This window comes from Acomys russatus, chromosome 9 (assembly GCF_903995435.1).
Source record: "Acomys russatus chromosome 9, mAcoRus1.1, whole genome shotgun sequence".
Classification (NCBI taxonomy): domain Eukaryota; kingdom Metazoa; phylum Chordata; class Mammalia; order Rodentia; family Muridae; genus Acomys; species Acomys russatus.
This window is the reverse complement of record NC_067145.1, coordinates 8,658,967-8,947,324: the sequence shown is the minus strand read 5'-3', so window position 1 is coordinate 8,947,324 and position 288,358 is coordinate 8,658,967. Positions and strand designations below refer to the sequence as shown.

The 288,358-nt window shown below is 41.3% G+C and overlaps 1 protein-coding gene across 2 annotated transcripts; it reads left to right on the top strand.

Moving 5' to 3' along the window:
• Positions 1 to 99,293: 99,293 nt before the first annotated feature.
• On the top strand, positions 99,294 to 234,006 carry Cdh6 (cadherin 6). 2 transcript variants are annotated; one of them, XM_051150980.1, is made up of 12 exons: positions 99,294 to 99,528; positions 176,336 to 176,700; positions 203,003 to 203,297; positions 207,751 to 207,870; positions 210,357 to 210,524; positions 213,748 to 213,935; positions 216,189 to 216,442; positions 222,572 to 222,708; positions 225,092 to 225,213; positions 226,246 to 226,363; positions 226,506 to 226,757; positions 233,256 to 234,006. In XM_051150980.1, the coding sequence occupies exons 2-12, from the start codon at positions 176,473 to 176,475 to the stop codon at positions 233,744 to 233,746; spliced, it is 2,373 nt and encodes a 790-aa protein (XP_051006937.1). In that variant the 5' UTR covers positions 99,294 to 99,528; positions 176,336 to 176,472; the 3' UTR covers positions 233,747 to 234,006. The 2 variants fall into 2 exon arrangements, with proteins under 2 accessions (XP_051006937.1, XP_051006938.1); XM_051150981.1 differs by having other exon boundaries at positions 226,506 to 226,867; positions 233,256 to 233,399.
• Positions 234,007 to 288,358: the final 54,352 nt, after the last annotated feature.

Below are 288,358 nucleotides of genomic sequence, written 5' to 3'. Positions count from 1 at the left end.
ATGCTGTTTTACAAAAAAACAGGGAAAGACAGACATAGTACTCTCAGACCTAGAAGCCCTTGCTCCTGATGGCTCCACCAGGCAGGGCAATGGAGAAAGCCTCAACAGCCACAGAGCAGAAGGCAAAGGAGAAACAGGGTCCCAGCTGCGGGTGCAGCCTGCCAGCTGTGGGCAGAACTTCAGCCTGCATGTGTATGGCTCAAGGATCCAGTGTCTCTTGACACAGCAGTGTAATGTAAGTCAGCCACTGGAGGGAAGTGGAAATCCAGAGAGTGGGTGTCAACAGCAGCCTTCCCAGGAGAGCCCACTGCAGTGCATCCAAGCCCGTGCAGGCGGTGTGGGGCAGCCCGGAGAGAAATCTGCTCATCGAAGAGGGCTCCTCCTCTGCCCACCGGATCCTTATGCTTTCCTTAAATGGGCACAGCACAGTGTATGGAACAAGTGGAAGACACTCATCTCTTTCTATCACTTAACTTACCCATTTCAAGCCCAAGAAAGTTGAGAGACTTGGTTCAAATGCCACCAGGAGTTCGTGGTGGGTCTCTTGTTAGCCCTTACCGTTTACATATTGCTACCTAGAAAAACAACACGAGTCTTTTTCTAGCAATAAACTGGTACATATTTATTGTCTCCTTTTTAAGTTAATTTAGCTGATTAAGCAAAACAGAATTACAGGTTGCTGCTTGCTTGCTTGCTTACCTCCCTTGTTTATTAAATTGGGGAAGAATCTGAATGCGCTTTATATTTTTGCTCTGACAAATCTCATGAAACAGGAAAAAAAAATCAAAAGGATTTTTCTAGACTGTAAATTTCACATCAAATGTATTTTGAAAATTGTAAACGCCTTCCTTAAAATGGTCAAAATGCTGTAATTGCACTCAATCAGCCAAGCCCATATGTTATCACATAGGGAAGAGCAGACTGGCCCTAAATGAGAGACAGTGTGCCTTTAACAGAAGCTACAGATACACTGAGAGTCCTTAAGAGAACAGAAGCTGTTAGAGGCGACTTTGCTCTATCACTTATTTACCAATCCTTCTCAACGCTGACTTTACACACAAATCACCTAAAGAGCTTTTCAATATTCTGATGTCAGGGTACCACCGTCAACCAATTAGAGTGGGTTCTCTAGGTAGAAACTAGGCATTGGAATTTTTTTTTTTTTTAACCTCCCTGGTGAGTCAAATATGCAGTCAAAGCTGCTACCCACTGATTTAGACATTGCTGTCCCAATTAATATTTAAATAGTCAGAGCCTGTTGGCTCCACTAATCCAGCTGCATTACCACTGGCATATAGAAGATTATTTTTTAAATGCCATATGAAAAGGAAGATCAACGGGCTCACGGAGTACACGTTACTTTGTAATCCGTCTGATGAACTGTCCGATCTGTTGGTCGTTGTGTTTGAATCTGTTGGCTGGGCCGCTGTAGAGCTGAAAGCGTTAATCCCTTTTCGGAGACTCCAGTGCAAACCTTGATATTGAATAATCCACTAAGTTGTGTGTTTAAGATCTTTGCTTCATTAAGTCGCCAGATATTCCTGGCAGCCAGGAGAGTGGCAAGATGTCAACCTGAGCTTTGCTGAGCCAAAAGAATTAGCTTTTACCGTATTTCTAAAGACGAATGCGCTCTTACAGCATGTCCATTAGCCCCAGTGCTCTAATGAAGGTATGGCTTGACAGACACAATAATTGGCATAGTTCAGAGTGTAAGAGAATCAATTTGACAAATCGGAATAAGGTCAAGTGAAAGAAGAAACAAGGATTTAGTTTGCACATACTTCTAACGATGGCAACAAAAAAGATGAAATAGTAGAAACAAGATTAGGTGGGCTTTGATAATCCATCAATGGGGGGCCCCTCTCATCTCATTAACACTAATGAATAGAGAGGTGACTGCACTCTAAAACAGTGGCACTCAAGTTGCAATGGAGTCCCTGTCTATCCTAGCAATGCCTTTTCTTCATCAAGCCTGGGAATCTTATCTGGTGTAGCTAATCTCTGGAATTCCTGACCTTATCTCTTCAATGCTACCCAGCGAGATAGTGAGATGCCACTTAGGGCAGCATAGGATTTCATTTCCCCATGAGTTGACCATCAACCATTTTTTTTTCCTTAGGATACCAGCCCTGACCTTAAATGTACCAGGGATTTCTCTGTGGGCTCTGGAGACATTAATTGCCCTCAGACATGACTCTGATTGAAATATGTTTTGCTTCCATTCTTCACTAGAGCAATAAAGGTAGATTGCAGAGCAAGCCCTTTCACTCCTCCTTAGGAGACCTCCTGTGAAGCACAAAGGAGAATGCAAAGTACATCTCCTCAAACTAAAGTGAGACCCACTTGCTCACGCTGAGTCCTATGGACTAACAGATTCTTCCCTCTTCCTGGCAATAAAGAGAAGGAGTCTAATTTTTAACCAAGCTTGACATGCATCTGAGACAAGACTTTAGTCATGCTTGGCTTCATCTTCTCAGGAATCTCTTGTTTAATTTAGCTCAGTGACTTGGGAATGTGAAGGACGAGCTGATCTTAAATCTGAGTGAGATAAAAGGAATCTAAACAGAAACCTAAAACCATGCCTGCCCTTTTCGGTATGGGCCTTCCCATAATGAAGAAAAACAAGCCAAGCTGGGAGAGTGTGATCTCTTTCTCTGATAGAATTACAGAATTGAGGGTTGAAAAAAAAAATGGGTTGATATTTGGTTAACTGTCTCAGGCCCCATTTCCTTAATAAATTCAAGACAGAATTCTCTTGAAAACACATGCAGAAGAAAGGCTGAGGTAATGCTACTGGAAAGCAGAAATGAAGGAGTAGGAAAAGTCTGGATCACAAGATGCAGACAGATGAGAGTATACTTTTGTTTGATTTTCTTTACTTTTGGAATCATTAGATTAACAAAGAAAATGTTTTATAAAAGTGCTATGTTTTCAGAATTAAGAAACACTGAGAAAAGTTATATTCTACTCTACTTCAAGAGACTTAACCTCTGATTGAGAGGTCAAAGCATCTTTACAAAGAAATTACAAATTATTAATGGAAAAAGACTATGGGGCTTCATTGTTGAATATAGCACCTACACAAACACAACTCATCGAGTATGGAGAAGTAGAGCTGGTGCTTACATAGAGCCTTCACATGTACCATGTGTGTGCATGTGTATTTCCATGTGCGTATGAAAATGTGTGGTGTAAACAGTTAAAGTCTACTCCTAGTGATCTTGAAATACATAATGAGTTATGATTTACTGGAGTCAGCATTCCATGTTATCGTTCACTAAACCAATTTATTTGCCAAACCAAAGCTTTGTACCTTTGGTCCATGTTTCTTCCATCATCATCTACACAACTCCTAATAATTTCTAGCTTGTAAGAGTTCAGAAACAATCTGAACTGCTCCTATTTGGGAACTGGTCTTTATACACCTCATGGGGGGGGGGGCGGGGAGGGGTGTAAGTCCTCTGTGAACTATTCTTTCTTTACGTCAGATGAACAAACCCAAGACAGTCCTGTACTGTGGCTTTCACAGATTCTTGACCTCTCTTACGGTGAGAAATATATTTAACATCATAACACGACACACGTTACTATCATATAACTGAGAGGAAATTGCACTGAAATTGTAAGTTATACAATATGTGGTGCCCTCTAATGCTCTCTATTTGATTCAATTCTATTATACTAAAAAAAAAAAAAAAAAAAAAAAAACAAACCACTGATTGCAGCCCACTAAATTGACTTTGTGACTCACTAATGGGTCATTCTGTCATAGTTTGGAAAATATTACCTTGGAATCTAGAGCTATAGTGTGATAAACCGTGTGAAATGAGTCACGGATTTAAGGACCGCACACCCCTGAAATAAACTAAACTGGTTTTCCAGTTGGGACTTTGTATTAGTCACTTATTGTTGCTGTGAGAAAATGCTTGATAAAAACAACTTGCAAGACAAGAGTTTTCTTACTGTTTCTGACAGGGAAGAGGTGGCAGAGTGGAGAAGCTCATGCTATGGTAATGAGAATGCAGAAAGGGAACAAGGGAACGTGGTAGAGATGAGCCTAATTTCCGGCCCCTGAGCATGCCCCAAATGCCCACTGCCTCCAGATAGACCTGGCCTCCCGCGTACCCAGCACCTCTGGAAATAGCACCGCCACTTGAAGGTAACACTCTTGACACATGAGCCTGCTGGGAAAACATTTGAAACTCAAGTCATAACTTTCTGTTCCTGGCTCCCAAAAGTTCATAATGCAAATGCATTTCATCTGCCACCAAGAACAGTCAAAGTCGAACAGCTCCAGAACTGCTCCAACAGTCAAGTCCAAAATATCTTCAAAGACTCCAGGCAAGAAGCACTTAGCTGTGAACCCCAGTAAAAATCAAAACGGAGGATACATACTTCGAGGATACCGTGGACAAAATACATATTCTTCATCCAAAATAACAGAATAGGAGCAAAGAAAGGACAAACTTTGCAACCTATAGTTCCATGTCTGACATCCATAACCAGTGGAGTCCTCTTGTGAGTTCCAAAGGACTGGGGCAATCTGCGACCCCGTGGCCTTGACAGAGGTAGCCCGCATGTTCCTTGATCATTGTTCCGTGCTGCTGGCAGCCTGACTTCCCTGAATCTCCGATGCAGCGTAACAATCAATCTCCCTCAAGCATCACCCACTTGGCCCTTACAGGAGGTGCCTGTAGTGATCTAAACCTTTCCACAGATCGCCTGGTCTCCAAAGCTCTCATTTGAAAGCTGTGTGGAAGCGTCTCTGGTCCTGTAACCATCGTACTGCGCATGCCTATGAGGCTAGCTTTGTATGGCTAACTCTCAGATCTGCTGCAAGCTTACATAGTAAGTAGCTAGACCCTCTAGGACCGCGGCTTCTGAGTCCTGAGACATTTGAACCCAGGGAAATGTTTCCCTGAGCACCTATGTAATCGAGGTACTAGAGACAGAGACGTACTCCTCTCCAGGGAATGTTATATGAGTTTACTTTCGCACCCTTGCATTTGCATGGGTGAATGTGCTCAATTCCCAGGATGCCCTCAAGGCATCGTTCCTAATGTCTCAGTACAAAACAGAGTTTCTTCTTAGTTGTGGCAATACCCCAGCAGCCATGTTGTCTGTGACCTTGACTTTAAACACTTTTCTTTTCTGGCCAAACTGAAAGCTAAAAAAACAAACAAACAAACAAACAAACAAAAGACTCACAACATTTGCTTCTGCCTTTTTCTTATTACCCTCATTATAAATCTACCTAAGTATAGCCACTAATATTATCCAACAACCTGATTTCTGAGCTGCCTTTGTGTTTCTGCCAACGTTAATTAGTTCATAGCCTTTAAATTTGGCCTCACACACATCTCAGGATGTTGATAAAATGCAGATAAGTTCTTTGTCGGTATGTATTGTCTATGAACTCTAGCCCAGTTTCCAAGAGAGTCTGCTCCCCCATCTGATATTTCATGAATATCATCTTATTGCTCACATTGCTATAAGGCAGTCAGATCTCTGAGTTTCTACTGCAGTGACCAATTAATCTCTGTTTATAACATTCTAGTACCTTCTCCAAATCTTTCCAAATTCTACCCATAAACTAGTTCCAAAGGTTTCAAAGCCCAAGCGAAGACATCACTGGGTCAGCCTCCTGTGCTCATCAGACATTTCATGACAGTGACCAAATGCCTGTCAGATACAAGAGTAAACAGATGTGCTTGAGCTCACAGTTTCAGAGGTTTCCATCTCCCATGGCAGAACGGGCACGGAAGAGCAGGGTAGGCCACATACATCACAGTGACTAAGAAACAACAGCAGAGATGATGAGGAGGGGCCCAGGAATAAGACACAGCTGCCAAGAATACATCCTGTGGCCTCCAGCAAGGCCCCACCAGGTAAAGTGCCTGGAACCTTCTAAGACAGTACCACCAGCTAAGATCCAAGCCCTCAACACATCCAATAACATAAGATGTAAATCCTAGGTGACCGTCTCAAGCACTCATGGATACAGGTCATAGACAAGTCCTTGAATCAGTCTTTATTCCCCATGTTCCTTGTACTTCCAAGTTGTCAGTCAGAAGTTTGTTTTGCTAACTTCACAACTTCTGAGAACTACTGCCAATTTCTAGTATTTTAAAACTGAAGCTTTATTAAGCAAAATAAAAATCTTAGTGTTGATTCTTAAGGTCAGGAAAAAAAAAATGCCCTCGGGCATGAACAATCTCCTAGCTTCCTTGCCAGGCATCCCAAACACACAAGCAAATGTCTTCAGCACACTTATTAGAGGATCGGAGAGCTTTACGTTCTAGCCTTGTAATTCTAAGGTTGTAGCTGTGTATCTGATTAAAACTAACACTGGAAGATAGAATAAAAACATGAAGTGATCTATTTTGATGCTAAAGAATAAAGAATTTCTATTAAATACATAGTCATAATAAAATATATTAAAGTACTTTTAGTTCAAGGGTGTAGAATGTCATTGTGTAAATAATGTAAGTACATTATAATTCTATACAATTACAGGAATGATACATTTTCTTTTGCTATTTACGTGGCACGCAACTGGTCAAACTAGTGATAGCTCTAGAGTTTATAATTTGTTTATTTTCTTGCATCTCAAGTAGAAATTTTGAAGGTATTTTTGGTTTTTTGTTTGTTTGTTTGTTTTTCTTTTCATGAGAAAATTTTTATTGTTTATCATTTAAAACAATTTTTATATTTAAATATATTTTATTCTAATTCTATTCTTCCCCTCCTCCTTCCAGAGCCTCTCCGCCTTCCTACCCATCCAACCTTAAGTTCTTTCTCAAAAAAAAAAAAACAAACAAAAACCAATACAACAACACACACACCAGCCAGGAAAATAAAATAAAACCATACACACACACCAAAAATGAAATAAAACAGAACAAAACACTGTAACCAAATAAAAACACATACTACAGAGTCCATTATATGTTGATGAATTACTCCTAAACATGAGGCCTGCCCTGCAGTGATGGCAGCGCCACGCTATTAGAGGAAACTGAATTTTTTCCCTCTCCCAGAAGGCATAAGTGACAGTTCACTTGTTAACCTTTACCCTAGTGGCTAGATTTTCACTCATTCATTCATTTTTAATATAAAAAAGTAAAATGTGATGAGACAAAAATTATCACATCAAAATTAGACAAAACAAACCAACAGAAGAAAAACAGCCCAAAACAAGGCACAAAAATCCGAGACCTGCTGATCCTCACACTGAGGAATCCCACAGACACACTAAACTGGAAGCCATAGTGTGTACACAGAGGAGCTGGTGCTGGACCATTCAAGGCCCTGTGCATATGAGGTCATGTGAGCTTTATTCATGTTGATTTAGAAGGACTTCTCTTCTTGGTGTCCTCCCTCTCCTCTTGCTCTTACACTCCTTTGGCCGCCTCCTTGCTGGGATTCCCTGAGCTCTGAGGGGAGGAATTCGATAGAGATGAGTGTTCCAAGGTATCTCACTCTGTGGGTCTCTATGCTCCCATCAGCTTCTCTAATAGTAACTGAACAGGGCACTGGTTGGTATAATTAGGAGTCATTTATTATTTTTTTATTAGATTAGTATTATTTAGTTTTACCCTAGGTCCCTGGGCTATCTAGTCTCAGGTGCTTGGTCACCCAAACAGCACTGAGTATGAGTTCCATCTCATAGAGCGAATCTTAAGCCAAATCAGACATTGGACACTTACTCTCACAAGGTTTGTACCACCATTATCCTACAATGTTTTCCAGACTTTATGGATGGCTCAGTGTTTATATTTTTCTGTTGAGAAGAGCACAGAGTAGGTTCCTGTACCAAAGACACTGGAACATACGGGTTCAGGTCTTTAAGTAGGCACTGGCTTGACACTTCCATCTTCAAAGAGATGTGTGGGTGCCGTCTTCAGCAATGGGAACTTGCTGTCAGTTTGTGAAGAGAAATCTATAATTTTGGTAACAGTCTGGGTTGCTGGGACCCCTTTGGCCAACAACTAAATTAGATGGAACCTGATCTTGGTACTGGAAGTTTCACTTGGTGACAAGATGTGGCCAGTTGGGACTCTGTGTCCCCCATTGTTTGGTGACTTCATTTAGGTTGCCTTCCTATATGTATATATTTTAGGAAGTCTTTACTATACTAGCTTTCCATACTACTCCTCAAATGTCCTTTAATTTTAGCTGTTTCTCTTTGAACATATTGTTTTTAATCCAATAAGTATCTATTGAGAATCCACTATACCCAACACTCTCCTGGGCTCTGGGAACAGATAAACAAATCTGGTGTACTCTTCAGTTATAGTATTTACTCATGATTGGCTGAAGTTTCTGTGATTTGAAGTTGAAATGCCCACCATAGTGCCATGTGTTAAAACCTAGCTCCCAAACTGGTGATGGTATGAGGAGAGCCTCTGAGCATTTCAAGAGATGATCCCTCACTGAAGGAAGTGGGTGTGTATATAGGAGTGGAATTGGTCTGTGTCATGACCCTGCCCCCTTCTTGTGTCTTTATGCTTCATGTCCATCATTTGGTGAAGAAGATTCTCTGCCCCTTTATGTTCTTCCACAACATGTGGAACCAAGGCATCATGGACAGAACTCAGTGGACTCGTGAACCCTTTAACTAGAGTGCTTATGTTATACAGTTGATCACAGTGGTGTGAACGTAATTAACAGAACCCTGAAGCACAATATTATAAATAAGAAAGATAGGTTTCAAACAGTGGGAGGGGTAAGTAAAGAAGTAAAAGAGGTGTCAATCACAGAGCCCATTTGTACTGTAAATGCACACCACAGAGTGGGTACTTTAAAAAGAGAGATCTGTTTGTCCAGTGATTCTAAGGAATGGAAAGACCAAAAGCATGGCACTGGCATCTGCTCAGCATCCGTTATGTATGACCAGATGATGGCCTTCTGCTGCATCAAAACAGAGGAAGGTATCTCATAGCAAGACAAAAAAAAAGTATGCGTCATCTCAGGTCTTTCCTGCTCATAGAGCCATCAAACCCATAATGGGAATCTTCCCTAATGACCCTATTTAATCTAAATCATCTTCCAAAGGTCTTATCTAAAACTCATCAACATTTGAACTTGGGATTAAAACGTTAGCACATTTGTTGGAAGTGTTGGGGGTGGAGGCGTCCATTCAACTCATAACAAGGCAGTACAAAGGTAATGAGTAGATGACTACTGCAGATGGATTGGTTAGTGATAGTTGGATTATTAGTCTTCATTGTCAATTATACTGATTTTAAAATCACCTAGGAAATTAGGAGTTACATCTCTGGTTGTATCTGTGAGGATATTTCCAGAAAGAATTAACTGAAGGTTGATGTGACCCACTTTGGGCATGAAGGTGAAGATGAAACAAAGGATTTAAGGAGAGAGCCAGGTAAGGACAGGTATGCCCTTCTCTGTACTCTGGAAAAGATAGGAACCACTCTGTTTTGCCATGCTTTCTCACCCAGTGGCCATATGACATGCTTTCTCAGTGAGTGGCTGTATGACATCAGGGGGTGGCCATATGACATCAGTGAGTAGCTGTATGACATCAGAGAGTGGCTATATGACATCAGTGAGTGTTCATATGACATCAGAGTGTGGCTGTACCACATCAATAAGAGGCCATATTACATCAGTGGATGGCCAAATGACATCAGAGAGTGACTATATGACATCAGTGAGTGGCCATATGACATCAGTGAGTGGTTGTATGACAGCAGTGAGTGGTCATAGGACAAGTGAAAGGAAGAGTAGTTCCCACTGAGACATGATGCAGGAACATAAAAAAAGCTGCTGGTCTTGGAGTGTGATGAGGAATAAAGGAGCATTATGGGTGATGTCCTGGGTAGAGGCAGTGGTCAAAACATGTGTCAATTTTAAATACTACAGAAGGCCTCTGTAATGTTTCAGGCAAATCTGTACATGTTGTAAAAGACCATTCTGATCACTGCATGAAGTAAATTGCAGGATGAGGGGGAAGCAGGGGACCAATCAGAGTACTGCTTTTTTTAAAATTTTTTTTATTAATTTATTCTTGTTACATCTCAATGGTTATCCCATCCCTTGTATCCTCCCATTCTTCCCTCCCTCCCATTTTCCCCTTATTCCCCTCCCCTATGACTGTTCCTGAGGGGGATTACCTCCCCCTGTATATGCTCATAGGGTATCAAGTCTCTTCTTGGCAACCTGCTGTCCTTACTCTGAGTGCCACCAGGTCTCCCCCTCCAGGGGACATGGTCAAATGTGAGGCACCAGAGTACGTGAGAAAGTCATATCCCACTCTCCACTCAACTGTGGAGAATGTTCTGTCCATTGGCTAGATCTGGGTAGGGGTTTAAAGTTTACCACCTGTATTGTCCTTGGCTGGTGCCTTAGTTTGAGCAGGACCCCTGGGCCCAAATCTGCCTATCATAATGTTCTACTTGTAGGTTTCTAGGACCCTCTGGATCCTTCTACTTTGCTATTCTCCCATGCTTCTGCTTTTTTTTTAGCCAGCAGAGAGTTGGTGTTGGCTCAGACTAGGGGGGTAGTTGGTGATAGCTTTATTGCCTGGTGATAATGGATGTTGCAGCCAGACTGAGGGTAAAACTTTGTCACATAAAAAGTGATATGTGCAGTGTATCATTCTGTAGATGCCTCAGCAGTAAAGCAGACCACAAACCCAGGCAATAAGGAGGATGTCACCCCTCATTCCTACATACATTTTCAGGTTGGGAAACATTGAATAACAGTTCTGTCTTTCACTGAAAAGCTCAGACACCACCATTGTTCTCTGAATTCATGTTCAAATAGGGTATCATGCATGACATGACCCAGAAAGGATAAAAAGGCTGAGCCTCCTTCATGAAAGACACTCAGTTCTATTTTTTTAAAGCCTCACCCACACACCAAGAGATTAAACTATATAATAAAAAAGAAAGATGGAAGGAAAGAAGGAAGGAAGGAAGGAAGAACCAAGAAAGGTTTCTAGAAGTTGAGTAAGCAGTTTAAGTGTCCAGATACATTGGTCAAAACTGTTCTTTGAAGACGAAGCTGAGGAGATGGCTTAAGGGAAAAGTGTTTGGAGGCTCACAATTTGGATCCCCAGGACCCACATAAAGGGCAGGTGACATGCATTTCCAACACTCAGTAGACAGAGACAGGAGATTCCCATGAAATTGCCTAGTCCTACTACCCAGGACTGGCAGGCTCTGAGTTCAGCAAGAGATAAGCCCCAGTAAACAAAGCGCAAAGCAGTGGAGAAAGGCAGACAGTGTCAACTTCAGGTCTCCACACAGACACACACATATTTGCCCATACTAACACAAGCATGTACACACATGTAGGCATACACACACACACACACACACACACCAAACCTCTTCTTGACCAAACAGGGAGCAGCAGCAGCAATGGATGACATCTACAACTAAGATGCTATTATAAAAGCCCCTCAAAACTACCCAGACTTCCAAAAAAAGTGAATTAAAGAGAATTTTACAGAGAAAAACATCTTCATGTTTGGCTCATTAAGATGTGCTTTAGTGTTAATTTCAAGTCCACACTAACCACAAAATGTAAAGGATCAAAACAATCCACTTTCAAAAATACCTATGAGTATTGCCTACCATTCCATCTCTGAGGAAGTTTGCTCTGGAAATGTTGTCTATGGGCTTCTATTGTTGAGCAGTATATGAGGTTACACCTTCTTCTAAAGTGAAATCCATTGAGTTAAATTTTCACCTTGATTGGAGAGTTCTGCACCATAGGTTACTATAGTGACCATTACTTAGATTAGCTTTTAGCTTCCCGACCGACCAACTTAAATAAATCATCCCCACTCCCTCTCCCGTGGACTCAGTTTGGTCCTCTAAAAGCACTCTTCCCTGATGGATGGACTTAGTTTGCCCCTGTTTTGGCTCACTGCCTTTTACCTTCATGATAAAGTGAATTAATTTTAATCAGAATTTTGCCTCTGTGAGTTTCCATAACATCAGTGTGATAGTGATAGGGTTCTTTTATTCCAAAAGGGATGTAGTTAGGGTTCCTTAGGCCACAATGTACATAATTTCTTTAAAAGATGCCTTTATAAAAGCCAAAATAGTCTTCCTCTTTTTTTCACTACTCAATTAATCAAATTGTGCTGTTTCAGGTTTATTCCATTTATATAATCACATTATTTCTTGTCAAGTTCAGGCTGATTCAGTGCTCCTGGCTTGTTTCTAGGACTAACTTCTAAACACACCAAAAACGATAGAAAAGCAGTTCTCAACCTGTGGGGTCACAATCCTTTGGGAGTCAACATCTTCTTTCACAGGGGTCACCTAAGACTATCAGACAAAATAGACACTTACATTGATTCATAACAGTAGCAAAATTACAGTTATGAAATAGAAATGAAAATAATTTTATGTTTGGGGATCACCAGAAAACGCAGAACTGTATTAAAGGGTTGAAGCACTAGGAGGTTTGAGAACCACTAGAACAAAGAAATGTTTGCAGATAGATGAGAGCCAACCTCCGGCTCTCTTCAGCTAAGCCACAGTGATCTCACTCAGCACCCCAGGAATTCAACCCGGGAGGCTCCCCTCTCTCCACAATTAAGAATTTTTTTTTAATGGAGGAACAGCGATTGAGAGAATGGCAAACCAGTGACAGTCCCAACTTGATCCCCACCCTGTGGGAGAAGGCAGACCACTGTCACTATTAATGACACTCTACTATGCTTGCAGACAGGAGTCTAGCGTAACTGCCTTCTGAGAGGCTTCGTCTGACAGCTAGAGACAGATGCAGAAATCCAAGGCCAAGCAATGGACTGAGCTCAGGGAGTGCTGTGAAAGAGTAGGAGGAAGGATAGAGGGAGCCAAAATATCAAAGACACTACAAGAAGACCTCCAAAGTAACCTAACCTGGGCCCACAGGGACTCACAGAGACTGAACCACCAACCACCGAACAGAACCTACACCCCTGTACTATGTAGCAACTGTGTAGCTTGCTCCTCGTGTGGGTCCACTAACAATAGGAGTTGTCTCTGAATCTGCTACCTACCTCTGAGCCACTTTCCCCTAGCTGGGCTGCCTTGTCACGCCCAGGTGGGAGAGGATGTGCTTAGTCCTGCAGTGACTTGAGAACCAGGGTCGACTGGTACCAATTGGGGGCCTTCCCTTCTTTGGGAGGAAGGAGAGGGGTGAGTGGGAGGAGGAGGTGTTGGTGGATTGGGAGAGAGGAAGAAAGGGGCTGGGCTCAGGATACAAAGTGTGTAAACAAATAAATAAGAATTCTTATGAAAAATGTTTTGCCCTGCCTGTTACTTATGAAGGGATATGCAAAAAAGTAAGACCAATCAGAACAATGTTGGTCTTATGAACAGAATTTAAAATACAGAGAATTTGGAGAGTTAATTTTCCAATTCACTGCTTTATCATTCATTTCTGTGCTGGATAGTTTTATGAAAACTTGGCCCAAGCTATGGTCTTCTGAGAGAACGGAAGCTAAATTTTAAAAAATTTCTCCGTAACATCAGCCATATGCAAGCCTATAGCGCTTTTTCTTCTTTAGGGATTGATGGAGATTACCCAGCCCATTGTGTGTGGTGCCATTTCTGGGTTGGTGGTCCTGGGTTCTATAAGAAAGCAGGCTGAGCTAGCAATGGTGGAGCAAGTCAATAAGCAGCACTCTTCCATGGCCTCTGCACCCACTCCTGCCTCCAAGTTCCTTCCTTGACATTCTTCACTGATGGACTACAAGGGAGAAGTGTAAGCCAAAGAAATCCTTTACTCCGCACAGTGTATTTTAACCACGGTGTTTCGTCATGGTCATAGTAACTGTAACCAAGACAGCATCTAAGCATAGATGGAAGAGAGTAATGACAGAAAAGGGGAGCATCCATACATAAAATTGTGAGGTCCAAAGACACCCCACCCCTGCAGAAAAGAAAAAGACAGTGCTAGTTGACATTGTCTTAAACAGGATTTTGGCTGGATAAATAGAAAGTTCCTGGTTAAACCACCAGGAGCCTCTCTTAATTTACCCCAAAACTCAACTACCTCAGTCAAGAACAGGTAATTCCTGGTCAATCCCCAAAGCCTATTCGAAGACCCCACCTAACTGACTTTTATATAAAACCTGCTTGCTTTTTCACCACTTTGATCTTCACTCTGCTCCATCTCACTGACACCCAAGACACAGATAGTCTTGGCAGTTGGAACCTCAATAAACTTTTATTTCTACTCATGGAGTGGTCCAGTTTGGTGGGTTTACTCTGTCTTTCCTTACAAAAATACAATTTTTAAGGCCTACCAGAGGGACTTCAAATATCAGCACAGGGACTGGCAAGGAGGCACACACACAACTCACATAAAACAACAACAATAGTAATGATGATGATGATGATGATGATGATGATGATGATAATAATAATAATTTAAGGTAATAACTCAATATATGCTCAAATTACTTCTCTTCATTTTGACAAAAATGGGGAGGGAAACAAATAAAAAATAATTAGGAGTGAGGGACTAAAGACATGGCTCAGTGGTAAGAGAAATTGCTGCTCTTGCAGAGAATCTGGGTCAGGTCCCAGCACACACACTGTGGCTCACAAGTATCAGAGCTCCAGTGAGTGACCTGCTGTCCTCTTCTGGCCTCTGAGATGTGCACATTTGGGGGTGTAGTGCCATAGCTATTCAATGTCCATTGTCTTCTAGTTCATGGTTAGAAGGCTCTTATTTCTGCACTTAACTGTGGTAGCCAGAAAAACAAATGAAGAGATTTTCTTTTTTTAGCCAAGTAATGCAAAGCAAATACAATCTAAAGATTAAAACACTGGATTTCAATGAGCTACTGATTCCAAAGTTGTAACTCATAAAAAGGCAAATATTAAGTCGTTAGGAAATAGTGAAAAGCCTCTCCCCTCTAGGGGACGTTAAGGAGCTCCTCTCAGAGGAGAAATGGTGTGCCTGGGGAAGCTGGTGAGAACAACACACATGGCCTCCAGGAGTCTAGATATGCAGATCCAAGTCTACGGAGATCAAAAAAGCTACACTTAGTCAAATAGAAGAGGTCTGTTGGAAGAGGTGGTGCGCTCAGGAGCCAGGAGATGAAAGAGAGAGACACAATGGTCTTGGAGGACTACAAACATGAATTTCTTTCTTTTATATATTTTTTAATTAATTTTTTATATCACATCTCTATTGTTATCCCATCCCTTGTATCCTCCCATTCCTCCCTCCCTCCCATTTTCCCCCTACTCCCCTCCCCTATGACTGTGAATGAGGGGGACCTCTTCCCCCTGTATATGCTCATAGGGTATCAAGTCTCTTCTTGGTAGCCTGCTATCCTTCCTCTGAGTGCCACCAGGTCTCCCCATCCAAGGGACATGGTCAAATATGGGGCACAAGAGTTCGTGTGAAAGTCAGACCCCACTCTCCACTCAACTGTGGAGAATGTCCTATCCATTGGATAGATCTGAGTAGGGGTTCAAAGTTTACTGCACATATTGTCCTTGGCTGGTGCCATAGTTTGAGCAGGACCCCTGGGCCCAGATCTGCCCGTGATAATGTTCTTCTTGTAGGTTTCTAGGACCCTCTGGATCCTTCTACTTCCCCATTCTCCCATGCTTCTCTCACCTACAGTCCCAATAGGATGTCCTCCCCTCTCTCCCACTTTCCTGGTAAGTGAAGAATTTCTTGGTGATTTTAGAAAAGATATTGCTCTGCCTAATGATTGCAAGCTCTTCAAACTGTCAATAAATTCCAATATGCAAATGAACTTTTAAATAGGGAGATGAGAAAATGAAAGAAAATCAGCTTGACCTATTTAGGACACTGAGGCACACACTGAGGTAGCACACAGGGCATGACAAAGCCGCTGTGAAACCAAGGCTTCAGTCAGAGCCACACATCAAAGCCTGAGGAAAGGGGATGGAATTCGGAGACACACAGTGCAGAATTTATCAGGGTGAAGGTACTTCAGCCCATAGATAAGACAGAAAAGAAAAAGGGGAGAGAGAGAAAGAAAAAAAGTCTCACAAATTTAGGGGTTTTGTCCAAAGGATAAAGCTGCTCCCTGTATAAAATATGAACCTGCTGGCACAGCATATGACTGCTTTAGTCAGCTAGGCTTTTAAAATTGACCTAACTTTCATAATGATCATTTAGACTGGTGTTATAATTATGATTCTAAACCATTTTCTTTATACATTACCACACACTTGTTTTGTCCAAAGATTCATTGATCTCATAAGCAATAATTTCCTTCATTTAGTATTTCTTACTCTCTAGGAAAACACTGTGCTGTACTTTAAAATTGTGTTGAATGGCAAAGCAGTCTCTTTACTCAGCCTACTGTTGTAATAATATACTGAAATAACCAAAATGTCCGATGTAGCAACTTTGAGTTGGCTGTTCCTTTCCAGGTTTCTGTCCAGGGAGCCTTCCAGAAATAGCAGGCACTCCTTCTGGGTTACAGTAGCTCCCACACCATGATTCCCTCAGACCCAAGAGAAAGTCAGGCAGGAGAAAACATAGCATTCCTTGTCCCTGACTTCCAATGGAAATATGCCCTTTGCTCCAGAAGCCTTGACTGAAATTATAAAGCTTCCGAAGCCTGTGCCCAGGACTCCAGCTCTCTGTCAGTGGATGAGACCTTGAGAGTGAAATTTCCCTTTTTTAACCCTTGCCTCAGAGAGGGACTCAGCATCTGCAAAGAGACACTAAGGGAAATCAGGGTGCTTCTTCAAAAGGACTGAACATGAAGTGGCCTCAGATTCTCTCACTAAATGGTGTGAATGACAACTGTACAGTTGAACATCTATCAAACTCACACATTAAAAAAAATACTTCAGGCACAAGAATTTTGATGGATGCACCAAAATTTTGGTATTTGGTTTTTAGCAAGGTCAATCCTGCTGATTTTTTTTTCCTCCAAACATTTCATTTCAAATGACCACATTATAGCAGGGATTTCCCTTCCTGTCTTTTCGCCCAGGGGGCATACAGAACATCTGGAAGCATTTTAATTGTGGTGGGGGTTGGAGATGCACTGCAGGCACCTGGTGAAAGGCCATGGATGCCTCCAAAGAACAGGCTATGCACAGGACACTCTCTGAAGCTAAGAATTTCTGATCCAACGTATTGACATTAGAGGATATTTCCAGACATACTTTGGAGGTGACTCAGGAAAATAAGGATTCCAGCCAATATTGTACTCTACATATTTTTTAATGCCCAATAAATATTTGTGTTCTATGTGTGAAAAAAGAGTGTTTTCTTATCATTTCAATACATGCAGGAAGGATTGGTCATAAGCAAGCAAGTCTCTCTCCCTTTTTTTAAAGAAGAATCTTTTAAAATGTTAGACAAATAAAGTCTTTCCAAGAATTGTTTTGTTTTGCTTTCCATTAGTGGGGCATATGCCCCACCCTGACACTCAGGACATGGAAGAGAGATACTGAGCTTATGGGTAGCCGAAGCTGTATCATGAGTCCCTGTCTCAAAATGTTGAAAACAAATGTGATGGTACACTCCAGCAACATCAGCACTCAGGAGATATAGGCCAAGGGATCACCAAAAGTTAAAGGCCAGAATATTGTACATTCAAGTTCTGGGTCAGCCATGGCTTATAGTGAGACCATGTCTCGAAACACAAACTATAAAAACAAACAAACAAAAAAAAAACAAATGAAATGTTTTATCACCCATTACATATTAAAGTGAGTACATTTTAAACATATTAAGCTATAGCTTATTTTAATGATAAAATTGACAAGAGCATCTTACTTAGTCTATCACACACACACACACACACACACACACACACACACACACACACACAGAGCCCTCATAATACAGGTGGGTCTCAGATATTCACTCTGATCTTGCCATCCTCTTTCTGCTCACAGCGGTCCCCTCTACTCCCAGCCACAGTGACGCATTTTTGCTGAATCATATTGCTTCCCACTTTGTGCCACAATTTCACATCCTCCTGGGTGCCCAAGTCCTTCACCTGTCAGTCAAAGCCAGAGCAATGTATTGATTTGAGAGTTTTGTTGGATTTTTATGGTTCTGGGGGCATTGATAGGGGCAGGACATCACTTCTTAAACAGTGGATGGATAGATGCTCCTCTTGGCACTTCCCATATTATGTCTATTAGCATCAGGACCCACACAGTATGAGAGAGAATCTCTAGTCAGTCCTCTCCTTTAGTGTTTACTTGGAGTTATTTCCTTCATACTTACCCCCTACATACACACTTTACGGCACTCAGAATTCACAGGAAGCTGTTTACAGACAGAAGATTGTAGGGCAGTGGCTAGGCTGGGAGGAGATCAGCCTTCTCAGTAACAAGACTCCATAGTGGTCAAAAACAAATCTGTCTATTTCTGATTATTAAGTCCTTCTGCAAGAGTCAAGCTTGATTGCATTCCTCCTCCTCTTCTCACAAGGAATTCTTTGCTAGGTAAAATTTTCTGCCTCTGTCCTTCACCCACAGTCAGTGTGCAATGCTTTGTGGGCCTTCAGACAAAACAAGACTTGTTTGTATCCAAGATACATGACTCAAGCACCTCTCTGCCTGCAACACTATCTCTCCACACTTAACCCTTCGTGTCATCAGAACCATTAGCCTCCATGATGCCTGGCTTGATAACATTTGTTACTACATCAAGTATTGAATTTACTTATCGAAGTTATACTTTAACTCCAATTTTGGTCCCAAGATCAATAGCCAAATCTATAAGATTGATATAAATTAATCCTAGCATAGAAGCTGCTCAAGTGAACAGTTCAATGGACACTATAGAGTACACTATATAGATAGCCAAGAACTCAGATGATTCTCCAGGTAAGTGTTTTCATTGAAGCTGATACTTATTATGCAACTTTAGGGGGAAATACAATAAAGCCTTATTATGACTTGCTTTCCCTATACCACTAATCCAATTATGCTGTGACACAAAATTGTATTTCTATGTTAAAATGAAATATACTTTATTTCTTCCTCTATGATATAGAAAGTATATCGAGTTATTTTCCTTGGTAAAAGTGACTTTATGGAGATGAATCACACTTGACTACCTTAAAATTAATTCTTGATATATTGCATTATTTTTAAATATGTGGAATAAAAATATGTAGAAAAAAACTCTAGTTTTCATATTGGAAAAAGTCCTATTTCCTATAACTGGGTTAATGTGCAGAGCAAGGGCAGTTCATGTATTATAATTACATCTTTTTCTCTCTAGATTCAGCAGAGGATATGCTAAATTTTAGAAGCTCAAACAGAAAGACTTTTGAATAGGTTTAGAAGTGCACAGATGAAATGCGGGAATGAATATATAAAGGAGTAATCCTCAGGGTCGTCCTTGGGCTTTGTCTCCTGTGAGTCATTTCCAATAGCACCAGAGAGGGTTTGTATGAAGCAGCACGCCACACACAACAGCAGGGTGGCTGCCTGTGATCCTGAAATCTTGGAGATAGTATATCGCAAAGTGCAAAGCATACAGAAAGAATTATACAATGGCCTATATTCTAAGAATATATCTGTGTGGATAGAAAAGTGTTTTATTGAGTCTATGAGCATGTTAAATACATGGTAAACTAAGATTATGCCCTTGTCAGGGTCAGCTAATGTGACTGCAAACCCATTCTGTTCAGTTAAACATACATGAGTAAGTTATATTTTGTATAAGTGTACTCCACAATACGATGAGAGTTCTCTCAAGGATATAACTTATTGAATAGCTTTTCAACTTCACATGTTCTCATTCTTGAAAGACTAATGGATCCTTCATTAAAGAGATCACAGCTTTTCAGGTGTCATGCTTGAAGACACAGAATGAATTGGCCATTACAGAAATTCAGTCACGCAGAAAGGACAGGAGAACAACTGGTCTACCCTTCCAATGACTCAGGCAGTGTTGGCAAAGCAGCTTTCACTTGCAGCCTGGTTTATAGTTTCAGGACAAGCATTAATTTCTCAGACATAACAAATAGGGGAAAGAACTCATCACGTCAGGATCAAGTGTCCATCTTCCCGGAAAACGACTGTGAGCTGGTGTTTCCAGTCAAAGCATGTCTATATACTCCATTTCTTTGGGGGAGGTAAATTAGTATGTGTTTAAAACACACCTAAAGCATTCTTAGGTAAAGAATTACTCATTAAATCATATGCATTCAAGACAGCACAGCGCCAAGATTATTATAATACTTTGAAATAGAAATGCATGTTGTGTTACCTTAATTGCTTCATGTGGATTTGTTTACCCTAGGCTGAATCAGTTTTGATTTCTTCACTCATAATGAAAGACATTTTGCTCGCCCATTGTGTTCCATTAATCATGTCTCACCGTGAAGCTCTCGGGAAAGTGCTATCTGTATTTCTTTATCTGATATTGTCTAAATATTTGAACTTGAGATTTTTCTGTGTCTAGTTAAATAGGAAAAAATTAGAGAGGAAGCACCAGCCCCTGGCTATAATCCAACAGGTACCCTGTCTGCCCTTTTGCCCGTAGTTGTGAGAAGAAAGATTCTGATGAAGGCCTCTCTCTGAGAAAGAAGCTGGCAATTTGCCAAGCCTGTGTGAATGCACTCCACTAACATCTTGATTAATTTTGAGATTTTTTTTTCACCTTGTAGGACTTCAAGGCCAAGGAAGCCTTCAAGGAGGTCACAGGAATGTAGGAACATAGAAAATGCCATAATGGGTCAAATTAATGAGCCATTTAGTCTAATATGCTTTTCCTGAGAGTGGCATCAAGGTGTATTCTGTGCACATTATCAACATCAAAATGTTGGAGGCGATAAACTAGAATATTTCCTATATCAAATATCTGTGTCAAATATCCATAACTTCCTTCATTAAGGCATAATATGTCTTTACCCACAAATTCATTTAAACCTATGTAATATTAAATTGTGTTCTGGTTTAATACAGAATCTTAAAATTCTACTACCTCTAATTTTACCTATATCTCCTGTTTCACAGTTTCTTGGAGGAATCTAGGAACCAATGAACTATTAACTGTGGTTATATGTCCTTTTTCTAATTAAGTCCTAGGTATTAGAATTAAATGTTTAGGTTCCCAAAGAGGTAATTACATATTGTCTTCCCACAACTCCTAGCTTTTTATCATTGTGCCCAAGATCAATAAGTTCAATCTCACAGTCTGCTCAAATCCTTTCCATTCATTAGTGTCAGTTTGCTTAGGCTGTTGTAATAAAGTACAATAGGCCAAGTAGTTTAAACATTACACATTTAGTTCACACAGTTCTAGAAGCTAGAGAGATCAAGATCAAAGTGGCAACTCATTAGGTTGCCAGTGAGGGTTTCCTGCTTGGTAGATATTTGCCTTTTCATTGTATGCTCACATGAAAGGGATGGAAGGAAGGGTTAATGGAAGGGGAAAGGATGGAAGGAGGGCAGGATGGAGGGAAGGAGGGAGGGAGGGAGGGAGAGAAGGGAAGACAGAAGAGAGAGATTAGAGAGATAAATGCTGCTCTGGCCTCTCTTTCTATTAAGTTACTAATCCTCTGTAGTGGAGACCCCACACTCGTAATCTCAACCCAATTGGCCTCCCTAAAGTCTTCTTATAAATACTATCTAATTAGGGGTTAAAGGCACAACAAATGAAATTAAGAAAGGTATAAACATCCATTTCTCTTTTTATTAACTTACTTAGATTACAACTCAATTGTTATACCATCACTTGTATCCTCCCATTCCTCCCTCCCTTCCGTTTTCACCCTATTCTCCTCCCCTAGGTCGATCCATTTCTTCTTTTTATGGGAGGGAGCAAATGATCAAGATTGTTCTCACTAAGTAGGGAAATAAGTAAATAGAGATTTTTCAAGGCTGACCAACAAAATTAGGGCATGTAACTGACATGGGTCTATGAGTAAGTGTACTGGGGAGACATATTTTTAATTGACAACAACAACAAAAGCAATTCAAAAATCACACTGAAGGCAAAAGTAAGGAAGAAAACTCTGTATTGTATTCTGTTATACAATAAAATGACTTTGGTACAAGATCTGGGTAGCATGTGTCCCATGAATAAATGTCCAAGGAAACAAAATGATATCTGACGAGTTCGAATGGATGCAATCATTTAATACACAAAAGGGAAGGAGCAAACATGCAAGATTGGAGCTAAAGAGTCCCCATGGTAAAAAAAAAAAAAAAAAAAAAAGAAGAGTCCCCGTGGTGGTTTCTCATGACTCTGCTAAGGCACTTTGTATCTCGTCCCACTGCTATAATCATTTTTTTTTTCAATCAAGAAGATGATTCAATGGCCCATAAGACCGTAAAATGTTTCTCCTTATTTTATAGATTAAGAAGCTAGATCCTGGGGAGTTTAAATGGCCTTCTTGCATTTCAGAGATTTGTTTTTTTCCAAAGTAGGTCCTAACCATAAGCATGCTGCCATAGTAGCACAGCTTCCTCCCTCTGCTCTCCATAGGGATGGACGTGATCTGCTCCTTGTTATGGCACTAAAGGTCATTGTGAGACTAGCACCATCTTTTCAATAAAACTTTGTCTTCTCCTAAACTCATACAGCATAAGCACTTATTTAGCGAGTAATTAAAGAGAAAAAGACAAAACAAACACACCCAAATCCTACCTTCATTTCTCAATCTACTGAGTAATCCAGCAAATTATTTACTTTGGGATTACTGGGGTTAAATGGCATTCGCTGCATACTATATGAGGTGTCTTTGATTTCAAGCTTGTTTTAAATAAATAGTTCTATCAGAATAAAATGGCCTTAACTTCCAGCCCTGGGAATAAACAAATAGTCTCAATCAATGATGCTGAGACAACCATTTAACATTTTTCAACGGGCTAAGAAAAGAAATATTTCATGCCTACAACATTAAGTCAGAAATAGCCCTTGGCACATATTTAGCTTAGTCTTTTCAAAGGTTGTGGGAAAATACGAGAGAAAAAATATAAGCAAAATTAGCAAGGCTACCATGACAACAGCAACTACTCAGAGGCAGAGCTAAAGCTCTAGAAATCTCTGAGGGAAGGAGAGGAGGGACCCTAGGACAGTTCATCAAGGAAGAGTTATCAAGCGTAAAGAGAATTATTGCTAAATGGACAGATATTGGAACAGATATTTATTGTAATGGATTTCCTGTGGTGTGAAATTTTATCAAAAGGGCACTGTTACTGGGTAGAGAGCATTTGCTTGAAATTATAAGTGTTTTTTGCTGAATTGAACACAGTGTGGAAATATATGTCCCACGTTTTTATTTCTGTGGGTTGTCATTTGTTTGGGCTTAATGGACACAAAACTGCATGTTTGAGAGTTCAGGGAAATATGGCAGACAATTCTTTTAACTGAGTTTGCAAAAGGAACTATATGAGGATTCAGCAGTGGGCTTCCTCTAAGACTCAGAGCTTGCCACTGTTATTCTGTATAGATGGTTACACATTAAATAGTTGAGATTATTTCATTTGATCACAAATTATTAGCAGGTAATTGCTATGTGTTTATCTTTCAGAACTGCTAATAACACAATGTTAAACAGTAAGAGGTATGCATTACATCCAAGCTTAGGAGAGCAATGACACAACAGCCAACAGTAAGTAAGTGGAGAAAACATAAATAAGAAAATGTTGAGAGAAGGAAACCATTGAGTGCAAAGGCCCCAAATCAAGAGAAATGGATTGCAATTCGAAGTAATGGCTCACGTGAAGCAAAGAACCAGATCACTGGGCGGGTGTGGTGTCAAGCTTCCAGTCTCACCCTGAAACATGGAATTTTTATGCACCTATCAGAATGTGATAAAAAATAACCTCCCTTTGATTGTTGTAGGAATCATAATGAATGTTGAAGATAAATATGATCAGACATGATGTTGGCCTGGATGTGGAACATAAAAGGAAAAGGAGCAATAGCAGGCCCCAGATTTTCAAGTCAGGCCATATATTTCCATTTACTGAGATGTTGAAGACATGAAAAATAGAGCCTATAGAAAATTGCCTGATAGAAGCATTAGCTTGAGTGTTCGTTCAACACCCACACTATGGTCAGGTGGCCATTCCACACATAATAAATGGAACGGGTGAAAAGTCAGAAAGAGTAGCATAAACTTTTGATATCATCGCCCTATAGATAACATAAAACAATGTGTCCAGATGAGGTCTGCTGCTGTGCTGAGAAAAGAAGGAACTCATAGATAGCCTAGCTTTGTACTCTTTGAGGGTTTAAAAAGCCCAGATGTAAATGTGTGGACGGGGTCCTGAGAAGCAGACTCAATAAGGAATGAAAATGACGTTAGAATAGTTCAAAGACATTAAGAGATAGGGGAAATCTGGCAATACCAAAAGGCCACTCAGCCACACAAAATACTGCAGAGATTTATAAGGGGTAAATATCTTGGATTTGGCAGTAGGAAGATCCCTGGGGATAGTGAAACCTAGTTTCCAGGGAACAACAGGGATGAGCACAGATTTGAAGGGATTAGGTTACATGTTATGTCACTCCCTGTTCAGCAAAGACACAGACTCTCATTGCACAAGCAAACAGAAAAGGTTGAGCACCCATAGGAAGAAAGAAAAAAAAAAAAAGATTTAAAATCCGAAACTGTTACAATGATTTAAAAAAGACGTGGGGTGGGACATGGCTCCCATCTCCCCTGTCCTTGCTGGGATTTCTGTAGGGACGGATCAGATTTTATTCATGTTGTCACAGCCACTCTGAATTCATGCATGTAACTGTTCCACTATGTTTGGAAAATGCTATTTCCTCATAGTTATCAACTACCTATGGTTTTTACAAGCTTCCTACCCCATCTCCTATAAGGAGTTATTGACCATTGACAGCTTCTCATTTTTATCAAGGATATAGCCCCAAGTAGGTCGACCATTCTCCAGTGGATGGCCACAGACCCAAGAGTGTATAGGCATCAATAATTAGACTTGTTGAGTGTTTAAAACAATAAATGAAGCTACATAGTTGGGTTGGTATGGCATGAATCTGGAAAAAGACTTGGGAAGGGGATGAATACAATCAAACGCAATGCATGAAATTCACAAGGACTTTAAAAAATTAAGACATGGAGTATATAATCATTACCAGGGTATTTCTGCCTCTAGACTTTTTGGGGGACAGCTTTCTTCTTCCTCTGGATAGAAAGTTGCAGGATTTTTATTTCTACAATTGCAAACCTCTGTAGCTGAGGCCACACAATGTAATGAGTGTGGCTTGAAGACTGCAACATCCATTTAAGAATCAATGTTGCAATTTCATTCAAAGTCTTATGTATAAATTATAGCTTTATTAAAAATTGCATACCGAAGTCAAATCTTAGATCCAACAGTATTCACAGAAGCAGCCCTTCTAAATTCTCTGAGTTATTCAAAAATGCTCATAATTACAGGGAGTACATTCCCTTTGAGTTCCAACCCTCTGCCATGACTGGTAGCTCTTTTCTCTCCCATCTGCAGTTAGCAGGAACTAAGAAGCTACAGTGTAGACAGCAGCTGTAGTGTTGCTGTTCTGTAAGCTGGCTGGATGCTAATGCTGGCTGTGGTGGTTTCTTCATGAGCTCTTCAGAGACACACAACACGACTCTAGTGGCTTTTCTCCTGTCTTTTCTCTGGACAAATGAATATGCTATGTTCTAATAGTTCTTCAGTGCCTCCTAAAGCCAACTTCAGCTTCTATCCCAGACCCTTTCAATCTTTTAGTGATGAACTTGTTAAGTCAAATCAACAATAATGCCCCACCCCGACCCTAGAATAGCCATTTCTCACATCCTTGATAAACTCACATGAGACATTCTCTGCCCAGAAAGCTACTGGGAATACAGGTAGACTTTAGACGAGATCGATATTACTTCATTTTGCTTTTCACAACCATTCAGTCTGTGCCTCTTGAGTGTTTCAATAACAGGTTACACATCTGAGTTCATTAGATGTCACCGTCTCAAGTCATGTCACTGAAAAACCCCTCATATACCTGAGATGAAAGGCAGGGGGCAAAGGAGGGACACTCCCTCATAGCAGCTGCTGTGTTAAAAAAAAAAAAAAAAAACTTCTCCAAATACTTGTTTTTAAGAAGGCCCTTTTCTACCCAGAGAATGTGTAAAGAAGTCAGGGTTGTACTGGCTCTTCCAAAATGGTTTTGGAAATTCTACTTGTGGTCTTTCGCCTACTCTGGGATGTAGCATGTTCTTTAAGGAACACATATGAAACTGTAAAGTTTAATCTTATTTAAGATTTAATAATTATTACTGTGTATGCACATGTGAATGTGTATATATTCTCATGCATGCATAACACTGCAAACTTGTGGATGCCAAAGGACTGTTATGCAGCGTTACTTCTCTCTTCCCACCTTTAGGTGTGTTCCAGGCGCTGAACTCAGGTCAGGCCCTCAACTTTTCAAATCAAGCATTTTCCCATTGAGCCATCTTTTCAGCTCCTTATTTCATGTTTGTTTTGTTTTTAGCATGATGGTTTATCTCAAGCTCATAATTTGATATAAATGGTCAAGAGGACGAAACTGGTAACCCAAGAACATGGTGACTACAGAAGGACCATTTCTAAGACAGGAACCAAGGAGAAGAATCAGGAGAACTAGGAGAGGGAGGTAATTGTGTAAACATTTCAAATATCCCAGTACTCATACCTTCTAATAATATTTTTTCAAAACTGAAATAAATAATTTGATCTTATTCTTTTAACTATGAAACAAAGACAGATGCTTGTATACATAATAAACTCATCAGTAATATTTTATTATTTTTATGCCAATATTGTGATGACAGCATGTTTTTAAATATTCTAAATATTTTTATAATACATTGAATATTTTTTTCTTTTTTTTTATTAATTTATTCTTGTTACATCTCAATGTTTATCCCATCCCTTGTATCCTCCCATTCCCCCCCCCCCATTTTCCCATTATTCCCCTCCCCTATGACTGTTCCTGAGGGGGATCACCTCCCCCTATATATTCTCATAGGGTATCAAGTCTCTTCTTGGTAGCCTGCTGTCCTTCCTCTGAGTGCCACCAGGTCTCCCCCTCCAGGGGACATGGTCAAATGTGAGGCACCATAGTACGTGAGAAAGTCATATCACACTCTCCACTCAACTGTGGAGAATATTCTGACCATTGGCTAGATCTGGGAAGGGGTTTAAAGTTTACCTCCTGTATTGTCCTTGGCTGGTGCCTTAGTTTGAGCGGGACCCCTGGGCCCAAATCTGCCTATCATATTGTTCTACTTGTAGGTTTCTAGGACCCTCTGTATAGCTAAAACAATCTTGTACAATAAAAGGGGCTCTGGAGGAATCTCTATATCTGATCTCAAACTGTACTATAAAGCAATAGTACTTAAAACAGCATGGTACTGGCACAGCAACAGGCTGGTTGATCAGTAGAATCGAATCGAAGACCCAGATATGAATCCACACACATATGGTCACTTGATTTTTGACAAAGAAGCCAAATCCATTCAATGGAAAAAGGATAGTATCTTCAACAAATGGTGCTGGTCTAACTGGAGGTCTATGTGTAAAAAAATGAAACTGGACCCATATTTGTCACCTTGCACAAAACTCAAATCCAAGTGGATTAAAGACCTCAACATAAAACCAGAGACACTAAGCAACTTAGAGGAAAAAGTGGGAAAGAGCCTGGAACATATTGGCACAGGAGACAACTTCCTGAACAGAACACCAACGGCCCAGGCCTTAATGTCAACCATTAATAAATGGGACCTCATGAGGCTGAGTAGCTTCTGTAAGGCAGGAGACACTGTCAAGAGAACAAAGCGACAGCCTACAGACTGGGAAAAAATCTTCACCAACCCTACATCTGAGAAAGGTCTAATATCCAAAATATAAAAAGAACTCAAGAAATTAAACACCACCAAACCGAATAACCCAATTGAGAAATGGGGCTTGGAACTAAACAGAGAATTCTCAACAGAGGAGTATCAAATGGCTGAGAAACACTTAAAGAAATGCTCAACCTCCTTAGTCATCAGGGAAATGCAAATCAAAACAACTCTGAGATTCCATCTTACACCCATCAGAATGGCTAAGATCAAAAACTCAAGCGACACCACATGCTGGCGAGGATGTGGGGAGAGAGGAACACTCCTTCATTGCTGGTGGGAATGCAAACTAGTACAGCCACTTTGGAAATCTATCTGGTGCTATCTCAGAAAAATGGGAATAGGGCTTCCTCAAGACCCAGCTATTCCACTCCTTGGAATATACCCAGAAGATGCTCCAGCACACAACAAGAAACTTTGCTCAACCATGTTCATAGCAGCCTTATTCATAATAGCCATAACATGGAAACAGCCTAAGTGTCCCTCAGTAGAAGAGTGGATAAAGAAACTGTGGTACATATACACTACTCAGGTATTAAAAACAAGGAATTCCCGAAATTTGTGGATAAATGGATTGAGCTAGAAATGATCATAATGAGTGAGTTAACCCAGAAGCAGAAAGAATCAAATGGTATATACTCACTTATATCTGCATACTAGCCCAAGGGGCATGTCCCACGAAAGCCTTCACTTACCAGGAAACTGGGACAGAGGGGAGGACATCCTATTGGGACTCTAAATGAGAGACGCATGGGAGAATACATTGAATATTTTAATATTTTAAAATGACAATACTATGATTCCCCTTAATAATGGATATATTTTTGCCTATCATGTGCAAGACCTACAGGTACAAAAATAAGTAACTACTTTAAAATATCACAATTCTACCAAGTTGTGACAGAAAAGCAAAATTAGTACAAATTATTGAAGCTGTAAAAGAAATTCATAATTCCCTAAAATATCTAAGTTTTCTCAAAAACTTTGGTGACAAAGCCTGACTTGTGCTTAGGGTGGCTCTTTGTGGTCTATCTTAGCCAGATATTTATTGGAGAACTTCTACGTGTTGTTGGTCTTCGTCTAGAAGTTGCCGATATGATTGCATCATTATAAGTACATTATCACTCTTCTAAAATCTGAGGAAAGGAAAATACAATTTCTTAGAAATTTCTGATTCTGAGCTTTAGAAAGGTTTTTGAAGCTCCATCAAAACTAAAACGTAACATTTTTGTAATCTAGAATTAGATTTGAGGAAATCCAAATAATGTATAGAATCCAGTATCAAGCTGAGGCTGTGTTGGGACAGTTGGAGAAAAGCCTTTGCATAACTCTGCCTTGCCTGCATCACCAGTAGCATGCCAAGACTCCAAGGAGTAAATTAAAGTGGGCTCTGGAGCAGTGTCTGGGATGGGAGCAGTGTTTTCCAGCCAGCTTCCTTATTTCATCTGGCTTACAACATTAAACATGTTAATAGCCAGAACACTCTTCAAAGTCATTTGACCAAGCCAGCCTCAGATCCCTGGCGTTCACGCAGTAGCGTGCAGTAAATCTATTGTAGCAATTTGGAATATGTATTACAAACACAAAGGGAATCTGCACCTAATCTAACTCTAAAAAATCATGTTTTAAAATCATTGGAATGGATTATATAGTTTACTGTGCGTAACCAGATCCTCATGGAATTATAGCTGCTATGGTGATTCTTTTGTATCACAAATCTCTCTTACTCTGTAAGAGATGCTCCACCAGACAGAGAGGGTTATGGGAGGGCTGCTGTTCAGACTTGTGTGGTCAACTATTATGTGTAGTCCTGCAATCACTCACCAGACTCACTGCAGCAAAAACAGAATCATGAGCACACCATTGTCTGACTCCTGGGGGCTTCAGTCTGACTCACATTCAAATTTAAGAGTAAACACAGACAGAGTAAATACTAGATACTATTTCTCAACCTGAGGTTTTGGGGAACAATTTTGTTTTAATTGTGACACACAGTGATCAGAAGAGATGAAAAAAAATATCCACATTACAACTGGACACCTCTCTAAAAGCTTTGCTAAGTGCAAACAGAGTATGAAAAAAAAGTACAAAAAAAAGTGACTTAGGTTATAAATTTAACTTCTTTGTACATTTCTGACTTTTACTAGGACCCATATATCAGTCTCCAGTGTATAGTGTACAGTTGTCAGTGTGACATCGAAGCTGTTTTACATTCATAGCACAAACTATCACGGCTGACACTTGATGCTGACACTTGCCCTAACCATCCACCCTGAGGCTAGCCCTACACCTTCCCAAAACAGCAGCGTCTATGGAGATGGCTAATATTGGGGTGAGATATTTATCAGATTCCTTTTCTGCTTGAAGTTCTGGTAATTGTTGTTAGAGACTAGAAGGAAAAAAAAAAAAAAACAAAAAACAAAGTAAATGCTATGAGAAGCTCTCCCACTTGGATCTGTGATCAGCTAACAAGCACTAATGATTGCCTTATCCCGAGGTATCCATTTTCTTTGGCTCCTTTACTCATGTCTGTTCTCCTTTGTGGTAGTCTTGTTTTATCTACATCTTGATTTTGATTTTACTTTAGATTCTACCCTTTCCTGAGGGTGAGGACATCATTCTGGTTTTTTTGGTTTTGTTGCATTGGGTTGTTGTTGTTGTTGTTGGTTTTCATTTTTGAGACTTGGAACAAATAAAAGCAAATACATGAAGAAGCAAATGACTTTCTAAACATCCTCTCCCAAAATAGGTAACAAGAGTCTGGAGTTTATCAAATGAGATGATATGTAGTTGGTATATTGGGTTTTCAACTTTCCAGCTCTGACAGGTGCCTCTCAAAAGATGGAGAAAGAAGAGTGTACTGCAGTAACATGGAGTCCAACGGAAGCTGTTCTGTGCAAGTGCTTGCTTTGTTGTGTTTTCTGGGTGATAGAACTGGTCTTTTTCTGCCTTCCTTCCTACTGTTGTGATAAAATAAAGTGATTTAAGAACATAAAACCATTATCTCAATTGTCCTGAGGAGTTCCCATGTCCCAGTGTTGCATGGAGCTGCCCTGGTTTGCCTCTGAGATCAGACCTATTACTGTACTTTTATTTGCCAGATTTTCAAGTGGGAAATGTGTGTTTCAGTCAAGGTCACTAACTTTGACTTTCCCTTCCACTCTACTTTCATAGCTGAAAATATTTTTAAGTAGAATGTAAAAACGCAGAACCAATGGAATTAACAGATGCCATTACTGAATGGAGAGTCCCAGGTCCCATTGACACAAGGGACAGGAAAGCTGGAGCTGGGTCAGCCTCAATACTCCTGTAAGTGTTCCTCGGGCCCCAGGTGGGGAGTGGCAAGCAACCTTTCTCAGACTCTCCTTTCTCTCAGACAAAAATGTCACCCAGGTCTATTTAGGAGCGTGTCTAATTCATTTTTCCAGTTGGCAAAGGTTGCCCTGAATCATTTCCTATTTCCTCTCGTGCTGTGAGCTGAGATACATGGCTATAGATGTGTCATTTCAGTCACTGTGTCCCAGGATAGAGCTCACTAAGGCCCGTCCCTGGGCGGCCAGGAGAATGTCTGTTCTGCCCAGGAACTGGCCCTTACACAGTGCTGATTGGCATGGGGGGCGGCAATCTCCTGGGCTCTGGAAGCTTCAAAGTTCTTCAAAAGGAAGGGCAGCAGTCAGACCACACCACTTAAGACTTCTTTCAAAGCTACTTGATGACATTTATAAAACAGAAGCTTACCCCACTAACCCTACCCCTTAGTCTAAAGTGAAGAAATAACTACTGTCGAAACTTTAAAAACTTAGTGAACAGAGGCCCTAGAGTACACCCTTTACGTAATGTAACTACTTGTGTTTCCAGTAAGAACATGAATTTCTGGGTGGCGTGTTGGCCACCCGGAGGCTAAACTTCTCATAAAGCATGTTCCTATGATTTCTAAACTCACACTAAGTGAAAATTATTTTACATTGGCTCACGTTTCCTTGAACTAACTTTGGAACTAGCTTTTGGAGCTATATACTGGTTTGGGGCTATGTCCTACAGAGTTGGAGGTCTTTAAGGTCCTCAGTTTCATTAAATGCAGCCATTTGAGTATCATGGTTTCTACTTCTCATACTTTCTACTCCTCTTGCCCACCCTCTCCCTCCTTTTTATCACCCCCTCCTTTTTCACACCACCACCCTCATCTTTTTCCTCCTACTTTTTTTCTCTCACTTTGTTCTCTCCCTCTGCTTCAGAATACTCTGTCAGTGGAATACAGATTGACTATTGAAACATGTGAAAAATGTCAGTGAATTGTTAAAATCATATTTAGTTTCAGTGTTACATCTTTTTGATGTACTTTTGATTCAGGTGAAAGAAAGCAGGATTTATTTAATTATCTTATTTTTGGAGAGAGGAGAATGCTGGTGCTGTTTGTGGTACTATGTACTCAATCCAAGACCTTGGATACGCTAGGCAAGGGTTCTGCCACTGCTGCAGCAAGGAGATTTTTACTTATTTTACTTATTTTAAATTGTGTTTGTGTGTGGTAGTGTGTACTTCAGTACATGAACCCTTGGAAACCAGATACGTTGGGTCCCCTGGAGCCAGAGTTACATATAATGATGACCCACACAAAATAAGTGCTAGGAATCAAAATCAAAATCACTTAACCAAATGGGGGGGGGGAGGAATGGGAGGATACAAGGGATGGGATAAACATTGAGATGTAACAAGAATAAATTAATTTTAAAAAAAATTTTTTTTTTTAAAAATCACTTAACCATCTCTCACCGCTTGGATTGTTGGGGCAGTTTCTTGTATGTAGTTTAGGCTGATCTTGAATTTGATATGTCCCTGAGATTATAGCCAGCTAATAGGCATTTTCTTGTGGGGGACATTTTTGTTTTTTGGTTTTTGTTTGGTTTTTTTTGTTTTGTTTTGTTTTTGTTGTTGTTGTTGTTGTTGTTTTGTTTTGTTTAAAGACAGAGTTTCTCTGTGCAGCTCTGATTGTCCTAGAATTCACTCTGTAGACCAGGCTGGCCTCGAACTCAGAGATCTACCTGCCTCTGCCTCCCAAGTGCTAGGGCTAAAGGCATATGCCACCACTGCCTGGCTAATATATGCTTTCTTTAAAGCAGTCAAGAGACTGTGCTGGTGGGGTGTGTGTCATTTACTAAACTGAACCAGGTGTAGTGATATTTGTAAGGAAAAAAAATGTTGTCTTACATTTGACACAGTAAGTAAACTTTTCACCTAATGTGCGTGGGAATGTCACCCTGCCTGCAATAGCTCATTTGTAGTTTTGTCCACAGAGCTTGGAGTGTACGCTGCCTAAACTGAGAACACTATTGGGACAAGGATAGCTCGTCATAACTGGAGCTTCATTCTTACCCGCTCCATCAATCACGCCTACTGGAAAAATAAAAACAAAAACACAGAGACATATAAGCAAATGTTGTCTGTGTTTTGTAAATACAGCTTCAGGGAGAAGATGCTAACTCACCCACTCATGCCTGCTCAATCATCATGCACAACAGGGACAAAGATCTTAGTGCTTAGGCTTGCACAAGGGGAGCATGTCCTGCCATGTCATATGACTTCACTTGCTGTGACCAGCTATTAAAAACGAGGAATTCCCGGAATTTGTGGACAAATGGATTGATCTAGAAATTATCATAATGAGTGAGTTCACCCAGAAGAAAAAGAGACAAATGGTATATACTCACTTATATCAAGACACTAGTCCAATGGACACGTACCATGAAAAACTTTACTTACCAGGAAAGTGGGTCAGAGGAGACGACATCCTATTGAGACTTTAGGCGAGAGTAGCATGGAAGAATGGGGAAATAGTAGGGCCCACAGGGTCCTGGAAACCTACAAGAAGAACTTTATGACAGGCGGATCTGGGTCCTGGGGTCCTCCTCAAACTAAGGCACCAGCCAAGGAGAATATAGGCAGTAAACTTCGAACCCCTACCAAGACCTAGCCGATGAACAGGATATTCTCTACCGGTAAGTGGAGAGTGAGATTTGGCTCTCACATGAACTCTGGTGCCCCTTTTCTGACCACATCCCCTGGATGGGGAGACCTGGCGGCACTCAGAGGAAGGATAGCAAGTTACCAAGAAGAGACTCGATACTCTAAGAGCATATATAGGGGGAGGAGGTCTCCTCAGTCACAGACATAGGGGAGAGGAGAAGGGGGAAAGTGAAAGGGAGGGAGGGAGGGAGGGAGGGAGGGAGGGAGGAATAGGAGAAAACAAGGGAAGGGCTAACAATCGAGATGTAATATGAATAAATTAATAAATTAATAAAAGAAAGACAGGGAAAGAAATACGTTATTTCTCAGGAGTTTTGTTTTGAGACACCTCTTTCTCTGGGACACTGGCATCCAGGTATAGCTTCCTGGCTTCTGGCCCTGAGTCAACCATGAGCCTCCACTCTTGATCACAGTGGACCCATGATCACAAGGACAACCTTCACAATCTGATACACAGATTTTTCCAGGTTTCTTTGCTCTTGTTACTGTTTACAATGGTCATTCAGAAAGTCCCTGACTATACTCTGACCAGGTCCAGCTCCTCCTCCGACTGCTTGAAGCTCTATTTGTTTTACTGAAGTCTGGGTTAGCCCATCCTAAGACATCGTCTCCTATTGAAACATGAGAGCTACCACAAGAGACCTCAAAAGTTAGCAAACATCATACCAGCTCCATTCAAAAGAGCACTAGCAGAATACCACTAAAATCTATAAAAGGTTAGTTCTTTAATTTTAAAATCTATGGCTTAATTGATTTCCATTAAAATGTTTTTAATTATGCAAATCAACAGTCAGGAGTTAAAATTAATATCTAAAAATAAAAACAACGTCTGCATAGATAGGATATCCTGGAATAGTTTTAAAGATGCATTAACATCTCTGTTACTAAAGGACTTATGTCTAGAAGACCATGTGTGTCCTGGCTGAAGAAACAGATGAAAACTCCCATCTGTCACCAGCTGAAATGAGTTTGAAAAATAGTAAATGATAAAATGAAAATACTAAATTGTGTTAAACAGGAGATTATTTACTATTTCTACCGAAAAAAGGAAATGGCTTACTCTAGATGGTCAGACGCATTCCCTGGAAGGAAGAAATCAACTCTCTGATGGGCAGCTTGACAGCAGGGCCCCTCAAATTGCTTCTAAGGAATCATCCGGAAGCCAGACAGCATTTGCTCAAGGTCTTGGGGTTCACTCACACTAGATGACGGGGTTGCACATCTCTGTTGAATGGTGCGGCTTCATGGGCCTCCAAGGGAAATCAATCACAAAGTCACTAATTGCTATCACCTATAAACCAGTAGCTATGACAGTGACTTAAAGTGACTGATCATTCTACCAAGCCTGACAAACGACACTTCTCAGAAGGTCCCAGGCAATATAATTAACAGAGAAACGTGTGAGCCCAAGGAGCTACTAAGGCACAGAGTCACATAATGCTGTTTAAAAACTCAAAGGTGGAAAGAACTGATTATAGTTATGGCAAATATTAATCCTCTGTGACTGTGGAGCCTGGCGGGTATGTGCTGTATAAGTCTATTTGAGTGTGCATGTGTTTATGCACATGTGTGTGATGTGCGTACATGTATGTATATGTGCAAATGCAAGTACGTGTTAATGTTTATGTGTATGAATGTATGTGAGGATGCACATATGAATGTAGGGAGGTGTCTGTGTGTGTGTGTGTGTATGCGTGTGTGTGTGCTCTACACAGCAATAATAGGCCATTATGTATTCTCAGTAGAGCAAAATTTTCTGGACTGCACAACACAGTGCAAAGAGGGGGGAGAAACTTCACATAGGCTCTAAAATTTCATAGCCAAGTCCACAAGTAATCTAAGCTGAGGCACTCTAACATACGTAGGAGCCCTTTGTAACATGGTCCACATTTCAATCACAGTAAAGATCTAAGGACTGACTTAAATAAATATTGCTAAGACAATGGTTGTAAATCTTTTCAACTCATGTCATCCATCAGTGCGTAAAAACATCATCTTTATTTGAGAAATTCAAAAACCCCTTGTAAAGTGATTCCTCTTATCATGATAAATTTATGGTAGAAATATTATAATGATCTTATAGTTACCATATTGCCATTTAATATGTACAGCCAATTTCTAATACAATAATGCAATAATAATTTTTTAAAAAACAGTTGGCTTACAAGGATCACAGGGATTGTCTAGTTTTCTTTCTGTTGTATGATAAAACACCCTAAATCCAGCTCAGAAAGGAAAGAGCTGGCTTCTTCTCTGGTTGCTCCCCAGCTGAGGTTTAGTTAGCTTTCTTACATGGCTCAGGATCACCTGCCTAGAGATAGTCACACCCACGGTGGGCTGGACCCTATAACTTCAACTACTGAAGTCATTAGTAATATTATTATCAATGTATGCCCAAAGTCTAATAAGAACAATTGCTCACTTGAGACTTTTTAACTTTCAGGTGATTCCAGGCTGTGACAAATTGACAGTTATTGCTAACTAGAAAAGGATGAAGGCATCAAAGAGATAATGATTTTTTAAAAAAATATATGAAATATCCCACATGATTTTATGTCAAATCATACTCATTTTCTTTAGTTGGAAACAGAGATGACAAATATTTGGCAGTATAACATTTAATGTATATAAGAAAGAGTCGTGTCTGCCAGGATGTTGCCATACACATGGAGTGTGTATATGTGCATATTTATGTTTTTGTCTCATTTATTCCTAAAAACAGACATATAGAAAATGAAGTATACTATCTAGATATTCATGATTACTAATAAGTAAGAAACAAAACTTACTCAAACTGGCATAAAAATTTCTTCTCCCAAATGTGAAGAAAGGTTTGGTAACTAATTTGACTATCAGTGTCCTCAAAAACCTCATCTCTGTTTACATCATAGTTTCAAAGGCCACCATTGTTGTCTGTTACTCCAGGTAGGAACAAAACCCTTCTACACAAAAAGAAAAGGAAGGTCTCCACTGAATGTCTTTCTTCAACAATAAGATATCGAGGGCCGGAGAGACGGCTCAGCAGTTAAGAGCACTAGCTGCTCTTCCAGATGACCAGGGTTTAATTCCCAGCACCCACATGGCAGCTCCCAACCATCTAACTCTAGACCCAGGCAATCTGACACCCTCACACAGACATACATGCAAGTAAAACAGCAATTTACATGAAATAAAAATAAACAAATTTTTAAATGTCCCTTAAGAGACATTACAAAAAAGAGGTGTGGCATAGGCTCTTTATCTCAGTACAGGCTTGAATCTCTGTGAACTCAAGGCCAGAACGGCTTACAGAGCTAATCGCAGACAGCTAAGGGCTATACAAAGAGACCCCATCTAAATAAATGAATGAATGAATGAATGAATGAATAAACAAATTAGCAGTTTCTTAACTATCCCTTAACTAGTCAGGAACACACACACACACACACACACACACACACTGGGCCTTTCACTGGAAATTAGGTAAGAGTTCTCATGAGTGTTTCAGATATTTGTGCATTCACAGGGGTCCACTGCTTTCTTTCTGAACTGGTGGTTATCCATTAACAGTGAGTTCAACTCCTTCAAACTCAGAACTTAAATTCAAAGTAGACATGGTGATAGGAAATCAAAAATGTCTGCTGCAGACATTCCTTTTCATTTGCTCAGTCTTATTATTAATAGATTCTGAATTTTCAAGTATACGTGATTGCTAAAATTTATGTGTGACCTCAGGATGAGTATCACAGCTCCCAGTCATTCACAGACCATGTGTAATGAAGTGCCTGAGTCACCTAGCATGCACCTTTGTTCCCAACTGAAGGCAAACCAAGGAACTGTGAGATTCCTTCACCTATATCTTACACCAGGCAGTATTTTCACAGGCCATTTAGGGCCAATTTTGTAAAATAGTTGCACTGTTTTTGTGTGGTTTTACCTTTAAAATCGCTCTATTCAAGGTGCTGCATCACTATCTAGCAATTCTACAGTACAAGAAAGCTGCGATGATTTATATGTTAACTAAGCCTCACCTGAGCAATGTTGTTGACCACAAGCTCAACAGTAAAGAATTCAGGATGCACTAAGTCAGGGTTTTTTTTCAGCAGAAACACACACAGGCAAAGAGATATGTATTCTTCTGCTGACAAAATGCTGTGATGGGAAGCTCACTTGAACCTGCCTCTTTGAGGAATAATGGCTTGGTACCCAGTAAGTCAGCACGCACGAGAATGTTACAGAATATAACTGCAGCAAATGATGAGAGTCAGAGGTGTAATGAAACTGAAATGTGGCTAAGTCAAGTCGCACAGCCATAAATTGATGCCAGACCACAAATCCAGATTCAATGACCTTGTTTAGGACCCCGGGATTTATTCTGAGAGCAAGGAGAAGACAATGAAACCACTGGAAGGAAGACAGAATGACAACAGACCTGCATTTCTGGAAATTCATTCTGGATGACATTTGGAGAATAAGTCAAAATAAAGGAAGAATGGAATTAGGGAGAAGAAGCCAGAAGAGATTGCACTCCAGACAAAAGGTGATGTGGGATAGAAAGCCGCAGACCTAGACTTCGCATCATCCTTTTCTTCTGTGACAACAGGAAACAGAGCTCTGCAAAAATATAGATGGTGGCCATCAAGAAAAAAATGTAAGAAAGACGCAACATAAAATCTCAGCCAAGTGTAAGATAAAAGGGTAACATACAATATAAAAAGAGGAGAAAAGGGCCCAGTTTCAAAATATTGCCACACACCAGCCAACTCTGTCCAATTTTCAGATTCTCTCCCAAAAATCTTGGCAAGGACCTAGTTCACAGCCCCTATTAATATTAGGACATTAAATTTTAATAAGTGGAAAAATGGAATTCATAAGGTTGCTCAGTTGTACCCAGTGGGGAATTGGCCAGTCATTTGTGATTTTACACATCTCTTGGCTGAAACAGTCTTACAAATACAGATCTGAGCACTGGAATATATCATGTAAATATGTGACTCTCCCTTAAGGACTTTCTGTCCCCCAAGTAATGATTGAATTACAATTGACTTATAAATATGATATTCCCACCTGTGATCAACATCAGAGTCTTCTTGATATAGAATCAAAAGTATAACTACATCCTGAGTCCCACAAAGGCTTCAGAACCACTTCCCACTTGGATGCAGGTAAGCAAAGTGAGAATTAGGATTCTTAATTGTTCTCACTATCACGTCACATTTCCGTTGGCACATTTCAGAGTTTGAAGTTTCATCAGTTCTCCATGGAATTCTATGAAAGAGTAAGGCAAGGATGAAAAATGTCTGTCTTAAAGGATGACAAACTTCAGGGTGGGGGCACACAAAATCTTCTCCAGCAAGTGATGCCCAGTACCTTGTTTTATTCCTAGTCTGGATCTTTGTCAACAATTGTGATCACCTTATGAGGCTATGCCAGTAACGCAGCCACGTGCATTTCTTTCAATGCCCTTTCCTTCACTCATGTGCGATTCTACAGAAGAGCACACATGGATAACCCACCAAACTGCAGTGTTCTCAATAAGAAGTTCTTTAAGGCACACAGACTTTTAGATTTTTTTAATCCTTCCATATGATACTATAAAAAAAAAAAAGCCAACCAATCTGAAATAAGGGAATTACTTGAGTGTATTCTAAGTGTTGACATGTGCTAGATTATTTGAGTGGATTCTAAGTGTTGACATGTGCTAGATTATTTGAGTGTATTCTAAGTGTTGACATGTGCTAGAAGTACATGGCGAAGTATGCACTCACTATGATTCTTCATGATGCCCAGGCTAAGTAACACAAAACTCGGGAATGGATTCTAGTTGTTTATTTATGCTATATTTGATAGACTGTATTTGTCATAATAAGTACTAGTGGTCCTAACACATGAGGCCCAATTTCAGTGCACCTTCTCACATCTGAACCAATGAGTATTGTCTGAACTGGTGGGCACTACTTGATCACACAGGCCTCATGGTTGTTTCATCTCAGAGTACTCTTTATTTAGTTGGTGGATTGTAGAAGAAGACACAGCCTTGGCCCACTGGTTTCTTAATGACACTGGTCAATTGTCTTCAGCTTCCACACATAGGAATGAGTCACATGCCCCCACCTAGGGGAGGCATTAGAAGCAGGAAATACAATCTATTGCTAGATTAGTCACTAATGGCCCAAGAAATGTCCCTTCATTGAAGAGGATCCCACAAATGTCTCTCTCTGCTGCATACATATATTTAGTAACTTTTTCTTTTTAAAGATCCAAACCTCTAAACAGAGGGAGTAAAGTCACTGCACACACTCCATATACAATTAGCATTTTTTGCTAGAGACAGAAAAATCTGTTATGCCTTCTCCACAATACTAGACTGAATCACTATATAAATACAAATCACTATGGAAAGTAGTGCTGCTATTTCTAACACTACTACTAATTGGAATTTGGGGTAAGAAAAATAACAGTGTCAGTATATACAATGAATATCCTTTTTTTTCCTATACTACTCTTCACTCTTCTTAACCTCCTGTTTATGATAAAATATGTCACCCTATTTTCCAAGCAGCTAATACAAAAATATTAGGTACTGCTGAAAAAGACCTTAATCCTTCAGAGTGTCAGCTCACATCTTAGCAACGCTGGTCCAATACAATAGTATCTTTTGATCTACATTTTCTCAGATTTCAACAGATTGTTAGTCAAGATTCACCTCTGCTTGCCAGGCTTCATGAATGAAAATAAATCCATTTGCTGTGAATATGACTTTAAGGAGTTGTTCTGAGACTGATGAGCCTGATATTACAAATCGTGTCCTTGAACTAAAAATTACAATGTACTGAGCTACAGCTGGAGGGTCAAAAAGAAAAAGATAAAGCAAAATAGTGCTGATCATACTGTTGTTGTTAATGATGTTCCTGCTCTTGAAGGAAACAACGTGATAACGCGTTAATATTCATTTTTTTCATTTGTGGCTATATGTCAGTGAGCTCGTATGTGTCCTGTGCATGCACAAGCCTGTGGTGGCCAGAAGAAAGCATTGGATCCTCTGGAACTGGAGTTACAGACAGTTGTAGGCACCAGATGTGGGTGTTGGGAACTAAACCAGAGTCTTCTGCAAAAATAGCAAGGGCTCTTAGCTACCGAGCCATCTCACTAGCTTTTATAATATTTTATTTGAGAGGATAGTGATGAGACAATAAAAATAAGGAAGTTTTTAAGAGTTTAATGCCGCATTTCCTTAAAATTATTCGAACCTCAACTGGAATGTCTAAGCAAAGAGGCATTCTTAAAGAGTCCACCTGCCTGACCTGCTCTTTCCAACAGATGCACCATGAATACCCATCTCGCATGGCTTCCAGTTTTATACTGCATATTGCACACTACGCATTGGACAGAATGCTCTCAATTAAAAAAGAAATGGTATTTATTGGTTGTCAAGCTAGCCCTCTCTCTCTCTCACAGATCAATTTGGCATGTATTTAATTAGAATTTAAATGATACAAAAGTTAATATTGTGTTATGATTTTCATGTCACTTTCTGGGATGACTGGAGATATCCCAGAGGGTGATGATAAAAAAGTTGGGGATCCCAGTATTGGTGTTTAGAAAGAAAGAGGCAATTTCCATGATTTCAAAATCATTTCATTAGTTGGTATGTGTGGTCTGAATTTTCAAATCTAGGGAACATATGCTCCCTTTATTCTTGAAAAAAAAAAAACATGGCAAGTTGCCACCACCCAACAGTGAGAGAACTGGAGAGGTCCAGCAACAAGGAATTAAAAGGATGAATACAAGGGTATCATGTTATGCATATTACTTAATATAAATGTGAGGCAAGGGGTTTTCTTTTCCAAAAGCTATATGTTTAAGTTGCTATCTTTAAGTTACTAATAGGTCAGCCAGGAGCCAACCCCATGGGCAATGGTTTAAAAAAAAAAAAAGCGTATTGTAAAATAGACACTATAATCTACTGGAATGGCCTCACTCTAGCAGCAGCATTACCTGTGATTTCTTTCTATTCTGTGGCTTGTTAGTAGGACATCAGGATCTAATGGTAGCAATATTCACTGGGGACTTGATGCAGTCCTTGGGTTCAAATTAACAACAAAGTTTTACAGATTTCTCAAGAAATGTGCATGTGCGTGCGTGTGTGTGTGTGTGTGTGTGTGTGTGTGTGTGTGTATGTGTGTGTGTGTGTATATGTGTGTGTGTATGTGTGTGTGTATGTGTGTGTGTATGTGTGTGTATGTATGTATGTGTGTGTATGTGTGTGTGTGTGCATGTGTGTGCGTGCGTGTGTATGTGTGTGTATGTGTGTGCGTGCATGTGTGTGTGTGTATGTGTGTGTGTGTGTGTGCGCGCGCGCGTGTGCAACATATTGTTTAATCCCATGTTAAAAATGAGATCCAGAAGTCACAGGGGAAAAAAATTAAACTGGAACTGTGCAATGGAAATATTGTTTCTTTAACAGCACATTGTTTTCCAAAACAAAATATGTTCTCCATTTAGCATGGTGGTATTAAGATATTTTAAAGGCACACTTGTGTGGGATGCATGAAACTCAGAGCAGCTTTCACACCTGTCTGAGAGCTCATGGCATCCCTGGAAGATAAGAAAGGTAAAATCATATTCTTTTTACTATTTTATAAAGAAAGAGTCAAGGAGCAGATAGGTTATGTGGCTTTTCCAAAGCCACAAAGCAGAAAGTAGCAGACTCAGAAACAAGACCTTTGATAATCATTTCAGACCTAGAAAGGGTCTTTCAAGCAAGTATACGGTCTACTCTTCTCCGTTGCCTTCTAATGTATATGTAGTCCAGGGGAGAAAAAAGAACCCTAATTCATTCTTAAATTTTCTAGGTAATAAACTTAAATGAATTAAAAGGCATATCATGCCATGGCCTTGGGAAAAAAACATCCTCTCTCATTGCCATTACAGAGAGAGACGAAATCATATCAAAGTAAGCCAGACAGTTAAAAGGGAATAGGAAATAAAAAGGAAGTGGCCAAGCAGTGCTGGTGGCAGCTGTCTGAAAGGGAATATCAGCGGGATCAAATAACAGAGCTTTCTTAGTTGATTCCTGAAAGCATAAACTGAAAAAAAAAAAAAAAAAGAAAGAAAAAAAGAAAGAGAAAGACAGACATGCACACTATTATACAGAATCTAAATACACATCCATGCGCACGGTTTTGTTTGAGAAGGTGTAATGCCAAGCCTCTCACAGGCAGGCCAGATTAAGCACCAAAACCAGATGTCTTTGAAGTCACCTAGACAGGCACTTCCATGGCCTAGTTTGAGATGGGCTGGGAGCCCCTGTCTCCTCACGCCTAGCATGGGGCCTGAAAGCTCCTCTGGTGAGGATGTTTCTGAAGGTTCAGGCTCAAATGGAAATGTAGGACACAGGTCAGGTCATTTTAATCCCTATTTTTCTCCTATTACACTAGTTTGTCAAGAAGTCTGGGAATGATTGGAGCGCTTTTAAAAAGTAAAGAATGGAAATGTTGAAGGGGGATCTCGAGGAATTTACGAAAGCCTCAAAGGGGGGGGGGAGTCACACTGTCAGGAAACCACGGTGGCTTCAACTAGTTTGAAAGCTGCAGTCCTGGAAGGCAGCTGCTAGGCGGTGTGGTAATCAGTGTGAGGATCTCCCTGCGCTCCAAAGCAGCGCAGTAGAAGTTTGGTCTGTGTGCAGTTGAGATCCTGTCGGTGTTCCATCCTCTCACCTCAGTTCCCCTCTTGGCCCTCACTTCCACCTTCAAGGGCATTACACATCTGGACCCTGCCTACCCTGCGCTTTACTGCACGACTTTCTCCTCTGTTCCATGCCTTTCCTTATGTGTGTCTACCACACATAAAAGCCACATTTCAACATGGATCAACATGGAATCTTACAAATGCACCATACGTCATATTTTCTTCTCTCTGAGAACACCTCATTACTTGTCTACCGATTAAAAGAAGAATTCTTGGTTGGTTGGTTGGTTGGTTGGTTGGTTGGTTTTGCTTTGGTTTTTTTGTTTTGTTTTTTGTTTTTGTGAGACAGGGTTTCTCTGTGTAACAGCCCTGGGTGTTCTGGAACTTACTTTGTAAACCAGGCTCACCTTGAGCTCAGAGATGCACCTGCCTCTGCTTCCAGAGTGCTGGGATTAAAGGCGTGCACCACCATGCCACCCTCTACATAGTTCTGTTGGGGGATGGTCTGATGTATTATGGTGTTAATTACTGCTTGCCGGGCCTACAGGCAATAGAGATAATTTTTAAAAACAACATAGTTCTTTCTGTCTGGGGGGCTGGGAGTGGGTGGGAATGGGCAAAGAAAACATGTTTAGATGCAACCTAAGTCATTCTTCCAACATGTTATTGTCCACAGTGAATAAAGCATCTCTTTTATATATCCCAGGGGCACAGTGTGCAGACAGGCCTTGGTTAAAATCCTAATTGTAGAAGCACGTCAGAAAATTTGACAGAGCAAATGCCGGCCAACTACACTTCAACTGATACCATAGCTCAGCAGGCACAAAAGGGAGCCCAGAAGGCTTCAAAGCAGCATCCCATAATTCTCAGAGTCAAAGTAGAAGGGCTCACCTTAAAAACAGAATCCTGTGGGTAGGACTCCTGATGCCCCATCTGTAATGAAGGACCAGAGGGCAGTTGCTGGCTGCTAGGGAAAGGGACTCACTGTTCATTGTGGGGATGGGGGTGATCAGACCCCAGTGGATGACCCTATACCTAAGCACATATGAGCAGCACCAGTTATACGAGAGAGAGAGAGAGAGAGAGAGAGAGAGAGAGGTGGGGATGTGCTGTTGATTGATAGGGAGATTTGACACAGAGGGAATCTGGGGAAGAGTTACAAGGAGAGAGACAGGGATAGACATGACCAAGATATATTGTATACATGCATAAAATTTTCAAAAAAATCAGTATTTTTTAAAAAATAATGCAATAAAGAATAACTACTATTTCACTTTTAAAATAACCTATCAGAATGGCCCTTTCTCCAGAAAAAAAAAAATCTAGAAAATAGGAAATACTGCTTTTGTTTCACTATATGATTATAGGGTTTTTGTTTGTTTTGTTTGGTTTGGTTTTTTGTTCTTACTTGAAGTTTTTAACATTCTTGGTGGAAGCCTGGATTTCTATGCTTTGTGAAGAGCCTTGGGTACAGAGGGAAAGGTCAGTATGTGGAAATGTGAGCAGATACTGAGAATTCATTCATGACAATGGATTCTGATTACAGAGGATTATGTGGTGAAAAAGGCAAGAGAGCAATGACCATTTCCAGCTCTGAGCATGACCATGTGCAGCTATTTAATTTAAGGAGCAATCTTGTTTGTTTGCTTTTTGAGTATAGAATGGACAGACCCCAAACTCTAACTGAACACTGAAATAAAATTGTGTTAGGTAAAAGCATCTGAAGATCCGTTAGTGATGTTCCCAGCACTGGAAATACATGTGTTAGCACTGGTAGTTGTTGGGTCTGTTTTCTAAGTTAACAATAAGCTCAGCTATAAAACAAGTATCTTTAAAAAACAACAACAACAAAAAACAAAACAAAACAAAAAAACCAAATATCTTATCCTTGCCACATCTGATAGCAGATGAAACCATCAATACCTTCAGGCAGAGCACCCCTAACCTGAAAATCTGGACTCCAAAATGCTCCAATATCCATGTTTTTTTAATTGACAACATGATCCCACAAGTAGAAAACTTCACACCTGATCATATGTGACAAGTCACAGTCAAAACACAGGCACACTAAAATATTGTATGAAATCACCGTAGGCTTATGCATACAAGGCGTATATGGAACAAGCAAACTTGGTGTTGAGGCTTGGGTCTCATTCCCCTAAGATATCTCACATTTATGCAAGCATTCCAAAATCCAAAAATATCCAAACTTCAAAACTCTTCAGGTCTCGGGCACTTAGGGTAAGAGCTATTCAACCCGGGTGTAAAGAAAACGCTTCTTACATTTTTTTTGTTAGAAAGCCAGACAGGGATGCTACCCATAGGATGACCTTCACCAGTCGGGGACTCTGAATATCTCTGCTCTTCATATGGTTTTCTGTTATCTACAGACACCGTCCAAGCTGGAATTAATAGCCTGAACGTAGGCACGATTTAATCAAAACGTCCTCCGTGCCTACTCCAGCATTGCAATTTAAGAATTGAAATCGGGTGTGTGCATTTTCAAAATCAAATCCATTCTCTGTGGATTTTTTTTTTTAACAAAACATCTTGGCACCTGCGCTGCTGAAAATAGAACCAATCCTACTTAAGAAAAAGTAACAGTGAATCGGGGATTTGAACAATGGCAATAAAATGCAGTTAAGTGTAGTAGTGCCAGGTTTTAGCCCAGAGACTGGAGTTTTTTATGGTGCATTATAAGCTCCCGAATCGGGAGGTTAGGAAAAGACCAAGATCTCTGACAGTGTGCTTCTAGCAGGCTCGGCTCCATTGCACGTTTTATTCACCTGCTGGGAGATCGGTCTTCCGAGGTGTGGGAGCATCCATCAGCCACTTTTTTGGCTGCCGAGGCACTTCATTTGTCCAAACGTTCCCTTCGTCTTTTTCCCTTGCTCCTGCCCCTGTGGACCTCAGAGATCTACGGTCCTCTCTAGCCTCCTCACCGCCGTAATGGATCTCCAGCCGAAGCCTCATCACACAGCACTTCCTGCTGGAGAATTATTCTCTGCTGCTTCATTTTTTTTTTCCCCTTTCACTTGGTCTCTGCTACTTTACTCCTGCCATGTAGTTGCCTAAATGCAAAGTGATGAAACTCGGTGGGGGACGAAACAATGCTGGCTGTTTCTGAAGTTATCTGTTCACAAGTGGCCTTTTGATGTCTCTGACAGTAGATACATATTTATCTGGGGTGAAAAATTTGCAAAAGAGTAAGTGTTGTCATTACTGCTTGTCTGCCATTTGTGCCCCACGTGGATGATTGTTCAAATATTAGGATGGTAATGTCTGTTATTAAACAGTAGAGCCCTCTGAGGTGGGAAGACTTTCCTAAAGACAGTTGTCTGCTTTAAAGAAAAAGAAAGGTAGATGTTATAAGCAACCGAAGAAAATATCAAGTACCAAAAATCTAAGAGAAAGAAAGCCCATCCCAAGGCTGGGAGGTGGCTCAGTGGATAAGGTTCTTGCCATGCAGGCATTGGGGCAAAAGTCAGGACCCTTAGACTCCACATATATTCAGAGTGGGTGTGCTAATCCACCTTTTAATCCCGGTGCTCTAGGGGAAGAGACTGGGGTCTCTGGAACAGATTGGATAGCTGGACCCAAATCAATGAGCTCCCTGCTCAGCCAGAGACCCCACCTCAGTGGATAACATAGAAAACAACGGAGGAAGATACCTAATGTCAACCGCTATCCTCCACACACCTGCATGGGCACCTCCACATATGTGCATACATATACATAAAAACACAAATATACAGGTGTATCACACACACACACACACACACACACACACACACACACACACACACAAATGTGTGCAAGCAGGCACGCATGAAACAAAAAAGAGCAAGAGGCAGCTTAAAACTCACTAGCTGGGTCATTATGCTATACTGACCGTTACTTTTTTTTTTTTTTTTTACTATGTATGTTAATGATAACATGGCTGGTCTCATACTCCCAAGAAGAACTAAAATATGAGCATGTAAAAATATCACTGAATTAGTGGCTGAAAGACTATAAGCTCAACTATAAGCTGAGAAATAAGATGGCTCTGAGCAAGTCAATTGAGTTCCTGAGCCTGATTTCCTCATTTGCATTAAGATGAGCAGGGAGTAGGCTCGCTACAGTAGGGAGGGAGTTAAGCCAGTCTCTCCTCTTCCTGTTGCCTAGTTCCCTGTTCTTTTCCTTCACGCTTTTGTTTGTTGTTGTTTTCAATACACGTTCTTCCTTTTTCCCCTTCAGCTGCTTTTATTGTTTTCTGATAAACCACTGTCCCGACTATTTCTCTTTACAGCCCATCTATCCTATGGCATCCGCTTCGTTGGTTCATCTTCTAAATAACCCTAAAGAAGAAATCCTCAGAGCTCAGCATGGAGACCCTCTTAAGGGCCCTCTAAATTCTGCACAGCAGTCCCATCCGGGATAAAATTAACTAGGCCTACAGATCAGTCCCTGGGAACTAAGAAACACCTGGCATAGCACTATTCCTTACTTTTCGCCTGTGGCAGCTTGCATACCACTTTCCAATTCTGGGAGAGAAGCTGCACCCATGAAATGTCAACACTATGGTGGCCCCAATGAGACCGGCATAATGACTACACAGGTCTACGTGCTAATGGGGGCACCACCCCTAGATGAAAAGCTATAGTCAATAAATGACTGCTGGAAGATGGGTAATCAATTTCTCCAGGAACAAGACTCCTGATGGGTCATCAAGTCCCAAGCTCTAAACCTGAGTACATATGAGCCTTTGTAAACATTCAGTAGTGTGTGTGTGTGTGTGTGTGTGTGTGTGTGTGTGTGTGTGTGTGTGTTGAACAATAAGTATAGGAGCGGTTATGAATTTGAGAGGGAATTGGGAGAGAAGTTGAAGGAGAAAAAGAAAAAGTAGAAATAATGTAAATATAGTGTGGTATGAAATTCTCAAAATGGTCAGAATATTCTCCACAGTTGAGTGGAGAGTGTGATACGACTTTCTCATGTACTCTGGTGCCTCACATTTGACCATGTCCCCTGGAGGGAGAGACCTGGTGGCACTCAGAGGAAGGACAGCAAGTAGCCAAGAAGAGACTTGATACCCTATGAGAATATATAGGGGGACGTAATCCCCCTCAGGAACAGTCATAGGGGAGGGGAATAATGGGAAAATGGGGGAGGGGAGGAGGAATGGGAGGATACAAGGGATGGGATAAACATTGAGATGTAACAAGAATAAATTAATAAAAAAAATGAAAAAAATAAAAAATTAAAAAAAAAAATTATAACAACAACAACAACAGAAGATCTGGGGACAAAATAAAAATCCCAGCAAGACCTTGCCATTCCTCAAGCCTTGACACTATTTAGTATTAGGGGATAGAAGAAAAGTAACAGTGAGCCAATCGCGACCTCCAACATGGGGATCTGTAACCTCTAGGGAAGATTTCCTTCCTTTGGAAAAGCATCTGAAAATCTTCTTATGTACAAAGGGTGAGCTCCTCCACCCCCTGCACCGAAACAGAAAGAACAAATTACCTTCAAAGGAGTATTTTATATTCTGGCCTTGAAATAAAAGGAGGAAATGTTATATAAGGTAGCTTGGGGAAAAGAAAGATTTTTTTAATACCAGTCCATTTTTAAGAAATACTTAGACCTCATATTCAACATGTAAGAACTCATCCACCTCAGTGACTTCATCTTTTGCTCTTATATGTGGTAAACTTATGCTGCCCGTAGTATAATCCTGTTGCAAGTATTTTATCTTATCTTATTTTATTTCATTTTTGATTTTTCATGATAAAGTTTCTCTGTGTAGCCCTGGCTATCCTGGAACTCACTCTATAGATGAGGCTAGCCTTGAACTCAGAGATCCACTTGCCTCTGCCTCCTCAGTCCTGGCTTAAAGGCGTGTGCCACCGTGCCCTGCATGTTGAGTGTATTTTATGCAGAAAGGGAAGATGGTTTCCATTAGAACACTCTAGCAAGGTGATGGACTAAAACACAAACCATGGTTGTTCTGTGACTAGCACCATTTTATCATTTGGGGGAGAGTAGCAAAGAGGAGCCGTGGAGCCAAAAGTGACTCTCAGTGCAGATCAGGGGGGAACATAGAGTGGCAGGGAGCATGGATATCTGCTGTTCTAGCCACTGCCATTCTGGCCAAAACCTGCACACATTAGATGGCCTTGTTGGCCTCTATCAGTGCACATCATTAGAACAAGTGACACTTTGAATATTAAAATCTAGTACATTTCCTGACACCTGAGACTAGGACTCTTCCAGGTGACACTGTCTTTTCCCTGAGTCCAATTTTTTTAGTCTTCACAATGGTTCTTCCCCAGTGCCTCAATATTTTCTTCCATTCACATCAAAGTCTATTGATCTGTTCAAAATTGAATTGGTCTCCTGAGTACAACTTTTCAAGCCTTGAGACCAGGGAGACAGTCCTCCCCCGCCCCCCGTGGCTGGCTTCTGCCACTCTGCCTGCTCTGCTGTCCCCATTGGAGACCCTGGTGCTGTGAAATGAGGGCAGGAGACTGCAAGGTGAGCCGTGTTCTGACAACTGCAAATCCAGGCACAGGGTGTGGACATGCTCCTAGTGCCAAATAGAGTCAGTTGGCACTTGCTCCCTCCGCAGCTACTAAGCACGCATCACGAGGAACTGCTGCCTTCCTCCCGCTCCTGCTTGGCTCTAGCTTTTTATTGCGGTATCCACACAAACATAAGCACACACAGAGTTGTTTACCCTGAAAACTAGTCTTTGCGTGCTGTGTAGTAATGAACTGTGCACTCTATTTCATTTCTTCAAATAGACTCCGGTGGTTTTCCTTGTTGATGCACGGCGTCAATATTATAAATTACATAAAGAGGTAGATAAAAAGTAAAGGCTTTTTAAAATAGTGCTAGTCACAGAACACCATGGTCTGCATTTTAGTCCATCCTCCTACGAGTTTGTCCCTAACATGCTGTTTTTAGTAAAATAAAAGCTGTACTATAAATAGTAACATAACTATATAAAATATAAATAATATAAACATGTAAATAATTAAATCATGCTGTGTCACTAAAAACATATCATAATGTCAACAAATATATATATACCTTCTTCTGGATAGGTCATATTCCCCTTTATAAATACACATCAATCAATTAGCTATCCTTGAGCTATGGAAAGTGAGCTATTCTTTTGTCGATCTTACCTATTACAAATAACACTGCAGTGTGTATCTCTATTTACTTTATGTGTTTGTTGAACGATATCCTGAAGAGAACTTCCTAGAAGTAAAAGGTTGGTACATAATACAAAATAACGCTCCAGACGAGTGGAAGTTTTGACTCTGACCAGAGTAATATAAAATAAAATTTCACTTTGTCTACCTTGATATTGAAAGTTGCCAACTTTCCTCAAACTTGAAGTGCATTTGATTACTAGTGAAGCTTAGAACAAACAGTTTTTTATGGGTTGGTAATCTGTTTTTACCCCTTCTGTGTATTTATTTATTCATCACCTACTAAAAAATATTACTTCATTTGTTCCATATATTTTGCAAGTATTTTTCCTGATAGTTGTCTATTAATTGTCACAAAAAAAACTTTTACACTTATTCATATTCCTGTCTTTAACAGAAAAAAAAACATTCTTATTAATGCTATTCATTGATCAAAAATATAAAAATAGTCTGTATTTTTTGCTAATCTTTTCAGTTTCCTTAGTATAACACTTAGTGTCTTTGAAATTTACCCTATAATGTAATTTCTCATCTACTATTAAAATGTGTCCACTATTAAAATGACGTAACTTACACTTATGCAGATCAGCTGCAGAAAGTCCTATTCCATGGTCTTAGTCTGTACATCCCACTACAATTTCAACTACTGCAGCATCCTATTATGACTTAAAGCCAGAAAGCATTCCTCTTGATCTTTTCCCCTTCCTTTCATTTTTATGGATTTCTCATACATTTCTTCATCCAAGTCGATTTTAGAATCATTTACAACTTAAAAAAAAAAAATTCAATGGTTTCTGGATAAAAAGAAGCCAGTACAGTAGAAATCAGATAGAATTGTCTGAAAGAAAAGAGACGGATTTTGACAGACTTGGAAGAGCCAAAACTTGCACTTGAGTGCTGATTCCCTGCTAAGGCTGTACATTTGGCAATGTTTCAAGAAGCTCTGAACCTCAGATCCTGTCTGCAAATGGAGCTAATAAAACCCACATGTAGTAGGTATCTCCATGCCCTTTGTCCTCCTACCACTGGGACCACATTCCTAAATGTGGAGATTTCCTCATCGGAAGTTCTTCTAGGAGGCACTGCTCCTGTACAGAGAGCTCATGAGACCAGGTTCTCACAACTTCGTCCCTTTGCAGCAGTGCTCAGTGGAGCCCTTGATTCTGCCTGATACAGGGGCAGGACAGGCCATGGTTCTGAATCAACAGGCACTAAATCATGGAGAAAGAGTCTTATGGAAAGAATTGGGAAAGCAGTCTCTGTACTTGCTTGGAGCTGAGACAACGCAGAGGACACTTGTACCTCCATATCCTCTAGTATCGTGTGACAGTACTCCTGGGGAGATGTGAACAAACATCTCTACCCACCTCAGTAAGAAGCCGACAATAGACTAAAGTAGGGATACAGTGGTTAATCAGGGTTTCATTGGTGTTACTTACAGGAACATGGGCAAGGGTTACAAGAACAGATAGGGATCAAAGCCTACCATGTCACTGAAAGCCCACCCTAGCAAGGATGGCCAACTACAAAAGCTGGAATCATGACGCTCATTGAACAACTGCAGGAGGTTCAACAGGTCATAGAGCATCTCTTCCTGGTAGCCCAGTGGATATGAGTCTTTTCCGAGCAACTCAATGGGTCTCTGCGTCTTCCAGGAAGCTCTGCTGGTTTCTGTCTTCCAAGGCAACTCAATTTGTGTACCTTTCAACAATTTCATCTGGTTTGCTTCATCTAGGCAGCTTGGCTGCCCTTTACCTCTAGCAGCTCAGCTCGTTTGAGAATGTTTCTCCACAGTCCACACTACTTGTATAAATTTGGGGAAGGAGAAGCTTAGTACATCTGGTCAGTTTCAGGAACTGCCTAAAGCTTCTGAGTTGTTCACTTCCTGAGTCTTCAGGTGTCTTCCTCTAGAGCATCCCGAGGCTTACCTATTTCCTCCTAGATGGAATATCTATCTCAAGGGAAGTTGTTATATAGCACTCAGTGGTCCCATAAGGACATCAACCATCCTTTACACCTAACCAGCCATTCTTCATTCCATGGTTGTAGCTGTAATTCTTGCCTTACATGGTATGCCTAGGGTCCAGTGAGCAGAAATTAGATAAAGGATGCATCCTTACACCTTTTTTAAACCTGACCCCTTCTTTTTTGCCCTGATCTATCCATTCAAAAGTTAATGTACAGTGTATTGTACCAAGGGCCTTGCCTTCCACCAGCTTCCAGATCCATTCAGCCAGTAGAAGGCTACCACGTGAAACGTCACAAAGGAAGTAGATGTATAGGAAAGTGTGTTTCCTTCCCTTAGCATCTTTGAAGGGGCACTGATTGCTCTCTACTCAGTTCAAGTTTCTCACAGTCAACTTCTCCCTCTGAGTTCCATTTGCCTGAAGGCCTAGAAGACACAAGAACCTCTCACACAAATCCAGGAGGAAATATACAATCCTTGGGTGGAGGGAGGGGTTGCAACATACTATCTTCAGGCCTTTAATTGTCTTATTTTTGTATCTTTCCCAAATTTTCTACTTTTTATGGGCTTTCTGTTTCTCACAGGATCTCAGCATGTAAGTGAGAACTTTAATATGCTGCCTAGCTTCCCAGATGCTCAAAAGCATCTCTACAGGAGAAGATGTGGAACGTGCTTTAGTTTTCTGTATCCCGATAATGCAGTAATACAGGAGGGTCATAAAGGAGATACAAAAGGGAGACTGAAGAATCAGGAATTCAGACTCATCCTGGGCCGAATACACAAGATCCAGGCCATCCCAGCCTACATGAGACCCTTTCTCAAAACAAATAAACAGCATAAAGGTTCATTTTATCTACACCAATAGCCCCCTCTGAAACAAATACAACTGGACTATTCTTTCTGAGACCCAGAGAAGAAACTCTAGAAGGATGGTCCTGATATACAAATATGCACACAAGCATTTTCAGTGAACATTCACACTAATGTCTCTAGAAGATTGTTCCTCTCCATTTAGGCATATCCCAGGTATCACAGTGTGTGTGTGTGTGTGTGTGTGTGTGTGTGTGTGTGTGTGTGTGTGTGTGTGTCACAGAGAGAGAGAGAGAGAGAGAGAGAGAGAGAGAGAGAGAGAGAGAGAGAATGAGAATGAATCTAGCACCACTCTCACACACTGCCATTGTTTCTCTGTCTCTGCTCCATTTAACGCTCAAATTTAATAGACATTGCTCCTAAGGCACGAAGATTCCCACCCCTGTTCCTCTCACCCGTGCTAAGTCTAGTTTTGAATGGATCGCAGCATCCCAACAAACTGTGTGCAAATTGTCACAGACTCTTCAGAACAGCAAAACTTTGCCTTCAAAACTTCTCTCCACATTCACATAATAAATGATCGTGGATGCTTCTCAACTGTCCAGTTTTTGTATCAATATCCGAGTGCAAAGTACAATTAGCTATTGAAATAAAATTGGTAATGAATGCTAATTACTTCCTTCTATGGGCTTGGGGGTAATGTATTCCAAGTCTTTTCTCATTACTATGAGAAATTGAGAGGTGGCTCTATAGCGATCTACAGATATTCTGAAAAGTACTTAAAAGCGCCAGACATTAGCTGGTGCTCTGTATAATTGGATCTTCTCTGCGCCCCTTGCATATACGTTTTCTTGATGTGGAGCCCTGAATGCATAAAGAAGAGAGAATGTGCAGAGAAGAGCAACTTCAATCCGCTTCGCTGTCATTTGGATCTTTTGAGTTCTGAATTCTTTTGGCAGCCCTAATATAACAGAAGAGCTTTTCCTTCGGTGATGATAAAACCCCCATTTGGAATGTTTTTCTCACACTTTTATGTGAACATCGCCAATGGCTACTTTTCTCAAAATTAATTCTCACCCTCGATAATGATTTGCAGAAGTTTACTGAAGTGCTGATAGTATAAACGAAGACCTGCAAAGCAGACCTTTGCTACAGAAGAACAGATCTTTCCTTTCTCTGTGCACACAAGGGTTCAAAACTCCTACAGGAGTGTTTTCATTAGATGCTAAAATCAATTTGAAAAACTGAAAAACTCACTCCTTATAATTTATTCCACCCTGTGCTGTTATTCCAATCGTAACAATAAGAGCAGAATCAAATGGCTCCATAAAGGTACAGCATTCCTGAGAGAAGAAGATGCTTTTCAGCAAGAATGAAAAATATTTTCCCGTGAGCCGCGTCCCACACTTCAGTAAAGGTTAGTTCTGCTATGAGCTGATCTCACCCTCAAAAGCCTCCTTGATTCTCTTTACCTCCCTCATCTGGTAAATGGATGCTAATTGAATTTATTCTAAAGGTCCTTCCTAGCATCAGGAACTCTTGTTTGTTTTGTTTTCCTAAAACCATCCAGTAAACTTCATTAGTGGGGAGTCCTACTCGGTGAAATTTAATCCTCCCTCTTCTTTAGAAGCACAAACTTGTAAAATGTTCTCTATTTGAGGATTTAAGAACTTTGAAGATAATGATAACAAGGACTATATTTGAAAATCATCAGAAACTGAAGTTTGCACCAATCCACAATTTGCTTCTATGAGCAAAGGATCTCTCATGGAATGAACAGTAAGGAGACATTTCTTAGTTGATAGCAGCTCTCCTGGCCATGTAGTCTCCATCAGCCATAGCCTAGGAAAAGCTCACATCCTTTTAATTCCTTCTCTGATTTAGGATATTAAAGATAGGCTCTCGTTAGCTTCATTTGTGGCTATAACACGCACATGGTTTTTCACTGATCATGAAGCAGAAGAGGGCATGATGCCGGCACCCTCACCAGGGTCCCAATTCTCATTATTAGAATGTTCGAGAATAGTCCAGGCTGTGGATGAGAGTGAGAATGTAATGTATTCCCAGACCACAGTCTGTGACACCCACACAATCAGCCATTTGCTCAGGTCTTCCGGATTGCCAGACGATGAATGTGGACTTGGATTCTGGTCTATTCTTGTTCACTTATTTCTGATGATCTTCTTAGGAGCAAGTGGGTTGAATAATGAACAATGAAGGCCAGCCAAGCACTAACAGGGGAAAATAGAACCCAAAGAGATTGGAAACAAACAGTTTACAATGAATGGCCACCCACTGCCAACTAATATGTATGCACATAGATGTTTTCCTTTCTTACTTTTCCAACTACTGCTATAGAAAAATACTTTGGATGAGACAATTAATTCTTTAATCCGCTGGTTTTTGGAACCAAAACATAATTCTCCCCACCCACCCCTCTCTCTCTCTCTCTCTCTCTCTGCCTACATCCCTCTCTACCTCCATCTTCCCTCTTCCCTGGTCTGTCTCTCTCCCCTAATTCCTCTCCCCTCCTCTCTTCTCTCCTATTCCCCCTCTCCTCCCTCCCCCTCTCTCTCTTCCTTCGGTCCCTGGAAACAGACAATGTTGCTGGCAACAGCAACAAAGGAAAGGCAAGGGAAATCTAGTCCAGAATAAATTGGTTGTGCTGAAACATTTGTAATTAAGCATGATAACCAATTACAGAAATACCTGGGGTAGTTCAGTGATTTGCTCTCCCACATCAGAGGTCTCCTAATCAATTTGAAATAACCAGACACTGCTACAGGAACCAAGCAAGATCACAACGTTTGCTAATGAGTCTCAGAAATGGATTTCACTGCATGAAAATGTTCATTGTCAGGACAAAGACTGTTTTCACAATCTTGCGGGTCATTTTCATTTGCATTTGCTTGGAGAAAGAGCTTTTGTTCTTTTATCCCCTCTCAAGTCCCTTACAACACTTCTGATTTTTTTCCCCCTGATGATTTAGTACTTTTACATCACTGTATTGTATCAAGTGCTAAAAATACACCCAAATAAAACCTATTGTGCTGAAGTAGCTAGTATCCACTTCAATTATTACTTCATTTCATTGTGTTGAGTGGGTTTCCTGGAATGAAAATGTGCAGGTGTATGACACCGAGAGAAACGGCTTGACAGAAGTTGCAGTCTGTATCCTGGAAAGCCATACGGAAGCCAGTGAGTGGTCCGTGCTCCATGCCATTTGAACATGCCTCAGATTGGAAGGCCAGCAACAATCTCCACCAAGACATGAGCTTCAGTGGGCAAGCATTTTGAGGCCTACCAGTTGGAAATAAATAAATACATACATACATACATACATACATACATACATACATACATACATACAACGGTGCTTCTGAAATAAGCCACAGTACATCACAGTCCTGTTGTGTTCCTGCCAGTTTTACAAAAGGAATGTGCAAGAACCACATACTTGGACAAGGAGACAGCATAACACTTTGTTTCCTGAAAGTTGCATCAAGGAAGACATCTGTAGCTTTGTGTTGGCATCGCTAGATCACGTGACACCCTGAGTCTCTTGGTATCTTCCACCATAAATCTCTCAATGCACTCTCTTATGTTTGTAACTTAAATATTCTCTCCAAAATTGTAACACATAAGAGACTCTATCTGCCTTCCCTCTCTTCCTAGTTTGTCCAGTGTGTTAGTATCTCACACTCAGCTATCCCTTTCTTCTCTCACTATATTTCCTGTTCTTTCACCTTTCTTTGCTCTTAGCTGTTCTAGTCCTTTCCATTCAGTGTGCAAAGCAAGCATAACTGGACCTGTTATCTCTTCACATCTCCCTCAGGACTGAGAAAACATCCACACCAACATGCACATAGCTAGGTTATTTGCCCAGTGCTCTTCACTGGACCTTTTCTGTTATCTCACTTAATGTGAGCTTCTTTAACTAAATGTGGCTTCTCTGACTAAAGGCTTCCATCAGTGAGGCACATGGCTGTGTATTTACCTCCTGAATGTTTTGTTTTGAATGCAAGAAGTTTTGCAATACTATTTTCCACATCTATTGGGGGCAAAAAAAAAAAGAAAAAAAAAAAAGAGTTTAGTTTTCATTCTTGGCTAAGGAAAAACCCCATGTCTTTTCTAAGAATTCATTGCAAATTTCTTGGATCCAAGCCTTCAAATGACATTGGTTTCTATGTAGACAGTGCCTGATGTACGATAGCTCAACTGATGATTTTTTGCAACTTAAGATCGTGTAAGTGTGATATGCACTCAAGAGCAACTGTATTTAAACCTTCAAATTTGGGTCTTCTCCCAGGCTAGTGATATGTGGTAGAGTCTTCTCTGGAGATATTTGATAGCAGAAGTGAGTCCAGTTGTACCAGCATCACCAAGACAAAAAAAAAAAAAAAAAAAAAAACCAGGCACACTACACTGTACTGAGTTGCTAACTGGCATGTTTTCTGGGTGTGTAAATACATTTCCAGTTCATGGAGAGTTTGTGAGGACACAATCCTAGTCTAAGTCAGGGAGTATTTGTAATTACCTAGACTTCTTTTGTTTTCTAAAGATCACCTTTCTCCCATCCCCCTACTTGCCATGATAAATCAATGTACTTGCACACACGCAAGCAAAGGGAACATTGTGAATAATAACACCTAACAGGCCGCCTGTGCTTATACTTACCTCTTCAGCTCTTCTCCTTATCATTTTCTTTCCATCCTTCATATTTCCACTCAATGTCTCTCTATCTGTGCCGGGCTAAAGTTGTCCTATTTTGATTTTGCTACTGTCCTTTTCTCTAACACAGGTCTGTGTCCACTCTTCTGAAAGCATTTATTTAAGTGTTGAGTTATCTGTATATATTAGTGTATGCAGTCAATGTATGTGGTCTCCCCACATATGAGTACACTCACCTGTGCACGCATGTGGAGGCCAGATCCTGCTCTATAACTCTCCACCGCGTTCCTTTCACATAGGGTCTCTAAGTGAACCTAGAGTTAGGCTGTTGACGCACAAGCCCCCAACCATCTTCTTGACTCCTCCCACAGTGCTATAATTACGGTACGTACCAACCATACTCAGTTTTTTATGTTAGTTCAAGTCCTCATTCCTGAACGCAAAGCCATTTCCACAAATTGTTTCATATTCTTAATAGCTCTCTTGAGAGTATATAAAATCATCCCATTTATCTATTTGCATATACATGTGTTTGCATATATATATTTATGATAAAGTCACATGTGTGAGTAAGTATGTAGGTGCACATACATAAGCATTTATACTCAAGCACGTGTGTTCGTATACAGATGGGTGTGTGCATGCATGTGTGTGGCATTCTAGAAGGTAATCTCAGTAGAGACAGGAAATCCAAGATCAGACAGAGCGCCCCCTTATGCCTTTGAATCTGCTGTCCACACCACAGGCCTGTAGCCAGGACAACTAGGTAAACCTTCATTCTCCATCATAAAAGCTTTACGTTCATGTAGCCTTGTGTTCCTCTGCAAGCCCCTCCAGGGACATGCAGCTACTGTCTGTGATGTCCTGCAGTTCTTTGGAGTTGATGCTCAGCACTTCTCTAGTGATGCTGAAGTCAGTTTTTGCCTTATTGAAAAGTCTCTTCTTCTGGAATAAACCTGGGCTAACTCTATGTTCTAGGAACCTGTAACCTAACTAGGAGACAACTATTCAAATAACTTCATGGTCAAAGAATCCTTAATGCATCATAGGAAACAATTTCACTGTGCCTGCTTTAGATTTTTTTATCTGAAAATTGAAGCAAATTTCAGGAGTTGTAGTTCTTCCAAATTGTCCTTGATTAAAGTATCCAAAATGTGAAAAATCTCAATTTCTTTAAGCTTTGCCCAGCAAAGTTGTTGCCCTTAAAATTTTTTCAAAAATAATGTTAGTCTATGTAAAGTTGATATAATTCAGTACCAGACAAACTTCCTTTCCTTCTGATAATGTTTCCACTAAAAAAAAAAAAAAAAATAAATAAATAAATAAATAAATAAATAAATAAATAAAAAAAAAATTAAACAAGTTTCCTTTGAGCTGCCTCTTAGCAGAGAAAATTATTCTATGCATAAATTTAAATAGAACCCAGACTCTATGTAGACTTTGGGTGGGGATTGACAGATGCCAAGGGGGAGACTTCTGCCTTCTTCTTTGCATTCTCCAAATAAATTTGGGATTGTTGTATCGATGTATGTGGCCACACTAACATGGCCAATCCTTTCTGAGAACCGTCTTCACTCGGTTGCCAAGCAAGAAAGTTTGGTTTCTGTTTTAAGGTATAACTTTACATTCTTCTCCATTAAATTTCATCCCATTCAAGGAAACTTGTCAAAAACCCTTCCAAATTCTGATCCTGCCATATAATAATTTGTTCTGCATTACAGCCTCGGGTCATTCACAAATCTGATAAGTATATATCCCGCACATTCATACACATCGGTGATATGCCAAAAGCAGAGCTCAGCATCAACTGTGAGATTTCCCTTCCAGCTGACATCTTCTTGTTAATCAGCATCCATCAAGCAGATCTGTACAAGGCACCGAGGGAGGCACCGTAGAGGTATAAATTGGTCCACTGTACACCCTCCTAATGGGTAGATTGCTAAGAATCCCAAGCAAAGTTATAACTAAATATATATGTATATTTCTGAAAAATATGCCTGACTAACAATTGAAGTAGCAGAAATGGTACCTTGGAACATTGTCATAACCGGACAGATGAAAAAAAATCTGTATTTAAGATGATAAATTATTCATGGAGAAAGAGGCAGACATTATATCACTTTATCTTAACCCTATTAAGTTTTCAGACAAGATTAGGACTGAGTTTTATTCAACTCAACAATCAATAGATAATGTGCTTTCCTTATGTCAAGTATGTCACCAGGCAGTTGATAACCAAAGGCAAATGTAGATTTCTTCTTCCCATCCATTGAAGCAAGACATACGTACATGAAGCTCAAGTGGAGCGAGCATGGCTCTGGCAGGGCCTGCCCTTCTCTCCCATTCCCTCCGCCTTGCTAAAAACCATTAGATCTCGTCCCTAAAGCTAGCACCAAGGCCTATTCCTTTATTTGGCCACTTCCTCCTCCTGACACTGACTATCAAGGTCCAGCTATCAAAGTATTATTGTCCAGAAATCAAAAGCCCCCTTGAGTCTACACTACCTAATATGTCCAATTAAAACTAAACACCTCATCCTAAGAAGGTATTTCCCTTGTACCTTTATAAACTGCCATTTTCCTATGTGCCACATCTGACTCCTCTCTATCCAGAGGCAGTTCTTTGTCCTCCTGGACAAATACTCCTCCTCCCTCTCTCTTGCTCCCTTCCCCTAATTTCTCATCTCATCTGTCTCCTGTCTTTGTCTCCTATTCCCTGCCCTCTGTCCCTCTTACGTAAATAAATCTTTGTGCTGAGAACTTGGTCTTGGGTCCTGAGCCAATATATTTCCTTACGATATACTCTATCAACCATAGCGCATGTCGCCCGTGATCCCAATAACGTACTTGCAGTTAAGGAACCTTGCCAAGGAAGACTACTGAGTCAGTGACAGGATGGATCTCTATTTGTTTAAAGAAAGCGAGATCTTTCACATTTTAGATACTTTAATCAAGGACAATTTGGAAGAACTATAATGTCTGCTTCAAATTTCAGATAAAAATCTAAAATAGACACAGTGATACTGTTTCCTATGAAACCTTAAGGACTCTTTGGACATAAAATATAGCAATGGTTAAAAACTTTGGGACAGAAGCAGAAGAAGTTTTACACACGCAACAAAATAAAGCAGTCACTATGATTCTTAGGGCAGAATTCAACGTGAAATTGAGTAACATTAGGCTACAAATAGAAACCTAAATGGAAACAAGCCAGTCTGCCCTTTCCTGGGTTGTGTGTCCTTCTTGGAATCCCATCCTTTCAAGGATTTGCCCTAGGCTAATTTGTCTGGAGCAAAGGTCACTTAAGATGTTCACAAAAGAACAAAAGATGTGATCACCACCAGGCAGGAAGCTTCTGAATGCATACCCTGTGTCCATAAAGTGAAAAGACTTTGGAATGTCTCTTAAGTCAATTTGTAACTTTCACTTCCTGGGCTTTGCATTCAAGAGAGAGTCGAAAACAAAGGGAGGTGGGCCATAGAGACGGGCAATAAGGCAGCAACTCAATGTAAAGCCAGCAGGAAAGCATGCCATCCAGTCTCCAAGGACTGGGAGACAGACAGTTCCTCATTAAGCATGCCATTCTGCCTTTCAGAGCTTGTGCACAGCCCCTTTCTTCTGCTTCTATCTTTCTAAAACTAGTGGGTAGACCTTCTGCAAATACGAGCACTTACACTAGAATATCACAGTGCTGGTCACTCTGCCACCTAAATTCATAGAACATATCTGAACAAAAGTTAAGAAGATATAATTACTTTAAGAGTGTCTGAATCTTGTTCTTTAGTTTTGCGAAGTCCTCATTCATCTCAGGCAGCACTTGGAAGTTTAGCCTGATTTTTTTAATGAAATAATTTGATAAGCATCATTAAGACCAAAAAATGTAATATAATCCAATCAAATAATTCTATAGATAGCTATTAATGTCAAAACATTGCTAAATAGTTTAATATAATTGGAGGGGGAAAAACACAAAGAACACACATTAATCTTCTAAACTCTTATTGAATTTTTCTGAAATGATACACAATTACTATATTTTGAAGAAATATGTAATATTTATTCCCAAACCTATTGTTTCCTCTACATGTAACCAATCAATAATCATTTCCTTTCAACTAGATTCTGTGTTTTTTACACAATCTACAGATCATTTTAATAGTATTGCAATAGCCATATTTCACTATTGAGTTCTAGTTTTAAAAAAAAAAAGAAAAGAAAAGAAAAATAAGAATTTAAAAAAGCATCTACAGCTCTCAACATTCCTTTCCTTTAGGCTTTTATAAACCTAAGTACCCAGAGGACCCATTGAGGCCTACAAAGCTAAAAGTAAAAATTGCCCAATTTAATAACCCATTGCTCTGTTGAGAAAATAGGCATAGCCATTCAACAGGGAAAAAATAGAATACTGGAATAAAATAATTGCATAGCATCATCATCAGAAGACTTAGTATATTTCTTAAAGGATTATTTTGGCATTCCCAAGTCCAGCCTGGTTCTTCCTAGATGAGGTGCACCCTTCCCTCTCCTGACTCCAGGTCAGCCTGATTCACGTGGTCTCTGGGTGACATACAAGGGGATTCTTCGATTCAATTCTGACTCAATCGCCTGGATCTCCTATTGTACTGTCATGATTTTACACCACAAAGCTAACACCACCGTAGGTTAATGACCTCAGACCACAGGAATACTGGCCCTACAGGCTCAGTGGACTAAGGCAACAAAATTATATAGAAGGACTGGAGTAAAGAAAAGTTCTCGCTGCTTGAAAGAAGATCAACGATTTTGTAAAAATTGAGAGCGAACAATCAAGGTCTCTAGAAATAAAACTTCTAAAAATCTGGAAGGTTCCAAAGAAAGAGCTTAGCACTGCACCCTTCACAATAGGGAAGGAAGCGCTTCCAGTGCAGCTCTCCCCAGCCGCTGTATGCCTTCAGCCTAGCTAACTAGCAAATTCTACTACCATAGGCAAATTGGCTCTGTCCACAATTTGTTCACCATTGCTTTTCCTAAGAAGCTCAAATATGTGTGTGTGTCTCTACATGTATGGTGTGTGTGTGTGTGTGTGTGTGCACAGGTCTATCTGTTGATGTTAGGTATTGACTCATAACCACACACAGAGGCTTATAAATTTTATAACCTGTCATTTGCAAATGGGAGAACTAGGAAAGACAGTGGTATGGTTCAAAGATCTGACAGCTAGAGAGCCAGTGATGCAGATGTGAGCCAGTGGTGCAGACTCTGGTCCAGGTTGGGAGGCCTGAGAACTGGGAATATCATGTGCAGATGAGCACTCTCTTAACTCACACAGTCAAAGAACGATTCAACACTTCCTCTGCCTTTCTGTTCCGTTCCCACCCTCGATAATAACATGCTGCCCAGTCACAGTGAGGAGCACCATTTACTTTATTCAGTTCACCAAATCCTCAGAGAAACTCTAAAATAATATTTAACCATGTATCTGGACATCATCCTGTTACTCGGTCAAGTTGAAGCACACAGTTAAGCATTGAAGCGCAGCCCTGGGAAGACTGGTCAGCAGTTACGTGGTGTAGAAACAAGATATAGATTGTTTATGAGAGACAGTGTTCTGGGGTCTGTCATGTTTCTGCAGGAGTCATGTGCAGAAGTATAGACAATTTTCTTCTCTACTATCTTTAAAATTATGTTTCTGGAGTAAATAGCCTCGGAGAACAGTGGTAATGTCTCTCTATGCAGCAGAAGTCTCATTTGCTAGCCAGCGTGCTGTGTTCCAAATACTTATGTCCCTACAAAGGCCACATTGGAGTCCTAACTGCCAAAGTGATGGCATTAATGGGTGGGGGGTGATACTTTCAGGAGTTGCCTGAGTCATGTGGAAGAGCCCTCATGAATGAGATGAGACCTTTCATCAAAGTAGGTCAAGGGAGGGCATTTGTTCCTCCCTCCAGATGAGGGCAGAGTGGGTGCTGCTGCGTAGCAACAGGTAAATGGACCCTGACCAGACACCAGTTTGGTTTTAGCCTCCCAGGTATATAATAATAAAAACATTTTATATATAATAATAGATATGATATATGTAATATATATATATATTATATATATATCATAATAAATGCATTTCTGTTTAAGGGACATAGTCCATAAAGTTCTGTTGTACCAACGTAAATGAAGTAAAACACAGTATGACAAAGATAATGTCTTCCTTTGGGGCAAAAGCAGTTGAGCATCTTGCTTACCCTGTAGATTAGGATTTTCTGAGTACTGGGTTCCTCTCCTGCAATGTAAAACATTGGGTTGGAGGCAGAATTTCATTTTATGCACACCATGATGTGGGAATTGTTCCTTGGGGAAAGGGTATGAAAAAGTTATAATATTCTGCCCACTGAATCCTAAAGTGTCTCCTATTTCTGACAGAGAAGTCTCATATCTTCTTTGAGCATACCTGACACTGAGGGACACTAACTTGTTACTTTGCAAGTGGGGAACAATAACAGACCCTTCTCGGTTCTTGATAAGAAGAAGTTTTCAACTCTAGAAGAAGTGCAGCAAAATATATTCAAGCAGGACAATGCAGTATTCAGAAAAATCTATTAAGAAAAGTCCCTGACCTTATATACATAAATTTTCTTAATCTCTCTAAAACAAACCTATGAGGTCATAACTACCACTTCATGCCTATTTAATAATTAATGAACCCTGGGAACATAACTTAAGCTGCCCAAAATCTATTAAGTAACAGAGACAGCAAATGGGCCTTTTACTCAGAGATCCAAGGCTCTTCTTACCTTCCATGCTCACCTTTGCAAACCTTACCTCTGTTCACTGTCCTTGCCAGTACCCTGGCCTCTGTCAGGCACTGCTGGTGGGGGGAGCTGCAAATCCTCTGGGAGTGGGGAAGCAAGCATTCAGGTGTGACCTGCTAACACTTACGTTCTGGCGATAGGTGATAATGACAAAAGTAACCAACTATTTTTATAACTGCAAGTCCAGTACAGTGGGCTGCAGTAGATGAGCACTGTGAAAGAGGAAACTGGGAAGGGCTAGAGAGAGCCTGCACTGGATCTGGAACTTAAGATTTTAAAATGACATTTAATGATTTAAAAATTGTAAAATCCCATTCCTGTATGAGCACTGCTACATCAGCCATAACTTGCTTCTTATGAGTATTAGGAAATTCTGTCTAGCAATGCTATTTTGAAAACTATTTCAAAAGTTGTTACTGAGTACCATGACACATAAGGCACCCAAAGGAGAAATCTTCGTTTTAGCTTTATTCTCTTTCTCTCTTTCCCCTGCAATGAAGATCATTCCATGAAAAAGTTCATTAATCCACACTGTCGTTCCTACCACACAGAGAGCTCAGACCACTTGCCCACTCCTCCCCTCCCCAGTGGCTCATACCTTGTTATATAATGTGAATATTGTGTGCTATTGTCCCCAAGGAACAAAAAGGAAGCTTTGCATAAAGCTACTGTCTACAAAAGACATTTGTCTCCTTCATAGCCACAAAGATTTTTTGATTTGTAAATATATAAAAACAAGCTCCACACATTCTTTTATTTTATGATGCTCATTTACTAGGAGATTGAATGTGGTTTATTCTTTTGTCAAAGCATGGAAGAAATGGTGAATTCTTTTATGATTCTTAGTTCAAGGATCTTGAAGAGAAGAGAAGAGAAGAGGAGAGAGAAAGAGAGACAGAGAGAGAGAGAGAGAAACATGTGCTTCCATATGTGTGTATACAGCCACATATATGCACGTACATACCTACACATGTGTACATATTGTATATGTGTATTGCTTTGTCTTAGTCATCTGTCCATGATGGTGGCCAAGAATGGTGATTTGGGGACGTTTTATTTATTTCTGCTCTATTTGTCTTTACAAAAACAGTTTCTCACCATCTTAGTGGACTTGAGAAATCACTGCTGTGCTCGGTGCTGGTACCATTGTTTCAGTGGGAGGTGCTGAGGAGAGCTCATGAGCATAATAAGCATATTGGTTCACTTAGAATATGGTTTCAAAGTAATTACACTAGTGTATAAATTTAAAATGTATACAAAAGATATGACGGTATATGATATATACTAATATACTCATAAAACTGCATTATGCAAATATATATAGGCACTCTCCAGCTTAACATGATTCAAGTTACAAGTTTTCAACTTTCCCGTGGGACATAAAAATGATGGTGAGAATCTATACATCAAGTTTTGACTTTTGTTCTTTTCTGGGTTGGCAACACGGGACCCAATGCCTTCCCTTGGTGCTAGGTGGTAACAGGAAGTCATAGGTTCCAGTCAGCTAAAGGATCACCAGGGTAGATAACACACCTTCTAAAGCACACTGTTGTTAGCTTTGGTGACTCATATGCTACATGGATGTAGCATTTACACTTGTGACATCCTCCACGTGTGATGAGCTTATGGGGGCACACCCCACTGTTCAAGTGTGGGAGCATCTGTATTGCATATAGTCACACGCTGCAAAACGACAAGGATAATGTTCTCAAAAATGCATTATTAGGCAAATTCACTGTTGTACAAACACCATTGAATATACTTAACAAACTAGTATGACTGTGACTTCACTAGGTAACATATTCTTAGGGATCCCTGTCACAGGCGCAGTTTGTTACTGGTGGAAACATCCCTGGGTAGCACTTGAGTGTTTAGGTGAGAATTGAAGTATAGGGTGTGGCTTCCCTTTTCCAGTGGAGTGGGGATCATCACTCACACTGGCCGCAAGTTTCTACTTAAAACCTTACCTCTTAAGAGAGAATTTTTAAAGTAATATACTATGGTTTGGAAAAATTGATGGGGTTCATGGTATGCTACCCTAATACAGCACCTTGCCATTTGAGAACCCAACAGAAATAGTAGAGTCCCCTGGCCCTGACTCCTCCTTGCCCCCGAGGCAGGACAGGAGTAAAATCACTGAGAGGTCTCCAAAGTTGGACTAAGACATTCGTTTCAGAGGCATCCCTCGCCTAAACAAAGGAAAGCATTATTATTTACTTTCCAGAGTACAACCTGTAAGAACAGAACTAATTGCATCCCCCTCAGCTTCAGCATCAGGACCACTTTTTGTCCTCTGATCACACTTCTGTATGACTATCCATAAAAATGTAGTTTTTCCTGTTCCTTTGGGTCTTTGCTTCTGGAAGCTTCTGTGCTTTATAAAACTTATGTTACATAAATATGCATGCTCTTCTTTTATTAATATGTCTATTGTTACAGGATTCTCAATTGTGAACCTGTAATAGGAGAGAAATCATTTATTCCCTAAAAAGTTTTAGATTTACAAAAATACTGAACAGCAGAACATATTTCCCATATAAATTTCTCTGCAGCATGCATCTGTTTTCCCTTGTTATTAATACCTTGCTTTAATGTGGTATATTTGTTATAACTGATGAGCCAATTTTAAGACATAATTATGACAATTGAAATTCAAAGTGTACATTAGGGCTCACTGTGTCGTATGCTCTGTGGTCATATGACTACTATCACGGTGATACAGAATGGCTCACTGCCCTAAACCCCTTGCACCCCATCTACCATCTTGCTCTGCTGCTGTCCAGCCTCTCAACGCTACTGATACACTTTTCTCTACTCTCAGGCCCTTCTCAGAATGGCACACAGCTGGAGTCACAAAGCACTGTGATGGTTGGTTTTAATGTCAACTTGCCATAAATTGACATTTCATCAAAGTATGAAAGAACCATCCTGGTTGTGATAATTGATGTGGAAAGACCCACTCCTAATATTGTAGGCACCTTCTGGTAGCAAGTCAGGTGAAAGAAGGTATGGCAGAAGAAAGGCCATTAGCTTTTTGGTCATTTGGCCTTCGCTCTTGCCACCTAGTCACAAGGCCCTAGCGCATCTACCCTGTTGATGCTCATGTTGATTCCTTTGCTGATGTCAGCACCAGCATTTCCAGGCTTCCATCGTTGAGGGTCCCCTTCCCTCACTACACAGCTATCCAGTCGTTGGCCTCTGCTGGGTGAGACTGTCACCATGGGAATACTCTGACTGCGAAGGCACCAGTCTAAAGAACTAAACCACTATCAGGTTCTCAAGAGTGAGAAAAATGATGTTTTTATTAATTTAATGAAAGTTGAACAAATTATATATATATCATTTATTACATCTTAATATAGAATATATTGTTATATGTAATTTGCTAAATTGGCTTCCCATCAGTCTGATTCTTTAGAGAATAGAAGTTTGCAACCTTTTCAGACTGACTGCTTTCACACAGCAATATGCACTTCCTATTTCTCTCAGTATTTTCCTGGCTTGATAGCTCAATTCTATCACTAAGTAATATTCACCGTGTGGGCATACCAAATTCATCCATTCCCCTGCTGAAGGGCATCGCAGCTGCTTACAAGTTGTAGACAATATGAATAAAGCTTCACAAGAGATTTTTTTTTTTTAATTCAGTCTCTATGTCTCCCTTTCAAAGGAACCTAATTTTCCAGAAAAAAAAAAAATCTTATCTAAAAGTTTGAACCATCACAAAGAAAAAGGAGAAACAGGACTGGTTATCAGTGGCTTTGCTGTTACAGATCACACACACAATAAATTGTCTAGGCTCCATTTCTGACCCCCATTGACATGCATAGAACTAGCTCTAGACTTCTAACCCATTGACCACCTTTGCTCAGTTAGCTTCTGGTTCCCACCCGTCCCCGTGCCATCTCTACACTTGCAAACAGCCAACAGAAGATGCAGAGAACAACTGACCATGGGGTGTCCAGTCCCCATTGGTACATGTCCAACACAATCCCTATCCCTAAGGTTCAGGAAACATCAAAGAAGGGGAAGAAATGGAAAGATTGTCAGAGCCTGAGGACCAGGAAGTCTGCGGCAAAATAGCGTCTTCTATATGTCAGGGAAGGAACACCCACAGAATCTCACAATATGGTCGCCTGAACAATGGCAATACCAGTTGGCATGCCAACATGGATGGGGAAAGTCTCACAAGGCCACAAGATCTAGATGCTGCAGGCTAGTTAATAACCCCTTAAAAGAGACTCCGTCTTCCTCAGGGAAGAGGTCCCAGACAGGTTATCCAATCCCAAAAGGTCAGCCCCAAACATACACTAAATGAACCCAGCAGGCAGTATTTATAAATGGAGGCATGTATCTGTAACAAGAATAATTAAAGAATAAGAGGCTATGAAGTTGAGGAGAAGTGAATGGCTATGGGCAGAGTTAGAGGCGGGGAGGAAATGCTTAAAATATAGTAGTCATCACATGACACTTTTTAAAAAAAAATTATTATAATTTATTCACATTATATCCCGATAGTTATCTCCTTGCTTATATCGTCCCATTATCACTCTCACTTCCATCTCCTACCTATTCTTCCTCCCTAACCCTCTAACAGGGTGACCCTCCTGCCCCAACCATCTGACCACAGCCTATTAGGTCTCATTGGGATAGCCTGCATCCCCTTCCTCTGTGTGAAAAAAAAAATGCTTTAATTTTAAGAAAGTTGACTAGAAACTCATTTATATTTAAATATTATTAGATTGCCCCAGGCACTTAATTTTTTCATATGAAATTTATAGTGATGCCCCATAAACTATAAAAATATTCTGTATTTAGTCACGTGTTTTTGTCATGTATATGTAATTTTACTATGAATGCATTTTTTTTTCTGTTTGTAAAGAAAGAAAGGTATTTTTCTACCATCCTACTTGAGCTGTTTTGTGGGGAGGTAGTAAATAAATGTATCAGATTTCACACAAATTGCCATTTTTTTCACAGCTTATATCAATATCTAACAGTTGGAATTCAAGGTAACAACTCTGTATAATTAAAACTTCACTTGAACCTAGTGATAGCCTCAATTTCTTATAGCTCAAAGAAGTTCAAACTAAGGTCTCATTATCTACTATTGATAACTGTCAATAAGATAACATAATTTTATCTTGTAATTCTTACATTGATTTTCAACCCAGTATCTGCTGCATTCTCAATAAAAGCACAAAGTGAAGCTGACAGATTGTGTCCTGCCCAATAAACACAGAAATAAAGCAAGAGAAAGACACACAGGAATGTGGCTAGCATGCGTGTGCAAGAGAAACAGAGACAGGAATGTGGCTGGCATGTGTGTGCAAGAGAAACACACACAGGAATGTGGCTGGCATGTGTGTGCAAGAGAAACACACACAGGAATGTGGCTGGCATGCGTGTGCAAGAGAAACACACACGAGAACATGCCTTCCAACCAGGTGCCTCAACAACACCTAAAGTCTTTACGTCATCCCTGCATTGTGCAAGCCCTGGTCACAGGCTAGCCCTCTGGACCACTGAGCACTCTGCAGTCTCTGGCAATAATCACTTGCTTGGCTCAACCTGCATTTGTCACCATGTCGTTCTGCATATACACCCCTGGACCTGGACTTCAATGCCTCCAGAAGCTTGATGTCACATTGCCTCTTGCTTAATGGACTGGTAACTTTATTGACAAATCACATGCAAACCAACTTTGTCCCATGTCCACCCAGTGGTTATTGATTGAATATTGTTCCAATAATTCTGTGTCTTTGCCCCCTCTTGATTTTAAGCCAAACTCAGAAAGTTGTCACTGCTCTGTATCCAGAGCTGGTCTCAAGGACTTTCCTGCCGCCTCCAGTGTAAATGACTGATTCTAAACGTCATGAACTTATTACAGCATGTGTCTTTACAGTAGCTCATTTTTCACTCCCATGTGTAAAATTCTTATACAAGTATCTATTGTGGTCATGCATTTTGAAATATGCATTTTTTTACTTTAGAATTTTTATTTTCGATCTGTATATTCCATTTTAACATATAAATTTATTTTACACTGTGTGTGTGTGCATGTGTGTGTGGTGTGAATGTGGTGTGTGTATGTATGGTGTGTTTGTATGTGTGTGCATGTGGTGTGTGCATGTGGTATGTGTGTATTTGTGTGGTGTGTGCATGTGGTATGTGTGTGTATGGTGTGTTTGTATGTGTGTGCATATGGTGTGTACGTGTGTGGTATGTGGTGTGTGTGTGTGTGTGTGTGTGTGTGTGTGTGTGTGTGTGTGTGTGTTGCCACATCGTAGCAGAGGTCAGAAGTCATCTTACAGGAGTCAGTTCACTCAAGCTGTTAGGTCTCAAGGTAAGTACCTTTGCCTGGTGAGTCATATTGCTTGTCCCTTGTTAACTTTGTGAAGATTGTTTCTTAAGTATGTGTGTGTGTGTGTGTGTGTGTGTGTGTGTGTGTGTGTGTGTAGGTGCCCAAGGAGTGACAGGTAGTTGTAAGTCACCTGATGTCGGTGCTAGATGCTGAACCCAGGTTCTCCAAGAGAGCAATGAGTACTCCTACCTCCTGAGTCATATCTCAAACTCTGTCCCTTGGTAGCATTTTATGCCATTTGCCTCTTCTTAAAGGAAGTGTCAAATCTATTACTGTCGTGAGACTCACTTCCCGTGTCATTTCTCCTTAAAAAGTAAGTGTGTTTTTAAAGACTTGTCTGGCACAGGTGAATGCTGCCCTCACCAGTCTGCACCCCTTTGGGGTGCATAGGAGGCTTAGCCGAGTGTAGAGAAGGGCAGCGCACTGTTTCATTTTGTTTTATGATGCTCAGGAGGTCCTAATGAATTAAAACATTCAATAACTTTGAGTAACAGATCGGCGAGTCGAAAGCAACGCTTGGAGAAATGGATTTTCATAATTTCTTCTCTCTGAAGTTTTATTACCAGCTTAGTCTTGGGTAAACACTGAGTTCACTTGCCATTGCTAATCCCTTCAATTAAGATTTTGCTTAGGATTTTCTTGTATAAGAACAAAAGTATTTCTCTCGAAGAAACGACAACAGAAAACTGTGATACTACCAAACAAGGAACCCACACGCTTTGCCAAGGAACCATCTACTACCAGAGAGACACATTGATGTCATAACTATTGATTAAGCTCCCAGTTATGATACAACCATTGTTGAAACAGGAAAGCGTGATAGGCGAGTTTGTGCATCTGCACAAAAACAAGGAACAAACCCCTTCCAAAAGCCTATGACTAAGAAAATGTTATAGGAAAACAGAAGGGAGAACTAGAGTATTTTGAGGAAACGAGTTCCAAAGCAATTTTATACTTTGGAAACGAACCCCTTACTCAGGAAACCGGAAGACAGATGCTCGCTCATGCTGCATCATAAAAACGGTAAGTAGAAAGAAGAAGTTTTACATCTTAGTAACTGAAATTTTTCCCATACTTCTTCACTCTGCTACTTCTTTTGGGGGTGGGGGGGGCACAGAAAGTCTCTTCTTGCTTCAAATGCCAGTTTACTACATAAACTACAAATATTACTTAAAGAAGAAATTTGAATCCCTCTATATAAAAGTCTCTGGAAAACGAAAGGATAATCGTTGCATTTAAAACCTCAACAAATTGTTAGCACGCTGAGTGCTAAAATCCTACAGTTATTCAGTCTGCATTCACATCACAGAGCTGGTATTTCCTGAGTTATTTTATGGTCAGTGCTATGTGTTAACAAGAAAAATTGTCAAAAGCAAACAGCTCTAAAATTAGGCATTCGCAAGAGGAGGGCAAAGATTGTCCCAGCAGACACTGATCACACTCTCCTTTAATATGCTGCTCCAAGACTGGGCTTCCTGCACAAGGTCAAGGCGCTGGAAGATGCAAAACACTTGAATCTGAATGGTTCTCCAGCCCGTCAGCAGGGCCCCAGTGGTCATTTCTCCCTCAGCCTCATCACACTACATAGCCCCATCCCTTTAAACAATGTCACTTAAAAAAGGAAAGGGTTTGCCCTTTGACCAGTTTCAACTTCCAGCTACTTTTAACCAATTGTGTCAAGATTGTTCTGAGTGTAAGTAAGCGCGCGCGCACACACACACACACACACACACACACACACACACACACACGTACTAAAGAACTATAGCGCATTACACTTTTCCCACTCCACAATATAGTCCTGACACCTATGCATGAAATTACACATGACTCCAAGTCCTGGTTTGCCTCTCATTGCGATGATAAACGCCAAAGACCAAAAGCAATTTAGGTAAGAAAAAAAATGGGAAGGTCATTTTCCTGCCACAGACCGCAGCCCAAGTACAGGACGTGTTCAATTTTCTTTGTATTGTCCCGGTCTGATAGTCAAAAAAGAGTATTTTTTTTTTTCATCTCAACTTCTTTAATTAATACTTAGACTGAGCAATGCTTTCTTCCTATCAGTCATTTGTAATTTGTTAACTAAAGTGTCTACTTGTATTACTGCTTACTTTTCTAAGTGATTAAAGAATTCAGTGTATTGGAGAAGATTAAAATACCACAAATACTTGTTAGCAAACATGATATATGATACAAGTGTTTTCGCATTAGCTGTTTATGCTTAACATTGCATCTGCCACCGTTCACAGCATTTAGAACCTTAATGTGCTCCATCTCTCTATGGGTCTTTCCCTACAGGTCCTGACTGAGCCTTCTCAGGAAAACCACAGCAAGCCTCTGCATGTTTTCATCAAATATTTTATAGATTTTATATTTAAATTTATGTGTCAAGAATGTTTATATGGATCAAAAATATGTGTGTGGATAAAGAATGTTTGTGTGTGTGTGAAAATACATGAGTGCATATGAAGAATATGTGTGTTTGTATGTGTGGATGAAGTGTGTATGTTCAGTGTACGTGTATGTGTATGTGGGTTAGGTACATGTCTGATGGGCACATGCAAAGGTCAGGGAATACTTCAGGTATCTTCCTCTACCCCCTTTTGCCTTATTTGAGAGAGAATCTCTTGGTGAGCCTGAAGCTCACCACTTCAGCTCAGGTGGCTGGCCACCAAGCTCCCAGGCAGGACCCATCTGTCTCTGTCCACCCAGAACCCAGACTACAGCTATGCCTAGCTATGGCCAGCTTTTACATGTGTGCGTATGTGTTTGGGGGTGTGAATCCATGTCCTCTTGCTTTCACAGTAAGTATTTTTACATGGAGCCATTGCTTTGGCCTGTAAGGTTCATCTTTAACAACTTGCGGATATAGTGTGAAGGAGCAGTTTAATTTCATGTGCTGCTTTTAAATACTCAAGTGTCCAAATAGCACAAGGATTTGAAATATGCTGCTCAAAACTGCTAAGTCCCTTCTGTTGGGATGCATTTGCTTAGTAAAATATTACTGATTACCTAGTTGGGGTTGCATGCAGAAATCACCGTGCCCAACATTGTATAGGGCTTCCTCGGGTCAAACTTGGGTACGCATGCTTCCTTGACAAGTACTTTACCAACCGAGCCACCTTCCCAACTCAAGGACAAAGGTCTTTTTTTTTTTTTTTTTTTTTTTTTAAGCATTCTTATAAATCCTAAGAGCATGAACACTGATTAAAGTCACTTTGTGCACAGCAGAGCATAATTATAACAAACATTGGCACATACCCCCACAAGGCTTTCGTTTTAATGAGGAAATTTCTCCACCATCTTCAGGACTATTTCTTAATGTTACTTTTACTACTGTCCCCTCAATGGGGTGAAAGTGTTGTACTAAATCTCTGTATGAATCAAAATATGGTCACAGAGACAATCAAGAGACCTGAACACATGATGGTTGAGATAGCCTCGTGCTACCGTGGGTCACTTCGAGGGATCATTTCCTTCCCTCTGCCTAGTTGATGAGAGGGCCTGGTGCAATGAGCTCAAGAAAATAAGCAACAGAACAAAAAGATAGAGCATTTTGTCCTTTTTTATTTGACTTCTTTAACCCCGTTTCTGAGACCATCAGCCAGGGAGACAATTAGTACCAGTTGCATTCTAGTCCTGTGATGTGAGCAACTACTCACGAGGAAAGAGACCAATACATTTCATCCAGGCCACTGAGCAATCACTGGATCATAAAGACTTTTAGTCACTGCCAAAATGAACTCCATTTGAACCACCAGACCTGATCTTGTGAGTCCATCTGTCACTGCCAGGCCAGCCGGTCACCCGTGCAGACATTGCACTAGTTGCAATGGCCTCTGAGATGATTTATATGTCCCATTCCAAACACAGATCTCTGTCTTGGATATGTAAAACACATTTTAGAAAAGGGAGGTGTCGATATTTTTTTATGTCTCCTACCTCTTCGTTCCAATTCGTCTTATTGAATGTATCATTAGTTACTGTATGCAGTTATTAAGCTCAAATCACAGACAATACTTATTTCTCTTCTATCTCATTTTTTTCTTAGACCTTGTACTAGATTTCACTTCACATGAATAGAAGATAGTGGGAGGAAAAAGGATTCAGAGCTAAAGCAGTATGTCCTGAGTGTCTTCTAAAAAGCAGGTTTGGAGCCTGGCACAGTGGTGCACGCCTTTAGTTCCAGCACTCAGAGAGGCAAAGGCAGGTGGCGCTCTGTGAGTTCGAGGCAAGCCTGGTCTACAAAGCAAGTCCAGGACAGCCAAGGCTACACAGAGAAACCCTGTCTTGGAAAAAAAAAGCAAAACAAACAAAGAGATCCAGTATATCTAAAGGCTCTAGCTACATAGGCTTCTAGAATTGGTCTTTTTTTATCTTCTTCAGACCTAGATAAAAGTTCAGCCATGTAGTGTCCATCTAAAGTATACAATAAAATATAGTGGTTGGATAAAATAATAGACAATTAAACCTGAAGTCACAGACACGAGGTAGGGTTAGTAGAGTGTATAGTCTGGATATTGGCCATGTTTCTAAATAAGAGATGAGATCTGAATGGGATAAATTCTCCGATCCATTCCTGAAATATATCTGCCAGTGTTTTGTCTTCATTGGCACTGGCTTTTATTGCCAGGCAACATAAATGAAGCTAAACTAGTCCTTTGGGTAAAAGAAGAAGAAAAAAAAAAAAAAAAACCAGCATTTTGTTTTGTTTTGTAGTTAGCCAGTTATCTCAGAGAGCAATTTCTATAGTTGGATATAAATATTTATCATGTGTCTTTATAAGCACTCCATCAAAATAATTTTATTTTTAAAATCAAAATTAACTTTAAGGGGGATGGAGATATTGCCCAGCAGTTAAGAGCCCTTGCTGCTTTTTCAAAAGAATGGAATTCAGTTCCCAGCAAACCACATCTGGCAGTTCTAACTCTAGCTTTAGGAAGTGCACCACTCCCTTCCGGTATCCTTGGAACTACACACACACACACACACACACACACACACACACACACACACACACACAGAGAGAGAGAGAGAGAGAGAGAGAGAGAGAGAGAGAGAGAGAGAGAGAGGCAGACAGAGACATAGACAGACAGACAGACAGACAGACAGACAAAATTTGAAAATTAATTTTACCTAGTAAATTAAAAGAGCTCTCTGTATTTGGTGAAAGCACTAAGTGAGATCACACTTAGTTTTTGACAGCCCTCTATGCATGGATGCTCCAAGAGAAACAAGCAATGGGTCTGTGTATCAGGTAACAATTACCCTCAAAAGAAGCCAAAAGATGCATGAAAAGATCGTGCTCTCCAAGCCTCCTCCTTGGCTTGCAGAATTATAACTGTTAAAGCTCATGAAGGAGAGAGAAGGGGCTCCCAACTCCCTAGCCAAAGCACTGTGATGCGTTCAGTGTGCAGCCCAATGATGGCCAGACACCCCACTTCCTCCAATACATTCTCACGGTTTTATAACAAGCCACACACTTATTATGTTTATTTGTTCACTAGTTCATCTCAATGGAGTCCTCTGAGATAACTGTTATAACCCAGTTCATCTTCCAGGAGAAAAAGAAATAAATAGCCAGTCAGCAACAAGAAAGCTTAAATTTGAGATTAGACTCATGAATTCTAACTCAGCCACACTGTATTTTTTTTTTTTAATAAAAAAAAAATTAAGTTCAAAGAAACTGCTGCAGTTGCCTGCATGGGAAATGTATCTATAAAGACTGAACAAACAGCACCATGTATAAAGCCGAGGCTTCCAAAGTTTTAAAATACTGCTCGACACTGCAGCTGTGAAAGGCACGAGCAAGTTAGCAGAAAGCCAGCTTGCAGTTGCATATCAGGGCCCCATTACATGGGGAGTGAAACATAGTCCTTTGTAACCATTGCTCAGAACACAGCGCAGTGCCTACTGCAAAGAGCATAGGATTTATAACGTAAATAAAACACAGGGCTTTGGATTCAAAGCGCTGAGAGCCGGGGAATCCTTTTACCTGTTAATGGGAAGAATACTCAGGTCGTTTACTGTTTCACTCTTGCGCCCTCCCCACTGGACATATTGCTCAAGCTTATGTTTCTGTCCCGAGAGAGAGATGACTATCCTCTCAGTGTTTTCTCAGCTCAGTTTTCATCTTCCATAATATAAGGATAAACATATAACGCAGAAGTAGATTTGAATATGGCACACGGTTGAGAGGAATGATTTGTAACCATCAGGCAAAAGAGAAAAACTGTACTAATATGCAATATTAACTTCACACACTACAGCAGGTGCCTTGCTTTCATGACCTAAGTCTTCAAATAAAAGTTAAAGACGTTTGAGAAATTACAACCCGCGTGATGAAAATAGCAATTGCACATTAATTTCAGGTATAAAAATAGTGTGCGGTATCGGGACAAGACACAAAACATGGATAAAGCAAGTTTTTTGTCAGGCAAAAATAAAGCCGAGTGGAACTTATTATTAGATATTTATCAATAACCTGCGATTCAGTGCTGGGTTAATAAGATGGAGGCCTGGACAAGAGGACAAAGCCTGCATGCTCAGAACGCCTGTGAAGCAAGGGTTGGGAAAACATGTTTTCCTTCACAAACCCCAATGTGGTTGACACTCAACCGGGAAGTACGCAAAACACATTAATGTCTTATTTCTCAGTTACCTCAAGTTCTTGGAAAGCTGAAACAACGTACTATTGGCCCATTATCCTAAATTTACTCAGTAAAGGCTAATATGAGAAGTGAGCAGAGTCTTTTTTGTTGTTGTTGTTTTGGTTTTGGTTTTGGTTTTGGTTTTCGAGACAGGGTTTCTCTGTATAGCCTTGGCTGTCCTGGACAGAGTCTTGATACACTTGAATCATCAAGGTTCACAACATTTTAAGTATTAAAACATGACCCAGTGCAGGCAGAACATTGTGTACTTAATAAATAAATAAATCTTTGAAAAAAAAAAAAAAGATAACCCAGTGGGAGTTTCAGCCACCTCGGATACAGGACACAATTTATCTTCAGCTGTAAAAAAGGTAACATGCTATGCCCAGTGCTAAACAGAATCTATAAGGATGGCTACTCCACGAAAGAGAAAAAAAAAAAAATCTGTTTTCCGAGCTTTTATCTCCAAGGGAACACTATTGCTTTAAGGCCAAGTGACGATCCTCAGTAGAGTACCTAGGTTTTGTTCATAATTGTCCAATCGGATGTGGGACTCTTTCTTTGGCCCATGGGGGAACTGGGAATTCAAGCCAGTTAGCTGAGAATCAATGTTGCACTGTAAAGAAATACTGCTGCTGTTACATGGCTGCGTTGCTGTGGGTCCTGTCAGTTAAGTCCTTCCTGGCTCAGCAAATGCTGCCTCATGCCTGCCTCGTACAGCTATAGGGAGAGGACGTCCAAGGTTTGCTGAGAGAGCTGCTGAGCTTACTGAGTGCTCAAAAACTCTCCTTCACCCTTTCTAGGCTCTCTACATCGGCTGACCCGAGCCCTCCTCATGTCAGCACTATTGGGTAGACACTGCCATTCTCTCGTGTTGAGATGAAGAAAATTAGGCAAAGAGTCATTAAGAAATTTGCTGGAGGGAGCACAGGGGACAGGAAGAGATGACTAACAGGTGTGAAGTCACTACCAAGAGAGAGATGGCGTCTATTGAGTGCAGCTTTGTTCCATCAAACAGGATGGTTAGTATAGTAAATTACTATACGTGGTACATTTCACAGAGTTAAAAAGGGAGTTCTGTCTGGGAACACAAATTTGTTTAACAGGATGAGGGCACTGCACAGCATATGTGTTGGAGCATAGCATGGTGCCATGTCAGTATCTACAAGGTCTATGCTTTGTGAACTCATTTAAAAACAAGTTTAAAGAACGGGAAGCGTGGTAAAAGATGCAACCATGAGGCAGCGCAGAATAAGCCAGCATCTAACCATCCCATGCTACTTCAGGCTTCAGAGGCTCACTTAGGCTCCCTACCTCCCTCCTGGCTCATGAGGGCCTCTAGTCAGCCTCTGGCTCTCCTCATGTCTGCTAGGCAGTATCAGAAGTGCTCAGTATTAGATCCCTTTTATTGTAATCTTTCTGTTGCTCATAACTGGATAATTCTTTTGTTGTTTTTGTTCTGTGGGGTTTTTTGTTTTGTTTTGTTTTGGGCTTTTTGGTTGTTGTTGGTGGTGGTGGTTTTTTGTTTTTTGTTTTTTGTTGTTGTTGTGTTTTGGTTTGGTTTGGTTTGGGTTTTTGAGCTGTTTGGGGTTTGTTGTTGTTTTTTCTTTCTCAACACAGGGTTTCTCTGTGTAGCCTTGGCTGTTTTGAACTCATTTTGTAGACCAGGTTGGCCTCGAACTCACAGACATCTGCCTGCCTCTGCCTCCCCAAGTGCTGGGGTTACAGGCATACACCACCACTCCTGGCTGACTAGGCAATTCTTAAAGAAAGGTGCCTACTTTGGGCTCGTAGTTCTGAAGGTCCCAAATCAAAAGCCACATCTGGCCTTCTTCTTGACAGAGTCTCAAATAAGCACAGGTTATCACAAGGTGAATGTCAAGCAAAGTGGATGTTTATCCATTGTTCTCTCTCTCCCTCTCTCTCTCTCTCTCTCTCTCTCTCTCTCTCTCTCTCTCTCTCTCTCTCTCCTTCTCTTTCTCCTCATATTCATGGGAGTAATGCCCTGATGGTTTTCTCTAACCCCTATCACCTCCCCCAAAGCTGCATAGTGGAGATCAGACTCTAAAATAAGTTTGAGAGAAAACAAACCATATTCAAAACGTTGAACCCAATTTCAGTTTCCTAGTCTATAGCCCTCTTTCTCACACCATCCCACACCCAGGGGTCCATTTTACAGCAACCTCCACTAGCAGATTGTTTCTATGCCCCACGGAATCCCTTGTTTAATCTTCCAAGATTTCCTCAGGGACATTTTCATGGTAAGAAAAAAATAAAGGAAAGTCTAGACAAAGAAAGCACTAGACAGATGTCAAAACGGTGAAAAGGTTTGGTGTGGTAAGGCAAACACAATATTCTGAAAACTCTTAACTGCCTTCGTCTGCAGTGGCGTAGCTGTACACTAACACATTCCGAGGGCTGCTGGTAAGAGAATGCCAATGTTGCATGAGCAAGTGCAAATAAAATAAGTAACTAGGGATTTTTAACAGCAAAAACACCATAAAAAGCAGGCCTGTGAGTGCGGAGGGACAGCATTTATGTGCTTGCTGTTGGTGAGGGTACGTCCTTGGTATGAGGTATATCACCCCCAAAAGAAACTGTTGAGAATTCTGAAAGTGTTTTCTGGACTCCTTCATAAAGAGTATAAAAATGTTACTGTCCACTGAAGTCAGTGTCAATGGCCACCAAAGGATGGATAAATTCTTCCTAATGATGTCCCAAGCTAGTGATGGTGAGGTGGGCTGCCAGGGGAAGTGTGCTTGGGCTGGACATGGAGGCTGGCACTTTGGGAGTATTCACATTTCTCCAGATAGGTCTTTGGACTTTGCTTTCCTCTCTCCTGTTCTTGGCTGACACGCTATTCAATAGAGAGTCGGCCATGGAGTTTTGTTTATTCCTGCATTTCTCATCTGAAATGTTAGTCTTTGTCTTGTTATTGTCGATTCCACAGCAAGCATAGATACTCCATAAAGTACAGAGGCAGGAGGGGAGAAGGCTCACGTTGCGTGGGGCTTCATTTCATTTCCTACTAGGTAGGGAGCTGGAGTCACGCCTGCCAGAATGCTTCCATTATTTTACATGTAAGGAGATGAGCGGGTGTAAAACAAGTTATCTATGAGTGATGAGAGCCAGTGTGGACTTGACATCCTTCTTTCCTGTCTCAGACAAATTGAGCACACTGTCTATATATTTATATATTTGTTAAGCCGGAGCACATTTGATAGTAAAGGCATTACTGATAATTAAATCAGTGTAGCCAATATACTGTAACAATTACGGAATCACTGGGTGGGTGGGTGGTGTAAAATAAGGCAGACTTCCTAAAAATGTGATTTCCCGTCTAGGACAGAGGTAGAATTACCATAACCACGCCCAATGAGATGGCCAAGTGGCCACCGCTTTGCTTGATTTGTACCCTGGTTACAGTCCTTTTCCCCTTCAACCTGACAACACCCTCCCTCCCCCTCTTTTCTTACTCAGAAGCATGGTTGCCGAGACAGGCATAAACCAGCACAAATTAAACATGTCTGATTTTCCCTGATGAACTCGGGCAACACTGCCAATCACGGTTGAGTTCTCTGGGCAGAAAACTAAATGCTGCACAACCGCACAATTTACCTTGCGATTGTAGTGTCATTAACTCCAGCAAGAGTGTCATGTGGCCAAAAAGAGTGACCCACCAATTAATCAGCGACAACAAGCAGTATGGGCTTCAAGCTCAGAATATTTATACTCCCTAGAGAGGTGAAAATTGAAGTTAGGTGACTGTTTTACAGAATTGAAGCGAGGTAGGTTATTTTTGCTCTCTGTAACTTTCTTCTCAGTCTCCAAAGCACGGAAATAGTTACAGTTTAAGGAGCGAATGGGTACGCATTCTGTGTGAATGTCTCACACTATCTAGTTACTAGAATAATCTGATGAATTCATACCCACGGATTACCAGGTGTTAGATAGCACTTTCCTCTGCGATTAGAACCTTCCATCTTGGAGGGAAACTTCTTAAGACTTAAGACAAAAGGGTGTGTACATAAAATAACTAGATATTTTAAGACAAGACATTTACAAGGAAGTGTAACAACAAGATGATCTCAGAGGAGGTAAAGCGGGGAAGCTAGTTAAGACAGGAAGTACACAACTCAAAATACCTTCAGGAAGTCCCTGGAACTGACCAGATTCACTAGACACCTCCCACCCCCAAGACTATATACACAATTAAGAAGGCTGAGAGGCATGCTCAGAAAAGCCAAGAGGCTGGGAAGAAGCAGAGACCAAGGAAACACAAACCAGCTCAGCTCACTGGGAAGTACACTCTAAGCCCATTGAACCAGTTGCCTATAGGTTGTACAGTCTGCTGCTCCAGGTTTCCAGCTCTCGTGACCTGTCACCCATGCCAGGCTTGGCTATGGAGATGCAACTGTGTGAGTTTTTTCTGCTCCTATAAGTAATAATGCCTCACTCATTTCCCTATAAAGCTCATGGCTTCACCGAGTTAGATTTTGGTAGTGTCTATACTTCTGTCTGTCACTGGTTCCCTATCTAAGTTAAAGTAGATGTTTGTTCAGATCTCCCTAGGAACAATATCACATAACACCAACACATTGTTATTTTACCAGTAGTTTTTGTTTTTTTTTTTTTTAATTTTCAAAAGCCCAAGGTAATAAACCTGTAAAAGGATAGTTTCAGATATTTGAACCACTCCTGTAGTCCTGGGATCATTATTACTCAAATAAGGATGGAGTGCTAAATTGGATATAACCCAGCTGAAAATACAGTGGTATCAAATCATTGAACCACTGAAATTCAACTACTGCCACTACTACTACTACTACTACACACACACACACACACACACACACACACACACACACACACACACACTTGAAAATTATCAAAGCACACCTATTCATATGACCAAGTTTATCATCAAATCCTTCACCAACCTCCTAAAGAAATCATGACAGGTTGAGCACCCCAACCGGAAAATTCAAAAGCTACATGAGTGTGAGGGTTGCCGTCAAAATGTAAATGCACTAGAAGTATTCTGTAAACTTACCTTTAGACTATGAAAATAAAATGTATATGAAACATAAAGGCATTCTAGGTTTAGACTTAGGTCTTGTCTCCCAAGATCTATTGTTTCGTTTATGAAATCCAAACTTATGATGGCAAACATTTTGGATGACAGACTCAATCTGCCAGGTTTCTGAAGGGAACTGGCCATATCTTAGCTTTTCTGTAACTTCAGAGCCATCTCTGAGGATAAGCCGTGTGTTATCACTGTAGTACCTTCAGTACCTGCTTCTTCTGTTGTGGCTGTTGCTCTCCTTCCGCTCAAGGTCAGCTGTCACTTTGGTTGTCATTAAACTTCCATCTAACATCCTGTCACCTCTTGTCTTTCTAATTTATTGCTGCAAAACTGCTAAGTGATCAAAAAGTGGATGTCGAACATAATTAAGAGATGGTTTACTAAGGAGCAGTTGCTTGGATACCACATCTATGTTTTTCCTCTTTTAGATTCACAACAAAATGACAAGAGTTCAAAATGAACCTTCTAAGTGACGTGGGACCTCAATCCTTTGCTATGTCCTTCTGCTAGCCCGTCCTATCAAAAATATGGGATCTTTTCCTTCTTTTCTTACTTATTCACCATTTCCTATCCTTTTAGCATTTTCTTTTCTCTGATTGTTTGACTAAATCTAACATTCATCTGGCTCCACTCTCTTTTTAAAAAAATTCAAGAATTTTGTCAGGCATGGTGGCACATGCCTTTAATCCTAGCACTTGGAAGGCAGAGGCAGGCAGATCCCTGTGAGTTCAAGGACAGCCTGGTCTACAAAATGAGTCGAGAACAGCCAAGGCTACACAGAGAAACTCTGTCTTGAAAAACTAAAAAAAAAAATCACAGAACTAAAAAGAAATCTAAACACCAACCAAGGAAACAAACAAGCATACAAAGAAAAATTTCAAACCTGTGTTCTCTTTAAAAAAATAATGCAGTCCACAAATCATACCTGCTCATATTGGGCCTCAAGACTGAAAGGGGAATGGTCAACAGGTGGTGCCAAGAATTGCTGAGTTAACCTTGTAATGCAAATGTTAGAAACCCTGGTAGAAGAAAAAGCAGGGAAGATCCTGGAACTCATTAGCACAGGAGAAAACTTCCTGAACAGAATACCAACAGCCCAGGATCTGAGGTCAACAATTAATAAATGGGACCTCATGAGCCTGAGAAGCTTCTATAAGGCAGGAGATACTGTCAATAGAACAAAGCGACAGCCTACAGACTGGGAAAAGATCTTCACCAACCCTACATCTGGCAAAGGACTAATATCCAAAATATATAAAGAGCTCAAGAAATTAAACACCAGCAAAACAAATAACCCAATTAAGAAATGGGGCTCAGAATTAAACAGAGAATACTCAACAGAGGAATATTGAATGGCTGAAAAACACTTAAAGAAATGCTACATGTCCTTAATCATCAGAGAAATGCAAACCAAAACGACTCTGAGATTCCATCTTACACCCATCAGAATGGCTAAGATCAAAAATTCAAGGTATACCACATGCTGGCGAGGATGAGGAGAGAGAGAGAAACACTCCTTCATTGCTGGTGGGAATGCAAACTTGTACAACCACTTTGGAAATCTATCTGGCGCTTTCTCAGAAACCTGGGAATAGTGCTTCCTCAAGACTCAGCTATTCCCCTCCTTGGAATATACCCAAAAGATGCTCCACCACACAAGGACATATGCTCAACTATGTTCACAGCAGCCTTATTCATAATAGCCAGAACCTGAAAACAACCTAGATGTCCCTCAAAGTCAAAGAGTGGATAAAAAAACCTGTGGTACATTTATACTATGGAATACTACTCAGCTATTAAAAACAAGGAAATCCTGAAATATGCAGGCAAATGAATGAAACTAGAAATGATCATCCTGAGTGAGTTAACCCAGACCCAGAAAGATATACATGTCAGGCATATACTCACTAGCCCAACAGAGATGTCTCCTGAAAGTCTTCACTTAGCCAGAGATTGGAATAGATACTGGGACTTCCTATTGGGACTCTAGGTGAGAGAGGTAAGGAAGAATGGGGAAATAGAAGGATCCAGAGGGTCCTAGAAACCTATAAGAAGACCATTAAGGCTGGCAGATCTGGCCCCAGGTGGGTCTACTCAAACTACTGTACCAACCAAGGTCAGTGCATGCAGTGCGTACAGTAAACCTAGAACCCCTATCCAGATCTAGCCAATGGGCAACACAACTGTGTGGGGAGCAGGGACTGACTAGGACATAAACTCTGGTGCCCCCTATTTGACCACTTCTCCTTGGTGGGGAGGCCTGGTGACACAGAGAAAGAGTAAGCAGGCTACCAGGAAGAGACCTGATAGGCTGTGATCTTATAGTGGGGGAGGAGGTCCCTTTCTGTCACAGACCTAGGAGAGGGGAGTAGGATGAAAGAGGGAGGGAGGGGGAACAGGAAGATATAAGTGATGGGATAACAAATGAGATGTAGTCTGAATAAATTACTTAAATAAAAACTTTTTAAAAAATAATAAAATAAAAAAAACCTTAGGCTTGAAACAAAGTGATCTTGATTCCCTAGTTTTCTCATATTGGGCATTCCTGAATTATCCTTCTCTGCGAATCAACACCAAAACAGCATCACTCAAAGAAAGTCCAGAACACTGACCAAAACAAAATAATGACTGGCACTTCTGGCTGAATTACACAGATCACAGATTCATCCAGATAAACTCGCCTCTTGAAATCCTTTCTCCCAACCTCCACAGTCTTCAATGTCATCAGCAAAACAAAGCAGAACCCACGAGTAATTACCTGGCTAATTCAAACAGAAATAAATGTCTCTGGTTTGGGCTACATTATTGGAAGAATCCAGGCGGAAGTCTCTGCTACCTGGATTATGTAAGCAATTACCTCCAGCTTCCACTCCACTCCGAATCCTGTCAAGGCATATCCCCTCTTCCAATCTATAAAAAAAAAATCTCTAAGCAAATTACTGAGGTAACATTTAAATCCAGCTGTCAATCCCTCCAAGGAGAAATTCATAGCATTTTATTCTACAGCTAGCGATGCAGAGAAAGGAAATGGCTCAGAGAAACACTAAAATCCCAAGCAAAAATTTGCTATAGAATTAATATCACAATTTGTCACTGATAATGAAAGTGTATAAAACAGGTCCTGACAGCATGTTATTTCTGTAGCAGATCATTCTTTATAAAATCCAAGCAAGGTTTTTTTCCCCCTTGCAACTGTGGAAATTATTTTCCCTAAATTTATAAAGCAAAATAATATTAATATTGTGGTTAGTAGCCATCTGCTTCATGAGAATCCTGTGCAATCATTAGTCTAAACTGATGGCATGGTGGCAAGCTGCCACATCCCAAGAGGCCAGCTTCTGAAACTCATCAACGTCTCTGAATCAGTCTCCAGTCCAACAGGGTAAACCACAAAAATAGGAGACCATATCAGATCCATAACCAGTTTATATAACCAGATATAACCCCATTATCCTAAAATGCTATCCCACCACAGTCTGTATTCAGTGCCATGCATCCTACAGGGAGTTAAATGGACTTGCCAGGCAGCAAGGAATAAACATGAAGCATTTAGGTTTCCTGCCAGTCCAACAGAGCAACCAGCAACCTGTGTTCCACTCAACAACACTAGTTTTCACTACAAAGTCAGGAAAGGATCAAGCTGTGAAGAGTTCAGCATATCACAAAATCTCAGTGAAGTCACTGTAACTTTTTAAAAGAAGGGAGGAAAAAAAGGCCACAGATGCAGCAGCACACAGAGGGATCCAAAGGAGGTGTGAACTAAGTAATATTTCTTCTCATACCATTCTCACCATAAAATTTTGCACCAACACTTTCTGAATTTAAGTGTCTCAACTCTGATAAGCTATGTATGCTCTGCCATTTTTAATAGGCTTTTCTAATGATTTTCATTTAGAAATGCAAAAGAGTGCTGTATTTTTAATGTCTAATCAGTCCTCAAGAACTCTGTATATTTGTAATCATGGCCTGTGTAAGTGCTAACAGAATAAGGTACATGCCCAAAGATGACTTAGCAAGATGCACGGTAACTGCGTCACTCGCCACATCATGATTTTCTTTTGGGGGCCTGGATGCTCCAAGCAGGGAGTTAAAAGACAGAATAAGTAGTAAAGAATGTAGGAGCCAAACTAGAAGGTTCTGGTCAAGGATAGACTTAGAGTCATGGTTCAGACCATGGAAATTCTTGTAATCGTTTGGCTTCTATGAAAATTGTGTGGGAAACCTGGACAAGAGAAGAGCTAAGGATGGGTTTGTGGTCTCCATACACACAGGAGAAAAGAAACATTATAAATACCTACTAGTTTTCAATGCAAAAAAAAATGATGCTTTTTAAATTAGAAGTTAGGTGAAAAGTACATATATTTGTAAACAAATGCAGAAATAAAAATTGCAACCGTATCTAATATCTTTAAGCACACAATGAAATGTATATATTCTCATCCAAAATCCTCATGGACAAACTGACATAAACAAAAAGCATCAATAGGAAAAAAAAAAAAGGCAGCGGAGGGCATATAACATTCATCACTGCTTGGGCTAATGTTCTGCACCCCATCAGTTATTTAAAATCAAGCTCTGAAGAGAGAGAGAGTCACTGATTTCATCGTGAGGCCTCTTCTGAGACCCTCCTCTTTGTTCAGTGGTATCTCAAAGACACTAAAGGGGACAGAGAAGGGGTGATAGGTTTCATGTTTCCTCTTCTTAGTAAAGAAATATTGTATTAATATGAAGAGGAAGTAAAACCAAACGTGTGAGAAGCTACGCTGCCAGGTCAGGCAGGAGACAAAAAGTCCATTGCTGTGAGGAGGGGACTCCCTGGTGGAATAGCTGCATCTTCTCTCTATAGTCAGTGGGCCAATCTTTTTAGCCCCACTTTGGTCTACAACACATTATTCTTCAACACAGAAAGATCATATTTTGCAAAATTTGACAGCAGGCTAGCTGAAATCTTACCCTCCGTTTTATTGTTCCTAATTTCTCACCTCCACATCAAGCCATAAGCCACCTACCTGCCCAGCTATAGTTTGGTTGTTACTCATATGTAAGAATTGAAAGTGTCGTCACAACCATTTCAACCAATGTGATTCCTTGAGCCTTCTCAAATTTCAAGTTGTACTTAAAATTCGAGTTCAGCTCTGGCCAATTACTGGCTGTGTGACTCTGAAGACCTAATTGCATCTCTCCAAGGTACAAGCTCCTCATCAGTAAAATGAGATGGATGTTGACCTTAGAATGTTGTTCTTGGAATTAAGTAAGGCAACTTACAGCATGCTGATTACAGTTCTGAGTCTGTAACAGGTACGTAATAAACAGCTGATTGCTGTCATTCAAAACCTCGAAGTTGCAACTTTTATGTTTTTTAGTTAGAGGCTACCAGCTGTCGCCACAAGCCTTTCAAAACTAAGAGGTCAATACAAAGATATGTTTATCCATCTACAGATTCTGGTACTGACAGTATGAGATAAAGCATTAGTGCTTCTGGACCTATTCTGTCTAATGCCAGACTATACTTTATCTTAGCCTACAGCTCAAGAAGTGATGGTCAACTTCAAGCTAAGGAGTCTTGCTCAGGGCTCTTAGCCTGTTTGAGTTTGCTTGCCCAAGACCAAAGAAAACTGTAATAATTGTGCAAAGCAGTAATGAGCATTTAACACAATGCAGGTGATAATCTGGAAAGTGCTATGTCGCATAGACTGTATAACACATGTAGTAGCACACTTGGAGAACTGAAATGTGTAAACTCTGATGTGCAGGTGTCTAGAGTCAAAGCTCCCTTCAGCCACTGGCATGAAGTACCAGGAGGTATGCAAACTCAGCTCAAAGTGTCTATTCACTCATGCACATGATGAGGGTACTTCACGGACAGGCATGAGCTGAATATCTGTAATCCCAATAGACAGTTCTTAACTAGCCAAGGCTACACAAAACATAGATAGATAGATAGATAGATGATAGATAGATAGATAGATAGATAGATAATGGATGGATAGATAGATAGATAGATAGATGAATAGATAGATGGATAGGCAAGTAGATAGATTGATGATAGTTTATTGATAGATTGATAGATGATAGATACATAGATGATAGATGATTGATAGGTAGATAGATATTTGATTGATAGATAAATAGATAGATGATAGATAGATATAGATAGTCAGATAGATAGGCAAATAGAAAAGGATAGAGACAGAAAGAAAATAGATAGATGATAGATAGATAGATAGATAGATAGATAGATAGATAGATAGATAGATACTTTCAGAAAACTTAAAAAGACTGGAAAGATGGCTCCATGGGTGAAATGCTTGTGGGACATACTTTACATGTTATTATCTGCATTCTTTTAAAAGAAGCCTGGATTTATTTGGGCTCAGTTTGAGAGTGCAATTCACCATGGTGGGGAATGCTGGTAACGGGAACAGAGAGCCATGAATGCCCTTGTCCTTTCTTTTTCTACTAAGGATATATTTATTAATTCTCTGATCATTTCATGAATACATACAATGTATTTTCGTTATATTTTCCCCCAACTTCTCCCCTAACTCATCCCAGTTCTACTTGCACCCCCCCCCCCAACCACCTTCCAATTTTATGTCTTCTCTGTTCCTTTTTAAAATCCACTGAGCCCAACTCGTGCTGCCCAGGTGCTCATAGGTGTGGAACCACACTGGAGCATAGTAGCCATACCAAAAGGCACACTCTTAAAGGGGAAAAAAATCCTGCCTTACAGCCTGCCAACTCTTAGTATCATGGGGCATTTCTGTGTCTCCTTTTCCTCAGAGCTGGAGTATTAATGACTTTGTCTGTGAGGGTCTTGTGCATAAATTCACAGCTGGTGTGGGATCATGCGTGCAGGGGTCTCTGCTCTTCCCTAAGCCCTGGCTTCTAACATCTTTCTGGCCCCTCTTCCTCAGTGTCCTGTCTGTGCCTGGGAGCTCCACAGCACTCACTCTCTGCACTTGACCAGCTGTGCACTTCTGCACTAGTCAGTACCCACTGCACAAGGAAAATGCTTCTATAAGGCCTGAGAGTTGTATCAATATGAATTTGGAGGACAGACTGAGACCAGGTCCATTAAACAAAATAATAGTAGCAGGTTCAACCCTGGGGCCTGTGAGCTCTCCAAGCATGGGTTCCTGATCAGATTTACAGTCCAGGCAAGTGCTTCGTCTTGTGGAATGAGTTCTAAATCCAATCAGCAAGTAGCTGGTTAGCCCCAAGACTTCAGCTCTACTCTTGTAGCAAGAGGCATATTTTCTGCTTTTTCCAGTAGTTCAGAGGGTGCTCCGTTCAATAAAACTATTGATGGCCTCTCTCCTCCAACAGCCTCCACAGCACCATCTGGGCACTGGCCAGCAGAGAGGAACACTGGGTGCTTCCCAATCAGTATGGGCCTTATTTGTCTCTGTCCAGTGAACAAAGTATTTGGTGTCTCCTGCAAAAGGTTTTCACCACCAAGTTCTGGTGAGCCACCAAGAGCAGTGGCAGCAGCCTATACTGTTTGCACAGGGCGTCTCTAGGATACTTCTGACCAGCAGTGTGGAAAGAAGTACGCCACCTCTGACACTGGGCTTTTTGTTTGGCAATCTACAGCTTCTGAAAGGAGCATAATCCCTTATTTATCCCCATTCTTAAAGCACTGTGGTTTGTGATGTATTTTAAAGAATCCTGCCGGCCTGTATTCTTAGTGGCCTACTGAACTCTCCTCCTTGGTAATTCTCTTGGAGATATATGACTGCGCTTTCCAAAGACTTTACTAGTCACGGAGATAATAAAAATCATTTTCCTCAAATTCTCAGATTTTACAGAGGTGCCAGGTCATATCACAATTTAATACCAGTTAATAAAAAGCCGCTTTAAAATATTCACTATCTCATTAAGAAAAGTCAGCTTTCCCTACAGTTGCTCTTTGACACTATTATTCTGAACGGGTAATGGGCAGCAACAATTTAAGTAGAAAGAGTTTGCCTTTGTCCCCCTAGTGGCCACATGCAAAATAGCAAGTACAGATAGGATCCAATAAATGACCACTGGAGTGAAAATTTATTCCACTGTGCTCGTTGTTTTACAGGTAAAGAAAATGGACCAAAAGATAAAGACTTTTCCAATATGACACAGTGTGTTAGCAAGTCCACATCAAAAGATTTGGTTCCATTGTCAACATAACAGTCTCTGGATAAGTACTAAGAATTGGACATGGATTTTTACAGTTTTTCTTATTAATTAATACTCAAATGTATTTCTATTTTCTTCTTACTTCTAGAGAGAATTAAAAAATACTTGCCTCTGAATTGAAACATTCCCTCTAGGAAAGGACCAGGAAGATTCATAAGAGTCCAACGTTATACGCCTGGGAAAGCTGACATTCAAATGATTCGTGAGGGGCCTTCCCCATAATTATGAAAGCAGTGGCCAGATGCCGGCATGGAAGGCTCTGAGAAGTCAGCTTGCCTACAGGAGATCTGCAGGTCTACCCCACTGGCAGCAAGTCATTCAGTGAGCTCCAGGGTTGCAGCTTTCATGAGCTGTCGCTAATGCTGGCGTGGGCTCATGTGGATGTGGGTGTCTTTGAATCACTTCTCCTTTAAGCAACCCAAATGAAACTCATTGGTTTGTCAAGACAGATTTTTGTGGCATCCATACTTTGATTCCTGTAGGCTTTCTATCTGTGCTGAGGAGATACATGTGTCGTGCCTCCCCAGGGGGGAAAAACCTCCATAATAGAATGTTAAGTACATTCCCAAGGGGCATCGAGGCAACCTCAGCTGTGACTCTACCTGGGATGCCTTTCTGAGGAATCTAGACTGCCCCCAGAAAGTCAGGAAGTGCTCAGAGGCAGCTCTGTGGAAAAGCAAATGAGAGCCTGCACACTTTTGTAGATGCTCAAACACACACACACACACACACACACACACACACACACACTCACACACACACGGCAAATCAGAAATGAGGGGAAAGAATGGATTCTAATTCAATGTAAAAGAGAAGAAATGAGCTGCACGCTGGCTTTCTCAGTTTTAAGGTACCTTTAAATAGGAAATATTGGAAACAGGTGGTATACATCAAACACAAAGGAAAGGTGAATTTTCTTTTTTTTTTTTTTTCTCATTAATTTATTTATTTAGTCACTTTACATCCTGATTGCAGCCTCCTCCCTCCTCTCCTCCTGGTCCCACCCTCCCAGTCTCTTCTCCCTTTTCCTCTTCCCCTTTTACTCAAAGGGGAGCCCCCACCTCACAACTCCTCCCACCCAGGCACATCAAGTTGAATCAAGACTAAGTACATCCTCTTCCACTGAGGCCAGACAAGGCAGCCCAGCGAGGGGAATGTCATTTAAATAAAATAAAATTTAAAAAAAAAAAAAAAAAAGCTGAATTTTCTTGATTTGAAAGAAAAGGTTATCTCACTTATTTCCTGGCCGTTAAATTTAGCAAAAGTGTCGTTTGGACATGAAATTTTTTTGCACAGCCAAAATATGAATTGGAAATAAATCCACTAGAGAACTGAGACCATTATCCAGATATTTTGAGGCAAATAATATAGAAGATAGTCATGCAACTCTCAGAATATGTTCATCTTAGCACCAGACATTTCAGACCTTGGCAGGTTCTAATTTTCACATCATGGCACAGAGGCTCGGCAGTGAGCTCAGTGGCTCTGAAAGCACCTGCAGGAGTGTGTGCTTGTGTCTCAGCTGCAGCTCTTACCTAGTGTGACCTTAAGCAAGGTGCCTCCCATTCCTTATTTCCCACATCAGAAAATGAGTATGTAGTGGCATCTCCTCCTGCACAGACTGTCAGGAAGCCTAAATAAGATCATCTGCATAGAAAACGAGAGTCCGGTGGGCTGGAGAGATGACTCTGCCGTTGAGGGTGCTCACTGTGCTCACTGCTCTCTTAGAGGATCTAAGTTCAGTTCCTAGCTCCCATGTTTGGTGACTTGCACTATAATTCCAGTTCCTCGGCATGGGACGCTCTCTTCTGGACCCCTTATGTACTTGCCCTCACATGTGCACATGCAACACACACTTAAAGTTAAAAATAAAAAAGAACAGGTCCCTGACACATCCATTGCATGCTGTTGTTCTGATCAAAATATTGGTGTGCCCATTTCCTGTGCTTTAAGCCTAAAATGAAAGCAAGAATGAATAGTGAATGAAAGCATTTAATAATAATAATAATAACTATTATTATTATTATTATTATTATTATTATTATTATTATTATTATTATTGGTTTTTTGAGACAGGGCTTCTCTGTGTAGTCCTGGCTATCACTTTTGTAGTCCAGGTTGGCCTCAAACTCACAGAAATCCACCTGCCTCTGCCTCTGCCCCCTGAGTGCTGGCATTAAAGGCATGTGCCACCACACCTGGCTCAATGAAAGCACTTTAAGATGGAGGAATGGGAGTTCTTGTCCAGTTGGTCTAGTAAGATATTGCATTGTATTTGACATAGGTGATCCTTATATTCTCATATGGAAAAAAAAAAAAAAAAGGTTGGCTCTACACTCATTAACATGTTTGATGTTAATGTGAGAGATCACTCATGGCAAGAAGTCATCCAGATGTGAAGGAATATCTTCAGGGCTAGGACTCATCTTTACCAGCATCTCTCATCTTGAACCACTCAGAATTTGAAAGTCCTTCTATATGCTGAGCTAAAATCAACTATGCACTTTCATCATTTGATCAGATCTAAGATCCCAACAGTAGGAAGCAGTGTCATTATTTTGTGTGTCACTGAGAAAAAGAAAAGACCGGTGAACTATATCTAGATGTCATGCTTTCTTAGCTTGTCAATTATCACAGACCCATATAGTCATTTCAATGAGGTCAAAATATGAAGAGATGGGTGTTGTAGAGTCAACGAAATGTGACATCATCTAGTGGCTGAAACTTATGACACACTAAAATCAATCTAAAGGCTGGCAGGATATCCCAGTGGTAGGGGGCTTCTCTAGCACTTGTAAGGCCATAGGTTCAAATCCTGGTGATGGAAGAAAAGAAAAGAAAAAGGCAATCTAATTATTCCATAGACAGGTCTCCAAGCACAGGAGCCCTCTTCTTCAGTCTTTATCATTAACTCATAAGCATGTTCTTAAACATATGAAGCACTCCCACTTTCCATCCATTGAACCCACCCATTCGTCCTAATTTCTGCTTATTCGTTCCTTCAAGCACCAAGCGTTTTCTCTAGCATCAGAGATAAAATGATAACTAAAGCAAATAAATGTTGTCACTTCAATAATTCAGAGTAAATATAAATAGCAGCTGAAACAGAATATGTAAACAGTGAAGTCTAGCCAGAGAACTAGGGCTGTCTTAGTGTGTGCAGAAGAAAGTTAGGAACCAAGAAGAAAAGAGTATGTAAGTATGGTACCCAAAGAGGAACTGAAGCCAAGGTGAGGGTGAGGCTACTCTAGATGAGCACTTATTCTTACAAATAATATGCCTTCTCCATCCTCTCATCTTCACCTCTGTCTTCTTTTTGACAGCCATGATATACTGTGAAATTTGATGTTCTCACTATCTATAAAATCCCAAAATATTTTTGAACATATGCTATTATATTGTCTTCCCCCACTTCAGGCTGTCATTCTTCCTATCAAGTGTTTCTAAAATTGGGAGGTGGGTTGGTGTGAGAAGAGAATTATTTTTTTCTTTCTCTGAGGAAAATGTGGGATTTTGTGTTTATTTTGGTATATACCACTTATTTAAAAGAGTACACTAAGCTAGGCGGTAGTGGCACATGCCTTTAATCCCAGCACTTGGGAGGCAGAAGCAAGTAGATCTCTGAGTTTGAGGCTAGCCTGCTCTGCAGAGTTACAAGACAGCCAGGACCACACAGAGAAACCTTACGAAAGAAAGAAAGAAAGAAAGAAAGAAAGAAAGAAAGAAAGAAAGAAAGAAAGAAAGGAAGAAAAAAGAAAGAAAGGGAGAAAGGCAGAACTCCTGTCCAGCACATAGAAAGGCACTGAGTTTGATCCCCAAAACTGCAAACACTATTAAAGTAAAACAGCATACTAGCATGTCAAAATTATGCATTGTAATAGTACAATTTTTAATACCAATCTACCAAACTTGTACATATATGAACAGGAAATTTATATTCCACAATAGGGCAGTGAATAAAAAGTAATAAAAAATAAAAAGAAGTCTATTTATCTACTCTTCCCTGAAATGCTCATAGTATTAAAATACCTTGTGTAGGTCTATGACATTTGCTTCTGTGCATTTATCTCATTTGGAAGTCTCCTGACTTACTGTAATCTACCTATCATAATAAGTCAAATATAATGGTCAAGATGGAAATATCTTAATGCAACTGGGGATCCAAGTTTAGATACAGTATTGGACGCTCTCCCAGGGCTGGGGACCCATAGAAGCACTTGCAGTTTGGGTGAATTTGTTTGAATTCATCTTGAAATGTTTATGGTACTTACAAAAAAAAAAAAAAAAAATGGGAATTCCGCTGAGAGTTCCTGTCTCTTTTGTTTTGCTTCAATACTGCTTAGAAGTCACTGACGTTCCCTCCCACCCGTCAATCATGTTCCCAGCTTCCACTGACACATGTGAGTGTGTGTGCACTCAAACATACAAAGCAGATATGGAAGAAGGGCATTTGCACCTCAGTGAACTCTTCTCGCTGGTGTGTCCCATAATGATGAAGTCATAAGCAAAGCTAACACGTACTTTTCCTAATAATAGCACTAGGGTGCATTTTACATCAAAGTGTCATCTCCCCTGCGACTGGAGTTACAGATGTTTGTGAGCCACCATGTGGGTGCTGGGAAATCAAACCTAGGTCTTCTACAAGACCCATCAGTGCTCTTAACCACAAAACCATTGTTTCCACCCCTGTGGATATTCATTTGCACGTATCCCTATTACAACGACAAGATAGTCTGTTAATCATCTGAAGGCAGACAGGAGAACACGGCATTCTTCATCAAAATTAATATCCAGCGCTGAGGAGATGGGTCGGTAGGTGAAGCGCATGATGGACACACTCACAGGAACCTGAGTTCAGCTCCTTAGAACCTGAGCAGAAGCTGACTCTTGTGACATACAAGCAATGTCAGTGCTGAGGGGCAGAGACAGGTAGCACACCACTGGCCAGCCAGTCTAGCCAACCCTTGGGCTGCGCATTCAGTAGGATATGCTGTCTCAAAACAAATAATTAAAGTGAAAAGCAATAAAATAAGATACCTGACATTGACATCTGGCCTGCCTCCACATAAGGATACACACACACACACACACACACACACACACACACACACACACACACCATTAGTCATGGTCTCTGAAGAAGGTTCCTTTTTTTATAATGAAACTTTGCAACAAAAAGGTGAGATGTAATGTTGGCTGTGGTGTATAAAGTAATGACATGCCCTGGCATTGATAAGGTACTTCAAGGTCACCAACCTACTAAAGAAAACAGGGGGACACACAGGGAATGCGAGCTTTTGTAGACTGTCTTCCCAGCATCCAAGGACATTCCTAAGTGTGCTTATTTGCTTCAATCCTAGAAAAGCCATGGTAACCCATGTGAAAGTGCCTGCTAACTCTCTTCCCAGACCCCAGTTACTTACTCCATCCTTGGAGGAGTATGATCAATCAAAGCTATTCTTAAGAAACTATATGGGGAAGAAAGAAAGAAAGAAAGAAAGAAAGAAAGAAAGAAAGAAAGAAAGAAAGAAAGAAAGAAAGAAAGAGGAAGGGAGGGAGGGAGGGAAGGAGGGAGGGAGAGAGGGTGGAAGGGAGGGAAGGAAAAGAAGGAAGGAAGGAAGAAAAACTTGCTAAGTCTTTCCAACAGGCAAGCTTCTGGAAGTAGCCATGGGTACTGTTTGCCTTCTAAACTGGGTGGGGCCAGGTGTGAAGACAGGAAAAGCAACAGCAGAAGGGAGGGAGGGAGAATTACTCAAAGCCAAGCATTGGTGCCTTCCCAGCACCTGCTTCTAGACCTTTCCAGAGGCCCTGCCGAATCTCATTCTTGGGCTCATGACAAAACCCCATGTGATAACAAGGCCTGCCACATTTGCCCAGCTCCCTTTGGCTAGTTTCTCTGGCTTGCCAAGGTGTTTCTGTGGGCCAGAGAGCAACCAACAGCAGGACTTGGCAGGAGTGAGCAATGCAGCAGCATAAAATAACGCTGGATGTTTTATCAATATCATAATTGAACATTAATAGTCAGTGTAGTAAATGTCAGTAGGAAGCTTCAAGAATCACACAAAGCCCTTTAGTATGATATCCTGGGGTTACAAGCTCCTTAATGTCACTTAATGCTGCCACACAAAAGTGTTCAGGAGCAAGTGGATTGTCCACTCTTAATAAAACGAGGTTGTTTTAACCACCTTTGATGTGTAGCTTAATGGAGTTTGAAGGGTAATACATCACAAACAATTAAGAGATTTCCTTTGTGAGATATTAACTGGTTTGATGCGTAGACAGTCTACTTCAGTATCACCCTTCATATAGCATAAAATCAGTTAATTTATACATCCGTCTGCTAGAGGCAATCTTACACAATATGCTTTCATTAACATACTTGCATATGTTCCTTTATCAATTTATTATCACACATGCTATTAAATTACATCTGCGCACATACTTTGTGGATACCCTGGTTGGCATATACACATCCGGATATTTTTGCCTCTGGCTTTATTACCTTGGACACAGTCCTTAACATCTACTGTGCCTTTATCAATTTATTTCCTCTGTCCTTTTGTGAAAAAAAAAAATCACACCATATTGACAGAAGAATCCCGTTAAATGGCCTATAAGAATACTTTGTGAGCTGTAAAGGACTATACAGGCATACCAAGGTAGTCTTTCAGATTAAGGTCTGTAGCCTGAAGACTGAGCGGATGTGCAGCAGCTGGCCTCTCCCCTATACATCCTCCACAGCAATTCAAATGGCTACATGAAGAGAACTTGTCCAGCCCCCTTTCTGCAAACTGGAGACAGCTCCTCATCACAGGGACGTCTTTTCAACTCTTCCCACCATCCATGTGCAGAACATCTGTGCTGAGACAGTTCCACACGCAGTTCTTTGAAGCACCGCTGCCTGGAAGGAATACTTTGATTTTGCGGGCTTCATTAAAATGCCTGAACTTCTATTAGGGACACAAAAGATTTTCTAGTAAGAGCTCTCTTGGGAAGAAGACCAACCTCTAGCTAGTTAAATCACTCAGAAGCCAAGTGGCTGGAATGTCTTCAGAGCACCATGCAATGGAAATCTTGCTGAGAGCTTGTAGCAGGCACAAACAGCTGGCTCCGGTCTGCTACTGACCTGGGGTGAAACCATTGTGGTAATTAGATTTAATTTTCTTAATCCAACAGTGCCTGACTGCAACGCGTCTGCATCTCCTATGCAGAAAAGTCATGATTCTCCTTTAACAATGCTTTGACGTATTTAAGACTTCTGCAGCTTGGCCCCTTCATAGTAGAAGTCGCTTCTTGGCAAGTATACAGACAGACATCGTGTCTACCTATGTGTACCAAAGAGTTTAACAAAGACGTTGTCTTACTTCAGTAACTTCCCAGAAAGATCTCCAAACATTAAACACGTCTTAAAGGTCAATATAGACCATGGTCTGCAAGTGTAGTGTATCCTGGTATCAGCTCATTTAGAAAAATGGATCAGCCTTAAAGACAGTGGTGTGCCTGAGGCGTTTGAATTTGAACCGCTTCTACCCTCCCGGGGGCATATGGCTCCATGCTACAGCACTCTGGGGTTACCAAACCCACAACAGCGCCAGAGCTTCTGAAGGTACAAAAACCCCGTGTCTTGAAATGAGAGAAGCAAAGACATTCATGGATCTGTCTTCTCGCGTCTGTTTACGTTATGTAGAACAGCCGTCGGTATTGTTACCTCAGGAGACCGGAATTATTTTATTCGCCTGCAGGTTGTGCGTACCGTCTCCCCAAACTAGCCCACAGCACCACGCGGTACCGTGTCCCCAGGAATCTTAATTGCCTGGGCTATTAGAAAAGAGCATCCAACCGTTGCTGGTAATTGAACACGGTACATTTTGATAGAATAAAAAAAGATCAGATAGAGTCACGCAAGTTCTCAGTAGGTCTTAAACCGTCCTCCCTAAAAAAAAAAAAATTAAGAAAAAAGAGGAAGGGGAAGCCTGGGGCTGCAGGAGTGTTCCAGAGAGCAAACTGCTCGGGACTTCAAACACTGAGAGTCATTCTGTCAAGGGGAGGGGGCGGGCGGGGGCAGGCACTGGGCCTCTGTAACAAAGTCCTCCTCTCTTTGCTCCCTCCCACTTCATTCACTTGCAAATCAGTGTGTGCCCACAAGAGCCAGCTCTCCCAAGCCGTAACCTTCCCATCCCGAGAGCTGCAGTTCCAGCCACAGCAGCAAGAAGCACAGAGCCAGCGACCGTGGCGGAGGCAGGAGCATCCTGGGCGAGTGGCGGGGTGTCCCTCGGAGCCGGAAGGCGAACAGTGGTAGGTTCAGTCTCTGCTGGCAATGCGGGAGCTTGTGCGGTTGCGTGCGTTTCCTCTCTTTCCTTCTCTTTCTTCTTTATATATATTTTTAATTCTGTAGCGTTGATGGAAGCCAATCAGAGAAAGAGAGCGATCCTCTGAGCCGGGTGTGTGCTGTGCGCTGAGTTGGGAGGGATGCTCAGCCGCGAGCTGGGGTGCTGGCAGGCGCGCGGGTCGGGCTGCGTTGGTGGCGCTGCTGGCCCTGCCCAGGACCGGCGCCGCTTCCCGGGGAGCCTGGGCGCCGCTCCTCTGCCGCCTGGTAAGACCGAGACGCCTAGGGGCTTGCGGGGGGTGGCAAGGAACAGTGCGGACAGGAGAAAGCTGCCGACGTCCTCTCCGGGGCGCTGGAGGAGGCGGCTAGTCGAGCTCTAGCTTTGCAAAGTTGCCTGGTCAATTACCAAGGGCGCTAGTGCGTGCAGGATCGGCGGAGCCGTTTGGGGCTTGATTTATTTCCACCTACCCAACAATACAAGGGTCTGTGTGGTAACTGCTTGGGCTGAGTTACGTTTTTGGCTTTGAGAGTAACGCAGAAATTATTTCAGGTAGTCTGAAAACTCTGGAATGTTCCCAATAAGGAAAACTTACAGCAATGGGTTTGGCTGAGAGAATGAGCTAGAGAAAACTGTTAGCTTGCATGTTCGGAGCAGTGCCTGCAGGCTTCTATAGGACAGAAATGCTTAGGTTGCAAGGCAAGTCCGACCCTGGACTTCGAAAATGGAGCACACTGTCCAGGGAAAAGTCATGTGGAAGACGCTGCTCGCTGGTGCTCTTCCAGGTCGGCTCTCACACACACATCTGAGGGAGAATGCCTTCCTCCGACTGACTGTTTAGAGAGCAGACCTGGTGCGTCTGGTTTTAGGTGTCAAATGCAAGAGTGGAGTCCCCAAAGCGTTCCTGTGGAATTTAATGAAGGCGGTTGTTGCAGCGTCCTATACTGCAGCAAAGCTGGGGTCAATTTCTCCGTAGTTATGCGCCTGCCAAGAGTTACGGTCCATCTCGAGATGGGAGATGCTGGCGAGGTCAACGTCTCAGTACGTAGTACTGAGAAATGTCAGTGCTGCAATAAAATCCATATTTTATGGGAAGTTACATTCGGGTCTTTGTGTATGCAAGGGGCTGGTTGCCTAACTTAACTACTTCTGAGAACAGTCAAGAACCAAGAAGTTTAATCATGTGGAACACTCACACATTTCTCTCTCTCTCCCACTCATTTTTTCTATGAAGACACTTTAAAAAAATAATAATAGTCACTGCAAGCTCTGTTGGTCTGTCTCTTCACTTTCACTTACTGGAGTCACACAGTGTAGACTAGAAAAGATGTTTCCTTTAACAGTGTGGCTGGGGTGTGCTTATGTATGGCGGGGGGAGGGGGGGGGGGGGGGGGGCTAACTGTCCAGGAGTGCAAGCTCCTCTTGCGATGCTAACAGAGACAGATAGGGTGACTTAATACTCAACTCCTCAGAGGAGTAACAGCCATGTGAATGCTAGCCAAAGCTGGCTTATTTTCTTTCTTTTCTTGCTGATAGTTTTTTACCTGAAAAGGCAAAACCCTCAGGATTTTTTCTGCTTTGTGGGGAAGAGGGAAGGAGCAGAAAAAACATACCTCCCAATTTAACTTGAGGACAGTCCTTTGTGTTTGGGCACTTGCGTGACTCTGTGTTTGGTTGGTGGTTTTTTCTTGTTGTTGTTGTTTGTTTGTTTTGTTTTGTTGGAAGAGCAGAAAACCAGTTGTAACCAGAAAGGGGATATGTTAAAGCAGATAGCTTTATGCCACGAAGAGGGCAAAGTGCATGCCATGTTTTAAATATGGAGCTCAGAAACTGAAAAGAAATCCAACAGATAACTGTGCTCACCCCTCCCACCCCACATACACGTTTTTCTCTTCAGTGTATTCTAATTAACAAAATGTTGGGGGTGAGATAAGAGGTAGACCCCTTCCTACCTGGTTTTATCGTTTGTGCCATACTTTAGAAGCAGAGGAAGAAATCAATTTCTTCAGAAAAATACAAGGTAACAGCACATTGCTGAGAGAAGAATGCATGATGTAACTCCACTGTATTTGTCCACAATTATCTTCTACTGCCATTAGGAGGAAGTGACAGGCTGGTGTCTCCAGGGGAACTTGCAGTCCCTCTCCTAGTTGGCTTTTACACCAATTTATTGCAATTACATTTTTTTCAGTGCTCACTCTACAAAGAAAATATACGGAACAAAAGCATTTTCCATCAAGTTGTCTACTATTAAAAAAAAACCTGTGTCTCACGTCCTCCACCCTCTGCTTCCACCAGCTTGGCAAGGAAAAACTTGCTGTGAAGCGTCCTCTTCCCTCAGGAACAGGGCTGCCATGTGCAGAAGGCTTGAGACGCTTTCAAACAGCTGACATTTCTAGAAAGCACAGTGTGAGGGATCACATGCCCCTTCTTTACTGCAGCAACAAGTCAGAACAATGACTTCTGAGTGCCTAATTAGTAGTCATTGGGTGGGTGCCCCATCCCAGGATAAAGACAGAGATAACCTGTGGCCAGCATCCACCTCCCTTGGGAACTGTTGTGTGGGCTCCCTTTCTGGCTCTACCTGCTTTGTAGTTGTGATGACAATGTGTTATTAGGCTGCATCTTTCCAGCTACCGCAAACTTTCTTGTTAAGTGTGGAGGGACCTGTAGGGGAGCGCTCCAGGCCTCCACCATGCAGTTCGTTGCAATACAGGTCTTGCTATGACCATAAGAGCACATCTGCTTTTTCTTCATGGACAAGTTAGCACTCTCCAAACAGAACCTTAATATGTGGATCAGGGCAAAGCCATTGTCTGCCATTTCTATACCCCCTCTCACTTCAGGGACTTCTGAGGTATTTTCATAATTTTCTATGTATATAAACTTTTGAATAACCAAAAGTCTACATACAATTACAAATCAAAGCAATACCAATTAATCATGAACCTACCACTATCAAAATCATACAAAATTTTCCTATTTTTCCTATATATTTTTCTTGAACCCTGACAATACCATCCTACCAACTAATAAGAATGAGCTTATAATTCTGACTCCAGCAACTAAGGAACTCTCACCAACAAAGAAATGCTTGGAGAAAAGAAGCGCCAATAATTCTTTTAGGGATCCATGAACATGCAGGGCTTGTGCTGTAATGGAGGCATCTAATGGCAAAAAGTTCCCATTCAAATAAGCATGGGTTCCAAAGTGGCTAAGATTTACATGTTGACCTTCTTCTCATCTTTATATCTTATAACTTTTCTCTATGATGCTTAACAACACCTTTCAGGTGACTTTTTCTGAAAAAAAATATTTATTACATTTTTTTCTTTTATTTGTGTGTATGTGTGTGTGTTGTAAGTATGTGTCTCTGTGTGTGTTTGTGAGTCTGGATATATGTTGTGTGTGTGCTATTTGTTTGTGTACATGTGTGTGCACATGTGTGTATTCCAGGGATGAAGCACAAGTCCATAGGCTTGGCAGCAAGTGCCTTTACCCACTGAGCCATCTTGCTGGCCCTAGATAACCTCCCTCTTTAAAAGCCTCTCCTGGAACTTGGATCAGGATAAGTTCCGGAAGGTGAATCAGCCTTTTCTGCTGCCAATCTTCAGCTTTCAACTTCCAATTTAAAAATCTGTTCTGAAGTTTTAAATGTGTTGCAAATGAGATAACACCCTGCATAAGGCAGTGGCCTTGCCCTTGCTTAGTCACCATAGCCATTCACCGGGGTCCATCAGAGTTAGGGTCTCATTTGTGAAAGGAACGTGTGATGACTTGGTCTGAATTGCATTTTTCAAGGTGCCTGAGCCTAACCAGTGTCTGCTGAGCCCACCTCATTTGCTTCACAAAAATGTGAGAGCACAAATAACTGAACTTTCTGTGGCTTCACTTGTGTCTGAATAATGATTCTTTAATACAAAGACTCAAGAACATTGTGGAAAAAGAAGAAGTGCAGACAAAAAATAAGTTAAACATATACACACACAGGAGAGAGAGAGGGAGAGTGAGGAGAGAAAAGGGGAAGAAGAGAGGGAATCCATTTGTAAAAATACTCTACATACTAAGGAAGAAATATAGAAATGTCTGTTGTGTTGATCTTGCTTTTTATCTCTATATTACCATTGGGATTTCTATCTTAATTTTAATATAAATGAGAGATTTGGACATATTCCTGGGTATAAACAGTAATGGTTTTGTTTGACCCTGCTCTTATAAAAATTAATTTGCCTGTAGTATTAAAAGTGCCTCTTTAGAGCCAGGCATAGTGGCACATGCCTTTGATCCAAACACTTGGGAGGCAGAGGCAGGCAGATCTCTGTGAGGTCGATGCAGCCTATACACACACAAGGAAGAAGAAGAAGAAGAAGAAGAAGAAGAAGAAGAAGAAGAAGAAGAAGAAGAAGAAGAAGAAGAAGAAGAAGAAGAAGAAAAGTTCCTCTTTAGGGCCAAGGCTCTGATTTTCAAAGCAGTTCTATGAGAAACTTCAGATTTTTCCATAATTATTGAACTAACTGAATATAGTCTTTGGAGCACTATCAACTATAAAGTAGAAACATAAGGAACATAGAAGAAAGTGTGAGTAATAAAAAAAAAAAAAAAAAAGTTGGTTCATTTACTAGAGGGGAAACAGTCAGCTTGTTTAAGCCAAAAGAGTTTGGCCCAAGGGAATTATCTTTAGCCAATAGTCTAGCTGTTCAAGACCAGACTATTAAGGGAACTTCCAAGACTTTCCAGTAGAAACATGTGCGGGATGGTGATTCTCATGAGACACCTCTGTAAGTAGGTTCATAGTGTGTGCAATGGTCCCTGTCTCCCATCCACATGGATTTCTAGAAACCATTCCACTTGTTTCATCAATATCTTGACGTGAACACTGTTGAGTGCCGGCTTCTGTAGCAGTCACACCACCTTGCGGAGAGCTATAGGGAATTAAAGTCAGGATGTCACTATTAGAATCTGACTCACAGTACCTGGCAGCAGAGGCCAAATGCTTCTCCTAGCAGATAGGCAGTGCTCTTGTGGAAGAGAACAACTTTTGAAGATGAAGCTCACAATGCTAGCAAGCCGTGGGGTCTAATTTATCTTTCACAGCCCATTACTTGAGAGCCCTCCATGTCTTTCCATACTTTCCTAAATAAGTAGGTGGGACCAAAGATGTTCAGGAAACCTAATAAGTTACAGGAATAAAAAATGCAATTAAAAAAAGTTAAGCTGAGGACATGGCCAAGACAGTAACATAGAAAGACATAGATTTTATGCACGATGGCACACAAGCATCAAAATAGAATGAAATGCTCCTGTTCCACATAGGATCTATATAGTCTTTGTAAGCCTAGTGCTTTAAGAATGATGGCATCCTTGGCATGTTCACACACACACACACACACACACACACACACACACACCTGGTCTCTACTGTGAAATGCAAACCTGAAAATCGACTTCTAAAAAAAATTATCACCTAAAGGAGATAATTGCAGCTTAGTTATAAATTAACCAAGTAAGTATTTTTTTTAACACGGCCAGAAATTCATCAGAATCAAGCAAGTGTTTTCTTATTACTTTAAAGACTAGTAACTCTTGCCTTTCTCGTCTCTTTATTGTCCTAAAAGCCAAATAGATGACTCTGTCCTCTTTGTAGACCTGCAACCCAAGTATAAAATAGTGATTCATACAAAACACAGTACTCGTTATCCATTGTGTATGGTAATGTGAACAAAAGACCGGCCTACTTAGGTAGCTCCCATAGCACCTCCACACTTGGTATAGAGGACTCTTAAATCTACAGAATTGTTAATTACATGTGTGGAGAATGGGATTTAAACAGAGAGAGAGAGAGAGAGAGAGAGAGAGAGAGAGAGATTTTATGTGTCTCAATGTTTTGCTTGTGTGTGTGTGTGTGTGTGTGTGTGTGTGTGCGTGTGTGTGTGTGTGTGTGTGTGTGTGTGTGTGTGTGTGTGTAACAAATACATGCCTAGTATGTGCAGAGGTCACATAAAGGCATCGGTACCTCTGGAACTGGAGTTACAAATGGTTGTGAGTTGCCATAATTCAGGTCCTCTGCCACAGCAACAAGTGCTCATAACTGATGAGCCATCGTTCCCACTGTTAAGTTTGGAATTTGTATATATCCAAATACTAATAGTAATGAATTAAGCTTTACTCAACTTTTCTGTAAAGTCACTCAATATCCTAAGCATTTTACTTCACTTGTGTTTGTTTGGCTAGTTGGTCTTTTTAGAGGTAAGATGTCCCCCTATAGCCCAGGTTATAGTGGAACTCACTATGTAGCCCAGGATGGTTTTCCATTCGCAGCAACCCTTCAAACTCGGCTGATCTTGTACTTGGATGATAGGAATGAACCAGTGTGTCTTACTAAAATGTCAGTTGGGGAGGGGGTTCCTTTGATGGTGTGGGGTTTAAGTCTAGGGTCTTACGCATGCCAGGTAGGTCTGTCACTGAGACTTCTCCCTGGGTTACGGACATTTTGCATCATAACAATCCCACAGTAAATCAAAGGGAAAATCTAATACTTGTTTCCTCTTTACTCAGCCCTTTTTTAGTTTGAATTTTCAGGGAATTTCCCTTTGGGCCAAGCACTTCATGAATGTGCTGTGAGCAAATACTTGTGCTGCCTTAGAAGTTGAAGTGTGATTCTCTCTGAGAAATACCAACAGCAGAGGGCATGGGAATGATTTGATGATTTTGACCAGAGCAAGGCCAAGTTTAAGGCTAAGGAAAATGTTTCTAGGTTATTCAATTTTTAAACTGCATTTGTAATCACACATTAGAGTTTGTAAATGGTAAGAAAAAAAATCATTTGTGGGCTATTTGCCTGAACATAATTATCTCCTCCTGCCATCAGAGACAGCTTCATTGATAGAGGAAGCTCTTTGCGAAAGTACCTAAAAAAATGAAAACCATTCATTTCACTGATTGGAAGGAGCACCCAGCTTCATAGTCTACACACCAGTCCCAAATCATGACAATAACAACACAGCATACCCCAGGAAACTGGGAGGTTGAATAAGATGTATTTGTCAGGTTGGGATGGTCACTTGGTTGGTAAACTGCAGGCTAGATGCCCATGAGGACCTCAGTCCACTCTCAAGCACCCATGTAAAAAGTCATGCATGGACTGGACTGTGGCCCCCACATAGGGAGGAGAAAAGCAGATCCTAGATTTTACTGGCCAGGCAACCAAGCATACTCAAAGACACCTCCCCCAGATCTCAGTGAATAGACATAGTATCTAGAAAAACAAGATGGTGCCTAAGGAATGATGTCCAAGGTTGACCTCTAACCTCCACATGTACACATTCTGAAAAGATGTATTTATATCCTTCCCTATGTGGTAAGTAAAAAAAAAAAAAAAGTTATTTGCCTCTTTTATAACCACAATTTTATTGCTTTATAACTATCACTATATAGTATTTGCTCTAGAGAACATAACAAAAAAATAAACAAAACTCACCAGGGTTTTGTGTAGCCCAGGCTGGACTCAAAAATCCCCATATAGCTAAAAATTACCTTGAACTCCTTCTCTGCCTGTCCCTACCTCCCAAGTGATGGGATTACAGAAGGCATGTACCACAATGCCTAGCTCTGAACTCCTTCTCTGCCTGTCCCTACCTCCCAAGTGATGGGATTACAGAAGGCATGTACCACAATGCCTAGCTCTGAACTCCTTCTCTGCCTGTCCCTACCTCCCAAGTGATGGGATTACAGAAGGCATGTACCACAATGCCTAGCTCTGAACGGATTCCTTTCACGGTAACATTTTATACTCATGCACACACAAATCCACAAATAGCAAAGAAAATAAGAAAATGGTGAGAGCATACGCCTGGCATACATGGGCTACCACTGTTCTCTCTCCTCTCCATTGCCACTTTTAAAAAGCCATGTAGCTCGTCCAGCTTCTGTAGAAAGTTTGGTGATTAGACATACAATCAGGTAACGAGAGGCATGAGAAGGAGCTTGGGGGCTTCATCCCAACCCAGCCATTTGCATACGAGATAATTGATAACCTGGGAGCGGAAGTGACTTATCCGTGGATGCACTACGTTCATTTTGTTCTTTAATCTCGCCCTTTTGTAGCTCGATTTCTAGTCACTGGATGTCATTTCTCTCTGTCATTTCTACTTAATTCCAGCATTAAAAATGAAAGAGGAAATACATCTATGGTATTGTTGTGAAGGTGCAGGCATGGCAACTTACTGATAAAAATAAGGATATAGGCTTTTAGGTTTTTTTGTGTTTCTACATTTTGTCCAACTCCTATTGCTAAGAAACAATGTAATATTTCCTTCAAAGTCTGGCCTGCTGTTTGGGTGCCGATGATGTGCTTTGAGACTGGGTTTATTTGTAACAGCCTGATGACAGTTTTGAATGATCCTTATCCAAATAAATGACTCTTCCAGATCGTCAAAGTCAGTGTCCCTCTTTCAAAAATAAATTTACTGGTTAGTGATTAGATATGAAAAATAATGGCAACCTTTTCTGTGTTTCATAAACCCCCATATATTCTATTTTTAAAACTCATACAATGACCTTCCTTTGAAGTTAAAATGTCAGTTCTTTCGTAAAAGTGTATGTATGGATAAATTATGCTGGGCTTTGCCTTGGCAAGATTAAAATCTGGCAAGCAACTCAATGTCAACTCTTCCCCCTTTTAAAAAATAAAACTGTTAATGTTCCATGAAATCCAAAAGCCTTATGACCAATGGGTTGTATAATGAATGTCTGCATATTGAAAAATGAACCCTCATTCGCTTCCTTCTTATATGGATGAGCAAAAACTAAGGCAACTTGTAATTACAGAAGAGCCAAAAAGACAAACTATACAAAACTATTGAACCAACAGGTGTCCTCAAGTCAAATAATTACAACATGCCTGGAGACATAGCTCAGTGGTAGAACACTTGCCTAGCATGATCAAAACTCTAGGTTCAGTCTCTAGTACTGTAAAAAAAAAAAAAAAAAAGCCTATAGATATTAATTCTAATATTTGGAACCAAGGTGATCTTTGACTACATTAACATGCCCTCTAAAAATGTGATTTTTCCAAGCTGAAGGCCAGAATGTATCACATACAATTAATTTTCCCCACTTGATTGTATAATGGATTGCTCAGCAAGCAGTGACACATTTTAAATTTATGTCTTATCTGATATGCAAGAGTAAACAAGCTCATCTTAACCAAATAAATAATAACAGAGATGTCTTTCATATACCTATGGACAAAGAAACAAACAAAATTCCCCCAAGTGTTGATTTGTATTTTAACGTAGGCATTTTTACTTTAAAAAGTGATGACCCTCTGGGGTATCATATAGCTTTTATCCATGAAAGCAAGTGTATCATGCTTTTAACCACATGAATTGGAAAAAAGAATTTTATTCATCTATCATCCATCTTATAAAATGTTTGAAACTGCTCAATTTCACATTCAAATGAAATATTCTGAGTTCTCCTTAGCAACATGTACTAATTTAACACTGATCAGAGCAGTGTGTGGTCAGACTTAGAAATCACCAATGCAGAATGTCAGGGCTCACCATGACTACTACGTCACTGATGAGCCCTAATGTGGATCACATCGAGCTACTGTATCTCCTAGCAATTATCCTCAAATTAAACTACTTGCCTAAAAGTACCTAGCTGGGATTTTGCCAGTGTTTCATAAAGAATTAATTCTTCAGGGGAGCTGTCTGATACACCAATTTCAGTCTCACTCACTGACTTCACTCTTTTTTATCACAACACGAGATGTTTGGAGCTGGTCCTGATTACACCAGAGGAAATGAAGTAGGATCACTTAGTTAACGCTCCTTGAGAGAAAGAGGCAGTACTCCACCACGCCTAGACACCAAAGGATCAGCTAAGCAGCAAGTTTTGCCTTCCGGAAGCATGCTGACGAACCCATCAGCTGGTTTTGGTGGAAAATACAATCATGCCAGATACAGCTCCTAGACCTGCATTTAAAAACAATGTCTTTATACAATATATTTTAATCATGTTTCCCCTCCTCCAATTCCTCCTATATCCTCCCCACCTCCTGACTCACTCACCAAGCTTACCGTTTTCTTCTTTCTCTCTTTCTCTTTAGAAAACAAACAACAAACAAATAAAAAACAAGAAGCACACAAGCAAATAAACTCTTCAAAAACACAAAAAGAGAATTCAAAATAAACAAGCCAAAAAAAAAAAAAAAAAAAAAAAAAAAAAAAGTCCAAACAAGGCAAAATGAAACCAAAAGTTAACAAAAAATACCATTGAGTCTGTTTTGTGTTGGCCCACTTCTCCCATGGATGGGGCCTGCCCTCAGGTGTGGTTAATACACCCAGTGATAAGCCTGTGGAGAAAACTGATTTTATTTTTGTCAGTGGGTATCAACTGCTCCTAGTGTACTCCAAAATATCTTTTACTGTAGTTTATAAAACAAACAAACAAACAAAAACCTCCCCAGCTTTTGAATTGAATTTAAGTGGACTTATTTTATGTCCTGAAAAGAAAGAAAGAAAGACATCATTTCAGAGATGACCACACAAGACAGCTGTGCAGTGTGCAACATAGATGATCAAAACTACCCTCCCCAAACAGGGTACTAAATGAGACAGTGGCTTTATTTAAAATACATTGTTTAGAGCTATCTAGGAAAACAAAATGCTCTCAAGCAACTAAATTTAATGTGATCTACTGAGAGAGTTTAATGTGACAGACAGGAAGAGAATCGATTATTGAAAGGTAGGGCGAGATTAACAGGACACAAGGTGGATTTGCACCTTGATGCTCTGAGCACTAAAAGAACATAGGTTTGCTTCCCCTTTTGTATTCCCAAAACACTAAACTGGGTTATTTTATTTTATTTTTGTAAAGATCTATTTGTTTATTTTATGTATATGAGTGATCTGCCTGCATGTACACCTGCAAGCCATAAGAGGACATTGGATCACACTATAGATGGTTGTGAGCCACCATGTGGTTGCTAGGAATTGAACTCAGGACCTCTGGAAGAGCAGTTGGTGCTCTTAACCTCTGAGCCATCTCTCCAGCTCTAAAATGGGATTTTTAAAACTGACTTACTTTCTCCTTCTTACTCTATATGATAATCTTTTCATGGTGATCGATTAGAATGACCAGTCACAGAAGACAAGGGCCAAAGTTTCCCTGTTTAATAACTAAGAAATGTGTGCTAACTTCCATGGTGTTACAAAAAAAAAGTTCCTTAAAACCAGGAGAGAAATGTGGACTGCATTAAACTCAACAATTCAGAAAAGCAGCCACCAGGCTCCACATGCTACAAAGATGCTCCGCTTGTCAAATACTTTCCAATTTAGCTTTTACCTGATTGACAAGTGTTCCTAAGGATGATATTCAGCCAAGTTTTGGGGAAATTCATTATTTGACTCTTTCCACAGCAAAAGCCCTTCTGATACAAATAGGAGACGCTTTATGGAATAGATAAACCTAGGCTGGGGAAATGAGAAAATGGTTCTAAAATATCGCCTTCCTGTCACAGGATCAGAATTCTCCGATGGGGGCAGCCCTGGTGACGGAGCCCAGAGTAAGGGCTCAGGTGAAATTCACTCACAAGATACAAAAAAGAATTATCTTGAATACATATTTTTGACTTGTTTTCATGAAAGATGACTTATGCTAGTGAAGGTATAATTTTTCTGACCTGTGCTGATGACTTAATTTTTAATAACTGACTCCTTTCAAGAGAGTCTATTTCAAAGGGAGCTCTGTCAATGGTGTCTTGAGAGGCAGAGGGCCTGAAATTAACAGGCTGCCCAGCCTTCAAAAACGAAGCTGCCTGACCCTTTCCTTCCTCTAAGCAGACTTCTTATAAAATTGGTATTAAGCATTGTTGCCTGGAGCCTGATTAACAATTTATGCTTTCCTAAGCAAATTATAGGAGCCTGTCATTTTGGTTTTTTTTTTAATTCTTAATTTGTGTGTGGAAACAAAACATAGTTCTCACTTTCTGTGGTGTGTGTGTGTGTGTGTGTGTGTGACATCAACTCTAATTTAAACAATGTCTTCCTGAGAATTTTTGCCTTTACAATTTTACTGTCCATGTAGAGACTATTTTCCCTTCTAATAATCAAGACAGCTCTTACTTGGTAAGCACATGGACTTTTGCCTCTCACTGAAATGGCTGTGGTGGCGCATGCCTTTAATACCAGCACTCAGGAGGCAGAGGCAGGCAGATCACTGTGAGTGCGAGGCCAACCTAGTCTACAAAGTGAGTCCAGCATAGCCAAGGCTACACAGAAAAACCTTGTCTCAAAAAAACAATTTAAAGAAAATGAAATGACCCGATGTGTTGCTTCTTAAGAAGAAAGACAATTGAAGGAAACAAAGTAGTAGAATAACTAAAAACTATCTTTTAGAGAGGGCTCGCAACATAACGGTCATTCTAAAGAATGTAAATTCTCAACAAGACTCTGAAGTAAACACTGTCAGGCTTTCTGAGTTACAAGCTAAAACTGGAAGAAAGCGCTTCTGTGCCTTGCTCTGAAGTCCCATTGCTAGCACTTAAAAGTAGAAATGATATCCTGTGCTGTTTTAACTGCACACTATTGCAGCCATTATGCTTAATATGTAAGACTATACATACATGTATGCATTATGTATTCAAATAATGAGTGGGTGGGTAATAAGTTATATAAATAATAGGTGATTGTGATAAACACAGGTAGATAGATTCAATACAAAAGTAAAAGGCATACAGATTACACATACACACACACACACACACACACACACACACACACACACACACATGTGCAGAAAAAGCCCACTCATTTCTTATGACTCAAAAACATAGTAAGAAGGTTCCTCCTTCCTTCCTTCTCATCTCTCAGTTCACTGGTCTGCTCTCTGGTGAGTTAGGCCAACTAATCGTAACCAGATCAACAGATTTCAGCCTCACAGAGGTCTCTTTGCTTTAGGCCTGGCTCTTCAGTTTAATTTGAATCAATCTTTTAATCTCTTACTGTTGCTCCCAAGGGAAAGCTGGCAAGAGTGTTTGGAAGGTTCAGACTCATGGGTTATTAGTTAATTCATTCCATAATAGTTATCGAGAGCCTCTGTGCTCAGCTCTGGCTCTCTGAAGGCCGAGCTAGCACAACATCCAACAGCCATGTTGGAGAAATGGTTTCATTCCTCACTCTTTGGTCCACAGTCTGTGCTTTCCATGGAAAGCCTAGGATGTTATGGATTGTGTTATCCATCCTCCCTACATTTACATCCTAAAGGAATACAGAAATAGCATTGAGTCTTAAGTGACGCTATGGTTAACAGGGTTTCTATTTGTTTTCAAGTTTGTCCTTTGACATCCTGCCAGCTTCAAAAATAATATCGCATCCATCTTCCCCATCAAAACCTAATATGGTCTTAGTGTTTTGACAGTGTGTCTCAGAATATTTCCATGATCTTTCTTTTTCTAATGCCTACCATTTCTCCAGTAAATGACTTTTCCATTAAAAGAGAAATACATTTTATCAAAACAATTATTTCACACAGAAAACTATGTGAAATTCAGGATTTATGATGACCGTGTTTCTACTCAGCTCAGGAACTACTTAATGAACATTTTGTGCAAAGGGTGGTGGCACCATGTGCTTTGACACTAGATTGGTTTCGGTAGGTATTCAGTATTTAATATGACTTAAAAGTCCTCGGAGAAACTTGAGCAATAAACAGACAGAAATTATGTATGGAATGGATGGATCAGTTTGGCTTTTGGAGTCATGTGAGGTGAAGAGAAAAGTCTCACTATGAAACTAAATACGCAGGCCAGGTTAGAGCGTGAACTCACCATCATCCTCCTGCCTCAGCCTCTTGAGTATTGGGATTACAATCTAGGTCACCACACCTGGCTCAAATTGGGACTTTTCATCATGAAATAGATTAGGATAGCCATAGCTAAGTGTGAAGTTGAATATGCTGACCAAACTGAGTGTGTATTCAGCCAGCATGCACTGGGACAGATCTCCTAACTGCTGGCTCCCTGGTGTCCTCACTCATCTTCATTTTATTACGAATTTCACCAGGGGAAAGGTCCGTGACTTTGTTTCTTTTCGGACCTTCCCCTCCCCTCCGCCCTCCCATCCATTTCTCACTGCATGATTATGTCATTGCCTATCCTTAGTCTCAGGGCAGCTGTCATGCCCCCTTTCAGAAGCCTCTGCAGCCCTGTCTCAGGCTGCCCTACCGCGTCGCATCGTGTCTTGAGAACAAGGCCACCGAATCGTATTTCCAGCTCTTAAGACCTTGCAATGCTTTTGATAAACAGCAAGAACTCATTAAATGTTGGTTGAAAGAACAAATGGAAACTGCTCATTATGGAACTTTGGGCTACATTTACACACTTTTACATTATTCATGTTGGACGTTAGCTTTTTTTCTAGTAATCTGCTTTCCTTCAGATGCACTGAGAGGCAGGTCCATGCCAGTCTTCTGAGCTGTTCAAAGAGGCACTCAACAGGAGGGAGATCACTTCATTCCTCCTTCTCTCTTTCCTTTACCCACCCCCCCCAACAGGTCCTCTCTCTCTCTCTCTCTCTCTCTCTCTCTCTCTCTCTCTCTCTCCTCTGTCTCTCTCTCTCTCTCTCTCTCTCTCTGTCTCTCTCTCTCTCTCTCTCTCTCTCTCTCTCTCTCTCTCTCTCTCTCTCTCTCTCTCTCTCTCTCTCCCATCATATGATCTTAGTGCCTTTGACCAAATATCTGAAAAGCAGTTGCAGACCCTAACTGAAGCGTCGGCTAACAGAATAATTGAACACTTTATCTGAAAGTTGGTATTTCTTCAGTCAGTCTACCTACCCCAAGGTATAAAATTATTATGTTTTCATTTCTGTGCTCATGTTGGATATTGGCTATATGATGGGTTTTTTTTTCCTCATAGGCACAGACTTGTATGATAAACCTTGGTTATCTTTTGGTTTATTATCCACCCACAGTCATACATCAAAGGGAATCTACAAAAGCATCTGCGGGCGGTTCTGTATGCGTTCTATGGGCATGGTCATTTTTTCCCTTCCAATCCCCACCTTGCGAATGTTTCTTGGGTTTCTATAGGCAGTCAAATGACAGATTCTATATGCTTTGCTGGTGCCTTTAATGTAGCTGTATGAAAGAAGGGACGTGAAACTTGACTACATAGTCCTGTTGTACTCCTTGCGTGGCAGTCAGTGCACAGACTAGGATCCTCATGAAGACTGCCTGGCAGTGAATACACAGCTCAGCCCTGCTCCATCTCGGAATGTCAGATGTTTCATAAGGTTATGAGATGCAGCGAATGAGATTTGGATGGTGTTCTTTATACTTCCGTTAAATGTGCAGAGGCCTCAGGACGGCCATTCCTAGTGCTGTTTTTGGCCCTTGCACCTCTCTGCTGACTGACACTTTGAATCAGTAATATTATTCATTAGCACAAGGCATCTATCTAAACTGGTTGACAGAGCTCTCCTCCCAAACCTCACCCGCAACTTGAGATGAATATGGGAGTTAAAGGCTGTTTGGAAGTGAGTGACTCAGTAGAACTAAGGGAGTGCCACCGTTCACAGGGAAGACATCAGAAGAGGAGGCTCAGCCATCTTCAGCATCAGAAGAGCTGATTGCTCCCAGCCCTTTGCGTCCCCACTCTGCATTACAGCCAGTGTGTTAGGATGCTGGGAGCCCTATTGTGAGTAAGAGAAAAATCTCATCTCAAAGAAAGGGTCCTAGTGAAGTAGGCTCCAAGACAGGTGACATAAGCAAAAACCCAGGATCATTCTCTCGTCATCTTGCCCCACACAGCATCAAAGTCATTCACCCAGGGATTTCCTTCAGAGGTTAAGATGTTTCCAGCTGGAGACTGAAGCTATAAGCTTCCTTTTTCCTGTCTAGCTGAGGGGAGTAGGGGCAGAGAGACTCTTCACAATTAAAGATTAAGGGTAGTTGCCCCCTTGCCTCCATTGAACCAACTCAGGTCCCATGCCAACCACTCTCTACTACAGAATTAATTTCTGAGATTTTATAGATGCTATTTGGCCTTTGGACTAAAGAGTCCACCTCTCTCTCTCTCTCTCTCTCTCTCTCTCTCTCTCTCTCTCTCTCTCGTGTGTATGTGTGTAGAATACACTTGAATAAAACTGGAATTCTATTAGGAAGGAAGAAAAGGTGAGAAAAGCCTGCTGGGTAGCCAAGCAAATCCGTCTGCCACAATTTAGTCAGAATCTGTGTTGCAGTGTGTGAAAATATAGGCATTATGTAAGTGGGGGATTCGATGGCAGTAGGCTTGACAAACCACGGCTTCAGAGGTAATAAAGAGCCAACCCACCTACCCTTTTCCACCGAGTGAGGGTTACCTACAAAATGGCAATTTATAGCAACACTTCACGATTTGAGTGATCTCTGCTCCTGTCTTTTATTTTAGTTGGTGCCTGAAATGGGTTTTTGCTGTGTTTGTTTTGGGAATAGACTGACTAGAAATACATCACTGTCCAAAAAGAAAATATTTTTTTCATCTAGGGATTTGAGGCTTAACTAGCTGGAAGGGAAATATAATTTCAGTTTGTTCTCATAGTCTCATCTGGAATAACCTAAAGAGATTCAAAGGACACCCCACCATGTGAGCACCTTCTTCCCTCGGGGGCTTGAGCTTGGTTTATCTTTTTCTAGCATGTTCTATAGGGTTTTCTTAAGCAATGTTTTTGCCTTGAGCTCTGTCCTAACCACTGAAGCTTTGAGAAACTTTTAAAAGGTGTCCTTTAAAAATAGCACCAGCAAACAGTATTCTTTTTTTCTCCTACTATAAATATCGCAAATTCATCTTAAGAAGGCCTTTTTTTTTTTTTAACCCTTTGTGGCTTTATTTGAAAGACAAGTGAGCTGAAACATAGATGTTTATCTGAATCCAACTGAAAACATTATGAGACATTATTACAAAATATAAAATGAAAGGGCACCGAGTTCCCTTTTGTACTGGGTAGTTCTAGGCAGAAGTGGGGTTCTTGGGCTGCGTTTTGCTAATATGTTTATATCGATGTGATGTACGCCACACAAAAGGGTGTTCCCAAGATGAGTGAAGCCAAACAAAAATCCCCTTGATCTCACTTGAATTTTTCAGAGCTTCTGCACCCCCTTAGATTCGTATGCAATACTGTGATTTTTGCCTGTGTGCAAATGTAATTAAAACAATGTTTGGGTTTGGATTTTTTCAGTGAATTCTATAGGAGAATTAAGGAACTCTGCCACCGATGGTTTGTACTAAACCAAAAGAGGAGCTGTTTGTGAAATCCGGAGATGGGGAGTGGGGGTGGGGCATCTTTCTCATGGTACTCTAAGGTTGTTTCTGTGTGACAAATCAAGTCTCAGGAGGACTGTATAGATAAAGTAACTACCCTCCAGATAGATACCCTATATTGTGAGGGACAACTAAGATAATACGAGAAAGGATTTGAGCTTGATGGGCTGGAAAAGTGATACAACCATTAAGGTTCTTGTCATTTAAGCAGGAAGATTTGAGTTCAGACCCCCAGAAACCATGTAAAAACCCATAAGCCCCATGCTAGGATAGAGAGACAGGGCACTGCCACGGGCTTGTTAGCAAGCCAGTCTAGCCAAATTAGCTAGCTCCAGGTTTAATGAGAGACCCTCCCTTTCTCAAGAATAAGGTGGAGAGCTTAAAGATAATGCCAAATGAAGATGAAGCCTGGCTTACACACACACACACACACACACACACACACACACACACACACACACACACACACGAACTTTAGCATTGTACCCAGCATCCAAGAAACACCCCTGCCTCAATGTTAGCTGCTTATTCGCTGCTACTGTTACCATTGGGTTTTTTCCCAAATTTCCAATCAGTGTGGAATATTTTTAAAACCATCTTTCAGGCTTTTAAAAATATTTCACTCAGTGGAGTGCAGCACCACATTTTTTTTTTTTTGATTGTTACAAATGAAATGTGCCACTGAGGGGGCAAGATGCCCACAATTCTGCTCCCTAAAATGTGATTTGGCTGACACAATCATGTGCCAAATGCAGCTTAAATTCAAAATTCCCTCAGAGCATCTTCTGCCCTGTTCCCGGAAGTCTACTACCCAAGCAGGGCTTCTCGTTGGGGCCTGTGGAGGTGTGAACCAACCACAGCCAACATGAAGTGAAATGGAGGCTGCAGATTCTGTTATGGAATTTGTTGTCTCGCTCTGTGGTGGTACTCTGGCCTGTTTCTCAGGCAAGCCATCACAATGGTAGCATCAAAAGTACATGACGTTCACCATGAGTGGAACACACACATAAACACACACACACAGACACACACACACACACACACACACACACACACACACACACACCAGCTTTACTACCAAAAATGTCCCCAACAAAGTGGAGAAAGTCCTATCATTCTAGAAATGAAGTCTCTGGCTGGTTGGAGCTGCTTGTCTAATCTAATCCTATGTCCCTGGGCATCCCACCTCACCCCGCCCCCATAAATCTTACTTTTCAATAGTCATTCGTTCCTTTATGATTCATTCGTTCACTTCGTTTTATACTTTCACATAGTACTTGCTGCCTGTGTGGTAATAAAGATGGGTTCAGCGATGAGCCTAGTTCCTTTTCCTTCCACAAGAGCTTTATGTCTCTAGGAGAAAGTCTCAAAAGGAATAAACATTCTGACTGCATCGTCCTCGAATCAGAAAACACAAGAGCTTATGGCTGACAGGAAAGGACGTTACAGCACAAACAGCCAAACTATGAAATGAAGGTTGCAATGTACCTATCAAAAAAAAAAAATCAAGTTGCAAACTTTCAAGCATGAGGCAGAGTGCATTTACTGCAAAGGCACAGAGCCTAAAGTTAAAACTACATCTCCAGTCCGTACTCAAGGGAACTAGCTGTCGATGTCTCTGTCCTACGTGGAGTTCAGTTAGAAAACATGTTCTCTTCAGCTTAGGAAGGGAAGAGCGCTTGGGGGGGCAAGGGGTTCGGGGGGCGCGAGGTTGCGGGGGTTCCTGGCACACTGGTGGGTAAGGAAAGCCAGCAGACTGTTAAAGAAGGGGTTTGGTCTGTGTAATAAACGCTGCTCAAACAGGTTTATGCAGGATGTGAGTCTAAGTCTTCCTAACAGCCTCTAAAAGCCTCTGTTGAAAGCTACCTAAAAAGTGCTTTCCTCTTTTCCTGTTGGACTGTCAGCTGGCAGACACCTCTGGGAAAGGGGTTTACCTACTAAAAAATGCCACCTAAATAATGTCGGCTTAAAATACCTGTAAAGCCATTTGCTGAATGGCACCTCACCCTCTGCCCTTCGCCCTCCCCAGCCCTATCTGATTTGCCAATTACTTCCTGCAGGAATCTCCCGAATTCTCTGACACCCGTGCTGACATAACATCCCATCCTGGCAGGCAACTGCCACTTCTCATTGAAAAATGATTACTAAACATTTCAGCACCGGCTCCCAGGAAGAGCTCCCTCCTCGGCCACAGCACTGCCATTGTTTCTTCTCTCGTTGCCCCAGCCCCACTACTTCAACCCTCTGCTCCTGAGGCCATGGTGGCTTCTGAAACAACACGGGCGCGCGGGGGGGGGGGGGGGTGTTGTTAAAAACCCACGGCCTTGGGGAATCAGAAAAGACGCATAGAAAAGAATCTTTGCCAAGGGGGAGATGGGGGAGGGGAACCTGGCCAGCAAGCTGGGAAAAAGCCAAATACACAGGGCAGCCAATTCAGAAAGAGGTCATGGGAGCATGTCAAACAACACTGCCGTTCTTGTTTTAAACATTTTTCAGTATTAAATTCTGCAGGCCATTTTCATACATCCTAAGGAGAACAAAATATCATCTACATATTTTTTAGAGGCATTAATTAAGTTTAGCCCTGACACTAAAGAGTAATGGTCTCTGACCTAAGCCCCAACCTCCAACTAGGGAATTTGGACGAGGCTAATGGCTGTCGTACAATCAGATCTGTGTCACATATTGAATATAGGTCAAAGGATGACTTCTCCCTGCAGAAAACAAAAATAACCTTTCGAAGACACCATTTTATATTAGCATAAGCCCATATGCTCTGGCTCAGAAAGACATTATGTTTTATCTAAGAGGAAATCATATTGAGAGAAAAGCACATTGGGAGCCAAGTTATTCGGCAATGCAATTGCACTTCTATAAGCCTTTATTTACTGATTGGAGATAAATCTTGACCTGAAATTAATGAAAAACTGAGCATATCCTGATAAAGTTTTGGAAACTCGTATGAATTTGAATCTTTGGGGGGGGCTACCGTAAAAACGTGTAGCTTCAAAATGTTTTAAACACTCAAAAAAGAAAGAAAGAAAGAAAGAAAGAAAGAAAGAAAGAAAGAAAGAAAGAAAGAAATTGTAATTCTTGTTAGTCGCTCCAGGAAATCCAATTGAACTGGATCAAGTCTTAGATATGAATGGTTAGATTCCTTTTCTTTTATCCATTTGGTACTGTAGTGCTGCTGTTCAGGAGGTCTCTTCCCCCATTTGAGATAAAGCAGCAAACCTTTACCACTGTAATTCTCATTGAGGAGTCCCTTGAATGATGAGAATCATCAACTTTAATGTGTTTTCAACTGTAATTGTCAGTAAAGTCCCTTCATAAGCACCTGCCAACTACTTAATGATGCTGAGTATATCACATGCCCGTCTTTCTGAAAATACTTAACGAATTTCTAAATCCTTTAAATATATTATCACATAGAATCAGATCCTCAGTGAACCATAATAAACTTGTGTGGCCATAAACTCTATTCAACCAGTGCTCCAGTCTAGTTGAAAGTCGACGCTTTGAACTAACTCATAGCATTTCATTCCTTGTTTTGACTAGCCATGCTTTTAAGGATGCAGTGCAGAAGGTAGGTTAAAGGACTATGTCTACTTAGGGAAAATAAAATGTTAAACTGAACAGCTTGGGTACTATTCAGTTCTACTCGGTAAGATAACTGTTGATTAGACCATATCGATGCTTTGACAGAGGTACGTAATAGATTAAACTTCTGACAAAGTTAGGTAAATTGAGAATCTATGTATGGTGTGCAGGAGACTCATTGGTGGTTTCAGTGTTTGTATGTGTAAACTAAAGACGCATGTGTGGGCTCAGTGGCAACTAAGTTTGGGAATCAGTGACCTCAACTGCACGCTCACTAGTAGGCTAGCTTGCTGACGTCATCCAAATTCTTTTTCTTCAGTAAGGTTAAATGAGATCTGGGGGTGGAGCCTTCATATAATTCATGGCTTATGGTTGAACCTCAGTACATGTTAGCCATTTTGATTATTATTCCCAACCTAAACATGAGCACAAGGAAACATGGGATCCTCCCAAAATACTGCATAGTATATCATGAAGACAGTAAGAAAGAGGGGTGGTATAGGAAGAGCAGAGGAGACAAAGAGGGTTATAAGAAAATGAGGCCGCTTGTTCATACACTCAAATCTGTTTTCCTGGTTCGACACCGGCCAGGGATGTTCTACATGAGTGAGTATTAAGGTGACAGTAAAATCTGTATTTTCTGACAGTGGGGTGGGGTGGGGGGAGGTCTGGAAGACACAGGCTGCCATTTTAAGCAGGAGGAGGGCTCTGACTTCTTCAAAGCCTAAGTCATCCTGCTTCAGAAGCAGAAAGGATCCCTGCACGTGTTCCAGCTCCACCAGACAGACTCGTGTGCAGTTTAAAGGACTCAGCCATGCTCACATCAATGTACTTTTAGAACTTCTAATATACCTAACTTTTTAAAAGTGATACTCTCTGGGCTTAAGAAATTAGTTTCAATTAAGGTTTACAAAAAGATCGTATTATATAATTCTTTGGGGGAAATTCTAATACAAAGATCTAAAATCTGTGTCGGTAAAGCCAGATCCAGCTGCTACTAACTATTGTATGGCCCACCAGCTAAGAATGTGTTTTACATCTGTGTACATGTATGTTTCTGTGCATATGTGTGCATGCACATGGGGAGGTGAGAGGACCACTTCAGGTGTTGATCCTCATAAGCTGTGCACCTTTATTTTGAGGCATGGTCTCTTGCTAGCCTGGAATGCACCATGTAGAATAGGCTGGCTGACAAGCAAGGCCCAGGAACTCATTTCTCTCTGCTTCCGCAGCACCATGCCCCACTTTAAAAAAATGCATATAAGAGACCTCAATACCTCTCATTACAGTTGCATGGCAAGCACTTTCCCCACTGAGCCATCTCTCCAGCCCCTGGTTCTTATAGTTTTTTGTTTTGATTTCTGTTTTTAGAGACAGGATTTCTCTAGATAACAGAGCCCTATCTGTCCTGGATTTTCTTTGTAGACCAGGCTGCGCTTGGACCCACAGAGGTCTGCCTGCCTCTGCCTCCTGTGCACTAAGATTAAAGATGTATGCCGCCACACCCAGCTCTCCTTTTTACAGTTTTTAATGATTGCAAAAAAATAAAAATATTACTTAACTATATTACTTAATGAATATTAATGAAGCTATCAAACATTATCTGACGCATTACATAAAATGCAAACTTTAGTCCTTATAAGTAAAGTTTTATTGATACAAAACCTTTATATATTACAAGATGGAACCCATACCCCATATTGCTTGAGTAATCAAGAACCAGAGACTATATAGCCCAAAGGACCTAAAATAAAATCAATTACTACTGGTCAAAAAAAAAAAAGTAGTTATAAAATAATTCCTAATGTTTTCTGCTATACTCATAGATCTGGGCCTTGTTCAACCATTGCCAGAGAAACTTCCTCCTGCAGCAAATGAGAACAAATAAAGGGACCCACAGGCAGGTATTACACAGATAGAGACAGACCTTGAGGCACTCAGCCCTAAATGAGACGTCTGCATCAAATCCCTCCCCTCAGAGCTCAGGGAACCCTGCAGAAGAGAAGGCAGAAAGAGTGTAAAAGCCAGAAGGGATGGAGGATTCCATTAAATCAACATGAGCAAAGCTCATATGAAACCACAGAGACTGAAGCAGCATACACAGGGCCTACATGGGTCTGCACCAGGTCCTCTGAATATATATTATGGCTTCCAGTTTAGCACTTCCATAGGATTCCTGAGGGTGTGAGTGAGCGGGTCTCTGATTCTTGTGCCTTATCTTGGCTCTCTTCCTTCTGTTTGTTTGTCTTGTCCAACTTCAATGTGATGGATTTTCATTGTTGTTTTTATCTCGTTGTAGTTTATTTTGTTATATTTTATTATCTCTCAGAAGCCTGATCTTTTCTAATAAGAGACAGAAAGGGAATGGATCCAGATGAGGGAGGATGTGGGGAAGAATTGGGAGGAATAGAGGGAGGGGAAAGCACAATCAGGATATATTATGTGATAAAAAGAATCTATTTTTCAATAAAAGGAAAAAATCAATTAAGTAGTTGCATCCCAGATCGTATATGAGTCATGCAGCTTAATGTCTGGCCCTTATAAAAGGAGTCTACTGGCTCCTGTGCTGTGTGCTAATATAGAAAACCAGAGGGGGGAGGAAGGAAGGGGGAGAGGTAGGGAGAGAGATCCAATTTAGAACTAGGTTTTATGCAAAAATTCACTTAGAAGTCAGATACTCATAGAAACCAGAATGGCAGCTTGATTCTTGGGCTAGCCCACAAAGCCTGTTAGAGTTTGTAGTGCCTGTAAGGATAAGAGCCTGAGATATAAAAGGCTAGGGTTTGCGGTATCCCCTTGAAGGGCTATTACAGAGGTAATAGAAATTCTAGGAGGTGGGGCCTACTGGAGGCATGTTAGAACGCTGCGGGCATGCTCTTGAAGGGGGTTTACAATACTGGTCTCTTCCTCTCTCTCTCACTCCCAGCTTCCATGAGGTAAAAAACTTGGCTCATGATGTTCCTTCTCACACAGGCCGAAAGCATCAGGCCAACCAACACGGAAGGAACCCTCCAAAACCATGAGCAAAGCACACTAGTCATCCCGTACCGTTGATCTAGCTTGGGTATTTGTCACAGTGATAGAAAGCTGACTAACACATAAGGTTGGCAGTCAGTGCTTATAAGTCCCAGAAGAGAGAAAGAGAGATTTCCATAACTCCTCCCTGGAGAAAGGCTGTAGATGTGTACGTAGGGCCTTCGGACCCTTTTCCATGAGCATTTTCGTGTTCTTTGAGCAGAGCATTTAATTTTCCTCTCAATACTCAGCCAAGGCATTTGTAAGTACACAACTTAGACCCAGGAAGAGAAGTAGCATCTTTTTGGTTCTGTATTATATGTGCTGAATGTTTAGTGTGGCCTCACCCTTCGCATCCAAGTACTACCTGCCTTATAATAGGAACATTCTTTCACATATTTAGGTTTCTTTTTCAATTTAATTTTAAAAAATCACTTTAGACAGAGTGACCGCCCAGCCACAGAGAATGAACGTAAGAGTCTAGGGAGAGCGAACAACCTGACCAAGCCACTCTCAGCCTTGGTCAGACAAGCCTCTGTTTGCAGTGAGCATCAGTGAATGCAAAGACTTATACATGGCCACCATAGTGCTGACAATAAGTGTTGGTGAGTGCTTACCATATGGGACATCTATATTAGCCCCTCCAGAGTGCAAGGAACAGCACAGAAGAGGAGGTACAAAGAATGTAAGAGCCAGAAGAGGATGGGGGCCACGCTGGAAAACACTGTCTTTTGGGTATGACAATGGCTATTGTTGCACCCATAAACTCACAGCATCAAGACTAGGCCCATCTCTATTCTGTTGTGAATGAGGGAAGGGATCACAAGGCCCAACCCACCCCTAAGGAGCCATAAACGGTTCATGGCTGTAGGGGTGGAGAGAGTCAAATTCTTCAGTGGTGAAACCACTGGTAAATTACCCTTCCTCTAGTGAAATAACCCCTCACCCATGTCCATGCAAGCAACCCTAATTAAACACAATGGGCCACACAGAACCATCTAGCATGAAAGTAGGAGCGGGTAGTACAGAAGAAGAGATTTGATGGGGAAAGTAATGAAAGGATGTTATCAAAGTACACTCTGTGTGTGTGTGTGTGTGTGTGTGTGTGTGTGTGTGTGTGTGTGTGTGTATATGTGTGTGTGTGTGTTTATGAAAGAAAAAATTAAATAAAAATAAAGTTTAGATAATTCACAAGCCAAGAAAAAAAAAAGAAGTCATTTTAACTTTAAACCTAGACCCACAGTTTTTAACTATTTTTAACACAAATTACGCTTAAAAAAATATGCTTTACCTTACTGGTATCTAACATACACATCTATAGATATTTATAACTAAACCAAAAATTTAAGAAAAGAAAACCCTTGCCAAGCTTTCTACACTTAAAATTCTCTGTTCTGTTATGTTGTACCCCATGGAATGATCTGTTAATTCATGTCAGAATTACTGGTTTAATCACAGACAAATGGGTCATAGTCCACAGTTTGAAAGGCTGGGTCTACAGTATTTCAAGATAAACAGCTGTATATTCACAAGCAAGCTGATTGGATTGGTTATTTCAGAAGCATTAATTGAGCGAGTTAGAAAGGCCCGTCACAGTGCCAATGCCATCACAGGCTGAGATGCTGGGATGTACAATGTGTCCTTCTCAGGCACTAAGGGATGAAGGCTGGACCGAGAAGAGAACTGGGCTCAGCCTGGGATGTGCGGGAAGCAGAGCCTGGGGTGTATGCAGGAAGCAGAACCAATCTCTAGGCTCAGTTTGCTCCGGTTCAGCAACATTTTGTTAACCTTGTGATTAGCACATGGTTTCTCTGTCTGGTATCTCGACCTGACCACCATTCCCTCCAAAACAACTTTGAGTTTTTGAGAGTTGAAAGCACTTTAAACCGTGTTTAGCTTAAAAACAAAGATTATTTGAGTCTAAATATAGTTGAAACTAGGAGCAAATGTTTAGAAATTAAGCAGAAAAGGCATTTTCTGATTTTCATCAGTTTAAGCTTTAGTTCATTTGATAACTAAATTATGAAATAAGAGCATTATTACTACAATGTATTTGAAGTTAAAGGGCCTATATAATCGTGTAAATACCAACTTGAAATATACCTGCAATATCTTCTTGCAACCATTACTATCTTAAGCTTAATTATAATATATTATCCAATGAAGCAATTAAACATTTTACAAGCAGAGAAATTCACAAGGACAACACAAAGGGACACAATGCTCAATTGTAGTATTTAAAATTATAGCCAAAAGAAAACTGTGCCTGAATGAGGTTTATCTCACATGTCTCAAAGATTTATAGTTAATTAAAGTAAAACACGGGTAGGTAATTCCAACTGCACTGCAATTTCATCCATTTAACAAAGAACTTACGTTACCAGTATAAATTACAGATGAGAGAAAGCACAGGAATTTTGAAGTTGTTTTTAAAGAAATTACACCCATGCCCACTTATTCTGGTAGAGAAATCCCTAGGTGTGTCCCTCCCACTCGCACCGTTTTTCCTAAGATGGGAAATAGGCTCAAGGACTCTTCTACCAGGAGGCATAGAACCCAGTCGATTTGCTTCCTGGGCATGCCTGCCATCTATCCCTTTTCTTGTCTCTGCACTTCCACACCCAGGACTCAGACCATACTTACCTCCTCCCCCTGCTCCCACAGGTGCCCAGTATGACTCCCTGTCGCCCAGTCTCTTTGTACAACAAATGGCCTGGAAGATTTATCAAAATCAGAGCACATTTCTCCGAAGCATTGCTTAGCTCCTCAGCAATTACCCTACCACCACCCACAACACACACACACTACCCTCTTCTCCTGGTATCCTGTATGGCAGTCCCAGCCTGAAGCTAATTCTGTGTGTCAACCCAATGGCACTAAGGTGCCCAGATACTAGAAAAACATTATTTTGAATGTCCCCGTGAAGGGGAAATTGTGGGTGAAATTAATATCACAACTGATAGATTTTGAGTGAAACAGATTACCTTCCATGATTGAATGAGCCTCTTCCAAATGATTAAAGAGATCAGTATAATAGACTACATACAAACACACACACACATATGTGTGTGTGTGTGTGTGTATGTGTTAAGGCAAGCATGCACATATAGATAAGTATGGATGGATAGGTACATATATGTACACACACATAAATACACACACACACACACACACCTGGACATACACACATGGCCAGCAAGATGAAACTTAAAGCCATTTCTTTGGACTCAAGCCTGCCTGTTCCTGTCTCTTCAGGCTGTCTGTCTCTGTCTCTGTATCTCTGTGTCTCTCTGACTTTGTCTCTGTTTCTCTCTCTTATCTCTGACACTGACACACTATGCAACCCAGGTTGTTCTGAAACTTGAAGCAATCCTCCTGCCTCAGTCATCTGAGTGCTGGAATTACTCTTGACTTCCTTCAGATATATGTATAAGGTAGTTTTTTTATAATCTCAATCTCCTTCCCTCCCTGTCCCTCCATATACATAAAATATGGATATATTGTTGTGTATATGTATATGCATTTATAAACTTTTAAAATCTATGTATTTACTTATTAATTAACATAAAATATGTTTATTCATAAGTATTATATATCTATGTATAAAGAGAGACAGAGATAAAAGAAGAAAGAAAGGGAGATGCTGTGACAGACACTCAGCCATAGACACAGGACAGTCCATACTTCCTCTCTGATAACATCGCGGCTCTCGCTGTCCCCTGTTTCTGGGACCCGCTCCCAGGATTAGCAGAGCTCTGCGACCCTTCTTCGCCGCGAGACCTACAGTAGCTCCCCGCAGATACGTCACGCACGCTTCTCCTGAGTTACTCTACTTCACTTGGTTATTCTACTGCCTCGGAAGGATTCCAAGATCCAAGTAGGAACAGACTGAAGGGACCCAAGACAATGCCTGGGACATAATAAATATTCATAAGATAGTTATCAAGTAAATGAATAAACAAATCATTTAAAATCATGTTCACTAAAATTTGGATGGCTGGCTGTGCACTGTTCGCAGGCAGAACTTACTCATCTCGCATGCACTGCCACATCTCCCACACACACAAGAAGAATGCAGCTACGAGATTCATGAGAATGCCCTCTGAGTTCCCCACACAACCGTGGTACTGAAGGCTTAATGGAGAAAACTCGGGTATACACACACACACACACACACACACACACACACACACACACACAAAATGCCTTTTTTGCATAGTTTATTCTAACAAATCTCTGTGGAGATCAGAGCAAGTATGTCAGTGTTTCCTAGTAAAATATCATGATTTAAAAACTGTTCTTGATATCTTCCTGGAGCAAATCTTCTCCACTGAGGACAACTAAAAAGTCCTGTCAGAGTGTGAACCTACGTTCAGAGATTCTGCCTACTAACCAGTTTGTCTTTGAATTAACGAGTTGATATTGTCTGTATTGCCAAAATCAAGGCAAAAAAAAAAAAAAAAAAAAAATACTTTTTTTTTTTTTTTTAATGTGAGAACTCAGGAAGCATGACTCACTCCAGCAGATATGCTAAATCCATCTACAGGGTGTTTGGAATATTTTTACTTCATACGCACATTATATTCACACTGCTTGGATTACCCCATATTGTTATTCTTAACAGATAGTGTAAACTACTAAGGTAGGGGGGAGGGGTCCAATTTTCTGCACATTTGCAGATCTAGTCATTTGTCCATTTGTTTTAATTTGAGATGCTACAGGCAGAGGACTAAGCTAAGTAGCAAGTGCACCCCAGGAAACAAAACAGACTGTGTTTGCCTACCTGTAAGATAAAGGGGATAAACCAGTACGTCACTTAGTGGGTACGCGGTCTTGAAATCACGATATAAGTTACAAACAGATGAGCCTGAGTTTAAGGATAGAGGATGAGGGGAGGCGCATGCGCTGTTGAGGAAGTCATGAAAGGCCTCCATGACGCAAGGATTAAAAAGAAGGCGGCCATGGAGAAACCGGGGTGGAAATATGGGGAGAGCGGCACTTATAAGGACTGAGGGAAGGAAACTGCATGGTCTCGTCGATAATGTAAAAAAAAAAAAAAAAAAAAGTCATTTTCCCACAGCTGCCCTCCTAACATGTGGATTTCCTTTAGCCTTCGCCTTTGCTCCCCCTCTTCAGTCTGAATTCACACTCTACCCTAGACGTTGAGAGAATGGGGGAGAGATTTTAATAAAAACCGCAAACTGAGGGTGATTTTTTTAAATAGAATCCAGTTTGACAGTTGTACCAATTGTTCTCTGTGCAAGCTCAACCTAGTGGCGCACTGATGAAGTCCTTTGTCACCCATGGCCTCTTCGTTATTCCCCATAATTCCTTGCTCATGGGTCAAGTCTCTAGCTCATGGCTAGGAGCCTTAAGAAAGAAAACCACTTCTAATTGGATACGTGGCCTTGATCCCTAAGGCTGGTTTTGTGAGCCAAAGCAAAAGTCTGTGCTGGTCTAATACTCAATCCCATGTATTTAAGACACTTCAAATCTGCTTTAATTCTGTCCTCAATATATTAATGCTAGCACCTCTCTGCCAGAGAATCTTAGAATTGAGTGGAGAGTATTTCTCCAGACTTGAACCATTAGCTTTCAATGATGTTTAGTCAGCATTTTCTTGAATACACTTCAAAGAAGGTTGTCATCAAAGGCCAATGACTCGTGGAAGAAACTGGAAAGAATGAGAAAACTCTGACTTAAAAATCCCAGTAGAGCTTAGGGACTATGAGCTTGGTGTGAATGCTTGTGTGATTTGCAATTAATTTCTCTCATTCGTCGTTGGCATGTCACCGTGAAATAATGGAATACTGTCTCTCTAATGAAAGGCATGTGTCAACAGAGTTAGACATGTTACCCAGTTAATCACCACAAACGCTGGTTGAAATATAAACATTGGATAAGGTATTAAAGGGAAAGTTTTCAAAGACAACTGTGTGTATGCTGTATTTGGTCGGCGGCCTTAGGTAGCAGAAGATTATAACTGAAATTTCTATCATTTCCAATTTGGCCATTGCTGGGCATGAGCTCCTAAGGTAGCTGGTGCCTCCAGCTCCTCAAAGTTCACCTATTAAGACAGAGACAGGAACTACTAGCTACACTTTGTAATTGAGGTTACTGCTGTTTGGGATGAAACACTGACCAAAGGAAAGAGTTTACTTGACTTACATATCCTTAGTCACAACTCACTGAAGGAAGCTTAGGCAAGAACTCAAACCAGGCAGGAAAGAGCGGAGACATGGAGGGGTGCTGCTTACTGGATTGCTTCACAAAGCTTGCTCAGCCTGCTTTCTTATAGAACCCAGGGGCACCAGCACAGGTACGACACCACCCACAACATGTGGGGGACCCTCTGCTATCAATCTCTAACTAGGAAAATGTCCCACAAGCTTCCTATTGCCTCAACTATGGAGGCATTTTTCTCAATTGCAGCCCCTTTTCCTTAAATAACTCTAGCTTGGGTCTAATAAACATAAAAGTAGCCGTGCACTGTGTTACACAGATTGTGTGGTAAAACCATGTGTAAAAGCCATGAGGGATGCTCTCTCCAATGGTGAGCCTTTCTTTTACATCAGCCTTTCTTTTACTTACTAGCAATTTCAATAAAACTGTACAAATCCCTTTCTTCCATTGTAGTTTTAAGAATAGAAAGGACTTCCAAACCCAGATTGTCTATAAAACTCCTATCACAGAAATAAATCTTAGCATGACCCAAGGAACTTATCACTTTCCGGATGAAAATCTTCACTACTCTAGGGAGGCACTCTTATTTGGAGTACAGGGCTCCTAACACTAGATATACAGTAACCGGACTCAGACAATCGTGTGAAGCTTCTTCAGTACCAATTTTTCTTTACTCTAAGAATCTAATCCTGCCATCTTGTAAAAGTGATTGATACAGATATAAAAGTTAGCCCTGCTTATAAATCAGAGAGAAAGAGCTACATAGAGCTATGCTAAGTCTCTCATTTTTCTGTTTGTCACACACATCAAAGTTTATGCATTTTTATTTTGCCTGTGACAACGCTACGGAAAGTTTTTAATTAAAAAACAAACTTTCCAAAAGGATATATTAGGTAATATATCCAGAAGGATATATTTGGACCCTGGTGGTCTTCAGTTCTATAAGAAAGCATGCTGAGCCAGCCATGTGAAGCAAGCCAGTAAGCAGCATCCCTCCACGGCCTCTGCTCTGGCCTCCAGGCTCTTGCCTGGTATGAGTATCTACATTGGCTTCCCTCAGTGAACTGTGACAAAGGATATGTAAGTCAAAGATGAAAATGTTTTTTTCTGATGGTTCAGATACCAGCACAATAAGTCATATGCTGGTAGCTGAGATCCGTGCTAAGACTTTAGGTCACTTTAGCTCACTCAAACTTCTCAGTATGTGCAACATTTACATATATACATAGGTTCTTTTTCTACAGATGACACTATTGAGATTCAGAGGAATTAAGAAAATATTTAAGGTGGCCAACATAGTTGCTAATCATTTTATAACCTAAATCACAAAATCTGAGTAGTCCTACATAATCTTGATTCATACTTTGCAAACAACAAAAATAAAAGAAAACCAATCCAGTATAATTTTTATTCATTTGTTTTTATTATTTTGTGCATTTATCCATGAATGGCCATTAGTTTGATATTTTCTTGTAAACTCATTTTATGGATGACAAATTCCTCTGCTTTTACAAAACATTTCTCTCTCTCTCTCTCTCTCTCTCTCTCTCTCTCTCTCTCTCTCTCTCTCTCTCTCTCTCTCTCTCTCTGGCACACACAAACACAGGATTTTATATTTAGCCAGATCTTTGCTATCTCCGCTTATAAACTATCTTTTAGTATCTAACAACACTGCCTCGCAGTTTCCCAGTTGACTCATCTGCAAGCCCGTTGCTGCCACCTTTATCTTTTGAGCAGGCGAGCTTTGCTCAGAAACTCTTTTTAAAATGAGCCAGATTTTAAGGACACAGTTTGGTAGCGGAGACTAAGCTTCCCTCTTAAGGCTGGCTTGATGTACTCTCATCTCCCTTTTTTAAACTGCTCTGACTTAGCATTTATTTCTCCTTGAAGAATTTGTTGTCTCAAAAATTAATTACTTCACTGTTAATAAAATTAGGATTCCAGAAAAGCTGATGCTAGGTAACACTATCCCTCCTGCTGGGAAGGGTACCTGTGCTCCGTAATGTGGGATGTAATTTTTATAAATCAACTACTATGCTTGAGTAATTTAATAAGATTCTTATTTTGTTCTTTTTTGGTAACTATTTGTAGCTGTGGTGTTCTCAATGTTAATTCTTTAAAAAAAAAAAAACTGATTGGTGTGCTGATGAGATGGTCTATCTTTCGTGTCTACGAGCATGCACTTGGTTGCAGTGCTGTTTGCTGCTGTGGGTTCCCTGTGGCATCAGTGGATGCAATCCATAGTAACTGTGCCCAAAACAGTCACTAAAAACGTAGGGAGGAATCAAAAGAATGACTACACTGATGAGCCTGTCATTAGAAGAGGTTGAAGTATAAAATGACACAAAGGGGAGACAAAGTGTTTTTTCCCAAATAGTTACTGCTTTCAAGAGATGCCCTTTTATGGAGGGAGCTGCTCTGCTGCGAGCTCTGGGAAATGACTGTGTCTGGCATGAGCAGTAGAGTTGACAATGAGGAGGGAGTTAGTCTTTGCTACGTGCACCCAATACCGTGGTGTTGTCTGCTCCAGTCTTCACAAAGACTCTACAAGGCACGGATGGTTTTCATCCCATGCTCCTCACAGCAAAAGAACTTAAGCATTGTGGGGTTAAACAAATGATTTCAAGTCAAAAGACAAGAGGCAAACTCTAAGCTTTCAGAGACAAGCGTCTAACCACTGGCGTTCTCATTTTCACATTTTCAGTCTCATAATATTTATGTCTCAGTCCAATCCTGAGCATTGTCTTGTTTTCTGTTTACTTTGGCTTTGGGTTTATGGACCGTGTGTGTGTGTGTGTGTGTGTGTGTGTGTGTGTGTGTGTGTGTGTGTGTGTGTGTGTGTGTGTGTTATCGTTGCTGTTCATATGTTGCTTTTCACTATTACTATTGTTGTTTTGTTTTGTTTTGTTTGTGCCCAGCAGGGACCTGAACCCATAATATCATGCATGCTGGGCAAAGGCTGTGTACTATTATGTCAGGAGCCCCTCAAAACTATTTAAGTCACAATTTAAGACAGTGAGTCTTAAGAGGGAGGCATTTGTGTCTGCCCAGGAAACATTAACAATATTTGGAAGTATCAGGGGCTGTTACAAATGAGAGTTGCTCTTGGTGTGGGCAGCCACCAGGCAGGCTCGGAGACACCACACACTGCAAGGGGCAACACGATACAGAGGTGGCAGTGCTGAGGCAAAGCCCTGCTTACATGGCTGTCCAATGAAAGGTTTTTCTGGCAATCATGCCTTTATATGGCTTGATTTCAATTCTGACTGTTCTGTTTGGTGCATAAATGACTCCAGGCTTTGTGTCTGTCAGAGAGACTGCACAAAAGTAGAAAGCTAACATCATCCCTCAGAGCTTCTGAGAGTGTAGATCGTGCATCCTTTGGGCATGACACACGGCGATGAGAGCAGTAGACGCAACAAGAAAGCATATTCTACACTTACACTAGGCGTCCATGCCACACATGCAAATATTCACAACACTGTATGGAGGTGCTATTTTTCTCAATTGTGCGTGAGTAGCCTAGGAAGCACAGAGCTAAATAACTTTACTAAAATTGCATAGGTAACAAGTATATTCTGATACCAAAACTGAGCCCCGATACAATTAGTGTGAAAGAAAGGTGGAGTCCCCTTAATCCTATCCTGAACTAAATGTAGGGTTTTCCTGGTGGAAACGAAGCACTTTTCTGCTTAATTTTTTTTTATCAGCATAGGTTTAATTGAGTAGCCAATTTAGGAAGAGGATGTTTTCAGTCCACAGAAAAATAGACCCCAGGATCTCACAACGGGTGTGTAAAAGCAATGCAGATGTAGGGGGCAAATGAATAATTTCTTCGAATTTGCTGCGGTCTTGTCTCAGAAGGGGAAACCCAGGCACAAAGATGTTGTACAACTCAACCATATTCACACAGCGAGTTAGGGGGCGCCTGTAAGCGAGGCACAGTTCCTTCTTCCCACAGTGCCCCCTGGCTGCCGGGAGGGACAGCAGCAGCCTCACCCTCCTCCTCTTGAATGAAATGCTTTTACAAATTATGTACATAAAATTCATTATCTTTGTTATTCTCAGAAATTGTTTAGGACTGAAAATATGTTGTGAAAAATTAGGCTTTTGAGGAAGAAGAAAGATGAGCCGATGAAATCCCACAATCCTCATTATTATGCAATCAAATCACTCTGTGAAACTAATTAAGGATGTAGAAGGGTTTTTTTTTTTTTCTTATGTCTCTCAGAATCAAATGGAAGGAAACGTTAGCTCATGACTTTCATATGAAAGTAGTGAGGCCCTTCCGACTGTGCAGTCTAGTGCCTTGGAGGTGCTCCTCAAAACAGGAGTTCCCTTCCCAGCATAAAGGTCACTTTAACACAGACAAACTTCCTGGGAAGTGGGGCACAGCATGTACTTAGCATGTGTGAGGCCCAGCTTCAGACCCCAGTGCCAAGAAGGAAGAAAGGAGGGAAGAGATAGATGGAGAGTGACTCCCCAAACTTTAAGGGGCAGTGCCCCATTCTTTCCACTTTGCCATGCTCTTAGTTTCATTTTTCTTGCAGAACACCCATAGGGCAGGGAAGGGATTATTTGGCTTACATCACTAAGGAAAGTGAAGACAGAACTCAAGCAGATTGTTATATCACATCCATAGTCAAGAGCAAAGAGGAATGAATGGATCCTTTCTTCTGTCTTATCTAGCCAAACCATCTGCCTAGGGAATGATGCCACTCACAATGGGCTGGGCCTTTCTAAATCAATTACGACTTACATCAACCCCCTCTACAACCCAACATAATCTAGATAATTCCTCACTAAGACTTTCAAGTGGCTCTCGCTTGTGGCAAGTTGATAATAAAAAGTAACCAGCACATCTCCCTTTATGGAAATTAACTGGAGAGGGGAGGAAAGGTTAATAAGAAATGGGAGCATCATATTTTCCAGAACCTTCCTGTCTTTCTTCAGTACTCTGTCATTCCACACATTTGGCAACATTGTGGTTTGGGGAAAACAAAGCAGAAATTTTATAATATATTAAGCATTCATGATTTGAAAACCCGAATCCACAATACTCCAACACCCGAAACTCTTTCAGATTCAACACAACACACCGAAGAACTATTTAATGCACAGAATCATAAAACAGCACCCTACCTCCTAGGAGAGGAGTCTACCTTAACCACCCTACATCTGAACAAGCAAGACTGGAAAGCCCTAGAAAAGATGACGATCCAAGCTTAGTGGCTTAAAAATAATACAGGCTCACTCTTATAAACATTTATAGATCAGAGATCTTGGGATGGGGGACTCAGGGGGAGATGGAGGATTAGAAGAGGGGAGAAAATGATGAAAATATAACACTCATGTATGCAGTTCTCAAAAAAGATAAATTAGAAAAATAAAAAGCAAACAAAAAGAAGCTTACATGGCTAAAATCAACCTGTCACCACCTCTTTTCTTTCCCCCGGCTACTAGAAGCTGCCTGCGTCTCTTGCTTACAGCTCCTTCCTCCACCATCAAAACCAATAGCAAAGCATTCTATGGCCTTCTCCCTCTCTGGACTTATTCCTCACCCTCACGTCTCCTTGTCAGGCTCCCCACCGCTCAGAAGGACTTTTGTGATTACAGAGATTTCCCCCATGTGATTCAGTGTGATCTCCCTATTCTCAATTTCATCCTCAGAGTCTGTTGAGACATGGATGCTAGCACAGGCTCTGGACACCAGCGATGACTTATCTGAGAGGCCGTTACTCCTTCAACCACAGATCCCCAAGGCCAAAGCTCGGGAGATAAGTCAACCTCTGAGGGAGTAAAATAAAAGGCGGATCCCAGAGCCAGACACAGGAGTTCTGCTCCAGCTTAGCCAGAAACAGAATTAAATAATTTTTTGGTGTTTTGAGGTTTTTTTTTTTTATCTTCCTGACTTCTTCTTCTGCAGCATAGAGGAAAATTACCTCTCCCATCGTGTATTAAAAGTGGAAAACTACCTATATAACTCCTGGCAAACTCTTTCCCTCCCTATGCTCCTCCCTCAATCTTATGTGATTCTAACTAAAACCATGTAGGACTTCTAAGTTTACCAGCAGCCCCATCTCTTGATCTATGCAGCTTCCTGGGGCCCATCTGTGCCCCCAAAACACAGAGTGTGATCAAGCCAGAGAAATTCAGTGATGGGCCTGAGTGGGATGGATAGGGGCAACCTAGGAGTTGGAAATTGAATGGTTGGAATCTACATCCCATGCGTGTCTTGTTCCCCTCACCCCACTTGTGCTGGCTCCAGTCACTGCACTGGGTAGACTTTAACTGTCTGGCCAAAATAGGCTAGTGTGTTGGAACTGGAGCACATCGCCCTTTATCTTTGTGAAGTTTCCAGATGAGCAAAACAGGATAAGGAGCTGTAGACTGGGAGAAATATTTTCTCTCTGGAGCTGGGAGGCACTTGTAACAAGTTGTGAAAGCAATTTGGCTGTTGCGACTGCGTGGCTGCTGCCAATTTGGAAGCCCTTACAGGTCTCTAGATCCCCGGATATTACTGGGGAAACCAGTAACTGTGGTTAATTTTTTATGCAAAAAGAATTAGAACTCTGAAAGAACGTGTGAGAAGCACTTGACTCCCACCTAAGGATTTCTTAGTGAAAGAATCTATGAAACTAGTGACTGCATAAACAGTTTCCAGGCTTTAAATCTGCAGAAGCTAGGGAAACACTTGTGTGTGTGTGTGTGTGTGTGTGTGTGTGTGTGTGTGTGTGTGTGTTGTAAGTTCTGATTCTGATTATTAAGGAACAGTGTGATTATGGCCAGAGGCTCTTTGCCCTTGGTGACAATTGTAAGGGACCCTGCTCTCCATTCTCCTGGCTGGTGATTAACAGGCCAATGAGTAGGATCCTGCAATGACAATTAAGATTGAGTGGTGTCATCTGTTTCATAATTAAATTCTATCTTCCATATCCTTTGAACACTGTATTGGTGTTTAATTGGCTGATCTGTTTCTTCTGCCTCTGCTGCTGGCCCCCACAATGATATCAAGACAGTCATGTTCCGACCCAGCAGAAAATACCCTGTGGAAGAACGCTGGCTTTCTCTTTGGCACAGAAACAGCCCCAAAGTCCTAATTTAGAAGCAGGAGTTAGGCAGCCTGGGGCCTTTCTGCTCCTCCAGGTTGTCGGGGTGTTGTTTAGAGTCTAAAGTTAAAAGATAAACTCAACACATACAGGAAAGATACCATCCCTGACGAGCTGATAAGTCCTCCAAAGATGCATGGAAGTCACCAAGGCGTGGTGGACACTGCATGGGCAGACAGTTCATGGGCTTGTCTGTGCAGCATCACAATGTTTTTCAAAAAGAAAAGAAAAAAAGAAAGAAAGCCAGCAGCCTCTATGACTGTGTTAAACTCTCATTAAAATACGTTCCCAATGTGCTTCTTAGCAGAGACTATGGAAGCCCTGGGCTTCCTCCGCTGCTACTGACTCAGGTCTGCTTCATCTTTAAGCCACTGGCAGCTGGAGTAGCTCTGTGGTAAAGTTCTTGCCTAGCATGGGTAGGGGCTTGGGAAATGGGGGCTAGAGAGAAGTCACTACAGGGCCTTAACGCCACAAGGTAATGTTCCTTATAAAATTGGAAGGAAGAAACCAATTAGGAAAACAAGAAATAAATCCTACACATGAGGAAAATGGACTTCTGAGGCCAGAGAGAGAGCTAGGTGAGTAAAGCTTTTGCTATGCCAACATAAGGAACCCGTAGAAAGCTGGACATGGGAGCACGCGTCTGTAATTCCTGTTCTCCTGCGGCTTAATGAGAGGAGGGGACAGGAGAGAGCCTGGAAGCTTGGAGGCCAGCTAGCCTACTATAAGCAGCAGCAAACAAAAGTCCGCATCCCAAACAAGAGAGGCCAGGCCTTACCGCAATGATTACCCTCTGATCAGATCTCTATGCACCCACTGCACTGCACACTCATGTGAGCTTACACACCAGGAGGACACACAGAGAGCCTGAAGAAGAAAAGAAAATCAAAGAAAGAAAGAAGTGGAACTTTTCAGAAAGAAAGAAAATCTAGTTCATTCCATTCCCGCCAGACAAACAACCCCTGTGATTTTATATTAAATTCGTGATGTTAAACACCATTAGGATTTATCTCCAACTTGTTCCTTAATAGAACACACACACACACACACACACACACACAATTTTTTAAAAAGTAAGTGGAAAAATTTTCCTCAAAAAAAAAAAAAAAAACAACAACAAAAAGCCCTAATTTATGATTAAAATACCATTTGCAAGATAATCTTGAGTCTGTCCTTAGTAGAACAACAAGCCTATTCAGCTTAGTCAAAATCAAAATAGTGCTGAAGAAAAACTGGAGATCCATACAAATAATGCATACCAGCAAATTTTCTCATCCAGGATCAAAAGTATGTTAATTACTAAACAAATACTAGGGTCGATCTCCTGAGCTATGAACAGAAGGACAAGCTAGAAGCTCTGTTAAGTTGAACACCTTAAAATTTAAGATCTGAGTCCACGAAGAATGCACAGGAAGCCCAATACACTCATTTTTAATTTCCCTTAGTCACATGATTAGCTCTCATTTGCTGATGACGTCTTCACTTGTAGTACTTTTTCTCTCCTGGCCCAAAGCCACTGTCACCTTATTTCATCTCCAGATGACTCAGGCTGCAATGATTTGGGGGCCAAATGTTCACTCTTTTTAACAGCTCAGTGATGACACAATTAAATTAAAGCACATTCACAAAATTGGTATTTTAATCAAATTTTTGTGTCTCTGTATGTTGATTTGGAAATAGGCGAAGAGTGGCCTGGGAGCCCTAGGGCTGTGTCCTCTTGGCCCTTGGAAACTTCCTCCCGACTGGTACCATCACTAGACAGTTGGTGGGGGCAGAGGACGCAGATTCCCATCAGATATGTCTGAAATGACTTGGGTTCATTTGGATACTGCCCAGAGAGTTCTTCTGTGGCTCAGACACTGCCATAGAGAGTCAAATGGTTTTACTGCCCGGTTTTAGGACTCTGTAGAAGAAAAATGTTCATTTCAGACAGAACACAACCCACTTGTCATACCTCTACAATCACGGTGGTTTTCCTCTGGTCCATGTGGGTCTCCATGTCTCCATGTCACAGTTACCATACCAGCCAAATGCCTTTTCACACTTGCACAACTTAGTCATTAGCATTTAACTTTTGCTTCTGCCCGTACACTACTTTGTTTGCAACTCTTTAATTAGAAATGGCTAATTTGACTTCTTGTCTTAAGGCAAGGAGAAAATGAGTCTTAAACAGTATTAAGCTCCCATAAATATTTCACTTCATGCTAATTCCCAAGCTTCCAGCTGAGCTGTTTGAAGTTCTCAAAAAAGTGTTGATGTTCCCCTCGATTAGATACATAACTGGAAAAAAACTAAAATAATGACCAAACTTGTTGCTCCATACTGTTTCTCCAAAATTTTATTTTTCCTTCCATGATTGCTGTAATTCAAGACAAGACAAGCACCTGGTGCCCATGCCAGGGCTGGGCATCCACTAACCCAGGGTTTTGAAGAAATCTTAGAGTGCCCTCAAGTGGACAGATGTTTAATTCACCCTTAACCCCAGGAAAGGAATATTGGGAGCACTATCATCCAGAACAGAACCATTTACTTGACACAGTCCACAAGCAGAGAAGTCTCCCCTCTGAGTTAGAAACGCTCAGAAATGCAATGAAAGTTTTTTTTTATTAATTTATTCTTGTTACATCTCAATGTTTATCCCATCCCTTGTATCCTCCCATTCTCCCCTTCCCCCCCCCCATTTTCCCATTATTCCCCTCCCCTATGACTGTTCCTGAGGGGGATTACCTCCCCCTGTATATGCTCATTGGGTATCAAGTCTCTTCTTGGCAACCTGCTGTCCTTCCTCTGAGTGCCACCAGGTCTCCCCCTCCAGGGGACATGGTCAAATGTGAGGCACCAGAGTACGTGAGAAAGTCATATCCCACTCTCCACTCAACTGTGGAGAATGTTCTGACCATTGGCTAGATCTGGGAAGGGATTTAAAGTTTACCGCCTTTGCAATGAAAGTTTTTTAATCAGATAAATTTGTGGCCAGTCAGGAAAAAATATGATTATAATTTTTCTTGTGTGAATATAACCTACAATAAATAATTATAATATAGTCTATTAATTTGTATAAAATGCTATTTGTTGAGTATATTGGAAAAGCAGCACATGTAATTATTGAGCTATATGCCACAGTGTTCAGGAGCTTTATTTATAATGATTCACTTCCTCCCCATAACATCAGTATTTTAGAGTGCAGAGAAAGTTATGGAGATGCGGAGGAGTTAAACACCTTTTCAAAGTTCACAGAGATAGAACGTGGGAAAACCAAACATGCATGACTATGTCTATACAGGCACACCTTATACACATGCACACACGTGTATATTATAAAGAACATGCAATAGTACATATCATAAGGAGCATAGTTAAGGGCTGGAGACATGGTTCCGTGGTTAAGAGAACTGGCTGCACTTCCAGGGCTCTAGGCTCAATTCCCAACACCCACATGGCAGCTCACAGGCAGCTGCAACCCCAGTCTCAAGGACTGGACTCCCTCCTGTGGCCTCTGCAGGCACTGAAGTGACATGGTGCAGACATGCATGCAGGCAAACACTCCTACACATAAAATGAAAAAAATAAATAAAATCTCAACAAAATTAAAGAAGTGTGTTTTTTTAAAAAAAAAGCTCTTATGCTCCACATTGTGGGGAGAGTGGGGACTCCCTCTGACAGGAACTCTGATGCCCCCAATTTCACAACTCCCCCTTGGTGGGGAGGCCTGGCAGCACTCAGGAGGAGAGGAAGCAGGCTCTCCAGATGAGACCTGATAGGCTGTGGTCATATGGTGGGAGAGGAGGTCCCCTTCTTTCACAGGTCTAGGGGAGGAGAATAGGGAGAAAAAGGGAGGGAGGAGGAACAGAAAGATACAAGCAAGGGGCTAACAATCAGGATGTAATCTGAATAAATCATTATTTTAAAAAAAGAAAGAAGAGAAAGCTCTTATGGTATAACAGCTATAAGAGAAGAAATGTAAACCGCAAACATTTAACCTCCAAACTCTGTTCATCACTTGTCTTTATTATTTACTATTGCCATTGTAGTTGAAGTTATCTTGCCTTGAAGTCTTCACTGGCTACTCTGTTCTTGCTTTACTCAAACCACCGAAAAGTCCATTTCTCTCTGAGACTGTTTGCCACCCCCTCTATCTATAAACCTCCACCACCTGTCCCATGGCCGACTCACTGACACTCATTGACATGGTCCTACTGTCCTCACAGAGAAGTCTTTCTTGACCATATGTAAAATACCAGTTCGCTTTCTGCTGTCGTAGAATGCCTCTGCCCTGCCCATTCCGTCAGTAAGCATCCTATCTGTGGTCCAAACATGCATGACCTTCCTGTTCTTCATTTTCCCCACAGTCTCCTTGGTACCTTCTTTGCTGCTGTGACAAAACACCCTGACAAGATCAGCTTGAGGAAGTTGCTTTCTTGGCTAACAAGTGAAGGTACATTCCCTCATAATCGGGTCTAGAGAGCATGAGTTTAAAGCAGTTCATTACAGCTCACCCACAGTCAGGAAGGACAGAGAAAGATGGACAATGTCCTCAACTCACAGTCTCCTTTTCATATAGTCTGTGATCTCAGCCTAGAGGATGATGCTGCAGATGGAGAGAAGGTCTCCCAACCTCAGTTAAGCTAATCAAGATAATCCCCACGGGCTCATCTTCCAGGCGGTTCTAGATCTCATGGTGCTTAATTGAGATTAATCACCTTCTCTGTTAGAGTATAAACCACAGTAGGTAGGATTTGCTGTCTGGGAAATATTAGGCACTCCAAAACAGAATTCTTGGTGAATGGTTGAATCACTATGCTTTTCACTGTGATGGGTTTTGGATAAATTGAGGTTGTGTTCAAAATCCCAATGCTATTTTTTCCCAATGCTGTTCGGTTTAAAGTATATTCTTAAATATTCTATACCATATTTATATCCCTGGGATACTAATAAATGCATTAAGGGTCTATTTTTATTCACTCTTAGCATGTTATTCTTATCCCAGTAACCAGAATGCAAGATACAATACTTTTCCAAACATATGCAAAAAATAGAATGTTACTGTTCAAAAAGGTTTTGGCAATTTCTATGGACGAAGGTAAGCTCAAAAATGGCCTTTCTGTCGATAGTAATGGAATGAGTCCTGACTTCAGAGTCTTATGACATATATTGAGTCTGTATGTGTCCCTGGTGATGCCATGGCCTGAGCTTCAGCAAATCTGTCATGGGTTGGAAATGGGAAGGCAGGCCCAAGAGAGCCACACAGAAAGAAAGTTACAAATAACTAGATGCTATTTTCCTAAGGCCTGTCATGCAGAACCCTATAGACCAGGAAAAAAGGGAATGTATATGGGGAGACCTATCCTCACTGCACCCCTGAGTTCCCACAGCAAGTCACTGACCATTCATATTCCTTAACACACACACACTTACACACACACACACACACACACACACTATGTTACACTTTATGTGTAATGTAATGTCTTCCTTCTCGTGCATATAACTAAAGGGAATATAGTGGCCTTCTAGGCTACAGACTTTTTTCCCAAGGTCTCTGTCATTGTTAACAGTAATCAGCTCAAATTACGTGTAGTACAGAATTGTGTGTGCCTGTGTGCATATAGACATCTGTGTCTACACGTTTACTCTCATGTATCACAGCTCCTTTAAAAGTCATGAACTTGCTCTTTTCGCCTATCTCAAAGCACCTTGGACTCAAGTGCCAAGCACCCACAAATGTGCAGTGTGAGGCCATCAATTTATTAGTGGCAGCCACAGGAGACCAGCCCTGTGGTTGGAAGGCTTTTCTTTGCCCGTGTATTTATAGGGAAATTCTGACTGCAACCACCAGGGCACATTCAGTTTCCTAGGTTTGACTTCCATTCTTCTCCCTTTTCTATCTCCAGTACTTTTTTGTTATTGGTTTTTATTTTATTTTATGCACATTGGTGTTTTTTTTTTTCCTGGATGTATGACTGTGTGAGGGTTCCGATCCCCTAGAACAGGCAGGTGTGAGCTGCCATGTGGGTGCTGGAAATTGAAACCAGGTCTCTGGAAGAGCAGCCCGTGTTCCTAACCACTGAGCCATCTCTCCAGCCCCTCCCCCCCCATCTCCAGTACTTTTAATGACATTGAAAACTAACTGCTTATCTAATTTCTCTGCACGCAGCTACCAGTGTAAGTGGGGTAAACACAGCAAGGCTTATGCATGGCTGACTGCATAAACCCTTCATTTTAAGGAAACAAGCCCCAAATGAGTAGTTTATTTATAGCAATGAAAACTAAATGAATAACTTCTTATTCTTAACGAATAAATAAAAGACAAAACTTATTTTCAAATGTGTTTTCTAGCTACTTTTAAACTCAAAATGAAAAGTCAAAACCAATATATTTTAATACAAGAAGCAATATTTGTCACATTTTAGAATATGAATCAAGAAATTATTAAATTCAAATTTATGATCAAATAATTATTTCAGTTTTGTATTCTGTTGATCAACAGGGAACTATAAGCATTGTGAGACATTGGTTAGCTTATTTGTATTATTTTATGCCTATTGCTTGTACTAACATAACTGATATTTGCATTTTATTTGCTTTTAATTGCTAGAAATTTTCTCCTTTTTGCCATTCATTCTTGTTTTGAGCAATAAAAAAAAAAGTTTGTCAGCTTTTCTGAATAAGAACCAGACATCTGCAAATATGTAACAATTTATTATTAAGTGTAAGTTTTTATTAATGGGCTAAGTGTAAATAGCAATTTTATACTTTGCCAAGTGATTTTTATATCCTTTATTTTCAGTTGGCTAAATGTAAGTAATTTTGTTTAATCACGGGAAAATTAATGGGAAAATCTGGAGACATCAGTAAATAATGAGAACACTCCCTCCAATTATCCCCGTTGTACTTTTTCGTTTGCTAATAACTGCCTCAATCAAGGTGTCTTTCACCGAAACCAATCACTCAACCTTATTTCAGCTGTAGCTTATAATGACCCATTGAAGTATCATAAAGCACTCCCTTAATTAAGAACTGATGGGAACACAATATGAAAACAGGTAATGTGAAAGAAACAGGAGACAAATTTCTACATGATCTGCCAGGTTCTCATAAGGTACAAAGCCCTCACCAGGCCAAGCCACATTGCAAGCCTGGCAGTGTTCATTACTACATGCTCCATCCTGACACACACACACACACACACACACACACACACACACACACACACACACACACACCGTTAGATTCTAGTTTCTTGCTGGCTGGCATTCTGTGTCAATCTGCTGGAACACTAGAAAGGATTTTTTTAAATGTTCTCAACCTGTAGGTCATGACCCCTTTGAGGGGGGTCACATACCAAATATTTTGTACATAAGATATTAGTATTTTACATAATATCAGACATTATGATTCATAACAGAAGCAAAATTTTAGTAATGAAGTGGCAAAAAGATAATTTTATGACTGGAGCAGGGCGGGGGGTGGGGGGGAGGCAAATCACTACAACATGTGGAACTGTATTAAAGGGTGGTAGCATTAGGAAGGCTGAGAACCACTGGCTTAGAGGGCTCCCCATCCCACACCCCACCTCCATCTTCCATCTCCCCGTCTTTTGTCCTCTAACTGAATTTGAGTGTGCTGGCTATGAGCCTGCTTTGATCAGCAAAATTTCCAAAATCGGCTTCCCTTGTGTGGGAACTTAATGTCAATATTTGTGCCCAGCATCTGAATGGAGAAGTGGCTCCCTACGCACTGCTCCTCCTCAAAGTGTCTTTCATCATAGTCGCTGCCTTATTCGGTGTGATTCGTGATGCTTGGGGAATACTGTGGGATCACGCTGATAAGATGGCAAAGAGCAGAATTCATCTCATTTCTGTGGGAAATCCACACAGATTTGTACATTTAAGAATACACTGCCATTTAGTGTCTTACATTTTTTTTTTTAACGTGCAAGGGAAAAATAGCTTTTCAGAAGAGAGTGTTTAAGAATGAATGGACCCAGTTTGTTTATTTAAAGCTTGCCTTGTTCCAGGGAGGATTTTAAGGTAGCTGAACAAGACAGGTAAGCATAAGGGATGATGCCTAATAAATGGTTAGCCACTGGAGATAAGCCATTTAGAGAGGAATAAATCAGGCCCTGAGTATAGGATCCATGCTATCATAAAGCCTGAAGGAGCTCTCTGCAGTCCTTAAGGATGTTGAATGACCTAAACATCTCTGTGCCCCCTAATGGATGGAGATATCAGAAAATGCTGTAAGCCTCGTGATGTCCCTCCAACCAGCAGCGCAGTACACTACAAGGTGTGCACTTTGAATCACATGCTCCGTAGCTATGTATTTATTGTCCAGAGCAACCAGGTGTTACATTGGCTTGTGTACAGGTTGGGGCAGATTTGAGACAAGGAGATACTAGTCCTTTGTGCCTTAACAAGAGGAGAGTAACCCTTTGCAAACAGCAACAAATTCGAGTGCTTCTGCATATTTAATCTCCAACCCTCAAGTCAGCATTTTTGATAGGGAGGCTCCCAGGTATAATCTTACTCATATGATTAAAAATTGACTTTTCAGTTTTGACACAGAGGGAAGAGAATAGATTTGACCATATCCCCCACAGGATTTCTTTGTGTGTGAAATTGGTTTCCCATCCTCAATTCTCTGTTCCCATGCCATGTTCTTCTTCCTGCATTTTCTTCTGGAAGAGCACATGAGAGACGCAGCAGGACAGAGGGGGTTTCTAAGTCAAAGATACTAAATCCATTTCTGACCCTTGTACACTCGAGGTACAGCCATGTGCACTGTGTGTTCAGCTTCTTGGCACTGTGAAACCTTGATTTCTGCACCATTCAATGGAAATAGTGTTCACAGAAAGCACTGTGAGAGCTAAGCACCCTGCGGGCTCCTTTTATTTATTTATTTTTTTGAAAAATAAAATCACTCATATTACATCTCAATTGTTATCCCATCCTGTGCATCCTCCCATTCCTCTCTCCCCTCCCGATTTTACCCCATTCCCCTTCCCTATGACTATGACTGATGGGGACCTCTTCCCCTTGAATATGATGCTAGGGTATCAAGTTTCTTCTTGGTAATCTGCTATCCTTCCTCCAAGTGTCATCCTCATCAAGTGGAGGGCTCCTGACTTCTATAACTGCTAGGGCACAGACCACAGTCGGTGAATGGTGGTTACTTTTCCTTTCTCGGGCTCATTGAAGATTTGGGTAGAAAAGGATTGAACAATGAAGTTAGCCCTTGTGCTGTTGTGTTTGATTTTTTGTTTATAGGTAACAGGTCAAGGTTTTATATTTTCTAAACCTTATACATAAACTCTTTTGTTTTCTGTTTTGGATATAATTGTCAGACAATGGCAGTTGAAAGACATCCAAGTGGGAGGACTTTTTTTGAAGCTTTGAAATAGGGCCCAGTGCTGTCTGGTTGAGAACTGACATGTACTTGTTGCAAAGTCCTGTTTCAAAGGCAGAGAGAGAGAGAGAGACAGACAGACAGAGAGAGAGAGAGAGACAGAGAGAGACAGACAGAGAGAGAGAGAGAGAGAGAGAGAGAGACAGAGAGACAGAGAGAGAGAGAGAGACAGAGAGAGAGAGCGCACACGCAAGCACATGGGGGCTTCTCTCCCACACACTTCACAAATCCTCTCACCCAACCCCAAGGCAAGTGCTTTTGACTCATAAAAGTCCACAGAATGAGTTGTCTTCTAAGTTCCTTCTCTTCCTTGTTTATACTGTTGCCATTCGAGATAGTTACTGCAAATACAGTAGTAAGAAATTAGGAATCAAGTGTGTACCTTAAAGACTATGAGAACCATACATTTAACAGTAAAAATGGGTGTAAAGAAAAAGGTGTTAAAGTTCTGCGGATGCCTCTCACGCTTCCATCCTTCACCGTTACTCCTCTGCTTGGCAGAACGGAAGCCTAAGCAGGTGAAAAACCCTCAGCACCATTCCTTTCTGACTATCTGCTAAACTGCATTCCCCCGACTGTGGTGTTTTCTGATATTTCCATTATATGTAACAGATGAGGCAGGCATGGCAGCACCAGCCTGGAACTCCAACCCTCAGGAGCTGATGCAAGGGAATTGACACAAGTTCAAGACCAGCCTAGGCCACATTGGAAGTGCCAGGCCCACTAAAGGAATGTAGCAAGATTTTATCTCAAAAGAGGAAAAAAGAAAAGAAGGAAGAGAGGGAGGGAGGGGTAGGGAGGGAGGGAGGGAGGAAGAAGAGAGGGAAGAGAAGAAAAGAAGGAAAGCTAAACGAGCTTTAAATTTTAGCTGGGAAACTAATTGTTCAATGTAGAATTTTCATATTAATTCTATGGAAAGAAAGAAAGAAACAAAGAAAGAAAGAGCTGAGGCCTCAGATGCTATCACACAGTCCTGTCTGGGGTTGGTCATTATGATTTTCATTTTTCATTAGTGGCACACATGCCTGGCAAGGATGTATACACACACACACACACACACACACACACACACACACACACACACTGTAATTGAGAGAAAATGTAAAAATTTGGGCCAGAACTTATTTAAAAGTTATATATTACTTACATTGATTGGATTTTCTGGGAACAAATTAGAATACAGTGTTAATACCTAAGACATCACTTTCCCCATTTCTATAAACCCCTTTATTATAACAGTCCTGTCCTCAAGAAATACAATACCGTAGATGTAATTATGCATTTTCTAGCAGCCACATGTTAAAACGCAAAAGAAATTTCAAATATTAATTTTAATGATATTTTACTTAACTCAACATATACAAAATCCACATAAAATTAACATTTTTACCACTAGGAACTACTAATGAGATATTATAGTCTTTTTATGGACTTTCAGATCTGGTGTGCATTTCACAAACATCTTAGTCCCCACTAGCAAGCACAGCTCTGGCAATTTGGCCTCTTCTCTGTGTTATGTGCACACAAGCTTTTTTCCTAACCTTGTGCTTAACTGTTCAGTAAGTTAAAAGCTAGTCTGAGCTTTACATCATGTATTTACTTCTCTATATAGATGTGTGTGGAGCGGGGGGGGGGGGAGGAAATGACACACTTAAGTAGCCAAATGCCCGAATACAATTTTGATCAGTAGCTAAAACGATATTCACTCATCCTTTATAAAAGGATGGGGCCTGTTAGGTCATCTATTTCAGTGTACCACAGATGTGTGGTTCAGGGCCTCATAAGCATCCCTCTGCAGGGCATCGTAGTGATAGATATATACTGAAATTTGCTAAACGTGGAAATTTAAAAAGAAATAGGATGAGAAGCATAGACTTTTATAGCTCGGAAGGTCCCTAGGGGAGCTCATCCCAGCCCTCTTATTTTACAGTTGAAGAAACTGAGGCCTAAAGAACTAAGAGATTTGCCAAGGGCCATAGAAGCTATTAGGACCCACAAGAGATGGAAAACAGATGTCTTACCTCCAAGTTCAGACTCGTTTTACAAATAATGGGAAGGGGTTTGGTTATTGCTTGCACGCTTTAGATTATTACCAAATACATGTACCTAGTCCATGCTATTTCAGTAGGCTGTGTCTTCATTTATGTTCAGAAGCATTTAAAAGTAAAACTTACCTTGTTAAAAGGCTTGATATAGAAATGTGAAGTTATATAAAAGATCACTCCTGGGCATACACAAAGGACCACATATTTACAAATGAATGGTTGATTTTTAAAAAACAACAACTAACCAAGGACAATGCATGCAGTAAACCTAGACCCCAGATCTAGCCAATGGACAGCACATTCTCCTCAGTTGTGTGGCGAGTGGGGACTGACTCTGACATGAACTCTGATGTCCCATATTTGATGACTTCCCCTTGGTGGGAGGCCTGGTGGCACTCAGAGGAAGGGGAAGCAGGCTACCAGGATGAGACCTGATAGGCTGTAACCATATGATGGGGGAGAAAGTCCCCTTCTGTCATAGGCCTAGGGGAGGGAAATAGGGTAAGAGGGAGGGAGAGGGAAGGGGAAGATACAAGTAAGAGGATAAAAAATTAGATATAATCTGAATAAATTATTTAAATAAAAATGGTATGCTTTTAAAAACCAACTTTAAAAGCAAGGTGTATTTAGGGCTTGGCATGACTATAACAGAATACATGGCTCACAGGTATTTCTGCCTCCTGGGCAGGTGTCTGGTGGGGGAAGTGAGGAAAAATGGAAAATCTGACAAAGTGACAGCACAGTGTTCATTTAAAATCTTCTCGCACTGAGGTTATATATTAGAAGAACCACTGAGGAGTCCACGGCCCTTCGGTACTGGATGAAATGTGCTTCCACTTTCTCCAGCCTTCACTTTATCAAGGGATGCTCTCTTGGCTTGTATCTCTGGTCCAAGACGGGAAAGGCACATAATTTTAACAGAGACAATTCTTCAAATAGTCTTTTAGATGAATGAACAGGATCTCACTGTCTCTGTCTCTTTATTCATACTGATTCATTATCTGTGAATTTTTCTGCAAAGGGAGGAATGAATTGGGGCCAGCAGGTCTCAAAGTGTGGGTTGATGAACACTCAATCCTCTAGGACAATTAAAGGTAAAAAAAAAAAAAAGTCCCTGGACTTAGAAGTGTGCAAAAGTCTGTTCTCTGCATCACTTTTGCGAGGGCTGCCATGGGCTTTAGCATATTAAAGGCTTGGAGAGTAGAGGTTAAAAAAAGATTTTTTTCTTTTAATACAGATTTATCCATTATTGGACCGTGGTGGTTCCCCACTCCCACCTTTCAGCCTCTGTTAGCACCCCCATGGAACTGGAAGTCCTGTGGGATGTAGGGACATGCTAGCCTTGCATATGTATGTCTTCAGTTTGAGAGGAAGAGGAGAAATCAATTGCACCTCAACAGACACATGAACTCCTGCAGAGGCGAGAGCGCATTCCCACCCTCATGCGCCTGGCGCCTTGAGCTTCACTTAGAGATGGTGTCATAGCAATGGTCATTTAGAGCATCCCTAAAGAGGACAGCGTGGCAATGAATAAATGACACTGTCACCTCATATCCCAAGAGCACTGGGTCACCTTATCAAAAATGTCCTTCTCTCAAGAAAATCCTCATCTTCTCGACCCACCAACTGCAAGGAAGACAGCAATGCTCATTTCTCGTTATGAGCTCATGTTGCCCATAGTCAGGAGCACAATGCCAGGATTCATTCCAAGTATGCTCCATGCTTATATGGCAACGCAGAAAGCAATGTAGATAAAGGGCTGCGCAGTAATGGCTCTCAGTTGTGTGTCATAGAGTTGAGGACCGAAGCGTGTCCTCTCATGCTTCCTCACACATTTCCTTCACAGCCTGTACGTCACATTGGGAGCGAATTCTTTAACGCTCTTCTTGCTTTCTTACTTTTATAGTCTAGTCTAGTTCTGTGCAGCTGGAAATTCCAAATCGAATCTTACCCAAGACCCTTTCACATCTTTGGCCTCTACCAGATCAAGGGACATGGATGGGAAGAGGTGGTTTCCATCCCTCTTTTTTCTGTAGACTCTAGTCCTAAGACTTTATAGGTACAGAGAACAAGGAGATGGACAATGCAAGTGTTTCTCTCTCTTGTTGTTCTCAGTGTGGTGACTCCTAAACCACCATCACTGACCGAAGCTGTGAATCCAAGCATTGGTTCACATGAAAAGAAAGTGTGAGGTTTCAGACATGCATCAGCCACGCACTTACACTGCCTCTAAGGATGGCATATCCACCCCAGCTCTCCCTCCACCCCAGCTCTCCTTCGCCCCCAGCTCTGTGTATCTTTGTGGTCTTTAGCTATTTGAGTCCTCTTGTCTACATTGAATAGATACATAATCACCATGGCCAGGTTCTCTTCTGAAATATTCCATCAGCCCATGGGAAAATATTGCTTTTATATAACTTGTAGTTAGAGGATACTGGCTTTTAGAGAAATCCAAATCCGAGTGGTAGGATCCAGCAAAAGTTTATCTTTAAGAAGAATCCAAAAGTCTGTCTTTGGCCAGTTGTAAGTGAACTTCAGAAGCCCTATTCCTTCTGTCCTATCGATTTCCTTTTCTCCACAGCCATGAGGTTGTAACCTCTAGCCTCTGAGGAAAAGGACAGCATGGGAGGGTGGTAGAGAGGCTGCTGGTCTGGATCCAAGACTAGTGTCTATTCCAGGAGGAAAGAGTTGAAAGAAATGACTGGTGTCCAAGTTCCTGTCTATCCCTCCCCAAAGAATGATAGTATCTTTGGATTTATAAACCAGTCCATTCTATATTTGAATATGATGCCCCAGGTCATTCACTGCTTAAGTGGAAGGCTCCCAAGTCTTAATTAGAATACAGGTTTACCATTTCCCACTGAAAAAATTAGACTTAATGGTAGATAGTCCTAGACTGACAGACCCATTAGGCCCACTAATGGGTGGGCTTCATCCAATTTTCCATTTTTCTTCTGACTCCCAGAAATCCTGTTTATGGCTAGTACACTACAGTAGTGGTGTTTGGGTCTCAGGACTGTCACAGCTCAGACCCATTCATTGTCTATGGTACTACCCCAGCGAAATTCTGTGTAGAGTTGGAATAAATAGGCCAGGAACCAAAACATCCCATGAGCTTATGGTCTCTGGAATATGAGGAAGGCCATGGGAGTCCTACACTGGTAAATAGTGCATCCTCAGTGGGTTGCCATGCCCTCAGGATCTCTTCCTACGGTGAATATCTGTAAGTCCCTTGGAGAAGGCTGGATTCTGCACAATGACCATAGACATTAAACCTCTTCATTCTAGAGAGACCTAAAAGGTATCTTCTTACTGTAGTTATTGTATGTTAATTATCAAGCATGTTAATCACAGAGATTAATGAGATTCTCCATGATGTTTCCATGCATTGATCATGTCTGACCACCCTTCTTTCACCCTCCTCTGCCCCTTCCTCTCTACTCTACTAGGCCCTCTTCTACTTTCCACCATCTTGTCTTAGTTTCCACGTATGAGGAAAGAGGTACAGTTCTTGTTTTTTGTGTCTAAATTTCATTCTGTCTGTGTATTTCATTCTGAATAACATTTTTCTGTGCATGCATTTTATGTAGCAACTTGTGTGTCGGTGGGCACCCAAGCTTACATCCTAGGAACTATCTTGAGTCTTAAAACTAGTTAGTTCTTAGTCTCGACATGAGGTAACTCTCCTTGCCCAATTTGGGATTTTTCATCACTTCAGGTTAAATAGAAACTTGGTAGACCACGTAAATTCAAGAATTCCCATGCTATAAAACCCACCAACAAAGAATTCTTGGGGTAACCCCTCTTTGACCATGACTGTGGCTTGGGTACCCGTGATATACCTTTGGTCTCTTAGGGTCACATGTTATACTTTGCCTTTGACATCCTGTTGTCTGCAGTTGCTATGGCAACTAAGAATCTCATTTCAGCAGTGTGATTTCCATATCCATCATCAGCCTCCTGAGATCAAGTCTTTAGCATTTTTCAAGGGTGCTGGTATGAGATATAGATATAAAAGATATAAATATATTCCCTAGGGCATCTCACAGATGTGAAAACGGGGGGGGGGGGAGATACATGTTCAATCTAAAATTTTGTTCCCCTCAGCCTGGCATTTGTCCTCACATCCTTTGATATGCATTCCTCACGTTTGAAAATTTGTGTGTGTGTGTGTGTGTGTGTGTGTGTGTGTGTGTGTGTGTGTGTGTGTTTATGTGACTTCTGTTCCTAGGCCTAACTATACTCAGCCCCTTGAGGCTGTTGGGTCTGCTACTAAATACATACCCAGCGGCAATGAAGGTTGGTGACATGGGGACACAAGGAGAATCACTGCAATGAGCAATTGGACAGCCAGGTATGCAGGTCATCTGAAACTTCAGTGTCTCGAAATAATTTAGTGAAAAATAGCTCTTGCAGTTCATATTTGCAGCCTCCTCTCTCCGACTGGTGACTGGTGCCTGAGTCTCAAGGGGGGTAGATCCGAATAGCAGCCCCATGCTGTGCTCAACTGCCCTTCCCTTCTGATAGCCAAGGCTTCATTCCTCCTTCAAGCTTGCCCGCGTCCCCCCTGAGGACAATTCTCTCCTGAGAGGCATCACAGTGTCACAGGCTCAGACAATTTGGGCAGGCCATCCCCAAGAGTCTGCCAGACACATCTAGACCTGCTGGATCCCAGAGGTAAACAGAGCTCACACAGGAAGCCATGCTGCCCAAGTCTTTAAAGCAAACCTGCATTTCTTCCCACCCTCTATTACACTGGCAAGGATTATCACAGGAAAACGTTCACTCCCGCTCTCAATTATAGCCACCAAGCCTATAAATTCTACTTTTAAAGGGAAACTTCCCAATGTGAGTTTCACACACTTTTAAAGCTCATTTCTTTTTATGACAATTTCAGACCTATTTTGTGCTGACTTGTTTTATGGTCAACTCGAAGTGCTGGATCACCGGCACAGAGAAGTGAAACACACTGCTGAGGACTTGTTTCCAACACCTGTAGGGTTTTGTTTTATTATGTAGAGCTATGGGGTTTTTTTTCTTCTGACTCGGTTAAGTCAGATTTGTGAATGACTAGCTGCAAATTCCACTGAAAGCAGCTTAGCAGATACAGCCAATGATGGTCCATATGTTGTTCTCATCGGGCCAGAATTCGTAAATGAATGAAGGCTCTAACCTCACCAGGTCAAGAGCATAAAAAGGAGACACAGGTGAAGATTCTGAGATGAGCTTAATAAGGAAATTCCTTCTGCAGGCTCAGTGCTCTCACATCTTCACTCTCTTTCCTAAGAGGCAGGAGTTTAGGATTGATCCCAGCATATACCTGACACAGCCTAATTAATAAACCGAGATGGTAGCCCAACTATGAATCAAGACTGACTAACTCTTAGGGTCCAGCGATAAATAAATATTTCTTCCAGAAAATCTTAACTGGCTATGAAAAGTGACTTGGCAATTTTATTTCTATTTCCTACCAGAAATATACCACCACTTTTAACCAGGTTATTGCTCTTTCTCTGTCCCCTCCCTTTCTCCCCGACTGTCTCTCTTTGCCTCTTTCCCATCCACTTTACCAGACATTTTAGGTATGAAAGTAAAAAGGCACCATCCTCTCACTGTGATTTCCTTAAACCTCATGGGGGTCAGGAGGGCTGCTGGCTGCCAGACGAAGGTATCTGGTTTTGCTTAACCCATCAGGATGGGAAAAAGTTAAGAAATGGCACAAACCACCATTATCTTTTATTATAGATTCTGTTCAAAAGCACGTGTGCCCCTGTGTGTGCGTGTGCCCATGTGTGTATGGGTGTGGGCACATGCACACACACACACAAATGTGCCACTATGTACAAGTGGAGATCAGAGGACAGCTTTTTGAAGCTAATTCTCTCTGTTCCCTTTCATGTAGGTTCCAGGGATCAAACGCAGGTCATCAGCCTCACTAGCAAGCATTTTTACCTGCCAGACCATCTTGCCGTGCCTCTGGAGTTTTATTTATAGGAAATGCTGCCTCACCTAAGAACTCTGTTCACCAGCTTCCCCAAATCATCCTTTTTATCTTCCTTTTTACTTAGTCTTATCCGTCCACACATTTCCCAGGACCCTTAGAATGAGATTCGATCTCTACAAAGCACACACTGTTGTTTCTCGAGTGCAATTCCTATGACTCCAAGGCTATCGTAGTTTTCTCGGTGGGCTACAATGTAAACATGTAGCACGCCAGCATGCATACGCTTCACTATTTAGTATTGGCAGTTTCCCAGAAACGAACTAGAAACCTGCCCTCTCCATCCCCCACCTCCCTCTCATCACAGTCCATTCCTCAGCCAGATGAGTTAATGTGGAAATACAAATGATGAAGGTCATCCGTAGATGAGAACCGACCCCCGACTGCAATTCAGAATGGGATGAGGTGGGGCAGTCAGAGGGGAGGGAGCTCCATCATTATGCAGTTTCTCCACTGACCCTCAAAGGCTCTTGAGAAGCTGGATTAGCGAACAGAGGTCTAACTTGTCTGCCATGGTGGTGGTTTTGAGTCCAGATAATCCAGAAGCTAACCTTAGACAGAAGGATGATATTGAATTTCTGATCCTCCTGCTGTGATCACAGCCTTATGTGCTACCACTGTAATTTAGGAGGTCTTGGGGAACCAAACCAGATCCTTTCGTGTGTTAGAGTCACACTCTATCTACAAAGCTATAAGCCATAAACCGCTATCTATAGTCTCACGACTCCTGATTTTCCTGTTGGGTTCACAGGACTGTATGGCCCCATCCCGAGTTAGGAGATGCTGAGGACTTGAACTCAGTCCTTTGAAGTGCTAGAGCAGCACTCTGCCCACGGAGCTAGCGCTTTATTGAGGTCTGAGTTGTCTGGTCAGGAGCTCTTTATCCCAACATTGAGCTGGAAGCCAGGCAATTATGTTTACTATAAACACAAAGGTAGCACTGAACATGAGACTACAAGAAAACTTGACAGGCAAAGATGATTTGTGTAGCAAAATAATTTACTTATTGTACTGAATATAATACATGAGTGCTTATAATAAATTTGAAGGCTTCAACTTTTTCCTATTTTGCACTCTGCTATTGTGGCTCTTGGGTATCTTCACTCAGTATAACCTTGTGGTTTAATCTAACTAACACTCAAAAGCTAGCAAGGTTCAAAAGTCAAAAATTCACCAAAACTTCATTGAAAAAAAATGACCTGCTAATAGCTACTGTGTATCAGCTCCTCTGTTTACTGTCATCTACTACATAGCTGTTATGTGTCAATGCTTTTGCCTACTTTGTTATTTTAACTGCACATTAATATCACAGTATAGGAATATGGTCATCACCAATCAAGTGAAAACCCTGAAACTTCAAAGAGTTAATAATTGCTCCAAAGCCACACAATAAAAATGTCAACCCCTGTCTGGCTTGTTCCATAGCCCATCCCCTTACCTGGAATGTCTACCTGCTTCTGTCTGGTGGCTTGTTGGTTTGACCTCTTTGCCCTGTTCAGGGAGGAACACCATGGATTTCAAGACAGTCAGGGATGCTGCAGAAGGTGTCTTGATGTTCACAGGAGCAACTGCAGTCTCTTATCAAATAGATGACATGCCAGAGTCATTTCTTTTTCATCCTAAGCAGTGGAAAATGCTGCCCATGCAGACAGCAATTTGTTGAGCTATAAATAGAGGCATTTCACTGTATTTAAAACACTCAAACACATATACAAAAGCTTTTAATTTCCCTTTAAATTGAAACAAATATTTCTGTTAGTAAGAGCATTTGAAGACAGCAAATTCAAAGCACTAATGTTGTCAAATTTATGAGCAAAGTTTTGTGATGACCTTATCTTGTTCTAAGCAGTCTGTGGGGATTATGCAGAGGGTGGCTTATTCTAATTGTGTTATCAAAATAAAGAGTCTGAAAAACAGCTCTGAAGATTCAAAAAAAAAAAAAAAAAAAAAGGCTAACCGACCAAGAACTGTGAGAAGTTATTTATTTGTTAAAGTATTATTCTAGAGGTTTTTTTTTCCCCATATGGTCCACTGTAATTTGGTTTTAAACACTAAAAGCCTATCATATAAACTGAGGTGCCTAGCCAACGTAAAAAATTTGTTTTAAAGGCTTTTATTAAATATGTCTGCTATATTTTTTTTTCTTTTAAGCAATTAAAGTATTCACTCTGGCCAAGAAAGCTTTCTTCCTAATGATATTAAAACAAGAAAAAGGGTTCGTTGGCATGAATACGATATTTAACTGTTCAAATTAAAAGCGAACCTCAAAGCAGTCTTTCAAAGTAAGTATTTGATATAACTTCTGTGAACTAAAGCTATTAATGACTTGAGGGGAGGGAGCAATACCTCCCTGTCCTTTTTCCCACTCATTTCCAACTATTCTGAGCCAACGTATTTCCTGCTAATCATACATATTTTATTTTCAACCTTACTAGGCACCTTAATTTTAAAAAGAAGCGCACAGCAGAGTCCTTAACTCCACACGATGAAAGTGGCCTAGCGTTGCAGTTCTTGCTTCACGACAGCATCTCCTCTGCAAGGCTCTTTTTCATCTCTTTCCTTTAAGGGCTTGTTTTAGACTATAATTATTCTTGAAACTCCGGGTTAACACTGCCATTAAATCTTGTATAGGTGGATGATAAATTGGAGGCTAACAAGCTGTACTGATCTTTTTTCTCAGAATTCTTCTTGTTTGAACTCAACTGTCATAAAGCAACAAGAAGAAATATCTCCATTGCAGAAGTCGCCCACAGTCAGTACACACACATACAATGCTGCCCCATCATCCACATGTTATGAAAACTCAGAGCTTCTGTCCAGAAAATAACTTCGGTTGGCCCCATGGCAGGTGGTTTGTAGTAAATTTCTAAAATGGGGCTGTCAGAGTTCATAAATTTGGTGGGCTTAATAGTTCACATATTTGGTGGACTTAACCATTTCAAAATTACTTTAGTGTTCATCACCTAATGGGAATTCATTGAATTATGGCTCTGTTTTTGAATATTTATTAATTCTAAAGGGCTTTTCTATGACCTGGTCAGTTCCCCAGTAATTGAGACAGAGACCAATTGATTTATTAAAACAAGCTTTAAGCACAATAACTGGGCAGGTACAATTTTAAACTAATTTTCCAAGCTAGTCTGGCCACCTCCTAGCCGTGTTCCCCAAGTTATTTGGCAAAATTCATCCTGCCTGGTTTGGATCTGCTCCATCAGGCTACGTCCTCTCTCTCTCTTCATTTCCTTCTTCTTCCTCTTCTCTCCTCCTCCTGGTCTCATGGTCCCTACCTGAGACCCTAAGCCTGGGAACCAAAGCCCTGCCTATTTCTCTTCTGCCTAGTTACAGGTTGTTCAGCCTTTTTAATTAACCAATCAGAGATAATTGGGGAGCCAAGTTTACGCAATAAAAACCAATGTACAAGAGAATGCACTCCTCTAGACTGCAACCAGATCTTGGGGACCAGAAATCGGCATTTGTATACATAGCACCAGACCAATCCCCAACAGGGCTCCCTAAAAGAAAGAGTAGAAAGTGGTTGTGCTCCAAAAAAATAAAAGCCATTCTCAACCGTCTAGACTTAACCACCCTAAAATGTCTATGTTTATCAGATACATCAAAACCCTATGCTCCATATGATAAATGCTCTCTCTGTCTCTCTCTGTGTCTCTCTGTCATCTCTGTCTCTCTCTGTGTCTCTCTGTCTGTCTCTGTCTCTCTCTGTGTCTCTCTGTCTGTCTCTGTCTCTCTCTGTGTCTGTCTGTCTCTGTCTCTCTCTGTGTCTCTCTGTCTGTCTCTGTTTCTGTCTGTGTCTCTCTGTCTGTCTCTATTTCTGTCTGTGTCTCTCTGTCTGTCTCTCTCTCTGTGTCTGTCTCTCTGTCTCTGTGTCTCTCTGTCTCTGTCTCTCTGTATCTCTCTGTCTCTGTCTCTGTCTCTCTCTCTCTCTCTCTCTCACACACACACACTTGTTCTTTGATGATTTTATACATGTATTTAGTGCATTCTACACTCATCCCTCCATCTCCTCTATCTCTTTGCAATCTCTCTCGTCCCCCTCCACAGGTCTCTTTAGCACAGTCTTGTTTTTCTTTATTTTGTTTTGTGACAGACTAGTTATAACCAGGACTATCTATGTAAGCATGGGTTTGGGACCATCCATTGGAGGGCTTGCCTGTGTGTGTTCAAATGCAGGCAATGGCTAGCCCTCCTCTGGAATCACTGGTCATTCATCAAGGAAGATTAGGCTCCCGTGAGCTTGAGTTTCTCCGTTCTCCATGGTTCGCTATTGACTTCTTAGTCCTATGCAGGCACAGGCAGGCAGCCACAGCTGCTGAGATCATGCTTGCAGTAACTGCATCGTGCCCCGATGATTGTACTTTGCAGCCTTTATTTCTGTCTTTGATCTCTTGCATTCTTTGCATCCTCTTTTGCAGTGTTTCCTGATCCTCAGAGATAGTGGTACTGAGCATTCAACCTAAAGCCTGGCAGGCACAATGGACTGACCATTGAGCTAACTCACAGACCTGCATATAATTTTATTTAACGATTTTTGCAAGTAATTTTGCAAAATGAGCTTAACCGTGTAAAACATAAAGGAAGATTTCTCATTTTCTGCCATTTGGTTTTATCAGCTCACATAGACTTGCCACACTTTATACTTGCATTAGATTTTCTTCCTTTTTTCAAGACCTAGTTTTGTTGCTACCTACCATCTATGAAACAGCCTGTAGAACAATTCACCAGCATACATTTTCATCTCATGTCACTCCACTAATATGAATCAAGTGATCTGATGATGACAGGGAAAGATCCAGAAACCCACCGATGATAGTGTAAGAAGTGCATATGTAGGGAGAAATTCTCTTCCTCTTCAACAATGTGTCTACTTAAGCCCGTGAGGAAACAAGGGACCCACACAGCAATTTGCAAATTTGCACAGGGTCGAGGCCTTGTGGTCCTTCCCCCATCCACTTTGCCATGTCTATTGTTGCTGCCCTTGTCCAGCTCGTGGCTATGCAGTCACGTGGGTGAGCCTTTGCGGGTAGCTTCCGACATTGCAAGGATGCACAGCCTCACAGCAAGCCTCTTCATCCTCTGACTCGTACAATCTTCCCACCCCCGTTCCTGCTGTGTTTCCTGAGCCCTGGGTGCAAGAGTTGTGCTATAGATATATCTGGGCTTACAGCTCTGAATTTTGATTAGTTGTGATTTCCTGTAGTAGTTCACCCCGCCCCCCCCCCCCCCAGTTTTTTTATTTTTTACAAAGAGAAGTTTCCTAGAGGAGGGGTGAAGACTATATGTTGGGACTGGAAACAAAGCCAAGCCACACCTGGAGTATTTTGAGAGCTGCAAAACATCCAGTAGCATCTTTACCTCTACTCAGTGTTCACCTTCCTCTAGTTTCCTCTGACTTTTCTTAAATAATGAGCAAAAGGCTAAATGGGCAAGACAGTAGGATGTGTACGTAAGACCCTGAGGGTCCTGTGCTTCCCAGAACTGCCTATGTGGCCAGCAATGTCTACGGAACACAAGTGACACTTTTTTTTTCCCTATTTTTTTTTTATTAATTTATTCTTGTTACATCTCAATGTTTATCCCATCCCTTGTATCCTCCCATTCCTTCCCCCCCCCCCATTTTCCCATTATTCCCCTCCCCTATGACTGTTCCTGAGGGGGATTACGTCCCCCTATATATTCTCATAGGGTATCAAGTCTCTTCTTGGCTACCTGCTGTCCTTCCTCTGAGTGCCACCAGGTCTCCCCCTCCAGGGGACAAGTGACATTTCTTGGCCTACAATCAATGTCTCTCAAGAAAGTTCCAGTGAAGTAGCTCTATGTTGAATTCAAGCCTTAAGAATGCTCCCACTTCTCTAAACAGAACCCCAGAGAATGACTGGCCATGGCCGTCAACATTCCCAGGACTAGAATGCAGATTTGATTTCAATGTCAAAGAACACAAGTTAGAGTGAAATGCGGTCCTGCTGCTTCTTAGAAGAACAGCAGTAGCCGTGACAGGGATCGCCTCAGCCTTGGACTCCATGGTTACCCCCAAAGGCAGACAAACTGACTGTTCATTGTTGGGTCAAAAACTAGTATCTTCACACAAACATTCAAGAAGAATGAATGCCCTACAGTTCTACCAGGAAAGAAATGTCTAAATAAAGGGGCCTTCCAGAACCCGTCATTTGAGATGATTTTTAAAACCAAAGATTGTGGCCCATACACCACAACAGAAAGTGGTGAGTCACTTGGCAGGAGGCCCAAACTGAAGCCCCTTCTGCACTTTAACAAAGAAACCAACGCACTGCTCCAAACAGCTCCTTCCTTCCCCTTTATTTCATTTCTCTCTGGGTGTTTAGCCGCACCAGCCATTTATCCCAGTTCTTCTTTCATTCTGCATACTCTTTGGTTGCCGGGATCCCTATGGTTGCTGCATCAGCCAAGCACCATGAACAGTGACACTCTGGTATACCCAGGGTGTGCCAAAGACAGCATTCCCCCAAGCCTCCTCTTGACTGCTATGAGTTGGGTGTCAACAGCACCAATCCTAGGAGTAGAGCTTATATACTCTGGTTCCTTTCCTGCCTTCATGCCAACAGTGCAGCTGGAACGATAAGAACAATGCACCCACTGGCCTGGCAGTTCTGCCTTCAAAGACTCTCCACTCAGCCTCAAAGTGCCCAGTCCATACACAAGTTACTGGCCCTGGACCATCAGAACAAAATCATCCTAACGACATAAGGAGCACATGAGCTCTGAGGTACGGTAGATGGTCCAATGGGGGCTCTTCAGCCTGCATATCTTCAGACATCCGCAGAGGCAGCAGGCACTACCAGCAAAAGACTCATCAGATGCTTGAGCAGTTGCCCCAACACCTGACAGAAACCTCAAGTCTTCCAGATCAACTGCTATCAACCGAGTCTTGGGACTATCCACACAGGAGAAAGGCCACCACATGTATAGGGAGAGCACCCTCCACACCACAAGCCACCAACTTCAGAAGGAGTAGGGCACCATCCTTGTGCCTCCACCTATGTCTCCTCTCCTGGCATGGAGGGCACTGGCCTCCAACCAGTATACTGTTTGAACACTGGTACAACACAAGGTAATGGACAATGGCTGAAAATTTAAAAATAATTACTACTTGGAAACCCAAAGGGAATATTTTAATTGGTTTTTCTGGGCAGAGCTGAATTGTTCCCCAGTTCCCAGGAGGCACCATAGACACCAGACCAGGTGACTCGTGAAGAACCAAAGCATTTCATGGCAAACTTCACCTCCTCCCTGCAACCATCACCTGCTGGGCAGCTGGGACCACACAGGAACTGGTATTAAGACAAGGCACTGAAAACATGTCTACAGGGACACACATGGGTTTCTCTCCCTTCTGACAAGTTCAGAAGACAAGAGCAAGCAGATGGGAAGAAACTGGGAGGCTCTGTATTTCTTGTCATGGAAGTTCTTACTGAGAAATCACTCATAATACTGATCTCTCTACTTGTAGAGTATCCCCAGTGTACAGGAGACAGGGGGAAATGACAGAAAATTTAAAGAGTAATTCCACAGAGTTGTTGCGGCAGGTGTACAAGTCTTAGTCCTTCCACAGTGCTTGTGTCTTGGCATATTGAAGGCATAGGTGCCCATGAAGTGATCCCATTTACTTATAAGTAAATTCTGTGCCATAATTTTCTTTTAAAAAATATGAGTAAAAATCCTGAAGTGATCTTTTCATTTTTGAAAATGACACCCCAGAACTTTATCAAAAATTCCAAGTCAAGCAAAGCAAAGACAGTACCTAATTTTCTCAGTCTAAAATAGCTGACGTTACACTTTCTAGATACTTTAGCATTATCCATCTCACATACACACACACACACATACACACACACACACACACACACACACACACACACACACACACACACACATTTTGGGACAAAGCCCCGCGTTACGGGTCTTTATTCCTGATCCTCTGCATCTTAGTGAATGGTTGCCCTACTCATAGCATTGTTTTTTGGTTGGCTGTGATTCAGTCAATTGGATTTTTTTTTTCCCTGCGGCTAAAGAAAATGTGAAATGGTGATTCATAACCATGGATACCTGATTTTTATTTACAGTTGCCTGGAAAAAATCTTCATTAGTGATAGAGCTGTAGCAACTGTGTGTCACAAGTACTTGACTCTCAAAGACACTGTTAAAGATGTGTGTGTGTGTGTGTGTGTGTGTGTGTGTGTGTGTGTGTGTGTGTGAGAGAGAGAGAGCATGCACGCATGCACATGCGAGTATGTTCTGAGTCAGAAAAAAAGTGTTCATTTTACAAAAACTTTTCACTGTGTTGTGGATAAGAACTAAAACCTGCACTGAAATCCATTAAACAATTCTAATCAAATAATAACAATGGACTCTCCAGATGGAACCAAAGCTGAGGCTGACAGTAGCTTACAGGGCTAAATTATATCTTGGCTGAGTTTTCATATTCAGGAAACTCATTTCATAATTGGTAGGTGTGCAAATGTGCTGGCACTCAAGGCTCTTATTTTACACCGAAAGAAAATACATTAGGAAAGCCTGTTTCCCCTACCAGCTGAAATTAACAAGAGCCCGTAAGTTGGTGGTGGGCTTATGTCTTGAATCACATTCTTTGGGCAGAGTTCACTTTTTTAAGAGAAAATATTTATAGGGAAAAAAATCAACAAAGGAAAGAAAGTTTTTGATTTGTTTGTTTGTTTTTTTAAAGAAGGCTACCTTTTGAGGAACTGTGGCCTTCTTTCCTTTATTTCAAGTTCCGAGACTGTAGCCTGGCCCGTGTGCTAATTCTCACGCAGCCATTGCGAGTCCATGATCTGTGCAGCAGTCCTGAGTAATGTCTGATCCACTTGGGGATGTGGCTGTGTGCTGGGAGTTTACATACTCTGTTCCCCAAACTGCTACAGCTGCCTTAACAATACTACTGTAAACCCAGTGGCTTATAAACAGCAGAAATTTATATCTCAGGGATCTGGAGGCCAGAAGACCGAGTGAACCCCAGCAGGATTGTCTACTAGTAATGGCTGGCTTGCTGGTTCAAAAGCTGTCTCTTTGCTTTCTCCTCACCTGACAGAAGCAGGAAAGGGAGGCCTCTAGGGTTTGGCTTATCGGGCACTAACCTCATTTATGAGGGCTAGACCCTCCTGACTTAGCTATCTCCCAGACCCTCACCTCAAATGCTGTCACACTGGGAACTAAATACAAACTTTGCAGGGTCACAAGACATTTAGACTACAGTACTGTTTGTCTGTAATACAGTGGAGGCTGAGCAGAAACCAGCTCTCCTGTCTCAACTGAAACAGAATTTCCAGTCAATTTCTCTTTGTAAATCCACATGGGATCTGGCCAAACTGGTGGGTTGGAGAAATTCAGCAACTGGCTTCAGCAACATGAGAAAAAAAAATTCATCAAACCCAATACAGAAGGCCATTTCAGAAATGCTTCTGGAAATAAAAAGAACTTACATTAGGATAGTTTACAAGAAAAGAACGGCCATGGTTTTGGATCTTGGCAAATGGCCCGCTGTTTAGAGAGAGGAAAGCTGACAGTGTGTAGATAAATCTTTCTAATAACGACAGGGAGAATTAATACAATGTATGCCTTTCTCTGAAAGAGTCCGAGATCAGTTTGAAACACTCTCCTGCTTTGCAGAAAGTTTCTACAGCAGTGGCATGTCTCGGAGAGATTGGTATCCCTTAGCATTTTAGTGGTCCCTCAACTTCTTGCCAGTACTGATCTTTCTAATACGAGTAGTTATGGCTCAAGTCCACAGACAGGCAAAGTGAGAAATCAGTATAAAGCCAAAAATGGGTAACAGATTAAAAACAGAAATAGGGGCTGGCAAGAGGAATCAGCCAGCAAAGATGCATGCTGCCAAGTCTGAGGATCTAAGTTCAATCCCTGGAACACCAGGATAGAAGAAAAGATTCAACTCCTGAAAATTGTCCTCTGACCCCCACCCACACATGCTCACACTCCCACACACCAATAAATGTAAAATTTTAAATAAAGAAATGAAATTAGGAATTAAAAACTCCGTATCACCCAAACTTTTTCTCCCTACACATATGGTCTTTTTATTAAAAATATTTTTCTATGGTTTTAAATAATTAAAAAGTGGTATACCTGACCTATTTGAGGAAGCAGTAGCCAAGCATTCCGATATGACAGCACAGCACAAACAAAGATGAAGGGGCAACACTTGACTGAACAAGTGTGGAGCCAACAGCAGCCTGAGCAATTGCCTGGGACAAGAACTTCCGGGGGGAAAGCACTCTCCCCTAGCCTGTGCCGGGTCCTGGTGCCCCCGTTGTCTGTAATTATACATGTGCGCTATGACAGGCAGTTGTTAAATTGGAAACGGAACTCGCGTGACAACTGCAGCAAACCTTGACAAAAGATAAATGTGATTTCTTTTTCCTCTTTCTCTTCTTTTTCTTTCACTTATTTAAGCATGTATTAATTAACTTGTTCTGGCAAGTGTTTAGCAAACATTGAACAGGGGCATTTTTTTAGTGGTATAATTAAAATTCTCTTTTAAAATGTTTTTGTGTGATATTTTATGCACAATTTGACTCAAGTAAACAGGGGCTCTAATTAAAGTTTTCAAATGAAGGCAATCAAAATTGATTCTGCACCCAGTATTCCATTCAAGCATATTGCCTTGCTGTCTAGTATGAGTTTAATTTGATGGTCAGCTAACATCTCCAATTAGTTAAAAATGTCTTCACCTTCACAGTCCCCTTCATTTTTTTTTAATCTCGAAGAACTCTCTGAATGATGTACTTTTCATTGTCATTCACTACTTATTAAAATACATGTTTTCTAAATTGTTACACCCAGATATCCTAAGAAGCATCTAATGTAGGGTATGAATCGCCGGCAAATAGTGTTACATAAAACACAAAGCTATGCAGACAGCAGTGAGGTTCTGACTGTTTCCTTTCTACACCTCTAAAAATACTGTTTTCCTTTTGGGTTGAGAATAGCCATGGCAGCTTTACAGTGTTAACAGGCAAATGAAGTACATAAAAAAAATCTAGATCATTATTCTTTCTGTATGTGTGCATGTATTAATGTGCGTGTGTGTCTGTGTGTGTGTCTGTGCCTGTGTGTGTGTCTGTGCCTGTGTGTATGTGTATGTCTGTGTGTGTGTCTGTGTGTCTGTGTCTGTGTCTGTGTGTATGTCTGTGTGTGTGTTTGTCTGTCTGTGTCTGTGTGTGTTTTAGGAAAGGTAAGACAAGATGGAAAAGAATTTATTTTGTCTGTAATGCATTGATTGACCTGAAGCAAAAAATATTTTTAGGGAACCTTTAAGCTCTCCACCTTTAAATTATTCATATCTTTCCCTTTTAGTGATGTTGTGAACAACTCCAAAAGGAAAACCTGTAAATTCAAGAATTATCAATAAATAATAAGTGATTTGCCTGCTCTTGGGAATGCTGTGTTTCTAATGATGTTTTTAATTAGTGGAGGTTAAAATGGCACCTAACCATCACTTTCTACAGCCCTCTGCTTTCATACCTTGAACTGGCGAGGCATAGGATAGGAAGCTCAATCTGCTCAGGCCCTGAACTGGAGAATCAGAACCTGCAATCCAGAGATACAATCATTTCTTCCTTCATTTCTTTTTAAATGCAAAATAAAGGGTAACCCAGGCTCCTTGGGAGCCCACCTAATTCCAGAGTTTACTTAGAAATCCTACTTGACTTTTAGGCTAAGCCATCTTTGTCACCTGACTTTTTTTTTTTTAAGTAATGAATAATACATCTTTTATTCCATCTACTGCTCCCTTATTTCTTTTTTTCTCTGTAACTTAAAGGAGAACAAGGGACATTTTAACCAGCGCCCACAGCCCCCCCAGGCCCTCCCCAACACCAAAATTGACTAGTCTTGAATTAAAAGCAGAAGTTCAATGTGTCAAGCCACTTCTGCCTAGGGAAGGGGCATAAGTAGGTACGGCGGGCCTAGTTTGCATCTTGCCTGGTGCTACTCTAGCCCGCTAATCTTGTACTTGAGAAACAAAGGCCTAGAAACATACAGAAGCTTGTACAAGGTGACCAAGAAGAGAAAGAGATCTTGTAAATACTACTCTAACAGCTTTTTTATGGTAATTCTTACATTCATTCTATATACCCATGCCTTCTCATGGCAAATACTCAGAACTTGAGTCTTTTCTGAACTGTTTGAGGGCATTTCTCTGTGTGTCCATGTGTTGTGTGTGCACCAAAGCCATGCTTTCAAGCCCTCTCATGTTTTCATATGTTCAAGCTTAGTCCTTAGTCAGATCACTATTAGCTCGAGAATCTAGCTCTACACGTGTCCCGTGCTTCTATTCTACACGCATGCTCTCACGCCTCCCAGCACTTATTTTATTTAGTGTTAACTGCAGGCTCTGCTCTTAGCGCTGGATCATAAGTTCTCATTGTTCGCCCAAGGCCAGGCCCTCACTCCGCCTCTATCTCCCCTCCCTCCTGCCTTTGTGGCTTCGGTGGCTCCCTCCCTCTCACGTGAACAGCCGAGCTTTCAGCACTGCCCATCACTGCCTCATCTTTCAGTGTGGTGGGGATTTTGAAAGCTTGTGATCAATTGGTACAAATTTTGTCTGAAATGAGAGTATATAAAATCTAGATGCAGTTTCCAGAAGCAAAATACAAATAGAAAGGTAGATGCTTTGGTTAAGAAGAAATGGGTAGATGATTGCCATTACTCACACTGTGTGCCCTTGGGCGCAGTCTCCAGACCCTCTAAACCTGTGCTTCTCAACTATAAAACAAGAGAAGAGGGTGGCCCCATGTCAGCAGATGGCTGTAGGACTTACATGTGTCCTATGGCCTGGCACGGAGCAAATGTTTGCTGTTCTTATTTAGGTTGTATGCTTTGTGATGACTATTTCTGACCCCCTTGGAGACACGTGCTGGTACTATTTTTGAGGGGAGTCATGAAGGATCACTTCTAAGGTCACAGCAACATTGAACCTGGCCTGTGACTCCCTCATCGGGTTCAGAGTGAGGCCAATCTCACCTGGTGACTCTGTTATGGCGTAGCTTCATGGTGTGCTCACCCGCTGATCTTGAACACATTGTTCTACCTCGCTGAGCTTCAATTTCTATTGTCTCCTCACAGGATCACCATGACGGACTTAGTGTGGGTCTGGCACATAGTGGGTCCAGAAACAGGCTATATTAAATGTTAACCAGGGTAGTACAGACAAGTTGGAAGACACTGATAAAAGTAAAACTGTCAATAAAAGATTTGTTATAAGAACTGATAAATTAAATCACCAAAACCAATTAATAATAACTCCATTCCTCATTATGATTATGCAAGTTCAAGCCTTGAATATATATATATCTATGAGGTATCAACTTCACAGAACTGCTTTGAATTTCTCATACCAACAAAAATACCCTGTCCCCTGCTACAGCAATTTCTCTCAGGCTGCCCTTTCACTAAGCAGTGAAGGAAGGCACCAGATCATTGAAATCTGGAGGCTATTTATGCTAATTAGTTAGTGAGTTTTGACATTGCCCAGTCTCTCTTAAGCTGTATTGTCTGAAGTGGCAACTTGTCCAAAAAAAGAAAAAATAATGTCATTGCCAGAGAAACCAAACACATAAACATAGAATAATATGAAACCCAGTCCTTTATACATTTCTGTAGCCTAAACATATGGTCTGCTACAGAAATGTTTAAAATTCATACCATGAACAGCTAATTAAAAGTATAAAATACTTTCTCTTTTCCTTTCTTTGCATGAGTAAATCTTTGTAGAGAAAGACAGGGCTCACATGCCTGAAGGCCCTCAGGAGCCAAGCAAGATACATGAGGGAATGCTGCAAGTGGATCCATGAAAAGAAGGTGACAAATGACAGTTGAGCCATCGTAAGGGAATACAATAGTGAACAGTGTGGACTGCGGAAAGCTTGAGAGTTCTGCTGTAGAGAGCAGATCTCCACAATCCTTAAATAAAAGGGAGGGCCACTGAGGTGCAGATTTAGTCCAGAAATGGGGATCTGTTCATTTCTGGAGATTAACCTTATTTAAAACTTTTATTTATTTTTTAAATTGACTAAATCTATTCTTTGATGATTCCATACACTTATATAGTGTATTCTGTTTACTCTCATCCCCTCACCCACTGGAGTAGGGTGGGCTCACCTTTAAGTATACAAATGAAGACAATGACTATGGCATAATCTATCATTAGAGGCCCACTCCCCAATCTATGATTAGCTGTTGACAGAGCCAGTCTCTGTAGGTCCAGGGCAAACAACGTCAGCTGCTGTGCGATCCTTTTTGCAAAAGCTCTGCAATGCCCCAAAGATAGCATTTCACAGTCCTACTTCTTTCAGGCTCATACATATGTTCTGCTCCCTCTCCTATGGTGTCATGTGACCCATGGAGAGGATGATATCAATGACCTGCTTAGAACCAAATACTCATCTGTCATTTAGTCTAAGCATCTTGAGCAGCTATGAACATCCGAATTCACCACTATTGACTGGAAAAAAAGAAGCTTTTCTGACTAAGCATGAGAGGAGCATTTGCCTATGGGTATAAACAATATATTGATTGCAGTTTGATACGTGACAATGTTACAAAACAACAGTAATGAGTTCTCCCCTCGGGCTCATGGCCTCTCTAGCCAGAGGTTTTTAACTGGATTTACAGTACTAGGTATGTATTCCCTCTTATTGAGGAGGCCTCGAATCCAGTCTAAGAGCAGTTGATAACACCCATAATAGTCACGCCCTCTTACATCAGTGGCCATGTCTTTACCTACAGATTGGCCTTATAGTTTGTGTTTGTAACTAGGTAATGCTATTGATGCCCAATTTAAAAAAAAAAAAAAAAAAAAAGACAAAATTGAAATGCTTAAGAGCCAATGCATGGCCCAAGGATGGCCTACGTGAACTCTGTGCTGAGTCAATCTCTGACTTGGAAGTCATAATAGGCATATTCAGATGTTTGCTCTCATTTGCACAGGCATTCAAGAGATAGCTACCAAGAATAAAGAAGACTGCGGTCTGCTATTTGTCCAGCTGTTGTTGGGCAGAGTCTAGCTTACCCACATTGTGATCCTATCTCTGACAATAACATCATTAGGGTGCTTCCCTGCATGTAGAACAAGTTGAGCTTGATTCGCATGCATTTGTTTCATCCTGAGTATCTCAACCAAATGCTCCTTGAGCCCCAACTACCTATAAAACCCCACTTTATGTGCTGCACCACATTTGATTTTAATCTTCATTAATCTAATGTGTGGAATATGATTTTAGGATGAGAGTTGTACTGTTGAAATGGCTTCATCTGGAAATGCGTTCGTTTGCAAACAGCTTGGCATGTTAGTCACAAATATAAACATTTACAAAAAACTCAGGCATCATTTGATGGCTGCTGCCATGACGATTCACTGGCACAAGAGAAGTGCTGTATGGTGAGAGGTGCCAAAGCTGCTTGACACATTTCACTGGAGTTCATTACACACATGAAACGGAACCAATTTTACTCAACAGTGACTTTGACATTTACAGAAAAAATGAAATGGGGGTTTAGAAATGAAGACTTCAAGTGAAATCCCTACCAAATATTTTGTGATGGTGCTATCCTCGTTTTACTGCTTGCAGAAGATCCTCCATGTCCAATAGCTGCATTGTCAGCCATATCAGACAGCAACCTATTCAACAAGGTTTGTTGAATGATTAAAAAATAATACTCTTAACAAACTTAATTGGCTATTAACTCTATTTTATGTGTCTCTCTAGCATCACAGTTTAATTCATCCCGCTATGTGCTCTGGTTCTTTAACTGTCGAGATTTTATGTACTAAACGCCATCCCCACTGCACTCATGTGAGCCTAGGGAACATCATAGGAAGAAGCAGAGGGAATATAAGAGCCAGCATATGAGGAGGTGCATCGCAAAATGTCTTCTAGATGTGACACAGCAGCTGTGGCTTATGCATTCACTGCAGTTGTGGTTATCTGTACAAGACTCACACAAGCCTGGGCCTGTCTCAAGTTCATTGTGGACATGAGGTCCCTCCCCCACCTGAAGTTAAGGGCTGCTGGGGAAGGCCATATTCCTTATTCAGTGGTATGCTCACTGATAGGTGCCCTTGCTCCAACAAATAACTTTCCACCTACAGGCAAGCAAGGAACTTAATTCAGCCTAATGGATCACACAGAAAGAAGACATTAGAGTAGGAAGGAGACTTTGGAAAAAGAATAGATTTCAACAGGAAAGGATAGGCTGGGTATGAGAGGTGAAAACAGCTACCATTCATTACACTAATGTATGAAACTAACAATAATTTCTTAAAAGAATGCCATACTCATGGTTGGAGTGCAATGGGGTCAGGAATAAAGCTAAGTAGTTATAAACAACCAGCTGTTTTATACTTCATTAATTATAAAGTGGAAAAGAAAAGGTACTAAAAAGTAATAAAGTACTGATGGTACATAGGCTAAAAAGCTATGCTTATGCTTTAGATGGCTTAGTATAGATGATATTTATAGCAAGGTTTTCTGTGGGTAGCCTCAAGCAAAATATTATGCTGTTATATAAATACATGTATTCAACATCATTCATCTGAAGAAATGAGTTCATCACCAATTTTTAAAGTTCTTTTACTATGGTCAGTAGTTGAAAGAGGTTAACAACATTGCCTTATTGAGTGCTTGCAGAGCTTTCAATATCACACTGAAGACTCCACATATAAAACAAGAGGTTCGTTTGGCTTCATTTGTAAACTAGGTAGAACGTGGTAACACTGCCTGATTAGAATTAATCAAGAACACTACGGCAAATGTATGCCAAGGCTGAACTTTAAAGTATTAGTGTAATTATCTTGCTTTCAATATATCTAATAGTATTTGTCTGTAAATAGTGTAATGGAATCAGCATCAAAACCAGATAATACAGTTGAGTCATTCAAACTGTTAGCAAACATAAGTCACCAGAGAAGCAATTCAATCAATGGAGACATTTGTAATTAGCATATTAATGATTTGTGAATGAAAGGTGATTCCAAAGTGCTCCAGGGAACCTGAAGACCTTGTAATTCTTCTCCTCATTCTATACAACCAAAGAAACATTTTTATATTATTAAAGTCTAACAGTCTAAGAGAAAGGCTTGGCTAATCAATGGAAAACATCAACTCAGCTTCTGGATTGATCATTATAAGTTGGAGATTGATAGAACCTGAATTAATGTATCCAACTTTCTAAATGGCATGTGTGAGTAAACCCTGGTCTTGACTAAGTATTCTTGGGAAGATTAAAGTTTAGCTTGCCTTCTATGCAAATACAATCTCCACTTATGCAATTACTGAAGTTATGGGGGGCCTTGCTCCACTATCCATAAACATCTTAATTACTTTCTGCATATCACTAAAATAAAGCTTCTACAAGATTCAAACTGTTTCTCTGGTTTAAGCACTTTTACAAACCAACTTTCAGAGCTCACGACAATTGCCTTTAAGAAAAAGCAAGTTTGCTCCCAAAAGAAAATCCAAAGTAGACTCAGAGTTTTCCTAAACTACCATTAGGCTGTAATTAGATGCTTCAATTTGACTTTTTATAGAGTTGTTTATGCGTCTCTAACAGTTAGGCACATAACTGATTTGCTCTTGATGCCAACAGGAATGAAAGGAGGGGTAAGGGTGACACACTGGTACAGTCCCCACTTTGTTGTGCTCTCCCCCTCCTATCATCTATTTTCTGGCTCTTGCCTGATTGAGCACCATGCCTGCTATTTTAAAATCCAGTATGTGTGCATACCCTCAGCTCTTTATCCTTCTAGCTAACTTCGGGAGTGTGCAGTGTGAGCCTCAAGTCCGTTAGAACTTGCCACATGCATCTCTCCTATCTCCGCTGCTCAGGAATGGCCAGCCTCCCACTCTCCTCAAAGTTCTGAGGATTCTCAGCACTTCCTTTGCATAAATCCCTGACCTTCAACACCTTGAACTCTGGGGAGGTGGTTGCTGTCCTTACTGTCATTGTCCCTTAAAGGCATGTGTTTGGAGTATGTTCATGTTTTCCCCCACTTCATAATCTTGGATTAAGCAAAATCTAAAATGTAAATAGTATGCTATTCTAGCTATGCCAAATCCTTATCTAACACTACCTGAGAATTGAGTCAGCATGCTATTTACCAGGACCATTCGTACGAAGCCAAAACTACAAAGTTGGCACTGCCTCTGTAATTCTTTACTCCTGAATAAAGATTTATTTTAATGTTATATTTTATAACATTATACTTTAACACTATAAGATGGCTCAGCTATTTAAAAACAAGGAATTCCCGAAATTTGTGGACAAATGGATTGAACTAGAAATGATCATAATGGGTGAGTTAACCCAGAAGCAGGAAGAGTCAAATGGTATATACTCACTTATATCTAGACACTAGTCCAAGGGGCATGTCCCATGAAAGTCTTCACGAACCAGGAAAGTGGGTCAGAGGCAAGGACATCCTATTGGGATTCTAGGTGAGAGAAGCATGGGAGAATGGGGAAATAGAAGGATCCAGAGGGTCCTAGAAACCTACAAGAAGAACATTATGATGGGCAGATCTGGGCCCAGGGGTCCTGCTCAAACTATGACACCAGCCAAGGACAAAACGGACAGTAAACTTCAAACCCCTCCCCAGATCTAGCGGATGGACAGGACATTCTCCACCGTTGAGTAGAGAGTGGAGACTGACTTTCACACAAACTCTGGTGGCCCATTTTTAACCATGTCCCCTTGATGGGGAGGCCTGGTGGTACTCAGAGGAAGGATAGCAGGCTACCAAGAAGAGACTTGATACCCTATGAGCATATACAGGGGGAGGAGGACCCCTCAGTCACAGTCATAGGGGAGGGGAGTAGGGGGAAAGTGGGAGGGAGGGAGGAATGGGAGGATACAAGGGATGGGATAACAATTGAGATGTAATATGAATAAATTAATAAAATATTTTTTAAAAAACATTATGAGACGGGTAGGAAGTAAAACACACAGGCTCTACAAATGTGTGGCTTCTCTGGTGCACTTTGCTTTTAGCATATGTTCCTGTCCTTCATGTGAGCTGAGGTGACAGGGACAAGGTAGGTCAGCTTTCTTTCCATACTATATTCCATACCATGTTATATTTGGCTCTGTGATTGTTATACAGACGGTAATGGCAAGAATAATAATAGCCAGTATTTAGCAATATGTTCTTACGTGGCAGGCACCATTTTAGGTTCTCTGCTTGTAAGGACTAGCTCCTCAAACTGCCCCTCTCTGAGGCAGATGCTAAAACACCCCGGCAACAAAAGAAAAAAACTGAGGTCAAACAGAATGAGACAGTTTTTCCAAATTCATAGAAGTTACAGAGAAATGCACCCTTCTAAAAAACTAGCATCAAATATGAACAGATCGCTGTCACTCTGTTTCGCATATTGAGTTTTTCATTAGGTCTCAGTCTGTCAGATTGATACAGGAACGGGATTGCAGCAAAACTAATGTTACAGTGAGCATGGAAACTCTGCTTAAATTTGCATCACTTTAAAAGCTCATTACCAACTAAGAAAAAAAAATGAAATACTTGACATTTTGGTATCTGTGGTATTAAAAAAGAACTAATATTTAATATTCAAGTGGCAACAGCTTGTAGAGTTTGCATACAACGCCCACAGGGATCGATTTTTCTTTAAAATGGCCTTTCGGAGTCAGCTTTTCAGCAAGCTGACACCTCCAGCCTCTACATCCCTCTCCCCTGCCAGCACCATGGGGCACACACAGAGCAGAGCAGCAGCCGTGTAATTCTTCACTGCAGGATTTGTCTTTGCAAATAATGGCGAGTGTGGGAAATTAAGAAAAATGTAATTTTCACTGAATCAACCTCGATGTAATCTCTCTTTCTAAAAATGAATAAGTATCTCTGGAGAGCTTTTCTCCACATGCGCTCTCAGTCCCCTCACTGTTCAGACCAACAAAGAGAAAGACAACCCAGCCCACACCTGGACAGAGACTGAGGCCTGACAGGTGTGCTGCGGCCTGGTACTCCTCTCACTTGACTAATAGTCACAGTGCAAACTCAGTCACCGGTGGAACATCATCCAGCATCCACAGCCTGCTGCCAGGAAGATGCATAATAATAGATAAAGGCTTGGAAATGCTGAATATGATACATTTCCCCTCCCTCCCAATAGAATGCTTTCAGTGCCATGTTAAGTGTCTATAATTACTCACTGCTGGGCCGAAAACCAACAACAACAAAAGTTAAAATCCTTGTTACTTACACGTTTGTGTGATCGACTAATAGGGTTCAGGTGGATCAGTGTTTTATGAGACAGAGAAACAAAAGTACAAATTACCCTTAGGTATCTTGATCTGTATGGTTTAATAAAGAGGATGCTCCCATCCAATTACCATGTTGCTCGCAACACAAAGCTGTTGTACTTATGGGTGCATCATTAAAGAAAACACTCAAATGCCATGATAACTGTGTTGTTCTTAGATTCGTTGTATTCAGATGTGGTGGAGCAGGACTGTAATGCCAGCGCTCTTTGGAGTCTGAGGCAGGAGGAAAGAGTAGGAAGGCAATATGGCATGTATGGATTTCATTGCATAAGCCATTGAATCTAACTGGCCATCTTTGCCAAAAGTCTGTACACGGCATTTCTTTTTAAGTAATGGGTTGTGCTCCTGAAGATTAATACTTGCCATAAAGCATAATTACTCACATTATTTAAGAGCTGACTTTTCTGAAAATCACACAGTCATCCTCACTGTGATACTGAGATATTCTTAATGCATTTGTGAACATTAGAGAGACTATTTGACCAATCTGATTGTTGACAACACAAGCGAAATTTAGATACAATCCAGAGATTTCCTAAGATAATTGGAATATTGTTTATTTAACTCTTACAAGATTATTCTGTATGATCTGGAGGAAAGCCTGCTGTAGGCGTCCTTTTGGTTTCTAAAGAGGGTGTTGCCTAAGTAACAGAAGTAACATGGTAAATAGAAAATATCTGACAGGGAGAAACAGCAGATAGAGAACAAAGTGTAATCAAACCAGGAACTTGCAGCATTTGGGTGAAATCCCCAATTGAGCTTCCTCTCAAAGGGTGAGCTTTTCCTTTTTGCTATTCTCTAGGACTCAGTGTTTTTGTTCTTGAATTGCTTTTCTGGTCTCTTTCCTCCCCGTCGCAGCCTAGTCCCAGACAAGGGATCTTGAGTGACATTGGAGACAACTGAATTTCTAGAGCCAGTTTCTCAGTGAGCTGAAATACTGCATGACAATTTGTCAATGTAAAGTACATTGTAAGGTTCTTAAATATAAATTCTATATATTTCATAGTGTAAATAGGTCCCACAGGTGGGGTGGGAAGGTGATGAAATTTGCAGATTTAGATTAAACACAAGCCTACTATCACCACTGCAAAAAAAAAATAATAATCACTTCTGAAATTTTCCTCTGCAAATCTGCATTTTGAAGAGAAGGTATACGGGGTTTTCCAACCTTACTTGACCCAGCTGATCCATCATAGCACATCTCCTCAGCCAAGACTCTGCAGAATAAGCTCTGCCTCGCCTCATGCCTGGCACATCACAGGTGCTCAGTACATTCCAGTGAAATTTCAGAACAATCCACGGTCAATTGAATTTAGATTGTGTGTGGTATTCTTTGCCTTGGACTTGTTGGTGGAGCTAAGTATGCAAGTGGAATCAGAGAGACAAACTCGTTTCTTCTAACCAGATCTCAGCCCATATAGTCCAAAGCAAAGGAGAAGGGAAATGGTCCATCGTGGCATGTTGAACTGGAGCAGAGCTATTACTTCAAGTCGGATTTGCAAGAGATGTGAAAACAAAAACAAAAACAAAAAAAAACAAAAAAAAACAAAGAGCATCCCTGCTGAGCATGTGCCTCCCATTCTGCATGTCCCGTTCTGTGTACCTAAAAGGCTGTTTCCCTCATTCCAAAATTGATAGCCAACTTTTGTTGTTGTTGTTGTTATTTTGCTATTCAATTTCCTGTGCTCTTTCCCTTGCCTATTCGCTCCACTACTGATTTTGAGCGTCTCTAAAACTGCTTGACGTGTTGCTCTTCCTTCTAGATACCCTCTGAACGCCAAGCAGAGAACACTAGGGAAGAGAGAAGGAATGAGCGTGGATCCAGTGCCCTGAAAAGAGGTGCATTAAGGAAAGGAGAACTCGGCACCCAGAGCCTCGGCTGCCCGCCTTTGCCGCCAGCATGAGAACTTACCGGTACTTCTTGCTGCTCTTTTGGGTCGGCCAGCCCTACCCAACTTTCTCAAGCCCGTTATCTAAAAGGACTAGCGGCTTCCCAGCAAAGAGGAGGGCCCTGGAGCTCTCTGCACACGGAGGGAACGAACTGAGGCGTTCGAAACGGAGCTGGATGTGGAACCAGTTCTTCCTCTTGGAGGAGTACACGGGATCCGATTATCAGTACGTGGGCAAGGTAGGATTCCTTTGGGTGTTTTGACAGTCTGGGCTTAAAAGCCTGAAGAAGTTACTGCTAAGAAATAGACAGGGAGGGTGTGTGAAGTATTCCCCAGTACAGTATGAATTGTTGCTTATCTGGGAAGACTTTTTTTTTTTCTCTCCTTGCTTGAGTAGCTGCGAGATGAAAGTATAGCAAGAAGCTGACAAATGTTTGCAGTGCAACGGAGAGAGAATGCTCCGGTGAAAAACGAACCGCCCACAACCATCCACGGAGGATTATCATAAATCCTTTAATTTTTTTCCCTTTAGCTGGAAAAATGGGGTCCAGCTAGTCTGTAAAGTAGGGTCTATTAAAAATAGAAATAGAACGATTGTGCTGTGAGGAGAGCAAGTCCTTTTTCTCATTTTGAAAGCAAACGTTCTGAGTCCCATTAACCATTGCTTTACTCCTGCTTCTCCCGGCACTCTTGGCTCTCAAAACAAATGGTGCCTTTTCTTGGCCAAACTCAGCCCTGGAGGTCAGATGTAGCAGTTACTACTGCTACCCGTGCTGGTGGTTTGTCTCATCCTAGATAACTGCCAAGAACCAGGCATTTTAAATTCTTAGGATTTAACTGCAGCAAGGTTGATGAAAGATTCACATTAGACAAAGGTGCTATTTCAAGATAACATCTGACCATTTTATGGACTAGAAAGTAGAGTGAGAAGTTCTCTCTCTCGGAGAGGCAGCATCCGCCAATTGTCATGACATGTGTCAGCTGCTTGTGCCATCAGCTCTCTTGCTGAAGAAAAGTTGACCTGGGGAAAAAATGAAAAGACAAGCCACAACGCCAGTTTATAGCTTATAGATTCATTTCATTAGATGGTGTGGATAAGAAAAATAATGGTCACAGATCTCTTAAGCTGAGAATGAACATAAAAAATAGTGATAAATATAGATAAATCATAGCCTTTGCTTATGATTTATTTTAAAATACCGTTCATCAGGATATCACGCAAATAGCATAAATTTTGCAGATTCCTCTGTGATCAAATATCCTCAAATAACTCTGTGCAAATATTCTCCTTAAGTATTTACTACTATAAATGAAGGCGGCTTGGGTTGAGGTAGCCAGGCAATGTTCCAGTGCAGTGAATTATTAATGTGGAATAAAGTAAGAGCAGAAATATCCAGAGAACCAGTGAACAGTAGCACTGATGCCCCAAGGATCCTGTCACCAACTTGCTTTGCAACTCACACCTGGTGGGACCACTGAGCATGCTTGTACTTTACTTCTTTTGTGCATCTTGATGCCACTGTGTTAATAGAGTAATAGAGGGTTTTTTTTTAATCTTTAAAGCACTTCTACAATGCAAATAGCATTATTACCATAGAAGATTAAGCTTTAGAAAGCACTTTGTCAAAATGATTGAAATCCCCTCCCCCGCTTTTTTTCTTCCCAAATTGTCACACCATTTTATTTCAGTAATACCACAGATTCTTGAAGTCCAGGATAGTATCAGCAGCAATGGGTGAAAGTCCATGAGAATCAGTTTTACGCTTATAATCACGATAGAGAAAATAGCCATCGGGGAAAGTTGTGTGCTATGGATGTACAGGTCCCCAACTGGGTAATGAACCTTCCTGGCTTTCGTTTCTTCACAAGGAAAATGCAGGCAGCCCCCTCCTCCTCCTGACGGAGTTGTAGGGGAGTGCACCAGCAAGACAGGCACCATTGTCCAATGCGCAGTATGTGCTTAAAGTTTCTAAAATTGTGCAGAGAACCCATTGTCCATGCGCCACTAAGTCTACGTATAATGAAGTAAATGAGAGTGTTGGGTTTTATAACATTGCAGAAGCAAAATAAGGCGATTAACCAATCTGGGTGGCTGAGAGCTGTGGAATCCCTTCACAGCCACGGCTTTGCCCGCACTCATTGGAGCTCGATGGTCTGTTGGCAATTCCCTCACCCTTTAGGGTCTTCTGCCCTTTCCTGTCACCCCACCTCCTCCTTGAATTCATAACACACGACACAAGGGAATGTTAGCTGCAGAGAAAAACTATCAAAAGCAAGAAGTGAAGCTGTCCTCCCCGTGCCAGTGCCACTCAGGGGATGTGAGAGTTCTCAAACTGCTGAGATGGCAGTTTCCCAAATTTATCTCTGCAGTAATGTGATACCAACAGACAAATGGTTTTCTTTATTCTAATTAAAAGTAGAAGAAAACAAGAATATATTTTAGAAAAAGCAAGGGCAAAGCTGGGGGGATAGCTCACTGGTAAAAATGCTTGCCTAACATGTCAAGGCCCCAGGTTCAATCCTGCCCCCATCCCCCAATAAAATCTCCAAAAGAAAGAAAAGCGAAAGAAGAGGAGAAAGAGGATGGGCCTTCACTGTGACAACACATGTGGGTAAACTTTAACTTCAACTAACTGGGAAGAAAATACAACTGATGAGGCTATTTCAGACTAACAGTCTGGAACTGCAGAGGAAAAAAAACACTAGGCTAGGGCAGAGGTTCCAAGGGCCCTGGTGTCACAAGGCTATTTCTCAAGCTGGCCTTAGTCTCATGTAGTAAATAGACTAAAACAACAAAATTCTCTGCTAAGAGCTCAGTAGCCCTTGGAAGGGACGATACCTGTAAATTAACAAAAGCTAGTCTTTTTGTGTCATTCCTAATCACAGTCACTTACTTGGCTTTGAACACTTCCTCAAACAGATTGGACCCCACCCCACAGCTGCCCTTCCTGCCCGGAAGTGTGTACTGCAGGTGCCTCTCTTTTTGGCCATTCAGGGGAATCCCAGCACTGAGTATGACATCATCAAAAGGAATATGGTGCCACCTTCTGTAAAATCTGTGAACTGCCTTGAGCTAGTAATGGCAAATTGCTGGGCAGAGGTCAGGGGTTGGCTGTAAGGCCTTGACTTCTACCATGTCTCCTGGGCTTTGTTCCCTGGAGTGTACAGCCTCTGTGCACACTCTGGGAGCCATGGGCTGTAGTCAGGCTGGCGTGGGAATCTACACAGAGGCTGCAATGTGACCTTTAATAGTGTGGCCAGTGCTGCAAACAGTAACTCCTCAGAGCCTAGCATGGTTTTGCCTAAAACTGAAGAAATGGCTCCCATCTGCCCATAGAAAGACACCGAAGCATTCTGACTGCTTCGACACAAGCAAACTGACTGAGGCAGAACGAACGCACGGTGCTTAAAGTTGAGGGAAAATATTCTGCCGTCTACAGCTCTGCTTGTATTTGTGTTGGTCGGTTCAAAGCGAGTCAAAGTAGAGACACTAGAGGAGGGATGAAAACGTGAGGCGGAAAGCAGAGAGTGAAGGGGTAGGGGTCATATAAGGTCACAAGAGCCAGCTAGGAAAGAGACCAAGGCTGGCTGGGGAAGAAATGAAGGGGACCGTAAGAGCCGTACTGGGAAGTGAGGAAACAGCAGTGGCCTTTGTCCTCTTGCCCACAGCCTTCCACTGTGTTCTGTCCCTGGTGAGAGTAACATAGATCCAAGAACAAGGCAGAGCCGGAATGCATTTATGGGAAAACCTAAAGTCATAGTGGCAGATAAGCTAGCAGGATATGAAAGAACGGTCCCAGGTGCTATAACAGTTTGTGAGCTTAAGATACAAACAAGATGCTAACAATCAATATGTAATATGAATAAATTAATAAAAATGTAAAAAAAAAAAAAAAGATACAAACAAGACTGTTGATGTGGGACGCAGGAGGCAGGGATTTGAGGCACTTCAGCAAAGTTACCTTCTTGGAAAGGTATAGTTTTCAACCTTCCTAATGCTGCAACCCTCGTGAAAGGGTCATTTGGTCCCCAAAGGGGTCATGGCCCATGGGTTGAGAACCACTGCCTTACCCAATACTCACTGAATCCAAATGTGTAGTTCAAGGAGATTCCCCCAGGGTGAGCAGTTTGCAGATTAAAAGTTTAAGAACTGCTACTTTCTTAAAGACACCTTGCCCGGGTCTCACCTCTCTGGAGATTCTGATTTAGTTGGCTTTTAATTAAGTACTAATGATTCTGACATTGTTGTGGATTTTCAGACCTACAGCCCTAGAGGATGTAACTGTCAGTCATTAGAGCAAAAGCATCAAGCACGGTGGTAAAGTGAGATCCATAAAGTATTACAGAAAAATAAAACACTGGGGCCAAGCCAGGCTTTGAGGTTCAGCAGAGCCTGAAGGTGTCTGAACCCACCTTCAAGGCAAAGCGGGTGTTAGCACTCAGTGCAGAGGGGGAGCTGCCTGCTCTTCCCAGGTAATTGCCTGTAGACACGAAAAGGGCAAAAGTCAGAAGTCCAAACTTTATAGAGCTTTGACAACCAAGAGCATGGAAATGGCACTCATGACCCAGAAAACACAAAGTGAATTGCGTTTTCCGTTAGCAGGTAAAGGGAGAATGTTTGACTGTGTTCTGCATCCACCTGTATGATATCTGGCTAATGTAAAATTAATAGAAAATGGGGAAGAAAGCTTTTCTAGTCTTCCTTCCTAGGAATCCCCATACCCCCTTGGGCCAGCTTTACGGAACCTAGCATTTTCTTGTCGGTAGCCGGCATCCATTTGAGATCGTGTCATGCCACAAGAGATGCATAGCCATAGACAGAGGCCGGGTTTTTGAAGGTGGAGGCGTTCGCTAGTCAAAGATGAATGCTGTGGGGTTTGGGTGGTTTTGTTTTGTTCATCTCAGAACTTGGCCTCCCTTTCTACAAAACCTCCGCACGTCATTTTGCACAGCCCATGGCAAATCTTGTCCACCTGATCTTCAGGGATGCTCCTTAGCGGCTTCCTCCACACAACTCCACAAGAGATAACTATTAAAGTATCTGAAGTACGGTTCCTTTTGTAGCATGCCAGGAGGTCTGCATCTGTGGGATTTAGTGTGCTGTGTACTTTTACAAGTATTTTCTGTTACCTTTTGGGACATTAATGACAGTTTTCTTGGTGGAGAGAGGGGGCAAAGTTTCCAGTAACTGACTAGCTGGGTAGTTTCTTTCTTTGTTTTGTTTTGTTTTTTTGAGATGGGGTTTCTCTGTGTAGCCTTGGCTGTCCCGGACTTGCTTTGTAGACCAGGCTGGCCTCAAACTCACAGAGATCCACCTGCCTCTACTGGGATTAAAGGCATGCGCCACCGTGCCCGATGGCTGAGTATTTTAATATCATGAAATTTTCGGTTCCATTTGAGACCTTAATGATCCTGATAGAGCTGTCTCTTGAGTCTTTAAAATTAATGTCTACCCAATTCTAGAAGCCATTCTTCTCCTGGTAATTAGACAGCAATGCTTTAACAACTCATAAAAATAAATGCCCTCAGCCATATACACCTTTAAAATTAGGGATGAGCAATTATTTGTTCCTATAATTATATGGTCCAAATTTAGTCAACACCAAGCAATATTTTACCAATACTTTATGATACCAGTATCTCTCAAACCTGTGTTAGTGTCACTTTCAGAGAAAGCATAAGCTAAAGAGGAAGTCTGCAAGCTCTAGTTCAATTCAGAGCCTCATTCAGCATCTTGTTCCTTCAAATAGCAGCAATGTCAGATGAAAATGAAGCCAGAGCTGGCATTTTCTGAGCATCACTTTGGCCCAAACTCTCTGCCCAGCACCTCAAGTGTGTTTCTTCATTGGACCCTGCTGTGGTCTGTCCCTACCGGAACTCATGCCAAAGTTTGCCAATGGAATGGTATCTCTAGTAATGGTTTGGATTGTGGCAACTCTAACCTCACAAGGGAATTAATGCAGCTCACGGGAAAGTGAGTTAGCAATCACAAACATAGGTTCTTATGAAATGGCTGTCCCTGTTGTCCCTCTTCCATCTGCAACTACTTGCCTTTCCACTCTTAGCTGCAAGTTGAAGCATCACAGGGTCTTCACCAGAACCAGGCAGAAGCTCAAGCAGTCTTTTTGTTTGTTTTTGTTTTCCCATCCCCCAGGATTATAAGCCTACTAAACTTCTTGTCCTTATAAACTACCAAGATTCAGGCATTCTATTATAGCAACTGAGAACAGACTAAGACTGATGTGTACAAGAACACAGATGCATAGGAATTATTGATTGATTGATTGTTGTTGTTGTTGTTTTGTTGTTGTTGTTGTTTTATACACAAGTCAGCCAAGCTCAGAGAAGTCAGGGTTCTCAGCCCACAGTCTCACACTGCTAGGACCCCAGCAGTCAGAATCTGCTGCCATCAAAGTACTATGTTATCCCTTCCTTTCCATATACCCACTATTTCACAACCCTATTTTGAAGCATAACTGGGGTGGGGAAGTAATAATAACAATTAAAAGAAGAAGAAGATGCCTTGGCATTAAGTGATTTCTTGCTCCTTGGTACCATCCTGAGAACTAACTGTGTAAAATCCAAGTACAGTGAGAGAGGGCTATCATAAAGTCAACTCTGTAAAGCACTGTGCAAATACAAGTGCACACCCATCTTTCTTGATTGTCATTTCCGGAACCTGTCAGTGATATTTAAAACAGTTACAGCATGTAGGCATTTTAGAGTTAGACATAGTTAGTGATCTTTCTGGTCACTGTGATTTTTTTTTTTTTTTTTTTTTTGAGGTCTTTTCTTTCCCTTGATAATCTCTAAACTTCTGTTCTGGTTCGATGACCTGTGACAAACTTCCCTCCCTACTCAGGGCAAGTGCCTTGGGCACATCTTTCTTCTCCATCATTTAAATTTAATGCTCATTCATTTAACACTTTTATATTTCAGCTCAGTATATTTAAGAGAGAGTGACTGCATATACTCACTCATTGATTAGTATTCAAAAAGTCTCAGGGGGTCACGTCCCAACTGCCAATATTGGAACTCATCTATATTTTCTTTCCACTGTCCAGAAACTGATTTCACATTAGTAATAAAAAAATTTTTTTCAAAGCTTCAATCTGCTATTTGATTCTGAGAAACTGTCCTGTGTGGCAGCGGTCTTCTGACTCTTAAACTTTCCTCTGTGCTTGGCAGCTCAAGTAGAGAGCAGAAAAGTTTCACTATCTGACCTTGACTGTGAACCCAAAGGCAACTGTTGAGCTGTGCTGCCTGTGGAACAAGCCGAGCGACGTACAGTAGAGAGCAGATGGAGAGGCAATCCTCCATCCTCCATTCTGCTACCACAGCGAATTCGAGAGCTTCCTGCATGAATTCAATTTGCTGGTCAGAATGAAGGGATCAAGGAGAATAAAGCAGAGTTAAGAGTTCAGATCTACCCTGCTATAGCTGTTTCACCTTTGTGGTCCATAAGCCAAATAGCTGGAGGTCAGTGTAGGTCACAAACACCCCTGCCCTGCACCCATGTGCTCATAATGCAAATCTACCATTGCTGTGTGTAAACACTTAAAGGCATTTCTTTATTCACCTCCTTAACATGGCACTGCTATTACAATGCAAAAAAATACTTGGTTTGCATCTGAGTTCATTTTCTGCTGCACTGTGGGCTCTGAGGATATTAGTGAGCAGAATGCCAACAGCTTAGCTTAGCTTACACGTCTTTTCAAATCAAAATTCCTAATTATGATTTGAGTTTCGTTTCAAAAATCAAATAGTAAATTCAATGATAACTAGTTTGCTACATTGCTTTTCTTCATCTCCATTGACACGAGGAGCCAGTGGCCTGCTCTAGTCAGAACTGTAAACTGAGAGAGCCTTCAGTTCTCCAGTGAAAAGTATACTCCAGCCACCTTTTGCCAAAAAAATAAAGGGGTTTAGATGAGAGGTCCCCTTTGATGGCTTTCTTCAAGAGTGGCTACACTTAGATTTCACTGTGCCACCACAGCTTTAAAGAGGATAGGTTTTATGTAACTGCATATTGCTGGTAGTAAACTTCATCTTCCTGGGAGATTTCATATTGTGACTAACCAAAGTTATGTGAACTATAACCTTCATGAGCACAGAAAAGCTTTCAGAATTGCTTAGAAACTTCACCAGGCACCAAAGAAGAAGTTAAAAATGAAATGCAGATGTTATCATAAGAGAATAGGAGGAGTTTTGTTTCGTTTTGTTTTTTACTTTCCACTATTTTGTTCACCTATTTTTATGTTATTTTGTGTAGTGTTTTGCCAGCATGTATGTCTGTACACCATTTGCATACAGTGCCTGTGATGGCCAAAAGAGGACATCTGATCCCCTGAACCTGAAGTTATAGATGGTTGTGAGCCACAGTGTGTGTGCTGGGAATTGAACCCAGGGCCTCTGCAAAACATGCCAGTGCCCATATCTGCTAAGCCTATCCAGCCTCTTAATTGCCACTATTTGTAAGTAAATAAAAGTAATAGTTTTTCTCAAAAGCCGGTATAAAGGCTCCTAAAATTACAGACTGGAATTTTTTTTTAAGAAACCATAAAACAAAACTCTTCAGGGAAAATATAGGTTCTTTTAGTTGTGTGTGTGTGTGTGTGTGTGTGTGTGTGTGTGTGTGTGTGTGTGTGTGTGTGTGTGTGTGTGTCTGTGTGTGTGTGTGTGTGTGTCTGTGTGTGTGTCTGTGTCTGTGTGTGTGTGTGTGTCTGTGTGTGTGTGTGTGTGTGTCTGTGTGTGTGTGTAAATACATGGAGAAAGAGAAAGAGACATTTAAAAATATTAAAAGATGTGAATGTGTAAAGTGTATCTATAAGTATTGTAGTTGAGTTGGTGCCTTTCAAAAGACTGGTAAACACTATTGGGAGTGTGGCAAAACCCCCAAGATGCCACTTTAGATGCAGAATTTAAAGCTGGCCCAAGGAAATGTTGATTAGAGGTAAGGAAGCAGTTGAAAAAGATAACTCTACTGCAGCATTTTAAAAATAAATTGGAGGAGAGAACTATTTTAACTCATTCGGCCTCACTGCGTGTCAGGCGTTTACTAGCAGGTGTGTGCTAATGCCATGTCCCAGCTATGCATAAGCACAGCTGCATCACTGTGCATGTGAGATAGGGCATGGTACTTAACTTCTTTCTGGTCCCTTCTTCTCTCAACCATTTAAATGACAGGAGTAACAAAATTACTGAGGTGAAGATTAAATAAACTTAACACAGAAAGGCTTAGAAAGGACTTGGCATATCCTACTTACTATTAAGCACTTACGGGGAGATCAATACGCCTGCCTTCCAAGAACAGAAGGAAATAAGAGAAAAGAGAAGTAAAGGTGATGATCCTCAGGGTTGCCCTTGGAGGTCAAATGTCATGGGCCAGAGCTGATACCAGAGCAAGGCAATAGAGGTTTGACTCGTTGACAGCAATCCACAGTGCTAAGTACATATGACAACATGAAGTTTGGGGGGAATGCTTTGTCTGAGGAGCCTGTAATATGCATATATCCTGACGGAGATATATGCACAGAGAAACAATGAGTTTATTGAACACACCTTTAGAGATGAAGGAGGTCTTACTTACAAGAGCATGAGTGACCCCAAAACACCATAGATGAGTCTGACCACGGTACAAGGTTCATATTGCTGCAAACTTCATAGACCCCAACCCTTAAGAATGTTTATAATTCTGAGTCTCCATTATTTCAGTTGTCAAGAAATGTAAAAAAAAAAAAAAAAAAAAAAAAAAATGTCTAGGCCTTCTTTCTTATTACTATAAAATGTTTAAGGCGTCCACCAGAAGCAACAGACCCAGAAAAAAAAATCATTTCCCACACTTGAAGCCTAATAATGTACGTTAAGTTTTTATATATTATAATCTACTTATTATTAAGCCAGAGTTTTATTGTGGGAACTTAGTGTTGATTTAATCTTTTAATTAGCTGGATGTTTCACGTTCTTAAGAGCAAAATAATTGGTGCCTTGTGTAAGATGAACTTTGAACTTAAAATTATGGAGTAGTGTTCCCTACCCAGCCACAGAACTGCTCTTTTAATTTTATTTCAGATATTAAATTTATACTTTTGAAACATATCTTTGTAAACTCTGAAAAACCTCAGACTGAACAGCTTATTAATTTTTCTGTTCCCAATGGTGCATAGCACAGATCTGTGTATTGGAAAAAGCCAAATATTAGTTGAATTAAACTATGATGTCCCCAAAAGATAAAACTTCACCATGTTCTCTCAAGACAGCCTCCCATAGGTTTAGCGCTTCTCTTAAATTCAGAATCTTTTAATGTATTATGATTGGAATTAAAAATTTTTGTTTTAAAAAACTGTTTCCTAACTTTTCCCAGCTTTAATAAAACATAACTGGCTAAAATTATACAGAGAGGCTAAGGTGACTAATGAAGGGTAGAGCATTTGCTGTGCATATGTAGAAGTCTGGATTCAGATCCCCAGGGCTCCAGTCAAGCCGCGTGGGGTAGTGTGTGTCTATAATGGTGGGGCTTCTGCAGACGCAGAAAGCTGAGACCAGACACTCTCCAAAAGACCACAGGTCAGCTAACCTGGCATACTCAGTAACAAGCAAGAGACCATGTCTCAAGTAAAATCAACTGCAGGTGCCCTCTGACCTCCACATGTGTGCCGCAGAATGCACCCATGAATGCATGCATATATATATATATATATATATATATATATATATATATATATATATATATACACACACACACACACACACACACACACACACACACACACACTCTTAAGGAATGCAATAGGAAGTTTTAATGTAAGTAGACACTGAAATGTTAGTATAACTAGGCTAATTAACATAATTAATTCTCATAGTTACCATCTGCGACGTTTACTAGCCACTAACTGTCCTGCTGATATGAAGAACATATAGAACACAGTATAAGTAATGATTGACATGATACTAGACTTTTGCTCTTCTGCTTCTCAGTTCATGGTGCGGTGCTGGGATGAGCTGAAAAAGATACTATTGTGTGTCATTTGGTTAACAGCTGAATAAATTATTTTGAAGTCTGAGGATTAGATAATAAACACATAAACCAAAATTCTTATGAAGATCTTTCTATGGAAACTACCTCTGTGTATTTCACTTCAGAATAGCACTCATTTTATGATAGGTAGGAGAAAACTCCAGCTCTCTCTGTGTAACCCAGGAAAACCAGAAGCAGCAGAGTTAGCCATGAATATACAAGACAGAGAAGAAGACTATACAACAGGCAACATTGCATCATAAAAGTCTTTCTTTAAGACTAAGAAATCAAAATCAAACACTATTTAGGGTCTTGGTTGAAGAAGTTCAAAACAAAACCAAAAAATGTCAGAGTTGGCCAAGAGAAATAAAATTTCTTGTTCTTAAAATTCCTAAGAAGTGTGCATGCTGGGGAGATGGTTTAGTCAGTAAAGTGCTTACCTTGCAGGCATGAGGGCCTGAAAACTGATCCCCTAGAGCCCATAACAAAAATGACTAAGGGGAAACCCCAAGCCTAGCATTGTGATGTCCACTGGTGATCCCAGCTCTGGGAGGCATGGGCAGGCAGATCCTTAGGGCTTACTCTGTCTCAAAGTGAAATGGTGGGGCTGGGGAGAGCTCCGTGTGTAAGTGCTCTTGTCACACAAGCATAAGGACCTCCATTCAGACCCCAGAACCCAGTAAAAGCCAGTCATAGCCATGTCCCTGTAAGCCCAGTGTTGGGAGGCGTCAGAGACCGGAAGCTCTCTGAGGCTTTCTGCCTAGCCAGGTAGAGCCGGGTTCACCAAGAGACCCTGTATCAAGGAAATATGGCAAGGTAGAGAGTGATAGAACAAGACACTAGTCTCCACAAGCACAAGCAAACACACACACACACACACACACACACACACACACACACATGGTGGGTGGATGACATTCAAGGTTATTCTACAACTTTCACATGCATAAACACAGAGAGAGAGAGAGAGAGAGAGACAGAGAGTCAGAGGACAGAGAGACAGAAAGAGACAGAGACAGAGACAGAAAGAAAGACCTAAGAAGCTACCTACTTTGTGCAGACAGTTCAAGAGACATTACCAGAGAACATATGTAGGAACTGAGAATGTTGATGACAATATTTCACCAAAAACGCCAGCTACAGAGAGCAATGTGGTAGTACAGGGACAGAAAGCGTCTACATGAGTAACACCAACCATATCTTATAACCAATGCTTTTAGAGTTCCCACAGGGGAAAAAAGATAATTGTTTCTAGCAAGATACATCTTAAATCATTCCTCTAGTTGTGAGTACAATTACAACAGTAAGGAAGACACGCAAAGAAAACTCTTGCCTTAAAACAGCGATTTAAAGCATTAACATACTTGCTATATTATAAAATGTAAGGATCTGGCTCATTTCCTTTCTTAATATAATACCTCAGGTTAGATTGGTTTGGTTTGGCTTGGTTTTGGTGGTGTTGACAATGGTGGTGGTGGTGATGGTGATGGTGGTGGTGGTGGTGGTGGTGGTGGTGGTAGCTATGGCAGTGGCAGAGACGAGAAAAAATAACCTATGTAACCTGTAGGAAGGTCATTTCTCACTAGCTTGTAGCCTACATTTTACAGCTCTCCTACCAACTGTGCACTATATAAAGGGGGAAGGGGCTATCTGTGCACATTGGATTAAAGCTATGATCTTGGTAATTGCCTGTCCACCTGCCCCTTATAGTAAAAGAGCTTTTAAATCAAACCGAGAAAATTAAATGATGTCAGCAAACTGGAGTGGCAGTACTTTATACACTTTTAGCCTTGTCAAGGGTCTAGCTGTTACTTGCTCGAGTTGTAAAACGGTGATGTGCCAGGCATAGTTTTGACTGTGGCACAAACCATCAAGGAACTCCTGAAGAAAAGGCAGGTGCTAGGTGGGAAAAAAGAAAAATGGAAAAGAGAACACAACACAAGAGAGAACATCCCCTGACAGGCAAGGAGACATCAGGATTGCTTTTGAGCAGCCCTCTCTCTATTTCAGAAAAAAATTATAGCAGGATGAGAAAGAAGGAAAATAGTTCCCCTAGTGGTGAAGTTTGTGAAACACTCTCGTGTGTGTGAACATTCCTCCAGTGGCCCATGTCAACACTCATTTAGTTGAGAATGATTTGGTCCTTTCACATGTGAGGAGACAGAGTCTCGGGCGGCTGCAGGTTTTTGCTAACAGAACATGTACACTGGGACCCAGCTCCACCTATTATCATAGAGTGAAATATACCACACTTGCTTTACTTATTTGACATGGCTGACAAAATGGGAGTGGAGACTACTGTGGATGTGTGGCAAGCAAAACTAGAGCACAAATGCTGAGTGGTTGGAGGCCAGTGAGAAAAGCATTCGTGGTCAGGACACCAGCATGACAGGAGACCTGACAGCGTGGCCATCAGTGGCCAGCTGTTCTCCACTGATGTTTCACAGTTGGCTCCCTTGAAGGGGGCACAGCTCCCTTCCTCTATTTTTTCTTTTAACTTGTTCTTCTCTCATACAGTACACCCCAACAGCCATTTTCCATCTCCCCTTCCCTCCTCCTCCTTTCCCCTTAGAAAAGAGCAGGCCTCTCAGGGTTAGTAACCAAACATGGCATAGCAAGTTGAGATACGCCTAGGCGTCGCTCCTGATGTAAGGCTTGACGAGGCAACCCCGTGGGAGGAAAAGGGTTCCAATAGCAGGCAACAGAATCGGGACAGCCCCCTTCCTCTGTTAGGAGCCCCATAATAAGGCGAAGCTACACAGCCACAATATACAAGCGAAGGCTGATGTGGCCCATCCAGGTTCCTTGGTTGTCAGTTCAGTCTTTGTTGCCTCCTATGAGCCCAGGTTAGTCGATTCTGTCGGTTTTCTTGTGGTGTCTTTGACCCCTCTTGCCTCCTACAGTCCTTCCTTCTCCTCCTTCAGCAGGACTTCCTGAGTCCCACCTGATGTTTGCCTGTGGGTTTCTGTACTGGTTTCCATCAGTTGCTGGATGAACCCTCTCCCTGCGATGACTGTGCACGGTTCTTGTTTATGAGTATAGCTGAGTGTCACTGGGAGTCATTTCTTTGTTTTGTGTTTGTTTTTCAAGACAGGGTTTCTCTGTGTAGACTGTGCTGCCCTGGATTTGCTTCATAGACCAGGCAGGCCTCAAACTCACAGAGATTCACCTGCCTCTGCCTCTGCCTCTGCCTCTTCTCATCCCTCTGGAGTGCTGGGAGTAGCCAAGCTACTAGGAGTCATTTCATTGACTTGGTTGGTTGTTGGTTTTGTTTTTGACCGTCGTGTTTGGTTCTAACCTAGGTGTCTGTGCTATCCTGCCTCTGGATCCTGGCCCTCCAGGTAACATCAGGGGTAGACTCCCTCTCATGGCATGGATCTCAAGCCGGATCAGGCCCTGGTTGGCCGCTCCCACAATTTCTGTGCCACCTTTACCCCAGCACATCTTGCAGGCAGGACACATTGTAGGTTGACGGTTTTGTGGTTAAGTTGGTACCCTAATCCCTCCACTGGAAGTCTCGCCTGGTTATAGGCTCATTCAGTCTCTTTATGAGGGCAGGATTTTCGAATCATTTATGAGTTCATAGCTTGTTCCAAAACAAGAAAACCTAGGAAAGATCTCAGAATCTTTCTTCCTAGAACTGTCCCCCCATTACCCCCTTGACTGCACGAGCAAGTTGTGAAATTCAATTTAAACAGCATTTACTGAGAAGATTCAGGATGCTTGAGAGCTATGAATTTGAGGAAGAAATGATCGCTCCCTCCCTCCCTCCGGCAAACTACTGCTTTTATAAAGATAGAGCTTTAACATTTAAGGTACCAAGTCAGAGTTGGCAAAGAAGGATATAATATCTAACTTATTTGGTACTTTTCAAGAACAATACATTTTAGGGAAAGTCCATAGTAGATAGTCTGTATTTTATCTATTTATATTTTCCTATAAGGCACATGTGTCAGTGAGAAGGAGAAATAGAGGACAGTGTGTCTGTGTGTGTGTGTGTGTGTGTGTGTGTGTGTGTGTGTGTGTGTGTGTGTGTGTGTGTGTGTGTGTGTGTGTGTGTGTGTCCTTAGATTTGGCAAATGGCTTGAGGAGATTATACTCTGAAGCCAAAAGATAGGATTATAGCTGGTGAGGTACAGCGCCTTACTAAATCAATTTTTGACTGGATATCTGGCTCTCAGCATGATTTACCACTGGCTTTTGAAAATGAAAATGTTAGACTAAGCAGGGGCTGAGACTAATATTGCAGTCTGCCAAGACAAGGAAAGACCTTGACTTTAGAAGCCAAGCAAAAAGCAATAAACAATGCCTTTTTGGGGAAATAACTTCATGCGGTTAATAAACCAAGCAGGCATTTGTTTAATTGATAAATCCCAAATGAACACTAACATCTATTACAGTTTGTATCATTTGTGCCAATAAAGTGTACAAATCACTTAGCCTGGGGCCTAATATATGAAATGAATCCAGAATGTTCGAAGTCATTGTGGGTGCTGCTTTGGCAATATGGTCTAATGAAATCAAGCGAAAACTTCCAAGCCAGGCATGTAGTCTTGGTAACATTCCCGGCTCTCCCTGTAACTCTAAGTGGATCACTTAACCCCGCTGACCCTAGTTACCAATTCTGGACAACAAAAGAGAAAGATAGGAAAAAATAAAGATTGCCCCTGGAAGCATTATGGGAAATAAATGATGTAACACCCAAAGGGGCCCTGGCATGCCTTATACCTGGCAAGTGTTCAGGGTGGACTAGGCTTCTAGCTGCTTCCACTGGGATTTTAAAAGACTATGAACAGTTTAGTTCACCATGAATTTCCAAAAGTAGGGAATTATTTTCTTAGTTTTCATTGCTGTTCTTACAAATTAGCATAAAGTTAGTAGTGATTTCAAGCTGCGCAGTGGCTATCACCTTACAGTCTCAGAGATCAGAAGTCTGAAGTGGGTTTCACTGGGCGAAAGTAAGGATGGCTGAAAGTGGTTCTTCTGGAGCTAAGTATGGCATCTCATAGCTATAATCTCAGCACTATGTTGGTTGAAGCAGGAGGATTGCCATGAGTTAGAGGCCATCCTGTCCTACACAGTGTGTTCTCAGCTAACCTAGGGTGTTGAGTGATACCACTAAGCCACTAAACAAACAAACAAAATGACCCTGTGGAGTGTCCAGGAGAGACTCTGTTTCCCTGTCTCTTCTGGACCCCTGAATGTCTTGGTTCACAGCTCCCTCCTCCATCTTCAGAGTCAGCAGTATAGCTAGCATTTTGAAGTTCCCCCACCCTAGACCACTCTGCCTTCACTGAGTTTCCTTCTATGATTCCAGCTTTCCCCTTCCTCCCCTTCCTCCTCTTCCTCCTCCTGCTCTCCTTCCTCCCCACTGTGCTCTCCTTAGTACTTCAGGATAACATCTCCTGACCCCCCCCCCACTTCCCCACCCTCCCGGCCCCCCCCCAACCCTGACTCAAGAGCTTAATCACATACACAAAGTGCTTTTGCTACACAGAGCAACATGTGACAGGTCCTGGAAATTAGGACAAGGAAGACCAATATCCTGCCTACCACATCTGTTATAACACTAAAGTTTCATTCATTAAAAATTGCTTGCTACTTTTGACATTAAATTCAAGGTATTGGGTGTAAGGGATAAATGTCAAGGGAATTAATAAATTCCTCCTGCCTTGACTTAAAATTCTTTTGCTTTTAGCACTTTATCAGAAATTTTCTTCCACAAAACACAAGACCTGTTTCAGTGGTTATTAAATCTAACAGAAGATAAAAGATTGAATTGGGTGGGGTCATGCAGAATCTCAGACAATATAGGGCGGCTTCCTGTGTTCTTTAACTGTGTTGAAATTCACAACGTACACATCGAGAAGAAATTTGGAAGGATAGGTAAATAAATGGATGACAATAGATGATAGATTGATAGAAAGGTGGCTGAATAGATAGGACAATAGGTCAGTAGATGAAAAGTAGATAGACAATATACAAAAGATAGGATAGGTAAGTAGATAGATGCTTAGATACAGAAGATGGATAGATAGATAGATAGATAGATAGATAGATAGATAGATAGATAGACGGACGGACGGACGGACAGACAGACAGGTATCTGCAGACATTTTTAGTTACCATAACTTGAGAAGATGCTACTGGATGTCAGAGGTAAAAATCAAGGATGCTGCTGCTAAGCATGCTTTATGGACACGTAGACACCCCAAACATTTTGTACACAGAGCAAAGTGACAACAGAGTCGTTGGCTTGAGAAACAAGGAACTAGGTTTCTGAAACTTATCTCCTAAAATACTGTTTGACAAGGTGATGTCCTTGGTGAACATCCATACAACTGAATCAAAAGATCCACAAGGGAAAAAAAGGTTAGCAAAACTCCCCAAAGACCCACTATGGTATAAACTTAATATCATTTTCCCAAATTGCAGCCAGTACAACTGCAAATGATGAGTCATGTCAGATAATGTTTCAAAGGTAAACAACTTCCACCATTGTGAAAGCTAATTATTCAAATTATATAGGAAACACATTTTTTCGGGTCAGGAAGGGAATATGCTATAACAATAAAGAAGCATAGGCTGTGCAGCCTGCCCCCTACTAAGCTTTGTCAGAAAAAAATATACATCTCAGAATTTTCTAGATACTCTCAGAGATTGTTTTACATATCAAGAGGTGAACCTGGGAGCTGAAGAGATGGCTCAGTGGTTAAGAGAGCTCGCTGTTTTTCCAGAGGAGGTGAGTTTGGATATTCAGATGGGACAGTTCCCGGTGGCCTGTAACTCCAGGCTCAGGGCATTAGATACCCTCTTCTGTCTCTCTACAGCACCAAGCACACACATGATGCACATACACACATGCCAGCAAAACACTCTTACACATAAAACAAAAATAGTTTTAAAAGAAAAAGAGAAATTTTAAAGAACCAGAAGAAGGAAAGCAGAAAGCCAGGAATTACCCAAAGGAGTTGTCCGAGGAGACTGTACTGTTGAATCAGGCAGACATTATTATATTGCACCAAATTTTTGACTCAATGGTCACCTATATTGAGTTCCTAATATTCAATGAGACTAGGGCTTAAGGGATAAGCTATAAAAAAATAATAAAGACGCCACATCTTCCCTTGTACATCTGAGTGCAATGTGAGAAAGTATGTGACCCTGAAACACAAGAGAAGAGAAGCTATTTTTGCTAACTTTATGGGTTTTATTACCCCAGGCATATACGCAAAGCCTCCTCTGATTTTCTCCCACACTCAGCCTAGAAACCACGCCATGAACTCACATGATAGTGAAGGCATTTTCCTCCCCTCAGTAACCTAAGCTTCTCCAAGAAGCCTTCCTAAGAGCTATTCAGTCTCTGGTTCCACCCTACCTATTTATAGGTTCTGTGCTACCTTGTCATTCCCAACTAATGATGGTGGGACTCAGTGTCTTATTTCTGCTTTTATTCCATGTCTTTTACCTATCTATGAGTCAGTGTTCCCAAGCCTAAATTGCAAGTTTATAAAAGCCATGAACGAGATGATTTTATGTATTGCCTGATGCAACCCTCTAGGCCAATAAATGTTTTTAAATGCTCTTGGTTGGCAACATTAAATTAGTTTATGATGGAGCGACGTTTCTGTGAATTGGAGCACTTTCTATTCCCTTCCACAACAGGATGATACTTGAAAAGTTCACCAAATGTGGCTGCCTCTTCACCACTGACAGGAGACCTCTGAACACTGCTCGTCATGAGCAGTGATCTTGATGCTTTTGTAGCTGCTCGGTGACTGTCAACAAATCTTTAAAAAGTTAGCTTTATTGCTCTTTTGTATTTTCTGTCTTGCTGAGGTTTAATTGGTTATTGAGGGAAACGTCTGAGATCCAAGGCAACAGCTGAATTGCTCCTTTGGGTTGTTCAGGTCAGACCACGTGTCTGGTATGTGATAGTAATTGCCAAATTATCTGGTAACTTCAGGAATGTGTGCATATTCTTGATATTCAGAGTTCAAGAAAGAAATAACACAGGGACACTAAGATTTCTTGACTGTCTGCTGTGTGCTAGAGACCTCCATTCGTCATCAGTGTCTAATTTAAGATGACCTTTATGACATTCACTCATTCGTTGTCTGTAACCATTACTTACTAAGGATCTCTCATGTGCCAGTATGTCGGGTCCTGAGATTACTGAAGTGAAGGAAGCAGACTGATTTCATGCCTTCTTCCATGATACTGCGATCTAGTTAAGAAAACAGCTATAAACTGAGTCAGTGGGAAATAAGTTGAGAGTACGCAGGAGGAGAGTCTTTGACTACCAACATAAGGAATGCTTCCCTGGGAAGAAAAGATTAGGCAGTGCTGGCATAAGAGTTGGATTAACCTGTTAAAAGATTCTGATAAAGGAGTTATGCCAAGGGCAGCACCTGGGGAAAGACTTAACTATGAAAAAGACAAATGTGTTCTCAAAAACTGCATGAAGTAGAGTGTGGTGATAACAAAGCTGTATTCAGAAGGAGGCAGTGGCAAATGAAGGTAATGAAATGAGCAAAAGCCACAGGAAAAGGCTTTGTCCCAGGGAGACAGAAGACGCTGAAGGGCTTACTAGAACAGTTGCATTTTCAGTGTTGATGGGTCTAGTAACAGGAAAATAGGAAGAAGAAATCATGCTCTGTGCACGTGGAGGGTGAAAATATATCAAAGAGAAATGGCGTTGGAAACAGAAAATTGGGTGGGTCAAGATATATTCAGGAGGTGGGAAGACAGCAGCAGGGTTGTGGTACGGTGTATTCCAGGATGACCACCTGGTGGCCCTGACAGATAGGAGACACATGGTTGGAGAGAAATGTTTGCAGGATTGGTGATGAGGTCAGTTGGGATGTACTGAGTCTAAGTGTGCTAGGAGTCTCTCGCCTGGGAGCCAAATGCATCCTTGAAATCATCTATCTCAAGGAAATGGTCAGACACCCTGGGCATTGACGGCAGTGTCACATAGGTGGTAGCTGCATGCATGAAGAGAGAGAGAGAGAGAGAGATGATCTCCCTTAGAGAAAGAAAGTTCATGAGATATGGAAGGGAAAGACCCGAGACACAAGCCCAAAGTCCCCAGTATGTAAGGGGAAGCTAGGAAAGAAAAGGTGACAAAGTTCATTATTATAAAAATCATTGCAGGGGACAGATGGAGCCTAACATGGCTTGATTAAGAGGAAAGCCGAAATTCAAACCCAAATCTTTCCATTTTCAAAATCCACCTTCTGAGTCCTTCATACTTACAAACACAGCATTAGCATGCGGATGGCTTTCTCTAAGCTAGACCCTCTGTCAAGCGTTTCCATGCGTTGTTTTAGTAATTTTCAGAGCAATCTAAGTTGCAAATGAAAAATCATTATTATTCTTATCATGAGGGAGAAAATGGTCTTCAGGAAGTTAACTAAGTGTCCCAAGGTTGCAAGACTAGTGCACAGCATGAACTAGTGCACCCATGGCTTTCTGCTGGGCAGCTCTATCCTTTCAGCCACTATGGTTTTACTGGTTAAGACAGCAAACAGTTCAGACTTCAGCAATCAGCAGAGTTATTTAGAAGGCTTCTGTTCTTCGCTATAAAATGTACAGCATCTACTCAAATACAAACAAACAGTCACAAATTTACTAAATAGTTCAACGAAAAGGTAGCTGTCCTCACGCTAATTTTATAAACACTTTCAAAGAGAGGGATAGAAGTAAATACAGGATTGTGCTACATAAGAAATCATTCCTGCATATATTTGTTTAACTTCTGATTTTTAAGCCACCAATTTTACTTGAACAGACACCAGTCTGGGTGCATAGTGAAAAATCCTGTTCAAGGCTAAAGAATGACAAGTTTGTCTGTTTTAAAATCTCTAAGTCTTGTACACATGACACATTAAACCCCTCAGTCAGATTTTGTAAATATACTCAACAAATGGTATTCTGGGCACCTTCACGAAAGTTTAACTAAGCCACATTTTAGGCATGATACCTTGATCATGATCAGGAATGTTCCTTGGTCAGGATGCAGAAGGAAGACTAAAAAGGACAAACAAGACTGGAGAGGTATCTCAGCAGAGTTCACATCTCAGCCCTCACGGTGGACCGCTCACAGCTGCCTGTAACTCCTACTCCAAGGGATCTGACCCCCTCCTCTGGCCTCCTCACGCGCCAGCACAGACATGCACGTACTCACGTATGATGATACACACTTGGCATCCCGAGGAAGGCGCTGTGGTTTGGACAGTGGTTTGTCTCCCAAAGGCTCGGGTATTTTTAAAGCAGGTATGTCTGCCCTGCGGCTTACAGTTCATGTGCATCCCAGGGCAGCCAGGAATGGGCCCCAAATGTTTGCAGATGGCATCACAGCATGCACAAAAGGTGGGACCCTTTGCCAAAGGCTTGGTGGCCTGCCTGCTGGGAGACTCTGTATGACATGGAGTCTAGTGTGAATAATTCAAAGTCTTGGCAGCTTGCCTCCACTTGGAAGGGCTATGGATGGCAGCTCCTTCCCCTCACCCTGTTTGCTTCCTGACAGGCAGGAGGTGAGCAGCTCCCCTGCCTACTTACCACAGAGCCAAAGCAGCAAAGTCAAGCAAATATGGACTGAACCCTCTGAATCCATAGGCCAAAATAAGCCTCTCCATGAGTTTATCTCAGGTAGTTTGTTACCAAAATGCAAAGTTCACAGGAACCGGAAAAACAATTAGCACCCTGCCACAATTATGTTAGTCTCAATTTTGTCATCTGTGAAATAATTATCAGATGTAAATGAGCTAAATCATGCAAAATCATTAACATTCATGTAGTAAAATGTAAAGTATGAATTTTTAATGTATTTTTATTTACTCAGTCCTATACAGAATTGATTTTTAAGACTTGCCATCCAGCAGGGTTCAATTTCTTCCTAAGATAAACTCTACCCAACAAATCTCTCCAGTCTTTACTATATTAATAATTCATTTACATTGTGTAGATAAATGTCTTAGTTACTTTTCTATTGCTGTGATGAGATGAGAGAGAGAGAGAGAGAGACTGACTCAGCCTGGCCCGGACTTTTGAACCCTTAAGGCCCACCCCCAGCGACATGCCTCCTACAAGTCCACACCTTCTAATCCTTTCCAAAACAATCTACCGACCAGGGACCAAACAATCAAATATATGAGATGTTGGGGGCCATTCTCATCCAAACCACCACAATGCATTATACAGAAGGATATATAAATATATACAAACATGTATCATAAAGTCAAATAAGCCTTAATTTGGCACAAGTTGGTGATAGACTCATTTCCTAGTTCAAAACAATATTCATTACTTCTCAGGATTTTAGCAAAGATCAAATGTCAAATGATGTTTCATCTGCTGGCCACAAAGGTGATGTTCTCTCTCTACAGTAGCCACTGCTTTCTACCCCAGCTCCAGGGGTCAGCATCTGTTTTCTGTAGCTATTCTCTGATTTTCCTACAACGTCTCAGGTGAGCAGCTATTCCTTTCTTAGAAGGTCACACTTCTTCCTACTTTCTATAAACGTGTTAACCATACCTCAGTGTCCTGTTTACACAGACCATCGCGTAGTCCCTTCCGTACGCTCCCTTCTGACTGTTGTAGGCACCCGCGTGTGCCATATAGGGCACCTTAGGCTTAGACTCTCTTGTTGCTCCCACAGAGAGCATGCTTGGAAGATGCAGTGTAGACACTAACTCAGAGATCCACTAAAGGATGCACAAGAGTGGGAGTAATATAGCAGCATTGGCTGCTAAAAATCTATACAATTAATGTTATGCTCTGGACTTTAATTCAAAATTAAGCTGCGAGTTGGTACATGTGGCAGATAAAAGGATGTTGCATTCCCAGGGACAACCCCTCAGGCAATGACGCTGTCACTACCTAGTGACACCCTCCATGGGGCCATGCAACAAACAGAGATCCTTGTATTTGTTTTCCAAGACACTGCATTTGTGGGGGGTTTTTTATAATAAAAACAAGCAGAGAAACAGAGTCTGAGTGCCTTCCAGGTGGAAGCATTATAGATACCGTTTGAGACACCCTGCCCACCACAGGTGAGATAAGACTTCCTGGGGAGGGTGGGGAGTGGCAAATTCCTGCTTGATGGTGAACCGTTAAAAGTGAACCAGATGATTAAACGTAATGAAACAGGCACATTAAACTGAAATTAGTAAAAATATGCCTTGGGCAACCTCCAACCTTTTTTTTGTTGTTGTTTTAACTCCTGTCTCTTCCAGTGGCCGTGATGAATGACATCACAAAAGAAAAAAAACCAATTAAAATCTAAGTGCTTGATAAACCACTAACGTCTGCTTGTTGCCACTGCTTTCTCGGGCACTGGAGTCTTCTGTTTTCTCTTTCAAAGAATAGAGAGCAGAGCTGGCCCCAGGGGTGTTCAGCGGAAGCGAGGGGAGTGGGGGGGGCACGAGGGGCTAAGGCGCTGTTGGGGGTTTCCGCAGCATTGCACTTGCACACCAGACCCAGAAAGCTCGAGCAGGGGGTTTGAGGAGAGAGGAGGTTAAATTGTTTTATTATCAGGCCATGCCTGAGTGAAGAGATGCATTTCCTAACTAGTTTTCAAATATTGATAAATCAGAGCTGTGATCTGCAGCACAGTCCCTGCCTACTCTTTCTGGCATCCCCCCACCCATCCCCGCCTCTCTTTAGTCCCATATGTTTGTAGTATAATTCATGGAAATGGTCCCTCCTGACAGCTAAAAATAAGTTTCTGATTACTTTTACCTGAATAAATCTTGTGACCGGATGTGGTATTAGCCAACTAGGAGTGCAACAATTACACATTGACAATACTGAAAGATGCAGCCAAGGAGAGTCTGTAATCTAGTGGAATAAGGTGTATAATAAATCACGTGTAAAGATAGCAGGTGCCACCAGGTAGGAGAACACTGGCTTTTCATAACAGATTTTACCTCAGAGATAGAAAGTGCCTACAAAATTGGGTTTCCAGGGTCGGTCCTCAAAGTTCTCAAAGTCACAAGAAGAGCGAAAACATGCTGATGATGAATTCACAGCTAATGCTAGTACAGTATCTTCCACTCAGATGGCTCTTTATAATTCATAAAACACATACCGTGCTTTCATTGCATGTTTATGTGGTAATTAATGAGGTATTTGTATATGGCCTCTAATTAGTTCTTCACAGCCGCTTGTCCTACAGCTCTTATTATCCTTATTTTACTGATAAGGGTCCTGGCTTGGGAGGTTAATTGGCTCCGCTGCAGTCTTACACCTGATGAGGGATGCAGCGAATGTGACCTGTTCTTAGGACTTGGATGTTCAGCCCAAATGCGGCAGCAGGCAGCTGCCGACCACGGCTGCCCGGGAACACGCATCCAAAGGGCAGCAGCAGTGCTTGCCTTACTCATGAGTTAATGAAATGGCTTTTTAAGAGTGCTCTTCAGTCATTAGGCTCTGCCAATGGCGAGCTAACTTTTCCCTGGTGGCTCTTTGTGTGTCACGGCGGTTTTGGTATTTCCTTGGCATATCGCATTACACAAATCATCTACTGCTCTGTTTTACATTTCTCATTGCATTTGTCTCACTTTTAAGCAATTTCCTCCCCGTCCGCATTTATCTTCCATTATTTCTGCCAAATTGCTTTCAAAGCTACTAATTGTATGAATAATATTCTCGTTTTCAAAATTCAGGGATTAATTTGGTGTAGCTGTGTGGTACTGGACACAGTCTCTCTCTTGCTGTAGAAATGAGGACATTGCCCCAAATACCCTACAGGGCACCTTCCCTGCCATCAGAGTCTGGTCTTTGACTCTCTTGAGCTAGGCGTGACTTTGAGTCACTACATAAATTGGAACTTTAGGCTTCCTGTTTCTACAGTGACAGATAAAAGATCCTCAGGATTACAAAAGACACTTCGCGAGAAGGCTGTCACAGGTCATACCGGAAAAGGTTCCAGAGAGTCAAGTTAAACAAAGTCATGTCACTTAAAGTCTGAAATGTATCCCTTCATAGCTTTTCATATGTTAGTAGGTGATTCCAAGACAGAGGCAGATTAAGTATTTCCCAAAATATACAGAACCACGGAACCCTTTCCCTTCTGTGCTTTGTAGATATTCAATGGAACGCACATTCAGGCAACTGTTTAGATCACTGTATTTTTGAGTTTGAGAGTTTCTCTTTGCTTTGAGAGTCCATCTGAAGGTGGTCTAGAACAGAGGCTGTCAGCCTATGAGTCTAGACCCCTCCGAGGGGTCAAACAGCCCCTTCACCTAAGACCATTGAAAAACACAGATATTTATATTATGATTCAAAATTACAATTGTTAAGTAGTAACAAAAATAATTGTATGGTTGGGGCGACCGCTGTAACATGAGAACCGTACCAAAGGGTGGCAGCAGTAGGGAGGGTGAGGACCATGGCTCTCAGAAGCTACGTGGAGCCTTTCATGCAGTGTCAGTCAGCGCTCATGGATGTTCACCTACTATGGTTACTGCTGTCACCCGACTCCTCTGTTTGAAAGACTATATGAAGCTTCTGCTGTATCTAACATGTCTGTGATCACCAATGCCCGAGAGTCGGGCTGTTAAATGGTCCTCCTCCAACAGCAACAAACCACATTCTGAAAATCTAAGTATGGTTAAGAATTTAGGAAGTCAACTCTGAAAAGGGATCTTTGGTTCAGGAAACAGGAACCGCTTCTCCAACTCAGGGTCATCACCGGTCCACATGCATCTCACTGACACTGAATCATCATCACCTCCCGCTTGCTTGCTTTCAAGAGCTGGGGAGTAGGAGGAGGTCAAGCCTCAATACCTCACAAGGCAGACATTTTCAACTTTAGGCTGCCTCTGCATTACCACAAGGCCTTTTCCTATTTCCTACTAAAATCTGAATTCCAGATGCCATTGTTCCAAGGAACTGATGGACATGGCCAGTGAGGTGGTCCTGGGACATTGTTGCAAGCAGCCCTGAAGAGGTCTCTCAGATGCTTTAAATTGAATACACAGTCAAACAGATACCACTTCTTCCCAGAAAGCAGATTATAATCTCTATTGCTCAAGGTGATTCCCTAGTTCCTTAATTCACCAAAAGGTGGACTATACCCAGATGTCTCACATGCAAATGCCAAAGTCCTTTTAAACAGCAGAGACCTTGTAGGATATGTGTGTGTGCACAGTGGCCAGGAGGGTCTGCTCACAGGATCTGACCTCCATAGTGAAAAGATTTGTCCAGTCAAACTTACATGTTCTTGTGATTTTTAAAATTGCTTCTGTCTTTAGTTTTCCCTTCCTGAAAATAAGATCACCGAACTTTCTATTTCCTTCTAGAAAATTCTATGATTAAAAAATACATTCACTGAGTGGTATTTTCTATTGAAAGGTTATGTAAGTAACAGCTGTACCTTCCTTTAGAAGCTGTTGAATACCAAATAACAAACAATTAACATAGACTGCATGGTAAAAAAAAAAAAAAAAAAAAAAAAAAAACGGTTTAGGATCACATGCTTGACTTTTACTTTCTTTAATTTTTTTTCCCTACACTAGTTACATTCAGACCAGGATAGAGGAGATGGATCACTTAAATATATCCTTTCAGGAGATGGAGCAGGAGATCTCTTCATTATCAATGAAAACACAGGCGATATACAGGCCACCAAGAGGCTGGACAGGGAAGAAAAACCTGTTTACATCCTTCGAGCTCAAGCTGTCAACAGAAGAACAGGGAGACCCGTAGAGCCTGAGTCTGAATTTATCATCAAAATCCATGACATCAATGACAATGAACCAATATTCACCAAGGATGTTTATACAGCCACAGTGCCCGAGATGGCCGATGTTGGTGAGTGCTATGCAAGTTCAACAGACTGGGGTCTCCACACCCACCAAGGGAAGAGCTCTCTGCTAAATGTAATGAATTGAGAGAATTTAGAAGCCAAATCCCCAAACTGCCATATGTCCTTTTCACAAGTACACCCCGTTGTCTAATGTCGCCCTAGTCTTGTCTTGTGGCTACTTTAAGAAAATGATAGTTCCTGTAGTGATAACAGCTTGAAAGGCTCAGGGAGAGACTGGGAGGGAGCAAGGTCACTCACTGTGTTCTCTCTCTCTCTCTCTCTCTCTCTCTCTCTCTCTCTCTCTCTCTCTCTCTCTCTCTCTGTTTCTGGACTAGAAGACAGCAGCCTCGCCTATTGCTCTCACTCCACATCACAACCAATCTGGGGAAGGGATAATCTTCCCAGTTAAAAATAAAAGCCTGTATTTACAATCCATCCGCAAAAATACTGACAGGGCCAGAAAGATGGCTCAGTAGGGAAAGGCACTTACCTCAGAAGTCTAATGAGTGCAATACTAGACCCTCCTGAAAGTGGAAGGAGAGACCGGATTCCATAAAAATGCCCTCTGACCTCCACAGACATTCCATGGCGCTCACAACCACACATACACATACATACAGTAGTAAGAAATTTGTTTAATAAGAAATAAGAGGCCTGGAGAGATGGCTCAGAGGTTAAGAGCACTGACTGCTCTTCCAGAGGTCCTGAGTTCAATTCCAAGCAACCACATGGTGGCTCACAACCATCTGTAATGTGATCTGACGCCCTCTTCTGGCCTGCAGGTGCACATGCAAGCAGAACCTTCTATACATACATACATAATAAATAAATCTTTAAAAAAAAAAAAAGCCAGGCATGGTGGCGCACGCCTTTAATCCCAGCACTCGGGAGGCAGAGGCAGGTGGATCGCTGTGAGTTCGAGGCCAGCCTGGTCTACAAAGTGAGTCCAGGATGGCCAAGGCTACACAGAGAAACTCTGTCTCGAAAAACCAAAAAAAAAAAAAAGAAGAAGAAGTAAGAATAACGATGATAATAATAATAATTGCATTAAGCAACTGAATTTGAGGAAAAGATTCTAAGAAAGCTTTTTTCCTCAAATCCACAAACAATATGCAGACAGGTAGAGACGTCCAGAAGATTGAATACAGAGGATTAATATTTTATGCACAAATTCACTACCAATTTTAAGTTCAATTTGTGTGGATTAAATTTGTTTAAGCTAGACAAAGGTAAACAGGTTTTAAAGACAGGAGAAAGTTCTGTTGGTATCGCTCTTAGAAGCTTTAAAATACTTCATGGGACACAGTGACTCACTCAAAACTACTAACGTGAAAGGTTGTTTTTATTTTCTCTGCCCACTTCAAAAAGGATAAAATTACAGAGTAGCTTTTCTGTGGTTGCATCAATTAGATATAAGGTATAGTGGAGTTCAGAGGTTCAAAATCTGGAAAATATGACATTTGCAGAAGTGACTATAAAGCATCACCCCAAACACACACACACACACACACACCCAAAAAAATCATCATATTTTTGAAGCTATTCTGTTGTATTAGAAAAATCTGAAGCCATCATGAAAGCAAAAGAAGGGGGTTGGGATTATTTTTAAAGAATATTTTGGGGGGGAGATCTGAAGGCTATTTTTCTTATAGGTAGTTAAAAGGAAAAACAAAGAGGAATAAAGAATGATAGTTATCTTTGTCACCAGCATGACCCAGAACAACTGGAATGCACTTTGCAGGCCCACACCCTGCACTGCTCTTAGGAATTGTCTCTCCTTTTCAAAGCCAGAGAAGAATTAAACATACATTCCAAAGGCTTGGAGAAAAGCCCAAAATATATGTCAAGAGAATTTGCACACATGCATGGTAATATTGATATCCATCATTATTGTAAGTCAGTATTGGTATAGATAAAGGAGTCTTGGGAACATTTATATAAAAATAATGCGACCGCAGCAAAGGCGGAAAGGGAACGTCACTATCCAAAGACCCTAATTTGAAACTGTATCCACTAATAGCCAGCAGTGTAGCCTTGGGCAAGTTACTTGATTTGTCTGATCCTGATTTCTTTGATCCTCCAATTCTGCATCTACAAAAATAAATAATAAATGCCTACTCTGAGAAATAATCATGAGGATTAACTAAGAAAACAGGCATGGAGCCCCTCCTGCAGCTGCTGCACCTACCAGGTGCTTAGAAGCCCAGACAATCACTCTCCAAAGGCAAACAGAGCTTACATTAATGTGAATAAGACCTTGGGTGTCTGTTAACTTCCATTAACTCTCCCTTAAAATTGCAAAACGCTCTCACTCTTGCTGCTTAACCTGCCACATTGCCAGGGAAAGTCCCGTGCCTCACACCTCAGCGTGATAGGACAGCCAGAGCATCCAACCCCAGCATCGCACACTCTATCTGTTTAACAAATGAAATGGTTAGATATTGCAAAGGCACGTTTAAAACTCTCATGTTCTCTGCATGGAACTCCCCTGCCCTTTTCAAGGACAGGAAACCCACTGCTCATCTGGTAGGAATCTCAAAAGGCAGCCAGAGCTGCCCTGAACCAGAGGGTCTTCTGGGAGCTTTTCACCCATATAACAAGCATGTAAACACACACAGGAAATTCGCATAGCCTTTACAGGGGTAGGAACACTTCCAAAGTTCTTAGGTAAGAATTCTCACAGTAAGAATGTCAGCATAATACACTATAGCTTTCTTTCTACACTTAATCTTAATAATTTGAAATTCTTTTTTCAGGTCTTTACAGCATCTTAGTGTAATTAACTAATTTTTGTTTTGCTTTGGTTTTGTTTTTTTAAACATGTAGCCCAGGTTACCTTGAGCTCACATTTTAGCATAGGATGATCTTGAACTTCTTATCCTCTGAACTCTACCTCCTTGAGGGCTGAGACTACAGGTTTATTTGAAATTGGGAGTTAAACTCAGACCTTTCTACATGCACTCTACCACCAACCCTTACTAACTCTTTATCTGGTCTAAACTGCCATTTTAAAGGTTCAAATCTTTCATCCTCTTGGAATGATCAGATATTTGAAGAGCCCATAATAGGAAACCTGACTCAAGCTAGTTCAAACAGCAAAGCTATTTGCTGGTCAAAGTGAGCTTTGAACAAATTTGATCTGGATCCTAGCTTTCCAGTGGGTTTCTGTCCTATTCTGCTTTGTCCCCAGGCTGGCATAGCTCACATCACAACAGCTGCTGCATTTGTGGCTTCGTGAGTCACATTGCAGTCCAAGAGAAAGAGCAGAGAGGACTTCTAGCAAAATCGCAAGTGGCCACCCACTAGACAACACCTAACAGAATCCCTGTGGACAAAGTAATTCAAGAGGCTGATTGCCTCTGGGAACCTGCCTTAGCCCTAGGTAACTTAAAGAACCCCTTGCAGCAAGAGTCCAGTCACATGCCATCACAGGAGATGGTAGGACTCACCTTTACCCAAGGCTGTTCTCTTTAACCTAGTCCACACACCATCCATTGATGTGAATCTCATCCATCCCTTTCAAGTAAAGGATCAGTGGCTTCCTAGCAACATATATTGTACTGCGGTTCTCTGCTCCTTTGTCATGGAAGCTGGTACCCTAGTTGACTTTATATTGCTGCGATAAAAGGCTGTAACTTTCAGGTTACAGTCTAATCATCAAAGGAAAGCAAGACGGGAACCTGGAGGCAGGAACTGAAGGGGAGAGCATGGAGGAGTGATTCTCATTGGCTTGCCCTCAATGGCTTGCTCAGCTTGCTTTCTTATACAAATTCAGAACCTCGTGCCTAGGGGTAGCACAGTCCAAGGTGGGCTGTGCCCTCCCATAGCAACTGTCAGTCAAGAATATGCCCCATAGACATACCTATAGGCCAATCCAATGGAGGCAAGTAAATTGAAGTTCCTGCATCCCCAGTAATTCCAGTTTGTGTCAAGTTGACAAAAAAAAAACAAAAACAAAAACAAAAAAAAAACTAACCAGCATAACAAGATGACATAAAGATATTTGCTTCCAAGACTGATAACCTAAATTTGATCTTCAGAATTCACATGAAGAAAAGAAAGAAATTGCCAGGTGGTGGTGGCGCATGCCTTTAATCCCAGCACTCGGGAGGCAGAGGCAGGTAGATCTCTGTGAGTTCGAGGCCAGCCTGGTCTACAAAGAGAATTCCAAGATAATCAAGGCTACACAGAGAAACCCTGTCTCAAAAAACCCAAGAAAGAAAGAAAGAAAGAAAGAAAGAAAGAAAGAAAGAAAGAAAGAAAAAAAAAAAGAAAATTGTTTCTACAAAGTTGTCCTCTGGCCTTGATTCATGCATAGTGACATGTGTGAACCATCACATTCACACAAATACACACACACACACACACACAAATACAATTTAATGTTTCTAATTAATTATGATCATGCATTGTTTATATGCACTTCTTTGTTTTCAGTTACGTTGTTTGTCATTACAGGCACATTTGTAGTCCAAGTCACAGCAACTGATGCTGACGACCCAACATATGGGAACAGTGCTAAAGTTGTCTACAGCATCTTGCAGGGACAGCCCTACTTTTCTGTGGAGTCGGAAACAGGTTAGAATGCTTCCTGCATCTCCTAGACTACGTTCTGCTATTTTAACTGGCATGCTCAGCTGAGCTAGCATATTGTTTAATAAAAACAATCAGCATGATTAGATTTTTTTCCCTTGTGTCCCTCTGCCAAACTCTAATGATTTATTTGTAAGCATGGCATCCAGATCATTTTAGTACAGAAATATGACAATGAATCTTTCACACCATGCGTATGTATAGGTAGAGTCCTTTTCTTTTTCCACCCAGTTTTGCAGAAAGCTGAGAAAGAATGACCCTCTCTGAGAGTGACTAAACCTGTTCATCCTGAGTCCTCATTCCTCTTGTTCTGGTTACTTGATGGTGCCACATCTTTCTGTTCTGCTCTGAAGCTAGGTACAGCAATGGGACACATTTGCGCAAATAAAATGTGGCAGTGAGACATGTCACTTCCAAGCAGAATTGTGCACAATCTGTCCCATCCCCTTCCCCAGGCCACAGTGGTCATGGAAACCCTTGTTGAGACAGCATGTCAGCCCGGATGTCAATGTTTTTATGAACAGAGATTCCTGTTTGCCTGAGTAGATCAGGAGTGAGAATTGAACCACAGCTCTGCCACACCCGTGATAGGTTGTAGTACTCATTCTGATGTCATAGTCTACCCTATCCTGTTCCACCCATGCCTGATCCAACAAATCAGCTTGCTGTATGGAATCTGTTTTACATCATCTTATTTTTTCTAAAAATGTGCCCTGCAAAGTCTAACGAGAATGCTGGACTCGTTGCTGCCTGTCACAGATGCCAATGAAAATAGGCAAGAACTGAATCTTTAAAACTGCTTTATTCAGAGAGCTGGCGATCTGAGAAGATGGTTGATTAACATTCTTTTTTAAAAAATCATTCTTCCATCTCATCTCCAACTGGCAGATCACAGGGCAGAGAAGGGGCATAAGAAAGGCAGCCAGTCATTCCGGAGCTGAGTCCTGCCCTCTGGTCAGGTAGCCAGACATGTTGCTGTGATGCCTGTTTCTCTCATTATCATCTCTTGCTGTCTTCTCTCATTTTGTAGATGTTTGGGGTTCGAGCACTTTTTTGAAATATGTAGTCAAAGTTAGTTGGTATCAAGCCTGATTCTCCAGGGGCATCTGGGCTCAGAGGTGGTTAACTCAGAGCAAGCCCACCGTTGACTGTGGGTACTTGATAAGCTATAAATAGCAAATAGGTGCTGAGGCCGAGCCACAATATGGATCACAGGTGCATCCTATAATGCAGAACACAAAAGCACCTCTGTCGAAAGCGCCATGCTATCTGGTGGTAAATTTTTAGTACAAAGTATTTGTATTGTACAGTAGATTCTATACATATTTTGAATCAAGTTCCTTTTATACATTTTTTTCAAACACCCTTTATGTTAAGCCAGAGCTTTTCTGGGTTACTACATCCAGCTAGAAGTTCATGGGTTAAAAGGTGAATGAGCCTGGAAAGAATCCCAAAGGAGAGAGAAAATGTTGAGTTGAAAAACAATGAGAATGAAAAATTAGAATTATTCTACTTAAAGGACAAAAGGCTAAGGTGATTTCCTGTGTTTAAATAGAGCAGAGCTATTATTTGGAGAAGAGAAAGCTCCTGCTCCTTGAAGCCAAGACTGTGGGAATAAAATTGACCTGTTGTCTGAGGCATTCTTGTTAAAAAAAAAAGGAAGAAAAGATATTTTCAGCTTCATTAGTGGTTAAGCCTGAGAGTGTGAGACCGGAGAGGGCTGCAAAGCCTACTCCGGTGATTTTAAAGAGAGAGTTAATTTAAGCATAAACACTCTCAGAGATTAGGCAAACTTTGAGAAATTCTTTCAAGTTATTGTCTAGCTGCCTAACAGTAGAGGTAACTGTAACCTACCTTTAAAATGTTGGCTACTGTAGGGATTGGTCGAATTGATGCTCTCATTCTGTGTAAGAAAACCCAAATTCTCAAGGATGACACAAGATCATAGCTGGGAGGGACCTACAGGCATTTTTCTCTGCACACAGTTTTGTGGTTTATAAAGCCTGCAGCACAGTCATTACAGTAGGTAGTCTTGAGGAACAATTAGCCAAGTTGATAATGCGAGACTCTGGTGTCAGCTCAGGCATATGGCTTTCTGATCTGCTCAGCATACACCTCAATGCCTTTTATCTAGCAGCAAGTGTGGTCTGTCCTCTTATGCCACATGCCAGTCATGCTGTACAATGTCATCCTGTGACACTTGGGTTGTACTACCAATCCAAGCCCTGACTTGTACTTGTTTTCATTCTCCTTGTATTACAGGCTTTTTAATGAGTATCTCTCCCCCTGTGTGATTGTAATTTCCTTCAGTAGAAAGGCTGCGTATAATCATCTTTATATCACAGTGACATCTGCATAGTGTTTTGCATATCGTGGGTGACAGTCTACATTTGTTTGCATAAATAAATGATTCCATAAAATACTGTTAATGCCTCCCCTTCCACTCCTGAATTTCAATTTTACATCCATAGGTATCATCAAGACAGCGTTACTCAACATGGATCGGGAAAACAGAGAACAGTACCAAGTGGTGATTCAAGCCAAGGACATGGGCGGCCAGATGGGAGGACTGTCGGGGACCACGACCGTGAACATCACGCTGACAGATGTCAATGACAACCCACCCCGTTTCCCCCAGAGTAGGGACATTTGATTGAATGGGTTTCTCCAATATGTTTTTGTGAAATTTTAACTTTAAGAAGATTTTCGTTGTTGGCACTGCTGTCAAAATCACTGGACTTAGGAAGAACTGGCACTTTTCTTAACATTATTTAAATGAGTTAAAAAACACCCCTTATGCTCAGGGAGTGTGCATGCTTATGCTCTGCCATTGGAAATTAGCAGAGTGATTCCTGATGTGGCCACTGTTGTAAAAGCAACATCATTACTTTCACTCCCCTTATAAATTTGCTTGAGCAAAGCATATGTATATAAGCATGCTGCTATTTGTTAGGAAAAGTTGGCTTCATGTTTTTGTGAACTTAATCAGGCACGTAATCTCTGTTACATGCTCACAAATCTTTGCAAGGAAAGCACTTATCATTTTTCTATCTCTAAAATCATAGCTATAGAACTTGCTACGTGCTTGATCCATTTGTAGACATAGTTTTCTATATTATGGTTAATTGAGATACTGAAAAGCATCTCAGATATCATTAATTGCCGTGATCAGGTGAGAAAACAACATCCATCAGTGCTGACTTCCTCTCAAGCATCATGCTAAACCTGTACATCCAATCACCCAAGTGGGAAGTGGTTGTGATGCAATTTTTCCTTCAAAAATAGATGTCTTTGTGACCATGCTCCCCTGAAAAGGTCATCTGAATCATTAAGTAGAAAGTGTAGCTGGAAATGGTGACTCACACACATAATCTTAGCACTTGGGCAGCTGTGGCAATGTCTAGGCTGGCGATCCATAAAGAGTCCCATGCTGCTTAAGAAACTCCCATTTAAAAAAAAGGGGGGGGGGGGACTAAAGAGATGAGTCAGCAAGCCAGTAAGAGTACTTGATGCCCTTGCAGAGAATCCAGGTTCAGCTGGATCCTCACAACCTCACAACCACCTGTAAGTTCAGCTCTAGAGGGTACAACCCCCTCTTCTGGCCTTCACGGCCACCTGCACATACATAACATACAGAGAAATTAAAAAATGTGTACATCTTTTTAAAAGAAGTAGAAGGAAAGAAGGAAGGAATGGGAGAAGGGGGAGAGAAAGAGAAAGAGAGAGAGAGCAAAAAGGAAAGAAGGGCTGAAGGAAGAAGAAACCCTGCTTACTCTACTGTGGCATTTTTAAAAAGATAACCAGCTAATACAGGTTTCCTTCACAAGGGAGAGCCAAATGATCAATAGGGAAAAGTCGCATCTTTTTATTCTCCAAATATGTAGCCAGCTGGCTAGACTCCAAAAACAGAATAGCTAAGAATTTGTGATATAGGCAGAAGAAGAGTTTTGAGCCCTAAGATTTTTCCCACAAAGTCCTAAATTAGAAATATTATGCTTGGGCCTGGCATGGTGGCATATGCCTTTCATAGCACTTGGGAGGCAGAGGCAGGTGGATCTCTGAGTTCAGGGCCAACCTGGACTACATTTCCAGGACCAGAGCTATACAGAGAAACACAGTCTTGAAACACACACACACACACACACACACACACACACACACACACACACACACACACATGTCATACTTGCCAGTGTGCAGGGTCTCTGGCACTTGGCTCCATAGAGATTTGTCGCTTACCCTGCTCTTTCTTTACGTTACCTACTATGAGACCATGTGCCAAAGCAGAGGGAAGACAACGGCAGAACCCAGTTATATACTTAAGATATTTTGTTATTTGTCATTTTACCGCCAGAGCCCAACACTCAGGGAATTTGCATCATTGAAGACCTATACTTCAATGATGCCATAGTCTGGTGGGTGTTTTGGGTTTTTGATTTTCCAAAATCACATGTGAATAACTAGCAAATTATGACAGATAAAAATAGAATAAATTTTTTAAAACAGAATAAATTTAAGAAGGCAGCTATGCTCATCTTTTGCCACCGATGCTAGGATAATTTTTGTTTTTATGCACACACACACCACATACACACACACACACACACACACACACACACACACCACATGCACACACTCTAAGTACATGGCTTGCAAGACTGACAGATCTAAACTGAAACTCACATCTTTGTTTTTAGACTAATTCTGCAACCTGACAATATTAAGAAAGAGCATCATGTACAATATTTTGGATAAGAAGTAAAAATATAAGTATGCTGACCAGTATGGGGGTGCACATCTTATTCACGGAATTCTAGAGGCAGAGACAAGCAGACTTCTGTGAGTTCAGGGCCAACCTATCTACACAGTAACACTGTCTCAAAAACAAACAAACAAACAAGCAAGCAAAAAGAACATCAAAAAACCAACCTATGTAAGAAAAACTGTTATAGTGAAATTAATAATGAGTTAGTCAGAGGGAAAAGGGGGAAAGGGTAGAGCGTGCCACTTCTCAGCATATCGTCTGTATCTCTTAAGTCAGCATCCAGATCCAGCTCTGATTATGAGTCAAATCATGGCTACCTGGGTACTTTTTCAAATTGCTGTAATTTGCTTCCACCTTCAGCTAGTATTAGCAAGGTCAGGAAAAGGCCCCATTAAGAACACATAGTAATTGGCTTCAAGTCAACCCAGGGTTACATTCTCTATTCTTTCTGCTGTAGTGCCTTCGTGGGGCTTTTGAAACCCTCCTCTCCCACTTAGCCTCCTAATGACAGCATGGATTTGGAAGCTTGTTTACAGACCAAGAGGAAAACACTCCATTTGCAAAGAGACAGGCTATGAAATAGGAGGTGGAGTCTAATTATCATGAGAGTACAGACATAAGGAGATTAGGGTACCATTTATTATCCTGAAGGAAGCCTAAGTCTGTCTCCATCCACAGTGAGGTCTTAAAGCCGGCTCTCTTCAGCCACGTCTGGGTTTTCTGCAGCTTCACTTGTTGTCAGCCAGAGTTCAGAAATATTATTTAAAATATCCTTACTGCCATGTGTTATTATACTTGCCCCCTTTTCTTAATAAGAAATAAGCTATTGCTAATAGTCTATTATTGTGCCCTGTTTATATGTTGAATGTTATCAAAGATATGTATGTATGTATGTATTAAAAAACAAATTCAGAAGCAATACAGTACTTAACCCTGAATTAAATTCTGACCAAACCCTGTATTAAGTATTTAGTACTGGTTGCAGTTAGGACTCCACTGTGGATCTTGGAATGCACACTTACGGGTAAGAATGGACTGCTCGTTGTGGGAGAGTGTCTCCTGCTCTTTGCCTCACTTGGCTCTTTGCTGATTAATAGGTACATACCAGTTTAAGACCCCCGAGTCCTCTCCACCGGGAACGCCGATTGGCAGGATCAAAGCCAGTGATGCTGACGTGGGAGAAAATGCAGAGATTGAGTACAGCATCACAGACGGCGAAGGACAAGATATGTTTGATGTCATCACCGACCAGGAAACCCAGGAAGGGATTATAACTGTCAAGAAGGTAATGCTGTTGGTATGGGCGTTTGCTACAGCCCCTGGGGCTAAGGAGATGGCTCTGTGAGTGAGGCGCTTGTACAAGCCAGATCCACAGCACCCACATGAAGTCTGCACATGGTGGCACTTGTTGGTAACTCAGGTGCTGGAGGAAAGGTAGAGAAAGAAAGATCTTGGAAGCTCCCTGGCCAGGCAGTCTAGCAGAAATAAGTTCAAGAGACAGAAGATATGATGTTGACCTCTGACCTTCACACACAAATACACAGAACACATGAGTGCATATGCATACACACACACACACACACACATGTGCACACACAGGTAAGCATACATATAGGAAAGGAGGGATAAGGAGATGTAAACACAGCTCCTTAATGGATTTATTCAACTCCAAATATTATTGTTCAGCAGGGGAAAAAGAGGCTGTTTGTCTGGGCTGATACAACTGCATAGATATCAAACAAGAGAAAAACTCTTACTGTCTTATCAATGAAGTGCTTCTCCCTGGCTCCCAAAATTACCAAGGACAGGGACCATCTCCTATAAACACTTCTTCAGAGTCATCATTTACCATGTTTTTATAAGCAGCTATTCTAACTGCACTGAGATCCCTTACATTGGCTTTTAGTAGCCAAAAGGACTTTTATATATTCATTAAGCCTATACTTTCAATAAATTTCTACTAAAATTCTTCTAAGTAAATAACAGAAACAAATGAAATACATACAGAAGCAACAAAATATGAAATGCCACACATTGCTGTGGGTTGCTGGCACTTACAAGAGGTGGTCTCTGCTGTCCCGGAACCTATATAGGCCAGGAGTGAATCAACGAGGGAGCGAAGAGGCCAACCAATGGATGGGCACCTGCAAATTGTGCAACATGCTTTGAAGGGAAGACTAGTGCAAGCAGGGGGCAAGATGACCTGAATTAGAGAGAGAAGAAAGGCAGAGACCACACATTTAAACAAATGAGGGAATTTCATGTGACCCACTCAGCCGCTCTCTGCAACATGAGGATAAACCACAAGTTCTGAATTCTTCCTCTTCCCTAGCATCCTTGGGCACTATTTGACCTCTCAAAATGGTCTGGCACCTCAGAACACTATATCAAAATGTGGCCATGTTTTAAAAACAACAACAAATTGTGTGTTTCGGGGCTAAAAGTATTGATTTAGGTTAATTTTCATTGATTTCACTTTTGTTGTGTATAGTATAATACCTTCTCTCTCCCTTAGCTGCAGCTTGCTGGTCATCATAAGCATGGCGGATGTACATAACAAGAAAATTTGTCCTCTTAAGAATATGTCTGAATATCTAGAAACACAATAAACCATGCTTAAGTGACACTCAGACCAATGTTTTAGAGCCTGATATGATTAGGAAGCCCATTAGTGCACATTAACCTTTTTAATTTTCTTGGTGCCTTATCAGATTCAAACTGAAATTTTGCCTAGCAGACTAAATCACATTCGCCAACGTCTTGATTAATAGTGTTTCCACTGAGCCTTGCCATGATACCATCTAAAACTACGAGTCAGCAGCATGCATCTGGGTTCACCATGTCTGCAAATGCAAAATCTTTTCCTAGAGGCCCTCAACAGCGGGACCATTGCTTTCTTCTGCAAGTCATTAGCCCAGTGCCCTTGTTGAGGATATCAGGAAGGATTTTACTAACTCCTGCAACAACTTGTTTAGTGCTAACTGGTGGGTCTGGCTACACTCAGATTCACCTGTCGATGTTTAAAATTGTACATGGCCATCTCCAGCAGAGAGATGTTGGTTTAGTAGGCAAGCGTGGGTCCTCAGGCATTGGCAACTTCTAAACACCCAGCAGATAGAGCCAGATGTGAGAACCTCTGGCAAAATAAGTCTACTCTATGTTGCCAGCTGCCCCTGATGACTCACTCTATTCAAACACAAGGTGTCTTAAAGGAGAGAGAGTGGTTGAGATAGATCCCTGTATCCAGTTCCCTTCCTGCCCCATGTGTCTAGCACCTGAGCACCCACTTTTTCACCGGCAACAGACATCCAGGCTGTATTTCTATCACGGTTGCATTATGGTTCTTCATAACCTATGGAATAGCAACCGCCCATGGAGGGGGGGGGGATAATTAATCTCATCTTTGCTGCCTCTGCCTAACTTTGCACAAATGTGTGGTGATTTCCGTACGCAGCCCGCTCGTGTTCATTCACCAAAGAGTTGTACTAAAATGGTTTCTGCCTTGCCTTTCTGTGTCTTGCATCACTTTCTTCTGAAGCTGTTGGATTTTGAAAAGAAGAGAGTATACACCCTCAAGGTGGAAGCCTCCAATCCCCATGTGGAACCCCGATTTCTCTACCTGGGTCCCTTCAAAGACTCGGCCACGGTGAGAATCGTGGTAGATGATGTGGATGAGCCGCCTGTCTTCAGCAAACTGGCCTACATCCTACAAATACGAGAGGATGCTCAGATAAACACAACCCTAGGCTCTGTCTCAGCTCAGGATCCTGACGCTGCCAGGAATCCCGTCAAGTAAGTGCACTTCTTCACCTGTCTTTCATAAGTCCATTTTTACATCCAAAGACCCCTGTTCCTTAGAAAAGAGGATTCCTTTTTCCAGACTGTTATATTTTCCTGAAAACCTGTTCCAAATAGCACCTTTAACTGTCCTTGCGCACTGCATAAATATTATTTTAGCAACAGCAAAAACCTCAAGTACACAGAAGTTGAAGGGGAAAAAAGCTATTTAAGTGAGGTGATACAAGGCAGCAAGCTGATTGGCATGTGGCTCTTTGTAAGGTCTGAGAAGATCTCCTAAAGAGTGGAACACAGAAATACACCAGCCACTGAGCCTGACAGTCAGCATGCTTTTCAAGTGCAGCAAGACCTATCACGTAACACTTAGAGGCAGAATTATGCTCCATTTAGATGAACAATTTTCCTCTTGCATATGTAAATAAAAACAAGGACTATTTTGTGATATGTCTGTGAAATGTTGGAGAAATTAATATGGTAGGATCCAAATTAATGCTATGTAAACAAGCTCCGGCGTCCCTGTGCTTTGCTGGCTCCTGAGTTATAAATCATGTGGCAATGAAACCTCATTGCTCTTTGAGGCCACTGACAACCTGGGGATTCTAGAATCATATGCAAATCCTGGAATCAGCCAACTGTCAACCTTCAGCCAATAGCTCAGTAGAATAAATGAGAAAGGTGATAAATCAGAATTCTAGCATGTAAATCATTCTCCTTAGATAAAGTAAGCAGAAAAAAAATAAAATAAAATGTGGAGATTCTTGCCAATGAGTCCACAGTCATAGTCTGATCCGGGCACCTGCCACACACCATGCACACGCTACATAAGCGGATGCAGCAGACAGCTAGGCTAAGTCTGAAACATAGAGAGCTTCCAGCGAGAAATAAAACAAAGGATGAACATGCAGGAAGTTAGGTGGGAAAAAAAATTCTAAGAATAAAATTAATGGGGATACTGTTTAAGACAGTGTGACCGGGCTTAGCCTTCTTAGTGGGAAATCTTCGCAGTAAAGATTTGAAGGGAATGAAGGGAATTCTGGGGGAAGACTTGCAGAAGGGGAAACAGAGGGCGAGGTCTGTTGTCGCAGTAGCTAAGAGACCAACACACCTAGGGGGAAGAAAAGGAAATGGGGAGTGGGGATAGGGAAAATCAAGGGGGGAGACTAAGAGAGAGAAGGGGGAGACTAAGAGAGAGAAGGGGGAGACTAAGAGAGAGAAGGGGGAGAGAGGGAGGAAGGGAGGAAGGGAGAGAGTGGGAGAAGGCGGTAAGAGAGGTTAATTAGGAGGCAGCAAGGTTTGCCGAGGTGGACCTTGAAGGTCCTACTGGGCTTTATAGTTCATGGTGAAGCCTGCATTTTATCTAATTGAGTTGAGAAGCCATCTGGAAGCTTTGACTAGAAGAGCTACCTAATCCCACACTACACCTTTACGTGGTCGTTCTGTCTGATGTGTGGAGAATGTAATTGCAGATATGTGTAGCTCTAAGTACACGAGCTCTAGCATCCAGTCCCCTCTGTTCTAGTCAAATCTCATGAGAGCCTCCTATCTAAAACACACAGGGCCCAACAAGCCGAGTCTTATCCGCCTATTGGAAAGTCTTCAACACGCTGAAGAGGGCTGCGGTCCACCAAGGCAGCCCTGAGTGAGCGCCATGGACCCATTGTTTCCCCCACGTCAATCTAGCATGCGTAATCAGGGAAGTCAATGTAGCACACACAACTTGGGTACTTTCACAACTGTTCTTTCACTTGGAGCTTGTTCTAACTACGTGGAGTGGGAGGGACCTGAGCAAGTCAGTGTGAAGTCCAATTTAAAGGTGTTAATGCTGGGAGTTATCAAATGTGACCATCTCTGATAGACGCACATGCATTTAACTTGAAGAGAAAATGTCTTCTGGAAATTTAGGCTAAATAGTTTTAAAACCAGTTTTACCCACTGCATTATTCTCAGTGTTATGAATGGAAGTACTTAGCTTGCCAAGCTGGGTTGGCTGTTGGTTCATGCAAAAGACTTTTGTTGCCAGCCTTCCCTTAGTACATACGGATTTAACGTATGAATATAGATTTAACTCTAGAAACACACATAGATTACATTGGTCTATCAATGCATGTTCCAGTGATTACCCTTACAGGATAAACTTATTCTTAGGTAAAGGATATGTCTATAAGTAGTCTGGGGTTCCTCTAGACACAAATAGTGAACAACTGTGTAAGGCTGTGTTAGGTGAACACATAAGTCCCCAAGTGTTAATGGGTTTTTATGCGATCACTATCTTTAACTCTTTACTCACAAAACAATTTCCTACTATTACTTTATCACAATGTCTTTTGAAACATACAAGAAAAACCGTGTCACTATAGGTATCTGCCATCTCCAATGTCTATGTGGGGACTAGCACGCCAGCTCAACACTTGCTGCTCTTACAGAGGGCTCAGATTTGCCTCCCAGAGTTCATACTAGGTGGTTTGTAACTGCCTCTAACTCCAGCTCCTGGGAATCTGATGCCCCCTTCTGACCTCCTCAAACACTCATACAGACACACACCCAGACACACACTCACACACATGAATAAAAATAAGGCAAATATTTTTAAATCCGCATACAAACAGTTTCTTGCCCACCAAACAACTCTTCCCCACTCGAGGACACATTACAAGTCACATCATTTGATCACAAAATGCGGTGAGTCCCGGGGCAGGAGGTAAGATCATCCTCTACGCCACGCAGACACCCAGTGCCTTAGTTCCTACTGGCAATGACCACAGTCAATGTTTCTGAACAATAAATATCCCTGATATAAACTGAAATTACTTCAGAGGAAAGAAAATAAACAACAAAAAAAAAATACAGCTTTGTCTATAATCATCTTTCCTAAACAATATAGGCATTTTAGGGTTTCCATTAATTTTTAATCTCCCAATTAGGAAAGGCAATATAAATTTTGGTATTTCCTAAATAGTTAATCTTCTCTCTTTAAAATTTAAAGCTGCCTTCAACTAAGACTCCTCATGGCTTCCCATTTGTTTCAAGGCTTGATAGAAAAACATTATTATTTGTGTAACTTAAAACTGTACCGGGAGCCTGAGACAAAGAGCAAAAGATAACTGCTGTATATAATTGCAGCAGTTAATGAGTGCATGAAGCAGGGCTTCCTAAGCCTGGCGTTTGTCAGGAGGGAAAAACACGTTCATAGAGAAGCATTGGGTTTCACACAGTCCATGAGCACAACAGCTTCCTTTCTGAAAAGTAACAATGTATTACAAATATTCATCTTTCATCCTCAAAACAAAACAAACAAACAAACAAAAGGTGATCAAGTAAGCTCCATGTCCTAGCCTAAATATTTTCAAAATTGTTGGTTCATAGCAGAAATCTCAAAACCAGTAGATAGCTTTTTTAAATAAGTTTGAGCCCTTCTGAGAATAAAAAGCCTATGCTAAATACATTAACATTAAGACCTGATGACATAATGGCCAGTGTGAGTTTCATTAATTTCTTCTGAAATAAATTTGAATTGCAAGCAATAAAGAAATGCCTATTCCATTTAGACAACTGCTAAATGATAAACAGCAATATAAAAATGTGTTTCTTGCTTTATCCTGTTACTTATATTTTAAATAAAAACAAATCATCAAAATAGAATTTTGAGCATTGTACATTATTGCAAATGACATTAACTTTTCTTAGATCCTTCATAATGCTAAATATAATTATGTCTGAAAACTGGATGATTTACTTAAATTGTGTTTCCACTAAACCATTTTTTAATGCCCCACCCATGACATAAGTTTTTAAATGCATTGGAAATTATAGTGAATGAGTATCAAGAGAAAATTCTGAAGAGACTTGATACTATCAAGTCTCTTCAGAATTTTCTCTTGATACTCATTCACTCATAAACATACATACATACATACATATATGTTCTCTTTACATGGCTACCCTAAAAATCAGTTACAAAATTAAATAAATTTAAAAGTATGTTAAAACTAGTAAAAAATTTTATATTAGAAAGTTAACATTTTTATTACTTTAACAAGTTAAAGTTCAGTCTAAACCTTCTCTGCCGGCTATTCCTCAGGCCCTCAGTCTCTACATGTCCAAAATGGAGCCTTGACTGGCAGATCTCTGTTAGTCCAGGGCCAGCCTGGTCTACAAAGCAAGTCCAGGACAGCCAAGACTACACAGAGAAATCCTGTCTCAGAAAACAAAAAAAAAAAGGACCCTTGAATCTTCTCCAAGCCCTGTTTTTCTTTTCCGACATCTTGTGACAGGAATATCCAACCATGCTTCTCGGCTCAACCAGTCATCTTTTCAGCGTGATTTAGACTGCGGTGCTGCCCTGCATGGAGCCCATGGATAGACTTACATGCCATTTAGAATAGACCCCAATTCATTCCTATTGCCAACCCATCCTTCTGCATAGACTCTGGGTTCCTGTCTAATCCTGTCTCCTCTCGCCCTGTCCTCCCTTACCATTCTCACCCACACTAGGCATCTTTGTTTCTGAGAACAGAATGAGTTTTTAAAAGTAAAATGGATAATATAGAAGTAACCAAACCCTATATAAGCACAGATATTAATTAACATTCTGAGGATCTAAACGCTTAAATCTTTTCTTTTTATTTATTCTTCTCTCATGTATTTTATCCTGACTTCAGTTTCCCCCTCCCTCCAAGTCACTTCCCTTCGCCTGCCTTTTCCCCCAAATCCAGCACCCCGCCTCACCCCGCCCTCAGAACATCAACCACACACAGCATGAGACCAGGCACATATTCTTACGTCAAGGCTGGATGAGGCAACCTAGTGGGAAAAAAAGGAGTCTCAATAGCAGATATAATAGTCAGAGACAGCAACCCCCCACCCCCATCACTGTTAGGAGTCCCACGAGGACACCAAGTTACACAACCATAACATATATGCAGAGGACATAGATCAGAGGGCATAGGTCAGAGGGCATAGGTCAGGTCCATAGAGGCTCCCTGACCTCTATGAGTCCACTTGAGTCCTGGTCAGTTGAGTGTGCAGGCCATGTCCTTGTAGTGTCCTTGATCCCTCTAGATCCTCCAATCCATTCTCCCCCTCCTCCTCCTCAGGACTGTCCAAGATCTGCCTAATATTTGGCTGTGGGAGTCTGCGTCTGCTCCCATCTGCTTCTGGATAAAGTCTCTCTGATCTCTCTGATGACGATTATCCTAGGCTCTGGTCCCAGCACATCTCGCAGGCATGACAATCTGTAGGTCAAAGGTTTTGTGGTAGAGTTGCTTTCCCACCCCACCCCACCCCCCACTTGAGGCCTTGACTGCTTACAGCGGATGGCCGGTTCAGACTATGTGCTCCCCATTACTAGGAGTCTTGGCTAGTGTTGCCTTGCAGATTCCATGGAGTTTCCATTGCGCTAGGTTTCTACCTCACCCAATCGTTTTCTCTCTCCAGCATTCTCTCCCTTCATGCCATGTTACCTGATCCTTCCTGTTCCTATTCACCCAGGCTAAACACTTAATTTAAAAATAGAATATATGCAGGGGAAATGGTGCATGAAATGAAAGAATTAGGACTGGCTTTTGGACCCCCCCCCCCCGGAGCATACATAAAGGACAAATGGACATGGTAACCTGATTAGAATTCCAGCACACTGAAGGGAAAAACTGGGGATCCCTGCAGCAAGCTGGCTAGCCAAACCAGCCATGACAGTGACCGCTGCATTCAAGGGAGAGGACCTATCTCTGTGAATAAAAGGAAGAGCAATTGAGAAAGGCTCAACATTAACCTCTGGTGGTGGGTGAGCACATCCGCACCTATACACATACCACACACGGAGTCATGAGAAATTGAGTCGTTTCTATATAAGCTCAATCTAAGTTACATATTATAATAAGCTTGTTCTAATTGCACATTAAAAAGAAATTAGTAGTGATCTCTAAGATCACATGACTTGCCTCATAAGTGTACTATTCAACCTGATTGTAAAGATATAATTTATCAAAATATTTTGCTTAACATTACAGATACTTAAAACCACTACAGGTAGGAAGAATTAAGACAAGATATTCTTGGAGTGGCATTACGATGGGAAAAGAGCAAGTCAAGGAAAGCTTTTCTAAATTCTACTCTGTGTTTTTCTAGGTATTCTGTGGATAGACACACAGATATGGACAGGATATTCAACATTGATTCTGGAAATGGATCAATTTTTACATCGAAACTTCTCGACCGGGAAACAGTGCTGTGGCACAACATCACAGTGATAGCAACAGAGATTAGTAAGTCCAGCCTTACCAATGCTATCTCCACTGATGCGATAAGGGTCATGGTGTGAGCTTGTTCAAGCAGGGCCAAAGCTGTCCACCTCCTGTCAGTGGTCCTGCTCTATACATGTTGATTGAAAGAGCATTGCGAGATCTGCAGTGACGTTTCTTCTAAGTATGTGTTGATTGACCTGAACTAGAGAAAAACCGTGAAAGTTCTGCAATTTGGAAATAAGAACACATGTCTCGGAGCAGGAAAGGTGGCCCAGCAGGAAAAGAGCTTGCTGGGCAAGTGTGAGAACTGCACTTTAGATTTCCAAGGCTCACAAGCAGGGTGGATGGGGTGGCTGCCTGTAACCCCAACATTCAGGAGGCAGGGTGTGTCCAGGGCAAGCTGGCTATCTAGACCAGGAAAGCATTTAGCACCAGAAACATGGATAATGATGAAGGAAGACACCAAACATGAATTTGGGGCTTACACACACACACACACACACACACACACACACACACACACACGCACACGCACACACACACACACACACACACACACACACACACGGGTCTATTAAGCAAGGTGGTGGTGGTGCACATTTTTAATCCCAGCACTCAGAGGCAGAGGGAGGTGGATCTCTCTGAGTTCAAGGACAGCCAGGGCTGTCCCTGGAGAGAGAGAGAGAGAGAGAGAGAGACAGAGAGAGACAGAGAGAGAGAGAGAGACAGAGAGAGAGAGAGAGACAGAGAGAGAGAGAGAGAATAGGTGATAGATAAATAAATGATAGGTAGATAGATAGACAGATAGATATGAGGAAGCAAACAGATAGGTAAAGCCGTATATCTTCAAAATGTAGGCATTGGCCAACACCTTTTAGATATTCTTCCTAACTTTCTATAGAATTTCTATTTCAAACCTTTACCAAATTATGAGTTACAACTTATCACATTCCTATAGTCTAGAAAATTGTGCAACATAAGGCACCAAATAATCAATAAAATTTTTAGAATGAATTTTGTGGCACTCCATGTGAAATCCAACACAAAGAAAAATAGTGCCAAAAAAAGTTTTCAAATGAAATCATTTTACTCAATGGAAGCTAATGTGAACTGTGAGGCAGTGTTAGACAAGAGCACATAAAAAGGGATAATCTTTAAAATAATATTTTAGTTTTTAAAATGGGCTTTTGAAGTATAGCTCTCCTAGTTGTTTCTTTTTTTTTTTTTTTTTTTTTTTTTTTTTTTTTTTTTTTTTCCTAATTTCTGAAGTTCTAAACACTTATCTCAGCTGGATATCTGCTGTGAAATATTTCATATCAAATGGTGTATTATAGCTCCATTTTGTCAACATAACTCATGTGAAGTGTCTGATGGAGAGTGGGTGGAATAATAAACAGCCAGCGTGGGCAAAAGGAGGCACTGGCATTGACAGTGATAAGGGCACCTCATTAGATGTCTGCTAGATCAGAATTTGGATTTCAGAGTTTGTGCCAAGGGACTGGCATGGACACTAACAACCACAAACTCTTAAAGCTTTAAAATTACAAAATAATTTTCCACTGAAAAAGTCCGTTTTTCAAAACATGAAATTTAGGTTTTTTGTTTTTTTTTTTTTTTTACTAATGTAGTAATTTTTATGTGTATTTTAGGTTTATGCCAACAATTTTTCTGGTTTTAAAATTTAATGTTTCTCTAATACATTTGAAAATATGGGTGATTGAGAAGGCATAACACAATGTATGTGCAGCCACTTTCACTTTGGGAGGGTTGTGTGAGAGACTAGATGGTAGAGACCTTAAGAATGCTAGTGTCAGAACTTGTCACCCGCCTTCAACAACTCAAAATCTGGGCAGGTGTAGAACACCAGCCCTCTGTTACTCCAGAGCCTTTCTATGTGCTGTGTCATTCCCCCGGGAGCCTAGAGGTTTCCACACTGCTTACTCCTTCTCACCGGTCACGTCTGAACCTGGTACCTCTGAAAAGCCAACCCCACTCAATACAACAGCTCCGTCTCTCTCGATCCCTCTTCTTGGATTAATTTTGCCACCTGGTATAGTGTATGCTCATATGTTTAGTGTGTTTATCTCCATGTTACAATGAATACCTAAAATTCACTATATTTATTTAGCTCCTTCCCTGTCCCAGCACCCAAAATCATTACCAGCCCATATTTAGGTGTTGGATGTCCAGTAAAGTTTTATTGAGTGAACATTCAAATAGATGTGGGTTAAGTGGATGAGAGAGAGGAAACATGAGCTACCAGCTCCTGCCCCTTGGTGTACCAGAAGTCTGTCCAGGGGATTATAGTGGAAGAGTGAGAACGAGGAAGTAGCTGGCTGTTGCCTAAAGGGAAATGGTGACCCAACACCTAAATGCCTGCTCCTTTCTTTTTGGTGTGTGTCAGATAACCCAAAGCAAAGCAGCCGGGTGCCGCTTTATATCAAGGTTCTTGACGTCAATGACAACGCCCCAGAGTTTGCCGAGTTCTATGAAACCTTTGTCTGTGAAAAAGCAAAGGCAGATCAGGTGAGTGGTATCTCTTAAGGCACTTTCAGATTGGAAGTCAGACGGATTTAGAGCTAATCATTGAGGTGATACACACAGCAGAGGGCTCATCTTGAATTATCTATGAAGTGGATGCCAAGGATATTAATACCGTAAATAACAACCCGGATGAAAGTTTAACTTGCCTAAGAGAACAAATAGTTTTTAAGAACTGGAGGTTCATCAGTCTCCAAGACTGATGCAAATTCCAAATCAGTCTTAAGTTTTCATTAAAATAGATTAGTCACAGTGTTGCTGGAATAAAATCTTTATTGGTGAACAGATAGCTTAATTTGCATATGTACTTGAAAATAATAACTAGAACATATTATCCAATTGCCTATAATTCACAGCTTTACTTATTTACATTGCCCATCTGTAAAGTAATACAAATTCATGAATGTTTTATTGCTTTACCTATTTGTCAGCCACCTGAAATAGGTCTTTGCAGCCTGTGACAGAGAAATTATGCTACACTTTATGAAAACGGAAGTGCGCTATGAAAGTACAGGGGAAGCAGAAAGCTGAAGTTACTATTTTTTTTTAACATTAGTTTTCTTTATAATTTTTTCACAAGTCACTAACCTATGAGCGTAAGATGGTAATTAGGCTGTCCAGCACACTTGTGTTTTGTTAAGTTGCAATGTTCCTGGTGATCTTTGAGACATTTTAGCAGTGCTTCTCAGCCCAGGTGAGTTTGTCCATGGGGATAGCTTGCAATGTCTGGAGACCATTCAGCTTGTCACAACATAGGAGGGGACCCCTGGTGTATAGCAGAGCGAGTGCAGGGTGAATACCACACAGTTTGCAGAGTGGATCCCACAGCAAAGAAGCAGCCATGGCTCCATGGTTTTCTAATACACCAGCCTGTTGAATGGAATGCATTGATTGTTTTTAAGAACAATCATTTTTCACTAAGTTACAAACTATAAAATTAAGCAATTTCCTGAAAAACTGTAAGAAACACTTTTGGGTCATGAAACCTTTATGACAACCTTATGATTCCTATTTTAGCTGATTCAGACCCTGCGCGCTGTTGACAAGGATGACCCTTACAGTGGACACCAGTTCTCCTTCTCTTTGGCCCCAGAAGCAGCCAGTGGCTCAAATTTTACTATACAAGACAACAAAGGTAAGTGGGTGTCTTACCTTCCTTTTATTCACATCCCTATAGGACTGAATCTCAATCTCCATCCATATATCTATGCATCAAAACCTATTCAGTGCGTGATGTATTATCCACACACACTCACCATTATGCTTTCTGATTCCAGACAACACCGCAGGGATCCTAACTCGGAAAAATGGCTATAACAGACATGAGATGAGCATCTATCTCCTGCCTGTGGTCATTTCAGACAACGACTACCCAGTCCAAAGCAGCACTGGGACAGTGACTGTCCGGGTCTGTGCATGTGACCACCATGGAAACATGCAGTCCTGCCACGCCGAGGCCCTCATCCACCCCACGGGGCTGAGCACAGGGGCTCTGGTGGCTATCCTCCTGTGCATCGTGATCCTACTAGGTAAACTGCTTCTCCCTGCATCCTATCTCCCCTTGGTGAGGGGCACACACTGTTACTGTGACACTCTAGATTTTTCCGCCTCCCCCAGTAAGGCATACAGCCTCCTCTAGGTGAGTAGAGTCATACGCTGAGAATCTGTGTTGTTCAAACATGAACTCATTTTTTGCTTTTTTAAAAAAAAAAATAGCTTTGAAGAATAAACAGATGTGATATGTGCCCATGCCTTGGCTTGCCCAGGGGACCATTTCACCAAAAGAATATGTTGTCTATCATATTGAAATGCATCTTGGGAGGGGAATTAGAAAGCAATATATATATATATACCATGTTTGTTCCATTTGTTTCCCATATTTAACTTGGCAAGCATTGGTAGATTTTGAAGAATACAAGTCATGCAGCATTGGACATCTGACAAAAGCCCCTTCTATAAAGGTGACACTTAAGATCAACCGAAAACTGGAGCAAGAATATGGTGACTTTTCTTCTATCTCACATAGGAAGAAATAAAACTATGGCATTTTCCTTAATAAAACAAACTCATTTTGAGCTACACAATGGAATAACTACCCACTTAGCATCGCTTTCTGGTTGACACATATGTCATGTCTATAATGTTTCAGACTGTTAGTAAATAACTCCCATCAATCTGGATCCCAAAGAGACAAATGTTATAAAAAGGAAAGCCAAGATCGGTTATGGCTTGGATACGAAGTCTTCTTCCAACAGCTCATGTGTTAGAGCTATCGTGCCCAGCTGGTGGCACAACTGGGAGGAAACTGGAACAGGGATTGCTAACTTCATCAAATGATCAACACACTGATGAGTTCACAGTTGAGTGGGCTGTTAGGATGTGGGGCTCAGTGGAAGGACTGATGTTGCCTGGCACACCTTTGAAGGATATACCTGATCCCTGGACCCTGTCTCTCATTCTGTCCCTTGGCCACCATGAGATGAGCTGCCTCTTCCATCACATGCCCCGCCACCATGATGCTTTGCCTCATCACACTCTCAGCAGCAGATCCAGGTGACCATGGCCTGGCCTCTCTGGATCCACAAGCCAAGTACATCTTTCCCCCATTAAGATGTTTCTCTTAGGAATGTTCTCAAAGAAATAGAAGCCAACACAAAGTCTAGCAAAGATATAGATGGTGCTTTTTCTTCCAATCAACTGATTAAGCCAAAAACCCTGAAATCAAAAAGCTTAACAAGCCTTTGACTATTACTCAAGTTAAAAAAAAAAAAAAAAATCAAATATCAGCTAATGTAACCCTTCCAAAACTGAGAAAGGGGGGCTGAAGAGATGACTCCGTAGTTAAGAGCACTGGCTGCTCTTCCAGAGGACCCAGGTTGGAGTCCCAGCACCTACGCGCCAGGTCTCAAAGCCGTCCAACATCCTCAACGGAACCAGGCATGCACGTGGTACACAGACACGCATGGAGACAAAATGCACATGGAAATAGTATAAACACAATAATATTTTGAGAAATAAAAACAAGATTTGGCTTTACAGTCTCACCTATACAGTTTTTTAAAAAAAAATCAAAGTTCAACACACACCCGCAGTCACAGAACTGGAAAGGTGAAAAAATAAAGATCAAAGATTCAAAGTCATCCTTAGCTACAGGGTCAGTTCGTGCCTGCCTAAGATCCATGAGACCCTCTCTAAAAAGCAAACAAGAAAGCATTAGGCCACATTACACAGGAGAAAACGTAGCCTAATAACGAAGCCTGGAGAGCAATAGAGAAGCAAAGAGGGACCTGCATTTCTACAAGAAGGACACTTCTCATTGCTGACCGATGCTGTCAATCACACCAGAAGACCAGAAACTCAGCTGCCGAACCATGATCCACCTCTCAAGCAAGATTTGAACAGAGCGTTTTATGATTGGCATATCAGTGTCCCTAACGCTGTGCATCTGTAAAAGCTGAAGGAAGAGTCCAGATGACCTGGGGCGGGGTGGGGGGGGGGGGGGGGGGGCGGGGCTGTGCTGATGGAAGGAGGGGCAGCTGTTGTCTGCTTGCCCTTCTTCCTCTCTGTAGTAAGGTTGTCCTTTTTTGCATTTTTAATCGTTTCTTAAGGGTAACATCTGAAGCAATGTGTGTCCTCAGGACTTCTTCATACACATGTGTCCTCACACGTCACTCTGAATCTCACCCTTCCCTGCTGCCCTCTCGGTCCCCCAGCTGGCCACCTTCTGCTTTCTTCCATACGTTCAGTTCAATACCCTCCTCCTCCCCTCTCATCAGACCTTTTCTACTTTGTAACCTACACTCCTACACCTAGGTAACCCCACACATATAAATACATGCACATATTTGTATGCACATATAATGTTAGTCTAGGTTTCTTATGTAGAAGAAAATACAGGATTAATTCTTTGACTTATTTCAAGTAACATAATGATTTATAGCTCCATCAATTTCCCCACAAATGTCATGATTTCATTCTTGTTTGTGGCTGAGTAAAATCCCATTGTGTATATGTATCACATTTTCTTCACTCATCTATTTAGACATCTAGGCTGGCTCCATTTCCTGGAAATTGTGTATAAAGCAGCAATAACTATGGATGTGCGAGTGTCTCTGTGACATGCTAACGTACAGACCTTCAGGCACCAATCCATTTTCTCTTCTCTACTTTCTTCCTTCTAACTAACTCATTTTATCTCCCCTTTTCACTTTTTTTTTCTCTGCAATAAATTCACTGTCTCTTCATTATTCTTAATTGGCTTCAGTGCCTCCCACACCTTGTCTAGTGTTTTGGGAATTCTGTACATAATTTTTTGAAAGAAGAAAATGAGATTTAGCTTAACTAGGTTCACACCATAGACTGAATGCTGCTCAAGGTGCTTTACAACTGTTTTTCCTGTTCCTCAAGCCTCCCTGGGATGTACTTATATGCAGCTTCAATATTAAAGCTGAGGCGGCAGGATATGAAGGAAGTCATGTGGCCAAGTCACACATGTGACAGACGGTAGAGCTCAGTTCTATCCCCAGGTTTTTCATTCTAGGTTGGTGTAGTCCCGTACCATTCCCTAGTTTCCCTGAGAGCTACTGGAAGGCAGAGCAATGCCCAGGCTTAAAGAGACATCAGACTTAAAGTAGGAGCATTGGAGAGATTCAAGGCAGACCTGAGAGGCTGCCAGAGAAAGGAAGCCACACTAATACAGGAGGAAATCTGGTACAAAAGTGGGCCTGGCCTCGTGGTGTAGTTTGGGAATAGCGCACTCGCCCACCACACAGAAGTCCACAGGTGACTCACAGGCATCTAGTGTTTTGCTCAAAGAAAACAATAAGAAGCACTCAAACAAAAGTTAGAGAGTGTGTAGGGGAGGAGCTGGAGGGTAGGGGACTTGGAATGGATTTGACCTAACATGTTACATGCATGTATGAATATTAAATAAAATATTTGAAGCATCCCAACAATAAGTACATGTAATCTATATAGCAATTTAGAGTTTTGCAATTTTGTCACACTTAATTCATTCCTCTTGACCACTCTGGACATTGTATTATTGCATTGTATTGTATCCATCTGACAGAGCAGAGAATGGGCTTTGAGAAGTCTATTATTAAAGCTCATTTAGATCTGCTAGTTCTATAATGGTATTGGGGCATGAATCTGACCATCCCCCTCCCTCCTCCCATCCGTGAAATCTTGCTTCTGTCCTCTGGCCTGAGGAGCACTGGGAAAGAGGAGACCAGTCCCCAGCAAAGGCACTTCACAGATGAATCCTAAACGCCTCTGTCGCAGCCCAGTCCCCATTTACAGAAGTCAGGTTTCATGAAGATCACCCATTAAGACATCACCGTACATCGGGCTACTGAAAGATGTAGCTAGGAGAATTAAACTGTGAATGAACGCTGAGCACCTATGGCTTTTGATTATGCCCTCTCTCACTTCTCACTGAGTCTATAATTTCAGATGAACATAGGACTGAAATGACAAAATCTGAGTCCTTTAATCTGGAGAATGAGGGAGTACTACTAAGTGCTTGCTGTCTTGCCTGTAATGACAGAAAGAATTTGTGTACGTTACAGTTGGATTGTCTAAGGACGAATGGCTGGGGTCCATCCTCCAATCCCTAGCGTTATCCTTACTTACATACATCCTGTTTTGCAAATCCATGCCACTTCACACTGGAAAGTAGCATAGAAGAAAGGTCAGGGTAAGTCCTGAAGGTCTCCAAGCCCCACCAATGTGGAGCTAAGAGCTCATCAATGCCACCAAGGTCCCTTGGGACATAGCTCTTTCCTACTCCTCTCCTTGGTTCCTTCTGGCCCAACCACCGAGACTCGTGGCTGTTCCTCGAACACTACAGGCACAGAACTACCTAGGGGCCTTCCGGTACCTGTTTTCCCCTTTGCCAGAGAGCACCTTGGATAGCTCCCTCAGTCTTTCCTGAAATGATGCCCAGCCCCTGGAGCAAATAGGGAAGCCTTCCCCACCCTCCTTGCCCTCCTCTGCTTTTTCGTGTTTGCCTTGCACTTAACGGCCTCAAATAATTTCGTGCCTTGTTCTACGTGTTTTGTTTTGTTTGGTTTGGTTTTGTTTTGTTTTGTTTTGTTTCTGTCTCCATCCAACAGTCCCCACACATCTGCCCATGCTCCCAGGCAGGGCTTTTCATCCACAAGCTTTACTGCTAGAACCTAGAACTGTACCTGGCACAAAGCAGACACTGCATAATCATTTACTGAATGATCGCTGTGAGTTCGAGGCCAGCCTGGTCTACAAAGTGAGTCTAGGACAGCCAAGGCTACACAGAGAAACACTCAAAAAAAAAAAAAAAAAAGAAAGAAAGAAAGAAATGAATGAATGAATGAATGGATACCCTGGGTGAATGAGACAACAGAGGGGTCAGGATACTCTCTGACAAAAACAAGGAGTGTGCACAGTTACACAGGCACATACTTGAAATGGCAAATTGCATTTCCGTAGGAAAGAGCCAGCCATCCCAATATGCTTCCAGCACAGCAGGTAAGAGTGTAACCTTTTTAGTCTGGTGGACCTGGATTTGAATTCCTGCTGCATGTGACGTCCCTAGGCCTCAATTTACTATTTGATAAACTGGGTTCTTAACTATGGTTCCGACTATGAAGGACTATTATGATGATTAAATGGGATTGATTGTGAAATGCACTTAGCACAGCAATTGGTACTGAGAAATCTCTCTCTAGAGAGCCAAGTATTAATACAATTAATGTCTGAAAGGATAATATACAGACAAGTGAGCGTGCAAATCTATTCATTAGGAGGAAGATGCACTTGCCTCCTAAATCTTGTTGCAAGAATTCAATTCTCACCGCTTACAAAAACTGGACTGTGTAGTGGGCAAAATGGAAAGGAGACGGTGCTAGTGATCCCTGTAGTAAATGCCACTGGAAAAACATGGCCTGGGAATACATTTTCTGTGGTGGATAGCCATTTACTCTTTAAGCTGTTGCTATGTTTTCATTTTCCACCCATAGGTACATTTGTAGGTAGATGTGTCTCTCTACAGGCATCTAGCTTTGTTCTACCAACCAGCTGTGAAGAAAGATCAGATGCCGTTTAAACATAATTCTTGCTTTGCCTCTAATTTGAGCCAGAAGTGTGTGTATATATATGTATATATATATATATATATATATATATATATATATATATGTATATATATATATATATATATACACACACACACCTGTAAAAAAGACATTCTGGCCAACAAACTTGTGGGACATAAATCTTTGAAAAGTGAAATCTCACATAAATATGTTTGTTTGTTTAACTCAAATACAAATCATATGGAAAATGTATCTGGCCTATTTAACTGGCTGAGCTTGAGGTCCAGACTCACTTTTGGAATCTGGGTCTCTCCAGGTTTCATCTGTACTAATTTTTTTTATGTGGGAAGGTATGCAAACATTCACATCTCTGTTTGGGATTTTAAACTAATTTTACACTTTTCTTGGGTTGGGGGTGGAGGAAGGCACAGTGCAATAGTTATTTTAGATGTGGAGTTATGCAAAGTCTTCAACACATCCCAAAGGTGCCAGCCTTTTCTTTATAACCAGTTTTGGAGCATTTTTAGGTGCTTGGCATAATTTCCACTTTTCTTGCAGTGCTTTCTCTGTGGCTCCGTTTTTTATTTATTTATTTATTTTTATTATTATTATTATTATTATTATTATTATTATTATTATTATTATTATTATTATCATTATTATTTTCCTACCTTGAAAGTAGTTTGCATTTTCAAAGGGAAAAAAGAAAGAAGTACTGACAAAATATGACGATATTTTATCCCCTTGTTAAAATATAGCCTTCTTTAAAATACTCCATCCCGGGGTCCTGATCTGATTACAGATGGAGACAAGTTCATCCTTAGTGCTGGGGAAAGTTGAGCCTGCATTTTCAAGTGAACTTTTAAAGCTGCAGGTTGGAGCAGTGTATCTTCCCGACGTTAATTGGGTGGCAAATTAACTTTCCTTCCCTTCTGTTTTGCTTTCTGCTTCCAGTGACAGTGGTGCTGTTCGCAGCTCTGAGGCGGCAGCGAAAGAAAGAGCCTTTGATCATTTCCAAAGAGGACATCAGAGATAACATTGTTAGTTACAACGACGAAGGTGGCGGAGAGGAAGACACCCAGGCCTTTGATATCGGAACCCTGAGGAACCCCGAAGCCATGGAGGACAGCAAATCGCGCAGGGACATTGTGCCTGAAGCTCTTTTTCTACCGCGACGGACTCCAACAGCTCGCGACAACACCGATGTCAGAGATTTCATTAACCAAAGGTTAAAGGAAAATGACACAGACCCAACAGCCCCTCCCTACGACTCCTTGGCCACCTATGCCTACGAAGGCACCGGCTCGGTGGCCGACTCCCTCAGCTCACTCGAGTCAGTGACCACAGATGGAGACCAAGATTATGACTATTTGAGTGACTGGGGCCCTCGGTTCAAAAAGCTGGCAGACATGTACGGAGGGATGGATAGTGACAAAGATTCCTAACCTGTTGCCTTTTTCATTTTCCAAGACGACACTGGAATATGTGAAGTGGCTATTCCTTTCTATTTATCCACTCTTCCGTGAGGGGTTCTCTGTTGTACCCGTTCCAAAAGTCCATGGCTGCAGTTCGTGCGGATCCAATGTTAGAGACTTTTTTTCTAGTACACTTTTATGAGCTTCCAAGAGGCAAAATTTTTATTTTTTAGTTCGTGCAGTTAACCAAGTTAGCCCAGCAGGCACACGGGGAGAGGAGGGAACAGCGTTTTTTTTCCTTTGTTCTCTTATGGCAGGTTGGCCACACGTTCCTTACTGCTGGCCTGGACTCCATTTTTGTACATGGCCTTTGGTCAGCCAAATGCTACAACTGTGCATTTCACATGCTAATGGGAGAAGGGATCATACTTTAATGATAAAAATATAGTTTTAGCATAAAAGAAAAAAAAAAGGAAGGAACAATTTGGGCATTGTCCTTGGTCTGTCAGCTCTCGAGGAGATAACTGGCTATGGAAGGGTGTGTGAGGGTGTATGTGTGTCAAAGTGGCATCTGGGGCATCCTGTCTGTGCTGGAAGAGGTGTTTCTGGCACCAACAACTACTCATAAAAATCAAAGCCTTCTGTGTGTTAAGATGATCTGGAAGCAAATCAAATAGTAACATTCAAAGACAGAAACAAACAAACAAAACAAGGCAGTGTGCCTTGACACTCATGATTTGTTGCATGTGAGAAAGGTCACCATCACACCAAACGAAGGGAAAAGGACAAATAGCTTTTTAAAAAAAAAAAAAATTAACAAAGGAAATATTTGGCAAATTTCAAAGGTTTGTGCCACCAACTGTATCACAGATCCCTGAGGGTTTTTTTTTTTTTCAACTATCAGTAAACAAATGAGAAATAAGTCTAATCATATAAAAGTTCTTGAGAAAATTCCTGAGGCAAATATTAACTCTTTGTCTGTAGTTGTTGTCACTATTATCCTACTATACCTGAGAGTAGCAGTGTGAAGTACAGTAATTCATATTCTTCAAATGCATCTTATATAATTAACTTGACTTAGTAGGTTAGATCAAATATCCCACCTGAAGTCCGAAGGGAAGGTTAGACCCAGCCACACGTGACCCTAACCCCTGCCCTTTGCCTTAGAAGACATCCGTATAGTTTCACTCCAACAAGGGAGATAAATGAACGGCACTGAGATCCTGGCAAAAAACTGCATTTCATGTTTCTGAAATGCTCACGAAAGAAGAGCTTGGACTTCCTTCAGCAAGAGTGCTTAAGACTCTTGTTAAAGTGGCAGTTGGTTTCCAAAAGCAGTCATAGCTTCCCACTGTTTTTAAGTTGGCTGCTGTAGCAATACTGCCATTTTCATCTTTGAAATGGTGATAAAGTAATGGTCTCAACTATGACAGAAAAGTAATATAAAATCCATCCATCTATTATTGCTCTAATTATGCAATTAGGCTCACTTAGTCAGTTATTATCCAGGGGACCCAAATGAACCAAGCTAATCCTTCTGGCAGGTTCAAATCATCTATTTCATATGGCCATCCTAATGATTCTCATCATTAGAGTCTCACATTGTGTAGTCATCAGAAATTTCCAAAGTACTGTAATGAAAACATCATTTGAAACTTAAAAAAAAAAAAAAAGCTTTGTACATACATATATAATATATACTTAAGAATGTGCTGACTTCTCTTATTAGTCATAGGAATTTATTTTCAATTAATGTTAATTTTATAGAGTTAATTTTAGTATCATTTCCATTTCAGGGTAATGCTTTATCAACACGTTTTCTGTTTAGAAAAACACTGCTCTTTGGTTGGCTTTTAGATAGGTATGTTACCCAGGAAGTAAAGGTGGCACCTGTAAAACAAGAGAAATGTGGAATTTGAGTTACGGTTTTTAAAAAAAAAATTCATTTACAACCACATTGTCCTTTGTATTTCCTGAATGGTTTTCTGTTTGTGATGGAATGCCCTGAAGAGTAAGGAGTGTTTCATTCTTAGGTTACTTCTAGCTTCTAAGGTTCTATTTCCTACTTTTTCAAATGCACAACACACACACACACAGAGAGAGAGAGAGGGGGGGGGGAGAGAGAGAGAGAGAGAGGAATGCAAACAAATGTTACAAGATGGCTTTGCTCGAGTGGGCCAGTATGTATCATATTCACAGGTAAGTAGAGAAAATTAATAAGTTACTAGTTATAGCACGGACCAGCACCATACACGGCTTATTGTAAAATTAGAGTACTCTGTCTTATGTCTTACATCATGTGACAAGTTGAACCAAGAAACATAGTTCTTAAATATCATCAAAAGCTGCCCTTTTGAGCTTTTGGTGTGAAATGTGGTATTAAATTTCCAAGAGCTGACAATAGCAATTTCCAACATTTGGGATAAAGTTGACCTCTCCTCTGACTTCAAGCATTTATTGGAAGGAAGTTGAGCCATCTGACCTGTAATTAGCCAAAATATTTTTATCTCACCCTGAAAATCACACATTACACGAAGAATAGATGAGTGTGACTTAATATTGAAATAGCTGTTTAACGTCTTATCACAGAGATTGTTGGTGAAGCGAATCTACAAGAAACTAAATTATTTGAGCCCTGTAGGTGTCGGCTTCAGAGAAACACTTTCCTACAAGAGCTGCCACACACAGAGTGAGAACTGCGGCCCACCTCTCTCTGCTTTTCTTCCCACCGCCACGCCAGGTGGAGAGCCTCCCCATAGGCAGATTTCTTTCTGTGATAAGTCCTAAGCCAAGATGAAATGTTGTTCTTGCGCGGGCAGGGCATGATTTTCGCTCTTTCTTCGTGTTGTTTGTGTCTTGATCTTAGACACAGGCAACGAGGCTAGCAGGAGAGCGGGAGCGGGGAGGGGTCAGGCTTCAGCTTTTGCTTTGTTGAACATAAGCAGGTCAGTTAGCAGAAAGGGTTGTTTCAAGAGCACTGACGCCTGCCTAACTTACTTTCTTTTAACTTCTTTTCAACAGAGTTTCTTCAAACCTCTGATGATGCTTCCTATAGTAAGCTGAGATCTTAAAGAACACTGAGCCATTGTGCATGAGGTTTAAACCAAATAAGTAAATACGTGAAATGGGAAAAAGGCGAGGTGCAGTTTCCTAAGACCCTAGGAGAGGAGATCTGGGCGCTGTCAGCACAGCTTCCCGAAGCTTGCATTCTAGAGTCTCAGCTAGAAAATTACTCTATTTTCGGATGGAACAAAGCTGGGTGATTTCATTATAATTCAGGATAAAAATATGTGGCTTAGTTCTCGTTTCCACTTCTCAAAGTGTTATACAAGAAACTGACTCTGGATCTGAGACGCATCTGAGTTTTGAGAAGCCAAAATAACTTTCTAATGATTCCATTATGTAATTTGCATGTCCCCTGTTCCTGAATAATAGTCTACATAGGATGCTTTATCCTGACACAGGTATTTCCTTGAGGAGAGGGATTTATAAAATATCAATGGCACGTTCTTGGATTCTGTAGCACGATAGAAACATATAGATTTAAAAAAAGAAAGAAAAAAAGGAAGAAAGAAAAAGTCCTGGATGTAAGATAAATATTTAAATGAGGTGCTTGTCCTTACCAAACAAACCCCTTGTCCTCTGGAATACAACCATCAGATAAATTCTCTTAGCCCCTGATTACTAGGCTTAAAGCAGTATCATTACTTTGGAAAAACACTCTCAAAAGTCAAAATCTCTGCCATTTTGAAGGATGTACACACACACACACACACACATATATGTATATATATACATATATGTGTGTGTGTATATATATAACCATTGTGTAATTTTAATTTCCACATTCTGCTTTCAGGCTATCTATTCTGCTTTCATAGTTTGTCTGTGGAGACCGCCATCTTCTCCTGCCACTTTAAGTTTTACTTTATGTAGATGAAATCATTTTTGAATTGTCACATTGTAGAAGGGGCTCGAGGTACGGTCAGCTCGTTGTATTTAAATTAACACTACACCCAACCTTCTTTATCAGATTACACAAGCAGAAAGATTAATAACTAGTACGTGAGTCTCCCAGGAAGATGGGCTGCGCCCTAAGCTCTGACAAGCATGTTTCTTTCGCAGAAGATAGAGTTACACGGTGGTCTGCTCAGAGTTCAGTGACGATCATGGTTGCAGCATTTTAAATCTTCCTTTGATGTCTTTATGAAATAATTTTCAAAAGGGATAATTCTCTACTAAAAATACCAGGCCCTGGCTATATTTAATGTAAAGAGCAGTGCACTCTTAGAAAGCAAATACACTGGCTCACACACTTGTTAAAAGTTAATAAAGAAATAGCTCATTTTTAAAGCCCGGAGTTTACGGTCTCTGCATCATCGACTTAATTTAAGCATTGCTGAGACAATCTTTAATCTTGCCATTTTGTAATACCTTATTTATGATGCATTCTCGTTTTTTAATTTGGGGGGAACATTAGCCTGAGAGAGCCAGCAGATGAAAGTGTTAAAAGGAGGTCAAATGGAAACAAAGGCTATTACCCACCATATTTCAGACAGTACTGAGGCACTTAGCCAAGGACTCACCCGGTTATTAGATTAATTTCAAAAGACCTTTTATAAGTTGCTTAATTCCATTTAAAAAAAAAAAAAAAAAAGCTCATGGACCACAAACTCAAATTTCCTTTCAAATGAGGTTATTTGACAAATGAGGCATGGACTCAGTGTTGTAGAAAAAGCATTCCACTGTAATGAGAGTTGGGCTTTCTTGTGAGGCTATGATATTTATGTAAATATATATGTACCTTCTGTAAGCTTTTAGTTTTCTATGATCTATTAGTTTAGTGTTTATTAAAAAAAAAAACCCATATGTAGAATCACTTGGCGCCCACAGGGAATGCTTGTGCAGCAAATGTCTAGTAGATCTGCTCAGAAGAAAGACAGGAACACTTCATATCCACTGTGCTGTCTGTTTGCAATTATTTTCGCTGCTTTGAAAGGAAGCTGCATCAGAATAGGCCTTGTAATAAGCATCGTGTGCACCTTCGATCATACCAAGTGAAAGCAGTTTGGCGTTCTCCTACTGTGACTTGTGATTTTTAAACCAAGAAATAAAGGCTTCTGGTGTTAACTGTACTTAATTAAAAAAAAAAACAATTCAAGTATAAATTGAAGCACGTGCCACCTTTTGAAGACCAACTGGCTGGAGTCCGATACCCATTGCTGTCTTCAGCAAGATAAAAGGGTGGGTGGAAGCAATGGCGCTGGCTTTCGTCCTCATGTCCAGTTAGGCAGATCTTCGTAACCCTACACTTCACATGGCAAGCTTCCTGTGTTAGAAGAATGAGCTGGAAACAATGACCCTTTAGCTCAGTGTGGCTGGGCCTTATGATGTAGTCAAACGGCAGATAACACACTCCTTGACATGGCTCCTTTTATTTGGTTTTCTTTCTTAGTCTTATAAAAGTTGAAAAGGATGCAACTTTAAAAAGTGATTTCTCACGAAGTAAATATGCCTTTTGCAAATCAATTTTTGTAATGTTATTTATATGATATTACTTAATAAAACTGGTTTTTTTTCTAACTTGTTTTTTTTTTCCCCAGTTCTCTCAACTATTGTTTGTAATTAATGAAGGGTTTGGTTTTTTTGTTGTTGCTTTTTTTCTTTCTTTAACGTATTTGACATATTTTAACTTTATGAATCCAGCATTTCAACTTCTTGAATACCTGACTAAAGCTAGTTTGTTATGGAGTACGTAGCTTGTAAACCATCCTTTCTCTCAGGCAGCAGTCTATACCACTGCCACTGCCCTATGCATCATGCTGCCGGGACACCAAGAATTCTGCTGTTATTTATAGCATTGCTGTATTGGGAAGAAGGTTGTTTATCCCCCAACAGTAATTGCTTCAGATAAAAAAGTGGCAGTTCTATATTTGTGTTCCTTCCAAATCTCCATCCTTTATTTCATTCCTTTAAAAAACAATTGTCTGTGGATCTATCATTTAAAACGGAAAGAAAGAAAAATCAAGAGGCAGACTGGAGCAAAATAAGAATAAAATCCAACACCCTAATACGAAGAGTAAGTGAAGTGTTTTCAGGCAACTTGGCGCTGAGATGCTTCGCGTCTCATTCTTTCTTAAGCTGCCTCCTATTTATATGGCGGCTGTTTGATAATTATTTTTAGCTAGTAGAACACATTGCGGTGCCTAGGAGATTTTCATTTATTCATTTGTTTGTTCCTAGCATATTCTGTTGAGGATGCACAGTGTGCTGTGGAAAGTAGAGCAATGGGCTAGATTAGGACATCTTCCCGTCTCTCTGGACGAGAGGAGTGTTAGCTATTTTTCTGTACCTGTGATTAAAAAAAAAAAAAAAAATCTCATGATCAAAAGCAACTTAGGGAAGAAAGGGGTGCTTTGGGCTTACAGTTCCAGAGTGGTAGGGGGAAGCCTGACGTCAGGTGATGGGAGCAGGAAGCAAAGAGATCACCACTTAAGCTGGAAACAGGAAGTGGAGAGAAAACTAGAAGTGGGCCAAGGGGATAAACTCCCACAGCCTTCCCACAATGCAATGCCATACTTCCGCCAGCAAAGCTCCACCTCTGACAGCTCCGTAACACCCACAAACAACGCCACCTAGCTGGGGACCAAGTGTTTAAAGATGTGACCCTATTGCTGAGATGACTCAAGCAAATGGCCCGCAAGCAAGCAATAAGAAATCAAGGAGACTAGCGAGAGAAAGAAAAAAAGAAAGGACACTTAAGCATTATTGAGCATTATAATTGGAGGGGCCTGGGTTTAGGAAATTCAAATAGTATCAGAAGGTATGAATGCGATAAAGATTCCGGTTTTTTTGTTTTGTTTTGTTTTGTTTTGTTTTTTGTGGTTCTCCTTGTGTTTGTTATTTTGTCAGTTGGGTTGAAGGTTATGTTTTCAGAAACAGAAGCCTGCAAGAGGAAACGTGGCTCTTAGAAATATTGCAGAGCAGTACATACTGTGCTCTAGAGCCACGTCTCATCCCACCCAGCACCCCCACATCACTCCAACTCTATCACCCTCAGAACTGTGTCACCCCTAAGGATAGACAGAGCCAGCCAAGACTGAAGAATGCTGGTCAAGTTCCCTAACCCAATATGGTAAGACATGTGGGAAGCGCAGGCAACAGTGCATGAAGCAGAACCCAGCAGACATTTAAGTAGGACTGAGCCTTTCCTGTTCACTGTAATTGTCGTGAGAACCACTTAAACCCGACGTGACTCAAACCGTAGGTCAATGCAGGTGACAAAGTTTTACTGTAACCAAGGCACTACTGATCCATCAGGGCACCAACAGACTCCAGAGCTGAACTCTGACCCCGAAGGGGTCATCATGTACGGTGTATTTAAAGAATGAAACCATAAACTGAGGGGGAGCAGGAGAGTGGTGGAGCGTTGCCCAATCATATTTCGACAGAAGTGACTGAGCAAGGGAGTGTCCATCAATCAGTATAGGCGTAGGTTTCTGGGTCTGAGGACATGAACTTAGTTGACCCTGCCAGGAAGATGGAGAAGTTGTCCTTGAAATGCCTGGATTCAGACAACTCACTCCTTACAAGTTCTCCTGAGATGTCTGGACTCAGGCAGCTATTTCCTGACAGCAAAAGCTGTTAGTCTACTGGGAAGTCCCCAGTTCCTCTAGGGCGTGGGACCTTGAACTTAGTTGCTCTCCGTGATCAAATGGAGTCTGAAAACAAAATGGTAGGTTTCTTTTGCTTGTTCCCAGCAATAATAAACCACTCTTTGTTGTGTTTTTAGTAAGGATTAGGGAAAAACCACCCTGTTTGTCGCAACTAAAAAAACTGAAGTCTCCCATAGTGTTGATTGCTTCTCCTTTTAAAAATTCTTCCTTCATGTTACACCCCAAGCGCAGTTTACCTTCCCTCTCCTCCCTCAAGACTCTCCACGGTCCACTCACCCCCCATCTCCCCCAGATCCTCCCTCCCTTCCACCTCCTCTCAGAAAAGACCAGGCTTCCCAGGGACATCAACCAAACAAAGCATAAAGAGCTACAATAAGACCAGGCACACCCATCACATCAAGGCTGGACAAGGCAACCCAGTAGGAGGTAAAGGGTCCCCCCACCTGTAGGCAAAAGAGTCAGAGACAGCCCCAGATGCCACTGTTAGGATTTCTCACTCTTGTCACAGCAGAACTGCTGTAGCCTTTCTCCCTCTTCTACGGACGTCTTGGGAAGCACACTGTCTTCAAGATAGCTCTGGCTGGTACGTCTCAACCACTTGGGCCCAAACTAAGTGGAAGGAGACTAGGCTACATAAGTCAGCCCATGTGTAACTGTTGAGCACCAAGGATCTTTGCCATCTGAAACTTCAATTTCTGATGATCTCACACTGCTTTCTCCAAAGCCTCCCCCTCCTCAGTTTCAATCACTATAATAAACCACATTCCACAACAATTTTCGGGATATCTTTTTTTTTTTTTTCAGTCAGAAGTCATTTACAAGTTCAAACTTTGTTTCAGGTTAAAAGCCATTTCAATGGCTATTTGTCTAACATCTCTTACTCCAACCCCAGGGTAGGCATTGCTACTCAATTGCAACTTTCATTGATTTCCTAAGTAAGATCTTAGACTTCCGAAGTGGGAATACCCTACAAAACCATCACCAATAGAGTAATGTTGGCCATTGTGCTATCCCAAACCTAAGAGATGAAGTTCTTTGGTGAAGGCTATTCTCTTTCATTTCTAAGTTTTGTCGAATACTCACTCCAGACATCTGGGAAGAGCCTTCTCTTCTTGGGGCTTTCAAATTTTGCAGTAAGTCGAGAAGTTAAAAGACTCGACCTGCTATTACAATTAGCTCTCATTTTCCATTCATGAACTGGAGTCAGCAGGCAGGCATCTCCTTGCTCACACAGTTCAGACATTAAGCACTAGACTTTCATGCTCATTCTTCAGCAATCTTGTATGCCCTATGCTCGAGGCACGTATCAATGTGACAAGGCACAACGCTAGACAAAACAGACACATGCCCTTCACCAAGGGCTGCTGTGACTTACTGTCCCATTATTAATAATAGTTTGCCCCACTAAACAATTTGTACCGAATGACACCTGATTCTTTAGAGTACTTTCCAAGGCTTCATATTCTCAAATCCAATACTTTTTCAAATATGCTATGAATAGATATGGCTCTTTAAAAGAAGTAGATAGCCTCCTACTTCTTGCTATAATATACGTATTCCTTTTTTTTTAATGTCTCCCTTGACATGTTAGATCATCTTTATTGCTTCCTGCGCCATTTAGTCTCAAAAACCTAACTTTTAAAGGCGAACATCTCTTGTTTGCACATTGGTTAAAAACTGTCTTCATACAGTCAGTCAAGGATAGGTTTTATTAAAGCTTTTAAATTTCTTTAGCTGCCTGATAATGCCATACTTTTATACAGCACTTTAGAAATAACTATCATATATATTACTTAATAAAGTATCTGTGCATTAGACAGTATCAATTCTATTTCATGAACAAAGTACGTAGGACCATTTGCCTGTAGGTCCCCATCACAAGAATTCTAATTAAACTTACTTTTTTTTAAATGCAGACTCTGAAAGTCTGCCATGAACCCCACATTTTCTGCATTGCACACATGTCCATTTGAGTGAATATTTATTGGGAAAAAGGGGAATTTTCTCTTTATTCAAATTCTAATGATGATGGCTGTGGCCCTAAAGTCATTACTCTCCATGAGATCAGTTCAAAGGCTCTGTAGGGCAAAAGAAAGGCTGAAAAGCAAATTTCTACTCATTAGCCCCAATTACCCAACTAGTTTGTATTATAAAATTAGAACAGTGTTATTAAGAAAAGAATATCCCCAAGAAATATCAACTTCCACCAGATCTGCAAAAGCTCTAATTGTTTACGTGAGTACAATCTTGACAAGATTGATACACCGAGTACCAGTTGTACTGGACCCCTGTCAAGTAGCAGGGAGAGGAACAGAGAGCACGTTTTATCTGTCCTTCAGCAATGAAGATACTGGGAGTAAAGTAGAAGGTGAGACCGTTGTTTGGATCTTGAATATCCCACAAAGGTCTGTGTGTCAGTGGCTTAGACTCCAGCCCACTGCACTATTAAGAGGCAATATGTCCTTTAGCTGGTGGCACCTAGTGGAACAAGGTCATTGGGTCATTGGAAGAATGCCCTTGAAGAAGATATTGGGACCCTGGATCCCATCTCCTCCTCCCATCATCTCCCTCTTTTCTTCCTAGTTACCAGGAGGTGAACAGGCCTCCTTTACCACAAACTATGCTATGACATACTATGCCATTGTAGGCCCATAGCAAGAAGGCCGAGTGACATGAGCTAAAATGTTTAAAAACAAATGCAAAGCTAAGCTCTCTCCCTTCTTAAGCTGATTATCTCAGTGTTACATGACTCTTCCTGGGGAGATGTTAACAATATCTAGTAAGCCCAGATAAGACGCTCACGCCAGGCCAAAGTAACTAATCTATGCAAGTCTAGCTGGTGAACCAATGAGAGAATCTCCTTCCCTCTCCGCAAATGTTAAATATTCATACATCCTTTTGTAGGAGTCTCGTGGCCTTAAGATACTTCCTAAGCCTCCCCGGTTTCCATGGGTAAGTGTGAATAGGTCCAATGCTCAAGCCCGCTCTGATTTTGATGACTCAAGATAGAAATAGCCATGGTATGTCCAGAGACAAAGTTCTGCAGTACTCAGGTATTGTTATAGTGATAGACATTGATGACCAACACAGATATGAAGGAAGAAGGGACATTCATTGCTCCTTAGCACCCACTGATGTACCTCATCCCAATAGTGTGGCATCTGAGATAATCCTAGAAAACCCAATTGATCCATAAGGTGACTACAGTTGTGGGAAGTTATCAGCTACAAAGCTTCGATTATAAATTTTTAAAGTTTTTTTTTTTACTATTTTTCTTTAATTAGACTTAATTTTATACTTTGAGCCCTACTTCCTGTGAGGAGCAGAAACTCATCTCGGACTATTCATGGGACTAAGACAATGTCAACAATCGGGTAAAGCATCACCTAAGCTTAAAGCTGGTCACCTAAGGAAGAAGGAGGAGCAGACGGATTCCTGAGTGCACTGAATAATTTTATGTTAACTTGACTCAAGCTAAAGTCATCTGAGAGGAGGGAGCCTCAATTAAGAAAATGTCTTCTTGAAATTGGACAGTACAGAGGCCTGTAGGGCATTTTCTTAATTAGTGATTGATGGGGGAGAGCCCAGCTCATTATGAGCAGTGTCATCTCTGCACCGATGGTCCTGGCTTCTATAAGAAATCAGGCTGAGCAAGCCAGTGAGCAGCACTCCTCCCTGGCCTCTGCATCAGCTCCTACATCCAGGTTCCTACCTTTTATGGGTTTCTGTGCTGACTTCCTCTGACAATGAACAGTAATGTGGAAAGATAAGCCAAATAAGCCCCTTCTTCCACAATTTGCTTTTGGTCACAGTGTTCTATGACAGCAATAGTGACCCTAACTAGGACATTCATCTATAATGGAAGTTTTGGTGTCTTTGTAAATTCAGTTATGTTATGTAAATACATTTTTGTTTTAACACCAAGTGTGGGATTTAAGTTTGGGATTTTAGTATGTGCACAGCTGATTATTGTCTCCTGCAGGGTGTGGTCTTTGCCAGCTGGCATGAAGAGGGGTGTGGTCTAGGACTCTGAGAGAGATAAATACGAGAGAACCCACAGAGAGAAAGGGTGCCATGTGGTAGTTTGGAGAGACCAGAGATGATCAGTCTAGAGTCTTGGAGAGAAACTTTTAACACAGTAAGTAGCTCAGAGGAGACTACTTACTGCATTTGCTGTTAACAGAGATTGGTATTGCCCCCCAAAATAACCCACTAAACAGCCGGGAGAAGTGAAGGGGCCTGTGCCCCCTCTCCCCGCTAACCTTCTTTCTCATATCCAGGGTAAAGGGGTTGGTAGAATGGAGGTAAAGGCTTCAATACTCCAAATAAAATAGAGTTTAAAAACAAGTGTCAACCGTGAGAGAATATGGTGATTCTCTGTCTTAGCCATCCCTGTCTGTCTTTTCACTCAACACAACATGAGCCAGAAGTGTAATGGTCACATTTGATGTCACTGTCCTTATTCCTCAGTCTCAGAAGGTCAGGATGAGAAGCTTGACAAAGACACCAGGTTCTTCCCTGACTTGCTGCTTTACAGAGATTTAGAAAGAGCTGAGAATTATCTCAGAATGTCAAAGCTTCCAAGCTAATGCTAATAGACCATAGAGTTTTCTGTTACTGCCTTGGGCATTGTAGAAAAGCATCCACTTGTGATGCCTAAAAATATTAAGTAATATATTAAAAATTGACCTGATCATCAGTGATTTCTAAACTCATCTTCTGTGATGAATACTTTACCACCTAATTTATGTGTGAGGAATAGTTTTCCTTTATTATAAATAAAAACGAACATGACAAACTATTCTCTGACTTAAGAATATATAATATAAAATTTTGAGATGTCATAAAACCACAATTGAATATTTGAATAGTATTTTGAATAATTGAATCATATTTCATATCAAAAATAATAAATCCAGACTGCTTGGCTCAGTTTAAATCCACCAACTTCTATCATCTTTAAAAACAATTTGGTGACCAGGCATGGTAATCGGCACTTTTAATGGCACCACTGGGATTGTGGAGGCAGATGGATCTCTGTCAGTTCGTGATCACTTTGGTCTACTCTGTGTGTTTCAGGACAGGCAGGACTGCATAGAGAGACACTCACGCACACACACAAATAATAAAAATTTAAAAAGAGAGACTGGCATGCTCAGCCTTAAAGGAGTGTAACATCTATATCACACCCCTCCTCCAAGGCTCAGCAATTATTGTAGGAAATTGAGCATGCTTTTCTATTGAAGTATTGAAGCAATATTTTTCTACTGTTATGATAAAACACTATAACCGTTGCAACTTATAAAAGAAAAAGCCTAATTAGATTTATAGTTTCAGAGGGCTAGAGCCCCTGGTGGCAGAATAACTGGCCAGTGGAAAGCTTACATCCTGATGTACAACAAAAACGCAGAGAGAGAACACTGGGAATTACATGGGGGTTTTTTTGGTTGTTGATTTGTTTTGTTTTGTTTTGTTTTTTGAAAACTTAAACCTACCCAAGTAACAAACTTCCTCCAACAAGGCACACCTACTAAACTTTCCCGAACAGATCCACCAATTGGAGAGCAAGTATTCAAATATATGAGTATTCTCATTCAAACCATCACATTCCACTCCTTGGCCTCTGTAAGCTTGTGAGCACATAATGGAAAAATGCATTTAGTCCAACTTCAGAAGCCCCCATGGTCTTCCATAATCTTAACACAATTTAAAAGTCCAAAGTCTCTTCTGAGAGTCACAGCAATCTCTTAATTGTGATTCTTGTAAAAAATAAATAAATAAATAAATAAATAAATAAAATTACATATTTCCAACACACAATGGCACAGTATATTTATCATGATTCCAAAAGGCAGGTGTGGAGACATAGTAAAAAGAATACTGGGCCAGAGCAAGACCGAAGCCCAACACGACAGACTTCAAAGCCTAGAGCTCTCTGTGTAACGTCAACTGGCTTAAAGAGCTCCATCTCTTGAGCTTTACTCCCTGTAAGATGCACACTTCTCTCAGGCTGGTTCCACACTATGTGTGCCACACCCTATGCCTCTGGCACCTTTAACATCTTAGGGTGCCTAATGCAATCTAGACTTGCCCTTTTTCTTTTTCTTTTTGAAAGTAGTTGGGGTTTTCCCCCCACACAATATATTCTGATTATGGTTTTTCCCTTTGCCTACTCCTCCTAGTTTCTCCTCTCCTCCCCTCTCCTCTTCCTCTCCCCTCCCTTCCCTTCCCGTCCTGTCCCACCAGATCCACAATACCCTTTCTGTCTCTCCTTAGATAATAAACAAGAATCTAAGGAATAATAATAAAACAAAAAGTTAAAAACAAATCAGAACAGGACAAAGCAACCAAACAAGGGAAAGAGCATAAGAACCATTTGTAGACACAGAAACACACCATGCTTTGCTTTCATAGCTTCACTCATAGCCTCTCAGGACGTTCATGCAGGGACTCCTCTACCACACACCCGGCCCCAGCAGCTCTCCCTAACCACAGAGGAAGATTCCACAACACCTTTCTTCCATCATGACTGAAATTGGATGAGGTAGACAACAATTCCAAGCCTGACTGACCACTTGGGGTGAACCCTGACACCTTGAATCTTATCTGCAGCAGTTTTGACTTCTTGTTGCCAATTAGGGACAGAAAATTGCTTAGGCCTTTCCTTTTTACAAGTTGGGCATTTATCTGGATTGTGTCTTGCCCAAAGGAATCTTCTTCATAATCTTCTTGTACCTTTCAGCACAAGCCTTTGGCTCCAGCATTAAATTTCCTGATGCCTCCCCAATTGTATATTTTCTATTTCTTTTGCCCCTTTGCCCCGCTTGCTCTTTTTCATGTGGACCTACATAAGAATGATTACTAATAACTATGGAGAGCATCAGTATTAGTCTGTCTTGAGATCTGCTCTACCAAGGAAATTAGTCCATTACTTTTCAATTTATCCTCAGGAAGAGTCTTAGGATAAGAGCAAGAGCAGCCATGTTCTTTGCTAAAATATCAAAAGAGTCATCCGTAGCCCAATTGCTAATACTGTTCCACTCAAACCTTTTGAGCTAGGCCTCCCTAGTCCACATTGCACTCAGAGCTACTATCTTCCAGACTAATACTATGATGACCCCATTAAACTCTGCTAACAGAAGTTAACTGCTTTCCTAGTCCAAAGTCTTCTGCATTCCTCCAAAAGCCTGCATAGTCAGGACTGTCACCACAATAACCTACCTACTCCCTGATACCAACTTTTGTTTTCATTATTTTTCCATTGCTGTGACAAAACACCATAAGCAAGGCAACTTATTAAAGAGTTTAATTTGGCTTATGATTTCAGAGGCTTAGAGTCCATGATAGCAAAACAAAGGAGCTGAGAGTTTGTGTCTGGATCCATAAGCCTGAGGCAGAGAAAGAGAGCTTGAGGAATGGCAGGAATCTTTTGAATCCTCAAATCCCACCCTCTGTGACACTTCCTCCTTGACCAAGGCAACACCTCCTAATATTTCCCAAACAGTTCCAGCAACTGGGGACCAAGTATTTAAATAGAAAGTGGGGGTCATTCCCATTCAAACCACCTTAGGGCAAAAAGATTATAAGAGCCAAATACTGAAGAAAATTGCTATAAAACAAGGTTCTCTGGACACAACAGAGAGGTTTGCACACAAGAACTCACTGCAGTTGTGGCTTCGTGCACAAGGTAAAGCCAGCTAAATTTCCAGGAGGGATGCAATCGGAGATTCTGTAGTCCCACTGCTAACTGAAAAGTTATTGGCAGTTGAGGGCTGGGCAGTCTGGGAGGAGTTAGAGGCGAGAGAATGGGGGTTGGATCAGATCAAAACACATTATATACATGTATGAAATTCTCAATCAATCAAAAATACAATTAGTCTAGTAGTAATAATAATTTGGTGCAAAGAAGGAGTTCAAAGCATGGGCTGGATGCTGGGTTAGAGAAGGTTGAGGATCAGATTGACCTCAGCATCTGTACTGGGGCACATTCAAAGAAGCACAGAAAACTGCCCCTTTAAAATGAAAGTCCTTTGATCAATGCCAGAAATATAGTCAGGGTTATTTTATGCACACCAACAGCCTTAGGCATTAATCACTTTGGAGACCCCACATACATTGTAGTAGACATAGTAATATCTACCCATACTTTACCTTAAAAATACAAATTAAGTTGTACTTTCCATAATATTATATACCCATTAGTCTTTTGTAAATTTTTGTCAGTTCTTTTTTCTTTTTCACCCTTGATGCTATGAATAAAAACCTAATGCCTAGATTGTGCTAAGTACATTGACACTACTATTGGCGTATATCCCTGGTCCTATTGTTTGCCTACTTGCTTGTTTGTTGGTTGATTGGTTGGTTGGTGGTTGGTTGGTTGGTGATTGGTTGAGTGGTGGTTGGTTGGGTGGTGATTGGTTGGGTGGTGGTTGGTTGGTTGGTGATTGGTTGGGTGGTGGTTGATTGGGTGGTGATTGGTTGGGTGGTGGTTGGTTGGTTGGTTGGTTGGTTGGTTGGTTGGTTGGATAGTTGGCTGGCTTTAATATAGTATTTGCAGAGCTATAGTACCTCTGAGAGGAAGCAGATAGTGTGAACACTGTGCCCAGTGCTGTGCAAGACAGCCCAAACAACTTGAAGATAGAATTTATACAGCTGCATTTGGAGAAAGTTCTACAGACTCTTAGTGCACACCTGAATCTAAGATAGAAACAAAGCCATTGACCCAACAGAAGCCAAGATGTGCTCTAAGAATTGTGGGTGGGTCATTTGACTAAGAAAGGGGGTTCCTCAATGAAAGCCTTCCCCCCCCCCAAAAAAAAACAAAAAGAAAAAGGTTTCCAGAAATGATGAGACCTGTAAGTTCTCAAATTTCCCACATACCCTTCAATGTTTCCATACCTGAACACCCCCGAGAAGATTGCAAGCTTCCAATTAAAATGCCAGAAGCCATAAAAACACATTTATTTAAACTCTCAGGTGAGGCCTTCTACCACCTACTCTTTTTCCCCCAGAACTTTTCTGGCTACATTCCCTGAAAGTGTCAGTCAATACGTAAATAATTGAAACCTCTCTGGAGTTGATTCACCAGCCTTGGTAGCATCTGCTTCTACTTTGCTCATTCTCTGGGCCTCAGCTGGGGAACTCCCCCTCTCCCAGGACCCAATCAGAGTTTCACTTCAATTAGGTTAATTGGAAGAAGACACAGCTAAATCTCCAATTAAAGTTCTAAACAGGCTATTAGAATACTCTATTTTTGTCTTTTAAGAGTAAGCTCTCGTAATAGTCATTTTTTAAAAGGAAAGCATCCTTAAAGGAGAGAAGGTGAGCATCATCGGATCAATTACTGCTATCAGCCACACCTCATCAGAAACTAGGGTCATTCCACTTAGGATATTTGGAAGAAAGTCATTTATCCTTTTTTATTAATTTTAATTTTTCTACAGTTGATGAACATAGTTTCAAAAGCCAAATAGGTCTTCAAAGTTTCTAGTGAAGGAGCCAACAAGACAGCTAATCAGGTAAAAGCATGCAGTCAAACAAAGCATCATGACATGAGTCCAATTCCTGGATCCCACATAGAGATGAAAGGAGAGAACCAACTTCACAAAGTTGCACTCTGACCTCCACAGTTGCATTGTGTCATGCATATGTGTGTGTTACACACACACACACACACACACACACTGTATAACTTCCTTGTTACCATTTTGTAATTTAAAAATCTATACTACTATTTCATAAGGTACAGTTTTAAATACCATATATTGACTTTCCATTATTAAGAGTGATGATTTTACTGAAACCCTCAAAACACACACACACACACACACACACACACACACACACACACACACACACACACACATTCAAGTCTATCCCTTCATCTTTCCAATATAGTTATAGCACATTTGGCAGTTCTATTAACACTACATTACTATCTCTGTATAAATATTCTCATACCATACTATAAATTCACTCCATTTCTTACTCAACTTTTTTCCTGAAGTTATTATGCTTCTGTTTTAAAAAAAAATACTTCTTAATCTTCAGCATACCTATTATAACTCTGAAATGTATAAAGTAACTGCAGTATCTAGTAAGAAATTGCCCATATCTGTGATGTCATAAATATCTTTAATTTAAATGCATTTATATAAGAAAAGTTTAGTCAGAATGAAACTATCTATGGTGTCTCTTTACACATCATCCACTATGAAGAGGTGATGGTGGTGAATGAGTGGCTATACATGGTGCTAAATGATGGATGAGTGACAGGTGGATGGGTGAGAATGGTACTCTGTATGGATGAGTGACAGGTGGATGGGTGAGAATGGTACTCTGTATGGATGAGTGACAGGTGGATGGGTGAGAATGGTACTCTGTATGGATGAGTGACAGGTGGATGGGTGAGAATGGTACTCTGTATGGATGAGTGACAGGTGGATGGGTGAGAATGGTACTCTGTATGGATGAGTGACAGGTGGATGGGTGAGAATGGTACTCTGTATGGATGAGTGACAGGTGGATGGGTGAGAATGGTACTCTGTATGGATGAGTGACAGGTGGATGGGTGAGAATGGTACTCTGTATGGATGAGTGACAGGTGGATTGGTGAGTATGAAACTCTGTACTGCCAGAATAACCTTAAGTGTGGGAGAAGCACAGTGTCTGTTTGGGTCAGTCTATTCCTGTCCACCTGTACTTCACATGGTTTTTCCCCTCCATTCCTTCTTTAGGCTGTCATGTGTGTTTCCTCTTCTGCTGTTATGTTTTGGTCCTCAAGTTAAAAACTCAACCTTAAAATATAATGACATAAATCATCTCTTCACATTATCCATACGGAGTTGTCTATTGGTCATTTTCTTTTCTTGTTGATTAGTTTTGTTCTTTGATAATTTCATACTGTAAGGATCAAAAAATTGCTGAAGGAAGACACCAGACTCAAATAGCATGTAAAAACAAAGAGCATTTATTCTGCAGAAACAGTCTACATGCAGGGATCAACTATCCATATAAAATGGTGGCAACCAGAAGGATGAGCTCACTGGCTCTTTTAAAGGCTTCTAGAGGAATCCTATCTGTGGCTACATGACTCTAACTGGGATGGGCCAGTGCTCTTGGAGGCTTCATGACTCTAGCCATGGGCCTTTCAGCAATGTCCAGTCCTCTCTATACCCACACATATTACTATGATTACTCTTTCTCTCGAACACCTCTTTCGTCTCCCTCCCATCCCTAACAAACCCCTATCTTTACCAATCCCTTTTCCAGATTCGTGCCTTTTGGTTTGGTTTGGTGACCCCTTTAGTTTAACCAGGGCCATTTGCATGAGCACCAATTTAGAGCTATCCAGTGAATGTAATAATAAAGGAGACAAAAACACATATCGGAAAAAAACGATATCCTATCCAACCAGTGATCCTGGCAAAACTGGATATCCATCTGTAGAAGAGTCAAATAGTTCACTTCATACAAAAATCAACTGAAAAAGGATCAAAGACCTTAATTTAAAAGGTGAAACATTGAAATCCCTAGACAGACAAATAGGACTCACTCTTCAAGATCTGGGTGAGGCAAGAATATTCTGAACAGAACATCAGTGCACAGGAATTAGCCCCAAGTGTCAATAGACGGGACTACATGAGATTAAACCAGTTATGGCTGAGCATGGTGGGGCATGTCTAATCTCAGCACTCAGGAGGCACGGGCAGGTGGATCTCTGTAGGTCTGAGGCCAGCCTGGTCCGTATAGTAAGTTCTAGAGACACAAAATCTAAGTGTTACAGCTCTGGCGATCAGGAGCCAATGAATGTCACAAAGTCACACCACATAACAAACCTCACGCAAGAGATTTATTGGGAAAAACACAAGAAGGGGGCTGCCTCTGCTTGGATGAGAAAAAGAACTGATGAAGAGGTAGGCTGTATACAAGGTATCTTCAGGGGAGGGGGCAAGCTTTCCAAGGTGGCTTGAGATTGGTGGAGTTTTGTGGCCTGATGCTGGGAGGTTTTTTTTTTTCTCTCTGTAGGGCAGAGATGAAATTCCTGCATCGTGGAGGGGTTGGAAATGGCTGTTAGGGTAGTCTATAGTTGTGGCCTGGCCACTGGTATGCCTTGAGAGGCTTACACATAAATAAGACCTTGTTTTAAAATGTTCCTACACAACAGCAGAACAAACAGACAGCCCACTGAATAGGAGAAATGTTTTACTAGCTGTACTAGCTGACAAGGGGTTAATAGTCAGAAGTTACAAAGAACTGCAGACACTAAATATCAGGGAAATAAAACTGCCATTCAACAAGTGGGCTAATGAATTGAACAGGCAGTTTTCTTCAACAGGAAATGATTCCATCCTGTAGGGAAGCTCCTTAAGACAGAAAGTAAGCAACTCCAAAAAGCTTCAGGAAGTCCCTGAAGCTGATCAGTCACTAGGCCCCTCCCACCACAAGAGTAATGGTAAAGATTTTTAAGCATTATTCTCAGAAAAAGCAAGCTGCAAAGCAGCAGATCCAACCAAGCAGCCTGAAGAAGCAGGAAGCAACTGAGCAGGCTGGAAGTGATGTAGAGCAACTAAGCCACCTGGAAAGGACATTCTCAAAGCTGTTGAGCTGCCTTCAGTCTGCTCAGTACGCTCCAATCTCCCAGCTCCATGAGCTGTCACTCATGCTGCCACGGGCTTTGGAGATGCAGCTGTCTGTGAGTTGTTTATGCTCCTGTAAGTAACCCTTCACCCATATTCCTGTAAGTGACCCAATAAAACGCATTGCTTCACCAACTTGGACTTTAGTGGTATCTGTACTTTGGTCTGTTGTGGGCTCCCTATTTGGAGTATTGTCTCCCCTAGAAAGGTATGTCACACAACAAACACCCAATAACTATTTTTTAAAGTTAGAATTTTTTAGATACCACCTGCCCCAAGTCAGAATGGCCATCATCAGGAAATCTGACCACAAATGCTGAAGACATAAGGAATACTGACATTATGGAAATCAGTGTGGGGGTTCCTTGTGAAGGTAAAAGCAGAGCTACTATATGATCCATATGCTCTACTCCTGTGCATATCCTCAGAGAACCTCACACCCCACCACAGAGATATTTGTACCTCTAAGTTTATTGCTGCTTTATTCACTATAGCAAGGAAATGGGACCAATCTAATTGCCAATCAACAGATAATGGATGATGAAAAACTGGTATACACATAAAATGTCTCTATTTCCTTGGCCATTCTCCTTATTTTATAGGATTTTAATGCAGTTTCTACAAAGGTTAAGCAATTTGCATCCTACCCAACAGGTCATCCAGAATTATGCATTTTTCATATCATTCAATTCGGTGGCATGCATAAATATTAATTATAATGAGGACTTAGCACTCAATGGTGGGTTGTGTCATGCATTATCATCTTGAGGAAAAAAAGATACTTAAATATGCAGTTGTACAAAAACAAACAAACAAACATTGTGATGGAAGTATGCCAAGGTGTAGGCATATGTCAAGGATTCTGAGTGAAATAAATGAGAGTACAGGCCAGCACAAATGACCTGAGCAAGAGAGGAAAAGCGAACATCTGGTCAGAATGAAGACAGCAGAATCTGCTAGAGAATTTACAATGGTGGATGTGAGTCAGGAGCAGTGTGATGGGGGGAAGGGTACCAACATGAGAAAGGAGCTGTAGGGCATGTTCTTGAAGGGCAGTGTGAGGCATATTGTAGGAAGCCATTATGGGATCTAAACAAAGGAAGCAATGATACATATGGTGAGACTGTCTGTTGAGAGGCAACTCTGGTTCCAGAAGGAGGGAAGGCTGAAAAGACTGAAGGAATGATGAGCAGAGAGTGAGGGCGTGGGTGGTGCAACCTCCCGAGCAGGAGGTGAGACAGTCAGGCAGGTGCAGTGAAACAGAGATCTGCTCTTTATGCCTGTGGATCTGGGAGAGGTTTCAGGTCATTTTGCTGGTGGACTGGGTTGAAGACAATTCCCATATTTCCAGACTGAGCACATATGTGCCTTGAAGGGCTATCACTAAGATACCAAAGAAAAGAAAAGGTTTGAAGGAAAGACAATGTTCGATTCAAACGCTCATTCTCAGACACCATGTGACATTTAAAAAGAGAAGCCAGGCTGAACTTAAATACATTGAGCTAAAGTTTAATATAAGTAATTTAAGCCATAGATGTTGGTTTGAGGGACAGTGTCTTAGTCAGTGTTCTGTTGCTGTGAAGAGACACCATGACTATAGCAACTCATAAAAGAAAGCATTTAATCAGGGCTGGCTTATAGTTTCAGAAATTTAGTTCATTATCATCATGGCGGGAAGCATGGCAGCCTGCATGTAGACATGGTGCTGGAGGAGTAACTGAGAGTTTACATCTTGATCTACAGGCAGCAGGAAGAGAGAGAGATGCTGGGCTTGGAAGGGATTTTTTGAAACTTCAAAGCCTACCCCCAGTGACACACTTCCTCCAACCAAGACCACACTTCCTAATTCCTTCAGATAAGGCCACTCTATTGGAGTCAAGTATTCAAATCTGTAAGCTTATGGGGGGACGGGGCGCATTCTCATTCAAACTACCCCAGACAGCAACACATAGATGGCAGTTTGGTGTGAAGAATAAGATTGCACGTGAAAGCCCAAGAGCCTGAGAGAAGAGGAGGAAGGCACAGTATCAGAGAGACAGTATTCATGACATAACCCAAAGCAAAGAATGAGCTGTGACTGAGAAAGACTCTCAAAAATGAGGAGGAAGACAAGAAAAATTGACATGTACAACACGAGGAAAAGTCACAGGAAGGGTTCTAAATTGGCCAAGTTGAGGGGCGGGGTGGGCAAGTTAAAGATGGAGGAGGTTTCAACAGACACAGAGAAAGGGAGGGTATGCCAGGCACTGCCTACCTAATGGCATAATATAGCCAGGCTCCAGGGGCTAAAGATACAGGATGATTGAGGTTTACCAGCCATGACCAGAAAGGAAGAAACAGCAAGAAGAATGGAGAGGAGGATGTGACAAACACATCCTCAAAAGATGACCAATTGTGGGTCAGCAAGTTCCAGGGTGTCTGAGGAAAGATGAGGGTAGGCGCCACTGTGGAGAACAGACCGATGGGAGAGAGAGAAAGCTTCCCGTAGGGAACACTTCCCATTCAGGTGGGCCCGGCTACGATGACTCATCAGGACTTTTCCATTTGAAGATGGCACGAAAGGGATCATCAAAACAGTGAGAATTTGGCATTCAGATTCCTTCTTGGCTAGTGATCTGTTATTAAATCTTCTTCTCCCACGAAGCCGGGCAGGAGTAGGCAGCCATGGGTCAGGGACAGCTACCAGACTCCAGGGGCGACACCTGTACACACAGCGTGCAGAGCTGCTTGTTGGGTATGGTAAGTGCAGTCTCTCCTAAGCACCAGCTTGGTGTTCGAGGTTGTAAATTTGCAGCAGCCCCAGGCTCTATGCTACTGTGAGTAAAGTTCGATCACCCCTTTTCCTCCCCAACCCTAAAAGATATGAGGCCTCTATCAAAGGCTCTCTATCAAAGTGGCAAACGGCACGGAAAACATAAGGAAATGGTAATGCTGTGTTTTTAGCGAATAACTCCATGGCGGATTTGGCAGTGCTTAAACAATTCACCCTCTTGAGAATCTAGCTCACAGTTCATAAGATCGTGTTTCTTCAGAGATAATGAGCCTTTTACCATTTCTCTTAAGGAGTATTTGATTATTCTCAGACTGCTGTATTAAAGACAAGTAACGGCACTCTTAAAGCATGAACAGGTTCTGATACCGGCATCCCGCCCACATACCACCGTCTCGCTGTGAGATCCTGATGTTGCATCGCACTGACACCTCTTAGGTTTAATGCTGTCCCATGGCCTCAGAAAACCGACGGCCTCTCTAACCAAGGTGGGCTGATGTCATTGTGCTTAGGAAAAAAATGCGAAAGCATTCCTGTGTGAGTTATCTACCTGCAATCAAATTTGACTTAGATCGACTTTGTTCACACGAGCGTCTTTCTTCAAAACCTCCTTTTAATCCGTGAGTAACACAGATCTGCTAGGCCACATGTTGCCAGAGGGATGTCTGGTCACATTACTGACATATATAAGGAACAGTTTTCATCACCATTCACAACGATCAGTCCTCTTTGTTTTGATTTTGTTGGTAAAGCCCTCTAGGAAATGGCACTCATGAGGTAAATACAATAAGACAGACATCTATATAGTCCATCAATACACCTGCTGTTACATACACAGCGGGCTTCCAATGAATATTTACAGAATAACGGAATAAGTAAATTTGTATATCTTTGAAAAGTACTCTTTAATATCTGTTCTTTGGGACTGTCAAGCTGTGGCTGAAGCAACCAGGTGGAACTATTGTCATCTTTTCCTAAGCCTTTGCACCTTAGGTTTTACATAAGCATATGTTCGCCTTCAGATAACAAATGCATGAAACCTCTCCTTTGTGTTTGTAATGAGTCTCCACATTATAGACTCCGGATGTTGAGCCACCACAGGCATCAACCTTGAAATCCCTGGGTAAAATACTGAATGGTGACTCAGGGAAAGACATTAAGGGATGGTGTGTGTGTGTGTGTGTGTGTATGTGTGTGTGTGTGTAATACTGCAGCCGGTTCCTTAATCAGGAGGAAAAGGTTGAATACCTGAGGGACACACAGAGAAAGACAATGCTCATCTCTTCTGAATACATGCTAATGGGGAGAAGGATGCTGCTGAGCAAGCAGAGTGTAGAGCGTATTAGTGAGGACCATGAAAAGATGCTACACAATCAAAACTGACGGGCGGGGCTCATCCAGGAGCTTTGAAAAACAGCCACAATTTTTTTCAAAACATAGACTTTTTGTTGTTGTTGTTGTTGTTCTGGAATTGACATGCCTTCTGAACCTTTAGTTTCTTGTCAAAAGGCAACAGTGCTTCCTGAGTTTGGCTACTTAACAAAAAGCAGTAGCTGAAAGTCAGCACCAGAAAGTTCCAACCAGGGAAAGAAAAATAAATATATCACCAATTCAGAGGGAAAGAAGCTTTTCAAATGGGAGATAATGAAACAATGAACTTTTTTACACCCACCAACTATTTTGTTTTCAATTTACTCTCAACCTCGTAAACACCCCAGACATTTAACGTGAGTTTTGCTTTCAGCTCGCTCCAGCACCCACTCCTTTGTTTCTGGACACACTAACTCGGGTGTTTCTAAAAGCATTTGTTGTGTGCCTTCACCACACAGGGATCTCTGCAGTGTTCTGCAGAGATAAAAAGACAGTTGCATTCCTGTTTGTCCTAGAAGAGCTGTTAAATATTTTCATGCTGAGAATGGTTCAGCATTGTTCATTAAAAATGCTTGTTTATACTCACAACAGCTAGAATTTAAAAAAAAAAAAAAAAAAGACCCGATTCTCCTAACTATTTTACTAATAATAGATGGATAACTTTCTAACTAGTTTCTTATGTGGCTTAAGCTAATAAACCCCGAAGGAGAAATTAATAGGCTACCTTTCCACTTTGCAGAATTGGATACATTAAATCATGATTCTGAGTATTTCAAAGTCTTTAACTCTGCATAATTTTGCATGGAGTGAGGGAGAAAAGGCTACATAAAAGCTATTCTTTCCCACTTGAGATAAAATTTAAATTTAGAGTAATTGTCTAAAATGGTAGTGTCCCTCCTCTAGCATATGAATTACTAACTCATGTAATTAGAGGGAAATTACTAAAAAACTAAATATTTAAGTACTTATTGACATAAAAATAGTATTTGGTATAGATATGAATATACAACTATATTTTGACATGTCATCTTTTGGTTATTTCCTTCTTATTTGTCTGTTTTCTATAGAGTGTCTTCCTATTCTGATGGTTTTTTAGTTTGAAGGTAAAAAATATACCTTAAATGTATTGCTATAGAATTGTGTTATTCTATCTTTCACAATATTTAATTTGTCAGAACTATGTTACCAGGCAATCTGCAATAAATATTTTTCTCAACTATCAAAATAAATTATAATTAAGTACACATGTGATGATCAGAGTTCATCACCCTTTCAAAATATAAAACCAAAGTATTATAACAAAATGTATGGAAGATACAGAACATAAAAACCTAAGCTTGAAAAATGTAATTAACATTTAGTTTAACTCTTTAAAAGTTAACATTTTTTAAAGGCTGGAAATACATCTCAGTGGCAGAATGACTGCCTACCATGTGCAGAACCCTACATTAGATTTCCTGCACTGAATAAATTTGTGGGGCTATACCCCAGAACTCTTAGCCCTGAGGAGGAGCAGGAGTTCAAGGTCATCCTTAGCTACATAACAAGTACAAGACCAGCCTAAAAGCCTGTCTCAAGGAAAAGAAATAGTAAGACTTTAAAATGTTTATAGCTGCCATGAAGACCAATGGCCACAAAGCAATGTATTGTGGACATTTGTAGAGGCATCTGCCAGCCCTGGCTCTATCCCACACCAGCATGATTCAGATATCTTAGCCATGACTGCTTAGACAAATGACTTAAATGGATCAAGGAGCTCTTCTTCTTGTAAATTATGGCCCCAACTAAGCTTTAATTTTAAATAATGATACTGAGTCCTAGTTTAGAGTACAGAGTACATGCTCAAATACCAATATGCTGATAGGTGAGCAAGCCCATCCCACCCTCCCATTTCACACATGGGGGAACTGCCTAAGCAAGGAGTAGAAATTGGCCATGGTAAATCAGATCCAAAGCCTCAGGTGTAGCAAACACTACCAGATCCAAAAGCAATAATAGCTCCATGAGGGACCCTGCCCAATCCCCAAGTCCTGTTAGTAAGAACCAACCCAATATAGGACTTCACATTGGATCTCTTTCCCTGCCATCCTGTAGCCACCTGTGGCAGGGATAGAGTGAGGTCTTGTGCTGGCTAGTTTTATTTGACACAAGCTAAAGTCATCAGAGAGGAGGAAACCCCTCCACAATGAACCAGCTGTAGAGCATTTTCCTAATTAGCGATTGATGGGGCTGAGGGGCAGTGGAGGGGGGAGGGGGAGCACAGCTCATTGTGGGTGGTGCCACACCTGGGCTGGTGGTCCTGGGTTCTATAATAGGCTGAGAAAGCCATGAGGAACAAACCAGTAAGCAGCACCCTTCCATGGCTTCTGCATCAGCTCCTGCCCCCAGGTTCCTGCCCACACTGCTTTTGATGATGGGTTGTTATATGGAACTGTGAGCAAAATAAACCCTTTTCTACTCAAGTTGCTTTTGGTTGTGGCACTTCATCACAGCACTAGTGGTGGTGCCTGATATTTGGGCAGCAGAGAAAAATGAGTCCTTCAGAGTGAAGAATTATCTCCTAAAATAAGATGCCCGGAGAGGCTAAGAGCAGCTAAGGTCGTTCACACTTCCATCTCTTAAGAAGTGACTCTGCTCCTTGGATTTTTGGGAAGATATTCACCTAAGAGAAAAGCTTCTGCCATCAAAAAGGTTATGCCTTAGAAAGACAGATGTGAGACAGGTGAGATGGGCCTTCTGCCAGGGCCTCTGGGCAGATGCTAAGCATTTTGAGAACAGTAGTGTTAATGACAAATTCTTTCAGTAAGCATGTCTTTCAATGTTTGTTTTCCTGTAAATAAGCAAAGACATTGAAGGTGGGGCAATTTGACTCCTTCCCTGGTGACTTTTGAACACTCCCACCTGCCCTAGATGTTTGAGCTGAAAAACTGTCAGTCACATGAACAGACATATTATCCTTAAGGCAGCTTCAGTCATTTTAAACACTCTGCACATGCCATAAGGAAGTTACATAATGACCTCAGCCACTTCCCCTGTAGGCGTATCTCCATCACTGCTTCTGTGGCTTTGGGTACCAGTTGTGCTTCTGTCACTGAAGCTGCTGCCTCCATCACCATTCGCCACCTCTGCTGTTTCTCTCTTCATGCCACCAGTGCAGCCCTCTCCGCTAGAGGTAGGCAAGGAAACACCACCCGACAGAAGCCTTCCATCGGTTTAATAGTCTAATGCCAAGAAGGAGAGGACTGAAGGATGGCTTCTACCCAGGCCACCAAATGAGGTGAGCAGTCTGCAATTAATAATATGGCCAGAGACAGGGGAGGGGCTGACAGGTACAGAAGAGGCAGAGCTGAGAAGTGGGAGTGCTGAGCTGTAGATGCAGTGTGTTGACAAGCTCTCTGACTGCTGAAGAACAGGTAGAATCACCAGTGGCCAACAGTAGCACCAGGAGGGAGAGAGGCAGTAGCTACCACCTCCTGTGGGTTGCAACCCCTAGAGGGGTTGAATGACCCTTCATGGGGGTCACCCAAGACCATTAGAAAACACAGATATGGGGGCTGGAGAGATGGCTCAGTGATTAAGAGCACTGTCTGCTCTTCCAGATGTCATAAGTTCAATTCCCAGCAACCACATGGTGGCTCACAACCATCTATAGTGTGATCTGATGCCCTCTTCTGGCCTGCAGGTGTACATGCAGGCAGAGTGCTGTATACATAATAAAATAAACCTTAAAAAAAAAAGAAAAAGAATACACAAATATTTACATTACAATTCGTAACAGTAGTAAACTTACAGTTATGAAGTAGCAACAAAGATAATTTTGTGGTCGGGGCTCACCACAGCACAAGGAACTGTATTAAAGGGTCATAGCATTAGGAAGGTTGAGGACCACTGCTCTAGGGCCAAGGCTTTCAGCCAGAGACCAGCACGCAGAGAGCTTCTCTTTGATTACTCATGATTTCTTAATACAATACTTTATTAAGTCTCCGAGATTTTCAAGCATGCATAGATTGTATTTTGATCAGACTCACCTCCCACTCCTCCCACATCCTATTCTACTCCCCTCCCCCCAATTTCACATCCTCTCTTTGTTTTTTTCTTAATAACTCACTGCGTTCAATTTGTACTGCCCACATACCCATAGGTGTCAGGCTATCCATTGGCACTACCAGGGCCCAAACCCTTAAAGAGAACTGGTCCTCCCTCCTCTAGAAGCCATCAGTCTTCAATAGCTCACCAGATGGGGTAGGAGCTCATCAGCTGCTTGGTTCTAGAAGGTTAACTGGCTTGACCTTTGCATGTCTTGTGCAGGCAACCAAAGCTGCAGTGACTACAGGGGCAAAGTGGTCCTGGAATGGTCAGAAGACTATTTCACTCTGTCCCTCCCCAGCTTCTGGTTTCTACAATGTTTCTGCTTCCTCAGTAGTGATGGTTGTTGGGTTAGGGGTGGTACTATCAATATCTAATTTGTGAATGAGCACTCCACAGTCACTTACTTTCGGCACTTTGATCAGTTGTGGGTTTCTACCTCAGCCCCCATTCACCTCACAAAAGAATTCTCTGGTAGGTCTGAAAGCTGCATCAACCTATACTCCCCACATTTTTATCAGGTAAGGCAGAAGGGCCCTAGACAGCTAAGTGGCAGTGGAGTTAACAGCCATTTTTGTCTCACAAAGCCACTTTATGTGGCCCCAAATGAAGCAGGTTCAGGCCATGTAAGTACAACCAGCAAACAAGGACAGCCACCCTCAGCGTTCGCCTTTCATATCTCGCTCTGAACTCCATTGATTGAAATATGTTGCCACCCTTCCCTGCCATTTCACTTCCATCATGTCGAAAATGTACCCAACAGATCTCTACAAATTCAAATGTCAGTGAGAAGAGACCATAGGACCATTTCAACCAGACAAGTCTGAATTTCCTATGCAAATTACCTCATCCCTTCTCCAAAGATAGCTTCTTCTCCAAAGATAATAAAACAAAGACTAAGGTCAAGTTCTACTTTGGACCCTAGACTGGACTGTTCCTGATGCACAGCTACATAGACAAGTAGACAAGTGACATAGTCAAATTAAGAATCCAAAAAGTTCAAAACAAGGGCAATGTAAAAAATTAAGTCTGGCATGGATTGAGTGGTTTATTTTACATTGCAGTTCTAAACTTCGGGTCTTTGATCCTTGGGAAATTGTTAGGGTCTTTCAGTGGAGAAAAAAGTCCTTACATCACCCAGTGATCTAAGAATGAAAAGGATTCTGGGAGTGAAATATTGGTGTCTAAATACTTAAATATTTCTTGGGCAAAATCATGATTGAGTTGACTTTTAAGGATGAATGGCAATTTTGCAGACACAGCTGACAGAGTCACGTTCTGAGGAAAGAGTGCTGACAACGGGGACCTCACTGTAGTGAAGGCAAATGAGTCAGTGTGACAAAAGCCAGCAGTAAGTGTGGGAGGACTTTGAGCCAAAAATAACATGACAAGGTGTTTGAATTTCCTTCTAAAGGCTTATAACATGTCCTTGAAGGGGTTGAAGTAGACAAGTGACATAATCAAATTAAGGATGCAGAAAGTTCAAACAAGAGCAATGTAAAAAAATTAAGTCTGGCATGGATTCAGTGGGTTATTCCAGAGTTTTAATCAAGATGCAATTTGAATTTCTAAGTAAGACCACTTAATGAGAATACAAAAAAAGAAATATGAGGGGGGAGGGAGGGAAGGGAGGGAGAGACAGAGAGGAAAAAGAAGAGGAAAAAAAGGGGAGAGAGAGAGGAAAAGGAGAGGAAGGAAGAGAGAGAGAGAGAATTTGTTGGCTAATGGAGCGACCACCAATTCCATCTGGTTAGTGACTGTTAAGACGGTGAGCATGCTTGAAGGCGAAGAGTTGTTTTATAACTAAGGATGTGGGTCAGTGAATAAAGCATTTGCTCCTCTAGTATGAGGTCCAGAACTCAGATCCCTAGAGCTCACAGAGTGTGGCCTGTCTGTAATCCTAGTACTTGCACTCATGATGCAGAGACAGGGCATCAGCAGGAATGGCTATATAGCTGCCATACCAGACAGAATTCATGAGCTCTGGATTAGACAAAAAAACCCTGCCACAGCCAGGTGTGGTGGCGCACGCCTTTAATCCCAGCACTTGGGAGGCAGAGGCAGGCAGATCACTGTGAGTTCGAGGCCAGCCTGGTCTACAATGTGAGTCCAGGACAGCCAAGGCTACACAGAGAAATCCTGTCTCGAAAAACAAAAACAGAAACAAAACACAAACAAAAAAACAAAAAAAAAAAAAAAAACACAAAACCTGACTCAATAAATAGAGTGAAAATCAATAAGGAAGATACTTTATATCAACTATAGAAACACACACACACAGGAACACAAACATGTGAACATACATACACACACATATTTACATTTACTACATATTCATGAATCTAAGAAAATAAAAATTTTTTATTATAGGCTAGCCAATGATTTTCAAATGTTTTCTAATGTTCTATGATCCTTTTCTAGCCCAAATCTATCATCAAACTTTTCTCTGAACTATACTAACCACTGAGCACTGCTTAGGTATTAATTTTCCATTGCTATAGAAAAATTACCACAGGTCTGGTTACTTTTAAAACAACTTCAGGAAAATGGTTGAGCTGACACTAGAGATGGTAGATGACATCCACTCCCCACCGCTCTAATTTCCAAGGAATGAGCCAAGGACCGTTAGCAGCTACCCAAAAAAAGCTGGTGCTAAAGGAAATCAAAAATAAAAACGAACAAACAAATAAAAAAACAAACAAACCTAGTTTCAGCAGCAAAGAGAGAAATAGAACTTTCTCTTTTTTTAATTGAAAATAGTTTTTCCCCCCTCTCTCTGTTCTTCCTAGTTCCTCTCCATCCCCTCCCACCGGGGTCCACTCTCTTCCTACTTCTCCTCAGAAAACAGGTATCTGAAAAAGAATGATAAAATAAGATAAATAACAAACAAACAAATCAGAGTAGGACAAAATAAACAAACAGAACCAGAGAAGCATAAGAAATGCATATAGACTCAGACACAGGTCTGCAGGCTGGTTTCCATAGTGGCTCCGCCCACAAGAGGCTGGGCTGGGGAACATTTGTGTTGCCACACTCCCGGCTGGAGAGTCTAACTGAGGTCTTCACGCTTAGGCATCAGGCACTTTACTGGCCTAGCCTTCTCCCTAGGTCCCCACTTAATTTTCGTCCTCACTGAGTCATCCCGAGGTACATCCCTTTAGTGTTTATTATGGAGTTGTTTAAAACAATATGAAGAAAGAGGCAGGTTTTCCTTTACGTTCAAAAGGTTGCTTGCTCCATTTACACATAACAGACTAATAACACCTTTGGTCTTAGCGCTGCCTTGCACTTTATACTTTGTGCTTTCAATACTTGTGTATGTTGTGTGTGTGTGTGTGTGTGTGGTTTCGGTTTCTCCGTTTTGTTTGGTTTGCTCTATGTCTGCAATAAACTTCTAGTTTTAAATTTTACGCTTTTGAATAATACATTTAATCTACTTTTAAAATTTACTGATCAACTTTAAACTGTGTCTATAAACTTTCTTAAGGAAGATAAGGAAATTTTCTTGTGTACCCATAATCTCAAATTTACATTCCCCCCCACACACACACACACACATATACTGGTGTGATTTGTTACGTAGCTGTGTTAAATCATCCTAGCATTATCTTCATGCGCTAAAATAATGTACTTAAACATTCATCGGTTGAGTTATCACATTGTATTTTCTCAGGCCCCAGACTGAAGACAAAGAAACAGGGAAATAGATACTTGCTCCCATCACCACTTCCTTCCGACCTCACAACTGTTGTGGTGAGATCATTATTTCTGTGCTGTTACAATTTATAACCTTCACATTCTCTGCTAAACTCCTAATTTCCTGTTGCTCAACCTTGGTGCTGTATCTAAATCATTTCAGTGCTCACATCAGGATTCAAATTTCCTATTCCTGTTCTCTGTGTCTTATTTAGCCCCCGTCACTCGCTTATTCTGGATTCCGTAATCAACCAGACATTTTTAACCAAAAAGCTAATGTGTACCACATTTCTGATTTATTTTGTGTACCAAAAATAATCTGTTTGTTTTTTCTATATCTGAATGATGTTTAACAGAGTATGGCGATTCCCAAAGCATACTTATTTCCCTAAAGACTTGTAACGGTTGCCATGTCATTTCTCAGCATTCTTGCTATGAAACTTAATGCTGATTTGGCTTTCCCACAACCTTGGAGGATTTGCTCACTTAAACAGCAAATACCAAAGCAATGTCTACTGTGTAGTTAGTACTATTTTGACCATGAAGTCTATAATCAGATTCTTGGTGGGTTTTTTTTTTTTCCTCTAATCTGAGACAGGGTCTCATGCAGCCCAGACACTGTAACCAAAGATGACCTTGAACTTCTGCTTCTGATTGTCTGCCCTCATGATTACAGGTGTGACCTCCACGCTCCATTTTATAAGGTACTGGGAGTGAAACCCAGGGTTTTATGCATGCTAAGCAGACAAGTGACCAACTGACCTACATTGTTACTCTCCACACAACACCTGTCCACATGCTAGTTTCCTTATTCCTTTTTTTTTTTTTTTCATTTGTTTGTTTTTGGTTTGTTTTGTTTTTGAGACAGGGTTTCTCAGTGTAGCCCTGGCTGTCCTGGAACTTACTCTGTAGACCAGGCTAGACTCACACTCACAAAGATCTGCCTGCCTCTGCCTCCCGAGTGCTGGGATTAATGGCATGTGCCACCACCACCCAGCCCAGTTTTCCTTATTCATGGCACACAATAACACTTTCATAACAATTACCCTAAGACGTGAGGGCCTGGTTTGCACCCTCAGTTCATAGCATCAAATCTTCTTTGTGGTGGTCTTAAAAGAAAAACAATGAAATGTTTGGAAGTACTTAACTAGTTCCATTCTCTTTTCTTTTTCTTTGAAATTCACTTCATGGTTTAATTCATCTTCTACTATACACCTTCCACTCTCCTTATTGCTTTCATTTTTTCTCCAAAACATCTGAAATTGTTTTCAAAGTTGAAAATTTCTCTAAAATACCTAGTCTCTTTAAAACTCCAAAATCTTTATAAAACTCTAACAGTGTCAATAACTCTGTGTCTATTGTCTGGGAGGGATTCATTCGTGATTCTCTAAGCTTCAAACACACGCACCTTGTGTCTCAGATCAGGCTGGTTCCGATCCACAGCTGCTTCTGACTTTGCCGTCATATTTGCTAGCCTGTCCAAAATGCTCAGATCTTTGCTGCAGTTGGGCTGCACCTTCAGCAGTGGCCTCTCCTGGAATCCTGGCACTCTGCCTCTGTCACATGATTCGAAGCCTTAAGTTATCTTCTGCAGCTGAGGCCACACCTTCACCAATGGCCTTTCCCAGCTTATCACGCTAACAAGCTTAGCTGCTCTCCATGATGTCATGCCTTCAAAACCAGTACTACCTGGAAACCTCTTTCATATTATCAAGTAACGCTGCCAGCACAAGGTACAGCCTTGGAGCCTTCTGGACCACAGCGTCTGTGTGCTGACTCTAAGGAAATAGTTCTAAAGACTTGCCTCCATGATGCTTGTCTCTTCTTAACCACTGCTAATTTCTCAGTTCCACCTGACAAGCATCAATTGTCCCAGTGGTTTCACTTTAGTGGTTCTTAACTCAAAATATCAAACAGTCCCAACCGAGTACTAAGGGACTCTCAAATTTCCCTCTGAAATTTCACAAGCCAGGCCTCCATTGTCTGCACTGTCCTCAGCAGTATCTTCTTGTTTCCCATGATAGCTCATTAAGCTCTGAACACTTAATGCTTTTCCATCTCAAAGTTCCAAAATCCTTCCACAATCCTCCCCCAAACAGGGTCAAGTCTGTCACAGCAAAACCCCACTCATGATACCAATTTTCACATTACTTACAGTTTCTATTTCTGTGATAAAACACCATGACCCAAATCAACTTGGGTAGGAAAGGGTTTGTTTGAGCTTACAGCTTGACATCACAGCACATAAGCTGATAAGCAGCATTCTCCACAGCCTCCCGTGTCGGTTCCTGAGCCCACTTTGCTGCCTCGTTTGAGTTCCTGACCTGGCTTCCTTCAGTGATGAACTAATACATAAAACTATAAAGCTGAAATAAATCATTCCCTCCCAAAGTTGTTTTTTGGTCATGGTGTTTTATCGCATCAATAGAAACACTAAGACAGGCCTCCTTTTAAAAATGAGCACAAAGCATTCTCCTATGCTCCAGTTGACTATGAAAAAACATGTCATTTAGCGTCATTTGACCAAAGCTGACTCCTTGAACATGGCAGGAATCCATCAGGGCTTGGAAATTAAGTGTGTAGGCTTGGCCTTCAATTCTAGGCCTCACACTGACTAATAAGCTTGGAGTAAAAATAGTGCCCTCATCATAGGTAACTACAGGAATTATCTGACTTGGTGCATGTAATCAGTACCTGGCACTGAATGAGCTTCTGGCAACTATCGGATTATAGGTATTGTCAACACTGTAATTAACAGTGTCATTATTCCACAATATTCCAGTGTGTTTCTGCAAAGACAATGTATTTTTCTCCTTCTGTTCCCATCTGGTATGCAGTATGTCCATGTGGAATGTGACCCTAATGGTTTCCAGTTAAGGGACAACTGGGGAAGCCCTCTGAGCTGTGCCTATTACAACAGGAGAAGAGTCTGGTACAAGTGGACTGTCCAGCAAGCATCCGTTTTTGGCATGCTCTGGAATTGGGGCCAAATGTCCCTATATTTAGAAGCAATTCTTCATAGTTAGGACTTGTGTCTGTCTCCTAGTTCATTAAAGATAGATCCTTTTGTTGGAGTCGTGTTGCTTTCAGCTGGTATTAGCGACCAGAGCTCAGCACAGTTATCTTTATGCTGCTATCTTCAAGCAAAAGCTCTTAATACTTTTAAATCCAGGAATATTTTTAAATAAGTGAGAGACTGGTAAGCGCCTCTCTTTCTCCAGTGAAGCTTAAATATGAAGACATTATAAGAAGGATTTAAGAGTTTTTAATGCACTGTTCATAAAAGGATAGTTTAAACCTTAAAAAATCAGTTCCTAAGGGAGATTATTAAATCTTATTCCAATTTTGTACTTGTGACTAAATATTTTCTTTATTTAGAAACTGGTTTTTCATGAGAAACAGAAATATGATGATAATACAAAATGTTGGTAAATAAATTTCAGGTTGTTATTTAAACTGTATATAAAATTTTAATGAAGAATAAATATGTTTTATGGATTGTATAAATATATTTGTATGTGCATATTAATATAGATATTTTAAATGTATGTTTTTCAAATAACATAAACCTGTTTCAACAACTTGCCCATAGTTTGAATTTGTGAATTTAACTTCTCTTCAAATACTTGTCATATTTATTATATTAGAGGAATAATATAACAAAGCCAATCCAATGTTAGCTTTTATTTTCATGCTAAGCAGTGACTATGATGTCTCTCCACATTTATAAGTAAACTGAAACTATGTTTGGAAATTATTTAGTTTTCTTTTTAAAACACCTTCTTGAGGAGGATAGATCATTGGTTCTACTTCACAGATACGGAAGCTAAGGCTTAGAGGGTTAAGTCACATGCCTGTCATTATCATGATCCCGAACCAGTGAGACACCCATCTTTTGATGCTGCCTCCCCTGATGATACAGACAGAGCAATAGTCACTTTATCAAGTACAAAAGAAAAAAAAAAATCAACTCCAGAAGTGTATTCAAGGTCATTCAATTCCCAAGAGAAACTTAACACTAATGTCATTTTCACTGCAGCTCTTGAAAGTTAGAAGCTGAACTTCTGAGTCCTAGAGCACAGATCAGGTGAGGAGCATCTGGTCAATAGTTCTCGATTCCCTTGTAATTCATTGGAGCCTAGTTTGCCTGCCCTACACAGTAGAAGCAAAACACCCAGGAAGACTCTCTTCCAGGGGATGCTAAAGCCTCCAAAGCTTCTTCACTGAATCTCTAAAACAAATGATCACTTGGCTATTTAGCCAACAGAGAAAGGAATGGCTCCTCACAACAGCACATATAAACTGAATTTTTGAGGTATAATAAATACTTTCTCCTTGAAGATGTTTTTCTTTTCTTTTCTTTTCTTTTCTTTTTTAATTCAGGCTGCTGAAGTAAGTCAAAAGAGACAAATATAGCTCTTTGCTCCTCTGCTTTGGAGGTTAATCATAAAATGCATCTATGTTTTAAAGTCCCATGAATGTCAGAATAGGAAGCTATCTAGCATAAATGGACTATTCTGTTTGAAACTTTGACAAACGATTCTCTGGTTTTGCTTCTCTTAGTTGAGAAAGAAACAGTGGCCTTCTGGGACAGCTCTTTAAGGTATTTCCATGAGATTTATGTGGCACGGTGAGCTTTCAAAGACAAATCAATATATCCAAGCAGAGCATTCTAATATAATCACACTGATCAAGAAGAGTGTCACTGCCACAGATCTGTCATCTTTCCTCTCACTGTGTGAAGATGCCTAAAGTTTTTATGTTCCTAAAAACAAAGCTCTGGATGACATTCCTCACTCATGCTTGATGGTAACAGAACTCCATGTAATCAGTCATCCCTGTAGTCACAGACTTTCTCCTGGGAAACCATTCAAGTTGCGAGCTGACAGGAGAGATATCAAATGGAAAGTAAAATGTATTAAAGAAACATGAACTTGTTGTGAATCTAAATTTATACGCAAAATGAACCTTTGAAAATGTTGTTAAACCCTAAACTTGTAATTCTTAGTTGCTGTGAGCATGGTGGTCGCATTGCTCCACGGTGTTTCTGAAGACGACTTACTGATATCTTGACTGTTAGGGCTTGAGTTGTCATGAGGCTGTCCCCAACACTCTCCAGTTCTGAATATGCACACCCCTGCAAACTGCCACCCACGGGTATCTTCTCACTGAGTATCAGTGTCTCACTTTATCTTTAAAGCAACTAAGCATCGCCCTGAATAAAAATCTCCTAGTTCTTAGCACTGAAATAAAGAGAGTAAGACGGTGCGGTAGTTAGCTTAAATTTCAACTTGATACAACTGAGAATCACCTGGGAAGAGAGTCTCAATGAGGGACTGTCTGTACTGCACTGGCTTGTGGAAATGTCTTTGGAGGGTTGTACTAATAAAGGTAACTGATGTGTTAACCCAGCCCACGGCGGGCAGCACCATTCCCTAGGCAAGGGACGCTGAACTGTATAATAGTCGGGAAATCAAGCTGAACACAATCAAGAAAGTGAGCGTACATCTATCTATATATTGTTCTCTGCCTTTTACTGTGGATATGGAGTGGCTAGCTGGGTGAAGTTCCTGCCTTGACTTCCCCACAATGGTAGGCTGTAACCTGGAATTGTAAGCTGAAACAAACCCTTTTCTTCCCTAGGTTGCTTTTTGTTGTAGTATGTTTTATCACAGCAGAAATGAAACTAGATCAGAGGAGGCAGAATATGTCACAAAATTATGAATGGGAGTGTCTTTAAAAGAACAAGAAAAGTAGGCACTATTGATTGAGTTTTCAAAAGTTGGAAAAACCATTCTCTTTTTAGATGGAATGATAGGCACGCTACCACCATCATCAATTCATAGTCCTAAATCCCAGTACCGCCGAACGTGACTGCAGTTAGAAAGTAGGTCATTAACAAGGTCAGTAAGTAAAAAGAACATCTGTACAGTACACATTCATAAGAAAGTGAATTGAGTATCTTAGGATTTTATTGCTGTGAAGAGACACTATGACTACTGCAACTCTTATAAAGGAAAACAGTTAATTGGCTTATAGTTTCAGAGAGTTAGTCTATCATCATCATAGCAAGAAGCATGGTGGCATGAAGGCAGACATAGTGCTGGAGCTGAGAGCTCTACACCTTGATCCACAGGCAACAGGAGGAGATTCTGTACCACACTGAGTATAGCTTGAGAATAGGAGAGCTCAAAGCCCATCCCCACAGTGACATACTTCCTCCAAGGCAAAACCCACTCCAACAAGGTCAAACTTCCAAGTAGTGCCACTCATTATGGGCCAAGCATTCAAGCACACGTGAGTCTATAGGTTCAAACCACAATAAAGAGCAAAGTCACACCCAGAAAGAAGACTATGTAAAGACACAAGGAGAGCCTGAACATCTACAATCTACACAGAGAGCTCTCGGAAGAAAACAATACTGCCAATACATTGATATCAAATTTCTGACCTTCAGAATTTGTTTAGCTATTCAGTCTATGCCATTTTGTGATGGAACTGAGCATAAAAATACACTATATTAGAGTTCAGAATCAGTTAACAAATAAAAAAGATAAATTCAAAGTTGGAGCTGTGTTATTGATAAGTAATTTGAGAACATAGCTTTTGACCAACAATCAATAGTAATGACCTTGAATTCATCACTTCAAAGCAACAGGCCTGCTCTGTAAGGAGCAGTAAGAAGGAGCTCCTATGACCAGCAAGCATCTGAAATTTCTACAAGGACACAAAAGAATCAAGAAGGAAGAGAATTCCCCAAGGAGGGAAGAATGCCTCTCCATTTCTTTATTTTGGGTAGGAGTAGAAATCTAAAGAAATGGAAAGAAGTGTCTCCATGCCCCTATAATTCTATCTTTAGTGGATCTCAAGTTATTATTATTATGCCCTTCTTAGAGACATGAGGTCAACTCTGGTCACCATCACTTAGACATATAATTGGCAACTAATGTGACAGAATAAGATCCCACTTTCTCACCTTCACTGTTATTATATTTCTATCATTCTTTTCTCAGTTATCACTCTCTAGTCTTGGACCAGATAGCTACCTAATGTCTTGGTTTCTTTTCTTCTACTGTGATGAAACACCATGACCAAAGCAACTTAGAGAAGAAAATGTTAATTTGGGCTTACAGTTTCAGAGAGTTAGAGTCAATGATGACAAGGAAGTATGGCAGCAAGCTATAGATACAGCAGCTGGAGTAGCAAGCTGAGAGCTCACATATTAAATTAGAAACACAAGGATAGATAGTTAGATAAATAGACATGGAAGAATGGCAGGCTTTGTCCCAGGTGAAAGCAGTCTTGATGAGCTTTGTCTCTTGGAAACACCACTGATACCCCACTGAGATGGAAATTGTGATAGGAGCCATCCTGGGCCCAGAATTCAGGAAACCCACCAGGGTCTCCAGTCAGGCTATTGCGTTTCTAATAGAACATCAAGGGGAGGAGGGTAGGGAGGAGAGACTAGGGATTGCAGCCCTAGAGAGTGACACAGGCTGAGAGACAGAGGAGAAGGCTGCAAGTTCAGGCCACAAGGATGCTGATCACTTCTATCAGGGAGAGGATCAGCATGCAGGCCCAGAGACACCTAGGGACCATCCCATGGAATTGATACCCGGAAAGTTTATTCTTGTTTCCCTTTAACCTTTTTTCCCTCCTGTATAGGATAGCTGGGTTGTATAATAAAGTCTAATTGTTAAAAAACAGAGACACCAGATGATAGATAGATAGATAGATAGATAGATAGATAGATAGATAGATACATAGATACATAGATAGATACATAGATAGATACATACATAGATAGATAGATAGATAGATAGATAGATAGATAGATAGAGATTATATATTTATTTATCTATATATGAACTGTGACTAATAAACTGTCTCAAACAAGGTAAAAGGTGAGTACCAATGAGTATACTACACACAGTCTTAGGAGAGTCCCCAGTGTCAGGAAGAGCCTTCACTCTGTACCTCCTAAGAGAAAAGTCCTGGAAGGAAAAGTCCAGGTAGCCCTCACCTTCTTAGCTGCTCTTTGTAGAAGAAAAATTAATTAAATGGCTCAATGTATCACCCTCTTCTCTTAGCATCTGCTGCCTAAAGAGAGGTACCTGTCTTAGTTACTTGTTCTGTTGCTGTGATAAAACACCATGGCAAAAGCAACTTAAGAGAGAAAGGGCTCACAGCTCAAGGGAAGAGTCTATCATGGCCAGAGCCTGAGGTAGCTGGTCCCATTCAATCCACAGCCAGGAAGTCAAGCTTGATGAATACTTGTGTGATCATCTCACTTTCTTCTTTTGATAGAGTTCAGGATCCCATCTAAGGAGAGATGCCACCCCCAATGCCTCTCTTCCTGCTTTGATTAACCCAATAAAGACAATCCCCCCATAAGCATGTGCAGAGGTCCACTTCCCAGATGACTCAAAAGTTCACCCAGCTAGCCATTAACACTGAGTATAGTAGTGTCATAATCTTAGAGTATAGAGTCATGAGAGAGGTAATTGGAGTCCCACACTCTGATTAGAAATGAGTGAATACTTAAAAATTTCTAGGGCAACTGAAGAAAGTCCATTTAACCATAGACTACATAGACCATTCTCCTACAGTTTTATTGGCATTAGAAACAAATTTTGATCCACATCTACCCTTATGTACACTTTCAATTCTGACCCTGCAGAGAAAAAAATGAACCTTCAACCTTAGCATTTCTAAAGTTTTGCAATTCTACCTCTGTGTTATAGATCCGCAGCATTAGCAGCTTAGGCATGGGTGTGGTATATGAGTTCACAGTTAACTGTCTTGCTTCTAAAAGATGGATAATAGTCAAAGGAAATGTCCGTCTTGTCAGGCAACCAAGGTTCAGCCTCCCCAGGGCAAGCAAGCAGCACTTCTGTTGTGGAGTCTGACACTCTCCAGAACACTGTGCTCTTGGGTGCCTCCTTGCTTATTGCTTATCCCCTGATGTCAGAATTCCATGCCACCACTCACACCCCTCCTTTAACTCTTTATAACTAACCTGCTACCATGGAGATCCCATTATTACCCGTTTCTGCTTGCAAACTTCCACCCCACCTTACAGCTTTTCACTGGGTACTGTAATAGTCTCCTAACTGGCCTCTGATTTTGTCTCTCTCTACTGCATTTTTTTCCCAGTTCATGTCTAGAAGATTATATTGTTTCCAAAGGGTACAATTGGCTATATCTTTCCTCACTTTAAAAAATGCCAATGAGTCGCAATCATTTTGTCAATTAAATACAACATTTTCTGATAGAATTCAAGGGGAAAAGAAAGCCTTTCACAATAAGATTCCAACTCCCCACTTGACTTGTCTCTCTACATTTCACACTGTAATCATACAAGATGAGTTACTGTCACCCTAATGACCCTACAATTGATTTTCATCCCTGCTTTTACTAATATGCTCCTACTGTATACATATTCTTTTCCTTTCTCAAACGGATTTTGAAAGATGACTACGAATTAGTGAAGTTCAACTACGTCATGAACCTCTTCTTATCTCTCCAACCCTGACAAAATGCTGAGTTCTTCAGGGGGCAGCGGGCGGGTGGGGTAAGATAATATAAGAAGACTTTAAGTTTTCAAGATTAGGCTCATCAACATCTTATGGAGAGGAGAGGGACTCACCCTTCCCCAGGGACCAGTTGCACGGCCACTGGCAGAGAGTGCATGTTCCTGTAAGTAACTTCTCATTTCTGCTCCTGTAAGCAAACCTCAGGAAACTCGCACTTGCCGGATCATCAAAACCAAAAGAAGATATGAAAGCAGAGAGGGGCAAGTTGAGAAGAGAAAGGGGATTCACAGGAAGAGGTGGGACAAGTGAGAGTAACCGAGTAAATATGATCAAGTACATTAATCTCATGTATGAAAATGTCATAATGAAACCCATTGTCAAGTATAGTTAATACATGTTAACTAAAAATCATTTTCAAATTAAACTGTGTGGGTTTGCAGCATTTATTTGATGGTATTATTGCAACTCACCTCTCCCCTCTTACAGGACTGACTTTTTTTCTGTCCAAGTAGTCACCAGGCCTGACCCTGCTTAGCTTCTGAGATCAGGTGGGTACAGGGTGGTGTGGCCACAGACTGTCCTGTTCTTGGCCATCAATGTTAATATCCTCCTTTGTCTTCAAATAGAACATTTACCTATTGGCTTCCTCTTCCCTTTCCCTGAGTCTTAGCACTCTGTATAGGAAAGATGATATGACTTATAAGGCCCATAAGACATACTGGATATTGGCTGGGTCTTTAAGAGAAGTCTCCCTTATCTTTGAAAAAAAAACTTCATGAAGACATATTTTGCTTTTCTCAGATGGTTTGGTGAGGATGGGAGACCTAGCACTGCGGAAGTAATTTTGCTACAGTGAAAGGAGACTCTGGATCCAAAGATAAATATGGCACAAAGCAGAGGGACCCAGCTAAACATCGTGGAGAAAGTTTTGAGCTTTTGAGTTGTTGCCCTTGGATCTGGGCCTGATTTTGTACTTCCCAATGTAAGTCTGGTGTTTGGACACCAGTGACCAATTTTTCCCCTTCTTACTGGACATATATCTTTTCAGTGTGTCAAGTGTAAGCCTGCTGTAATAGATCTCACAGAGCCTACACTGTAGCCTTTTAATAGGTATCTTTGAACAGAATTGATCTGTTCAGAGGGAAATAAACATTTCCAGGAATTTGCTTAGACATTTTTCAAATAAAATAGAATAAATATTCACTAAACGCTAACCAAGCTGGAATGGATACACGGATATTTAATAGAAGCACACTGCGTCGAGCAGATTCACTATGGCAAACAGCTCTTAAATCCAGTTTCCTCAATAAAGAGGGTTCCGAAAAGCAACCAGCAGGAGCATTCTCTGAAGGCAGAAAAATTGTGAAGTCTCAATGGAGACAGGGAGTACTCTGTCTCACTCCAGAGTTTGGAGGAAATCCTCCCAGACTTCTCCCACTTAGTGCAGTGTTGGGCACAGGCTTATCATGTATAATCTTTATTATGCTGAGGTATGCTCTGTCTACACATGTTCTAGAGAGAAGCAGGTGGCTTGGAGAGTAGCAACTAAAATTAAGTATTGCAAAAATGCCATAAGGAAACCTGTGTGTGTGTGTGTGCTCATTGAAAAAGTAAATTAAATTAAAAAAATAATTAGCAGTCCTAACATTTTATCATCGGGACCACTTTCAAATTTAATTAATACAGTCTGTCCCATGGAGCCAAATTAATTTCTTTGAATAACAAAATTATAAGGTCTCTAAGTCCATATGCTGAACTCCAGGAAAGGCAGTCTTCTATAAAGTGCAGATTTATAGATGGCCCAGGGCCATCTCCAACAGTTACAAAACTATCCTAGGCAGAGCAGGATGCTCTCATGAGTACAGGGATCCAAGTAGAAGTCTAATGATGAGACAAATAAGGCTAGAGCCTGTAAACCCAAAGTTGGAGGAAGCAGAAGAGCACAGATTATAGTACTAGGTTCTAATTCTGATTAATAGGTCATTATGAACAATGGCTTCAAACAATTTCCATGTAACAGTCACAGTGCTGCAGGTTGTGACTTTGCTGCGCCATGGCTACACCTTCTGCTCAGGGAGCAAAGGTTGCTTGCAGGCCCTTAAGCCTTTGAAAGTAGATAGAGGGCATAGTGCGGGTGGGTTGTGGGTACATACCAGTGGGGTGGCAGACTTCTGTGGCTTGTGGTTGTAGAGCCATAGAGGCTTGTCGGTCCCTCTTGGGTCAGTTAATGTGAACCACTCTCAGCAAAACAAGGCCACCTAAGGTTCTTGGCATGTGGTCTTTTCCATCTTCAAGCCAGCCATGATATCAGCGCTTCTGGGTGTGAGGGCTGACTTCCTCTGTCATACTGGAAGAGCACGGGGGATGTAGATCATACCTACCCATTTAATTTCACTCTCTGGTGTCAACCTTTTTGAGATTTTAATTAGATTTTTAAAAATCCTGTACACAGCATGGTGGTTAATGTTGAGTTAGGCAACTAGAAGGAGATGTGTGCTAAGTTGGGACCAAAAATCTCAGGACGTCTTTAGAGTACCACCTGTCACACCTACAGAGAGAAGCAAAATCCAATCCACAGCACAGAGCCATCCAGTTCTCCTCAGAAAATGACAGGTTGTGGAACCATGCATGGGTCTCCTGCTTGGCCTTGACCACTCCGACTCCCCTGTTTACCATCAGGGTCAAGACCTTGATCCTTCTCTGTATTTTCTGTCAATACCTATCTCGATCACCTCAGGCTGCCATAATAACATGAAACCATCCCTCAGTATCCACCAAAATTGGTGCCAGGACCTCTGTGAATCCCAACAGCCAGAAACATCCACATCTATTATATAAAAAATGGCATCATTTTCCATATAACCTATGTGCAACTTCCTATAGAAGTTCAATCATCTCTAGATAACATATTTAATTTAAAGCAAATTGTTACTCTTTATCATTTATGGCCTGCTGGAAGGGAGTCCTTACCTGTTTGGTTGAGATACAGTGTTTTTACAAATATTTTCTAACCCCTAGCTAGTCGAGTCCACAAACGGGAAAGGCCACAGATGCAAATGATGAGGATGCCATAGACTGCAGGGGTGAAATAACACAAACTTATTTCTCGCCATTTCAAAGGCAGCAGAGGGAACAGCCATCGTGGTCATGACTTCATCTCCACATAGCTGCCTCCCAAAGGCCCCATCTCCAAATACCATGCCATTGGGGTTAGGGCTGCAGGATAGGTAAGGGAGACACAAGTCAATCCATAATAATTTAAAACACCAATAACAAAAACTATACTCTTCACCCCAGGAATGGTCAATACTCCACGAGCAAAGCTGTCACCCTAATTGAAATAGAAAAGCAAACAAGGTCCCTTTGTCTCTCTGTTCCCTGCCCCTAACCCATGTGATTGCCCATAAATAGCACTAACAGACCTTTCAGAAACATGTTTCTTGATTTAATTCATAAATTAATGTTCCTGAAAGGAGGTATTTGGTGCCTCAGTCTCAAACACCTACTTCCAGTTAGAACTGCCTTTAATCCAGTCCTCTAATATGAAGTTGCCCACACTGACATCCCATAAGTCCTCTTGTGTCAAACTTGTCATAACGGAACCTGAAGATTATAGCACTTTGTGCACTGTGGCTCCATGTATTAGTGCCCCACTGCTGCTGTAACAAATTAGCACAAGCTCCACTAAGATGATGGGACTACATCCTTTGTGAAGTCTCTGGTTCTTTCTTCCTTGCCTTTCCAGTGTGAGAAGCCATCTATCTATGTCCTTGCCTGGTGGCTCCTTCTCTGTGTCACTCTCCCTTCAGCTCCTGTTGCCACATGGCTTTTTCTGACCTTCACACTTCTCACTTATAAGGATTCTGTGCTTGTGCCAGGCCCACCGGCTAATCCAGAACAATCCTCCCGTTGAACAATCCTTTCTATAACCTTATCTGCAAAATCCCCTTTGCACTGGAACTGTTAATAGGATGAGGGAGTGGGGATGTGGAGAACATTCTACTAGCTATCTGGCTTAGCTGTTTTACAGGTCACTGTGATAAAACACCTAACATAAATAACTTAAAGAGGGAAGATTTGCTTTGCGGTTTCAGGGGGATTTTAGTGCAGCCGGGGAAGGAAGGTACAGGGGCAAGAGTAAACGTAGAAGCAGTTATAACTCCTTCTGCCCTGCTTCTGCCAGTTTGGCCCCTCAACTCCAGATTTCTAGAACCTCCAAAAGGGCATCATCAGCTGCAGGTCAAGTGTACCAACACATGAGTCTATGCGGGACCTTTTAGACTCAAACCATAGCATTCAGTCCCTAGTGCCCAAAAACTCATGATCGTCTCATAGTGTAATATGAATGGGGTCTGTTTTCAGACATCCCATAGTCCAAAAGTTCCAACACTGCTCAGAGTCCTGATCCAAAGGTCTCTTTTGAAGCTCAAGATTAAACTCTTACATGTGAGCTTCTGTTAAAAAAATTTTTTTAAGTCAAGTTATATAATTCCAAAATGTAATGACACTAAGTAAATATCTACATTCCAAAAAAAGAAGGTGGGAGAGTGGTATTAGGAGTGCAAAGGGGAATCATTGGGCCAAAACAAGACCAACACGCAGTAAAGCCAATATTAAGCTCTAAAATCATGCCCAGCATCTAGGACACATGGAGTCTGCTATGAATGCCAACCATCTTGGGAAGCTTTGATCCTCCCATTTGTAGCACATATGGTGCCTCTTGAGCCAACTCCCTCAGTGCTTGCATTTTCGCTTGGCCAACATCCCGAACTCCTGGCATCTCCTAAATCCTAGGCTCTCTACTCCTTATCACACCATGCCTCAGCCTCTCATTGCCTCTGGGCAGGGAATCTGACCCTGTGACATAGCCCTGGCCTCACAAGCTTTTTCTGAAACCTGTGTGCAAGCCTGCATGGCCCTGCCACTCTTGCTTTCTGTACGCCTGCAAAAATAACATCATATGGGTGATGCCAAGTTCTGAGTCCAGCTCAAGAAGTAGCCAGGCTTCCTTGGACCAGCTTCTGAGAAGCTACATGGCCAACCCGAGGAAAGAATTTCCTTGTAGCCCATTTCCAGCAAGACATCTTAGAGATTATCTCTTTTTAGGCACTATCTCTGCCTCCAGGCACTCTTCTATATGAATGTTTTTCAAATAATTTGAATTTTTACCTCCCCTGCTCCCCGCCTCCTCCAGAACCTTCAGTGAAAGAGTTTCTTCCATTATGTAATGTTTTCTAGTCTCCCATTGCAAAGTGCATACTCTTTGATGGCACTGGCATTTTTAACAATTATGGCTTCTGATTCTGGCTCCCGTGCCCCATCCCTGAAGGTCTTTGGCAGCCACCTGAGTAAGACAGGTGAGATCTCCAGGCACCAGCCTCCTGCTTGCATCAGGCCACTGGGCAAACACAGCAGTATTAGCTATGCCCAGCTCCCTGTGCCCTCCATCTACTGGACCTCACCCCTAACTTGCATTCCCAGAGGCCAGCAGGTGTCAAGGACCACCATCACCTTGAGCCCTGGAGGCCCTTGGTGGCTACCTGGGTAAGACAGACAGGCTGGTGGCCACCAGGGACCACCAGGTAAGTCCCCCTCGGACCACAATTCACAGTCTGCCCTGTCCTCCTGGCAAACCTAGCAGCAGAGATACCCCCATCCCCAGCGTAGCCCATTCCTAGTCCAGGGTCTACATCCCTGGGGGATGTTGACTACCACCTGGAGAAGACAGAGGCCTATGTCTCCCAGAGACCTCCAGGCCACAGAGTAAACTACACAGAGGTGAGCTACATCTGGCCACCTGCACCCTCCATCCACTGGACTTTATACCTGCATGCATCCCAGAAGCCAGAAGGCCCCCAGGGGCCACCCGCCAGATGACTAAAGGCCGGTGCAAAAACACACCTAATAAGAACCTAGGCAATATGTCAACACCAGAACCCAAGTATCATTCTACAGCAAGCCCGGGATATCTCAACACAACTGAGGAACAAAAAAAGACCTTAAATATGCTACTAGAAGCAATGTTAAAAAAAAAAAAAAAAAAGCACAATCTGAAGGAATCCTAGAGCTGGAAAATCTAGGGAAGAGAACAGGAATAACAGACACAAGAATTTCCAACAGAATCCAAGAGATGGAAGATAGAATGTCAGGCATAAAAGATACAATAGATAAAACTGATATATCAAATCAATTCCCGAAATTTGTGGATAAATGGATTGAGCTAGAAATGATCATAATGAGTGAGTTAACCCAGAAGCAGAAAGAATCAAATGGTATATACTCACTTATATCTGCATACTAGCCCAAGGGGCATGTCCCACGAAAGCCTTCACTTACCAGGAAACTGGGACAGAGGGGAAGGCATCCTATTGGGACTCTAAATGAGAGACGCATGGGAGAACAGCAAAATAAAAGGATCCAGAGGGTCCTAGAAATCTACAAGTAGAACAATATGATAGGCAGATTTGGGCCCAGGGGTCCCGCTCAAACTAAGGCACCAGCCAAGGACAATACAGGAAGTAAACTTTAAACCCCTTCCCAGATCTAGCCAATGGTCAGAATATTCTCCACAGTTGAGTGGAGAGTGTGATACGACTTTCTCACATACTCTGGTGCCTCACATTTGACCATGTCCCCTGGAGGGGGAGACCTGGTGGCACTCAGAGGAAGGACAGCAAGTAGCCAAGAAGAGACTTGATACCCTATGAGAATATATAGGGGGACGTAATCCCCCTCAGGAACAGTCATAGGGGAGGGGAATAATGGGAAAATGGGGGGGGGGAGGAATGGGAGGATACAAGGGATGGGATAAACATTGAGATGTAACAAGAATAAATTAAAAAAAAATGTTAAAGCTAAAAAAACTCCTTATACAAAACATCCAGGAAATATGGGATACTATGAAAATACATAACCTAAGAAATGATAGGAATAGAAGACGAAGAGTACCAGTTCCAAGGACCAGAAAATATTTTCAATGAAATCATAGAAGAAAATTTCCCCAACTTAAAGAAAGAGATGCCTATAAACATAAAAAAGCATACAAAACACCAATTAAGCTGGGCCAGAAAAGAAAACCCTCCTCCCACATAATAATCAAAATACTAAATCTACAGAACAAAGAAAGGATATTAAAAAGTTCCAAAAGAAAAAGACTAAGTAACATATAAAGGAAGACCGCTATAAAATTATACCTGACTTCTCAGCAGAGACTCTAAGAAGGATCTGGACAGATGTCTTACAAACCCTAAGAGATCACAGCTGTCAGTACAGACTACTAAACCCAGGAAAACTCTAAATCACCATAAATGGAGAAACAAGATATTCTAAGACAAAACAAAATTTAAACAATTTCTATCCACAAATCCAGCTCTCCAGAAAACACTAGATAGAAAACTCCATTGCAACCAGAGTAACTACATCCAAGAGGACACAGGAAATAAATAATTCCACACCAGCAAAATAAAAGGAAGGGAAGTGCGCGCGCGCACACACACACACACACACACACACACACACACACACACACACACCATCAACATCAAAATAACAGGAATTAAAATTTTTTGGTCATTAATTCTCTCAATATCAATGGTCTCACTTCACCAATAAAAAGATACAGGCTAACAGAATAATTGCAAAAACAGGACCCATCATTCTGTTGCATACTGAGGAACACACCTCAGCAACAAAGATAAACATTACTTCAGAATAAAGGTCTAGAAAAAGGTTTTCCAAGCAAATGGACACAAGAAGCAAGTGGGAGTCACTATTCTAATATCTAATAAAATAGATTTTCAACCAAATTTAATTAAAAGAGATAGGGAAGGACACTTTATACTCATCAAAGGAAAAATCCACCAACCCTACATCTGGCAAAGGGCTAATATATAAAGAACTCAAAAAGTTAAACACCAACAAACCAAATAATCCAATTTAAAAATAGAGTGCAGGGCTGGAGAGGTAGCTCAGACATTAAGAGCACTGGTTGCTCTTCCAAAGGTCCCGAGTTCAATTCCCAGCAACCACATGCTGGCTCACAACCATCTATAATAAGATCTGGTGTCCTCGTCTGGTGTGGAGGTGCACGTACAGGCAGAACACTGTATACATAATAAATAAATAAATCTTTTTTAAAAAATAGAGTACAGAGATAACAGAATTCTCAACAGAGGAATCACGAATGGCCAAGAAGCACATAAAGAAATGCTCAATGCCACTAGCCATCAGAGAAATATGAATCAAAAAGACTCTGAGATTTTGTCTTACACCTGTCAGAATGGCTAAGACCAAAAACTCAAGTTACAGCACATGCTGATGAGGATGTGGAGAAAGAATAACACTCCTCCATTGATGGAAGAGCAAACCTGTACAACCACTTTGGAAATCAATCTGGAAGTTTCTCAGAAATTTGAGAATAGCTGTACCTCAAGACCCAGCTATATGACTTCTAGGCATATATCCAAAAGATGCCCCATCATACAAGTTTGCATATTTGCTCAACTATGTTCATAGCAGCTTTATTTGTAACAGCCAGAAACTGGAAACAAACTAGATGTCCCTCAATTATAGATAGAATGGATAAAGAAACAGTGGTACAAAAAAAAAGAAAAAAGAAAAAAAAAAAGAAAAAAAGAAACAGCGGTACATTTACACAATGGAATACTACTCAGCTATTAAAAACAAGGAAATCATGAAATCATTTCAGGAACTAGAAAAGATCATCCTGACTGAGGTAATCCAGACCTCAGACACATGGTGTGTACTCACTTAGAAGCAAATATTAGCCATATAGTATAGGATAGTCATACTACAATCCACAGACCCAAAGAAGCTAAGTAACAAGGAGGACCCAAGGGAGGATGCATGAATCTCACTGAGAAGAGGAAAGAGAACAGACAGAGGAAGTGCCTAAAGAGAAGGAAGAGGATAGGAGAAGGAGTACTGAGGGAAATGAGGGTAGAGATCTGACGTGGGAAGTCGGGGGACAGGAGGGAGAGGACAGAGGGTTTGCAGAGAGAAGAGAAACCATGTCCTGGGGCATCTCTGAGACAGGATGGAGACCTACAACAGGGTAGGCTCCTGGGAGTGTGTATGGGGGTGACTCTAGCTGAGACCCCCCCCTACTGGCGGTGGACATGGAGACTGGAGAGGCCACCCTCTAACCAGACAGGACTCCTAGAAGAGGGAGGGGAACACCAACCCACCCACAATTTACCTTACCTACAAGATGTGCATGGATAAAGAAAGAGCAGAGACTGAGGGATATCTAACTAATGCCTGTCCACACCATGCAAAAGAGCCAACCCCTGACACTATGAATGACACTCCACTATGCTTGCAAGTGGGAGCCTAACATAGCTGACCTCTGAGAGGGCCCACCCAGCAATGGATCAAAACAGATGCTGAGACACAGCAAAACATTAGGTGGAGCACAGTAGAAGAGTGAGAAGAAGGATAGAAGAACCCAGAAGGAGCAGGAGCTCCATAAGAAGACCAACAGAGCCAACTAACCTGGGCCCACGGGGCCTTGCAGAGACTGAAACACCAGTCAAGGATCCCGTGTGAACTGGACCAAGGCCCCCTACACGTATGTATCCGATGGGCAGCTTGGTCTTCTTGTGGGTCATCTAGTAAGGGGAGCAGGGGCTGTCTTTAACATGCATGCTTTCTTGCATGCTTTTTGATCATTTCCCCCCGGCAGGGCTGTCTTGCCAGGCCACAGGGAAAAGGGACACATTCAGCCCTGATGTGACTTGACATGCTGGGATGGGTAGATGGAGGGGCTCTCCTTTTCTGAGAAGTAGGGAAGGGGTATTTGGGGAAGATGGAGGGAGGGTGGTACTAGGAAGAGAGGAGGGAGGGGGTTATGATTAGGATATAAAGTGAATTAATTATGGCTTCTTTGGGTGCACTTGCTTTGTTCACAATCTTAAACAAGTTCATATTTCTTTCCTCAAAAAATAAACATACATTTTTTCCTCAAAAAATAAACATACATTCCTCAAAAAATAAACATACATTTATGTGCTCCAATTCTTGCTCTGTGCCATCATTGTAAATCTGACTAAGAAGAGCAAGTAACAACCATGCCATAGCCTACATGAAATACTATTGTGCAATTTTCTCAGCCAAATAAATTACCCATTACTCTTCTATTCAGGAACACTCAAAACATCAGGGCATGGGTTGAATATAGCAAGATCCTTTACCTGGATGTGACATTAATGGCCTCTACTCCAGTTCCCAATAAAGCTCCCATTCATTAGGAGACCTCATGAGCAATTTTTGTCTGCATTTCTATTGGCATTCTGGTCTTCTGAATTTCCAGAAGAATGCCCATGGGTCTCTCTTTACAGAGTGAAGAGACAGCCTAAACTATAGGAGACAGTCTTTTCCAGCTCTACAGTCAACAAAGGATTAGTAGCTCAAACCTATAAATAACTTCAAGTCACGCGATCAATCAATGAGCCAAATAACGCTTTGGACAGACAAAATGAGGAAAGAAAAGTAAGACAAACAAAAATGACTTTAAGATTCCATCTCACCCCAGTCAGAATATGACTATCACCGAAGAAAACAAACAAGCACAGAGCAGCAAAGATGTAAACAAAGAGAAACACAGTTAACAGGAATGCAAGCTGGTCCAGCCACTGCGAGACTCTCAGTGAGGTGCTTCCTTCATAAACACAGAACAGACTCAGCGATACCACTCCCAGGAACACACCCTAAAATACTTGCTCATTCATGTTTATCACTGCACTGCTCACAACAGTCAAGACATAGAGGCAGCCCAGATGTCCATCAAGAGATGAAGAAAATGTGAGACGAATGCACAGCGGGATTCGATTCAGCTGTAATGAATAATAAAATTGTAACATTGAAAGAAGAATGCCAGAGATCATCCTGTTAAGCAAAATAAGCCAGACTCATATACATGGTACACTTTCTCTCATACGTAGAATTCTCAAACATAGGTTCATGTTACATACACACACACACACACACAGAACAATAAAGAAGGGGGACTGGAAAAAAAGAGGTCTAAAGGGATGGGAAGAGGAAAACACTTGAGGTAAGAGAGGTGTCCAGCTAGAGAGGCAGAGGGAGGAGCAGGTAAGAACAAAGTGCAATGGCATATGTGTGAAAATGTAGCAATGACACCTGGTTCGCTGTACGCTAGCCAAAAAGTGCACGAAATGCTCTGCTTATAGCATCTTAAGGCCTACAGCTCTCCCACAAACCAGCTCCAAAGCTCTCTGGCCTACATGTTCATGTTTACCACAACAGTGACTACTTCTATGGTATAGAATTTCAGTATCAATCTGGTTTCAAAGCACTGTGACAAAATATCAGAACCAACTCAAGAAAGGGAAAATTCATCTTAGCTCGTGGTTTCAGAGATTTGGTTCCTCATGGTGAGAGAAAGGTGCTGCCTGGAGCAACTCTGTCTGTAGCAGTAGGTGGGCCCCATGACATCTTCCTCACAGGAAGCTGAGAAAGCAGGTTAGACCCAAAAACCTTTAAAGGCCCTCTAATTACCTATTCCCACAAGCTAGGCATGACATCTCAAAGGTTCTATAATCTCCCAAATAGTGCCACCAGCTGGGTATCATGTGGTCACACACAGGGACCTGTAAGGAACACTTTAACTTAACTTTAGCATGACTACACTCTTATTACTTTCCTGCATCCATGTGGTACACATGCACTTGTCTGTATAGATGTGTACAAATACACATGGAGGCCAGAGGTTGGGACCTGGCTTTCTCAGACTCTGTGTTACTCCATTGAGATGCAGGGTCCCTCTCTGAGCCTCCTGTGTCTGTTCCTCCTCCTGGGGTCCCAAGCACACTCAAGCAACCATTCACAGCTTTTTTTTTTTTCCTTGAGTTGTGGAGATTTGAACTCTGGCCCTCATGTTTGCACAGGAAGTTCTCCTAACCAAGGGCTCATCTCCTCAACCCCACACTCTTTTTCTTCTTTTCCTATTGTAATAATTTTTGTTTTTAGTTTGAGTTATAGTCTGGATCAAAAGTAAGTTGTTAATGTGTGTGAATGTTCTGTTTCCTGTGTACATACAAAGCAAAGGTAAGAAGATTGCCCTTGCACTCTTCCCGTGTTTTCCAAAGCACTAGCATATCTGGACACTATTTCCCCCAAAGACACTGTTCATATATTCACTTAAAAATGCATTTTGAGTTCAAGATAACCACGAGCTTCCAAATGTTGAATATTGCAAAGAAAAAATAAAACCAGACCACCATCCATTAAATTACATCTTGTGTGAACATTCTATCTGTGTGTGTGTGTGTGTGTGTGTGTGTGTGTCACAATTGTTGTTTATTAACCATTTAATCTTGTTTTCATTATCCAATTGATATATTTTGCTCAAGAAAGCGAGTGCCTCGGGTGCAGACAAAAATCCATTACAATTAAACAGAAATTTTCTCTCCTGTCAAAAGCTTTTCCCCTTAGTGCCAGGGTTTTCGGGGAACGAATGCAAGGTGACAGAAGACAGTTATGTGTGTTTGCTTTGGGGACTAAGCAGCCCATTCAGGTGGCTCACCCAGAACAAAAGAACCGTCTTCTTCAGAGAGGAGTTCTGACGTCTCCATTGACTGCTGGCAGCTTTTAAATGACATGTTTCCCGACTCTACCCGTCGAGACTTCAGAAATCCTCGGGTTGAATTTCAACCAAAGCACCCCGTTGGAGGCATAAAATAGGTGTGTGGAGTTTGATTTCCATTAAGCCTCTGTCCGCATTGTCACCTGTGAATAAGCCCCCGCCTAGGTGGCCAGATGAATGGGCCAGGAAGCAAAGGCCAGTTTTTCAGGTGTTGCATTCTAGCAAAAGTGATATACCCCCA

What these genes read in the sequence shown, in the direction of transcription:
- Cdh6 (XM_051150980.1), top strand. Translation starts at nt 176,473, where the DNA reads ATGAGAACTTACCGGTACTTCTTGCTGCTCTTTTGGGTCGGCCAGCCC. An exon ending in GCTGCCAGGAATCCCGTCAA is followed by an intron (nt 216,443 to 222,571) that starts GTAAGTGCACTT and finishes GTGTTTTTCTAG; the next exon opens with GTATTCTGTGGATAGACACA. An exon ending in AAAAAGCAAAGGCAGATCAG is followed by an intron (nt 225,214 to 226,245) that starts GTGAGTGGTATC and finishes TTCCTATTTTAG; the next exon opens with CTGATTCAGACCCTGCGCGC.